Consider the following 288358-nt stretch of genomic DNA (forward strand, 5'->3'; position numbering starts at 1 on the left):
TAAAATATGTTGATAATATAAATTTGTCTCCAAATATAGAGTATAATAAATGTAGTTTTAGAAGACTTAAGTGATGAGTCCCACAAATTTCTCTGCTATAAAATGAGAATAATAATAGTATATATCTCATTAAGTTGCAGTGAACTTCATTGATTTCAGACAGAATCTCTGGGACTATTAAATACTCACCTTGTTGTTCCCATCTTCCTGCCCTGGAATGAGGGATATAGGCTTTCTGCACTCTGCTTCTCATTATCTGAATGAGCAATGACTTCTGATTGGTCTGATCCTTGCCTGAGTCACATATGAGATGGGAAACATCACATTAATAAATGCCCTCATTAGGCCAATTCCCCCACCCCTCATCTTTTTTTTTTCTTTCCCAGTGAAAACTGTGTGTATGTGTATGTGTGTGTTCTCCTTGATCTCCACCCATCACAGAATTCCTGAGCATCTCCACACAACATTTAGAATGTCTTTGTCCTTGTCTCTCGCAAAGTCACAAATAACAAAATTTCAAAGCAAGACTATACAGGGGTTTCTTAATATCCCCAATCTCTATCCAGTACATGTTTATACTAAAACAACTTGTAATTACAATCAATCCCAGCCACCATTTTATTGTATCTTAACTAGTAGGAAAGGTTAAATTTTTATTTCAGGGGGAGAAAAAAGGTCAACAAAATTACTTCTGGAAAATATTGTGGACATTTAAGTTGACATTCCATCCTTATTCGTTGTGGTTGTTGAAGAGACTCATGTTTATAGGCCTTAGTTTCTTCATTTTTGTAACATTACTTTTGTATTAGATTTTGAATAAAAAGAAAACCACACAGTCTAGATAAAATCATCAAGTACTAATTTTATTCATAAGAATATATTCATGGAAGGAAAGTTGCTTCAATAGCCTCAGTTTAAGGACCATTTTGGAATTTCATTTCCTTCCCTGCTGCCCTGTTTGGATCTCTGGCCAGTTTCTCACTCTCTCCCCAGGTGGACCCTCCAGTGGACAGACATTTCCTGCCAGGACATTAGATGGACTTTGGTGTTCCTACCCCATGGTGACACTGACTCATCCTGACCTTCTAGATTCCTGGCTGAGGTTCACTTGACCTCAAGAACCTACTTGCTCACTCCTGCCTTGAGCAATAACTTGGCTCCTAGATTCTCAACTTGCCCTGACTCACTTCTAGCTGCAAAATCCCTAGAGCTCTGCCAGGTTTCCAGGCACTGACCTTTGGCAGATCTGGGGTGTTTAACCATCAGCCTTTCCGACTTTGCTTAAAACTCCATCGGATGCCTGACTCCATCGGATTTCTCCAAAGATGTTTTAATCTAGTATACAAATGTCAAAGAATGGGACAAATACATTGATGCAAATGACCAATACTAGTTGTTGGCTGCCTGGTCAGGAAACAGACTTCACAAGTTGACTTTGCTGGATGACTTCTCTGAGGTCCAGGGCAACTCAAGAGATGTGTCATTTACCATGAGAAGTCATGCCTTTATTCTAATTCTATATGCACCTCTCTCTATTCTCTCATTGTTAGTTTTAGCTTTCTTTAGATTTTCCTTATTTAGGCTAATTATCGATTTTATTAGCCTTTTAAATAACTATTATAATATTTACTCATCTGCTTTTTCTGTTTTTATTAATTTTATTAATTTTACCTTTCTCTCTTTGTAACTTAGTGGCTTCCTATTTCTCTTAGTTATTAGGACAGTTATTTTATAACCAGACTACCTAGCTTGATTCCACTGGCTACTAGGTACATAACCTATAATGAGTTATAAAATCCTTTATACCTCCCTCAATTTCTTCATCCAGAAAAAGGAAAAATGATAAACTTATCTCAAGTTGATGTTAACATTCATCAACACTTTGAAATTGGTCCACAACCAGAATTTACATCCTCATTCATCACTTTATCATAATTTTTAATAAATATGTTGATAATCACAATTCAATCTAATTGATTTTTATAATTCTTGGTAATTTATATTTGTATCTATAGAATTTATTTTGAGATGGGCTTTATAGGCTGCAGCATTCATGAAGCTCATGAAGACCTGCTATACAGAGTTGTAGAAGAGCAGATAGGTTGGAACCTGGGATTAGCCCACAAAATACCTTTAATCACTTTCATTTTTCTGGACTGTTTTGTGAGAGAAGAAAAAAAATTACTCTTTTGGATTCCTGCATTTGGATAGCATCAAAAACATCTATTTAACCAGTAATCTTACTCTAAAACTTCCTATGCATGAACTACTCTGCAGTTTGAGTGAGGAACCCCATCCTGCAAAACCAGCACTTTTGTAAATGATGATCTACACCTTCTAACAGCTAATGTTTCCAATGTAAAGTATAATGCCAGTCTGATATTTTTTCCTTTGTAATTTCTTTATTTTGTCTAGAATCTTGTAATAATTTTCTCTTAGTTTTTAGACTCTAAAAATTTTACACTTGAATATATTTTTCCATCTAACCCTCCTGAAATACAAAGAGCCTTTCTATAAACATGTCACATGCATTTTATCTGCTTTGGATAATTTTCTCTTATTGTTTTTTTTTAACTATTGACTCTTTTTTTATCTTTGTCTCAGAAATTCAATAATTATTACATTATATTTCCTGAAACTTTTATTTACCTAAGTTATTTTCTTCACTGATGATTTCAATTTTTGAGACATTTCTTTTACTTATTTGAATCTTAAAATTGACCTTCTTCTACTTTAGTTTATCTGGCTGGCTTTTTAGCTTGAATATAATTATTTCTTTTTCCCTTTTTACTGTATGAAATATGGTAAGGTATATGATTTAAAAATTGTAAAATATATGGTAAAAAATGTGTTATAGATGAGAGATTTCAGCAGAAAGAAACCATTTTATAAAAAGAAAGAGAAATAGACATGCTACAAAGGAGAATACAATATCAAAGATAAAAATTCTATCTGTGTAGATCAGCAGACTGGACACAGCAAAAAAAGAGAATAAATAGACTGAAAGTTAGGTTAATAGAAATTATTTACACTGAAATACAATGAAGACAAAGAAAATGTATCTAGTAGGGAAATAATTGTCAAATTATAACTTTAAACCTACACTATGATAAACAAAGTTTGTATCCATAAAGGACATACATCAGATAAAATTTTGATTCTAAAGAAAGGAACATAAAAACTCAGAAAGAAAAGATAAACCAATAAACTTATAATACCTTTTTAAAAACATTTCTGCATACATATGTATATATTTATACATGTAGTTACATATCTACATATTAACATTAAATGTTAATTAAATATTAATGCATGTATGTAATTAAATCTGCTTTAAAAACTACTGGTTACTTAAAGTAAAAAAAATTAAAGTGTGAGTGTGAGTTTTAAAGTGAGTGGAACTAAAATATCAAATCACAAATGATTGTAGTTATTTTAGGCTAAACATCTATTGGAAGATGCTACATGAATTCTAACATTGTTTTATTTGTTCTAAATGAAAAAAAAGGCAGATAAAGGGGGAGAAAAGAACAAATGACAAATAAAAAGTTGAATGTCAAAATAATAAACCTAAATAAAGATATAGCAATAATCTTAGCAAATGTAAAGGAACTAACACATTTAAAAGAAAGAAATTATCTGAATGAGAAAGCAAGGCCAAACTATATCTGTTTGTGAGAAAATCACTTAACATAAAAACATAAACAGGCTAAAAGTGGAATGATGAAAAATTATTCAGTATTTAGAACTTGACCCACTTAAGTATCAGGGAAAATAAACTGTAAGATTGAGTGTAACCAAAGATGAAAAGAATTTCATAATGATAAAAGGGCAGTTAATTAAAGCACAATATTATAAAATAAATGTGTCCTAAAATAAAGATCCCAAATATTTAAGGAAATTATATATGGGGATAAAAACTTAGGGAATGCAGATGAATTCTTAATCATAATTGAAAAGTTATCTGGCAACCTCTGTAATAGAAGAAGCAAATAAACAAGATTTAGTAAAGATACAAAATATTTAAACTACACTATCACCCAACATTACCTGATTGATATTTGTGAAATAATATACTCAACAAAAGCAGAATACAAATTTTCTAAAGTAAAAATGAAATACTGGCCCAGATAGATCCCATGCTGTGCTATAAAACAAGTTTCAAGACATTTCAAAAGACTAAAATTATACAGAGTACGTGTAAACTATAATATGTTAAATAAGAAACCAGTAACTATTAGATAAATAATGCCTAGTAAATAATCCGTGGGTCATAGAAAAAAATTTTAAGTTCGCTAGCAGAAAATGATCAAGAAAAATAAGGATATCAAAAATAAATTATAAAGCATTACCACATATCCTGAAGATGTTAAAATGATAATAATGGCATACTATGAACAATTTAAGGTGAATAAGTGCTATTGTTTAGGAAAAATAGACACATTCCTTGAAATACAAATCACAAAAACTGATTAAGATGGAACAGAAAATCTAAACTACACTGTATTATTGAAATAGAATGTGTATGAAATAATTTCCCACAAAGAAAATTCTAAGTTTATATGGTTTCCTTGGTTATTTTTATTGTTTGAGAAGAAATTATACCAGTTGGAAACAAATTTCATTAGAAAATAGTGGAGGCAAGAACAATTCTAATACATTTTTGAAATCACAACAATCAAAAACCCTACTTGAAAAATCAGACAATAATTTGATTAAAAAAGAAAATTATAGACCAATATCTCCCATGAACAAAGATGAAAATAATTAACAAAATTTTAGCAAATTTAATCCATCATCATAAAATGTATGTATATAGATAGATAAATTGAAGTTTTTACATGTATACATGTAGTTACATATCTACATATAAACATTAAATGTTAATTAAACATTAATGTATGTATGTTATTAAATCTGCTTTAAAAACTACTGGTTTAACATTTGAAAATCAATGTATTTAATTATGTAAAAAACTTAAAAAATAATATTCCATATGATTATTTGATAAAAATATAAGAAAAAAATTAACAAAGTTAAATATCTGTTCATAGATTTCTCAGCAAATTCCACTGTATTTAGAATAGGTTATTCAGTAACAAAATGGCAAAACCCTCAATTAAAAATCAGTAGACTTATTCACTTTGGAAAAGAATGTGTGCAAATAGATAATAAGCACACGAATAGATGATATACATCTTTACTCATCACAATGAATATTAAAGGTACTGTGTAATACCTACTCACACTCCTATCATAATAGCAAGTCATCAGATCAAAAATAGTGACATACTAAATTTTGCTGAGGATATATCTTATGGTTCGATCTAGAATATTCCCTAAAGCTCATGTGTTGAATTTCAGTGCAGCAATGTCCAGAGATATGACTTTTGAGAAGTGATTGGATCATGAGGGCCCTAACCTCAGCCGTGGATTAATCCACTGGGAGAAGGTAGAAAGTATAGGCAAGAGGACACCTTTGGAGGAAGCAGGTTACTAAGGACATTCCCTTGGTGGCTATATTTTGCCCATGGTCCCTTTTATCTCTGATTCCAGTCTCCATCATCAGAACAGCTTTCCTCTGCTACACCATTCTACCAGGGTATTTCTGCCTCAGATCCAGCTGACCATGGACTGAAACCTCTGAAACTGTGAGCAAAGTAAAACTTAATTTCTCAAAGTTATTTTTCGCAGGTATTTGTCACAGAAACAAAAGCCAACTAATACAATATATAACAACAAGAACCTTAATCCAGTGATAGTGGAAATGTAAAATAGCATTACCACTTTGGAAAATTGTCGTTTTCTTAAAAAGGTAAGCATATTTATCTTTATTTAGCAAATTTACTCCTAAGAATAAATTCAAGGGAAATGAAATATTTTTTTCACAATAAATTTTGTGCACAGAAGTTTACACCAGTTTTATTCTTTAGAGCCCACAAAGTAGAAACAATCTTCATTTCCATTGATAAACTGATAAATGAATTATTAAAAATTGTGATACTCAATGATATGAATTATCTAATATGTGCATCAATATTGATAAAACTAAAATCATTCAGTGATAGAAATTAAACCAGAATATGCATCCCATATTATTGCATTTATATGAAATTCTAAAATAAGCAAAGCTGTTCAATAATGATATAAATCATAATGTTTGTTTTCTCATAGGAAATTGATGCAAAGGAATAAGATTTTCTGTGATGATGGAAATATTGTCTATGTTATCTTAGGTTGTTTTATGTTGTTATAATAGAATACCACACCTGGTCATTTATAACGAACAGAAATTTATTTTTCACCATTTTGAAGGCTGAAAAGTCCAAGATTAAGGAGGCCAGAATATTGCTAGGGAATTCTTGCTATGTCATCCCTGGTGTTAAGGAAGAGACAGACAGAAAAGGAGAAGAGAATAGCCAAGATTAGTCTTTTATGAACACAGTGCAGTAGTAATGGCTTTAATCCTTTCACAAGGGTGGAGACGCCATGGCCTAATCACCTCTTAAAGGTCCCACCTCTTAATGCTAGTGCTTTGGGGGTTAAGTTTTCAATGCATGCTATTGCGGGGGCATGTTCAGACCAGAGCAATATGTATATTAATGAAAAAAGATTTAAAAAATGAATATTCACTATATGTAATCCACACATCAACTTAAAAAATGGCAACACCAATTATCTGCAATATCATAGGCACTGTTCTGAGTGCTGCTGGAGAAATACTGTTATGAACAACAAAAGAGATCCTTTGTTTTAATAAATAAATAAACCAATGAAAACATACCTGCTGGATTTAAGAAATGAAATAAGTGGGGGTAGTATTTCTTTTGTTAAAATGGACACTTGGGGAATATTATATGGAAGAGTAACATTTGAAATGAATCCTGAATGACAAGAAGTAATCCAGAGGATGTGCTAGATGAAGTACATTCTGTGTAGCAGTGTTGAAATGCTTGGGGTATTTCAGAGACAAGAAAGAGATCAACAACACATTGAAACGAAGCAAGAGTGGCATGAAATTGTAGAGATTTAGGCAAGTACAGATCAGCTGGACCTTTCAGGCCATGATAAAAAGTGTAGATTTTAATCAACACAGCACTGCTGCTTCTGTGATGGCGAACACCAGATTATTTTGTCACTTTAAACACTTGCATAACCAAGCAACACATATGAAACGATTTTTTTCAGCATTGGGTAATAGGCCTTACAGGACTACGCCTTCTGAAAAGTGGAAAAAAAGAAGTGAACCCTATGATTTTCCCAGCCTATTATCTAAAACGTTTTCCAATGCAAGAAACTGAAACTAAAACAGATCTTGTCAGTCTTATCACAAAAGAGATAGAAATTGGAATCCAGGAAGACCAAAGTGGGTAGAATATGTCTGGCACAAAATATCTAAAAGGAGAGGGTTATATTAAGAGAAACCACCATAGATTAGAAGAGAAGAGAGACTGCTTCTGATCTTTGTGTACTCATCTCTGCATGGTGATGAGTCTTAGGTCAAGAAAAAAACCACTAGAGTGGTAGTCCAAACAACTTCTGGAACTCAAAAAGGGACGGGAAGAATTTGTGCCAGCTTGGAAATAACTCAATGTAGACTGGAGGCAAAGTCTTCTGAAGTATAACAATCTAGTCAAAGTACCTAAATTAGTTTAACAGTAAGACTGCTCTGGAATCACTTTAACAACGTCAGAAAGCAAATCTCAAAATCATCAAACTTATTCCAAGTAAATTAAATGAATTCTATGAAAAGTTCCAATCTATGTAAAAAAATCTGATAATGCATTAAATAACATGCATCATCTAGCACATAAATTAATAAAAAATTATTAAACATGCAGAGACCAGAAATTGTAAACCATTATTAGGCAGAACATCAATAAATAGAAACTCAGAAAGGACAGAAACAAAGAGATTTATGAGAAATAACATTGAAACACTTATCAATGTACTTAATGCACTCAAGATAGTAGAGAAAAATAAATGAACTTGATGAGGGAAATGTAAAATATGTTACAAAAAAAAACAAATGGAATTTCTTAAATTAAAATAATGTATTGAGAGAATTAATAGTGGATTGGGTTTTGCAGAAATTATCTATGAACGTGAAAATATAAGAATGAAAACTTGACAAAAAGAACAGAGAGATAAAATACTCAGTAAATGAAAAGGTCACCAGTGACCTATAGAATAATGACAGAAGGGTGGGGCAGAGAAAAACTTCTCAGTTCAGGACAGTTGGTGGGCAGAAAGCTTGAGTGTAAGAAGCAAGGGATAAAAATATCCAAGGACACTTGCTCAGTGACCTGCTTCCTCCAACCATGCCCTCCCTGCCTACAGCTGCACTAATCCATTCAAATTATCAATCCAACAAATGGATCAAGCCATTGATTAGGTTATATTTCATCATCTAATCATTTCACCTCTGAAAATTCCTGCATTGTATTACATACGAGCTTTTGGGAGACACTTTATATTCAAACCATTAATGGGGGGAACACCTCATATCCAAACCATAACACTCAGATAAAAAAAAATCAATTAAAAAAAGCACAATAAGATGGCTGAAAATCAGAGACTGAGTAAATCAACAAGATGAAACCTTTAAGCAACCAAATGAAACAAAGTGACATACTACACACAAATAAACAAAGTTAAGAATGACAGATCTCTTGTCAGATTTTATGAAAGTTAGAAGGAAGCAACATTTTTAAAGATTTGAAAAAAAATTTAATCTACTGCTCTCCATCTACTGAAATATCTATCATAAATTAAAAGAACATAGTGGCTTCTAGTACAAAGAAACTGAGATAGTTTATTGCCAGCAGATTATAATTAGAAATATATTAAAGTAAGTTCTTTATGCAAAATAAAAAATAATAACAGATAAAAATTTTATTTCATAAAGAAATTAAAGACACCTTAATAGAAAATATGTAGGAAAAATATGAAGCAAGAACCCCCTCTTTGATAATTTATTGTTTAAAACAAAATTAATAGCAGCATGTGTGGGAATGATAAGAGTTTCAATCCGCACCCTGACACACACAGACACACAACCAAAAGGGAGAAAATAAAAGTATACATGAAATTATATATATATGAAAGTAGATTTATAATAAAAATATTAATTCTAAACCTTCCAGCAATAATTAAAGAATAAATAAAATAAATAATTTATGTAGTAAATCAAAGCTAGACATAAAAATGGGATCAGTAAAAATATTCTTTTCAATTGAAGTCAGAAAAAGAGGAAAAGGGGAATGAAGAACAGATGGTACAAGTAGAAAACAACAAGATTATATATTTATACCCAGGAATATAATGAAACAAATCATATTTAGTAATTATACTACTTAAAACTATAGATAGTCAGTTTGGATTTTTAAAAAAGGACCCAAATATATGAAAACATTGATAGGCAAGAAGTAATAATATGAAAAAAATATATACTATGCTAACAATAATCAAAACAAATTTCAAAGTGGCTATATTACTAACAATGTATATTGAAAGACAAAGGTTATTTCCAGGAATAAACAGGAATATTCTATTAGGTTTAAGAAGTCATTCTTTAAGAGCAAAAAAAAGAGATCCTAAATATGTATCTACCAAAATACAGATTTCAACATATAGAAAATTAAAACTAACAGAATTAGAAGAAAACTAACTCTAATTTAGAATTTGAAAATTATTCTTTCAACATGTGATAGAACAATTATACAGAATATCAATAATAAAAAGATGATCTGAGTAATACTTTAAGCTCCTCTAAAATAACTTATTTTTATTGAACAATCCATCCAAAAACAATTAAAAATAAAGTAAGAAGAATTAAGGAAATAATATAGATAAGAACAAACATCAAGGAAATATAAAATAGAAAAACTAAGAAAATCAAATGAATCATTTAAAACAAAAAATCCATGGATGCAACTCTAGCCCTACTGATTTGGACATCATGGAGGGATCACATAGTGGAAGAGGCCTGTTCATCTCATGATGTCTGTGAAGGAGAGAGAGAGAGATAGAGATATAGATAGAGATAGATAGAGAGAGAGAGAGAGAGAGAGAGAGAGAGAGAGAGAGAGAGAGAGAGAGAGAGAGAGAGAGAGAGATCTCAGCATTCCCTTCAAGGGCATTATCCCATGACCTAACTTTCCCCACTTGGCCCCACCTCTTATTAAGGGTTCCACCATCCCCCGATAGTGCCACCAGCTGGCAGCTAAGCCTTCAACACATGGGCCTTTGAGAATGTTCAAGATTCAAACAACAGCAAAAGCGTGGAGACATACATTACCAGTAACAGAAATGTAAGAGGGGACAGGACTGTAGAGCCTACAGATACTACAAGATGATAAACATTATGAATAATGTCTTGCCATTAAGTTAGAAAACTTAAGGCAGACACCTGGAAACACATAACAACCAAAGCTCACTTAAGAAGAATCAGATCGCCTAAACAGTCCTGCATCTCTTGAATTTGTAATTAGAAAGCTCACAAAATATTACAGGTTCAGAGGTGTTTACTGTTAAATTCTACCAAATGTTTAAGGAAGAGGCAAGATCAATTGTATGCAAAGTTTTTCAAAAAATACAGGAGTAGAAATCATGGCACATATATTTTATGATGCCAGGATTACCCTAATACAATAACCAGGATGAAAAAATAATAGGAAAATAGCTTTATAGAATAGACACAAAATCTGTAACACTTTGTCCAACTAAATGTAGCAATATATATTAATGGATTATACAACATGATTAAGTTGAGTTTGACTCAAGAATGGAAGATTGATTTAGCATTTGGAAATCACTCAATATACCTCACCTATTATCAAACTAAAGCAAAACAAAAACATGTAAATAAATAAAAATTAAGAAAGAAAAGAAACCCCACAAAAGTTGCAGAAAATACATTAGATAAATCACGGTATCCAGTCCCATTAGATATTCTCTGTATAACAAAAATAAAAGAAAATTGTTTTGACCTGAGAAAGGGCATCTAAGGAAACATAAGTGATCATTGTTTTAGTCTGCTTTTTCATTTTCACTACTGGGACTAAAAGACCTGACCAGAACCATTGTAGAGAAGGAAAAGTTTATTTCAAGGCTCACAGTTTCAAAGGTCTCAGTCCACAGACAGTTGGCTTCATTCCCCCGGGGCTCAAGGTGAGGCTGAACATCATGGCAGAAGAGTGTGGCAAAAGAAGCAGATCACTTGCCAGATACAAATATAGATGCTAAAGACACAATCCCAATGCCCCACCTTCTCCAGCCATACCCCACATGCCTTCAGTTACCACTCAATTAATTCACTGATTGGATTAAGGCTCTCAGAACCCAATCATTTCTTCTCTGAACCTTCTTCAATTGTCTCTCACACATGAGCTTTTGGAGGACACTTCACATCTAAACCATAACAATCTTGCTTTCTTAGGAAAGATTTAATATTATTCCCTTAAAATAGAAAACAATGACAAGAAAAAAATTACCACCTAGAAGAGGCTAGAAATGAGAAAATAGCTTTATTTTTAAATCCAGCAAGTTTGTGACTTATTTATATTGTATTGAACAGTGGTGGTATTTTTTGTTTTGTTTTTGTTTAACTTGTTTCTTTCCTTTAATTTTATCAGCTACAAAAACTGGAAGGCATCTTCAAACTTCTACCTAGAAATCTCTTTAATGAAATCCTCCAGCTCAGTGGATACACTTTTGTTTTTCCCATTACTGCAATAAGAATGTTGCTAAACTTCTGCTGCCACATATCAAGTATCTTTCCACTAGCTTCCAATAAATAGGCTTTGCTTACTTTCCTTTAAACACTCACTACCAGCCACCATAAGACCCTTCTAGCATCTGAGTGCATTTCAGTCCAAAGCCAATGCTGCAGACTTCGGTTATCATAACAATAGCACCCCAGTTTTAGATACCAAATTATTTAAATTATGTACTGCTGTGTAGCAAACTACCCAAGCTTAGTGGTATAAAACAGTTACTTATCATCATTATCATCATCATCATTTTATGTCTTGAGGTTAACTGAAGTAAGCTGTGTAAGTCTCAATAATATCTTGCATGTGATGGAAATCAGATGGTGAAGGAATCAAGGACTCCTTCAGGCATGTCTGACCATTGATGTCAGCTGGGACCTCAGTGGGGTCTGTTAAAATAACTACATGTGACCTCATGATGTAACTTGTCCTTCATAGCAAAGGACAGTTTACAAGAACAAGGGTTCCTTGAGAGAGAACAAGTCTGCATGGTCTTTTCTGGAGTAACATGGACAATGCTGCAGTATCACTTTTTCTTGCATTCCATTCTTCAGAAGCAACTCTCCAGGCCACCCATATTCAACAGGGGAGGAGTGAGACTCCACCTTTTTATAGAAGAAATATGAAGGAGTTAGAAGACGCGTTTTAAAACAACCACTCTCCAGCATGAATTTGAAAAGAACCAAATTGAAACAGTACTTAGAATCTAAACATCCAGCACCCTTTCTAGCTAGTTCCTGAGCACTCCACTGAATGTACTGCTTCAAACCTGGGATCTCAAAGGGCGGAGGATACCTGCAATGAATGAAATCTGTAAAGACTCCCTCAAGGCGCTAGTTCCTGTCTCTGCTCCAGTGGAGAGCTCTGGGTACTATTTGGCTCCCTACGTCCTGCATTTTCCACCTGTGTCTAAGGCCACTTACTACTTTTTTTTTTTTTTTCCAATCCTCACTGCCGTAAGTCCTCACAACCAGAAGATCCCCTTGGACCTTGGATATGAGATATCCAAGCATCCCCAGTGCTGAGCTGTACATCAAGTTAGCTTTCTTTCTGGATTGGCTCTGATCCTGAATATTTATTTCTCCTTGTTTGCAGGTGTCTAGGTCCAGCATTGGGCCTGGGCTACAGAAATCAGGTCCTTGTCTTCCTTGCCTGCTTTCCTGCCTGCCAGCCTCAAGTGTTTTAAAGACAAAAGTTTCCACCTGAGCCCTGTTCTTCATGGCTGGGGGACTCCTTTCAGTACTGCCAACATTCTCTCATCCCACCTTCTACCAACCTGCCAGGGTATTGCTCACCTCTGGCCCTTTTATATGCCAGCCACCTGCCTACCTGGACCTCCAGTTTCAACCTGTTGCCAAAGCCACTGGACAGCAGATTCTGCCACCTTTTTGGACTTCCCAGCTGCTGGGACCTTCTCCAAAAGACTGTTTATTCTCCAGGTCTGGCCCTCTCCCACTGTATCTAGTTCCTATTTCTGACACGTACCAAAAAGCATTTGACTTTCTCTCTGGCTGCCACTTCCTCCTTTTCACTCCTATGATCCATGCCCAGTGAGACCCATGGAATCAATTAAAAAAAAAAAAAGTTCACTATGCTAGGAAGTGTTAACTTTGCTGCTTAAGTTAAAAACTGACATGGTAATTGACTGGATTTTGCCATTACACAATGTAGACATATTTAGAAACATCATGTTATGCATGATAAATATGCACAATTTTTATTTGTCAACTACAAATTTCATTGATTAATTTAAAAATTTGTTTGGCTTCTAACTCCTTTAACTTCTGTATTGCTTAAACTCTAAGAAACCCATTTGCTCCAGCCTTCCTGGTGTTCCTCTCCTTTGGCTTTTCTCTTGGCTACCAAGACCTGCTAACTCCATGCATATGGCCCAGAGCCCTGGATTTCAAATCCTGGCTTCTCTCACAATTTTGCAGTTATCTGCCCCTCAACACTCAGACTTCATCTTGCACACTCAGCTTTCTGGCCCTGCCTAACCAGCTTCACAAGCTGCCACCTACATCTGGTTGGGTTTTCTTTTTACATCTGGAGAAGAGGGGAACAAGATAAATTAATCTGCTTCTGTAGTATAAACTCCCTTTATGCTCTTTATACATAATGCAAAATTTTAAATGCATAGCAGACAATAAACCATTTGCTAGATTTTTCTTGACCTCCACTCTGCTTAATGGAAGCTCAAGAATTTGATTCTAAAATTTTGAGATTTTTTTCCCTAAGCCTACTTAAAACTGGCATAAATTTTTGATGGGGAGAATAATATGGTTAGCATGTTTATAAATTAACAGTCAAGGAGATGTACAAACCCAGAATTATTCCCACAGGAAGCAAGTTGCTGGCTCTGACAACCCTTCTCTTTCTTAGCGTGCCAGAAACAGATGTTGACAGTTCCCTCATTTGGGGAATATATCCAGAAGGATGAATATTACCCTTGAGAAACACAATATACTGTACATGACTTCTTATAAGCAAAGAAGTAGTTTATTTAAGCTTAGAGAAAGTACATACTGACAACCTGTACAAAGAAAGGAAAGAATGCCATAAAGCAATATAAAAGCTTAGCCAGGCCTCAGCTTCATGGAAGTTTTCTAGGCTAGTTGAAAGGGGCAATTGATATAGTGCTTAGAGGGCTGTAGATGGACTCAGACCTGAGACCAAAGTCCTTTCCACACAAAGCCAGCAGTCTCTGAAAAGTGAAAAATATCAGTCAGTCACCCAGCTGGCTATTTTGCCCACATTTTACAAAGAAGTCCAACTTCTTTTAACACATAAAAATGATAATTAATCCATTTTCACTAAAATCTAAAGGTATCTACAAGGAGCCTCTCATCTACTCGACACTGTATGTGCTATGTTTGCATATGTGCATAAAAATGGTATCTGACAGTTTCTATTTTCAAAGACTTCAAAATAAAAATTGTTAGATTCTGAAAATAAGAAGTCTGGTGAAAAGAAATGAAACTAGTTTGGCTAATTTGTCTACTGGTACATAGAAAACAGCTTACATTTTAATTATAAGACATTCTTGGAATAGATACCTTTTTTTTTCTTTCGTTAGTACAACATCCTGATTTTGTTGGGGGGTCACATAACTGACATGTAGCTCATAGAAATGTATGTATGTATTGTTGAATGAATGGAGCCAGATATTGGGAAAGAAATGGGAATAGTTTGGAGATTCCAATAGATGGGAACAGAGTTGAAGCTGTCAGAGCCCAGTGGTATGCAGCAATCAGAGCTGGGATGACACCCTTTGAACAAAAATGTCATGCTGACCTGTTGGAGAAGATGGCAGGATATAAACCCCGCAAGTGGTATCTGGCAGCCACTATCAAAAGGACAGAGTCAACATATAATCAGGATGACCTGAAACCGCCAATCACACACCACTGTCTTCAGGGACACAAGATTCCAGCATTTTTAAATATGCAAGATTTCCCTTCTTTCTCATCAAGCAGAAGATTTTTGGGCATCCTGGTGCCAGCTGGCCACTCATATACCCAGTTCAGGGACACTGAGCTGCTGGACTGTGTGGCTTTGATGCCTGTGGACAAAGCCCTACCTGGTATTTGGTCTTGACATTTGAGAGTCATTATGACATGAGTCATATTTGTTTCAAATCTATCATATGTTGAAAGATCAAGACCCTTTTGTGACTAGAAGTTTTGATAACTTTATTGCTTTACAGAGAATTGACTGAATACGTTCTGCCTAATATTCTCAGCTGCCAATGTTCAGGGTCACCACAGAGTCAATTTTGTTGATTGTGCTGTTAAAATATGAGCATAAAGGAAAGCCATATCTTATAAAATTCTGCATAAAATTTATACCAGTAATCATTTTCATGAATCTCTTGTGAGAAAATAATAGTGCAGCAAACTTTTATGTAATTTTTGAGAAGACATGACAACAGAAAAAAAAATTACATAAAATATAAGTGACTATATAAATGAGAGAAAAAAATTTTAAAAAGGATTTTAATTTCAGAAAGAATCTCATAATATAATGTTAAGTGATAAAATCAGATCATAAAGTTGTGTTCATTCAATGAATATTTACTGAGTGCCAACCACGTGACATCATTCTAAGTCTAGAAGTATTATGGGTTGTGGGGGAAATTTCTTCCCACATGGAACTAACATTCTGATGGTTTAAAAATGTTCTTTTGACTATGTAAACAAGTAAACAAGAAACAGATAAACCAAGTAAGCACAGGAAAAAAAACAGAAGGGGACTGTAGACACTCCATGAACATCCCTCTCAGATTCTTTTCCATTTTTGGGCACACTATCCCCATTTGTTTTCCTTTCAAAAGCAGCACTTGTATCTCTGTTGAAATGCTGCTTTCTGTCTGAATAAGAGCCTATCTTTCCAGAAGTGTCTGGAAGGTACTTACCCCAGGGGTAGTTTTCACCTACAAATGAAGTAGGCATGGTGTGACTACTCATCTCCCTTGCCCATATTGGTATGTCTCTCTGTCCCCTGTGAATCAAACTAGAGTTACCTCTGTTCACTATCCTACCTTTGGTTTGGGGGAGCCAAAGTGACACTAATATAGAAACAAGGATGGTGCACTATTAGCATAGCTTCCATTTATGGAGTTCCTTTTATGTTTCAGCTTTTATTTATTTACTTCTGCTGTGCTGGGAATCAAACTCAGGGCCTTGTGCAAGCTAAGCAAACACTCTACTGCTGAGCTATACCCCCATCTCCTATGTTTCTTTAACATGAATCATCCCTTAATTTTCATAGCAATATTTGAGATAAGCACTATTATCCTTATAGTATAGATGAATATGAGGCTTGGGTGTTTCTTTTTTTCCTTATTCTTCTAAGTCTTCTCCAAATTTCTACCAAGATATGTATTACATTTATAAACATAGGGCCCAGAAGCACATGTTTTTCCCATGCTGACTTTAGTAGTCAATGCAAAGATGCATTCCGGTAGATTTAGAACATTCATTACTGCTTTTATATTTGAATGTCATTGTTTCTCAATCAACAAAGGACAAAATGATCACACTGTCACCAAGGATACCTCTTAATATCTATCAATAAATTTGATATGAAAGGGAGCAAAAACCATTCAACTAGATTTTGGCTATTGCCTCTCACACTTGTATCTTTATCTGGACTTTCTGTTCAACATAATTTAATCCTCCTAAGCCACCTCAATTTTAAAATACTATCCTTTTACTTATATTTCTTATTTCTCTTCCAATGTCTAAATTCAGATATAATAATTAATGTCTCTGTACTCCATGCCACATTTCTATTAGGTTTAAAGTTTTCTAAGATTATGGCATTTTTATAAGAAGTTTATGGACCCAACCTTCCCTTGTCAAAATTCACTACAAAGCCAGAAGGAGAAAAGGCCTACAACTGAAGTGGAACAACTTCCATGTTCATGTACACAGCTTTTCTGCACTAACTTAAAAAGATAGTCAACTCAGAAAGTGGCTCTCTATAATATTTCAGACAGGAGTGGTGAACTTATACTGGAAGCAGCTCTCTACTCCCTTCTTGTTAGTGCCATAACCAGAAGTTCCTAAATATCTGTACTACATGAAAACAGAAAACTAACTTTAAACAGCTTAGGCAAAAGGAACACTTAAAGCCTGGTGAAATGTAAGGCAATTTTAAATTACCAAGCCAGAGGAATGGAAGGGATGCATTGGCCTCACAAAGGCACCTTGAGCAAAGGGAAATCTATAGTATTTTGCAGCATTTCTAAGAGGACAAGTTGTTGGTATGTGCTATTTTCTTTGAACATATCTCTTTCTTTATTTTTTAAAGTGTACATATTATAGGCCATGTATAGCTTGGCCTTGCTTTATTATCCATCAAAATGTTTTCTTTTAATTTTAGAATTTACACCATATATATTAAACCCACTAGCAATTTATTTTTTGTTTTTAATCTTCCATCCTGATATTTATTTTCTCTTTTCCCATCTGTTTTTTTTTTGCATATAGCCCTTCATTTGAAAATTGTTGTTAGTGTTCCACTAATGTATGTTATATTATTTGATATATCATTTTGTTTTATTTTCCATGATTTCTTAAGCATTTATAATCTGTATCTTCAACTTATCACCACTTACCTTTGAAGAATATTATGCTGTCATGGATAATATGATAACCTCAAATATTTTCGTCTTCTTCCTCTTCGGGGCTACTGCAGTGCTATAGTTTATATCTATGAGGGTTACAATCCCTCAAATGCATTACTATTACTTTATATCATTTTGTCATCTTATTTTAAAGTAATTTAAATTGAGAAAAATCTCTTTATATTTACCAATATATTTATCAATTCCAGTCTTTTTCATATCTTTCTGTTAATTTAAAATTCCATCTGGTTTCATTTTCCTCCAGCATAAAGAATTTCCTTTAACATTTCTTTTAGCGCAGAACTGCTGGCAATGGATTCTTGCAACTTTTTTTTGAGAGAAGAATCCATATATTTTATTTTCACTTTTGAAAGTTTTTTTTTACTGAATATATAATTTCAGGTTGATGTTTATTTCTTTCTGCATGCTATAATTATCATCCATGGTTCTCTGACTTGCTTTGTTTTCTAGATTACATCAATAATTCTTGGTTGCTCTGTATGTATGTACCTTTTTTTCCTCTGACTTCTGACGCGAATTTCTCATTATCACTAGTTTACACAAATTTGATTCTGACATAACTTGGGATGTTTTTCTTCATGTTTATCCTGCTTGATATTTGTTGGATGTCTCGAATCTGTGTAGAGTTCTCATCAAAATTGGAAGCTTTTCAGTTATTATTTCTTCAAATATTTTACAGGCTCTACTATTCCTTTTGAAAATACAGTTATATGTATCGTAGGCTACTTACTATTATCCCACAGTGCTCTCTGAGTGTGATGCACCTCTCCCCCACCACTTCAGTTGGATAGTTTCTAATGCTATTGTTCAAGTTCTTTGTTCTTTTCCTCTGCAGTGTTCAATTAGCTAATTCCATTCAGCAGGTCTTTAACTCCCAATGTTGTATATTTCAACTCCAGAATTTGCTCTTGGCAATTGTTTTCGCTTTACTTTAACCTCTTACTTCTATTTTTAATCCAAATTCTTAAACACATTTATATTGGCTATTTTAAAATTCATGTCTCATGATCCCATTATTTTTGCCTCATCTCTGACATTTCTGTATCTATTTCTGTTGATTGATTTTTGTTTGTTAAGAGCCACATTTCCCTACTTCCTCATATGTCTAGAAATTTTACAATTTTGTATAGTGGGTGAATTTTTTTTCTTTAAAAGATATGGGAGTTTATCTTGGCAAAATATATTTAGATCAGCTTAATCATCTGAAGCTTGTGTGTAAACTTTGCTAGGATGAGGCCAGAGTAGGCTTTACTGTGAGGATAGTTCAGCCATATGATTAAGGAGTGACATTCTTGTGTCTGCCAAAGTCCTTAAAAGGTCTCTTCACTTTGGCTTGTCAGGAGGTCAAGCTGTCATTCTTTGCTTAGTTCTACCTCCTTTTATCATGTACTTTGTTTAGAAGTTTCTTCCAAACAACATTGATCACTTTATTTGTCTGCCTGCTCTCAAGAATCTTGTTTTGTCTTTTCCCTAGTTTCTGCAAAATGGTATTTTTTGAATACTCCTCAATTTTCTAGTTATATTGGATGAGAAGATGTCTGATATCAGTTTCTCCAATGTAGTTTGAAGCAAAAGTCTCACTATAAGGTTTTTCAGCAAGGAAAGAATATGACTAAAGTACAATAGCATTATTTAGAAAGATCAGTATAGAAGAGATTTAGGTTGAAAGGGGTTAGAATGAGGAAGGAACAATAATTAACAAATACTATTAAAGGAAAAAGATACTAAAGCAACAAAAACCAACAAGTTGAAAATAAGGAGTTCAAAGTCAGAAATGCTCTAGGTAATTCTTCAACTAATTCCTCTATTCATAGACATTTACTAATTGCCTTCTATATAAAATGCATTTGCTTATTTATGTATTCAATAGTCACCGTCTCTTAGGCCAGCACTTTTCAATAGAACCTTCTTGAGTGATGAGAGAGGAGTCACTATTCACAAATGGATAGTGCAACTGAGGACTTTTGTTTTGAATTTTATTTAAGTTTAATAAAGTAAGACTTAAATTCAATCACACTGTCATTGCAACCACATTGGACATTGCAGTTCTTCAGTTACACACACACACACACACAGTTAAATCTATTAGTACTAAATGCAGATCTTCTTATATTACTATGAGAACCCAACAAACTGCACCTAACCCTTTAGAGGTTATGAAGGGAAGGGAGAAACATGTGGAAGTTATTTACATTTTAGCTGAGTTCTGAAGGAAGGCAATAAATATGTAAGAATAGGGAAAGACATTGGTCTTTTCAGAATTAGTCTTTTTCAGACCAGAGCATGAGTAATTTATAGAGAAGTAATAAAATAGAAAATTGTAAGTACATAGGAAGAATATTACCAATATTGGTTATGCTAGAATGTTTGTATTTTTTAAAGGATGCTATTAATCAAAGTAAGTCAACTTTTAAAAATACTTTATATTTAGCTTTGTAGATAGGGATATTCAAGAGACTATCAAAAGAATCTCTGGAGCTCAGAAGAGACTTGAGTAGAGAATATCTTAAAGAGAATGAGTATAAAAGGGAAAAATGAGGCCAGAACAATCTCTCTGAGTTGATTTTACTATCAAGTGACCTAAGAAATTATTTTCTTGGACAAGAATCTTTGAAAGACCTAGACCTCATGCGCTGCAGCTCAGAAAATCTAAGAAGTATAACCCAAAGTAACCTAATAGGTGCCAGACTTCTTCAGGTAGGGGTCTTGGCTCCTGGGGAAGAGGGTGGGGGGCCCCCTTTCTGACATTTGAGTCCTTCTGTCAGTGCTCACTACTCTCTGGGTGAAGGTCAGCAGGACTGGCATGTGGACTTGTGAACACTTCACGTCTTTCTTCAAATAACAAATGGTTAGTGCAACTGAGGACTTTTGTTTTTAAGGAGATCCTAAAAATCCATCTTATTTGAATTTTGGTGACACGTAACAGAAAACTAATTTGATGTAGACTGACAGGTAACATCTTCCTCATAAACTATGGCAGGGGCGATGTGCTTCAAGTGGGAACTCAGATTCAAAGTCCTCAGTCCAAAGGTGGATTCTCCCCATCTTTGACACTTTTATACTAGCTCACTTTCATTGGGTTTATAAAGTAACTTTATATAGGTCATCCAGGAGAAGTGAGTTTTCAGAGTGTTGTCTTAGAGGCTAAAAATAAAATTAGATTAGCAGTAATTAGTGAAGTGGGTGTAATTTCATACCTTTGGCTGTAATCATTTCCCAAAGAGGGTTTCTCTTGCTTTGACTTTCCAATGGGTTATATTCCCTTGTTGAAAGAAAATATGCATTCTGTACCCCCTGCAAGAGCAATTTTAAGGAAAATACAGTAAACATAAACTAATGTAATGATGGGCTGCATAGAATGATGTTTTCATGAAATAAACCACTAAAAATACTCCTCACAGTAACAATGCGAAAGTAGTAATATTGTAGTTCTAAACAATTCCAAGCTATTATTTTATTTTGCAAGATGCTGTTGGCAGAATCTAGTCTCAATAATTACTTTTTTAAGAAGAAAGAAAAACAATTTAATGCTCTCCAATGCATACTCTAAAAATATCAGAGAACCAAGTATACAGGGATCAGGCTATTAATAGCTTGAAATACTGTCAGTTGGTGGGATGGGACACATTTTTTTAAGAATGTGAGCCAAAATCTAGATTTTACTGCTGAGATATGTACTTTGAATCTGTAGCACGTTTTAAAGGTGAGAAAAGGCTTTAAGTGATTAAAACCCCTTGTTTCTCAATACTCCACAGGAGACGTTAATTCTTCTAAGAGATGCTCCAAATACTCAGAAATCCTCAGATGCGAGTTGATTCTATAATAATTAACTTAAGATGAGACATGCCATGCAGCACTTTTACACTATGGTAAGAATTGTATGCAAATTAAATTATGATTTTACAATTACAAAAACTTATGTGTCCTTAGCACCTGTTTGTCTCAATGTGACAGGAAATGGGATAAAAGCTCTGCAATTATGCCACACTCCTGAGATAGCCTACCTTCAGCTGCTGCAGACACTGATTCAGCAGCACGTCTATAGGTTGTTTAGATCCACTATGCATTCTGAGTAACTATGTAACATTGTTTTTTATTGTACAATCAAAAAACTCCAAACCCTACAAATTTGACATTATTTGTAAAACTTTAGAAGGCCTTTATTTATGTCTCTAAGGAGAAGACAGTTGTTTTAGTCAGCTTTCTTCGCTGCTGTGACTAAAGGACATGACCAAAACAATTGTAGAGGAGGAAAAGTTTATTTCGAGACTTATGGTTTCAGAGGTCCCAATCCATTGACAGCAGGCTCCATTCCTAGAGGCTCAAGGTGAGGTAGATCAGCGTGTTGGAAGAGTGTGGCAGAGGGAAACAGCTCAGAGGTGCTCAGGAAACAGAGAGAGAGAGACTCTACCCTCCAGATACAAAATATACACCCTATAGCCATGCACCTCCATAAACCACTTCCTGGGGCCACACCCCACCTGCCTCCAGTTACCACTCAGTTAATCACATCAGGAATTAATTCACTGATTAGATTAAAGCTATAACCCAATTATTTCTCCTCCAAACCTTCTTGTATTGTCTCACATGTGAAATTTTGGGGGGCACCTCACATCCAAATAATAACAACAGGTGACAATGGAAGTGTAGGAGAGAGTCATGTGGAAGCTCTAGAAAGGGAGGCCACTTAGCAAATCTGTGCATGGGTGATGTGAGGAAAAGGTATTGAAGTATGTAATAACTCAGCAAGTAGCTATAAAACAATCCCGTAGCAACTGCAAATCCATGTGTTCATTTCCTTTAACTTCTGAGAGCATGTATTTTTTTGTTCTTTTTTATTGAGATGTGGCTTATGTATTGAGATACAATAAGGTGTAAGCATCTTAACTGAACAGTTTAATGAAGTTTTTACAGATGTATGTATTTATATACTACCACTCAAGTCAAGATATCGAACATGCCCGGAATCTTACATAACTTCCACAGGCCACTTCTCAGTCAACTCCATTATTCTGATATGTAGGACTCTGAATTTGTTTAATCTGCTTTTGAATATAAATACATGACATAATGCATGATATTTTGTTTAGTAGTATGGGTTTTTTCACATAATATAAAGTCTATGTTATTTACCTTGTGGTGTATATTCATTATTTTTCACTGTTGAATAGTTTGACATTGTATAAATGTTATTTTAGTGGATATTAGCATCATTGCTAGATTTTTTTATTGTTACTAATGTTGCTATAAACTTTTCTCAATACATTTATCTAAACATAAGCACTGATTTGGGGGGTATATACCTACTATGAAATGACTGGGATATAGAGTACCATGTATCTAATTTTAGTAGTTACTGGCAATCACTTTTTTACATGTCTATACCAATTTTGTATACTATATTCTTCCAAAGTGGCTTATATTCCCTCTGGTAATGGGTAAGGATCCCATTTGTTTCACATTGTCTCACCAATATTGTTGCTGTTAGTTTTAATTCTTAAATCTTAAACCTGTCTGAAGTGAAGTATATCTTACTATAATTTTAATTTTCATTCCTCTGCTTTTAATAATGCTGAATATTTTTACATGTGCTTATTGTCTATTTACATATCTTCTTTTACAAAAGTCCCTGTAAAAATGGACAACACTAAGAAAACAATATGATAACATATCTCTCATAAAATGGTGACAGTCACTTTATTAAAGACAATGTTGAGAGAGTGAAAGTCGAATAAGAGAAGGACTGCATATATTTACATTTGCTTAGGGCTAAATACTTTTTTTTCATTTTTCATGAATGCTGAAGACAAGTTCTGAGTGTTACTTTGCCAGGGCTACCCAAGTAAGGTGCTTGCTGTAGGGTGTGTGCTGAGCAAGTGAATGAATGCATGAGTGTTAGAGTGAATGGAAAAGGCTGGGCCCTATTTAAGGGTATGAAAATTAACACTCTGATGCACTGTTTTTTCCAAGTGCTACAATTTGAGGGTTTCCTCCAAAAACTTCCTGTGCTGGAAGCCCCTGTACCCAGTGTGTCCTTTAACAGGTGAGGCCTAGTGGAAAGCGTTTACATCCTGAGAGCACTGTTCTTATGAAAGTATTATTGCAGGTCTCCTGGGACTGAATTTGTTCCTATGAGAAAGTGTTCCTATAAAGTAAGTTTGGCTGTCTTGGCTCAGTCTCTTGCTTCTTGTCACACCATGTGACCTCTCCTTCTTGCCCTTGCTCCCACCATAATGTCATCGGCTATACTGTGATGTAGCATAAGCCCCCCCCAACTACAGCTAAAAAGATAAAGACACCTGATCTTGGATTTTTAGCTTGAAAACTGTGAGCCAAAAAAAATCTGTTATATATACAAAGGATCCAACATTAAGTATTCTGTTACAGCAATGCAAACTGGGCTAATGAAACTAAGCCCTGTCCTGGAGTTGCAGAATGGCAGACCAGGCGTGGATGGTGAGCAAAGACCACAGCCACATGGAGCTCTTTATGCCTGTGTGAGTCTGAGGCCCTGCAAGCCAGCGCCAAGACAAAACAAGGTGTGTTGACCTGTCCCACCATGGCAGCTTGGGCCAGGCCTGATGTGGACAGTTACTCCACACAGTGCTGCACCCCCAAATCCTGAGCACACATGAGCTGCTAACCTCAACCTCTTGCTTCCCAACAGAAGTAAGGCAAACCTGAATGGGCTGGTAGGGCTAACCAGTAATGTTGCTACTTTTCGAAACCCTGATTAGAATAAATGTGTGTCAATAGCTTGGACCCAATTGCTGTATAAACCCCTAGACTAAGATACTCAGGCATTAATCCCTATTAGGTCCCCTCTTACCCTGTATAAGCTGTCATTTTTTTTTCCTTCATGCTTGAATAAATCCTACTGTTTTTCATTTGGCTCTTCCTCATCTGTGAGTTTTGTTCTTTGGATTCATGAGACAAGAACACAGAACCTAGAAAGAAGAAATTGGTGGTGAGATTCTGGGGTCTGTTGCAACACTGGAGAGCGTAGCCTACCTTCCATTAAGAGCTGCCTCACACCACTTGATGGTAATGGAAAAGAATGAGACTTTGACAGCTGTAACCATCAGGGGTGACTCCAGCAGGTGTCCCCTGCCTTGATTAACTGCTAACACTACTACAGGCTTTCTTGGTTGCAGAGGTCTGCAGCTGACACAGACCCCGACCTGCTTGTAGAAGTGGAGAAACCTCAGTTTCATTAACACAGTAAGATTAAGAGAAAGTTCAATCTTAGACTGAATATGACTCGATACCAATTGGATAGCCAGCCCAAATGAAAACCAGTCACTAAAGCTGATGTACAAATTCTTGTTGAGATGTTTATCTCACCAGTCATCTTTTATTGCTGCCATGGGTCAGAATAGATACCCAATCAAAGATATACCTCAGCCTCAGCACTATGGCAGAGGGTGGAGACCTTCCGGGTCTACTGCAAAAGAACACTAATGAAGAATGGATAATAATGCTTGGCCAGTGCCACAAATGGACCACAAATAAATAACTTCCCATTTGGGGTTTCAGTTTCACCCAGTTGTAAAAGAAAAAGATCACCTATAGGCTCTCTGGCCCTACTTGCTCGGACACTCTGTCACTGGAGAACCAGGGAAAACAGCTCTCTTGGGGAGGCACAGTTCTTCTCATCCCAGAGGTCAACGTGACCGGAGCAATGTACCCTGCTCAGGTCCCAGAAGGCTCACATTCCCTCTATACTTGATCCAAACAGGCTTTTAAGTCGTCCCAGCACCTAATACTGTCTTCTGTAGACTGAAATGAAAAAGCTTCCAGGCTTCTTTGGAAAGAGAGCCCAGACCCGAAACAACAATGCTCCTTGGATACAAGTAACATTTTATTCTAGAAATAGAAAATGTCCTCTAGCTTAGTTATAATTTCTACAATCTGTTCTGCCAATTTTTTTTTTTTTTTTGGTTTATAGAACTGCTATTTAGAGTTCTCTTGGCCAAAATGAAAATCTAGCTTATTTCTAATATCCTGATAATTTTCATAGGGTGTCCATTTAGGAATTGATGCAAGGGTCACCCTAGAAGTCTTGTGGTAAAGACTTTAATGATTTATTTGTGAAAAAAAACTGTCTATGGACTGTCTTAAATTTAAAAGAAAATATTCAAAGAAACATCATATTCATTAACTCATTATTTTCCTTTTTTAAAAATTGAAAACAAGTCTTTATTTTCATCTTCAAAAGCAGTTATCCTAAAACATATGATGTTTAATAGAACATGTTGATTATCTTGCTTCTTAAAAAATAACTTTTCTAATATCAATCACCAAATTTAATAACAAAAGAAATCCACTGGCCTGCATGATACACCAATTTAGTTTCCTGGCAAGAAAACACAAAATTCATATGAATGACATGTCAGTAACCAATCAAAAACAAGATATTAAATGCTGCACTATGGAAAAAGCATGTGTGTAACTGATTTAAGATCTAGCTGAGAGAATGAAAGTAGCTTCATTATGAAAGGGAAGTGGAGAAGTTGATTCCCCGTTCTTAAAATGAAAAAAGCAGTAACAAGTTCTGTTATGCTTTGCAAATAGTCTCATATAAAAAAAAAAAAACTTTGTACCTGTTTGTGTAAGCCACATGGGAGAGATGCAACCATCAAATACACCAGTATTACAATAAGATCTTTAATCCCAGATAATGATAATAATGATAGGTATGAACCAGGAACTGAATCAAGCAATTTTAATGCTTTACTGTTAAATATAAACAATCTTATAATAAGCTGAGGACTATATTTCAGGTTATGTGTTCTAAATCGAAAGCTCCCAAAAGCTTCAATGTCAAAAACTTCTGAAGTACCATTAGTGAACTCCACAAGTGGGAAAATCCCCAAACTGACCTCATGTGACACATCAGTGTCAAAATACAGGCACACTAAAAATACTGCATAAAGGTTTCATTTTCAGTTTTTATAGGATAAAGTGTATATGAAATATAAATGAATACCATTTTTAGCCTGGGGTCCCATCCCCAATATATCTCATAACGCATATGCAAATATTCCAAAATACAAAAAAAAAATTAGAAATACTTATTTTTTATTTTTTAAGCTGAAGATGGACACAATACCTTTATTCTATTTATTTTCTGTGTGGTGGTGAGAATTAAACCCAGTGCTTCACACATGCTTGATAAACACTCTCCCACTGAGCCACAACCCCAACCCCAAATCAGAAATACTTCTGATCCCATTTCAGATAAGGAATACTTGACTTGTCTCATCGTTTTATAGATGAAGAAGATGCCAAGGTACAGAAAGTTTCAGAAATTCACTCAACATCAACAGAGAATGAAACACTGTAAATGAACACTGGAGGTGACTTTTTAAACTACTTTACCTATTCTACTTCTATAGAGATGCAGATAGCTCCAAAGTGCACTAAAAGTGGCTAAAACTCTTTGCTACATTTCCATTTGTGAGATGGAGTTTAATCTCCCTCCTCTAGAATATAGATACTCTAGGTGACTTTCCTGACAAATAGAATGTGTGGGAAAGACATCATGGTACTTCTGAGGCCTAGTGATAGGAAGCCATGCAGTTTCTACCTGGATCTCTTGAAGCTACCACTCTATGGCTTCTCCCACTCAGAATTCAGTTTTCAAACTCTGAAAGTCCAAACAACATAGCTGATGAAGGTTCTCTATCAACAGCCCAGTGCAGCTGCCCAGTGATGGCCATTTCCAAGTCTCAAACCCAAGTGAACCCTCTAGATACATAGCTCAGCTGACTGTAGTCCAGGCTGCCACTATGAGACAATCACAAACAAGGCTCACAGGACCACAAAAGATAATTTAAAAATCTTGTTGTACAAAGCATTAGGCTGGTTTACTAAACAGCAAAATATAAATAAAGAGTACCCCATATGCAAATTCATTGTATTTTAAAGGAATACTTATCAATTGACTAGTTGAAACTCAGAACACATCTCCCTATAGTAACAATGTTATAAATAAACATAAAGTTCCTAGAACACTTCACAAAAATGTACCAGGCCGTTTAAATTTGCAATTAAATAAAACAAACAATACTATTGCAAAACTAGTACTTAAACTAAAGAGATTCAAATTATGAGACAAAAAAGAATACGTGGTACTAAAGAATATATACATTAAATGTGTATTTAAGAGAAAGAAGATTTTACTACAAGAGAAATGACACTCTTTGGAGCTTCTGATGGGTAAGTTTCAAGAACTTTGTAAGTTAATGACGTCTCACTTCGTAAACCCAATCCATGTACATTATTCATAACTTTTTCGAACCTATATCAAGCCTAGTTAGGGTCGTAAAAGTGACTGTGCAGTACAAGTAGGAAGAGACAAAAGGGGATTGTTGTCATTGCTCAATTCAATGGTAGACAAAGGATAAGAGTGAGCAGCAAGGAAATAGAGTAGGCAGTGGTGTTTGTCACACGGCATCCAATTGCCTTTTCCCAGAAAAGACAACCCTGGTTTTCCTCTGGGAATCCTCTTTGGCTCTACTCTAAGCCCACATCACTCTAAGCCCACATCACTCACATTTGCCTTCTGGGGACCTGCCTGGATGAGTAAGTCAACTAACACAGGAGCAGCAAAAGTGGCCGAGTCAAAGTGGGACAGTTTAGACCAGTGAACCCCGGCCCAGCACAAAAATGTGTCAGCAGTGACATTGTGATTCTGGAGCTGCTGCCTACATCATGTAACAGAGGAGGAGAGCCTCAGAAAACCAGAATCACCAAGAGGAGAGTAGGACTAAGCAAGCTGAGATACAGTGAGGATCATGACGTGATGACAGCAGGATTCTGCATCCAGCTGCGCCTAAAAGATCGTCCTAACCACAGACTTTCTGCTGTAGTTTGGATCTTGAATGTCCCCCAAGGCCTCTGTGTTAAAGGCTTGGTCCCCAGCCTCTGGTGCTATTGGGAGGTGATAGAACCTTTCAGAGATGGAGCCTGGTAGAAGGAAGTTAGGTCACTGGGGGTGTGCCTTCAAAGGGTTCACTGAGACCCTGGTTTCTTCCTGTCTCTCTCTTTGCTTCTTCTGTTAAGATTAAAACACGTTTCTTCCACCAGTACTCCCACTATGATTCACTATGCTACATCAGGACCAAAGCAACAGGGCCAAGTGAACACAGACTGAAACCTCTGAAACTGTGAGCCAGTTTTGCCTCCTTTTAACCTAATCATCGGGTATTTTCCCACAGCAATGGAAAGCTGAATAACACACTTTCCATTAGGTCAGTTCGTAAATTAATTTGATCTTAATCCATTTCAGGTTAGGCTGTGACACGAGCACCTGAACAATGCCAGCTGATTCAAGAGACAACCCTCTCAAAATTCACTGGCTTTACTGCAAACATTTCCTTGTCATTTTTATCTCAGTCTGGTGCCAGTTGGGGGAAGACTCCACTCCACTGTGTCCTCTAGAAATGTGGTTTCTTATGTCTTCTGGAGATCCTTTCCCAGCTCCCTTTAATTTTCTCCACTTCGGTACTAGACAAATAAAGAGAGGAATGTTTGACTGTGGGGGTCTTTATGGACCAGACCTGGGAATGTTGCCTATCATTCTCTCTCATTTCCAGTGTCCAGAACACAGTATCACCAAATTGTAGAAAAGCCTAGAAGCCATAATCTTCAGTTGTGTGCTGGGATTTGGAGAAAAAGTAAAAAAAAAAAAAAAAAAAAATCTGATATTTATGGGAATAACAATCTCTGTCACAGTCTGCCCTTCTGGTCACTAAATACTTTTTTGCTTCTTTCCACTCATGCGCTAAATACAGCCCTGCCCCTGAGATAGGAGAAAGCCCCTCTTTCAGTCTAGGACTTGTTGGTGACAGTGAGTTTCCTCTGTCAAGCCTGAATATGTCTTGCTACTTTGAAAACTAAAAAGGCAAGTGATCGAGATTTTCCTCCTCCATATAAACCCAGTGTACACTGAAAAGGCAGATTGGAAAACAACAACGAAGAGAGTGAAACAGAGCACAAGAATGAGAAACACTTGCAATCTTCCTGGGCACATAGTTGAAGGTTCCAGCCTTAAAGAAAGAGAAATGTCTTGGCTAAGACTTGTCTTATTCTCTAAGATGAACTTCCTTGTCAGTTTTTGTTTTCCCCCACGGCCGCTGGATCTACCTTCCATGAAGTTGTTACCTGTCTGTCATCCTCCATGATCACATCTAGAGACGATTTTGAGTAGTGTACCAGGGGGACCATCGACCAGTCAGAATCTCACCAGAAAATAGAGAACCTGCTCAAATCAGGATAACTTATGAGGAATTTACTTCTAAAAGAACTGAGGTGTGGGGAGGGAAAGGACAAGGTGACCCCAGGAAATGTAGCGATCAGGGCATTTTGTACCCCCTAGGTCCTATGGTATGGAAGAAGGTGATTACCAGAATCCAGAAAAAGAGTTTTATAGAAAAGGCTCATTCTGAATGACATGGTAGCCTTTGAAACAGACACACATCCAGCCTTGGACAACCTCACAGGTAGAAAACTAGGGAACAAGCATTCTTCCCTCAGGCCACCTTCGGGTGGGAGGTATTAAATCTGTGCTTTAAAAAGCAAAAAAGAGGCAGAGTATGAAGATGAAGTTTTTAGTGATCTTAGTTTAATTCTGAAAATTTTTATAGATTAATTTTAGAATAAAGAGATTAGGTCAATATAAAATGTAAAGAAACACGAGTTAAAAGGGAAAAACACATGAAATATCCAGAATTGACTAAGTGATGAAAATACACTCTGATGTTAGGTGTTCAAAGAGAGAAGCCGGGAGTTTATAGGTAAGGTGTCTTTTTGAGAAACATTGAATGGACCACCAACTAATTGTTTTAATCATGCTTCTCTTTTGTTAACTACACATAGTTCAGGTCACGTCTAACCTCTCACAAAAAAAGACACAGATTATGATTCATCTACTTCCAATTAGCATATTTATTTCTGCTAGCTGAAACACTTCTGACACGCTGTGAAAAGAAAATTCTTGAAAACTCTTTGCACATAGCAAGTCTGTCCACATGGAAACACATTTGTGTACTTATATTTTTATGTGTTTTTCAATTTAAAGTGCTTTACACATATAATTTCAATTAATTTTCCTAGCTCCGTAATGTTGTTAGTGTTATTTCCATTTGTACCAAAATGAAAGTGAGGCTTAGTGGATAAATTACCAACCCAAGGAATCAGAGAGGAGCGAGTTGCAGACCCAGGCCCCCTATGCATTTTATTTCATGATATCAAGTTTCACTTGTAAGCAGAATAGACCTCAGTCCCATTATCCAGAATGCATGATACCTTGTAAGGTCCAAATGTGTCCCTAGGATTAGGACATCAGGCTGCCTCAGACTATGCTATTAGTATTAGACTTGCTCAAATTCACTTTCTTAGTTCTTATCTTTGTGGATGGTTCTAGACATGCTTCTAGGTCTTCCTATCAACGGGAATAGAAACAAATCACATTGTAACTCCTTTAGTGCCATGCACATGGTATTCTTTCAGTATAAGGTATTAAATTGAACTTAACATTCCAACCAAAAGTTAGCATAGGGCAAAACATTTCTGCAAAGAGCATCTCTCCTCCCCACCCATATGCTTACCCTAAACATTGAACACCTCAGAAATTTTTAGACTATTTTTTGGTATTAAAGATAGTCCCAAATTTGGGGCTATATATTCAACATTCTGCAAAATTCCATTCAAACCTTTCTTTTCAATTTTAATTTTGACCATCTCTAGGAACATCTTCTACTCTAGCAAATTGACTTCCAATCATGCCATATATATCCTTGACTCTCAGATTTTGCTCTTTGCATGTATTCTGGAGGAATAGACTCCACCTCTAAATTCTACCAGGATGATTTCATCTTTTTGGACTAGTCAGAGTTCAGACCTGGAAACAGAAATCACCCCAGGTTCTTTGAGCAAAAATTGATTCAATGTAGGAAAATAGTTGGAAGAACAAGAAGATTAGGAGATTGTCATTCATCTCATTGATTTTTAAGGGCACATCATCACATTGCAATCCAGCAGTGAGGAAATTGCTACTAGAATAGTTCCCTTACAGTCACCAAACTGGTGACTACACACCCAAATGCAAATTTCAGCCACCCAAAATTCATATCTCTCTAAGGTTGCTTGGTAGCAGCAGGAGTATAATCTCCTTCCTATTTTTGGTTTACTAATCTCATGAGTGCACCCAAATTGGCAGAGTATAATTTGAATCCACAATTCTAGTTGAAAAGATACTTTAAAAATTCTTCCTATCTTGTCAAATAGAAAGAGTTTGGTAAAAGTGGAGGTTGAGTGTACTGATCTCAACCATCTGTCATAGTTTTTCTGTTGTTTAGTTGGTGGTTAAGTGCCTTTAAACTGTTATAGGTCTTACCTTTTATTTATAAGAATGTAACTATATATATATATTTTTTTTTCTAATGAGTACTCCTAGTGCTTACTATGTGTTCCACATACTTTGCAAATATTTACTGACTTAATTTTAATAATAGTAAAAAGTGGTAGGTATTTTGATTATCTCTTTAATAAAGATGATAAACCTGAGGTTTGGAGGGGTTAACCAACTCCCCAAAGTCACATAGCTGAAAACTTTAGGGGTAACAATGTGGTCATGAGCAATCTGTCTCAAAATTCCTTCCTCTCATCCAAGTTTTTGTTTCCTACAGTGCCTAGCCCAAGAGTGAACTGAATAATTGTGTTAGTCTTGAACATGCAGAAATGATATAAAGCTGTTTTAATTAATTCAATAAATAAATGGCATAACCTTGCAGATCAGTTATGTGCCCATGGATTTCAGATAACAGCTCATTTTCACTTAATTCTTTTATGTTTAAAATATTTTAATAACAAGAGTTAAGCATTACAAGTTGAGAAAATATCCAAGCAATATAAAAATTCATAACTCAAGGTCCCGCTTCTCTGAAGCCTACATTACAGAGGTAACTACTGTGCACAATTTGCAGCCAACTTTTAAACCTTCTTATGTGAATCTCACACACACACACACACACACACACACACACACAGAGACACACACATACACCCCTACACATGAACAGTACTCTTCCCCTAAAATGGGATCATATTATAAATATAATATTGACAACTGGTGTTTTCACTTATTATATATGACTTCTGTCTGTTTCCGTATAGATTCTAAAAGCAGTATAGTATTCCATTTTATGTGGTACTTTTTATTCCATTTCTCACTTTTGTGTCATAATTTACAGTTTGCAAACCATCTTCATATTCATCATCTGATGGCCAAGAAACCTTGGATAAACAGATCTATTTAATACAAATGAGATCAACAGTCATTTTTCACATTAGTACTCTATGTGAATATGACCTAAAATTACTGAGGGGCCTTACTAGTGTGGTCTGAATTGGTTGGCATTTAAAAATGTTTTAGTAGTGACTCAATCAGTGAGACAGCAAATGGAAACCAGGATTCAATTTGGTTCTACTTCCGCTGGGATCCCAGTGAGTTCCTGAGCATCAGCGCTGAAGGGTAGGCTGAATTAAGCAGCCCACGTTTGACCAGAGGACTGAATTTCCCCTGCTGACTTCATCTGGGCTCTGACACTTTCCCTGATTTCATAGGGATCTCCTTGGGGACTGGGAGTGAGTTGAAAAGCCAGCTCAGTGTTCACTGAAAGTAAATCTACTTTATGAGGCAGCCCTATGGGGGAGGGGAATGTTATTTTAACACCTCGCCTCCAGTTCCAGCAGAGTGGACTGCCCAAGGTCCCAGCTTCTTTTTGTGCTATTTAAGCAGCAAATGTATTCTACACTGGGAAGACACGTCTCCTCTAGGAAATAATAATCATGTTGCTGTATCCTTTACCGTAGGTAGTTAAGGCCCCTCTATTGTGCAGATACCAGTATAGAGTTGTCTGCTCAGTATCCTAATGTCTAACTTCAGTTTTCACAATTAACATAGGCAAAGCCCCAAAACACACATATAAGGTTCCTAAAGGAGCTCTTTTTATCCCCTCTATCTTTCTCCCGTAGATTCAACCACAAGCATGAGTGACACACAACTCACCAGCAAGCATGAGTGATCCCACCCTCCCCAGCCTCTGGGTCTCAAGGAAGTCATGAGATCGGTAATCCAAAAGTTCTGTGTCTGCTCCCTGGCATGTACTACTTCTAGCCACCATGCCCTTTGTAGTAAATGCCCACACCCAGATGTTTGGAGAACCCATACAGCCACATATCAAATAGGCACACAAGCTGTGGTGATGCCATCTGCCACCACCACTGTTTTCTCATGCCTCTTTCTCTGGCTTTTACCGACTCAAAAGATGTCTGCTTGAAACTACTCGGTGGTCACCCTGCTGAAGGTAGGAAGAGTGAGAACTGTCCCTGCCACATGCATGTGATATCCTGACAACCAACCCTGTCCAGAAATGTGTGGATAGAATTGTTCTCAACAACTTTGTACCTGGGACAGAGGGGATTGCAGGAAAAATAACCTTTCTCTTTTCTGACCTCATCTTTTTTCCTTCTTTCTAGGTCTTCAATGCAAAGGACTAGAAATGCAAACAGTAAAATATCATGCTCTCCATTCTCTTGCTCTATCACCTCCCTCTGGGCTGTCACCTAAAATTAACATTAAATGGAAAAAACCTCCTATTTCCCCCTTTTAGCAAGTAACAAAAAACCCCATGCTTTCTTCATACCTTCATTCATCCATTTAAGTAACAAGGCAACAAGTGTACCTAAGTTATGATAGTGCAAGATGTGGTCCTCCTAACTTAGATTTGAAACAATTTGAAATTGTTCTGTTCCCTAGCCTTGTATGCTTCTAAGTTCAGACTGCAGCTTAGCCAAGACACCCTTTATACCAGTTTTTCAGAACACTTAATTTTCATTAAAGAAAACAGAGTCTGAACTAATAAGATGTGCTTTAGCACAGATATTTGTTAAAAGAATTGAAGGGGAAGCAGAAAACCCACCGTGGCCAAAGGTCATCAGAGACAGTTTCAAAACATCCCCTTCACAATGGAAGGGCGGGCCAGGCAACTGAAATGGTTGGAGATCCCAAGAAGAGGGGTGGGGAAGAAAAGAAGATAAACTCCCCAAATTGTGTGTGTTCTTGCACATTATCTAAGTTGGAGATGGCAGAATGGTGTAGGAAGCACTCTTCTTTCTAGTAACATTGCTATGTCTCAGGGTGACAGGGCATGCATCGCCTCACTTTGACTAAGCGAGTAGAAAGGAAAGCTGCCTGGTGAATATTGTATTACACGCAGCAGTGAGAATGGCCTATGCAGAAAGGTAGCGAGTGTGATAGATGGCTAAAGCACCAGTGGCATTTTGCCAGCTAGCAGTAAGTATCTGGCACATCTGCAGCATCACCAAGTGGTCTCTGATTTAGCAAAAGCATCATAAAGATATTCGGTGTCATAAAAGTAACACTTTATTTAACCTTCCTGTACAAACTTTAGGAGCATTAATCTGTCACAGTAGGCTCTATCTTGTACATGTAAATGGATGAGACTCTGTAATCAAATCCTAAATGTGTATTTGTAGCAATATGGCTTTTCAGAAGAATGTATGATGGGAAGCAACAGACGGAGCAGGGGACAATTAAAGAGAGAGCACCATGCTCGGTGAGACCTGTTACTCCCTGAATGGAATTTCCCAGGACTGCACTGATTTCTGAATTTTCATGTTTATTTACCAGCCAGCACAACTTTATTGGGACCCCACAAGGCCTCTCCTACTCTATCACCTACAATGGAGACTCATTTAGGCTAGAGAGAAACCTTGCAAAGATGTGATTCAAGGAGCATTCTAATTTCCTTTCAACACCAGCTCCAATTATGGGTTACAGGTCTGTGTTCAAAATAGTTTGAGCCTGAGAACAGTCCTAAAGAGAAAACGATTTGTGATTCTTCAACTTGAAAAGGGCAGGCAGCAGCTTCAGGTCTTGGGATTTTTGCTTAGTGCTGTTCCCACCCAGAAAGTCCCTGAGAGGCATTTGCAGATGCTGCCAGGACCACTGGATATTTGCCAACCTGTTTGGAGTTTAGGATTTATGGAGACTTAAATTTCAGTGACCAGAAACAAATTCCTCTTGACCAAACCCCCAAACCTTCAATTGCTTCTGTATAAAATCTTGATTGTTGAGGGTTGGGGTGGAGGAAGAAGGAAGAGATTTAGATTTGATGTCAGATCAGAAGAACAAGGATGCATTAAATGGTATTGATGTGAATAATATCAACACATTTTCTCCTTAAAAATCTTTGCAAGATTTGCATACGTGTTTATTGTGCAAAGCATATGCATCTTGCCTGGAATGTATTTCATTGTGTAGCATATGGTTCCTTTCAGCAGAGGATCTTAAATGACTTTAACAGAAAGAGCCCCTCCTTCCATTCACTCCCAGAGAGTAAGGTGCTATTTAAAAGGCAATAACTTCTTCCTAAGGGCTCCACTTAGACCCTTAGTAAATGCTGGTATGGTACACGCCCATTGCTTTTTTCCCATCACTTTCTCTTGGAAGAGTGGTCTGGGCTTAACTGCCCTAGGCAATCCAGGCCCTGCAAATTCATAATGGAAAGTAGGAGTATCTCTTGCTCACAGTCTAGATGTGGGGTTCCAAAGGGAAATCCAAAGGAATTGTAACCTCTGGCAGCACTGTCTAGTAGACCTATAATGTGAGGCACAGATGCACACCTCATGCACAATTTCTAATAGCTACATTAAAAGAAGTAGAAACAGGAAAAGTTATGTTTTATGTAATCTGCTCCATTAAAGATATTACATATTGATTACTTCAATATGTAATCATTATAAAAATTATTAATGAGCTTTTTTGTGTTTTTTTTTTAATTTTGACATCAAGTCTTCAAAATATCCAGCATTACTTTATTCTTATAGCATATCTCAATTTGGACTAGACACAATTTAAATTCTCTGTAGCCACATGTGACCAGTGGCTACCATATTGTGTAGAACAATTCTAGAGTGGGTGCTAATAATGTGACAGAGAATCATATGCTGGTAAATATTGTTTTATAAGACAAAAAAAAGTTTCAGGAGCTGAGATGAGAATGAGGATAATCATAATGTACGTTTAATTTTATTTTTCACTATCTACCACTTTTAGCACTTATTTTTCTATTGCACTTGTTTTTGTGGGCTGTTTAAGTATTTTACATATATTTGTTCGATTCTTTAAAAACATGCCCTAAAAACTAGATATTATTGTTCTTATTTCTAGCTGGAGAAACTGAGGCATGGTCGTATATTCTGAGAAAGGGTGGAAGAACCTCATGGATAACATCATGAGGCAGCAGTGGAAACAGGGGAACGTCTAAATTCAGAGAGTAGGACAATACTGTTTTCATGAGCTCCTAGTTGGTTGAAGGGTCAGGGCCATTACATCAGCCCATCTATATGAAATGGTTCCTGAGCCACCATAAACTTAATGCATTTCCCTAGGCATCTAGCTTTAAGAGACAAGTTTGGAGAGAAATTAAAGATAAAACTATATGGAGAGTAAGTTCACATAAAAGGGGAGAAAAATATATTTGGAGAGAACATCTCCATGCTTAGTCTTGAACATAAATATTCTTTGTCAACCTGTGCCATGGCCACCAGGGAGCAATTTTTCTACCTGGATGTACATTATGACCTCTGGAATTGTGCCCTGGGCACTTGTTCAGGCTGTCCTGGTCTAGGAAAATAGAAATTAGCAAAGCAAATAAGACATAGACCCCAAGTGATCACATTTAGGGAGAAGATGGAATCTGTGTTACATGATTCTAATACAGTGGGATAGAAGTGCACTTGTCCTTTGGTATCCATGGGGGATTCATTCTAGGACCTCCAGCAGATAACAAAATCCGTGGATACTCAAGTCCCTTAAATAAAATGGCTTCATATTTGCATATATTTGGGGGGGCTATCAGGGATTGAATTTAGAGGCACTCAAACACTGAACCACACCCCCAGGCCTCTTTTATATTTTATTTAGAGACAGGGTCTCACTGAGTTGCTTAGTGCCTCACTTTTGCTGAGGCTGCCTTGGAACTTGTGATTGTCCTGCCTCAGACTCCTGAGCCACTAGGATTACAGGCGTGCACCACCACAACCAGCCATATTTGCATATGATTTACACTCATCATCTCATATACTTTGAATCATCTCTCCATTACTTAGAGTCCAATGTGAATAATAGTGTTTATACTGTATTGTTTGGGGAGTAATAGCTGAAAAAGTCTGTACATGTTCAATCTAGATACAATTTTCTTTTCAAAGTATTTCCAATCTATAGTTGGTTGTATCCTTGGTTGTGGAACCTGAGGATTTGGAAGTTGACTGTGTATGTAAGACCAATAAGCAGAAGAGAAAACTAGATCAGAGGGAAAGCTGGAGGAAGGGTGAGGCAAAGTGTAGGTAACAAAGAACAGGAATTTAAGGAGGGTTAAGGATTCTCCCAGAGGCAAAGTGGGAGAGGCATCCAGAGATCCAGTCCTCTGTATTCATCTTATAAATTGGTCTGACAGCACATCAGCACTTCTTAACTGAGCGACACGAACATGCAGTCAGTCAAAAACTGAGTCATCTGGCATTAACAACACATTCACACCAAAGTGTGGCCTGACTCATATCCCTCTTGCACACCCAAATCTGATGTATACTCACTCTAAGAAGCAATGAGGAGCTGCAAAGTTTTATTTATTTTACTTTATTTTTTCCACCTTCTTCTTCTCTTGGCAGAGCTCTTTCTCCACGCCCAGTGCTTTGTACAATCTGCACGTGGGAAGAACTGAAAAGGTCCTATGACATAAGCCTGGCCCACAGGCTGGAAGGGGGATCTGTTGGCAAATTGAGGGCTGTGGACCCTGCAAAATTAATAGAGATGGTGTCTTTGTTTTTACAATGCCATTTAGGGTTAGGACATGAGTATCCCAGAGTACGCCTTTAAGATTGTTCATTTGAAATTCCATGAAGAAGGAAGAGAAACAGAATAAAGGAAAGGGAAAACAGCATGCCATTTTTAAACATATGACTCTTAGTACCTCTTTTCCTTTCCAGAAAGTACTGAGTGCTGATGACAATTTGGAAGACTCTGAGGCCTTACGGTATTTTGGAGACTATTTCACAAAGCAAGCTTTAGTCATGTAAAATGGGTAAACATGATGTGAAATGTATTAACACATTTGGTGAATTCTGCAAATATATTTTTACACAATTAGCTTAATTATTTAGATACATATTAAACCTTGCTCGCCTCAAGCAATTTAACATGGAATGTAATTTCACATATTATCACAAGAAAAACACATTTATAGAAAATCTGTGTCTCTCCTTTCATAATAACACTTCAACCCATCATTACTTGAGATATAAATAGATAGTTTATATTTCAAGAATGATGAATATAGTATTATTTCCAGAGAAAGTGTCTCCTGACCTAGCAAGTAAGTGGTCCCTTAAATCCTGATCTGTTCATTTGTTGTCTTAGAGGAGAATGTGGTGATGCTCCATCAGTGATGTTCTAATGCCACACAAAAAGGGTATCTCCATCTCACTCAGAGGTGAAAAGAATTATTTTAATTTGCTTTGAAAGTAGAAAGCACCCAAAATGAATCCAAAAAGAGTTGTGAAGGAGATAGGGATGATTGTGGTTGTGCACATTCCCAAGTTTGTAGGTTATAGTTATTCCTTATACTTTGAAAATCCTGCTCAACAACCCATCAATATTTTTCATCCCATCAATATTTGCGATGGATGGTGTGTAGCATTGCCTCCCAGGAGTGTAAAATATTTTAAAGAAGTCCCTTGTTTTAGTCATTTTTCCAACAGAGAAAAGAACAAAGCAAGCAACCAAACAAAAACAAAAGGAGCACTAATGATTAGAAACAGTGTATGTTTTGCGGTGATTAAAAGATTCTTAAAGAGATTCCACATACATTATCTTATTATGAAACAACTCAGTGATGTAGGCAGTGTTTAGGATTGGCAATTTGCATTTGGAAAAACTCCATTTTATGAAGAGAGAAAATAAATCATAGAGAGATGTAACTTGCCATAGTCACTTAAACTGTGACCACATAGACTGAAGTATTTTTATCAAATATGTTTTGGCATTTTACTATATGACAAGCAATAGCATTTTGAAGTGAAGGGGAATATATATATATATATATACACACACACACACACACACACACACACACACACACACACACCTCTTCCAAAAATGATCTTTTTAATCCCCACTTATGTAGATTTTTATCTCAAAAGCAATCATTTTTCTATATTATGTAACTTAAGAGCTTCTGGGGATAGTAATCTGAGGAAATTCTCTGCCTGAGGGGAAGATGGTCAGAGGGCACAGCAGAATGGCAGGGTTTCCAGCTGAGACCACTGTGAACCTAAAGAGCACCCTGCTACTCTGGAAAGGTTTTCTTTTGGTGTAGAAACCAAACACACAAGAAGAAAGACGCCTTGACTCCATTCGGGTTACTTTTCATTTAGAACAAAGCTGAGGGGGGGTGAGAACAATGCCTCTCCGGCTGTTCTGGGTCTGCAGCCAGTAATGGCCCAAGGAGGCAAGCAGGACACTATTAGAGAGACTCTGAAGGAAGCCAGCTGCCAGGATGAAGGAATTCACCTCACTGAACATGCGGCTCAGGTTGGTGCTCCTGTCCGTTGAAATCCTTTTCTATGCAATAGCAGAGCCTTGAGAGGGGGCTCCAGCTGCCCGTCTGACTGAGGGCTGATGCCTCAATTAGAAAAGCTTCTATTCTCTAAAAGTTCTGCGGGGTGGGGGGACGGTGAAGGAGCAAGCTGCAGATCTTCATCTACCCAGAAAAAGGGAGCCCAGAATTTTCTGGGGGACGAGGAGTTGTAGTACTTCTCTGATTACCCCTCTCCCCTTTATTAGATTATATATATATAAAAAAAAATTCTATTCTTTTAATTGTACATGCTTATGGGATATGGTGTGATAATTTGATACATATATGCAATGTGTAAACATCAAATCGGGGTAGTTAGCATTTCCTTCTCCTTAAATAACATTTTAAAAGATTTTCTTATTGAAACCTAACAATTGTGCGTATTTATGAAGTAGGGTGATATCTCAATACGTGTACACAGTGCACACCATTCTAAAAATCTGGGGGTCTATGGCTTGAGCTCTTTGGAACACTGCTAAAGCCCTATTTTTAAGTCCCATTTATCTGAACCAAAAAGATCCGTAATCAGTGAATGAGCCTACCGCACAGCCCAGGAACATCTCTCATTGTGGATTAATCACTCTTTTTTCCTCATCCAGGTGCAATATCCCAAGAGAAGAATTTTTTTATATGCCATTTTCTGACAAATGAACAATGTGTATGCAGTGGAGATTGTAATTCCCCCTAGACAATCTGTCTGCTGTCTTGTAGTTAGATGGGGCCATGCAAGTGATCTGATGAAGTGTGTATGGAAATGATATGTCACATCTGGGATGCATGTGGACTGCTGCAGGGGATTCCCAGTTCCCCCTCTTCCCCTGCAGTGTTAACTGAGGAGAGCCTGTGTTCCAGAGCTGTAGTTAAAACATGGTTGAGCCTCACAGGCTGGTTCCCTCCATGACCGTGTGGAGTCGAGCCTCTCACAAGCTCACACTAAGTGTGTCCCATTAAGTATGTGTAAACGTATGCAGAGACAAGTCTCTACCATTTACCACTGTTTGTTACTCAGATAGCCTGGCTCTCCTAAATCATGTAATAGGAGAGCTAAAACTTTGGTAATATTCTAAAGTAATTAAATTACTCTACGAAGACACACATTGGGAGCCTATAAAAATATATCTATGGTTACATATTTGAAGGTTGGCCTTTTCAGTTATAGCTCCTATTATAGGACTTATTCATAGAGACACAAGACTAAATTAAATTCTCATTAGAAGTGTCTTTGAGAAAACTCACACCATCTAATTGGTGGCCATGTTTGGTAAAATCACCTACAAAACCTACCACAGATCTGTCATCTATTTTCTCCAATTCCACTGACATTAGGCTGAAGCCATCTTGTCTCTTTTAGGCCAGAGCGTCTATTCCAGCCGCCCTCTAATCCATTGGCCTCATTTCAGCCCAAGTTATTTTCACTTGCCTGTTATAACTCTAATATGTTTCTATGGCTCTCTCTATAAAGTACAAAAATACTGGAGATGGCCCCAAAGGCCCTATGTGTTCAGATGATGGGAAAGAGAGGCATGGAAGGTCATCCCACCTAACTTACCCCAAAGTTCCAAATGGGCTCCCAGGGGGAAAAAAAAAAATTGTCTATGACTCAATCAGTTACTAAGGGTCTTAACTCTGAGTTCCAAATACAATGTTCTGCAAAAAGCTATTAGTTTCTACCAACGTCCATTCCAAATGTCCAGTCCAAAACTGAGATTGGAGGAAGTGGGAGGAGATAAAGATATGGTCATAATGAAATATGTTAGCATTCATATAAATCTCAGGCCTTCGTGAAGATTAGCCATCTTTTGTCAAATTTATTTTCTAAAATTTCACTCAGATCTTCTAACCTCTTAATATGCTCTACTAATTCTTACATATTATTCAAGGCTCTGTGTGATCTGACTGAGACATTTCTCATTGCCTCCAAAGGCTCCATGCACTTTTATAACTTCATGCTTATGTAAATATGTATTTGGAGGTGGAGGAAGCTAGAGACCATTCCCCCTTTTTATTTTCTACTACCTTCAGCACTCTCAAGGTATAATTCTAATGTTGTTTTCTTTAGAGAATGTCCCTAACTCTCTCAAATAGAGTTAATGGAGTTCTCGAAGCAATTGGTTGATGGTTCGGCACCAGGATTAAACCATACCATAATAAAATTCACATCATTATTATCATATGTTATATCTTTCATTATATGTATATCATGTCATTTTATGTTTCTTTCTTTCTAGATTGTAAGTTGCATGAGGTTAGGAACACCATATTATCTAACTTAGTACTTATCTCTTTGCTTAAACTTGTAGAATAGCTCTGACATTGAATACACATGAGAAACTTTAAAAAAAGTTCTTTTACCTAAATGCATTTTGAATATCATCATATTAACTATTGGGATATATTATATACATATATATGTATATATTATGTGTATATATATGTATGTACATATACTTAAAAATACATATATTCTTTCAAAAAATTATTCTGAGTCACTACATCAAATAACATTTTAGTAGATACCACTTATAAATGTTTTTTTTTTTCCTAAAAAAAATAGATGTGAGTACTTCATTAAAAATGCTGTTTCTGAGATCATTGAATGCCAGGAAGAATCAATCCAAAGACAAAGTGCTGCTGGGTACCAATCTGTGCAATAAAAATGATGCATCTGCCATCTAGTGGTCAGCATGTGTAAATGCACCTGGACTCCAGAAGTCCCCAGGGCCATCCTACAGTGAACAGAGTAAAACTCATGCCTCATACGTATTCACCTTTTAGTATGTTCCAGGTGCTACATTAAGTACTTTACATGGATTATATTATTTAGTATTCAAGACAATCAGGAAGTAGGCCCTGTCTTTAAACCCATTCTAGAGATGAAAAGTTTAAGGCACCTTCAGAGATCACATCCTTAAAAACTACACTGCAATAAATGCTGATCAAATGAGCTACACTTTGTGCAGAAAAATAAATTATGTGTTAATAAATGTGACAATTATTAGAATATGCTAGTCATTTAGAGTTGGAAAAACACACTCACAAAAGATTTTTTAATCTTTCAACAACCCAATTATGATTATTTTTGTATTACAGATGAAGAAACCATATCTCAAGAGAAATGAAATAATCACTGAAAGTCTCAAAGCCAGTAGTAGTTGATAGAATTAGATTTATACTTGAGATTTTGTTTAAATTTCATATTTTATCTTCTGCATTGTATTTCAAGTACAGCAAAATGACAAGATATCACAAGAGATTTTTCTAAGCATGATTTTTTAAAGAAAGTAAGTTTTCATTCTTCAAATATTGGATGTCCCACTTTCCTTGAAGACTGAGTAAATTGGGGGCTTGAAGAAGAGCCTATGACTACCAGACCACGAACTGCCTCAACTTGCCAACTCTTGTCTCTCTCAGAGGATCTTCTGTGCCAAATGCTCCACCAGCCAGGACATTCCATCTACCCCCCAAAAATCAAATAGCCAGCCTCAGATTCTAGACCCAGAGTGGGGAAAAAGCCTCACTTTTTAAGCATAGCTGATTTAATGAGTTTTAAATACAATACTTTAGCTGTTCTGTTTACCATCAAGTCATTGGCTGCCTTTTTCTAACATCCCAGATCTCTTAGAAATCCAACTGGAATCTGCTAGAATCAATCAGTGGAGAAGATTCAAATTGTTCCTTTATCTATTGATGCTCAGATCAGGACTCTATGTAATTTTATAATGCAAATCTCAGCTTCTAGTTATAGGATATGTTCTTTCCCTTCATTGAAATGCTCTGTTTGTTTTGGACACAGTTCCAGCTTTCCTAACTTATCTATTCAATACACCATTTTATTCTTTCTTTTCAAATATGTATTAATATCTGAGTCTGTAGGCCCTAACCTATATAAATTAAATTGGTATTCAAGAATGTTATAGATTGTGCTAAGTCACAGGAAGAAAATGATGGCTAATGTGATGAAAGGCAACAATGCTAGGGAGAACTTGTATTTCTGGACATTGGAGAAGAGTAGAGGGGAAGAGAAAAAGGGAAGTTGCAATTGGTGGGATAAGCTGCCTGAGCCCCTCTCACTCTCATTTCCATGGACCACTGTCACTATACCCATGCCTGTTAATCCCCTTCCACCTTCCCATCCTCCCATCCAACCCCCTGAGCTCAGCACTGGAGTTCTATCAGCACACACCTTTGCAAAGAATAGCCCTTTCCTACCCCTCGTGTTTTGTGACAAATAAGTTCCTTACTCTCTACTTTCTAAGTTGGTCACATTTATATCTTTGACTGCCTCAGCGTGGCAGGGTGGGTCGGAGAAAAGCATCAGGCAGGTTGTTGTGGTGAGAGAAAAGAAACAAAGAAACCAATGATTCTGGATAGACACTGGATGTGAATCTAGAAGGCTCAGGGTAGGTGTGAGCTGTATGATCACACACTTGCAAGCAAAGTGCTATGAAGAGTAAGGATCTCAATTGATAGGAAACCATGTTCTCTTAGCACATGGATGAGTTTGAATTATTTGCATTTTGTGACATCAGATGAAAATTAAGCCATTAAATATTTTGCTGCCTACAGAAACCATCCTTTATCACGGCAGAGATAAGTGTGTGGGTTGTTTTTTAGTGAGGTGCTTAAAGCCTCAATTACCATTCCTTGATAGAGAATGGATTGTGTGAAGAAGGATTCAAGTGTCTCTATAAAAGTAGAATTTTTTCTTAATCCATGATTTTGTGCTCTGTGTGTTTTCAAGTCTTTTTCTAATCCCCCCAAAATATGCAAACAAACAATTTAAAAGACACAAAAATACACGATTTTCTTTATTGTTCTTAAGCTAGCAGAATCAGAAAAATCCTTCACAGAAGAGACAAGCTAGATTATATTCAGCCTCACGCACCATCAACACAGTTGTCAGCCATGTAGCGTGTTCATTACAGTGACCGTGTAAGAAGCAAAGTGAACACAGCTGGATTTTCAGATCCCAGGTTGAGTCTGCAGGGCTGACTGTTAGAAACATCATCTTTTCACTTATACACTGAGAAAATTTGATCTGGAAGTCATTGAAGGAGGATATGGAAGCCCCATGATGTCACTTTTTATTGAGTGACTTTTCTATTTCTGAATAGTTCAATACAAACCACTCAGATAGAAACACAAGCAAAATGATTATTAAAATAATATTTACACAACTGTATAATGTTGGGAATTTAAAAAGATATATTGCTTTCAGATAATTCATCGTCCTTAATTATTTTTCAAAATAATTAATTCCACACTTTAAAATTTTTATATATTCTTTCCTCTTCATTAGCACTAAAACAAAAAAAGGCCAATGTTTTCCTTTTATGAAAAACCACTGTAGCTAAACAAGGCTCACCATGAAAGAAATGCAATTAATAGTTACAATAACAGCAGTAAAAGAATTACTCTAATTGTTTGTCTTTCATGGATCTTTGGTTAAGGATTACATTTTATTGTGTTTGTTTTTAAATGCCATATTTAGAATTATTTTGTTTGTGATCTTAAACCAGTGGACCTTTGTTTCTGTTCCAGAAGTTGTTGTAAATGCAAGCTAAGCTACTCCATATGCTTCTTTTCTACCTGTTTAATCAAACTATTCTACAGAAAAGAGTTCTGTCCATTCCTCTCTGCCCATTTAATCAATTGATTCTACTTGTAAAGGATATGAAAGTGAGGATTGGGGGCTAGTTTCCTGGAAAAAGAATGAATATAATATCTAAATATATGTGTCTTTCTGTCACTCCCACATCCTTCTCTCTCTCTCCTGTAATATAATGTTATAAACAGCTGGAATTGACCTGGCAACATTACAAAACACATTTGTGATACTCTGGACTCTCAGATCAAAGTAGAGTGTCTCTGGATTGTTTCTTGGATTCTCTAAATGTTTCAAGACTCCATGGGATGCTGTACCTTGTTCATCTCGTCTAACTTCTAGTTCTCCACAATGGAAACATCCTTGGGGAACATATCCTAAAGGAGCCAGGCTTATTTCTCATACAACAGGCCAACTAACTAAAGCTTTTGCCTTGAGCTGCTACATCCAAAGCAGCCATTTTCGTTTTATTAAAAGGGTAAATTTCTTTAACATATTTCCAATCTTCTGGCCCAGTCTATTATTTTTTTTTCTCCCTGAAGCTCCTGTATTTGTGAAAATCATTATGAACCTTAATTAGGACATTAAAATTCTCCACAATGATTCTCTTTTGTCCCTGGAACCAAAGAGCTCTCTCTTGTCACTTCCCCCACACTGTCCTTTAAAATACTTAAAGGGAAAAAAAAAATCTCATGCTCAGCTTATGCAATGTTCTTTAATCTTTGCTGAATCATTATATAAGGGGCCAATCTTCATATACTGTAAGCTGTAAAATAGCTACAATATCTGGTAGGTACACCTGCATCAGTTGCCTACTTTAGAAATTTGAAGTGAAGATGTTTTAAACTTCAGCCATACATTGCCAAACAACAACCACAAACCCACAGACTCAGAAAAGAAATCCATTGCATTCAACAAAATAGGATGTTCAAGTACCTCTTGATTTTAATCAAGCCTTGCCAGTCTGTTCTGTCGGCATTATTTTATTGCTTGGGGCCAGTAAGTCACTTATCCTTGTTTCTCAGTTCTCTCAGTCTCCGTCCTTCTCTCACTCAAATTCAGCTAATAAAACTCCAGATCACAGGTTCTGCCACCCTACCAATTATCAATTTTCTGGAATCTATGTCCCAGGTGGTCACAAAATGGTCCAGATGATGCTCCAGTCAAGAATTTCAGGAAAATTCACATATGCATTCTGGTCTACAGGTAGGTAGACATTCTCTGCCCTTTGTCTATTGCATGAACAGGTCAGTTGTGCCACACCATGTGTCCCAAGTGAGAAGTCTCATGTGTGAGCTGGGCAGATGCACCTGCTCAGTGACCTTCTGGGTCTCTGGAACCATCATTAGAAGAGGCAGAGAAGTGTTTTACCACATGGCACTGCTTGCTGCCCTTTCTGCCTGTTCTCTTCCTTGTGCCCATGTCTTGGATTTGAACCTTTGGGTAAATCATCAGCACTCACTCCTTGCCTCAGGTCCTAAGGAGCCAAGGCAAAAGAAAATCCAATAACAGCAATAAGGTGAATTTTTCTGTGTCCATTTGAGAGTCTGTGAAAATTACTGATAAATTTTAGCTTTAATGTCAGAATCTCTGATGGCACATTACTCTAAAATTATGATTTTTCAAAGTCTGACTTAGTACTATCCCTGATACTAGAGGGTCCTAAAGTAAGGTATTTGGTACCCAACTTAATATTTAGTGTTTATATTTGGAATACTAAAGTATCTATGTTTTTGTTTATAACCTTGAACAAATAATTTATTTAAAATATTCATTTTTAAGATGATAGCACCCAGAAAATTGTAACTTTCTAGTGGAGAACACTGGCAGACACCAGCAGAATCAACCGAGGAAAATTACTGTTATCAACATTGAAAGAATCTAACATCATGTCCCTCCCAATGTGGAGAAGAACAATACGTCATTATTGTGATATTCTTGACAAAAAGACCTTATCAGAATGTAATTGTCTCAAAGACAAGCCCAAATGGAGGGACATATTCTATTTTTTTTCTTTCTTTTCTTTTCTTTTTTTTTTTTTTTTTTGGTACTAGGGATTGAACCCAGTGAGCTTAACCACTGTACCACATCTCCAGCCCTTTATATTTTGAGACATGGTCTCATTAAGTTGCTGAGGCTGGCTTGAACTTGTGATCCTCCTGCCTCAGTCTCCCAAGCCACTGGGATTATTGGAATGTGCCACTGGTCCAGGCTCAGGAAACAGACAAGCCTAATCCTAAAAGGTAACTGATCTATACTTTTCAAAAATATCAAGCCATTGAACTGGAGTTGTAGCTCAGTGGTAAGAGTGCTAGTCTCGCATGTGCAAGGCACTGGGTCCAATCCTCAGCACCACATAAAAATAAGATATTGTGTCCATCTACAACTAAAAAAATATTTAAAAAAAAACATATCAAGCCAAGAAAATTTTTAAAAGGCTGAGGAGCCATCCTTTATTTAAGGAAGCTAAAATGATATGACAACTGGATGTAACAGGTGCTCTTTAACTAGATCTGGAGCAGGGTAAAGTACCAGGAAGGATAACACTAGAACAGCTGATGAAATTTTAACGTGAACTGTAAATTCCATGGTATAACTGTAGTGACATTAAATGATATCCAAAGAGGAAATGGTTGGGGAAAGCAGAAATTAAGAGTGGAAAAAATTGAAGAGAAGAGTGTGTGTTTTTATCTAGATTGACACCAAATGTATAACAAACCAAAATTTTCAGAGACTTAAAAAAACAGTAATTTGTTTACTGCTCATGTAATGTTTCATCATATGGCTGGTTCTGATTGATTGATAGCTCTCCTCTATGTGGTGATCCAGTCACCTGACTCTTCTGTGGTTCCACTATCCCCAGCATCTCACAGTTTCCTATTTGAGCAAAGGGTTTGTGGAAATTGATGTCACAACTGCTTGTTACTGCATCAATTGCCTAATAACTCCTATGTAATTTCTAATCTCATTGTATTTACAATAATTAGTACATGGTTATTACACCTAGGTAAAAGTAGATCATGGGAAATACTCTTACTGGCTGAGAAGCTGTCTCCTCCCAGTCACAAAATTATACAGAAGTTTGAACACAGATTTTTTTTTTTTTTTGGTGGAGAGGGTAGCAGAATGAAATAGTTTCCTGTGTTGTATCATTTGCATTAGATTAGCTATCATTTATTGAAAACTTGCGATGTATCACACGGAATGCTAAAAAGTTTACATGTCATTCACACAAATTTCTATAAAATGAGAATCATTATCTCCATTCTACAAATAAAAGCCAAGACCTTTGAAATTAAAAGCAGCTTGCTCACAGGCATAGGACTAGTGGATGGTATCTAGAGCTGGCCTTTCTCACAAGTGCCTGTAGTGGTTACACACATGAATTCAGGGTAGACAATCTATTGTTAAAATCTTGGCTCTGAATTTTTAGTTCTATGACCTTTGGAAAATTACTTCATCTTTCTAAACTTCAATTTTCCAATCTATAAATGGGAATAATGCTGACCTCACAGTGTTTTTTTCCCCAAAGAATAATGCTTATAAAGATGCTTATGAAGTTATTTTTTTGGTATTTCACTAAGTACAGGAGATACAAATATTAGACAATTCCTGAGTCCCAATCCCACAATTTATTAGCCCTGACATTCTGAATCTCTCTTACCCTCAAGTTCTTCATCTGCCAAAATCAGAATTATTAAGTGATAGCTCAGTACATGTCACATAGTAAGTATTTAATAAGTGTTTCCATTAGTCCCTATTTCTGCTGTAAAAATCACCACTGATTTAGTAGCTTGAAAACAATACAAATTTATTCTCTTATTGTTCTGGAGGCTAAAATTTCAAGATCAGCATCTCCACAAAAGTCACTATCAGCAGTGATTCTTCTGGAGGTTTAGCAGGACTCTGGCTCCTTTCCCTCTCCAGGCTCCAGAGGCTGCCTGCATTCCTTGGTTTGTGGTCCCTTTCTCCATCTTCAGTGTACTTTTCTCCTTTCTGAGCTCTGCTTGTGCTCCTACTTCTCTCTCTGACTCTCCTGCCTTCCTCTTCCAAGGACCACTGTGAGACATTAGCCCCCCAAGACCATCCAGAAATCTCCCTATCCCAGGTTTTTTAACTTTAATCTCATCTGCAAAGGTCTCCTGTGCCAGGTCAGGTGACATCTTCACAGGTTCTGTGGATCTGGATGCAGACAACTTTGAGGGGCATTCATAGCAGCATCTGTACAATCAGAAGTTATTCCAAATTGCATGAGATAACACATATGTGTAACTCGTAAGTACAATACCTGGTGTTTAGTAAGAACTTGATGTGGCTTAGATCCTTCATCTCTCAGAAAGTCTTTAATAACCTGTTACTTAAAGTAGCCATGTTGTTTCTCCCAGAGAGCATAAGAAGAACGGAGGAATCATCCCTCCAATTCAATTCAAGAGAATTAAAAGCTAACAAAGAAAACAAACAAACAAACATAGCTGATGTCTGTGTTTGTATAAAGACTCTGGAGTAAATCACGATTTTTTTTTTTAAAATGTGTTTGCTTGTTTTTTAAGAACTCTGCGTATCCGGGTAGGCTTTAATTTCATTAGCAGAGAAAGCCTGGCTCAAAACTATTTTCTTATAGTTTAGCTAGAACTATTGTCTCCATGGCTTTTTCTGTTGAACAAGGTATTAGGAGACCAGGGGCCCCCACAGGCTTTGGAAAGACCTCACCCTGGGGCTTCCAATGGGAGAACCCCCTTCACCGTCACACACAGCAGGCCCTGTCATTTTTAGAAATGTTCATGTACATGGGAGTAAACTAGCCTAAAGAATAATAATTTAAAAAAAAAAGTCAAATTTCTTAACTGAACCTGCAAATGGTCTGACTTTTAGTTACTTTAAGGTGTATTTTATGACATTAGAAATATGAGAATACGTGTTATCTGGCCTAGGGGAAAAAGCAGCACCCCTAAATTCTAATCATTTCTTTTACCAATCCAAAGGAAATCTCTTAAGGCTTTAAAAGGTTGGGTTAACAACATTGAAAATATTTTTATTTTTCACACTCCTCTGCTTTTCTTGGTTCCATCTGGGACCAGAAGCCAGCATGCTGAAATACCAGGAGAAAGGCAGTCCTCAAACATGCCCAGCCTGACGAGAGGCAGGAAATAGCAAGAAGCTCAGAAGGGCAGATTTCCTTCTCTCCCACAAGTTCCAGGCTAATTTAATATGTTAACAAGTTTATGTAGGTATTACTCAAGGTGATGTAGGAGGACCTAAGTTTTGAAGCTTGTTATGGTTTTCATGTCTCAAGTATGAATATTCATTCTTATTGTCATGGTGTCATTAATTGTTACTGCAAATAATATCATTTGAATTTATGGAACTTCTTTCCTGTGGGAATTCTGACATCTTTAAACAACATGACTGTGGCAATTATTTGCTCTCAAAAGGTCGCATGACGAGATCAGTGTGGAGACGGAAAGTTCTGATTTTTTTAAAAGATGAGCACAATGTTGGTTTCAGTTCACTGACAAATTCAGCTAAGTCTTTATTTAGTTATATGAATAAATGCAAGAAAAAAGTAGGAGGAGTACCAATTGTTTTAAGAAAACCAAACTGGTTTAGCAAAGCATGTTAAAAAAAAAAGTTCAATATTTTCTGAACATAAGTAAACTCACCAACTCCAAGTTCTCCAAATATGGCTTCAGAACTTTAGAGCAGCAAGAGCCAACTCTCATGAGTCAACAAAATAAAAATACCTTGAGGGAATGATTTAATAGATACTTCCCATTCCTCGTTGTCATAGAATAGGCCTAATTTATTAAAAAAAAATCTTATAAGACATCGTGAAATTGGGCTTTGTTTGACTTTCAGACCTTTTCATGGACTCCTTTTGAAAAGCATGTGACGCTCTAGAGAGAAGAATAATTTGCAGCAGCAGCTCTGAGTCATAAGGAACTTAAAATTCATGGTGCTCAATGAGACTAAACTTTCACGCTTTTTCAAAACAGTCCAGAAACACAATGAATTTGATTCATACTTAGCACACATTCATGTAAAATTTGCTTTAGAGACTTTTTTAGATGATTAGCATGCTGACAAGAGGGTTTGCGTCCATCATGTGTCATATACAGCATCTCAGCTGGTTCCTGTCACCATTCAATGTCTATGGAGCCATCAGTCCTAGATACCAAAAACTAGACTCTGCTAGATCAGGACAATGGCATCCTACCACTTTTGATGAAATGATTGATTTGTTGGTTTCATCATCAAACATGTATTGACTTTCTACCATAAGCCATGGACTATACTCTCCTTAAGATACCCAGTGATCTCTGTCTTTATGGAGCTTATAGTGTCGTGAACACATACAGATATCAAATGGGTTAGTAAACAAATGTGAAATTACAAATTTAGAAAAGTGGTGAAAAAGAAAGTCAGACGGGAAGGGTCAGGAAACTGAGTAATAGTTAATGTGTAAATTGAATCCATTTAAGAATGGAAGAAAAGCATTCAAAGAAGAACATGCCATCTTCATATTATTGGTTAGATCAGCAGTTGGCTCTATGAGCAGAGGAATAGAGTGTGTTATCTATTTAATGACCTGAACCTATTTGGCTTCTCAGAGAACATGACCTGGGATCCTTAACTCAGCCTTTGGATGATATGCTCTCTTTTTTCTTTCTCTCCACCATTTCTGTTCTGGGGAAAAGTCAAGCTAAGTGTTCTAACCAGCATTAGGAGTCATTCCTCACTGTTCTAAACATAAGGCCTCTCAAGCCCAGGTTTTTAGGGATCCATTTTGACCCATTTTTTTTCTATGTATCCCCATAATTTCAAAAAGTATAGGTATCCCTTTCCTACTAAGGCTATGACAAAAAAATCAAGAAGTCTGGGAAACTTAGGGGTCATGAAGTTCTCATGCCCAGCACCCCTTTTGTTCACCCTAAGCTCCATGTTCCAGATCATTTATGGTTCATCTCTCTTCTCACTGAGATTTTTTTTTTTTAGCTAAACCCAGGCAGGATAGTAGTAGTAAAGGAATCAACAATGGGTCTCCAGGAAGAGTGGGACTATGTCTCAAAGCAACAAGCATATGGGGTCCACATGTAGGGCAAAAAGAAAGTAGATGGAATTCTGTTGAGAAGGAGATTTTGTTCATAGCCAGATAATACAATGGAATTGAACTTCTAGTTCTCTTTCTAATTTATTACTCTTTGTAAACCTGCTTCAGCTACCTGGACCAGGATTTTAAGAAAGAAAATACTTTATGCAACTTTGGAATTTAATTTTAAATATTATTAAACTAATAATTAAAAATAACATTGGCGATCAACTGAAAAATTTCACCTGCCATACTAATTTAAGGTAGGGCCAAATTTTACTTGCAAGGAAATAAGTTGAATTAGGATTACTATATAATATTAAGGAACCACCTGTCTTGTTCCGACATGGGAAAAAAGCAATTCTAACCTAATTACAATGTGTCTCTAAAAAGTTAGCACCACAGTAGAAGGGAAGAAAAATCTTTAAGAAATCGTGCTTGTCCAATTTTCTGATCTCAGTCAAGTTCCTTTCACATTGGCCACACCCAAAAAGTACTAAATTGTTTCTCAAAAGAGGGTAGCCAAGCTAGTTAGTGATCTCACTCATCCACCAGAGCTGGCGAAATTCTTTCCTTTGTATATAGTTCCTTTGTGAAAAACATTTATAGTTGTGCCTTTTAAGGTTTAGAAATAGCCAGCTGTTACTGCATTTTTAGCAGAGCTCTTATAAATATTTATGTTTTGATATATCAGCTTTAGGTCCTCAATTTTTGGTACATGGGCTTTATCAGTGCAAAAGGTATGTCGTTTTAGGTGATGGATCATTCTGTAACCATAGGAAAAGGATACAGACTCTTATCCTTCATAGGCATCAAGCCCAAATTTCCCTGTAAGAAATAGTTTAATCTTATGATCTTCTAGTTCCATTACATATTTTGTGATTAAGGGTTGTTATATTTATCTATGTTTTGTAGGCAGAGAATAGTTTAATCTTATGATCTTCTAGTTCCATTACATATTTTGTGATTAAGGGTTGTTATATTTATCTATGTTTTGTAGGCAGAGAGTTAAGGTTTTGTCAATAAAGGTAAAACATTTACTGTATTTAACAAACGTCTCTGCTCAGAACTAGACATACTGAGATAAATAATGCACAGGCCCTGCCCTTAAGACACTCATGACTAGTGAGAAGAGAGGCAAGGAAACTCAGATGCTGCGAATGCAATGGAGGGTGACAGAGAAAGTTTCCCAGACCACATGGTCTTGGCTAGAGTTCCAATATATGAATGGGGATTTAGCAGGCAAAACAAAAAGGAAAGACATTCCAAGGAGAAAAAATAGCATCATAAAGTAATGAAAGAACATGACATATTAAGGGAAATGAAAGATTCCTGTGGAAATGAAAGATGGTGCTCACATGGGGAAATAACTAGAGAAATAGGCAGGCCATAGAATTTGCATGACCAAGCTAAGGAGCTTAGGAATTTTCTTGAAGCCCCTGGAAAGTCACACATAGCAGGACCTCTTGGGAGAAATATGGAAAGATTTCTACTTTAGAAATATGTCTGGTCACAACATGGAGGAAAGGTTGGGGAAGGCTAATCAGACACAATGCTTTCAGAAATACATTGCACTAGTGCTGGAAGGAAGTGATTCAGGATGGAACCAAGGCTGAGGAAGGAGAAATGTGCTATGGGTCTGTGAGATCTAATGAGTGCCTGGATGTGAGTTGGAGGGAACCCAGGAAGGAATTGGAAGAATCCAGGGCACTTCCTGGAAGGCTGGGAGAGGCTGGGATGTAGAAGAGAGTGGGATAATTTGTCAGTGAGTGCAATCTATATTCTGACCAAAGTGGGTAATTAGAGTAGTGTCCAAACTCCTCTTTGCAAGTTTATAGTAAGAGCTAACAGGCATTGTAGGCCAGCTGTGTGGCAGCATGGTTTCAGGGTGTTTTGTGGTGTGGGTAAGCACAGAGCACTGACCCAGGACCCACTCTGTCTGTATTTAAATCCTACTGACTCTATGTCCTTGGACAAATTGCTTAACTCATCTATACCACAGTTTCCTCATCCATAAAGTGGGGATGAGAATAATATAACCAGTCTCATAATGTGATTGTGAGTAGTATATAATATAAACAATCTTCTTAGATAGGTAACAGGAATGTTGAAAATTTTCATTGAATGTGATCATTATTATTCATACATGTATTAACTCATTTAAATCTTATAAATTCTATAGAGATAAATTTTGTCCTATCTACTTTTCAGAAAGGAAATTCAGGCACAGAGAAATTTTAGTGCTAGGATCAGCCAGGCTCAGAAGCTTTTACTCTTAACCTCTGTAGTTTTCCATGTGGTATTTTGGAGGCCAAATTCAAAGGTATTGACTAGCAGGGACTGTTTCAGGTGGAGGTAGGTAGAGGTATGAGTTGTGCAGGTAAAGAAATGCCATTCTAATGAAAGAAATACCTGAATGTGGCAGCTCTGAAAGTGCTGACAGCCATAATGGGCGTGTCACTCTCCTGGCCCCATGGCAAGCACTCAATTCTTCCTAGTAGGGGGACAAGCATCTCCCACACTGATCTTCAACTCTTCAACTCATTCCTGTCCCCCACACCTTGTTTCATACTTCCTAGACAGAAGAAATGCCCATCACACACCAGAAATTCATCCCACTGTCTGTGCTATTTTCTCTTTTAAATAAGTAATCACCTTTGGTAAATTTGGAGTTTTCAAACTATTTTTATGGCAAGAGGCAGTTTAGTGTAGTGGTTAAGAGTGTTAGCAAAATGAGAAAAGCCTGTTTGGCTTTGCCAACAGCTAGCCAAATTTAGAAAATAGAAGAATTAGATGCTTAGTTAAATTTGAATTTTAGATCAACAATGGATCGATTTTTGTAGTTATTTATTAGTGTGTTTACTATATTTCTTAGAACATATTTATACCAAAAATATTCATTGTTTATTTGAAATTCAAATTTAAATTTATAATGGATGTGAAAACCCTGTTTGAAATTTAACTTCATGGTACCTCTACTTTCTCATCTATAAAATAGGATAATAAAAGATAGTAATAGAGACCACAATTGGTAGTTTTTATTTGCCACAAAAATCACATTTATATATAACATATAAATTTTTGTTATGTATATCTTTGTTATAAAGATTAAATGGGATAATCTTTTTTAAGTACAAAGGGAATGTTCAATATGTATTTATTATTATTGTTGTTACATTGGGATTGTAGGACATTGGCAAAGTCTGAGGGAATTTTTTAACATGGACTGTTTCCAATAACGTTTTTAAAAGCTTTAGAATTGGGAGTGAAGTGTGGTCTCCCCAAGATACCTTTGTGCATCTGAAAAATGGAAATATAAATCCAACTTGATTTTTCTGTTCTTCAGGAGAAACTGGATAAATAGCTCTTATTTCCCAGCATAATTTTCATATTTTCTCTGAACTCTTTTGCCCATAAGCTACCTGCCAAGCTAACTTTATAAAGAAGTAGAGATTCCAGACACTGAGGCCTTCATCATTAAAAAATAAAGTGGAAGCAAGATGAGGCAGTGCTCATTAATCTCCCCTTATTTCCTTGGGAAGAATTTGGCAAAAACAGAATCTACAAACTCAGCCAGCCATCTTTGAAGGCTATTTGCCCTGGGCCAATTATATATTACATGATAAGTATACCCAATAATTAACTAATGAATTGGTTTCTTTGGGAAGTGATCAGACGTGTCAGGGATTGAAGAATATTTAGATTGCCTCTATGAGTCTTGCTGAAGGAACATCTGGCTCTTTTTTCTTCAATCAACGTGCACCCTGAAGGGTCCCAAATTCAAAAATGATTATATTTCATGTCATTTATGTGCCTTACAGTTTGACAAATTTAACTTGTAAGAATAAGTGATTCCGTGTTCAATTTACGTTGATCCCATTTTCATCCAAACATCCAAAGAGAGAGAACCATTATAGATTGATAAAAGCTGCTGATTGATCTATTGATTTCCAGACCTTAAATCTCCTAGGGAAGTCTTTGTAAAGTTCGTGTTCATAAAATTCTTGTTCTGCCACAAAAGCTCCCAGTGGATTGTGTTTCTCAACTACAAGGAAAATCATCAGGGACAAACCCAGAAAATGTTTCTTTAGTATACACTAGGCAGGAGGGCCTTCCAAATTCAGTCTCAATCTGGTTTCTTCAAAGGTTTATTTTTATTTCATTTTTGAAAACTTTTAATTTGAAGAGGGGGGAAAAAGCCCTTTAAAGCATAACAACCCGCAGTGATGTAAGTGCCTTTCTGTCTCATATATAATCATGTCTGTTTGGACGTGCTGGGTGTCATGTCCAGGGCTATGGTGCCACATTGAGAACAATATTGAACTAAATAGTTTTGACAGAACAGCCAGACCTTTTCTTGGGGCTCCTGCTATATTGCATATCTGCTTCTTTGTACACAACGGGGTGAGCGAGTGATGGAAAGCAGAGAGTTCAATTGTGGCTAGAGTCCGCAAAAGAGCCACCAATGGAACCTCTTTATTGATTTGCACTATCGCCAGGGAACAGAGTACAGATGACTGTATTTTCCAGGTTATCAGGTGTAGGAAAAAGCAAAATCCCTTTTCTAAAATGTGTACTCGGATGCAATAAATGCTGTGAGTTCTAGCCACGCAGATTAATGTCTGCCTATGTGGGTTACGCTGAAAGAACTTCGTTAATCTCAGCCCCTCTTTTCCATTGCTCTATGGAGAGTACTTTATGAGTATGGGGTTGTGTGAGTGAACTCTGGATTCATTTGTCTCTAGACAGAGTGTTTTGCGTATTTATTGACAGGAAGCTCATCTTTCTGATTGCGTAATTTACTGAGATAATTTAGTGAGGTTTTAACTCAAATATATAAAGTGTTAGTGCCACGGTGCTTCCAGACCCCCACTCCAATCCTAGAGGGGACCTCAACTTGTATTTCTTTGTGCCCCAAGGTAGGCATAGAAGCTTCATTTTCAAAAATAGCTGAATTATGTGAAGAAAAAGAGGGGCTCAGAGAAGGGAGCGGCAAAATCTACCCAGACTGATAGATATGTTCCAGGAGACAGAGAAAGAGGGTTCTGGGGTCTTCTTGAGTGATGGAAGAACTGATATCAGGTTTCAAAGTAGCACTGAGATAGATAATAACAAACACCTAGTAGGGCAGCAGGTGGATGCAGATGCTAGGAACAACGTTCTCTTGAGTCTGTCTGGGCAATTGCAGTGCCCATACTTGATACAGCAGCATGGATCTGCCTATGTTGTATTGGCCACACCGGCTTGCTCAGGGACCACACAGACTCGCTCAGGGACCACACAGGCTCACTCAGTGACCACACAGCTCATTCGGTGACCACACAGGCTTGCTGAATGGCCACATGGATTTATCCTATTATGACAATGCATTGCAGACTGAATCCCATTACACTGATAGTAGTAATTACTTTCCTTCAAAGTTTTATTTTGATTCTGTCACCATTTTCAGAATTCTTATCAGTAGGAGAATCAAAATTTCTTCATCCTGGATTTGAAGGTTTCCAAGCACATTATAGTAGCTAAAACTTTTAAATTAGAGGTTGGTTGCATATTGGTGGCTCCTGGCGAAGTTCAGCCAGTCCATAGGATCTGTTTAATTAGCGTGGTGCTATTTGAATTAGAATAGCATTTTATTTAAGTCAGAAGATTTCTTATAAAAATCTGGATTTCTGGCTTCTTTTGAAAACACATCAGATAATCTTGCATTATTATGCCTACTTCCCACTTTATCCATGTTCCAGAGCTGGGTAGCAAAGTTGACTTGCTTATTAAGATTCCTTCTACTCTCTTGTCCTCCTACCCAGATCTGCTTGCTTGTTAGCATTTAGCACATGGTCCTTGTAGGCATATTTGCTTACCATTTCCCTAACATAAACAGTTGTGTTAGTTGGAGATAAAGGTAAAGTTCAAGGATGGAAATGTGAAAAATTGGACTTTGAAGCAAAGGCCAGCACAAGATAAGCTTGTCCTTTCTGATTGGGTCTAGAATCATTGAGAATTGAAGTGGAAGGAGATATAGAACCCTGTTAATACACATGAGTCTACTGCTACTCGACAAATTACCCCAACACTTGGTGGTTAAAATCAACAATTAGTTTTTATCTCCCACGGTTTCTATGCTTCTGGAATATTAGTCAGCTTTGGCTTGGAGTTTCTCACAAGGTTGTAGCCAAACAATAGCTGGGGATGGAGACATCTCAAAGTCTCCCTCACTCATACGTCTGGAACACAGGGCTATTCTCTAGACTGAGATGGCTAGGGCTCCTGGGGAATGGATCTATCTCTATGTGATCTTTTCAAATGGTCTCCCCACCACAGTGGTCAGGACTCCAAAGCCAAGTGCCCAGAGGGAGAGAGGCATGTGGAAGTTGCATCCTTTTAATAACAGCCTCAGAAATCCCAAAACTTTGTTTCTGTTCTACTCTGTGGCTTGCAGTAGTCACAAACCCTGTCCCAGATATGAGGGAAGGGAACAGAGACCCGGCCTCTTGCTGGGAAGGGCGGGCAACACCCAGGTGGTAAATAGAGCATATGGGATGGGAGCTGTATATGAGTGAGTTCCATCTTTGAAATCTGTCATTTGTTGCACACAAACAAAAATTGAGAAATAAGACCAGGAACCCAGAAAATCTGAATGATAGAAAAGCAAATAAGAACTCTGTTTTTCCAAGAAGAATAGGAAATAGTAGAGTATGGCCTGAGAAAGAAATACCTGCTGTATTACTTGTTTTGTTTTTTTCTGCACCTGATCATCGTCTAAGATTTACCCGGAGCATCCCCAGGCCACTCGGCACTACAGGGTTCTGAAACCCTTTCACCACCTCCCAACCTGGACAGAATCGTTTACTATTAATCAGCTCTCCACTTCAACTGAACATGTGACCTTACTATCGTCTCCGGTGAATAACCGGTCCCTCAGGCTAGACCTGGCTCCTCTGATCTGGGTAGCTCTGTCCTTTTATTCAATCTGTGCTCCTTTCTGCCTTTAGAGGCCAGATAGGTAGTGGAATCAGGACCACATTCCCCTTCAGGCAGCCTTTTCAGCTGCTCTCAGCACACACCCTTCAGGAATCATTGACTATTGGTTTTCTCAAGCATTCTACTTGGCTTTTGCTATTTATATGCTTTTATTTTTTAACTGAAAAGGTCTTCAAAATCATTATTCCTTTTTTTTCTCCATTTAAATAGAATACTTGACTTAGAAAAAACTTCCACTTTATTTCTCCTGGGGAAACAGAAGCCAAGACAGGAACCTAAGAGCTCACAGAGCTAGAGGCAGGCACAGTGGACCAGCTGGCCCCTCCTGGCTTGAGGGTTGGACCTCTTTTTGCTACTGAGGGGCAATCCACAAGCATGGACAAGCCTAACCCACAGAATGCCTTGTGTGGCCAGCATGCAGTGTTCTGTTTTTAAGCCTGAAAGTAGGGCACATACTCTCGTTCTTTGCAGATGCCACTAATCTCTACGGAATCGCTTCACATATTTTACCACCTGCCTGATCTCCAAAGTATTTGGAGTTATGTACTGTCTCTCTCCATCCCTGCTACAATTTCCTACAGGGAAGAATTTTACTCAGCAGTCATAGCTGTCCTCACTGATCTATATGCCAATTTACATGCATTAGCGCATTGAATTTCCACAGCATCTCTATGGTATGCCCCATTTACAGATTAGAAAACTGAGACATGGAGAGATTGACCACATCCTAACATGTAATAAAAAGTCTAAGAGATGGATTTTGATCCTAATGACCTTGAAAACAGAGCTCAAAATCTCAACCATTCTGCAGAGGAGAAGTTTAGAGTGATAAAATGCAGCAATAATAAACTTAGGTAGGTCTGACTTTTAAAAGCAGTCATATTTTCAGATTTGTAAAATCTATCTATAGGTTTAAATTTGGAACAGTAGCATTAATATGGTTCCTGGTCAAAATGAAACACCATCTATGCAACAAGAAAGGGGGATTTCACTACCTCAAATGTGCCTACAATTTCCACACACACACACACAAAAAGTTAAGCATTTTATCCAAATCACTATCTTAATCTTTATTTTAGTTTCCAAATGCTTCTGTGGCTAGTGTAAAGATGAATGGAATTCAAAAGTGGCCATTAAGATTACTACTTCATGATGGAAACTAGAGTCTACTGTATAAATCTAAATCCTCCCATAAATTTTAAAAAGAATTTACTGCTCAAAAATAAAAATATAAATCATTCTCGTTTTCTAAATCATTGCTTGCTGATGATCATATCCAGCATGGTGAGAGATCACTATATTATTCTGGATATAGTACTATGTTTAAATTTTCCAAGTAGTCTCAACTGCCCACGGGATTTACTACTTCATGTACTTGCCAAGATGGAAGGTATTTCTGCATAATTCCTGTAGCTGAATATTACTGATGCTCTAAATGCATGGAACATTTAATATGTGTAGTGAGTCTAGCAATATCAGTTATTGAAATGAATTATGATTTTTTTTACAACAAACTACTGAAAGCCCAATTAGAAAACTGAGGACTTTCTCAAGGACTGTCTCCTTAATCCTTTTTACTTAGGATGCTGTGGCAGCTGCTGCGATGCACAGTAGGGTCAGATTGTGGCAGGTCTTAAAAACCAGGCTAACACATTTGAACTTTTACAGAAAATGGAGGGTCATTCAAGGTATTTTGAAAAAAAAATAAGTGGCATAATCAAAGAAATATTTGGGGCAGGTTAATCTGGCCGTGGTGTGTAGAATATTCTCCAACACGTGGTGACAAGAAAATGGATATGTGGACAGAAAACAGTGAATTAACTGGTGTCAGCATCCAAAGAACAAACCAAGTTCAACAGCTGTCAATCCAGACCAACACTTGGGCCCGATATGCTGCATGCTCAGATTGCTTCAAGTCATAAACTTTAATGCTCTGGATCATTACTAACTGATGGACTTTGCAGACTGCTTTTGGAGGTCTGGGGGGAAATAGGGGAGGAAGGGAATCTGGGGAAGCTATGATGCAGAGAGAGAAAACACCCTATATGTCACAGGAATTGACTCAGAAGAAAACCACTGAGCCTCAGTAAGTCCACCTTCATTGATGGCATTACTGTGGGTCCTTGTATGTTTTCTGCATCCTGTTTCCTTGAACTGCTCCATTTCTTTCTGATTCCAACCTTTTCTTGTGCCTTCTGCAGGAGATGCCCAGCCATCTAGGCAGTTTTGATTGTGTTATACACTGGTATAGCCTCTGAATGTTTTTAATCTACCTACAGTTGAGTGGTAGACTTTTCTCAAAATAACCCATCACCTATATTGCAAGATATGAGTAGCCATTGTTCACCATGCCAATTCACAACTGTTAACAAATGACTTCTATCTAAGACATTTTTTTTCTGTTTAATAATGCTTTATCAATTATTAAAGCTTTTATAATATTTATTAGTATTTATTTCAATAATAATGTTACTGTTTCAGAAAATTCAACAGAACTGGAAATTGTACCACCCTAAAAATTTCTAATTTTTTTATGACATGGAGACCGAACTGCCTTATATCAGGAATGAAAAGGACAGCTCCTTCCTTCCTTCCTTCCTTCCTTCCTTCCTTCCTTCCTTCCTTCCTTCCTTCCTTCCTTCCTCCCTCCCTCCCTCCCTCCCTTCCTTCCCTTCTCCCTTCCTTATTTCCTTCTTCCCTCCCTTCTTTCCATCCTTCCTTTCTTTCCTTCTTTCTTTCTTTCCTAAAGATTGAACCCAGGGCCTTATACATGCTAGGCAAGTGCTGCACCACTGAGCTACATCCCCAGTCATTTTTAGTTTTTATTTGTTTAATTTTGGAACAGAATCTTATTAAGTTGTCCATCAAACTTGTGATCTTCCTGCCCTAGCCTTCTGCCCAGTTTCACTTTGCTTTCTCTGAACTTCCCCTTTCTTGTTTATTAATTTGACCAGAACTTCATTGGAAAGACAGCTATTGTGCAATGTGTTTAGGATGTAGAGATAAAACAAAACAAAACAAAAACAACAAAGTACCTCCCCCAGGGGTTTATGGTACAGAGGGGAAGTAGATCACCAACAGATAAACAATGAATACAGAATTAGAAATTACCAGATAAATACCATGCAGGTAAAAAAAGGATTTTAATGTGTGTGTGAGAGAGAGAGAGAGAGAGAGAGAGAGAGAGAGAGAGAGAGAGAGAGAGAGAGAGACTAGTCAATGAAACTAGTCAGAGAAAATCTCTCTGAAATAATATGAATCTGTGAGGTGAATAGAGAACCTGCATCTTGGGAACAAATCTTTACCCCTCTCACATCAGATAGAGCACTAATCTCTACTGTATATACAGAACTCAAAAAGTTAAACACCAAAAAAACAAATAACCCAATCAATAAATAGGCCAAGGACCTAAACAGATACTTCTCAGTGGATGATATACAATCAGTCAACAAATATATGAAAAAATGTTCATCATTGCTAAATGTTCATCATTGCTAGCAATTAGAGAAATGCAAATCAAAACTACTCTAAGATATCGCCTACTCCAGTCAGAATGGCAACTGTTATAAAGACAAACAAGAATAAGTGTTGGTGAGGATGTAGGGAGAAAGGCACAGCCTTAATACAGTCAATATGGAAAGCAGTATGGAGATTTCTTGGAAAATTGAGAACGGAACCACCATTTGACCCAGCTATCCCTCTCCTTGGTCTCTACCTATAGGACTTAAAAACAGCAGGAACACAGCCACATCAATGTTTATAGCAGCACAATTCACAATAGCTAAACTGTGGAAACAACCTAGATGCTCTTCAATAGATGAATGGATAAAAAAATGTGGCATATATACACAATGGAATATTACTTAGCAATAAAGGAGAATAAAATCACGGCATTTGCAGGTAAATGGATAGAGTTAGAGAAGATAATGCTAAGTGAAGTTAGCCAATCACCCCCCCAAAAAAAAATGCCAAATATTTTCTTTGAAATAAGGAGGCTGATTCATAGTGGGATAGGGAGAGGAAGAATGGGAGGAATAGATGAACTCTTGAGAGGGGAGAGGAGTTGGAGGGAAAGGGAGGGGGGCAGGGGGTTAGAAATGATGGTGGAATGTGATGATCATTATTATCCAAAGTACAAGTATGAAGACACAAATTGGTGTGAATATACTTTGTTTAGAACTAGAGATATAAAGGATTGTGTTCTATATGTGTAATGAGAATTGTAATAATTCCACTGTCATATATAAATAAAAAAAAAGAAATATGTTAACACTAAAATGCAAAGAACTAATAGTAACTCATTGCTAAAGGGTTTGAGATAAAGGGAAGGCATTACTGAAAGAAGAAATAGAAGGTACAAAAGCCCTGAGAAGGGAAAAAGGAGGCTGTTAAGTGCCAGGCACTGACTTAGTCTCTCTCTTTACCCTTCATTATTTGGTTTTCATTGTTACCTCATGTTTATCACACTTTTTAAATCATATTTTTCTTTATAAATATTTAACTATGATAGAACACTTTCAGAGAATTGGGACCAGAATTCTCACCTGTGTTTGCTATTAAAATATCAGGCAACACTTGTTGGAGGTCTCTGTGTGACCTAAGCCCTTAGGTGTCACTGAGAAACAAGGTACTCCTGTGATTTTGAGTATTCTAACCTCATGGAAAAAGACAGAAGTCCACCCATTAATTACCACAGAGGTCTACTGATATGCCTGATGAACAGAGGTCTCCATAGAAGGGTGTTGCAAGGAACAACAATGAGGCTGTGAGATAAAAGCCACCAAAGTGAGAAGAGGGGTACATTGGACATCTAAAGATAGGATATGAAAGCTAGAGAAAATTTAGGTTTATGTGAAGTATGAGTCTCTATGAAAATTATTTCTAAAACCAATGTTAGTCATGCCTCTCTGTCCTGGGAATCCATATGGTGTTGGCCTCAGAGACTGCTAGTTGTCTCCCTAATACCCATTATCTTCTGCCTTTATATAACACTGGGAGCAGTGTTATGTCCAGCTAAAGGACTACATTTCCCAGTCTCCTTTGCAGCTAGCATGACCATGTAACCATGAAAGTGTTGAATGACTCATTAAAGGGAACTGATTCACCAAGGCAGTCTGCCTTTTCACCTGTTCCTCAACTTCCTTTCTGCTGCCTGGCATACGGCTACAATTGATGGACCTTTAGCAGCTATATTAGGTCATAAAATTGACCTTAGAATGAAAATCCTATGTTAAGAGTGGAACAGAAAGCTCTAGCTTTGGAACTCGATGACAATAAAACCTCTGTACCAGCTTGAGTTGAGCTGTTTATCTTGACAAGTCTATGATAAGAATAAAACATACATTTCTAGCTATGGAAAGGTAGTCTGTTGCTTCTTTTTTTGTTTCATACTGAAGGGTAGTTTCTGAAATATACATTTTGTTTCTTATTGCAGATAACAATAATTTATTATTTATCATAATTCTGCAGTTTAGGAGTTTGAACAGGACACAGGTGGGCAGTTCTTTGGTGTCACCTGATTGTCAGCTGATGTCACTAGTGTAGCTACAATCATCTAAGAGCTTGATTAGGGGTTACACATCCAAGAAAAACTTTCTTTTGTCAATGTGTGTTTCCATGTGGCCTCTAATCATGTAGTATTTTTACTTGGACTTCTTTCCAGTATGTCAGGTGGATCCCAAGAAAAAAAGCAGAGAGTTGCTAGGTCTCTTAAACCTTATTATGGTTGGGACATGCAGTGTCCCCCAAAATTTCATGTATGAGACAATGTAGAAACATTCCGAGGTACCATAATTCAATTATTAGATCTATAACTCAATCAATGGATTAATACACTTAAATGGATTAATTGAGTGATAAGTGCAGACAGGTAAGCTGTACCTGGAGTAGGTCAGTAGGCATATGCCTTTGGAATTTATAATTTGTCCCTGATAGGTGAAGCTATCTCTTTCTCTCTGCTTCCTGGCTGTCTTGAACTGAGCAACTTTTCTTCACTATACCCTTTTGCCATGACATTCTGCTTCATCTGGGGCCCAGAGCTATGAAATCAGCTGACCAAGGACTGAAATTCTGAAACCAGAAGCCAAAATGAACTTTTCCTCCTCTAAGTTGTTCTTGTCATGTATATTTGTTATAGTGATGCAAAGCTGCTTAAAACAAACCTGTTTGAGAAGTCCCAGAACATCAATCCTTTTGTCTTCTATTAGTCAAAACAAGTCATGAGTCAGGCCCAGATTTAAGAGGAAGGGAAATAGAATTCATCTCTATGTTAGAAGCAGCACACATACAAGAATGAATGGATGGCCATATTTGAGGATTATCTACCAAATTTGTTAAAGTGAAAGAACACTATATCACCAGCCATTTGAACTTCTCTGCTATAAAACCTCCCATGGAGAGCTGGGTAGAAAAACTGAGAACATATCAAGAGGACACTACAGGGTTGGTGATAACAAAACTGTGAGATATGACAGAGAGGCTCTTAAGAAAAGATGGTCACCAGTGGGGTGATCAAGGATGTTTCAGGTGGCATCGGTATGGAACATGAGATAGAAGTGGATGATGAGAATAACAGACAGAGCAAAATAATTCCAAAGTCACAGAGATTGACTCAAATAGTATAAGAGAGAATCTTTCTCTGTTCTTCCCCTTACCCCATCTCTGGCCTCAGCAAAGACTCCTGTAGAGACTTAAGGATTTTCTCCTTTATTTGGAAAATGGGACATCTGAACAAGTGCACTTAGTGGTATAAGCTGTGAAGTGACCTTCCTAGAATGCAGAATCTGAAGACATCCAAGGTTATTTAAGTTGCATAAGGATATAGTATTTGAATTTTCTTCCTTCTTAATTTACAGGTAAATTTATTTATATTTTTCCTATGTGTAGGAAAATGTCTCTGTGCTAAGGGTGATTAGTATCAGAAAGAGAATGTACAAAATTTTACTAGTAATTATTTCTGTTATTGTCTCTAAATTATGAAATGGCTGGGTGAATTTATCTACTCTTTGCTTGTTTACAGATTGTTTTTGTTCTAAAATGAATATGTATTATTTGCATTATGTTTATTTTTTTTTTTACTAAAGATACGTAATGAACTATTTCAAATTTCCCTGAAGGGAAATATAAAGTCACTTCTAAGTGGCCTTTAATTGATCAGATTTATAGCAAATTAGTTATCATCCTTGTCCGGAAAGTCCCCATTCTTGCCTCAGATCTGCTCACTGCAATGGAAACACTCTTGCACAAAGATCCACAATCCCATGATATACATCCTAGGTGTTTCAGTGCCAGAGATTAAAGAAATTTCAAAGAAATGAGGAGAAGGTTGAATTATTGAAATGCTAATGAAGACATGCCCTGAGAGAAAATTGCAGGGAGTCTTCACAGTTTTTAAGGCTTCATCTAAAAGACCTTCACAGAATAAACATGGTGTTCAATTTATGTTTCTCCAAAGGGCTGCTGGAACCTGAACTGGTGATCCCAGGGAGTATTTTAAAAACACAAGTTGGAACACTAACCATTAAAATTTCCATTCAGTATCCACCTGATCCATCTGTTCAAAATGAGAAGTTGTATTTAATATCAAAGCAAAAAATTGACTTAATCAACCTACCAATACATATGGTGCCAAGTAGAGTGGGTTGGGCTGGCCAAAAGGAAGGTACTGCTGAGATGTGCTACAACACGTTGACACTCAAAGATGGCATTCTACTTTTCTGATGATAGTGGTTTTAAAAGATTTCTCCTCCCAAGGAGGTTAAGCTTTGTATGTTTACTATCCATCTCTTAAATGTCTCTGTGGTGAAGGCGATTATATATATTTCCTCTCTTAAAAATGCCTTCAGAGAACAAACAGACATAAATAGCCTAAATGAATGACTGTAAAGTTACCTCTAGATATATTTTAACATTTTATGTGTGCATGCATGTACATACAGATGGAAGGAAGGATGAATGAATGAACAGGTAGATAAATATAAATATAGATATTTTATATGCAATGTACATAATGTATACTGGCTTTTAAGAAACACATTTATCAGACAAAAAAACAACCACCATAAGCTTAATTAAAATGTCTCCTTATAGATTAAAATTATGCATATTTTTCATGTTCTTTTATTAGTTTGACCTCTAAAATTGTTCGAATGCCATAATGTAACAATCAGAGAAAACTTCCAACCTTTTGTGTGACTTTGTGTCACTCCTGGAACACCAGAGAAGAGAGATCAAATGCTTTGACCCTCATTACTGATAGTTTTCATCTATAATTAAATGATTTTTTTAGAAAAAAGTCATCCTGATTAGAAATGTGAACATGGTAGCTAAGCTCACATGCAGTGTGCTTGAGGACTCATGTCACACACCCATATCTGCTCTACAGACTATGGAAAATTTTATGATGGTGAATATTTGAGTACTTTTAAAGGAAAAAAAGTGAGAAATTATAATGAAATAAGAATCTCATTAGCCACTTAAGGGGAAATAAAATGGCAGGGCACCAATCTTCCTTACAGTTTTCTCTTGCGTTCTTATATGTCTGGCCATACAAGATGGAATTGTGAACCAGTCTATCACTTATGTAGTGCTGAGCTAACATCTTCTCAAATTTTTAGACCCAAGAGCATCCCAAAGGTATAACTTAAACAACATTGGTTTCTTTATAACATTCCTTACCCAACACAAACTCAAAAACCTTATTTTCATTCTTAATGAATGAGAAATTTCTATGATTTATTTTTAGTTCTATCATGGTTAGATAATTGTGATAAACACATAGCTATTAGAGAGAAACCAATAACAGAGAATGAACAAAAACTATTGATAAGATTCTTTGATCTAAATTTAGAGAGCCAATATAAATTTTCAGGACAACCAAAGTTTAATGATAGGTGACCATAAATTTATCAATAAGGTTCCAAAGACTTGCTATTTTGTGTTTTAAGGCATTAGATTTCAGAGGAGAGAAGACAAATGTCATTTCAGCATAATGAAAATATGAAGCAATAGGATTCCAAGCCCTATCCAAGAATCACACTAATATAATGCAGAGGCAATTCCTCTAGCTCTCCATTCATTCGCTCATTCACTCATCCATCAAGTAAAATATGTATTAAGATTTGAGCTGAGTAGGGATTATGGAGAACCCAGTTAAGGATATTATGTTAAGAAAATGCAGCCACAAGTCTACAGTTGTTCATTATTAGTGCAGGCAACTATGTAATAAGTACTGTCAGGTATATATTTGTTTATGCTATGACAGTCAGAAAAGAGAAGAGTCTAACTTTGGAAGAACTGAGAACAGACTTAAGATAGTGATATTTAAAATGGGACTTACGGGATGAGTAGAAGTTTACCAAAGAAGGGTACAAGAAGGGCACATTCCAGGGAGAGAAACGGCAGGAGCATAGTTTGAAAGAGAATAGAATGCAGAGACCTACTTAACAAAAACATGTCTAGAAAGAAAGGTAAATGGCATGGGATTAGAAAGAAGCTCTTAATGTTTTTGGAATCAGCAGCATTGAATATTCTAAAAGATGATCCAATATGTAGGTTGGTGCTTTATTGTAAAGATTATTAAACATGAAGAGTTTTTTCACTCCTTTTGAGTTAAAGAGATATGCTGAGAAGATCAATATCTTCTCAGAACTTCTGAAGTCAAGTCATCAGAGCCTGGGTCCTTAGAGACTCCAGGTCCACCACCTCTGACCCAAAACAGTCTCCTCCATTTTCCTTCATTTTTTGAAATGCGCTTTCAAAATACTACCACCTCTATACATGTCACGAGATGGAAAAGGCTGAGAGTCACTGGCATATTAAGCTAAAGAATATGCATTCCAGGGCACTTGGGAACCCCTGGGAAATATTTAAACTGGAAAGTGATGGTAGGGGAAGTCTTCAGAGATCAGAAGCAGATCTCAGAAGCTACTGTAATGGTCAAGAAAAGAGGGAGATGATCTCAGCCATCTCTCAGAGTTACCCTTGAGCGCTCTTTGTATCATTCCATGGAATAGCACTCAAGTGTGGCAAAGCTTAGTTTAGAAACACAAAGACCCTGTGATAGCAGAGGCGGACCACAGAGCACACTTGTGTAAAGAGGCCCTGAGTTGGGATAAAAGAGAAGATTGCTATGGTTTCAATGTCTTCTCCAAAACTCACATTGAAATTTAATTGTCATTGTAAGACTGTTGAGAGGTGACCATCAAAGGGAAGTAGGAACATAAAGGGACCACCTCATGAATGATTTGAGGCTGTTCTCCCGGGAGTGGGTTTTCCTGGTATTGTGGAACTGGCTCCTGACAAAGAATGAGTTCAATCCAGCTTTTCTCTCTACCTTACACATGTACTTCCTCACCTCATGATGTCCTATACCATGTTGTGACACCATTCCATAAGACTTCCCAGTCTCCAGAAATATAAGAAATAAATTTCCGTTCTTTATAAATTATCCAGTGTCAGGTGGTCCGTTATAGCAGCAGAAAACAGACTAAGACAAATATTTCAGTCTAAGAATCACGCTCCAATTTCCAAAAATACTGAGCTAATAGAAGGAAGCCAACTCTCTCCAACTTTTTGGTGTTAGATCACATTTCCAAAAGTCAGCTTCCTAAGAACTAAGAGCCCCACAAGCATATGTCTCAGCCTGTTTTGCAGCTCATTTTCCACTAGAAGAACTGTTTTGAGAGAGACTAGAATGTAAACCCCATGACAGTAGGAAGTTTGTCTGGTTCACTGGTTGCCATTACTTAGACCAGTGCCTGGAACTTTTAGGCATTAAATAAATAGAGATACATTGAATGAGAGAAAGACACTGTGTTCTTAGATATGGATATGTGTATAGCCCTTGATGAAGTTCCTGGAAAATGTGCTTATTTTTTTTTACAGAAAAAATTATAAACTCAACAGATAGGCAACACACACACACACACATACATACATACACACATACATACATGTGTATATAGAGACAGATATTTTTATTTAATTATTTAATTTACTTAGGCTAAGACAGACAAAGAATGAAATGAACAATAGAACTTAATCCCACTTCAAAGTCTGCTCAGCATGGCTGCATCTGAAGAAATACCTGGGAATGAAAAGAACAGCTAAGGAGTGACAAAACAACAGGCAAAGATTATGAAGTTCAGGAGGCATTAACACCAGCCATGTCTTTGGCAGAAACAAAGACACACAACAGATTTTCAAGGTGGATTGTAAGTCATGGGCGTCCTCAAGTTAGGAGACCACTTGAGAATGGGGAGGGAGAAGGTAGGAATCCAGGAAAAACAATGCAATAATGGGTAAGAACTCAGAAAATTGTTATTATCCTTCATGCTCATGAGGGTTCTCTAAGACTTCTGGCATGTTTCAGGGAAACCAGGGTTACACGTGCATTCTCAGTGATCTGAATCTGCTATGTACTCCAGCTGTACCAACACAAGAGCCAGTGAAATGGGCCATACTATGGAAAATATAGTGTGTGATTTACTTCTGTCAACTTATAAATCTGAGACAGATTTCTGCAGCTGCATTGGACAAGCAGAGATCCACTGAGCTCATTAAGATACCGGTGACCTATCATGTGGACTGTTTTATAAGGTCTGCAACTCTATCCACAATTCGAATTTCAGAATCTTCTGGAAATCCAACAATTTTTAACTTTTAAAAAAACAACTTAATGACTGAACAAATAGGGGTCTAACTTCAGTTTTTATCTCATTTACTGCGAATAGTCATATATTTTACTGCTTAAATTGAATGATTGGGTGCCACCCCCAATATTGCTGAAGGTGTTATAAAATGTATAGTACATACTCTAAGGTTTTTTCCTAAAATCCCAGCTGAACAGGTTCAATGCAATTACTCACGTAGCATCAGAGGCTTTAGATAAGGGATATATATACCTGTATTCTACTTTTTCTTTCATAGTCTTGTTTTGGCATTAAAATATTTTGCAGTGTTATTCTTTTTTTTTTTGAAACTTTTTAAAACAGACATTTTTATCTTTTAAGCTTGCTCATAATTACACATATCCATGCCATCCAAAATCAGTAAATGACAATAGTAATAACCAACACCTAGTGCTTACTATGTATTAGACCCTGTGCTAAAAGCTTTGCTTTTGTTTTCTCTTAGTAGTATTGTAACTAGGCCTAAGCCCTGGCTGCTTAACAGAAACATCAGTGACACATGCTTACACTGTTCTTTGTTCCTGGATGAGAACTGTCACTGGATCTTCTCTAAACCTTTGCCTCAGATTGCTGAATATCATCAACAGTGCCTTAGGAGGGTTGAAGCTGACTCTGGGATTTCTGCAACTCTTACAGCACCTTTGTCCTTTCCCTTCATAACACTCACCACATTTCTGATTGTACTTTTGTTTCTCTATTTAATATAATTCTTTCCACCATATTAAATCCCCATGAGGTGAGGGCTAGGTCTATTTTAATCACTATGGTATTTAGTGCAGTTTCAGCTAATCTTTGCTAATAACACAACACCTCAAAGTTGAGTTGCTAAAAATACGTTATTTTCACCATTCTGTGGGTTTCTGGAAAGCTCCTCTGTTGGCTTCTCTTTAGCTTACTTATTCAGGCAGATGGTCATCTTGACTGGACTGTCCAAGGTGGCCCCATGTACATATCTGGAATTCATTGCCTCTGAGATACTTTTTACCTGTAGGATGTTGATGGCCCAAAGGCTTCTTGAACTGTCTTTGTCCATTTTAATTGAAGTAAGTGCAGTCCCTTTAAATTCTTTATGGGATATCTATGGATCAGATTAAAGTTTACTCTTAGACAACAGATGTGTTCACTAATCTTTGTCAAGACAGACCTCTTTTTAAAGCAGATAGTTGTCAAATTTGGGTGATGTATCTGGATTTATGGAATATCTTTTGCTTAGGTAAGAGGTCTGCATACCACTACCTTAAATCATTTTGAAGTCATATCACAAGTTATTAAGCCACATCCTTTACTTGATCTTGTCGTGGAGGCTATATTTTATTGAATACATCCTGGATTCAATTTTCTTTGGTAATCTTTTCCAACTCAGCACTTCCTGGGCCTTCAATATTTTCTCTAAACTCTACTTGCAAACTGAAAAGCCCTTTCTTTAGTTGATCTCTTCTTGCACCTTATTATGCACAGCTATAAAAAGCCAATTCACACATGTAACATTCTTCCTGGAAATCTCCTAGAGAGATTCATAAGTTCATTATGAGGAAATTTTACTTTACCAGTTTTAACAGCTAACATTTTGCTAATTGTTAGGCTACTATGTAACAAGGGTGGTCCCTTGTCCACCCTCCAAAGGCAGTTTCCTTAATAATCCCCCAGCATCACCTCTCCTCCCTGCCTGTCTGTCCTCTAATCATTTTCCATCCCCAAAGCCAATACTGCATACCTCCATGTATCCATTTCTGCTTTACTTAACTACCTATGTAACAAATCATACCCAAGAGGGCAAGGACAGAACCTCTAAGACATCTTGAAGCCCAGGCTCTGGAAGTTGTGGTGTTACTTCTGTTGTATTCTGTCAAAGAGAGTCCATATTTAAGGGAGTGAAGAAACAGGTTTAATTCTAGATGAAAAAACAAAACAAAACAAAACAAAAGTCACAATGCAAAGGCATATGTCTGCTAGAAATGGAGGAATTTGTGGCCATTAAACAACCTATCAAAGTAAGTCATTACTGAATGAAAGAATGTTTATTTTATTTGGGGTATGAACTTGACTTTAATCACTACTTATAGAATCTGTCTATCACTTCATGGTCAAGTATTAGTGTTCAGCTCTGATATCAGATTCAGAACTTGAGATTTTCCAAAATTATTTTATTGTTGTATCTCCCCTCTTGTTTAATCCCTGTTGACAATGGAGTCTTGGATAGATCACTCCTGTTTGCCTCTATGTCATCTAGCTCAATCTAAAGAATCAATAGACCTATTTTTGAATCTTGGATTTATCATTTAGTTACTGTGTGACATGTTATTTAAATTATTTGAAATATATGCTTTATCATATGTTATATTTAAGTATTTGATGATGTGACTATAACATGAATTTTCTTTGTATATATCAGTAGGTAAATGAGTATGTTTTCTTTCTTCTTCTGTGTCAGCAGATAGTAAACTATAGCTAATATGAATCAGACTTGGACTTCATTAGAATTACGAATGTATGGACAATGGTTGGTCATTGAAAGTTTGCAAACTAGAGAGTTATAAAAATACCCAAGAGATTGAAGAATTATCAGCTATGTATGATCTCTAATGTGTGTGTGTGTGTGTGTGTGTGTGTGTGTGTGTGTGTGTGTGTGTATATATTTTACTGAACTTGTAAAGAAGTAAATATACCATCTTTATACAAGGTTTGCTTACCCAATTAACCCCTAAAGGTATGTTTAAGACATAAGAAAACTGGGGCATTGAACAATAATTAGAACGACAACCAGAAAATTGTGAATTTTTATATTTGATATTTTTAAAGCACTATTGAAATAGTCACCAAGGGAAATCTTTGTCAGAGTTTCCCACATATTTTTATTTTAAATTTTGTGCTATTTTTATTTTTAAATATGTAATACGGAAGGTGTTATACTCTTTCTGGTGCTTTGTGCCTTGGATCAAGCCTATCCCTTGTGTACCAGATAAAATCTGAGCCTCAGAGGAGTGTTACTAGAAATAAGCTAGAAGCTAAACTTGAAACACATTTCATAATAAGAATAAATGATAGGCCTTGGTTGCTGGTGGATTGTACAGACTGATGGCCAAGGAAAAGTCAAAGACCTCACTATAATCATCATTCAACATGCATGTCACATCACCAAAATCATGTGTAGGTCAAGTGAATTAAATAGTTTGAATTATCTTTAAATAGTCTATCTTAAAATATGTTATATATTGAGTTTTCTCTCCTCTAAATCCTTCAAATTTTCAGTATAATTTTAAACACTCTTTCTATTTCATCATCTGACTTAAAAATAAAATGTAATAATAATAATAATAATAATAATAAAGTACTATCATGAATGCTGCAATTTCCCCAATCTACCACATTTCTTCATCTTTCCTCTGTCCCCAACTTCCAGGAGGCCAAGCAACACTGAGTAGCTGGGGACAGTGATTGGGTTCCGCCAGACTAGGATTAGGAAAGCCATGCAGAATGGAGAGTGCAATAACAGAATTAAGGAACAATGAGGGCAAAGCTTGGGGAAACAACAAAGTCTGGAGTGAGCACATAGGGACACTGGGTCCTGAGGGTTACCTTAGGAATGACACTGAGATCACAGTGTTTGTAGACAGGTAGAAACATGATCGAAGCAAAAGCATGTCGAGAAACAAGTTCAGCCTGGGCTATTTTAGGTTAATATAAGCTACTCCCTTTTATAGCAAAGGAGCAACGCATGGTGGATTAGACCTTCGAAAACCTCACAGTGACCCAGAATAGAAATTCAGCAATACCTTTTTCTCCTGCCATGTTTGATGTTGTGTGGCTATAGGCTTTGGGCACTTGCTAAAATTTCTGTATCATACTTTAAGATGCTCAGGTTAATATTGCTCAGATATCCCTGAGTTCAGGTCATAATTAAAATCCTTTTCATACTTATTTGACTAGCTTAGACATAGGTTCATCAAGACAGTAAGAAGAAGCTGGTCCTCTAGAGAGTCATGAATTTAACTATATTGCAGAAGTAAGATTAAAGTTTTAAAATTTGCAACGAAACTCTTAAGAAAATTCTATAAAACAAAAAGTGATCCACTATGATGTGGATGCATCTATAATTCTATAGATAAGATATTCAGTTTGACTTTCTAAAAAGTACTTTGTTCGAGTGTAATATGACAATTTGGTTCCCAGTTTCAGCTGAATATGTTCAATCAATAGTAGCGTACTCTCCTTAGAGTAATATCATCAAAGTCCTGTTTTTTCTTTTACACATTTTTGAGCCTAGGAAACCTTTTGACAATGTTTTTAGTGCCCCAGAACTCCAATACCTGTGAGACCTGAAGGTAATGGAGCAAATACAAATGAAACATGTCCTCTGTGACCACACTTTTCTTTCAAAACCCCCCAGAGAGTTAAAACACAGTTTGAAAACCAGTAGACTAAGACAATGAATTAAGACATCTTTTCTTTTCTCTTGAGATGTGGGTTTAACTGTAGTATAGGAATCCCACGGAGACAGCATCAACTGGTCTTTAGATGTTTCCTGCAAGTTTTCTATTTTTCCAAAGGGCAGATGAGTTTATTGAAAAGGCAGGAAGTCACAGAATCCAAACTCTGTCAAGATGCTTATTCTTCTGTGCCTTTCTCTAGTAAATTTACCAGTATAAAATAAAAGTACTATGTGAACTAAAGCCTTATAATAGACATGTACACGTTTGTCCCCCAAATGGCAAACTTTTATGTTATCTGTCTTTAAAATAAAAAAAACATCATTATTCCACTCTCCTTCTTATAGTTCATTTAAAATATAACTTTGGGGTTGTAGGTAGTATTCCAAGACATATCAGAAATAATTTAAGTAACAGACAAATTTCTTCTCTGGCATGAAACTCAGCCTTAGATTCCAACAATAATTCAGCAGCAAGAATCCAGTATAAGAGTTATTATGTGGGCCACAGAAACCTCCTCTCAGTAATTGCTATCCCTTCTTCCTCTGGGCCTTGAATAGAAGAGTATAAGAAGGTCCTATATTTTGCAATTTAAGACAATCAATGTGAATATTACCTATTTAACTATAAATTTAAAACACTAGTAGACATTGTTTTCCTAGGGCTTCATATCTAGATAGATTAGCTCTTTTTAATTGATCTTATGAAATGCAACAAAAGCTATTATACTTGCTTTAAAAAAAAAAGGAAAAGAAAATCCTCTCGTGAACATGTAATAGTGAGTTCTAGAAAGCCAGATAATTTCTTTGCTTAATAATAGTTTTCTTTCCTCTTGGCTGCAGATTCTCATAACTAGCACCATGCCAAACATTCGAAGATTGGATTATGGCCTGTCGTACTTGATTATTTTTGTCAGCATGCTGACCCGGGGTGCCCTTTTCTTGTGTTGTTCCTTCTGTTTCCATTTTTCATGTCATCCAGCTTTTCATCTTGTCAATCAGCTTTTGACTTCCTGATTAAAGTGTCTGTCACAGGAGCAGCCTGGGCTCCAGTCAGTTGTTTAATTTGTTCCTCATGGCATCCAATTGAGTTATTCATCTGGCCCAGCTGTTCCCAAGTGCTTCCAGCATCACTTTTTCATGTGTTTGGGTTTAACCTCTATATCTATGTACAACAGTGTGAATTGTTCCATTCATACTGTTGACTGTGGATTGCTTTGCCTTCCTAATGCCTTGACGCTACTAGGCTGGCTGCTACACTGTGGCCAAACCAACTGAGAAAAGCAATATTTCAATCTGATGTTATGGTAACGAACACAACTAAACAGACTAGTTTTCAAGAATTATAGCAGGCCCCCTTTTTAACAATTAGAACGATGTAATGGAAACTCTGGACTGTTCGAATTCAGATCCACCCAAAAATAATGCTGATGGTGCTTGGCAGAGGAAAGGAAACATCCGTCTGCCAACATTGTGGATATTGCCGTGAGTACTCCAGGATCTATTTGTTGCATTAGGTGACATGAGATACTCTCTTGGCCTGAATTGATGCAGATATCCAACTGGAAAAAATGAAATGAAGTAAATCTGCTGAGTTTGCAATGCTAAAACTTGTCTTCTAGTGGTAAGATGATTTATTTTATGCAACATTCAAGAAGCCACATAATGCAACAGGAAACTGGAGGAAAAGAAAACTAGGGTACATTTCCCTGATCTTCCCTTTTAGCCACTCAAACCTAATCAATTCAAAATTTTAGTAGATTGTTTATGAGTAAGCCGTTCCTTCCTGCTATTCCTATCATGTTTCTCCTGTACCTCCTATAAACTTGAAATGGTAATTCTACTACAATGGCCATGAAAATAACCAGAGACCATGTGCCTAGGACTCAAAAGAATGTAGAATGAGTCTAATGAAAATCAGGCAGCAAGCTTAACATGACTTCACAACCTACCTCCCATTTTGATTTGAGTCCATGAAAATATTTGCACAGTATTCAATTGCCTCTATAATAATACACACTCATTCCTTAGACTAATAATGCCGGGCATCTTAAAAATGATTTTGAAATCATAAAGAGAATAAAAAATTGGCAGCATGATTTCTGGGAAAGGTTACTGATAACTAATGAAAGGAAAAAAAATGGTTTTGCTGATATGACTTTCTAGAATATATTTAAAATTTTCTCTGTAAAATACCTTAAATGTGCTAATTCATATACTATTGACTTTTCTTTACAAAAGTTTAGTAGAGTTTATTTTTTTTAACTAGGAGAACAATTATGAGTAAATTTTTTACTTTGGTAAAAATTTCCAAAAATGTTTAGAGGTCATCATTCATGGAGAATAATATAATTTGAAATGTAAATTCCTAGTTTTATTTTGGTCAAATAATCCTATAGCCACCCCCACCTTCTGTGAAGGTTCTCCATTAAGTGTCTCTCAGGAAAATAGTTTTTTTAGTCTCTTTTCAGGTAGATTTCCCTTATTGTCTTGGGAAGATTCCTTTTTCTAATTTTCCACAAATTAATGTCTCTGGAGGAATATGTCCCACGAGTCTTTTCATTATTACTTTCAGTGAGTCCATACAGTGAATTAGCACTCTATAGTCACGCCACACTTCTTTTATTGTGTCTTTATGAGCTGCAGAAGCCAAAAAGTTACAAATTACATTTGCCAGACTCCTTTGCAGCTAGGGCCCTAGATATACTTTAGGTTTATATATCAGATACATTAGTGAAATATTTAAAAATCAAAGTTGGGCAAAGATTGTTATTTTACAATTTTTATTGACTATTGGCAAGTACAACCCTGGAAGTACTGGGTTTTGTTGTAGTAGTGTTAGCAGATGCCCTTAGTGTCAAGAGGGTCTGTGAAGATAATCATTATTTGCTGAGGAGAGAAAGATTGTGAAGCCATTAACTGTGAATGCAACTTTCTGAGCTGAATCACACCTAAACATGTGTTCCAGGACCTGTGGTTTAGGTAGTGGCTTCCTGGTTCCATAGTTTTCCAACTGTGGAACTCTGTGAGTTATTGGTCCAGGAGTTGTTTCTAAGTTTCTGTCTCAGAACCAAGCACTTCTAGTCCTTTCAATGGAGGACAAACTCCTAATTCCCTTTAATAAATACCCTGCTGATTTACAAAGAATAATTTTTAGCTAAAAATTTACCCTGATTGATGGTTTCTTTCCACTTTTTTAGCTGTCCCTTGCTTCATTATCAGTGGCACAGTTACAAAGAGTGGAAGATTTGAAATCATTATATGATACATTTGTGAACTTCTCAGATAAATTTATAAACTTGAAAGAGCTCAACTTCCTATTCTAACAAAATGAGCAAAAATATCTAAATGCATAGTCGACATAAGGATAAAATGAGATAGGATATGTCTAGTGTCTGTAACACTGATGCAAATGCTCCCAAATTGTCAGCACTGTTCTTCATTTGAGCAGTCATTTCCTGACATAGTATTTCCTATGAAGGTAATCAAGTATCACATTTAGTGTGGGAAACAAAGGCTTTGATACAACATGCTATACTCCTCTAAAAGTCCATTTTTATGTCTATCTGGATCTAACAAACTAACTATTCATGAATACCAGTACCAAGTTTCTGAGTTTTACAAAGGCAATCCAAACCACCAAGTTTCTCACGTTGCTGTACTCAACTTTTCAGAAAACTAAATATATATATCATATATATGCTATATATGATATATATATATATGTAAGATAATCAGGAACTACATATATGCATGCTTAACATCATGAAAAATATGAGGTGACCTTCAATCTAAGAAAGGCCAGATTAAAGATTGTAACAGCACTGTAGTCCTACCTCCTTTCCTAGCCCTGGTCCATTTTTCAATCAGTAACACAATGAAACAGCATTCCCATTCTTTTAGAAAAAGTAACTTTGAATTTTCATCTTTTGTTTTCTTTCAGAAGGACTCTATACTAGCTGCAAGATGCACTAAGTTATTCTAGGATACTTCTCAATCTTTTCACATAGGAATAGTGAGAAAAAAATACATAGATGCATTCATAAGAAAGAATCAGAAATTCTTAGATGCTAGAACCAAAATTGGAGCTGAAATCTAGCAGGTTCATGTGTGAGAAGACACTGTTGTTACCTAGAAATTGGCTTTAATAAGTAAAGGATAAAGTTTAAAACTCAATAAATATTACAGAAAGAGGTGAAGCTTTGGGCATATTTGAGTAGGAATGTAGAAATGACAATACAATAAGCCAGGACCATTGAGAGTTTAACCCTCAGTGAAAGAAATGCTGGAAATTCACAGCTATTTACCCATGAACATAGTGAGGAAGCTTGCCTCTGTCTGGAGATCTGGGCTAAGTAAAACGTTATTATGGAAAATTGACACCATGAATGATGAGCAAATTGGGAATGATTCTGCATGTTTTGAAGGTGAAGAAGAACAATCAAACCAGGAAATATGTACCCAAAACAGATCCCAGTAATCTTGCATATTTATATGTATCAGAAATCATAATAAATGTTTTTTTTAAATCACAGGGATATTAACAAATTACAAGAATAGTGTTCAATTTTAATATGCCTCTCATTAATAAATCAGGAAGTTAAGAAATTAATAAGGATACAAAATGTGGGCTGGGGATGTGGCTCAAGCGGTAGCGAGCTCGCCTGGCAAGCACATGGCGCTGGGTTCGATCCTCATCACCACATAAAAAAGATGTTGTGTCCGCGGAAAACTAAAAAATAAATATCAAAAAAAATTCTCTCTCTCTCTCTCTCTCTCAAAAAAAAATCACAAAATGCAAACAACTCACAAATTCTAATCTAAAGAACAGGTATAGAGACCTAACACAAAATTAGAGAATGCAATTTAAAATATACTTAAAACTATATTATATGCTTTGTTTCCAGTTATTCATGGAGTTATATGAAAACTCGACATGAAGATACAGAAAACACATTATTTCATGAAATAACAAATCAATAAACTATTGACCCCATTCTTTTAGTGAAATTAAAATGGTTGAGAATCAACATTAAAAAATAAATAAGAGGCGATATTACTGCTAACCTTTCAGGAAAAAAGAAAGATTAAAAAGGAATATCATAAGCAACCATATAAAAAAACCCTAGATAATCCAAATGAGATAAAAAAAAGTCCTAAGGAAAAAAAATAGAGACCAGTTTGTGAAAGAATTAAAAATCTAAATAGAATTATAATAGGTTAAGAGACTAGGGACAGTAAAAGTAAACAAAAAGTTCCCCCAGAAAAAAGTCCAAGACCAGATTGTTTCATTGATAGATTCTAACAAATATTTAAAGTATTACCACTGAATCATGACAAATTCTTACAAAAAAAAAAAAAACAACAGAAGAGTAAGTAACACTCCCAAAACATTCTGAGATCAGTATCAAAATTATTTTTTTTAAAAAAGACAAATGCAATATAAGAAAACCTCAGACCAATATATTTTAAAATTTTAGATGAGAAAGTCCTAAGGAAAATACTAGGAAACTGAATCTAGCCACATATAAAAGGTATTTATTTCAGTAATGCAAGGTTAGTTCAACATATAAAAATCTATGCAATTCATCATCATTATCATCATCATCCTCATATAATAAAGGGGGAGATGCCTCTACATGATTATCTCAAGAGATGCAGAAAAGATCTGACAAGATCTAACAGTGATGAAAGTGATAAAAACATTTTTAAAAATTTAGCAGTAGAATGAAATGTTCTCTGTGTGATAAAGGGACACTTATAAATCTACATAAACCTAAAATTAATAATGAAAACTTTCCCCTTAAGATCAGGAACAAGAATATCTACCCTTATCACTTGTATTCATCATTATGCTGGAGAATCAAGCCTATGGAATTAGGTAAGAAAAAGAAATAAGAGGATTCTAAATGAGAAAAGAATTAAAAATATTTCTATCTGTGGACAATGTATTCTTGTATAGAGAAAATTCTAAGGAATCCAATTTAAAAAGTTAGAACTAATAAACAAGTTCAGCAAGGTTTCAGGACATAGGATCAGTACATATAAACTAATTTTATATTTATACACTAGCAATGAGAAAATTAAAAATGAAACTTTAAAAATTCTATTATATGGCACACACCTTTAAATCCAGAGACTTGGGAGGGGTCTAAAGCAGGAAGATTTCAGGTTCAGTAACTTGCAAGACCCTCAGCAACTTACAAATCTATCTCAAAAAAAAAATAAAAATAAAAATAAAAAAGGACTGATAATATAATTATATAATTTCATGGTAAAGTATCCCTGGATTTAATCCTCAGTACCAAAAATAATTTTGTAAAATAAATAAGTAAAAACTCCACTATAATTGTATCAAAAATAATAAGATGCTTAGATATAAATTTAGAAAAAAAGTATAAGTCTTTACTTTAAAAACTGAGAAAACAAATGTTGGAAGTAAAGATCTACATGAATAGAAATATATTCCATTTTAATGGATCAGCATACTTATTACTAAGATGACGATACTCTCCCAAGCAGCCCCCTGATCTAAGGCATTCCTTATTAGAATCTCAGTTGCTTTTGTTGTTGTTTACAGAACTTGATGTGGTGATCTTCTTTGAAATTCATATGGTCATGCAAGAGAGCCAAGATGACCAAAATAATTTTGAAAATGATTCACTCTTCCTGATTCCAAAATTTACTACAAAGCTACAATAATCAATGTGGTATTGGCAATGTTGCATTGGCATAGACATTTAAATTAGTGGGCAAAAAAGTGAATAGTATAGAAATAAATTCTTAACATATGCAGTCAACTGATTTGGGGGCATCAAAATGACTCAAGTGGGGAAAGGATATCTTTTAACAAATGGTACAGAACAGGTATCCACTGGCAAAAGAACAAAGTCAAACTCCCACCTCATACCATGAACCAAAAGGGATCAGATCTCTAAATGTTAAGATCTAAAATATAAAATCTAAAAATAAAACATAGTCATAAATTTTCTTGACATTGAATTAAGCAAATTATTTCTTACATATGACCCCTGTAGCAAAAAAAAAAAAAAAAACCCAAAGGGGAAAAAATACATTAATTGGAAGTTATCAAAATTACCAAACTGTGTGCTTCAAAAAATAACATTAAATAAATAAATAAAATAAAAAAGACAAATGCAGTGGAAGAACCAAATGAAAGATTAAGGGTTTCAAAATACTTTCTAATTATCTTCTGTATTTCTGTAGTGTCTGTTGTAATATTGCCTTTTTCATCCCGTATGTTACTAATTTGAGTTTTCTCTCTTCTTCTCTTCATTAGCATGGCTAAGGGTCTGTCGATCTTATTTATTTTTTCAAAGAACCAACTTTTAGTTTTATAAATTTTTTCAATGGTTTTTTTGTCTCAATTTCGTTAATTTTCGCTCTGATTTTAATTATTTCTTGTCTTCTGCTATATTTGCTGTTGTTTTGCTTTTTCTTTTCTAGGGTTTTGAGATGTAGTATGAGTTCGTTTATTTGTTGGTTTTTTCTTTTTTTGAGGAATGAACTCCAGGAAATGAATTTCCCTCTTAAAACTGCTTTCATTGTGTCCCACAGATTCCGGTATGTATTATCTGAATTTTCGTTTATCTCTAAGAATTTTTTGATTTCCCCCTTTATGTCTTCTGTAACCCATTGATCATTCAGTAACATATTGTTTATTTTCCATGTGATGCAGGATTTTTCCTTCTTCTTTTATCATTGATTTCCAGTTTCATTCCATTATGATTAGATATGGTGCATGGTATTATCTCCACACCTTTATATTTACTAAGAGTTGCCCTATGGCATAATATATGGTCTATCTTTGAGTAGGATGCATGTGCTGCTGAGAAGAACATGTATCCACTTGATGATGGTTGATATATTCTATATATGTCCGTTAAGTATAGGTTATTGATTGTGTCATTGAGTTCTACAGTTTCTTTATTCAGCTTTTGTCTGGAGGATCTGTCTAATGGTGAGAGTGGCGGACATCAATAAATTTCTTCAGTCATATGAGCTACCCAGATTGAATCATGAAGACACACACAATTTAAACAGACCAATAACAAAGGAAGAAATAGAAGAAGCCATCAAAGACTACCAACCAAGAAAAAGCCCTGGACCAGATGGGCATACAGCAGAGTTTTACAAAACCTTCAAAGAAGAATTAATACCAATACTTTTCAAGCTATTTCAAGAAATAGAAAAAGAAGGAGCTCTTCCAAATTCATTCTATGAGGCCAACATCACCCTGATCCCAAAACCAGACAAAGACACTTCAAAGAAAGAAAACTAGAGACCAATATCTCTAATGAACATAGATGCAAAAATCCTCAATAAAATCCTGGCGAATTGAATACAAAAGCATATCAAAAAAATTGTGCACCATGATCAAGTAGGATTCATCCCTGGGATGCAAGGTTGGTTCAATATATGGAAATCAATACATATTATTCACCACATCAATAGACTTAAAGATAAGAACCATATGATCGTCTCGATAGATGTAGAAAAAGCATTTGACAAAGTAAAGCATCCTTTTATGTTCAAAACATTAGAAAAACTAGGGATAACAGGAACTTACCTCAACATTGTAAAAGCTATATATGATAAGCCTCAGGCTAGCATCATTCTAAATGGAGAAAAACTGAAGGCATTCCCGCTAAAATCTGGAACAAGACAGGGATGCCCTCTCTCACCACTTCTATTTAATTTAGTCCTTGAAATACTAGCCAGAGCAATTAGACAGACAAAAGAAATTAAAGGCATAAAAATAGGAAAAGAAGAACTTAAAATATCACTATTTGCGGACGATATGATCCTATACCTAGAAGACCCAAAAGGGTCTACAAAGAAACTAATAGAACTAATAAATGAATTCAGCAAAGTGGCAGGATATAAAATCAACACGCATAAATCAAACGCATTCCTGTATATCAGCAACAAAACTTCTGAAATGGAAATAAGGAAAACCACCCCATTCACAATATCCTCAAAAAAAAAAAAAAAGAAAATACTTGGGAATCAACCTAACAAAAGAGGTGAAAGATTTATACAATGAAAACTACAGAACCCTAAAGAGAGGGATAGAAGAAGATCTTAGAAGATGGAAAAAAATGTACCCTGTTCATGGATAGGCATAACCAACATCATCAAAATGCCAATATTACCCAAAGTTCTCTACAGGTTCAACAAAATGCCAATCAAAATCCCAACGGCATTTCTTATAGAAATAGATAAAGCTATCATGAAATTCATATGGAAAAGCAAAAGACCCAGAATAGCAAAAGCAATTCTAAGCAGGAAGTGTGAATCGGGAGGTATAGCGATACCAGATTTCAAACTGTACTACAGAGCAATAGTAACAAAAACAGCATGGTACTGGTACCAAAACAGGCAGGTGGACCAGTGGTACAGAATAGAGGACACAGAGACCAATCCACAAAATTACAACTTTTTATTTTTGATAAAGACGCTAAAAGCATGCAATGGAGAAAGGATAGCATCTTTAACAAATGGTGCTGGGAAAGCTGGAAATCCATATGCAACAAAATGAAGCTGAACCCCTTTCTCTCGCCATGCACAAAAGTTAATTCAAAATGGATCAAGGAGCTAGATATCAAATCAGAGACTCTGCACCTGATAGAAGAAAAAGTTGGCTCCAATCTACATATTGTGGGGTCGGGCTCCAAATTCCTTAATAGGACGCCCATAGCCCAAGAGTTAAATACAAGAATAAACAAATGGGACTTACTTAAACTAAAAAGTTTTTTCTCAGCAAGAGAAACAATAAGAGAGGTAAATAGGGAACCTACATCCTGGAAACAAATTTTTACTCCTCACACTTCAGCTAGAGCCCTAATATCCAGAGTATACAAAGAACTCAAAAAATTAGACAATAAGATAACAAATAATCCAATAAACAAATGGACCAAGGACCTGAACAGACACTTCTCAGAGGAGGATATACAATCAATCAACAAGTACATGAAAAAAAATGCTCACCATCTCTAGCAGTCAGAGAAATGCAAATCAAAACCACCCTAAGATACCATCTCACTCCAGTAAGATTGGCAGCCATTATGAAGTCAAGTAACAATAAAGTGCTGGCGAGGATGTGGGGAAAAGGGTACTTTGTACATTGCTGGTGGGACTGCCAATTGGTGTGGCCAATATGGAAAGCAGTATGGAGATTCCTAGGAAAGCTGGGAATGGAACCACCATTTGTCCCAGCTATCACCCTTCTAGGTCTATTCCCTGAGGACCTTAAAAGAGCATACTATAGGGATACTGCCACATCAATGATCATAGCAGCACAATTCACAATAGCTAGACTTTGGAATCAACTTAGATGCCCTTCAGTAGATGAATGGATTAAAAAACTGTGGCATTTATACACAATGGAGTATTACGAAGCACTAAAAAATGACAAAATCATGGATCTTGCAGGGAAATGGATGGCATTAGAGCAGATAATGCTAAGTGAAGCTAGCCAATCCTTAAAAAACAAATGCCAAATGTCTTCTTTGATATAAAGAGAGCAACTAAGATCAGAACAGGGAAGAAGAGCATGAGGAAAAGACTAACATTAAACAGAGACGAGTGGGATGGGAGAAAGAGAGAGAGAAGGGAAACTATGGAAATGGAGGGAGACCCTCATTGTTACACAAAATTACATATAAGAGTTTGTGAGGGGAAAGGGGGAAAAAAGACAAGGGAGAGAATTAAACAACAGCAGATGGGGTAGAGAAGGAAGATGAGAGGGGAGGGGAGGGGGGATAGTAGGGGATAGGAAAGGTAGCAGAATACAACAGTAATTAATATGGTATTATGTAAAAATGTGGATGTGTAACCAATGTAATTCTGCAACTTGTATTTGGGGTAAAAAATCGGAGTTTATAACCCACTTGAATCAAATGTATGGAAGATGATATGTCATGAGCTTTGTAATGTTTTGAACAACCAATAAAAAAAATGAAAGATTAAACAATGACATAGAATATTTGAAAATCATAACCCCAATAACAGATATAATTTGAACTGAACAAAATATTTGAATAACTACTCCTCCAAAGAAGATATATAAATGACATATAAACACATGAAAATATACTAAACATCAATACTCATTGGAGGAATACAAATTAAAACCAGAATAAAATACCACATTACACCTGACTGTAATAAAAATATGAAGAATAAAAAATATTCGCAGGGATGTGGAGAAATTGAAAACCTCACATATTGCTGATGGGAATGAATTACTGGTAAAGCCGTTTTGAAAAAACAATTTGGCAGTTTCTTAAAATGATAAGCATGGAATTACCATATGCCAGAGATACCACTCTTCAATACCCCAAAATTGGAAACATTTTTTCAATCAAATGTATGTACTTTAATGTTTATAGTAGCTTTATGTAAGATAGCCTCAAAGTGAAAACTATACAAATATTTATCAATAAACATATAATTAAATGTTTTATATCCATACAATAAAATATTATTCAGTTATAAAAAGGAATGAAGTACAGTTAAATGCTACAGTATAGATGGACCTTGAAAGTACTAAGTGGAAGAAGATAGACACAAAAGGCCATATAATGAATGACCCCATTCATATGAAATGTGCAAAACAGTCAAGTACTCAAGAGACAGAAAGTAGGTTCATGACTTCCCAGGGCTAGGAGAAGGAGGAAATAGAGAGTGACTAATCTAATGAGTACAGGGCTTATTTTGAAGGGGATGACAATATCCTGGGTTTGGATATTGATGATTTCTACCACCTTGTGCATATAGTTCAAGTGAACCCAAATATACATTTTAAGAGTGAATAGTGTAGATGTGAATCATAGAGTAATTTCAAAAATCAGAAAAATATCTGAAGAAACTATGCAATGTTAGAAAGTTTAAAACACTTTAAAATAATTTACTGATCAAAGTAAAATAATTATAGAAATTGGAACATACTTAGAATTAAGCACCAATATTTTCACTGGAAGAACACAGCTCAAGTGTATTTTCAGGAAACTGCTTAACCTTCAAGGTAAACATTAGAAAATCCTGAAATTTAGTGCACTATGCATTTAAATAAAGAAACAAACAAATTAAAACATTACAAACCCAAAGACCGTAAATGGGGAAAAAAATGGTAAGGATGAAAAAAATAAAATAGAAAACAAAAGTAAAATAAATAAAATACAAAACTACAAATACTAAATAAAATATCTCAAAGCTGCTTAGGAATAATTTTAAAAAATTAAGAAATCTTTTGCAAGATTTAATTTTTAAAATATTAAGTGTCAGTCCTAATAAAAGTAAAAAAAAAAGTATCAGTTCTAATAGAAAAGATAATTTTAAAATGTTTGAAATTTCTTATTTTTTTTAAACACCAAGAGCATACCACGAATGTCCTTATGGAGTAAATCTGATACGAAATTTAGATTGGCAAAACTTGGGTAACCCTACAATTAGGAAATAAATCACTGGAGGGTTTTTTTTTTTAATCTACTTATAGAAACAGACAAAAACGAGATTTTACCTTATAGCCACAATGGAATAACTCCAACTAGCTGTTCCAGCCTAGAAAAAAACTTCTTTCCTACGTTGTGCAATAGGCAGTGCAGGATTGTGATCCGTAAGAGAAAGGCAACAAAGCCAGTCCCGTAGGTTGCCTGGAGGTAGTCTCTGAACTACATACAATGCAAGAAGGAGAGATCCAAGCTGAGAGAAGCAGGCATGGGGAGCTGGGCCGACAGCAGTCTGAGATTGAGGAGGCTGAATGGCTGGAGTTGGGAGGCAAACATCTTCAGAACACTGCATAGGGGTCTCCTTGAGACTTCACTGAGTGCTGAGCTGTGAAGGCATACGTGAACTCCACCATCAGAAAAGCCATTACTACTTAAAAGTAAGCATGAAAAAAAAAAAATCTGGTTGGTGTCGGCCATAATCTTAGCAGTAGTCTAAAGGAAATCTAAAGTGGAGGATATTCTACATCTATCCTAACAAAACTTCATAAAACAGGCTTTGAAAGAATCAAATCGATACCTAAGAAATGTAACTGCCTTAGTTCTCTCTCTCTCTCTCTCTCTCTCTCTCTCTCTCTCTCTCTGTCTCTCTCTCTCACACACACACACACACACACACACACACACACAATCAACTACTTGGGCAGCTGAGGCAGGAGGAGAATCCCAAGTTCAAGGCTGGTTTGGGCAATTTATACTCGTCTCAAAATAAATTTTTTTAAAAAGTAGGGTGGGCTGGGATATAAGTTAATGGTAGAACAATTGCCTAGCATGAATGAGACCCTGGATTTAATCTCCAGTATTTGAAAACAAACAAACAAAAAAATGTGTGTGTGTGTATGTGTGTGTGTATGTGTATTTTGTTCGTACACGTACATAACTATGTACAAAAAATATTCATATATATGCATATATATGTGTGTATTTGTGTATAATGACTCTTAAAAGTGCATTCAATAAATTCAAAGAAAACAACATAATAAGATTAGAAATTACAATGAAAGAACAACAACTTATTTAGGAATTGAGAAGAAAATATCCAGAATGAGAATTCACTACAAGTGCTTAAGAAGCGAAAAACAATCAATGAACTTGAAGATATAACAAAAGAAACCATCAGAAAGAACCTGGGGGAGGGAGCATAGGAAAGGTGAAGACAAAAATGAAAAAAGAACAGAGCCTCAGAACTGTGAGACAATGTCAAATGATTTAAAATATGGGTAATTGGGGTCAAGAAAAGGGGCAGGGGCCCATTAGAATTAATGTCCAAAATAATGTTCCAATTTGATGAAAATTATAATCATCATATGCAAGAAGCTCAGAAAACACCAACGGGGATAAATCCAAAGAAAATAATTGAATGCATAACCTAAGGGTACTAAAAGCAGTCAGACAAAAAAGATATGATAACTATAGGGTATCAAAGAAAAGAATCACCACTGACTTCTTGTCAGAAACAATGGAAACAAAAGTACGTTTTTAAAAGATGATGACAAAAAAAAAATCTCTCAAGGCAGAATTCTACCCCCAGAAAATTATATTTTTCAAAATGAAGGCAAAATATCTGCTCCCACTCCCCAGAAAAACAATAGATGATAAAATCCAGTGCCAACAGACTCGCAGTGAAGTTAGAGAATGACAACGAATAGAAAAGCAGAATTACACATAGCAAGAAAGATCGCCGAAAATAGTCACTATAAAGTACATATACGATGCTTGTCTCTCATTTTCTACATTTCTTAATAAATAATTGTTTAAAGCAGAAAAATAGCAATTCGGCATGGGGTTTATAACATGTGGAGAATTAAAACCTATAACAATAGCACAAAGGAAGTAAGAGGAGAGACAGACTTTCACTATTTTAAGGTCCTATAATCATGTAGTGTAATGTTGAAGATAGATCGTGATAAGTTAAAGAACAACCACAGGGGAAAATAAAGAGGTATAACTAATATGGAATAGTAAAGATGAAATGGAATATTAAATTGGTATTCAATAAATCCGAAGAAAGCAAAAGAAAAGAAAAAGGAACATGGACCAAATGAGACAAATAGAAAGCTCATACCTAGATTGAAGATTTACAATATCCAAAATCAAATTAAATTGAAATGGTGGAACCAGGAGTTGGCAAACTTTTTCTTCAAAGGACTCAAGAGTAAATAGACTTTACAAGCCAGACAATCTCTGTCAAGTGCTGGAATCAGCAATTGAAATGTGAAAACAGCCCCGGACACAATCTAAATGAAGGGACATAGTTGCTTTCCAATAATATTTTATTTACAGAAATGGGGAATCAGCCCATGGGCAATGGTTTGATGATGTCTAATCTGAATACTATTCAATAGAAATATTATGTGCAACATACATAAAATTTAAAATATCATAATACCTATATTACAAAATTTAAAAAAGTTAAAGTAATTTCAATATTTTATTTACCCTAATATATACAAAATACCATTATTTCAAAATGCAATCAATGTATAAGTAATTCATAAGGTATTGTGTATTCTTTTTACTAAATCTTTTACATCTGGTATTCATTTTACACTTAAGAAGGGTCTTGCAATAATGGGTTCAGAGTGAGGTCTATAGTTTGAATATGAAGAGTTCCCCAAAGGCCCGGATGCCAAAAGCTTGATCCTCAGCTTGGTGGTATGGGAGGTGGTGGAGCCTTTGAGAAACAGTTGCTAGTGGGAGGGCTTTAGGTCATTGGGGATGCACCTATAAAGGAGATTGTGAGGCCTCTGTTCCTCTCACTTCCCTTTGCTCCCTGGCCGTGAGGAGAGTGGTTTTCCTCTGTCATGTGCCTGAGGTAGGTGCCTTGTGTGTGCTTCAATACAGGTCTAAAAGCAACAGGCCAATTATGGGCTTTTCCTCTAAAACTGGGAACCAATAACCCTTTTTATTTATAACTTTATTATCTAAAATATTTGCTACAGTGACAGAAAGCGGACTAACTGACGAGAGCCTCCTTGCTGCATCCCAGTGCTGCTCCTGAGTCATTGACTGTGCATTCCTAGGGTGGGCAGGATGATTCACAGGTATTTCTGGCCTGCCATTTGCATAGATAAAGCAATCTTTCCATAGAAATCATATAGTGAAGAAATACGCAGATGCAGACAGTCAGAATTCAAGGGGCACGTGGAGCAATACTAAGACCCAAGGTGAATGGATGGGATACCACTGTGTCTGCTATATCTGGTGAACACAATGTAGCCAAGTTCCCTGGAGGTCCTACGGAGATGTATGTTCCAGAGGCTGGGGGTGAGGAAGAGTGGAGAGGCTCTACAAAGATTCATGGTTTGTTATAGCAATGATATTTTCGGAGCCATGGTCTAGGGCATGCAAGGCAAACCTTCTAAAGTTATAAAAGTCACTGTACCATTTATGTCTGATCACTAAGAGGGAGCACAACACTTTGTAGGTTTGTTTGATTAGATACATAAAATTCCACACTTGAGACTATTAATCTGATTTACTTCTTGGTTGATTCATAATGCTCCTAACTTTCAGTAGAGCCTAAAACAAAAGTAACTGCAGGAGGTAACATCGATGGTCAAGATCCCTTGCCACGCAAGCCATAGTATTTGGGATATCATAAGATGTCAGACATATCTGTGGTAGATAAGGATTTGGCTTTAATAGGAAAGCCAGTTCAGAGAACCAGTCACTGTTTTACAGCTTTTCCTAGTATGTTTCCAGGCAATAACAGACACCCAACACCAAGTGTATGTAACCATACTGTTCATCATGAGTTGAGCATCATCAGATCCATAAGGCCATATTAGGCAGGGACCATAGCAATTTGTGGTGAAATGGATTTAGAATTTGGACCAAGGCAGGTGATTATTTGGCATTGGTTTATAAACCACTAGGCACACTCACTCCCTGAGTGAGATAACCCCAAGTTTCCATGACATACTGGCCTCCAAAGAGACCAAACTCCAATTACCCAGAGAAGGGCTCTGTTTATTGTTTGCTTCTCCTTACTGTGTCTCATTTCCTCCTTTCTCCACCCATCATTCTGGCATTACTTTCCAAATAAACAAATAGATCTTAAAATCCTATCTTAGACTCTTCTTCTGGGGAGCCCCAAACTAAGACAGCACAAGTAATTAGTATCATTTTATCAATACAGTGGTCCAGCATAATAGTCTATATAATGGCAAGATGGAAAAGACTGTTAAAATTTTATTGTAAAAGTACAATATGATTAATATAGTGCTTGGTAGAGACTAAACGTATTTTCATCTCTCCCAAACTCTTTTATTATTTATATTTGCATACTATTTGGCTCCTCTTTCTTGATTAGTGTTAAAAAAAATCACCCATTCATCAGATCAATTGGTGCACTCAAGGTTACAGAGGCTGGATAAAGCCTATTTTAGTAAAGATACTACCTCTGGCACAGCAACCAAGATTGTAGCTGCACTTAACTGTAAGTTTATGGCTGTATATTTTCATCTATAATAATTCACCTGGATTTTGCCAGACCCATACTGGTAAATTAAAGGAGGAAATGATGGATATCCCCCACACCTCCTTCAAGTCCTTTTTAGAGTGTCAATAATTTTTATCACTCCACCCAGGATGTGATAATGCTTCCAATTTATCACCTTGGCTAAAGGGAACAGAAATGTTTGTGAGTTTCCTCTTGGCCTTACCTACCATAGTGACTGCTTCTCCACAGGCCAGGGAATGATGTTAAGGTTCTGTAGACAGCCTTCGTGTTTCTCCCTGTCATGCGCTTGGAGAGGGGGGAAATGATCATAAAAGGTGTCCATGGACACACTGGACCAATATGTGGTGAACTTGGACCAGGATCTCATAAATTACTTATCTTCTGCATCTGCCCTATCTTATCAGTAACACCTGGATAATATTTGGGGTCCTATGCTATTGGCATGAGCTTATACATGTGTGAAAGACTATAATTTTCTATTGCAGTGATATCCACCAGCTATCGGCCCATCAGTATTTTATTTTATGTTAAAGTTTATATAAATTAAGCCAGTCTCTCATTATGTTGCCATCTATCTGTTCCTTGGGACCAACAGGGTGTGATAGCCATTACCTCAAATTCCAGAGTATCTAAATTATAACAACATCTTTGTTGTCTTTTTAACTTTCTAAGTGTTACAATAATTATGTCCTCTTGCCTCTAAAAGTTAAGTGCTACCACTTGCTCATGGCCTCTACAGCTACACATTGATCTTATTCCCTTGAAAATCAGAAGTGGAATTCTAGAGCAGCATTTATTTTTAACTCTGGCCTCAGAGGACAGTCACACCTGATCCTGTTGGCAATGTTTGTGTCATTCTCACTAGCAGAGGGAGGATTTTCCTGGCCCTTCCTAGGGAACATCTTGCTGGGAGTATTCTCAATTATTAGGACACATCTCAGAAGTGTTCTTATCAAACAGCAATATTTTTTTTTATCAATTCACATTTCTCCATTAGTTACAATAGAATCGAAAACAGGGTCTCCAAGAGATATTTGTACATCGCCATTCATAGAAGCATTGTTTACATTAGCTATAATGTGGAAGCAACCCAGTGTCCATTGTTGGATGAGTAAAATATGGTGTATCCATGCAGTGAAATATTATTCTGCTTTATAAAGGAAAGAAATTCACAATATGTTACAACACATACATATCCTTGATGACAGTATGCTAAGTGAAATAAACCAGTCATAAAAAAAGATAAATACCATATGATTCCACTTATATGAGTTACTTAGAGTAGACAAAACCAAGAGATAAGAAATAGAATAATGGTTTGTTGCCAGGGTTAGAGGAAAGGAAAATGGTAAATTACCGTTTAATGGATATAGAATTTCACTTTTAGAAAATGAAAAGAGCCGTGTAGATGGACAGTGGCTACAGCTGCACAGCAGCAAGAGTATACTTGATACTACTGAGCCACACACTCAGAAATGGTTAAGATGGAGAATTTTATCTTGTGTTTATTTCCCACAACAACAACAAAAAAATGGAAATATATGTTTGCTTAGATTTAACCTAGGAACATTAGCTTTAGTAGACCTGGACAGGGTCCTAGAACTTTTTAAAAAGTTCCTTGAGTGATGTTGGAACATAGTCAGCTTTGGGAACCACAGACTGGGAAATATTGTTATTTCATGGCTTTTTGTTCTATAATTAGAAGTTAAGAAAGTTACTCATAAACTTTTTCCCTAAGTTATAGCACAATGGTATGTCCTTTATTTCCATTGAAACAACAAAGAACTCTGTGATTTGCTGTAAAATCATTGCTGAATACATTGTTGGTTGTGTTATTCATTATAATTTATAAACCATATCTTGTATGAAATTACATTCATACATTAGTGCCAAGAAAAAAAATCTGTCTTTCTGAATAACTGATATTCTTTCTTTTATCAGTTAATAATTATTATATAAGTAATTATGTATAATTTTTGCTTGGGCTGCCAAAAAAACTCAGAATTAAATTAAACACTTCTGTTTTTTTAAAAATTCATTATTTCTATTCTAAATAGCTTTGCTGTAGTTGAATCTCTTAATAAAATCCATCTCAAATATTTTGTAAGCCTAGCTTTGTTATGAACAAATGATAAAGATAGTTGATGATGATGATGATGATAGATGCCATTTGAGGAGCTTTTACTGCATGGCTGCAAAAACTTCATGGTTTTTTCTTAATTAATCCTCAGGTCAACCTCATAGCGTAAGAATTATTGTCACTTTACAAAAAGCATATTACCAATATAGCTTTTCTTCACTGATGAAGAAAATCATAATTATAAAAACAGGTGAACTTGCAAAAGTAGATAATATATTACTTCCCCAAGAATCCACCCAGAAACTACCACTCATTTACAATGCATAATTTTTATGGCTCCAATCTCAGTTGTATACTCTTTCAACAAAGGGAAAGGTTAACAACTTCCCAGATTCCCTCCAGTTAAATGTGACCTAAGTCATGAAATCGATTAGATTGGCTCTGCCTAATATAGTGGCAACATGGCTGAGATGGAAGGAAACTGTTTTCCCATTGCTCTATTCCTCCTAGTGGAAACCAAAAACATAGGCAGAGTATAGTTGGAGGGACTTTGAAGTCTCAGAGGTAATAAATATGAGGATAATCCCTAATTTTTAAAGGATATAAACATTTTCAGTCAGCATACCTCTTTCATCCCTTCCCCACCCCATCTTATTCTTCTTTAAATAACAGAAATGAACTGCGAATAACATATAAAATTATTATATTTATAGATGAAAAGTATTGTATAATATAAACCTAATTAACTCAAGGTAGGGACCCACTCAAGAGGTCAGAATGTGGCCTAAAATATGATTCTTTATGGTCCAAATATTTGTTAATTGAAATAATTACAATAATACTCCTTGGAATTCTTAAATCACTATGTCACAGAGGTTTCTCACCCCTTTTAGTTTGTGTTGTTTGTACTAAAGGTCAGAAAAATAGCAAATTGCATTAAAGGACACTGCAGAGGAATCTTCAAGTTTTACTTGTTGGTGCATCCATGCCGTAACACCACCCTGCCTTGAAGAGTAAATGTGCTCTGAGGAGTGCCAGAGTGGGACCGAGGGAAGCCTGAAGGCCTGGGTCTGCACATGTTGGGCAGAGGTGACCTTCCACTTCTCCCAGACTTACTGGAAGTAGCCGAGAAGTCCTGTACTGTGTTTAATTACTTCTGCTTGGTAATGAGATAAGTATGTAACCAGAGTCTTCAGAATACTGGAGAGGGCCAAGAAATTATAAAATGTCCTGGGAGATCAGCAGATGGAGCCTTCTCTAATCAGGTGGTGTTGCTGCAGAGCACATCTGGGGGATCCAAGGGCCACAGAAGTGTTTCTGTCTGGCCTGGGTTGTTCTTGGGTCCCTTGCACTATGCAGCAGTGTGTGAGAGACTTTGTTGCCTACTTCAAACAAGTTTACCCTTCGCTTTGTCTGTTGGTGCCTTCTTATCAACCATAGAATCATTGCACTTTGACAAACATTTGTAGATATACGTCCCCTAACTACTGAAATTACCCAGCTAAGAGCACTTTTGAGAAGTCCTCGCAGCAAATGAATTATTGTAAATAACTTTTAGATGATCTTATATCAAGTGACATGGAATGCATTGAAATGCCTCCTTGTTTTTTCCTTTCAGAATGAGTCAAAGAGTGCAATTAAACCAAAAAGAAGCAGCTCTTGGCTTTTTTTTTTTTTTTAGTTATAGAAAGACATAAAACCTTCATTTGATTTATTTATTTTTATGTGGTGCTGAGGATTGAACCCAGTGCCTCACACATGCTAGGCAAGCGCTCTACCACTAAGCCACAGCCCCAGCCCCACCTCTTAGCTTTTTAGCATCTCCTTGGAGTAAGGGTTCATTTCTCTTACTCCATTCATTTATTCACTCAATTACTAATATTTACTATTGGTCTACCCTGTGTCTGATTGCCATTTATCTTCCTGCATTCTTTTAGAGGCCAAGATCATGTGGGCTGAACACGCTACTCCCTTTTACTTAAAGTGTCTTTCTTATGCTCTTCTTTTTCCAGTGAATTCCTCCTCACCCTTTAAGGGCCATCTAAAACCTCCTTCTGAGAAGGCTTCCTGAAAAACTCCCCTGAGCAGTCAGGCTCCCTGGCTGCTGTGCTCTGAGAGCAACTCTTGGTACAAACGCCATCATATCTGCTATTCTCATTTTACTGTGGAGGCCCAAGAGGACAAGCATAGTGACATCTTTGTGTCATTCATTGTACTCGGTACAGCTGTAGTAAACATATAACTCAATATGATTTCTTTTTCAAGGGATATATAAAGCAATGTATAAATTAATTTTAAGTAATATATAAACCAGGATCAGTTGATAATGTCTACCATTGGATTTGATGTGGAATTTTTGACAGTCCTCTAAATTACCTTGTTTTCATCAAGTCCCTCTTTGTACAATTAATTGGTAATATTTAATGCTTCTCCATTCAGTGAGACATCATAACACTTTAAAACTTGTACTATGGATCCCTAGAATTATCCTACTGTAGCTATTAGACCCAGTGTCACCTTTCAGTGGTCTCTGTGGCCTTAGGGAAATGAATGCTGGATGGAGAGATTTGGAACAAGGGATAGTAATAATAGAATCTGCATGTAGTGCTTCGAATTTATTATGGGTTCAACTTCCTTACTGACTGCTTATTAAGCAAGAGCTGTTTTGGTGGAATTATAGGGTGACAAGATAATCTAAAAGAATTTGAAGAGTGAGTGAGAAATGAGGAAATCATGGCGTTATGTACAGACAACTCTTTGACAAATTGATTCTGAGATTAGGAGGAGAAACAAGTGGAAATAGGAATAAGAGTCAGACTCAGTTTAAGAAGCCAGTAGGGGAAACAAGTGGAAAAATGCTCAATGTAGTATCATTTGTAGTAGCAAAAAGAAGGTAGGGGAGATACATTAGCATATTCATATAATTAAATCACATTTAAGAGATAGCTAGAATTACTAGAACTTCATGTATCAACATGAATAGGCCTCACAACAAGATATTGGATATAAGACCAGAATGACACATAGAGCATATTATTCAAGAAAATGCTTTAAAATCACAGAATAGTACTAGTTGAAAAGGGGACAGAATTGAGGCTGAAAAGGGGAACAAAGTTTACTTTGTTTATGTTTATATATTTTGTTGATAAAGTAGAAATCTGAGACAAAAATTGGAAGATACTAATATTCACTAATTCTTGGAGGTGGGTAAATGAACATTTCTAATATTTTCTCTTGGATGCACTTCAATTTTGGGCAAAGAAAGTTAAAAGTCAATGGAAAATTTCCCATTGAAAGAGATATTTAATCAACTGAAGTGAGCAATATTAAATTCAGAGTTGCTCAAAAGCAAGAAAAGAATATCATCCAGAAAAATAAAGTGTGATTAACCTTAAAGGAAGACTTTGAACAATGGGGAATATTTGGACAGGGTATTTGGTTTAAAATTTGAGGCACTTCCCACCTGCTAGGGAATAGCAAGAAGTAGGAAAGCAACATTGATAACCAAAGAGAATGTTTAAAAAAATAATTTCAGAAAGTAAGTGCAAGTTGACTAAAAAAATCTTGTCAGACTGCTATATAATAGTTCCCTTTTGGTGATGCTGAATTTTTAGTGAATTCGCTCTGTCCTATTGCATCCATTCTCCAGCAATGTCCAGCTGTCAGCATGTAGGTCCTAAGACAGCAGCCTCATCCTTCTAAAAGGTTGACTAGGTATGTACAAGAAAAAGAAGGGCAAGTAGACTCATAGTATGACTATTTCATACTGTATAAAAGAATCTAACCTACATAAGAGAAATGACATGATAGAGAGAACTTATGATGTAGGGGAAAGCAGAAGATTTGTGAAATTGAGATCTCATTGAAGTCACTGAGTAATGTTGTGGCAATATCTGAACTAATTGTCTAAACTAGTGATTTAAGAAATAAACGGGAGGCTGGAGATATAGTCCAGGGGTGAAATGCATGCTTTGCACTCCATAGAGCCCAGGCCCTGGGTTCATTCCTCAGCACCAAAGGGGGAGGTCATGAAGATTAGAAATTCAAGGGTTTAAGAGGCTATTGGGTCAAAGGGGCCATTCAGGCAGGCATCTAAATCACCCTGGTCAAATTCAGGGTTGAGTTACTCTTCTATTGTGGAGATTATACATCCTTTCTGTCTCTATATCTAATTCACCTCTTGATACATCTGTTTTCTGTTCTTCTTACTATTCTTAGAAATTTTTGATTTAATCAATTAGCATGCGGTATGATGTTCCCTGTTGTGAATCCCACAACAAACAATGACCTAAGTCACTGGCCAATCTTTAGAGGTTGTCTTTGAGTGGGCCCTGACCTCATATTTCCAGAGTAGATTATACAAAGTATGAGAACCTATGCAAAGTCTTTAGAGAGAAGCTTTGCATGCAACAAATGCAGTAAGCATTGTGTGTGTGTGTGTGTTTATGAGTGTGTGAGAGACAAATATATTTCATTAATTCTCCTTATATATTCCTGCTTATATATTTCATGCATCCAAGTGAAATTCAATGAAAGTGTTTTTTAACTTTCCCCCAAACTACTCACCAATATCTTTATACAAGAAAAGCCAGAAAGAGAAGTAGCAGTGGGCACTTGGAGACTGCAAGGAATTACCAGACAGCAATCACACAAAGCAAGCACACCTTCCTTTCAGAGGTGTCCAGGATCCAGGGACTGTGAAACCATTGAGTAGTAGAGGGGTAGGGCCTGGTAGAACAAGGCAGCTATGTGTACTTGGCCAGAGTTGTGGTTAAATGCCCAGTGGCACTTATTCCAGGCATGGAGGCACCTACCTATATGCATGACTGATTTAACTAATATAAAAAGTTCTTTCTTATTTTTGCACCTTGAGGACCATGAAAAAAAGAGGTAAAAGAAATCCAAAATAAATGAATAAAATCATTATTATTATTATTATATTTTTGCTGGAAAATACAAGTGAACTATACAGTAAACCCTCACAATATTTCCATCTGCTGGGTGGATGAATCAAGAATAGTTTTATATTTATAATTACAGAGGGAATGTGTGAAAGACCCTTATTCCTTTTTTCCCTTCTCTTAAAAAGTGGTGAATAGGGCCTTTAATACTCAATCTTAAACGAATGTTGTATGTTTTGGCATAATGTCAAAGTGTTAACAGAACTTGTACTATGGTCTTCTAAAGGGAAAAAACAAATAGTTTAACACTGAGGTATTTTGAAGCAGGTGCTCTGGACAATTAAAGAACTTTGTGGCTTTTGAAGGCACCCTTCCAAGAACTAGAAATCTGAAAAATGAATACCACACTGTCACTTTGATAAAATATCTGGGTTTTGCTTCTATTAGGGAAAGAAACCAGAACTCAAAGAGCACAGAGAAAAGTTATGCTTAATAAGGTGTCATGTAGAAGACGTTTTTAAAATATGCCAATGAGACAAGAAAAAGGTAATAAATACTGCAAAGTTATTTAGATCCAACAATAAAACACCAATTGTCAATTTTTAACTTATGGTACTATGCATCGAGATGTATAAAAGTTACAAATTTTATTGTCGATGAGGCTATGATTGAAGCTGGAATTTTATAATATAAAGCAGGGGTGAAACAGTTACAACAGAACAAATAACAAGTAACATAGGATTCAAGGAAAATAGAAAAAGGGAATGAAAGAAGATTGGGTGGGCGAAGGGGAACCAAGGAAACTATAGGACCAAATATAAGTGAAAGAAATTGGAAAGATGAATCATTTGGATCACCTAGCAAAATCCAGATTCCAGACTTATATGAAGTAGTCTTCATAGAAGTAGTCCTATATTAGCGATAAATAATGCTTTCAAGTATCCCTGAGATGTTAGGGAACTCACTCAATACTTTAGAACATCAATCAGCCTTATTATCCATAAGATGAAACTATAACCATTACTCTGTATTGCATGTGATTTTAGTGAGGCTCGAATGAGAAAATGGTTGATAAAGCACCACATCGATATCAAGATAATATTTTTTTGAAGGTGCATCATAGATTCATGTGAAGAGAAAGAAACATACAGCATCAAATCCTCCTGATCTATGACCCAAGGACAAGGAAATCATAAAAGTCAAGCAAACAATACACAGTTCCCTCTTAGGCAGAGCTCTGAGCTATGACTCATTCTTGGAATGAGGGAAATGATGATCTCAGGCTGGACATACTTCCATATGCATTTAGAAGATGACACCTTCGGTACTGGTGATTCATACCAAGTAAGTAGGTCTTGTTCCTCTGGGTACACTGATTATACTTAACTGGATGGATAATTGTACAAATATCTATTTCCATTGCAGAATAGAAAAAGTCTTTCAAAGAGGTCATCAAATTTATCCTGAGTAACTACCATAACCAAAAAAGATATTTTAAAAATTAAAACTAGAAACGTCAGTATCTGTGTTCTTGATTAAAAATCGGGATGATACTAAATTCATTGCTAAAATTCATCTGGAAGTTAGAGTTTAAATGTATTTTTCCAGACATGTGCACCTTATTATTTTTTAATTATTTTTCAGTTTTCAAAAAAACTTCCTCCAGGTTTATTTCATTTTGTATCTTATTCTCTGTGCCTCCATTTGGCATTTGCATATTTGTCTCCCTCATCATATAATTACATTATGCAACATTTATAAGTTTAACTTTTCTCTAGGAAATTCAAAGTAGCTAATGGGTTTGCATAATTTATCTTCCACACCATTGAACTGAGAAATAAGAAAGCACCAGAGTCCCTATTTTACTGATCACTGGTCAGCTTACGTTTTTTTTTCCATTCATGGTCAAGGCTCCAGGTTACCCAGGATCTTATTTCCCAGGACAGTGATTCTTAAGCCTGGCCTCATTTAATTATCTGAATTGATTTTGAAAAGTTATTGATAAGCCATGCCTATCCCCTACCTCAGATCAGTGGATTCAGAACCTCTGATGGTGAGATCTGAGTATCAACATGCCTTATACATTCCTTATACCTTCCTAAAGCACAGCCAAAGTTCAGAACCATTGCAGTAAAGCAGTTCCTTTAAAATATGAATGTAGATAGAAACCATAAGAGGAAATACCTATTCTGATCTAGAAGGTCTGGGTGGCCCCCACTAAGATTCTGCATTTCTTAAAACCTACCATGTGAGGCTAATGCCTCAGAACCATAGAAAGCAGATTTAGCTGAGTGATAATTTTCTCAATTCTTCTGACAATTTGGATCATTTTAATGCCTAGGACAGGGAAGTCAGGTCCTCCTGCACAATGGACTCCTTAAGACGTTAGAGATACATTCTTAAAAAATGAGTTGAAAAAGGCTGCTTTGTCTGTGGATGGAAAGAGAAGTACAAGATGGCCTTTCATACACTGGCAGCACATCCTGATGGTTTTACCCTTATAACATTCACAAATAATTTTGCTAACCTGGAATTTTCTATATTCTCAGGGCATCAATATTTTCTTCATCTCCTATGACACTTGGAACCCCCTATTTACTCAAATTCTCTTCTCAAATCCCCACAATGTAGACTCTGTCCATCTCCAAGATCAAGACAACCTGTTTGGCTAAATCCACAAACACATTCCCTCCACCTTAATGGGTTTCTTTTTATATTGTGGACTATTTCACACATAAAAGTTCTCCTTCCTGACTTTCCATGCTACTGAAATCCACTCTTACCTCTGAGCTTCCTCTTTTTTCCTGTCTGCCCTGTATTTCTCTTTCTCTTCTTCTATCTCTTAAGTGTTGAGAATCCTCATGGTCTTGCTTAATCTTTACCTTTCTTGAGGCATCTTGCCTAATCCCATGGCTTCCTTCAATGTGTTGGTGACTGCCAAATCCACATCTCCAACCTAGAGTAAGTCGTAGACTCATATATTTCAAATGATTATTACATTTCTTGGCCTGAATATGAAACCCTTCAGAACTCAACCTCAAACTATCAACATCTCTAGCACTTTTTTTTAATGGATCCTCTATGGGTAACACTGGAATCATCAAAAATAAAAAAAATAAGTGAAAAACAAGAGAGAGGTAGTGAACTCTGGGTAAGGAGAGCTAACCACTTAGCTCCATTATAAATTTCCCAAAGTCCAAATTCTGTCCTTCATATGCCTCATTTAATCAAGAACTGTCCACAACAACATATCAACAAACTACCATATCAAATATGTCAGCCAAGTAATTTTAGTAAGTAGCAACTATAATAAATAGCAACTCTATTGGGCTCATTAATAAGACAAATACATGCTCTCCCTTTAGAAATACCTACACAGAAAATCAAATTACAACCAAATGTTTGCTTAGTAAGCATGGAATCATTGTAGAGGGGTTGGTAGATTCCTATAATCAGGCTCACATTCAGGACTTCATTTACTCTGCAAGTATTAATTGAGCACAATGACTAAATCCTTTCTATGGACTATAATTCTCAAAGTTTGTCATCTGATAACCCTTTGCCCAAAAAGAAGTTCAGACTGATCTTCATGACACTTCTTTTTCTTCCTTTCCATCATTGATCAATTCCTGTCCACCAAACTGCTTAGTAATTGACGGAGTCACCAGTATGTTGTAACCTGCTTTGCATCTATCCTATCCTCAATCTTGTGGAAGACATCCCTATTCTTTAAAATAACTCTAGTTACTTACTCTCTTTATTATTCATTATATATTGTAGCTTACAGAGTAGAACTTCATCTGTAAATCCTGGTATTCCTCATTGCCCTCCACCCATGTATTACCTACAAGGACCATCAATTACCTATTTCAAATCCTGGGTTACAGTGAATTCTTTTCCTCTCTCATTTTTCCAGATATTTAAAAAACAGCTAGAGTTACAACCTTATTCCTCCTCCTCTTTCACTAGGATCGCTGCTACAAGCACCTATATGGCCCCCTACCTTAACTATGGGAGTCCTTCAACCCCTCCTCCCTAACACTTCAAAAGCTTAGAAGTAGGAACTGCTATGGTTGGAACCATCACCACACATCACAAGAGCTAAGCCTGGAGCTGCTGGATTTAAGAAATGGTTCTCACCCAGTGATACTTCCCCCAGAACATCTGGACATGTCTGGAGACATTTGTGGGAGTTGCATATCCTATAGTGCAGAAGACTATCTTCATGTCAAAGAATTATCTGGCCTATGAGTCAATAATGCTGAAGTTGAGCAACTCTGATTAAATTTATCCTAAGCAGAATGACACATGGCCACCACACCAATGCTGCTCACCACTGTCTTCATAATATATGTCCCCAAGTCATTGTACATCTCTAACACCAGTTGGTATGAGCTGCCCCCCTTTTTATTCTCCTTATGTATTTCATTCTGAGAGAGGTGGGTCTGAGTAACTCAATACATTCCTACATATTTTTAAGCATGAAGAGTACTTTTATATTTTTTTTATTCTTTATAAAAAGTAGGTCTTTAATACATTTTGATTCCTGAGAGGATTACAATTTTGAGGACCATACTCTCCCTGTATGGTAGAGTAACCAGTGAATATACAACCTAGACAAAAAAAAAAAAGTGCTCCCTGATCAATGATCCAGTATCACAAAAAGATTCACTTTTCAATTTAACTTTCTTTCTCCCTCAGCTAGACATATACTTATTGAAGACAGGATTCTATCTTGATCTTTGGTGGCCTTACCTTCTAAATACAACACAATGTATAGAGTGGACATACAATGGTTATCGGGTGACTGAACAGTGACACAGCTCACACGTGCAATGTTTGGGTGGGGTACCATCTATAATTTTATAGTGATTAACAAGTACTCTCACATACTTGCCAGTTTATGTTCTAAATATGAAACCAATGGAAATTCTTGTGAAATAAGAACTCCCACTTAATGATGAAAACACTGCCAATCAGAAACTCCAAAGAAAATTCTTTTCTCCATTTCTTAATAAAGAAATATATAGAGCTACCTATTATACAGCAATCATCAAATACAAACAATTTATTGGAAATGAGATTACTATATAGGTATATATTTCCAAATAAAAAATAAATACTATCTATTCCGAAGCTTTAAGAAGATGTCTTTCCCCCTTTTCTACTTACAGTTTCAAGTCACAAACTGTGATTGGATCATGTAAATTAATGATATTAAAGCAGGTACTGACCTGTATTTCTTTAGTTTCTAAGTGACATTTTGGAAAGAATTTCAAAATATAAGACTTTTGAAAATGTCAGATAAAATACTTTTATCTGAGCTCTAGTTTTTTTTTTTTTTAACAAAATTATCTTAAGTGGATTGTATTGACTTGTTATGTGGCTGTTAAACAACTGTCACATATCTTCATTTCAGGCATAACTATTTTAAATGATGAGTGATGTACGTTACACACTAAGACAGAGTGTTGATAAGTTGATTCTTTGAAATGAAAGGCATACACAGTCATTTAAGTTCTGCAATTAGAAATTCCCCATTGAATTTTTATGTCTGATCATTTTAATACTTAAGATCATGACCGTATCAAAGTTCTCCCCTTAATATGTTGAAATCTCTAATTTATTCTAGCTCTCAGTATCAGCACTAGATTTAAAATTTTTAAGCAGAGGACTAAAAAAGCCTGAAAAGACCTCAATAATACTTCCAAAATTAAGAACTTCTGGCCCACCATATAGCTCAAATTATTGAGCTATCTTATTCATTACAACAAATTCTTTGCCTCATTGCTCATTTTCTGTTAAATTTATGGAGGAAAAAAGTGGAAACAGCAATTAATGATTTTATTTAACAAATATTTACTTAATTTCTATATGTCAGAACAGTTCTAGACTCTGGGAAATAAAGAAAATAGAAAACAATCACTGCTAACAATTACTGCTCATATGGAGCTTATATTTTAGTGGAAATATTTGGAAAAAGAACTAAGTCAATAACAAAACAGCATCAGGTAATAAAAGTGCCAAGAGGAAAAACAGGATAAGAGGGTAGAAAGTGATAGTGATGGCATCTCTTAACAAGTGAATTCGATCAGATTCCTGAATGGTCTAATGACAAGGTCTGCAAGTCTTTCAGGAAGAGGGTTTCAACAGAGGGAGTCACGCTGCAAAGGCTTAAGGCAGGGCCATGCTCTATATGTGCCAGGTAAAGCAAGAAATCCAATGTGACTAGAGCAGTGTGAGGGGAGGGAGAATGGGTGGCATCAGATTGGAGACAAGAAGGGACAGATAAGGCCTTAGGCAGGCCATGGGATGAGTACTTTGAATTTTACTCTGAGAAGAAGCTGTTGGAAAGTAGAGTAGTTTCCTGACATGATATTTTGTTGTAAAAGGATCACTATGGCTGTGGTATGAAGTCTGAAGTGTTATGAGGGGAGGGGAAGAGACAGAAGTTGAAAGCCAGTGTAGTAGTCCATTGGGGTGAGCATATTAGTCTTCAAAGAAACAGAACAACAGGAAAGATGGATGGTGAGTAGGTAGATGGATGGATAGATGGATGGATGGATGGATGGATGGATGGATAGATAGATATATAAAAGGAAATTTATTATTGGAATTGGCTTACACGATTATTGAAGGGGAGAATTTCTCATGATGTCTGAGCCTGAAGGCCCAAGAACCAGGGGAGCTGATGGTATAAGTGCCCAAGTCTGAAGGCCTGAGAATCTGGAGCCCTAATGTCCAAGATCAGAAGAAGGTGAAGGTGGATGTACAGCCATAAGAAGAGAGCAAATTTGCCCTTCCTCCACCTTTTTGTTCTTTCTGGGCCCTCAAGGATTAGATGATGCACACCTATATTGGTAAGGGTAGTTCTTTACTCAGTGTACTGATTTGAATGCTCAGTGTTCTCAGAAACATCCTCAGATACACACCCAGAAATAATGTTTTGCTAGCTATCTGGGTGGCCTTTAGCACAGTCGAGTTGACACCTACAATTAACCATCATAGCAACAGAGGTATAAATGGTTAGAAACAATTGAAAATAGGACTGATAAGATATTTGATAAACTGAATATAAACTGCAAAAGAGGGGAGTCAGGGATGTTTTCAGCTGGACAAATGATGAGGCTATTAACTGAGAAGGAAATCACTGGTGCAAAAGCAAGATTTGAAGTCAGAATGTAACAGAGTACAATGTGAATACTCGAGGTGTAATTCAAAACTGATGAGTGACATTGTGTCACATATTCAAGAAGAACAATGAACCTTATGCAAGACATATACAAAGAAAATCACTTTCAGGTCCCACAGAGCGAGGAGAAAAAAATTTTAAAATAGGCAAAGTTATAAAAATGATTATCTTTAAAAGAACAATATTTAAACTGACTGCTGCCTTCTCAACAAAAACAATTAAAACCAGAAAGGAATGTAGTAGTCTACTTTAAAAGCCAAAATAAATAAGGAATACTGTCAAATGCTCCATTCTAAAATTTTATCCTGAGCAAAAATATTCTTTGAGAATAAAGGTAAAATAAATATACTTTAAAATAAATAAACCTAGAAGAATTTGACACTAGAAGAAACTTACAAAACAATTTCTTTATTTAGACAAAAAGAAAACTATCCCAGAAGGAAGTCTAAAGATTAAGCAAAGACCAAAATACAACAAAAAGAGCAAAGATAAATGAAATGGATGCTAACTATAAAATAAACAATAATAATTTCCTAAGCAGCTAGAAAATATTTAAATAGAAGTTTTGAAAATGAATAGAATTCTTGAAAATGACAGCAATGGCGTGTAAGTCAGAAAAAGAGTATATTGAACTAAGGTATTTAATTTTTTTTGTTTTGTCTGAAAAGAAATTAAAAGTATCAAATAATTGACTGTTTTGATAAGAAAAATATGCAGGGTAACCATAAAACAGTAAAAGAGTATATAACTTTCAACCTAGGATGGAAAGGGAGGAATACATTAATAAAAATGCATAATCATTCTACATGCAGAAAAGCAAGGAGAGTAAAAAAGGAAAACTATGGAATAAATGAGATGAATAGAAAGCAAAAATATGAATATTCAAATTAAATGTAAATGAACTAAATATTCAAATTATAAGGCAAAGTCTTCTGACTGTTATTTTAAAAATAAAGCTTGAAAGAAATACATCAGAAAAGTAAGTATACAGAAAGAAACAGAAAAAAAGAGCATCCCTATAACTATTAATGAAAATGAATTCAGAGTATAAAACTGACCACAAGGAAAATTCTAGACCCAATAAAATCACATGTGATTCTGACCAATGTTTTAAGAAAGAAATATGATCAAATGTACCTAAATTCTTTCAGTACCTAGTAGAAATGGAAACAGTCCCAATTTGCTATCTGAGTCCAATATAAACTTGATATGAAAATCTAATGAAGCTATTATAAGAAAGGAAAGTTGCTGTTCAAAAATCACTCAGGAATAGAAATGAAATAATACTAAACAAATACAGCAATATGTAAAAGGAAAAATTAAAATTGACAAAGTTTTATTACAGAAAGGAGATTTTCATTTAACATATGAAATTTAGTATTTTGCCATATAAGTAAAATGAAAGAGATACATACCTATTCATAGGAAAACACTTGAAAAATGAGAATAAAGAAAATCTTTCTTAACCTGATGAAAACATCGACAAAATGTTTAGAGCAAATGTTATACTTGATATTTACTAAAAATTCTGCCTCTGAATTTGAGCAAGTCAGCATGATTGACATTTTGAAACTTTCCCTCTGAAATTTGTAAAAAGATAAAAATGTCTAATTATCACCCTTTCTATTCAGCATTTTGATGGTCTTAAACCTTCAGTAAGATACGAAAAAAAATATAGGCTATAATGGATGAAAAATCAATTTCAGATGGAATGAGAATGTAAACAAAATTCAAATGATTCTACAAATAGTTTTTTAGAAATAAAGTTATCTTAATAAGATGGCTGGAATGAAGGAAGTTAGAAAAAGATTTTTTAAAAAAATAACATTTACAATAAAGTCCACAAAATAAAATATCTAGGAATAAATGTAAGGAAGGATGTGTAAAACTTTTATGCAGAATTTTACAAAATACTATTGAGATAAATAAAGCATGAGTAAATGTTTATGGACTTGAATATTCATTTGATCTGTAAGTTTAATGCAATCATACTAAAAATCTCAAGAAGTTTTCGTGTGTGTTTATGTGTATGTGTGTGTGTGTGTGTGTGTGTGTGTGGTGTGTGTGTATAGTTTGAGAAGTTGATTTTCACATAAATGTAAAGATTCAAGATTAATTAGGTACTATTGAAAAAGAAAAACATAGTAAGAGAACTTGCCCCCTTAGATGTCAATTTAAAGCTACAGTAATTAAAAAGTGAGGTATTGGTACAAGAATACACAGATCAGTGAAATGTATTAGAACTGTTAATTTATGAGAAAAGTAACAAAAGGGTAAAGGAATCAGAAAAAGATTAAAAAATGTAACTAAGCCAGGGGTGGTGGCTTTTGCCTGTAATCCCAGCAGCGCAAGAGGCTACGGCAGGAGGTTTGCAAGTTCAAAGCTAGCCTCAGCAACTTAGTGAGGTCCTAAGCAATTTAATGACACCCTGTTTCAAAATAAAAAAGGGCTTAGGATGTGGCTCAGTGATTAAGTGCCCCTGGGTTCAATCCCTGAAACAAACAAACAAAGTCACTGAGACAAGGAAGATAAACATCAAAAAGTACCCAAGCTATATGCAAAAATCCAATCCAGGTAGACTATTTATCTAAATATGAAAGGAAATCAGTAAAGTTTCTTGACGATGATATAGAAAAGTATTTTCATTCTCTCACTATGGTAAAATAACTCTTTAAACAGGATGCACCAAAAGGTACCAACCATTAAGGAAAATATTGTCAAATTAGACTCTCTTAAGAGCAGAACTTTTGAAAAGTGAAAAAAACAAAACCACAGAAGAGGAGAAGATATTTATAACACATATAATATACAACAGGCTTAGGTCTGGAGTATATGAAATAATTCCACAAATCGCTAAAACAAGAAACCTCAGAGAAAAATGGGTAAGAGGCTTGAATTGTGCTTTACGAAGGAAAATAAAAGACACTATCATAGCCGTAAAAGTATGAAAAGGTGCTCATGAGTTGTCAGGAAACTAAAAATGAAAACTAAAAGAAAATACAGTGAAAATCTAAAATGCCTAAGATTAAACAGACTGATAGTGACAATGTTGGCAAGAATTTAGAGCAAACAGAATTGTAATATTGTGATATAATAAGAAATAAATATTCAGCCTCAGTGCTGAGTTCCTCACGTAGAACTCCTGATGCCCTTGTAGATGGTATAATCTTTGTTCTGATACCTGGTCTGTGACCCTGGTTTCTGACACAGTTCCTAAAATAAGGCCTTTGTGATTTCCTGAGTGACAGGAGGATTGGCACAGAGCTCTTAAACCTCTGAATTTTCTATATATTTGGAGTAGTTTTTGTTCCAATGAGGGGCCTCTTGGTGGGCTCTTGGATAGCCACAGGATGGTGGCTTGCAGAGGACCAGTCATGTGATTTGAGGGTTGGGACTTTCAGCCTTAGCTCCTAACCTAAAGTTTGAATTGATCACTAATGACCATTGATGCAATAATCCAAGTGTGAATGATGAAGTCTCCACAAAAATCCCAAAGACGGAGTTTGGATGAGCTTCCAGAGAGCCGAACAAACCTTCAGAGCCTATAGGGCTTGGAAGCTCCTACCCTCCCAACCCGACACCTTGCCCCAGGCACATCTTCATCTGGCTGTTCATCAGTTTCCTTTATAATGAACTGTTCAACGTGTTTGCCAGAGTTCTGTGAGCCATACCAGCAAAACAGTTGAACTCTAGTTGGGATTCATAGGAACTGCTGGTCAGAGGTTTGGCGACAGCTTATTGCTTTGAATGGCGTCTGAAGGCAGAGGCCATCTTGCGGGGCTTAGCCCTCCTCCTGTGGGATCTGAGTCTAACTCAGAGAGTTTCAGAAATGAATTTGATTATGGACATGCAGTTGGTATTCTTGGAGAATTCATTTCTGGGGAAAAATCCACACACCCATCTAATCCATCTATTTTGGAGGCCCAGGTGAAATATACTCTGTGGTAAGTGGTGTAAGAAAAGAAGGAAAAAAAAATTTTTTTAAAGTTTTGTTTTTCCTATCTGTTACATTGCTAGTAGGAGTGTAAACTATTATAAACACTTCGGAAATTGAATTTTATCTGTTATGTTACGCCACAGTAAAACTAGGTATTAAACAACAACAATAAATCCCAATGGCACATAACAAATTGCATTGATTTAGCTTGTGCATTTACCTAGATGCTGGCTCAAAACATCTAGGCTGGCCTCTGCTGAGTTGTTGTGACCTGGATTGGACTTGATCCCTTATCTGAAGGTCTGTTAGGAATCTGTTAATCCAAGTTGGATTTAGACAGTTCATCTCTTCACTCTGCTTACATTTTCTTTCTTTCTTCAGGAATTTTATCATACCTATTGGAAGCTATCCTTGTCCAATGAGATCTGTAGTGAGAGAAGATATAAATTTGACTGAACTATAAGCAACTAACATTTTAAGCTGATTGAGTATAGTATTATTATTGAAGAATAATCTCTGTTCTCGAGAACTATTACACAATATTTGGAAGATTCGCCAAAATACAAAAAAAAAAAAAAGCAGGAAAAGAAATAAAGATGAAACATTTTTTATCAATAAATTAATGCTAAATACCTGGCCCTCTCCTTTTTCTGTTAGCAAAGGAATAAATAAATATTATATGTCCCTTTTCTCTCCAAGTCCTTTCCTTCTTCCTACCCTTAACCCACTTATAGTACTGCTTTCTGAGTTTTTGAAAGTGTTTAAGAACTTTCTTCAAAAAAAAAAAAAGGAGTAAATTCCACTCCTGGCGTTAAAGTCATCACTCTTATTTCACTTTAATTACCAAAACATGATAACTGCAGCTAAAGTTTCTTGGAGTGAATTTTCTTCAGCATCCTTTTCTCAATCTTCCTAGGGAAGCTGAAGAAAGTGGGAGGATGGTGAGAATCTGTGGATAAGCCTGATTCTTATTCTGTCCTAGTGATGTCTGAGGTGTTCATCTTGTCTTTTCTTTTAATCTAGGTAATGATAATGGGTTGTTTTCCAATATTGTTTCAGCTTCATTAATATGTATGTTGTCTGCTGTAATTTCTTTTTCATTCGAGCAGTACTTTGAAGCTAACTTTAGAAGTCTCTCCTGCTTCAGGCCTGACTTTGACTTGCTTTTTAAACCTCTCACGTGGGTTTCTTTCCATTTGCCCCCTGTGCTTTGTTTTGTAGCTCATTGCAATTCCTGGTTCTCCTCTTGACTGCTCTAGCATTGTTCTTTCTAATCACCCCATATGCTGTACTTTATGATGGCTTTCAATATCTCTTGTTGATTAAAACTGGGCAGTGATGTTCAACAGTAGTAATTCTCAATTATGTGTTTATTCAATTAATATTTATTAGTGCTCATCCTGTGAAGACACTGCTAAAACCATCTTGCTCACCACGTGGATGACCTAGGGTCCCTGCTTCACATGAATGAGGGATTCAGAGATATTGGCTCTACTGGGTAGGGGCATCCCTCTCATGCAAGGTTGCTCCCATTGTCACAAAAACATAGAGTAGCAAAGCAAGCGTTTGGTTCACTCTCTTAGAGCACATTCCGTGGTACCACTAGCTGGGGCCTCGTCCCTGCATCTTCTTGGTGTAAAATTGAGCACACAGAGCTTTCATACACAATTCAGCCAATTAGTTTTCCTGATGAACTTCCTTCACGCTTGCCTCACACATGACAGATGTTCATTTCACCTACCACTCCACAGGAGGGAACATAACAAGAGATGTCCCTGTCTTCATGGAACCTCAGTGACCTGCAGATACTAGGCAAGTAGAGCTCAAATTTATTTCCATTCCTCAAAGATCATTTTTGACTTTTAGTTTTTTTCTGCTAAAACCCATATGTTTGGATACATTTGGATTAATCTCACCCTTAACCCCTTAACTATTTGTCTCTGTTCCATGGCCATAGATGGCATCTCCTGCCAAGTGTCCCAACTTGAGTTCCTATAGGCACTGATATAAGAACTTTAAAGTTAATAGGCTAGCCCAAATTTACCAAAACAAGGAAGAACAAAATACCCTCAGCAGTGGAGTGAGTACCATCATCTCCTTTACATGGGAAGCAGAAGCTAGTGTTTACCTCACTGATATGCCTTCGTATCTTTCCTACTTATAGGAATTATAAATGAGAAAGAATAACACTTTGATATATAGAAAATAATAAATTAAATGTGTGAGTTCAGACACAATATCTCTTATCCAAAATGCTTGAGATCAGAAGTGTTTCAGATTTCAAATTTGAATTTTAGCAATTTGCCTCTACATAATAAGATACGTTGGGGATGGGTCCCAAGGCTAACCATGAAATTCGTTAGTGTTTCATATATACCTTATGCACACACACTGAAGGTAATTTTATGTAATATTTTAAATAATTTTGTGCATGAAACAAAGTATCACAGTACAGAATTTTCTTTGTGTGGTATCATGTTGACACTCCAAAAGTTTGAAATTGTGAATTTGAATTTGGTGGCTTTGGGTTAAGATACTCAACCTATATTTATTATTGGGCATTTACCAACTAAAACAGTAAGCATAGAATGGTTGAGATTAACTATAGTCAAGTTTTCTCAGGAGGAACTAAATACTTAATCATTTATTTATTCATCACTTCATTCATTAAACCAAAATTTCAAGGAGGATCAACTGTATAAGCAAAAGTTGCAAGCATGGGATGGGAAAATGGACTGAAAAAGTGGTGGTTGTGGAAAAACTCAAAGCTCCACAAGACACGGCTCCCATCCAGAGTTCACAGCTTAGGCTGAGCAATGGGGAAGGACATTCATATTGTAATGTAATGAATACTATAATAGAACATGCAGTAATGGGACATACTTTATGGTTTGTGGCTACACTCAGGTTACAGGATAAAAATTATAACAACAGGGGCTGGGGATGTGGCTCAAGCGGTAGCACACTCACCTGGCCTGCGCGGCGCTGGATTCCATCCTCAGCACCACATACAAATAAAGATGCTGTGTCCGCTGAAAACTAAAAAATAAATATTAAAAAAAAAATTCTCTCTGTCTCTCTGTCTCTGTCTCTGTCTCTCTCTCTCTCTCTCTCTCTCTCTCTCTCTCTCTCTTTAAAAAAAAAAATCATAACAACAAACCTCAATGTAGTTTCTAAGTTTAAAGGTGAAACTGCATGATATTCATCCATTACATAAGCATTGATCTGAATGGTAGGTTTTAGAGACATTTGTGATAAAGCCCATTTGTGGACTATAAAATCGACTCACAATAATAAATCTGTGATCCATTAAATAGTACTGATACTTTTCTAGGTATCCTGTTTTTGTTGTTGATATTGCTGTTTTTGTTGTTTGTTTGTTTGGTGGCACTGGGGGATTGAATCCAGGGCCTCTCATATGCTAGGGCAAACACTTTGCCACTGAGCTACACACCCCTAGCCTTTCGGATCTCCTGCCTCAGTCTCCAGAGTTCTGTAGGTATTTAATTTATACAACATGAAACCATCAACACTGGAAAATTCTCCACCTCGTAGTGACTGATCCTGCCATCCAGGCCTCAGAAATACTGTTACATTCATTCCTGCCCACTAATACATATTCTACTCTACCAAACACTATAGATTTCCAAAATTATAATTACCAAACATTTTGAAATTAAAATTACCAAACATTATAGCATCTCAAAGTTTGTATTTGTAACTCTGCATGACCAGCAAGAGGAATGCGAAGAATTCCAGAATTCTGCTTATCTAACTATGATCATGAAAACTAGTCAGTTAAATATTTTCAGATAATACAGAATTCCAGATATTTAGGGTTCGGCTTTACTTTCAGGTAAATGAATACAGATTTTAGAAAATTATTACTTATAAAAGAAGGCACTGTGCAAAGAAACATGAGAAATAGATAAAAAATATACATACATAGTGCACACCTGTAATCTCAGCAGCTCAGGAGGCCAAGGCAGGAAGATCACAAATCAAAGCTAGCCTCAGCAATGTAATGAGACCCTACACAACTTAATGAGACTGTGTCTCAAAGTAAATAAAAAACTAAAAAGGTCTGGGGATGTGGCTCAGGGGTCAAGTACTCCTGGGCTCAGTCCCCTGTTTAAAAAAAAAAGTGGACATACATGTATACACACACACACATACACACACGCACACATGCACACACACATACACACACACAAATATAAGAAGTAGAGACTCAGAATTGCCATAAAGCTAATGAAGCAAAAAGTACATGACCTCTTTCTGGAACCTTAAGGGGAGCCTAACAAGCTCACTCTGTCATATAAAAACTTGCAAAGTCATGTTGTTGTTGTTATTGTTGTTGTTGTTTTAGTAGCAATTGTTTAAGAATACTCTCTTTTCCTCTAACAATGTATTTTTCATATGTTTATCCTATCCTTTGAGTGGCTTTGAAGTGGTTCTAGTAATTTGAGGAATCTGATTAATGAGAGGTTAAATTGGAGATAGTAAACTCTGACGGGTTCACATGCACTTCCATTTATATCTAAATCACCACCAGTCATTCTGGTACAGGAATGGCCCAGGAATCATCCTGAAAGACATCATGAGTGTGATTCATCCAATATTATGGATGAAGATATCACAGAAAGTGCACACCTGGTGTGTTCCCTTAATCTCGTTGGAGAAAACAGCACCTCAATAATACTTAAAGAAGTCAACCGTTTTGATATCTGTGGCAGCTATGTTTTCTTCCTACAGTGTGCCCCTGATAAAGCTGTTCAAACTTTGCAACAATAGGTAAAATGATATTTTAGTCACTCTAAAATATAGTTTGAAGGTTTTTTAGAAGTTTTTTAAATACAAAATAATTTACACAACTTATTTTTAGGGCTTGTAAAGCTTGAATACAATGGTTTCGCTACAATGTAAAAAGGCATTTGCAACATTTCAGTTTCTCACTTATTGTGAAAAATTATAGACTGATGAGGATGTATTCGAATGTATCTTATTTCTCTTGAGCTACCACTTTTAGTGGTAAATTCAGATGAAAGGGCGTTTGAACTAAAAGCGGTAGAGCTAGGCATTGAAATGTAAAGAATTATTATAATATAAAAAAATGTTAACACAAAGTTTAAATCATTCAGAGAGCAATAACTCCTCAAGAGAAAGATAAATTTTGAACAGGTAATAAGTAGACTGCTGAATGTTTGCTAGCCTAGTTAATAAAATGGCATGAATCGAAGAAAAATATGAAAAAAATCATTAGAAAAATATGGAAATTTCTTACTACTTTTGATAGTAAAGTGCTAGCCTGGATAGAATTATCCTAAAAATTATTTTTGCTCATTAAACAAAGATATGAAGGCAAACTGTTAATTGAATGCCTCCAATTCAGAGCATTTGAAATTTGTTACTTCTCAAGAAACTGAAAGGCCCTGAAATGTTGAGCTAACATGGGAAATAAATGAGGTTTTGACAAACATGACCTCAATCTTTAAAATGTATTCTATATTACCAACTACTACTTATGAAACTAAAAGGAACTCTTTGAAAGTCTCAAGAACATAAATTCAAAGTCAAGATCTATCAATATTAACAGAGAAAAGAGCTTTTGGTGTAATTTAAGTAACATTGAAATATTATGATATAAAAAGCAATCAAAGATTATATAGCAAAAATTATGAAATAAAATAGAAGTATATTAGGCAGTTAATAAAATATAATTTCCCATATTGGTGATATTTGAGGTACATTTATCCTTTAGTATGCAGGGAATATTGTTTCTGCTTTCCCCTGCAGATACCAAAATCCAAGGATGCTCCCTCAAGTCCCTAAGATAAAATAGTACCATATTTGCAAATCACCTGTGCACATCTTCCTATGTACTTTGTCATCTCTAGGTTACTTCCAATGACTAATCAAATGTAAATTCTACCTAAATAGTTGGTAAACTTTACTGTTTAGGGAATAATGAAAAGAAAAAATGTCTGTATATGTTCAGTGCCATCATAATTTTAACATTTTTGATGCCAGGCTGGTTGAATCCATGAATGTACAACTGTAAATATGAAAGGTTGAATATACTTCTCAATTTTTAAAACTTGCAGGAGTTTGGTGTTTTTTTAATTCAAAATAAATATTCCTTTTTATGCCCAATTTTATATGTGTAATGAATATTCTGCTTGTTAAAGAAGGACCTAAACTATAGAGGTTTTACAAGATCTTTTTCTGCCCTACTGTGTTGTGCATTTAAGATGAGCTGCAGTTTGGCTCCATTTTTAAGCCTCCCAAACACTATTTGCTATCAAGGGAAAGTGTGTACCTTTATAAAGGAGGGGCCCTCAAGTTGAACCTGGAAGGATACAACAATTTTCTACTTTTGGTGGTTTTAAAATTCAGCATGTGTCAAAATCTCATGGAGGGCTTTGCAAAATACAGATTGCTGGATCCCACCTCCAGAGTTTCTGATTCTGTGGTCTGGGTTGAGTCCCATGAGTTGTATTTCTATTGAGTGCCTGAGTAAGGCAGACCCTTCTGCTGTGGAGAACACACCTTGAAAACCACAGCCATAGCAAACTGTCTTAGCATAGGTCTGAGGCCAGCCTCTCCCTAAGAAGTCTCTCTGCTCCCACACCACCAGTTTCCATATCTTGACTGGTGATTTCCTAGAGTTTACAGAAAAAAATAAAATAAACAGCAACAACAAAAATCCTGCCAATACTCCCTTGCCAGCTACATACTTGACGTCTCTCTGATTCTGTTAGGGGAAAATGCTGAAGAACTGTACTCCATATTACCTATTTCTGATTTTTTTCCCTCTTACTCCTTTAAGCCCATTCCACAACACTGCTAGAACTGCTCTCATCCGGGTCCCTCATGATCTTCAAAACATGAAATATAATAAGCACTTGTCAGTTCTCAAATCACACAGTCTACCAGCAAAGCATTTGCTATTCTTGACTCCTCCCTCTTTCCAGGAATTTTTTATTTCTGTGATACCAAATGCTCCTCCTCCTAACTCAGTGGTCACTTAACTTTTTTTTTTTTTTTTTGCTAGATTCCTTCTCCTCAAACCACTAAAATCCAAGTGTCCCCAGACTATCCTTAAATCTCTTCTCTACATGGCCTTTCTTTATTGGTGATACAACCTAAGAATTTATATACCATACTCTTCAAACTCCCAAATTAATATCCCCATTCCAGAATGTGTCCCTGATATTTAAGCATGCATATTCAAATGCTTGCCCAATGTCTCTGGTACCAAAGTTAAAATGTCACAAACTGGCATTTCAAAGTTTCTTCTGGTTGAAGTTTAAGAGAATGGATTTCAGAGAAATGAGATAGGCAGGGGGTGCTATTTTGGACAAGGGTTGCAAAGCCAAAAGCCTAAGGAGTTGAGAAGATAGTGTGGTTGAATGAAGGAAACCATAAAGGAGAGAAAACAAAGGCTTCATGTAAAGGAAGGAGCCACCAAGTCAATAAGACAGTCATAGATTGTAATGTGGCCAGCATTTGCTCCTGGACTTCTGGGTATAAAGTGTGTTCGTCTTTACCTGGAGGCCGATATCCACTTGAATGTTGTCCTGTGGGAACAAAGGTCCACTGTTTTCAGGTGCTCCAAATTTTCAGTGTGTCAAGAAAACTTAACACCTGCCATTTTATTGAAATTTCCTTATTTTTAAACTAAGTCAGAAAATTCAATTTCTGCTAGGCTTTCAACATTAGTTCCCAAATAAAATAATTGCACAAGCTGAATTTGACCTGTTGGGTACCAGTTTGGTATCCCTGAGCTGGGAACTGAATGCAGCTACCCATGTGAGAGGTGACGGTGGCCAGATGTGAGTTGTGATGGTGGAAATAGAGCTCAGGGCCACTGTGAGTTACTAAAGAGGCCATTGTGACCCTTAAGACTTTGCTGGTAACTTCAGTGGTACAGCAAGACTCTTATTTGTATTCTAACTAATGTTAAATGAATTATAGTAATGAACACTGTGGCCAGAAGCAGCGTTACCATGGCCAAAACTTTCAGAGGCTAATGAACAATTTTATTAAGCATAGGTGCTCAGAATATGCCACTTGTATTTTTGGTACTTTCCAAGGGAGCGAGTACATTAGCCCACAAAGAACTGCTCATCTGTTCTACAAATTTTCCATATGGTTGTGGTAACCAGGAACATTCTAGACACTCAGTTCCAATTTCTATATTCACCAGCCAAGGCTGTTGTCACCCAGGGAGATTGTCACATGAAGAAGTCATACTGACCAATTCACAAGAGGACTTCAAGATTGCAGTTCTCATTAAATAAGTTATCATTCTGATTCATTTATCATTCTACTTGAAACTTGGTTAGCATGAAAAGTGAAATCAATTGAATTCTTCCTGTGCATGTCTAGTGCTTAATAATGTAGGGACTCTACAATGGAACTGCCACGATTGGAACCTCAGCTTTGCCACACTCCTGTTGCTTGGCCTCAGTTGTATATAATAACCTATCTTAGTAACACAATTCACAATGGAACCAACCTAGATGCCCTTCAGTAGATGAATACATAAAACAAAAGTGGCATACACACACACACACACACACACACACAATGGAATATTACTCAACAATAAAAAAAAATCATGGCATTTGCAGGTAAATGGATAAAGTTAGAGAAGATAATGCTAAGTGAAGTTAGCCAATCCCAAATAACCAAATACCAAATGTTTTCTTTGATATAAGGAGGCTGATTCATAGTGGGATAGTGAGAGGGAGCATGGGAGGAATAGAGAGGGCCCTCTAGATAGCGCAGAGTTGTTGGAGGGAAAGGGAGGGGACACGGGGTTAGAAATGATGGTGGAATGTGACGATCGTTATCCAAATTATGTATATGAAGACACTAATTGATGTGAATATATTTTGTATACAAGAAGAGACATGAAAAAAAATTGTGCTCTATATGTGTAATAAGAATTATAATGCATTCTACTGTCATATATAAATTTTAAAAAGAAGTAAAGAATAATAACCTGTCTTTACTTAATTTTCTTATGTATATAAGAGAAAATTATAGTCACTTGGAAATATTGAGAGAAAGTGGTGTTAATATATATAAGAGTGTTAGCCATCCTGATGACTAACCTGATTCCCACATTACCTATTGATTAAGGATCTCATTCTAGAGTTAGACGTAAATCCAAGGATTTATGTTATAGCTTGCTTTATAATTGATCCTGGACAAGAAATATATCTCATTTGCCTCAAATATAATATAGATTTACCCATTCTAGTTATCCCATAGTGGTGTTTTGATAATCAGTGAAATAATATATCTAGGATTTCTGAGAATGGTGGCTAGACATAGTAAGAACTAGACCACTCTGAGAAGAATCAATTCACTGCTCAGCCCTTAGCTGTGACAATACCCCAAAGTGGTTCTCTGTAGACTTGGCTAATATTTTGCCTATAAATTGTATTGAGGTAAAATTAAAATTTCTCCCAATAACAGATTACATATGTATGTATCACACCCATATGTAAACACATATAAAGTGTTATTCATCAAGTTCAATAGGATGGAACATAATTTATTAGGATGTTTATAAAACCCTCTGTTGACCTTTGTTCTTTTTTATTTTGTTCAGTGAGATCATATGAATCCAAAACCTGTATCCAATACAACTCTGTGTAAATTCCTCTATTTTTATGAAGCTTGAATTTTAAATTTGGTACACCTGAAAATATTTCCAGAACATACTTTTTTTTGTACATTTTAACTATTGTCCTAATTTTCCCCTTTTGATTTTAAGAGAGCATTTCATATTTTAACAATAATTTCAAAAGTATTGTTTTGAACATTTTAGATAATCTATAAGGTTAAGCAAGAGTAGATTTTTCTATCTATATAATATGATTTCCACAATATGGAAAAATCATAATAATTTTTATGTACTGATATAGATGTTTCTTTAGGAATGATAGTAATAATCTGTTAAATTAATATGTTCTGCATCATTAAATTGTTAGACAGTTTAATCTGTATTCCACAATTATTTTTTGCTTAGCAAAATTTGGGTTTTAATTCTATTCCATTAATCTATAAGATGGCAATATATTTCATGTAATTTTTCCATGGTAAAATTTTTAGACTGCAATTTAAAGAAGTGTAGCAATCTGCAAAGTATGAGAAATACATATTATAAATGTAATATTAACAAATTTAATGTTTTTAATGATTTGCAAGAACTTTAATAAAGCTATAGCTTCTTGAATGTTGAATACCCTCCTACACCGTATTAAGCACTGTTCATTAATTCTTGGAACAATCTTATGAAGTAAATATTATTCCAGTTTTACATGTAAGTCACTTACACTCTGCAAAGTTAATCTAAATAATTGTCAATAACACTGTTTGCAGAAGAGGAAACTAGGGATTCAGAAAGATTAGTTATTTTTCCCAAGATAATGTGATCATCCCAGAGCACAATTTAAAGGGCTCCTCATCATCCATGTTCTGAGAAGGGGTACTAAGATTTTATTCTTCATTAGGCATCCACCTACAATGGACTGACAGCATCTAGAACCCCTACACCTTTTCTTTCATTTCCAAAAGAATTTCATTCATTGCATTATGGGGAATTTCATTTATATTTTAAAACACCGATATTTTGATGAGAAAGAATATATATATATTTCCATTCTAAATTCTTAAATCTGCAACACATATGAAAACTCAGCTCCATCTAGGGCTTTGTAGCCCAAGCAAAATTTAAATAATCTTTCTAATCTTTTGAGATTAACCTTGATCTATGCTCCCATATCATTCCATTACCAGAAAAATCTCTGTTACAGATGTGGTAACAGGAAAGATGAGGTTATGATGTTAATTGGAATACAGATGTTCCATGGATAGAAAGTCTGCTGATGTGGCTTGGATGCAGAAAAAGAAAAGTCTAGCTGTGCCTCACTCTACTAATTAGCTCCTCAAAGACCACTGGAAGTAGTGTGAAGAAGTCCACCCTGCTATTGCCTACGTGGGATAATAAGAAGCTTACTTAACAGGTTAATAAAAAAGGTTAATAAAGAGGCTAATAAAGGTCTTTCATCAGCAGTTCAGAATAAAATCATAATATTAATTTTTGCTATGTTTTTTCTTAGGCTTTCTATCACAGGTATGCTTACATAAAACACAGGTGAAGAAAAACCCTATCCAATAGCAAAAATAATTTTTTAGAAGCTCACATTAATTACTCACATTACATGTGGCTATTCTAATTGTAGTTTCATTAAATATTTAAATGCCATTGAAATAATAAATTGTCTTCTCTTTAAAATGTGGCTTTTAATTGAAAGAAAATGTACAAAGGCATTGGAATATTTTATTAATGGCTATCCAATTTCATTGGAAGTTTAGAGCTTTAGTTCTTATTTCTAACTTTCCTCAGCTCAGGAAGATGTAGATTTTCTTGGCAACAGTTGCTGTGTAAAATATTCTGAGATAGAATTTTTTATCATAATTAATAATAGATGAAAATTTCTGAGTTTTTGATGTTCTAAACTCTATGCTGTTTGATTTACAGTGTCTTTATAGTTGTTTTTCTAGTAATTCTCAGTCTCTTCCTGTTGGTATAAGGGTTAGTCATCTTTTTCTTCTAGAAGGATCTGATATATATTTTCTTTTTTCTCCATATACTTATGTCTTACTTGTGTGTATATTTTAATAAAGCAACCAATTCTATCATAATGAGACTGAACTACAAGCCTAAATTTCAAGTGGAATTTCGAGCACATCAGCAGACAGCTACCATACATTCTATCTGATGCATCCCTGTGAGGCAAGCATTACATGAAGGCATCATGGCTTTTAAAACTTACTTCCAAAACAAGCATTGCCAAACTTGTGGCAATTATCAAAGCTAACATAGAAACGTCATTCATTGTAAAGGGTTCAGCACAGATGTTTGGGCCTTATTACCATTAAATTATCTTTATATATTTATTTTTGGCACCATTTAAAAAAGAAAGTTGTTATATAGTTTCAATCCATGCAATGCAGACAGGAATATAAAAAATTTTAAAAGTTTCCCATGGAGAGCAGTCATAGAGAATGTGATCCCTAAAATGTCTTTAGTTTTTTTCCATAGTCTTTCTCCTTCTAGAGATATTGGGTTGCTAGCAGGCGACAATGATAGAGATTTTTATCATGTGATCCTTTCCCTTTGTCTTTTCTCTTGCTGTTGTCTGCAATCTGACTGCCAATTTGCACCTCTGCAAAGGGATAACTTCATTGTTTTGATGTCCAATTACCAATTTGCACCTAAGAAACATGCAATATGTGTCACATTTATTGTTGGGCCTCTGTGCATTTCTGGGGAAATGGATAACTTTCTCTGCCTACAGCATATGCAGTTGTGGTTAAGGCAGAGCTGAGCTTTTTTTTCAGCCATCTACCTCTCAATTTATAACACTACAAGTTTTTGTTAAATATTTTAGTAGAAAGGATCATGAGTCATATTGAAGGGTCGTTATTCTACGGAAACCTAGCATGACTGGCCACTTTTATATTTCATCATTATAACTTAATAAATAGCCCCTTCTTTTTCTTCTGATAACCTCAGGCAACAGCATTCTTTTGTAAATTTGGCCTTGTAAAAACTATGCTTGGGTGGTCTGTGATTACTGCTATAAAGTCAGGCAAATCTCAGTTAGTAATTCTTTTTCAAGAATTAGAAAAATGTTTAGTGAGAAAATAGGTTCTTTGAAAACTGCTGCATTACTGAATGTTTGCTGGGAAATAAAAAATTATGTGCACTGTAAATTGAGGCATTTCCATCCTCAAAATGTGATAATCGTTTTCCTGGAAGCCTGAATTGGCAAAGTATTCACTACAATTCCTGATACGAAACTGTGCTTCTTTGTAATTGTTGCCTGTTCCATAAACAGTTATTTCACATCAGTATTTTTGGTTTAAGCACCTTTCAGGGAACACTCTGCCAGTCTTGAAAATCAAAGTTGCAAAGTTAAGGACTGTAAAGAGATAAAATACAAGGCTTCCATTCTGCTTATCTAAAGACCAAGACTTAAAGTAAAGCCCAGGGCAGAAAAATCTGAATAAAGAGCTAAAATTAGCTGGGCACCCTGGCTCAGGCCTGTAATCCCAGCAGCTCAGGAGGCTGAGGCAGGAGGATGGCAAATTCAAAGCCAGTTTTAACAATGGCTAGGCACTAAGCAACTCAGTGAGATCCTATCTCTAAATAAAATACAAAATAGGGCTGAGGATTGTGGCTCAGTGCTCAAGTGCCCCTGAGTTCATTCCCAGTGCCCCCTCTCCAAATAAGAACTAAAATTAATTTTAAGGAAAGCATGGACCTGTGTGTGCCTGTTTAAATCCACAGAAATACAAAAGGAAACACGCATACACTTCACCCATCCACACACACACACAGATTAAGTGTAAAATACACTTGACAGCATGAATAAATAATTCAATTTACCTAAGATTTACTACTAATATAGATAGGTAAATGTTAATGTTAAGATAAATAGCTCCCCAATATGGTTGATTCTCAAATTATTGCATTTGACTTTTAATTTTAATTTGCTTTATTAAATATATTGTTTCACTTATATGCTCATCCTAAGCTTGAACACTGTCACAGATACCAGGAGCTTTTTGTTGGTGGAGGTATTGGGGATTCAACTCAGGGGCACCTGAACACTAAGTCAAATCCCAGCTCTCTTTTGTATTTTATTTAGAGATAGCGTCTGAGTTGCTTAGTGCCTCACTGTTGCTGAGGCTGGTTTTGAACTCACAATCCTCCTGCCTCAGCCTCCTAAACCACTAGGATTACAGGCATGTGTTGCCATGCCCAGCAGCTATCAGGAGCTTTTTAAAAAGAATATATAAAGAGTAATATGATCTGGGGATATAGCTCAGTTGGTAGAGTGCTTGCCTCAAATGCACAAGGCCCTGGGTTCAATTCCCAGCATGGCATACACACATAAAAAAGAGTAATATGAAAACTCTCCAACATAAATATTTGACAGATGCTTTCTGGAAGACTCTAGATAATAATAAGACTCTAGATAATAACTCTAGGTAATAATTTAATAAAATATATTTGACTGAAGTATTTAGGAGCATAATGGTAAAGAGCAGGGACTTTATCAGCTTGTAAAAAGGGGCACAGGTTTGTGTAAGAATACTTGTCTCACCGGTTCCAACAAGCAGCATAAACTTGAAAATGTTCTTTCTGACTTGACAACTAAACTTGAACATCAAGCTCCCTCCTTATTTCCATATTATATCACCTTGTTGGATCATAGTATACATAAAAGAAAAACTATTAAGTTAATGAACAAAAGCACACTTAATTTTAAAACACCATTTTTATCAGGTTAATATCTTTTTTTTTTTCAGCAGAACCCGCCTTCACTTTCACAAGTCTCATCTTAGGTGTCTCTTTGCCTTAAGAGAGACCAGAGAAGACCCATTCATCCATTTTGCCTTTGTGATTTTACCCACAGCCCTGGCCACTGATGGACTGAAGATCCATTCTCCTAAAGGAAATCAACTATAGCTTCACCAAACCCAGGAAGCACAAGCACCACAATATTGAATGAAACTTTTCTGTGTCTCAGAGTTTTAGCAGAGGTTTCAAAGGTCAATATGGCTGAGGACTTACGTGGTGTTTCTTTATTAGGGACATGGAGTGAGGAATGACGGCAATGAAGCAGGGAAGGAGCGAGAGCCAATACAGGGATTATTAGGCTGGCTGCTGCTAACCGGAACTGATTGCTTAATCTGAAGCATGTCTTATCAGAAGTTCTAAAAACTGCATCTTGGAATAGTCTGTCCTTGAGGAAAAGGATGAAAGACAGGAAAAGAATTTATCCACCAGGTCCCATCACTTGCAGTGTAACAAGTCCCCTACCCTTCTGGGTTACACACGTGAGAGTATTGATGAGGTGGCGTGGCTTCTCACACATCTGTGCCACTAAGGAAGGACCAGCAGTAGGCAAGAATTTGGGTTCAGGCAAAGGCAGCCTGCTGCTGCATAAAGGTGTTTGGAACCCATGCAACTCTGGTTGCTTCAGTGTATTGGTATAAGAAATAGAGTGAGACACTGTCAGGAATTTGAAGAGCACACCAGTAAAGCCAGTGACTCGGGAGACTAAGGCAGAATGATGGCAAGTTTGAGGCCAGGCAGCTTAGTGAGACTCTGTCTCAAGAAAAATATAAAAGAACTGGGGATATAGCTCAGTAGTAAAGCACCCCCAGGACCTAAAAATAAATAAATAAATAAATAAATAAATAAATAAGGATAAGTGTATATGAACCTGTATTTAAGACAGGTGTGGTAAATTGAGAATAAAACAATAGGGGCCAAATAACCCTGCATTCTAACCTAAAATGCTAGACTACCCACACAAGGCATACAAAAGATTTTAAAGTTAATTCTAAATGAGTACACCACCCATTTTCAAACTAGAAGAATGTGAAAAATTCCTTGAGAAAGATATGATAATGGAGAGTGGAAAATTATTTGTAGAATTGTTCAATGTGCTATTAGTCATTCCATTCTACCACATGTTAAACCTTGTTAATAGTCTCCAAGAGCTGCATAGGATCAAAGAAAGAATCATATTGATTAATTTCTACTTCAACATGGTGGCTAAAATTGCTAAAATGCATATTAAAAAGCACATATACAACAAAGCTAACAATTATTGAGAATTGCTCATGTTCTAGGAATCACATGTTTTATGTGCATTATCTGATTTAATCCTGAGAACAAATCTTTGTAGTAGATAGTGTTTTTCCTTCATTCAATGATAAAACTGAAAGAGGTTTAGAGACTTGGCAAAGGTCAAATATCCAGAAAAATGACAGAGTTGTAAGTTTATGTCCAGAGTCTGAGATCTTGACTACCAGCTTTTATTGTTTCTCAGCGACAATGAGCTTTAAGAGTAGAATTTGCTGAAAAGAGAAATGAGACTGATGTTTTCCACCATGATTTACCAAAAGGTCTGCTCCAAAAATCAGTAAGACCAGAAGTTTCTTAATGGGCCAGGTTTTAGCAATTCATATTGGAAATTTAGCCTAAAGTTGAGAAAGTTCTCTTAGGCACAAAGGGGAGGGCACTTGAGGTCAGCTAGAACCAGAAACAGCCCTACAGGCCCCATCCATTTCTGCTCTCCTGGGATTTCTTTTCATGCTTTGTAAACCAATCTGTCAAGTACCAATTTGGAAAGAATCAGTACCCTTATTTAATCAAGGAAGAAAGAGGGATAAAAATACTAACAGGCCCAGTGAGGGTTACCACATCAGGCTCTGAGCTCCGGAGCACCTAACATCTGGCCCTTTTAGAGCATTGGGCAAAAAATGGCCATCTCTTTATGTGACCTGATTGTAAAAAAGAGAACCTGCATAATTTAAATGCTTCCCTAATTTACCTAAGCATAATAGATATCCTATGACTAGAGAGAATACTGTAGAAGGCTTCTAAATACAATCTCCACTCAGTTATTCAGGACATGTTTATGGGGCAGCCACAAAGAGTGAGATACTGGGACTCATGCAAATGCAGGACAGAAGAGAACTGATCCCACCAAGATTTTGGAGAAAGTTCTAATTTATTTCCCTTTGACTCAGTCTACTACTTACACAGCATCACTGAACTTAAGAGTATATAAAGAGTTTATTTACATACGCAACTAGTTTAGAGACTGTGTGAAGCAATGCAGAAGAAAACCCCTGTCCTTGAGGAGCTCTCGGTGTGGGATGATTTCATACGTCATATGCCTCCCACTTCTCCAGTTTAAAATAAATGTTTAAAGCACTTAAGTGGCATCAGTTCATTTGCATATTTTGTGCTCAGTTAAATTTTGACAATGAATATTTTCAAAATGTCTTTAATAGAATCTGTCATTACTGAGTATAATGTATAAAATGCTATCAAAAATTTACATCCTAATTTATGTTCTAACCCATATCCATGGGTTGCTTGATGCATTGTGTCCTGTACAATAATGTAGAACTTATTTTTTAAATAAGTATAATTTTAAGGAAAGATTTGTATATGGGCTGGGGTTGTGGCTCAGTGGTAGAGCACTTGTCTAGCATGTGTGAGGCCCTGGGTTCGATCCTGAGTACCACATAAAACAATAAACAAATAAAGGTCTTGTTTCCATCTACAACTAAAAATATTTTTTTAAAAAAAAATATTTGTATGCACTACCTAAAATACTAATGAAACAAAACTAAAGTAACTTGACTATTATACGACTATATTTCTGTATTTTCTTTACCATCTGAACCTGTAAACTTCCTTGCTCTGTTAGTTCTGTTTTATAAGTGATTGGAAAAAGTTGAAAATTCAGTATATGGGAAACACTTAAATCTGCATATCTGATAACTGCTTATATTTTAAATTCAACACATGCAGTAGTTAAGAATACACAAAAAATGGACAATTAAAAAAAGGGAATGCTCTTTGAAGTTCCTTTGTAAAATGAAAAAATATGATCATGATTTTTGAATTATTTAATCTGAAGTAATCTTCATTAAAGGCCAAAGATTTACTTCCTAACACCTAGTAATTGTTGTTTCCTCTGATATATATATATACACAGATATTTTTGTGTGTGTGTGTATGTGTGTGTGTGTGTGTGTGTGTGTGTGTGTGTGTGTGTGTGTGTCCTGGAGAAAGGTAAGATGTCAGGAGCACGGGAAGGGACAGAAAACTTGGCAGAGATGGAGCACATAGCTCACTGGAACAGCTTTGAGGAACATGTGGGATGCAGAGAGGGAGGTAACTTACAGAGTTTGTTTCATACATAAAGACAGCATGAGAGAAAGGTGACAGAGTAGAGGTGAGACTAGTAAGTTTCAAAGAATGAGCAAACTATTTTTCTATCTAAAATAAGAATCCCCCAAGTCAGAAAGTTTTTCTTTTTAAAGAATTATAATCCAGCTACCTCTTACAAATAGAGAACTCATCAGAATCTGAGAAGCAATTCAGCAAATGTCACCACTTAAAAATCAGGCAAATAAGAATCAACATGAAATGGAAAAGCCTTGCCATCTGCAGAGGAACTCATCTTAAATATATTGTTAAGGAGAGCAGGGGATTTCCCATTTCCAACTGTTAAGATTCCAGTGTCTCCCATTACCCATCAAGGTGACCGTGTCAAAGACACAACAGACTTGTGTCAGGGTGGGTGCCAAGTCACAATGATTCAGTTTCGGCACTGGCACCATGCCCCCAACTTTCACCTGCAAGACCTATTTGTTTTAACAATATAAAGATGCAATTTTTTGTTGACTACTTTCGTACCTAGCCAAGTTTATCCAGGATAGTCATAGAGAACTACTGGACCAACATCTGGAGCCCAAAGAGGATGCTTATGACGTGAGAAAAGAGCCATCCAGGGACAAGAAGAAGAAACACTTCACCTCATTACCTCATTCTGTAGGGCCTGAAGACACTGAATAATCACAGAAGTGTTCTTAGGCAAATGGTCCGTATTTTGCAGATAATATTACTTTCATTGGATGATCTTAGAGCTCTTTTAGAGGAAAAGTAATCATTTAGGTCCTAAAAAATCAAGAAAATATAGATTATAAACTTATTTTAAATGTTATTGTTTCCAGTAAACACTATTCTGCCTACTAAGTCCTTCACTGTAATAAAATCAAGTTTAAAAACTGAAGGGAACATTCCACCATCATGGCTCATCATGGTCACTACGCACTGGGGAAAAAAACTTGCTCGACACTCCTCCCAAATGTGCCTCAGAACCATTATTGTGTGTATTTTAAAATTACTTGTTTAATTATTAATTGAAGTTTTAGAAACACATATGAAAAGCATAAATCTAATATACATACATAATACATTTACATATAATATACATATAAAATATAATGCATATAGATCATGTGTATGAACACACATTTTATATATATATATATATATATATACACATATATGTCTATATACATACGTACATATATGTCTATACACACACACATATACAAGATATTGCTAATGTTTTAGAAAGCCACAATGCATATAGCAATGATAGAGTACCATTGGCATGACTGAACACTTCTTTGGATAACAACTGAAATTAATAATTTGGATTAAGAATTAAGAATTTTCCTTCTTTTTGAGGGGAAAAGGCACTCTTGACATTTGCTTCATCAGTCCTGATTCTTTAAGCAGAAATATTTTAGAAGTAAGAAGAAAAAGTGCAAGTAGCTTTGTGTGCCCACAGCCCCAGGGACAGTTCTTTTGTTCCACCAGTGATCTCCATCTTGCCAATTCAATTATAGGTCCTAACCTTATGTGGATGTCAGCAGCATTCAACTCCCTTCCCATGAGCCACTCTCTCATCTCAGATATTGTGACACCCACTCTCCAGGTTTTTCCACCTCACTGGCTGTTTCATTTCATTTTCTTCTGCTGACTTCTTTCACATCAGCCTCTGAATATCAGGCTTCTGGAGGCTTCGTACTTGGTCTTCTTTTTCTCCATCAGCGTAGACTTTCTTTGTGATCTCATACACACAGCTTTAAACACATCTATATTCAGATGACTTAATATTAAATTTTTAATCCTGAATTAAAGATTTACATATCCATCTGTCTATTGACATTTCTACTTAGATAGGTAACATGTATCTCAATGTTAACATGACTGGTGACAAACTTCTGATGCCCCAATCCACTGTGTCACAACAAACATGACCCTCAATTGTCTAGGTGATCAAGTCGTTCTCTCCCTTCCTCACACAGATAAGGTGTTAGTCTAATGACCAAGCATATCCTTAATCTGTCCCCTTCTATCAACCCTAACAGGACCATACTCCAGGAAACCTGGACTACTGAATTGGCCTCCATGATTGATTCTGACTTCTGCTTCCTCTCCCCAATTCTTTCTAAAATCTTCCCAGTGTGAACCACATAACATCTCTCCCTGCACTCATTCTTCACTACCTTCCCATTGCTGTCGGATTGAAAATACAGGACTTTCTTGGGGATACAAAACCCTGGTACCAGTGAAACTCCAAGACATGGGGCTGGGGATGTGGCTCAAGCGGTAGCGCGCTCGCCTGGCATGCGTCTGGCCCGGGTTCGATCCTCAGCACCACATACAAACAAAGATGTTGTGTCCGTGGAAAACTAAAAAATAAATATTAAAAAAGAAAGAAGCTCCAAGACTTTATCTTGCTTTACTTTTCCCCTCCTCATTAAATGTGGCCTTTCCTATGTGAATATGCCTAGTTCATGCCTGATTATTAGAATTTGTACTTGATGTGCCCAGATGTTCATATGTCCAACTTTTTCATATCATTTAGATCTCATCTCTAATGCACTTCCTTCAAGAGACCTTTCCTGACCCCACCCAGTCTGATGGGAGCTTCCTCCATCTGAATCTTCCTCCATCTAATAAGAGTATCACATTACTATGTTTTACTGTCAGCACAATATTTATCACAATCTGAAATTATCTTTCTTTATTTATTTAATTGCTTATTTTCCATCTCGCTATGTCATAAACTCCAGAAAAGTAAATCCCTTTTCTGTCTTGTATCTCTGTTACCTCCTATAGAATCTGGCTGGCATAGTGGAAAAAAGCTTAGTAAATATTATTTAATTACTTAACTAATTATCTGAAATGGTATATACACATATGCATAAAATATATATTATATATAAGTATATAATAAGCCTCTATGTGTATATATAATACGTTTAACATAATATGCAATATGTAAATATTATTTTTAAAATTACATAAAATCTGTCCTCATACAGGAAGGATCAGTTAAGAACCTTAATGTTTGTTTGTGACTGCATGTTGAGATTTAAACTCATGTTTTTAAAAAAGATTACAATGTCCTCTTTGAAAGTTAAACAAAATCTAGTCATTTTTTATTTTGGTTTAATATTAACTTAGTGAAATTTAATTTATGTGGCTTAAAGGGTTTCCCTCGGAGTCTTGTAATCTCTGGGTGGCCAAATATTTGTGCATTGCTGAACCTGCAAAATTAAACCAAGGCTAAATTCCTTATGAACCCCCCACCCCACCTTTGAAACTGACATTCCTGAAGGCCTGATCTCAATACCCAGAGTATCAAGGAACTTTCCCTAAATTTCACTGGCATTATCTCTGATTGCCTCTCTGTAGCCAAGAATCCAAGATAAATCTAGGCTTGAAAATGAAGATCAGCCTGAATATGTCAGGGATCCTCTACATCCATAAGAAAGACGCATCAATACAAGTTTAACCTATTAAGCGAAGACATAAGAAGTGTGTCATACTGGTGGTCCTTTAAATAGTGGTAAAGCCTGAGAGATATATACATCTTCACTCAGTGTGGCTTTATTATCAGTGTAGATGGGCAAGAAGGAAAGAATGAAGGAGCTCTGAATTATTACAATATCACCTGTGGATAACTTGAGAGTTGTAGGGTTTGAAAAATTGCTGGGGAGGAAAGGTGATATTTGTAGTTGAAAGGTCCTGAAGTCATCATTCTTTCATCTAAATATAACTTCTACGGAATCTGCTAGAGTGCCATGTTTACATGCAATGCCTAATTTGTACTTTAGGCTGATAAGGAAGTAATGGGTTGGTTGTCTCAATTGATATGTAACCTCATTTTTTTCTTGAAATAATAAACCAGACAAAATGATCACTGGATAGGATAAAAGAGTAAAGAAAAGCAGCATGGAGAACCTCACAGGTGGAATGTGAGACTCAGGCAAATGTGGAATGTGAGACTCAGGCAAAGAACAATGAAAGTCATCAGTGGATTTTAAAAGAGAATATTGTAATGACAGAAACTTGAGTATTTTAAAAAAATAAATTAGTAAACTTCAATATGGGGTTCTCATAGCCAAAGTACACACATACATTACTTTCAAATGGTAACAATGGCCTTGGTGTGCGAATTAAGTTTTCAGTATTCCATTATAGATTTGTAAGTACACTATTATTAAGCTGATAAAGCATTTCTTCATTAAAATAATAATGAAATTATGTACAGATGGGAAAAAAACTTAATTTTGCTTAGAAAGAACTGAATCTTAATAATTTAATGATGAATCCCAAATGCAATATATTATGTACTATTAAAAACATATTCATATGATCTGAATAAATTGTGTTATAAATCTGTAAAACAATGAATCACAAGTGCTTTAAAATAAAACTTTGATATATCCACAATGGTATTCACACAGTATAATCCACTTTTATATTGAATATTTTACCAAGGAAAATTCAATGAGCTGAACCTTGACATAGAAATATAGAGACATCTATTACTATTTTTACTCTGCTGTTAATTTATTTTAGTAAGTAAATTATGCCATAAAAAAGATATTAGGCATTGAATTAGCTCTTTCAGGCCCTGAAAAGACAAGCTAGGAACTGAGGTAGAGTCTGTAGATAACTTAGGTAGTTTGGAGGGATTATTAAATACTATTAATTTTTTTCACCAAAATATGACTCCAATTCACTAGAAAAACCAGACTTCATGGGTAGTGGGCACTTCAGAAAAGCACAATCCATTCTTGTCTCAGGGTCCCAGGAATGTGATGTAGCAACCCAATCTTTCTTTAGTGTTGATGTATGAATTTTGAGGTCAGGATTAATCTAGATAAAATTTTTTTTTCAGTGCTGGGCCTCAAACCCAGGCCTTCTGAGGCTAGGCAAGTGCTCTACCACTGTCTACATTCCCAACCTAAATTTAGAGAGAATATTAACGCTTAAATATATGGTAGTACTATACAAATTTGTAGAACAGATCACTTTGACAAGACTCCCTCGATGAACAAATTACTTCCTCCTTGGTTTTAAATATCTGTATGAAGAAGAAAAGATTCAGGTACTCACTGAGCTGGGGGGCATAAAGTAACAAGTAAAATAACATGCAATAACAGTAAGTCAGTTTCATTCCTCTTTAAATTCCAGTAGCTAAGAGGACAGACATGGAAGGAGAATACCTCATCAATCAGATGGTGGTTCTTAAGCAGTTCACTTCTTGTAGGATGATCACAAGGCACTTAACTCTCAGGCAACTCACTTTTCCTGACTACAACAGAAGGGAGGCAGAATAAAACAAATTAGTCTAAGACTAAAAAATACTAAGGGCCCTATTAAGTATAAAAAGCTAATAGGGTATGTGCTTCTACCCAAAAGTGTGTACATGTGTCTCAGAGAGTGCAAGTGTAAAAAGAAATTAGCAGCTCATGCTGCTTTAGCAAGACCGTACAGAGTTTTCTTGATTCATAAAACCTGACTTACGAGCAAATCTCATACAAAACTAAGCAGCTTTAAGAGGGGAGCTCAGATGGAAAGACAACAGGGTTACTTAGATACAAACATTACTTTTTTCACATTGCCAAAGCAATTCGCGTTATGTTTTGATGCTATATTAATGGGATACTGAAAACCTAGAAGAAAAACAAGTCTCCCATATAAAGCATTTGATGCATATGGGGAAAAAAATCAGAAAAAGTTTATTTTAGTAGCAATATCAAGTGAAAACTTAGTAACTCTATGCAATTTTATATCCTCCATTATTTTCTGTTTATTACTACTTCATTAGTCTCTCTTTTTCTTTAAAAGAATACATTATAATAAAGACTTCCCATGATTCCATGGATACATAATTGAAAGCACTATCAGTGGCAGTTGCTGAAACTATATCTAAAAGGTAGGTTTCACCATACCTTGTGATGTATTGAAACCATATTAGCATAACGGAAACATAACCCTCTAGAGACCCAGACATGAAAGAAAAGGGGCTAAGTTTTTTTTTGCATATGTGTCCCTTTTGCATATGTGTCCCTTGAATAAAATAAGACAAAAACATATGATATTTTTTCTTACATATAATTTTTCAAAATTCCATATTTTGATGGGGCCAGGGTTGTGGCTCAGCAGTAGAGCACTCGCCTAGCATGTGTGCGCCCTGGGTTCAATCCTCAGCACTGCATAAAAATAAATAAAGGTATTGTGTCCAACTACAACTAAAAAAGAAATACTTAAAATACTTAAAATCCATATTTTGAAAATAAAGTGAGAAATCACAAAGTGAGGCATTTGAGGATCTTTGCTAGCCAATAAGGAAATCAGAGGTTGTAACCTGAAAGGCTCAGAATTATATGCCAAGGTGGCAAAGAAATGGTCAGTAAGAATTTGTCATTGCTTTCTATGCCTCCTCTGTTATGGAACCATCCCTAGCATCATTGCACATCCAGGCCTCTGGCCAAAACTGGCCCAGCAAGGAAACATCCATGTGAGAATGACGCAGAGCTGAGGGGCTCCCCCAGGACTCCCAAGCAATTTTCCTTCCTGCAAATTTCTCCCCCACATCGTTGCACACTACGCACTTTTACGGTGGATCATCTCTGACAAAAAATGTTCCATTCCACTACTTAAGGAAGTAACTCATGTCTTAATAATTGTCTCAGCAGCTTATGTAAACTGCCACCCACTGCAGATTCACCCCAGCACTGTGTTGAAATCCACACTTCCTCCAAGTTCTTCTCAATAGTTGTAACAATGGCTAACGGTTTATTGGGCACTTAAATTAGGTAGACGCCATTGCATTCTCCATTTTTCAGATGCCACGTCAGAAACTAAAAGATCAAATTACTCTCTGAGGCCCTAACTTTTATCATGGGTGAACCAATAATTGAGCCCGCATATATTTCTTCATTATACAATTCCCAATTTGATATACTCTTCCAAGTTGGAGTAGATTATTTATTAAATGAAGCATAACTTATTTACATTATAACTAAGATAAAGAAAAACATAAGAAGAAAATACTAAACTGTAAGGAATTCTCATTCCTGTGCCTAAGAGGATAGCTGCTTTTATTTCTGATTTAACTCATTCTGGGTCTTAAATTCATGTCAGAAAGCTCCAAGAAGTGTGTTCTCAACTCTCCAAAACAGATGCATCTTTAGCAATAATGTAGTCCCTGAAATCTTCTGAACTGATCAAGGAGAAAAGTATTTTTACATGTCAGATTTTCTTCCCAGGGTAATAATGCCTGTGCCTCTTCTCCTGTCTCCCTGCTGGCGGCACACAGCTGTTCACAAGAAAGGCATTGACTCTTCATTTGAGTCTTTCTCCACCTCAGCTACGATCTTCTTCTATTAAATCTGCCTCGTTGGGGAGGATTTTTCTCCTACCCTCTAGGAATGAAGTAAAGTGACCTACTTCTCTCTGCAATTACTAATATCCATGACTTACTCATTATTTTGTTTTAGAGGTGACTTAGGTTACCGTTTGAAGGCATTTTTTAAAGAAAGAAGATTAAAACTTTGAACTGTAATTCAACATGTTTTTAACTGGTAGCATATCTATGAACTTAAACTTTTCTCCCGAAGATCATTCAAAAAGACTTTTCAAAAGCACAAAACTACACTCTTTTAATAGCTTGGATATTTGGTGCTGATGAAAGTTAGTTATTCCTCTCAAGAGAACCATCATGAAGGTGAGTTCCAAAGATGTGAAATTTGCTTCTGGAATCTGAGATTTGGAGACATAATAACAAGGTACATGAAGGTGACCACTGCCCTTTTGGAACATAATTTTTGGTAGACATTTCCCCAAAGTAAAAATAGTAAATGCAGAAGATCCTTGCATATGGAGATTTACCATCCATGATCTGAGTACTCACGAGTACTCCCAGAGGCCCCATAATGTGTAATCTCTTGTGCTTTCTATTGAGGCGTGCATTTCAGTTAGGGCCCACTGGTTTGCCTCACTCATAACTGAGTCCTGCCAACCTCCCAGCATTAGCATCTCGTCATACTTGTCACAGTCTTTACTTATTCCTAGGAACCATTACTGCAATTAAAGTAAAACCCAAAGCTCTTAAATGGCCTGTAAGTCCCTATATGATCTGCCCCTTTCCATCCCACCCAACTTTCTGGCCTCATTTCAAACTACCCACATGTCATTCTGTACCAGCCACACTGACCTTCTCAGTCACACAGAAAGGGCCTTCAGAAGCAGGTCCTTTGCCCTTCATGGTTTCTCTGCCTGCAGTCAGTACTCCCTTCCCCCAGTTCCATGGGGGAATATCTGGCTGTATACCTGATTAGGGTGTCCATCGTCGGTTCTAGTTGGTGTCTTTTCCTAACAGTTTATCAAGGAAGTCTTTTTGAACTGTAACACCCAAGATGGGCCCCTACACTCCAACCCTGATACTTGTTTAATGCAACGAAGCAACGTTTTGTTCTTTCTGGTACTTATAACTCTCTCTAAAATACTACCTGTATTTGTGTTTTGACTTACTGTCTCTTTGAGCCCTGCCTTTCCATACAGCACAGACCTTCCGGCTTCCTGCTCCTTGGTCCTCAGGAGCATTCTTCCTTCTCACTGATGCGAAGCCTCCTGCAAAACTGGCTTCTGAGAAGAGGATTGTTTACATATCAAAGGTCCTTTTGCCATAAGTGAATCTTTTCTAAGTTGGGCTTTATAGTTCTTAGGAGAAAACTATAATTCCTTTGGAGAGTGAATGGAAATAATTTTCTAGTTACAATTCAAAACTAATAATAATGATAGTGGTTACCACACTAAATGGCCAATGACTCAATTACCTGACCATAAAGTCCTGCCAAAAGGCTATTCTGGACCACGCAGACTAGTTTGGGGGTGCCTTGCCAATCTCGTCTACAGTACAGCAACCCCTCCTCGGCAAAAACATGTTTACTGTAGGGATGTGAAGTGCCGAAGCCCGACATGCGATGGTGCTGCACCCCCAACTCCAACCTGGACTGTTAGGGCTACTTTTGATGAGCCTCTCCAGCTGCCTCCAGGCAGGAACATCAAAAGGGCACATCAAAGCTCCTAGTCACAGTGGAGAGGAGCCCTGCAAACCTGGTGACGCTTTTTTCTTCAGGCTCCACAACAAATACAAGCCTTCAGGCCTTCCCCCAAGGAGGAGAGAGTAATTTTTAAAAATCCGAGGCTGCTTGCCCTGAGGGAGGAGAGAGACACCATCCATGCAGGTAGAGGATCAGGTCCTTCTATCTCCCCATCCTACATTTCTGAGAATTGAGGGTTTGTATTGATGGAAAAAAACAAACAGGGGAAAAAAAATAAGAAAAGAAAGTTTGGTCCGTGCTTCACTGGTGTGTGCATTTTAAAATGCAAATAACAAAGGCTGAAAATGATGAAGTGAGTATGTGCTGTCTCACTGACATGCAAGACAGGCAATTAATGAAACTCTGGGCCACAATATCAGCTGCCTGCTGACTTCTGCAATTGAATTAAAACTATCATAAGAATAATACAAGGACTTGCCCTTGTCCTTCTTGTCTATGTGTTTATTTAATTTTCTGTCCAACTGACTCTCAAATAAATTGGAAACAGCTGCCATTTTTTGATTCAGTAGCTCCATTACCCCCTTGTGACATCATTCTGGGCACGAACACTAACAATAGGTCATTATGTAGCAATTACTTTATTGATTTATGGAAGTTTTTAAGCTCCATCAGGAATATGCACATTCAAGGGGAAAAAAGACCACTTCTGTGTTCTTGTTAAGGAGAAAAACTGAATTGCAGAGGCTGGCATAATGCTGCTCAGATGGGACCTTCCTTACAAAGGAAAGTGTGGGAATAATTCCTGTTTTGATTTTCTTTAAGTAAAATAGAAATGAGGAAAGTCTATAAAGTTTAAAAGTTATAGCACCCATAATTTAATGAAGTAACTAAGTAAACAGATGACTCAAGTGCTGCTGTTATGTAATAGAAGGACTTCAGTGGTATAATAGAAATTGCTTGAAACAAATTAACAGTGTTCAAACTCCCATGATGAATGAACTTTCTAAGCTTACACATAACATTTCAAAAATATCACTGCATGAAAACATGCTTTCTTTCTCAGTTCAAATGGATCCTGTAAGACTTCACATTTAGGTTAAATGCCTGTTCCACATCAGTCAGCAGACCATACTTTTAACCACCTGTCAGTTCTTAATCAGGCCATTTACCTGGGCCCCTTATATAAATAAGCAAGGGTTTCCTCTCTTGTAAACAGCTGGCTTCATTTCACATTCTTTTGGTTTGGGGAACTTGGATCTAGAGATAAAAAAAAAAATTGTTCAGAAAAAAAAAAAAGGCATAATGAATCCTCAGGAGGATTCTCACCTGACGAGGTAAGGAACAGGATTTCTTCATTTTGAGAAATGTCCTCCATTTCTTCTCTCCGTCTCTCAACTTTTATTTTTGGGAAGAGCATCTTACATTTCTTCCTTGAAATCTGTATCTGAGATGGCTTGGCTCTTACTGGTGGTCAATATTCTGTCATTTCCATCAATCTCCTGGTAGGGGAACTATTCTAGGCCCAACATCTACTGAAAGGACAGTTCTGGAGGAGACAACCTCATGGGAGCATGTAGAAGTAATGGCCAGCCCTAGACCAGTATCCTGAGCATGAGTAAGAATGCTGCGACCTGCAACGATGAACTTGAACTTCACCTATTGATTGTTCTACCTCTGACTAGATCCAAAAGGGAGATTTTAGGAAATTAAAGTAGTAGATGATCCTGCTCAAGAAATCTGTCTTCTTAATGCATGAGTCTGATAATTCATAACACTTGAAGTCTACATTCTAAAGATAAATGACAAAAATGTGTTAGGAGAGAAAGTCTCCCTTCTGTTCTGATTGTGCAAATGTAATTGAGTCTTTGAGGTAAAATGTACAACCTGGAGAAAGGATGATAGTAAGTGCTGAAATTGGGTCCTGTCCAAAGAAGGATACTTTTGCAGAAAAGTAAAGGGATCAAAGATATGATCCTGACATGTGGGAATTTATAATGTAGCTGGGCCCCTAGACGGCAGTTTTAAAACAACACAGATGATCTTATGAAAACACACACACACTCACACACACAGAGGATCTGACATTCAGATACCTAGGTTATAATCACAATTATGCTGTTAATTAGGTGTGAGAACTTAGATGAATCACAAGGTCTTAGAGTCCTTCTTCAGGATTCTATTTCCCTTAGTTGTAAACTGAAGAAAATGGGCCAGATTTTCTTTTTCTAGGTCCCTTTTAGTGCTCACAAATCCCATGATCATGATAAAACGTATATCACACAATTTCTCACTTAAATTCACATGCCATAATTTATATTTTAACTAATCCATTAAAATGGCAAATGAGTCTCTATAATTCAAAAGAACAAGAATACTTTAGCTTGTTGCACAAGCACATCTTTCACACATCTGAATGTCAAAATTCTTGCCTTCTTCATGAAATAGCCCAAATCAATGAACTCGTCAATAGAAAAATATTTGTAATAATAGCAAAAAAATACATGTTAACATAAACCCTTTTCTGTTGAAATATCATTTATAAACCACTACTCTGTGCTTTCTTAATAATTGGTCTTTAGATTAATAGTTCTGAACTACAAAGATTAGGAGAGTGTAAAGGGAACATTCATTTGAGATGACCCAATCAATACGTTGACATGTTTTTGAAAGAGTTAAGTCTGGAGCCAGGTCTTGACAAAAGTTTCAGACATGACATGATGGAAGAGAAAAGGAGGAGGATGGCTCATGGGACATATAAGAGCAATGACAAAGAAGCAGGTATAGTGAGTCTGAATTTTGTGAGGTAAAATGGATGGTGATGATGGAGATCAATTGGGGCATATGCCCTTGATACTTAATAAATGAGAGGTGGAATACCATGAATAGATAAAGGGAGTAATTTTGCTTTGCTTCTTGGAGGAAATGCATGATTAAAGCAATGTCTAATGAAGACTGCTTTGTTAGCAGTGTGGTGAATAGTCAGGGGAATAGAAGAACTAGAAACAGATAATACAAACAAGATAGTTCACATAGTCAAAGAACGAAGAGATAAAACACTGGAATAGGATAAGGATTTTGGAAATGGAAAAAAAAAAGAGGCTCAAGTCCAAAAATACTCAGAAAGAAAGAATTAATAGTTTGTGAGAACCTATTTGATATGGGAAGCCAAATAATAAAAAAAGGAAGTAGTAAAAATTAACTACCAGATGAATGTCTCAGAGTATTAATTGGACAGTTGAGTCATTGGGAAAGGAACACAGGAGGAGAGAGGAAGTTTATTTCATTGAATTCAGGGCATAAGTGTCCCACTGGAAGTACAGCCAAATGAAAGCAATTCATTAATAACTAGGCATAGAATCCTCCTGAAAGTTTGGGGTTAGAGCACTAAGCTTTCATTCAGCAAGCATTTATCAACTATTCATCAAAAACCTCTGATGAGCCAGGCATTGTGCTTAATGCTCAGAACAAACAAAACAAACATAACCCCTGCATTCCAGAAGTTTTGTCTAGTGTGAAATACAGAAAATTCCCTAGTTCCTTACAATGTCTTGTAATCAGAACTATAAAATATATAATCAATATATTCAATATATTCCAAGAGGAAAAGCCCACAGTCCTGATAGCTATGTGAGTTTGGGAAAATAAGGTGAATAAGAAATGAAAATATAAATGATTATAAAGAAAAATATCATTATTCACAAGTAATATGATTTTGAAGGTAGATTCTACATAAAAAATATTAAAATTGTGAAGTGGTTTAATCTGTCTTTCATGATCTTCGATAAAATGCCTGAAGCAAGCTAACTTTATTTTTAAAAAGAGGTTTATTTTTGAGACTCAATGGCAAATCACTAATATTGACATTGGTCTGATGAAGACCTCATATCTGATGGTCTCACAGTGGTGGGACATATGTGGGAGGACTAGATCACATTGCCAGACAGGAATCCAGAGAGTCAGGGGTCCCTTCTGAGGGCATGCTCCCAACCAACCAAAGGATTTCTCAACTAGGTAGTAACACTTAAAGGTCCTATACTATTGTCAGCATTCTGAGGACCAAGCTTCCAATACATCAACTTTGGGGGAACACACATATATCTCAACCATGGAACTAGTTCAATTTAGAAAAGATACTATATAAAAGGTCAATGCCCTGAGTTAATATATATCCACATACTTTCTAATCAAAATGAAAAAATATAAAATTGTAAAAATATATTTTAAATCACAACCAAATGTTTCAAATATGTAGGAATACATGCAATAAGAGGTTAAGTCATTGATATTAAAAGTATAAAACAATGTTAAGATAAATTAAAGACTTAAAATGGAGGGAAACACCATGTTCATGGACTGAAGTAATCCATGTTTTTACTACAATTCTTTTCAAATGAGCTATAGATTTTATATAATCACACACACACAAAAAATCCCAATGAGATTTTGCAGAAACTGCTAAGCTGCTCACACATTTACATGTTAAATACAAAGGAACTAGAAAATCACAGTGATTTCAAAGAAGAACAAATCTTTCTCTAACAGATATCAAGACTTTTATAACCTAAAATAAAGACAGCATACTAACTAGTGGCACAAAACAGGACCTGAACATTTACAATCAACTAATATATAGTAAGGGTGGGACTGAAATTCAGCCAGGGAAAGGATGGGCTTTTCAGTAAGTAGTTTTGCATCAACTACATTTGAAGAATAAACTTCAAACTGTATTTCATATCATAGACAAAAATTAATTCAAAAGACATCATATGTATAAATTTCAAAGGAAACCTAAAGTTCTAGAAGAAAATTAAGAATACAATAGTTGTGGACTTATTTTTAAGATTTCTTAAATGCATCACGAGAACACTGACCATATATGTAAAGATTGAAAAGTTTCATGTTATTAAAATTAAAAACTTCTATGCATTCAACGCAGAACTCATGTCTGAAATATATTAAGAACTTCTACAAATAAAAAGATCATTTTTTAAATCAAGAAAGACTTGAATAGATATTTCAAAAAAGAAGATATTCAAATGCTTATAAATATATTCAATATGCCCCAGCATTGTTATCCCTTGGGAAAATTATATTAAACCAAATTTAAATGTCACTAAATGCCTCTAGAGTGGCAATATCAAATATTGGTGAGTAAGTGGGACTCTCATACTTTGTCGATGAGAAACTAAATTGATGTGCCCACTTTAAAAATTTTTGGCAGTATATACTAAAGCTAAACATTTTCATACCCTATGACTCAGAAATTCCACTCCTAAGTATATTCCAAACTGAAATTATTGGTTATATCAATCAGAAGGAAAAAATGTTCAGAATAGCATTATTCATATGAGCAAGAAACTGGAAACAACCTACAAATTCAGCAACAATAGAACTGATAAATAGATTTTGATAAGTTCATACAATGAAATAACATACAGTAAGGAAATCAAACTACTGTCAATAAAGTCAATGAATGAAATGATTTTGAAAAAAAGATAAAATAAAGGACATAATGCATTTATAGTAATCAAAAATAAGCAAAACTAGTCTTTTCAACAAATGGTTCTAGAACAATTGGGTATCTAGATGCAAAAACATAACCTGGATCCAAACTTTGAATCATATTAAAAATTATGCCAAAATAAATCAGATTTAAATATAACACTAAAAACTATAAAACTTCTAGAAGTAAACAAAGAAGAAATGTTTAACCTTAGATTAAGCCAAGATTACTTAGATACAAAATACATGAGAGAAAATATTGGTAAATTAAATTTCATCAAAATTTCAAATTTCTGTTCTTCCAAAGCTACTGTTAAGAGAATAAAAGGAAAGCTACATAGTGGAAGAAAATATTTACACATTATGAATCTGATGAAATGACGACTATATCCAGAATACGCAAGGGATTCTCAAAATTCAATAATAATAATACTGATAATAAACTTTTAAAAAATAAGTGAAGAATCTGAACAATCACTGAAGAAGATATATGGATAGCAAATAAGCACTGGCAAAAATGTAAAAAGGCTAACAATATTTCAGAAAAAGCAATGAAAATAAAACTAGAATGATGCCACTTTCCACTTATTCCAAATGGTTGAAATTAAAAAGACTGTACTAAAAGTTGGCAAGCATGTGAAGAGATAGAAATTTTCATACAGTGCTGGTAGGAACACTACGGCCACTTTGAAAAACAGTTTGGCAATTTCTTTAAAAAGTTAACATGAACATCTCATATGATCAAGCCATTTATTCCTAGATATTTGCAAAAGAGAAGTATAAGCATATATCACATTAACTCTAACTTTATTTGTAATAGCCCAAAATGGGAAACAACCCAAATACCCATCAATTGGTAAATGGATTTAAAAAATATTGTGGTATATCCAAACCATGGATGTCTACTCATCAGTAAAAGAAAGGAAGTGTTGACACATGCTACATCACAGAATAATTGTAGATGAAAGAAACAAGGTCAACAAAACAAAAAAAGACACACTATATAATTCTATGTAGCATTCAGGCCAGGCCAATGCAGTCAATGGTTTCTGGGAAATCAGAGGATAAGGAAACTTGGAAAGGAGAGATTACAAAGAGGCAGGAGGAAACTTGGGGAGAGATGGATGTGCTTCTGATCTTGATTTGTTGGTGTCTTCGCAGATGTTTTCCTGTCCAAGTTCAGCAAATTGTACCCTTTGAAATATGCCATTTATTGTCTATCAGCAATGCCTTTTAAAATTTGTTAATAGAACAAACAGGCAAAATTAATCTTTGAGGCAATGGTTCGTCAAAGGGGAGTTGAGAAAGAAAGCCTTCTGGCATAATAGAAATATTCTCTCTGTAGTCTCACATGGGAACACAGGCACACAGACACAGAGCTATTTATATTTCAGTTTTATGCATTTCATTGAATTTAAGTTGCAACGTCACTAAAATCATTTTTAAACAAGCAGTTTAGGACCCAGGGTAGTGAATAAAGGGTCTGTCACCATGAATAACTCTCCATAGATAGCCATCAAGAAGATAAGATATGACAAAGAATGAGATTTGAAAAAAGGAAAGAAATTAGAGGCACACACCTGGACAACAGCAAGTGGGCTCGATTCTAGCCATCTAAATAGACCCAGCATGACCACAGGAAGGAGCAGACGGACCCTGGGGTCTGCTCTCCAGTGACCCATTTTGCTAGCCTTCTCTCTTACTCACTGTTGTCCTGTTTTCTTATCTGTTTGAATCCCTGGCTGAAGAGCTGGGAGTGAGGAAGAAGAGCTTTTGACCTCGGGTCATTCCCAAGGGTCAAACTTCACTAAGTTTGCCCAGGGGATTGGAATAACATAGAAGTAAACAGCAGCACAAAAGGATAGATGACAAAATATTGCAGTGAAAGAGGATGGGAAGTCAAAATATTCCAGATAATCATGAAGGAAACTCAAGAATTTTGGAAATATTTGTAGACTGCAGGGTTTTTTAAATTTTATTTTTAATTTTAATGGGTGAATGTCATGAATAGGCAGAAAAGAATGTTAGGGAAGGAGTTCATATAACCTTTCCTTTTCATCTCCTTTCTCACTCCAGGTAAGGAATGACTAAAAGAAAGGCATTTATGCCTCATTACAACCCATCCAATGTAACTTCCAAGATAAAATGAAGAAAAACAATCTTTCTATCTTTCAGCCTGGCTTTCACTGTGCAGGTCTCTGGCATGCATGTGTGTGTTGAGGTGTGGCCATGCAGGCATTGCTGGCATGCAATTGAAAGGAGAGAAATGAGCTGGTATGGGCTACCCATAGCCACTTTGAGAGGAAAAGATCTTAAAGCTTCTAAAGAGCAAACTAAGGTACTAAAAAATCAAAAGTACAAAATAAAAGATAGAAATTTTGTGGTTCAAAGCAATCCAGTTCTCAATTGAGGTAAAATGAACTAAGACCTCAAGGCACATAGTACTGAAATTTGAGATAATCACTGAGAAAATAATCTCCAAAATTAGCAATATTGTGGCACCCAGATAATCTAGGCTCTGACTTATTTTAAACTGCATTGAGTGGGTCCTGTGGAGCCCACAGGTGCACAGGAGGCAATGGCTGCCAAAGCGGGAGTGAAGACTCATGGAAAGTCCTTATGTTATTTCATATATTTCATTCTTGGACACCACCCAATCTAAACTATTAGCATGCCAATGATGAATAAAATGATATAATATGATTTAAAGCTTTAAAACTATTAAGGTTAAAGAGTCATCACACATTTTAATTGAAGCAGATGTGAAGTGGCCTTTTCCAAAGGTAGAAGATTCACATATAACCATGTCTCTGCTGCCCTACCAAGGCTTCAACCCAGGATTCCAATCCAAGAACCATGACTAAATTCATACACACACACACACACACACACACACACACACACACACACACACACACACTTTAAGATTTCTACATATAACATAAACATTTATATATATATAATAAAAAGTCATAGAAAGTCTTGGAGCTTTAGCCTGGGTCTCCTAAATTATCTAAAAGGTAAGAGTTCCTCCTACAATTCAGACACCAAATTACACGTATTACCTGCATGTAAGTGCTCTAGTCAAGTGCTCCAGCTAATCTCTCAGACAATAAACAGCATCAACTGCCAGCCACTTGAAATCCAGGTCAGAAATTCCAGTCCAGTCTTTCTTCCAAATAACATCAATAACCAACATCATGTGGAGCAGAAGAACTGCCCAGCTGAGCCCAGTCAACTCACATCATTGTGAGAGATAAAAAAATAATTGCTGTTTAATCTACTGAATTTTTTAAATAAATTAATTTGCAAGAATATACATACAAAAAGATTTATTAATCTCTTAAAATGATAGTGTCAGAATATTAACCTTTTAAAGTAATAGACATTGATACCTGATGAATCCCCCACCAAAAAAACTTGGTGATTTAAAATAATGCTCTATCAAACTTTTACTTAAAGAGTCAGTTAATATTAGTCTTTATGGACCATATAGCCTCTGTCTCACTCAGTTTTTCCATTTCAGCAAGAAAGTAGCCACGGAAAATATAAAGGCAAGTGGGTATGGCTATAGTCCAGTAAAACTTTATTTACAAAAACTGGCAGCTGATTCATGGGCCATAGTTTCTCAACCTCTCTTTTAAAAAACAATAAGCATGTATTATTGCTCACAATTCCATAGGTCAGATGGATGGTTCTGCTGATCTGAGCCAGGCTTAGTTGATCTCAGCTTGGCTCATTCATGCACCTGCCATCAGCTGGCAGGTTAACAAGAGGCTGGCTGGCCTATGTGGCCTCACTTACATCTGGTGTTTTTCTGGATGCCAGCTGGAGTGATAGGGGTGATTGGGCCACATGTCTCTTATCATCCATCAGACAAACCCAGGGTTTTTCACATAGTGGTGGCAGAGTTCCAAGAGGATAAGCAAAAGCACGCAGACCTTTCTAGGCCTCCATCAGAACTGGCACACTTTCACATCTGTGTCCCATTCTATTGACCAAAGTCAGTCACAAGATCAATTCAAATTCTAGGGATGAGGAAAGAAATTCAACTCTTTGGTGAAGGAACTGAAAATTTTCAACACAAAAGGGCATGGCCACAGGAAAGGGTGAAGAATTATGGTCATTTGTGCAAATCATGAGACTAAAAGTATAAGAGACTAATAGCTAGGATTCCAAATGGTGGTGGTTCTACTCTCTTGATTTTATAAATGAAGAAAATAAAACCAGGGAAAGGGGTTGACTTGTTCAGTCATTCTTTTTTTTAGGTGGGACAGCCCTGGAGAATGAGGAACAATTCACTAACTGCATGTAATCATGGGTTGTGGTGTTTCTGGCCCATTATAAAGTCCATACAGGACTGTGGAGGATTCCTCACACAACTCTGAAGAGTTTTTCTTCTACATACAACTCCTGTCAAGCACCCTGCATCTCAGGTCTCAATTCCAATAAGGCACAACTAGGATGAGAAATATTTATCCTCTACTTAGTTCCCTAAGAAGTTCCCTTCTGTCCAGAAATCCCCTCCTTATTATTCTCTGAGAATCTTAATTCCTCATTTAGCATATCTTAAACCTAAAATGTCTCCAGACATCTGCATCACTTGGTAAAATGCCATAAATATGGAGTGTCCTGGTGATAATAGGCCCAGTGAGAATGACTCTTACCCAAACATTTGAGCCAAAGACTTGCTGTAAACACTTAGAATGAGGTGGCTACAGGCTACAAATTACTCACCAGCTGCCACAGTTATAGGCAACATCCCACTAGTCAGCTCATAATCCATAGGGACTTATGAGAATGTTCAAGCTAAAACCTTCTTATTCTCAATTGCTATGCTGTTGGAAAAACAGTAGAATTATCTTTCCCACCCTTATTTAATGGCTTCTCATAATGATACAGCCTTATATTAAGTTCAATCTCCTATTCACAGTTTAATAGCTTATAAAAATAAATTTTCCGGCCTGTTTTTTTTTCCTATGGACAGGATCGACTTAAGCCAGAGCATATGTTAGAAGGAGCTCATCCCTGAATCTAGGAACTTATATTACAGTTTGTTCTAGAATCTCGTCTATGCCCAACTTAGCTGCATTTCATTAGGCTAATAAGTTGTTTTAATGTTTTGTTTGTGTTTTCTTGACTCCAAAAATCTAAAATGCCTTGGTGGCTTACTTTGTAAAGCAGCATTCTAGTATTTTTATCCTTAAATCAAATATCTTTTTTTTTGCAATTCAAAACTTTCTAGGATCAACTCTAAATCTAATACTAGTCACCAATCTCCTAAATATAACCTAAAATTAATTCTCATGCCATGTCAACAAACTGAGTGATGAGGCTCTAACATAAGCAATTCTCTGAAGTGTGGTTTACTGATTCATCATTTGTGTCCACTCTTCTTCACAGCTTCAGTGGTCATACTATAGGATCACCATTCACCTTCCATGCCCACCACACACTCACAAACCATCAGAGACTACAGATTCCACCTTCTTCACATCTGAGCAATTGGTTTCTTCCCATTCCCGTTGTCCCTATTTACATGAACCTTTCCTCTAGGCAATCCTGGGGCCCTGCTCATGCTATCCTAATAGGAAAAATTAAAAAAACCTTTCACCTCCATGCCTACCCAAATCCCATTTGCACAACAATAACACTTGCTTTACCCTGATCAAATTTAATCTCTCCATTTATAAAACCTGTAACTTTTTATGCCTCTACCAGGAATAAAATCATTGTCTGCTATGTTTGACCTTTATTTATATATTTGCTGCTACATAAAGTCCACTTTCTCTCTAGGAAGGCAATTTTCCTCTAAAGTTATACCTTTAGCATTTTTGGCATCACAATTTTCTAAGGCAAGACCTGCAAAGGATCCCACTGAATTTCCTAAAGTTTTTCTGTTGATATAGCAGCAGTTGTACCAAACATGGGAATAAGAGTCTCATGGGAAGTAGAACCCACATTTCCACAATCATGTAGGAAGTGTAAAAGCAAAATTGTTAGTAACCTCCCCAGGGTTTTAGCCTACATTATGATGCTTCTGTGACTTCATCTGATTTAAAACTAGTGAAATATTTCAATGCAGGTTTCAAAGTACGAAAGAAAACTTAGGGATATTTTAGTCATCTCTTCAAAAACTTGATTTTGTTATTGAGGTCTACATGTTTTCTTCATATGTAACTTGATTATAAGACAGCATCAAAATTCATTTCTAAGAGAGATAGTATTACCTTGTATCATGTTAACAATGTTTTAAAAGCAACTCCTTGCACAAAAATTATCAAGTTCAATATAAATTGTTTTACACCTCTTTCTTCAGTGTAAGATAGGCCCCTTTCTGTTTTGATATTTTCTTTTCTCAATCAAATTACTATGCATTTCCCTGAATTTCTGCATTCTTACTCAGTTGACCCATGGTATTCTAAGAATTTACACATTATAATTAACAATTAACTCCTAGATCTAGAGAAGTAATATCTAAACAAAATCTGGACACAAATCGGGCATGTACCTTTGAGTACATATTTGTGTGCTTTACTGATATCTGATTTAATTTTTTAAATAACAGTGGCTAAAATCAAGTGCACAGATCTGATGCCCATATGAGTTAACTAATGTGTTGTACTATAGAAGCTTTCATCTTATGATAACATTTTAGTTTGTATCTAAAATGTCTCCCAAAAGCCCATATGTTAAAGGCTTGGTCTCCAGGTTGGTGCTACTAGGAAAGGGTAGAAATTTAAAGAGGTGGGCCCTAGTGGGAGGTCTTTACCTCAATTGGCAGTGGAACCTCAAAGCGAATTGGGGGACCCTAGTCCCTTCCTCTTCCTTTCTTTTGCTTCTCTGGATATAACATGAGTGGTTTTTCTCTGCCACATGCTTATCATAGATTAGTTTTGTTTGTTCTAAACTTTACATCATATACATTCTTGTATCTGGCTTCTTTTTCTCAGCTTAATGTCTTTAAGAGATACCATATTGTTATGGTTGTCAATAATTTATCATTTTTTATAAATGAGTAGTAATCTATTGTGTATAATGTAGAAAGAATATACCAAAACTTTTTATTCATTCTGTTCTCTATTGTTATTTCTGGTTTGAAGATATTAAGAAAAAAACTGCTACGAATCATTTTGAACAAGCATATCTATGCACATATTTCTTATTTCTTTTGATTTAATGCCCAGAAGTAAAATCCTGGGTATTATGGTAAGTATGTTTATCTTCTACCATTTTTCATGCCCATTAACAATGCATAAGAATTCTGATTGCTCCATATTCTAGATGACATTTAGTGTTGTCAATATTTTCCATTTTAAGCATTGTAGGGGTGAATATTGGTATCTCCATTTCCTTGATGATTAAAGATGCTAAGAACTTTTTATATGCTTATAGGCTATTTATATATTTTCCTTTATGAAGTATCTGTCCAAGTCTCTGCCCTTTTGAAACTAGGATAGTTTTATCTTTTTATTAGTGAGTTATAGGAGTTCTTTTATGTGTTATAGATACATGCCTTTGCCAGACACAAGTAATGAGTGTTTAGTGGCTCACCTAATCTTATTTTTTAGAGGAGACTTTGGAGAGTAGATTTCATTTTGATTAAGTGTAATTTTTAGGTTTTTCTTTATGATAATTGTTTTATATATCTTGCCTGAGAAATCTTTGCTCATTATCAGGTTGCAAAAATATCCTTCTATGTTTTCTTCCAGGAGCTTTTTAGTTGTATCTTTTTAATTGTATCTTTAACATCTTTAATTTAAGATGCCTCTGCATCTTGAATTTACTTCAGTGTACATGAGATAAAGATCAAAGTTATCTTTTTTTTCTACATATTGTTAAGTTTTTCATTGGTTGAATGATTTTTCTCTTCAATTTCTTTCATGGACATTTATGCCAAAAAATTAATTGGTTTTCTTTCTGGATTCTTTAATCTATTTTAAGGATTTATTTTAATATCCTTGTACCAGTATCACACTATCTTAATTGAAGGTATCTTTATGATAATTCTTAAATCAGGCAATATAATTATTCCAAATTTATTAGGTTTTTTCCTTCAAATCTGTTTTGATTTTTCAGGGTCATTAATAATTCCATATATTTTACAACATTCTGGAAATGCTTACTGTTATCACATTGACTCTATAGGTCAATTAAGGAAGAGTGATTTGCCACTATTAAGTGATCCATTTAATGATGATGATGTAGCATTCCACTTATTTACTTTAATTTACAACAGAAATTTTAGTAGATTTTATTGCAGAGGTCTTGCACATTTTCTAATTTATTTCTAACTATTAAGGTTTACAACATATGGTAAATGGAAAAAGTTAAATTTATGTTCTTATTGCTTGCTGTTAACATTTAAGAAATATAATTGATATTTTAGAACACATAGCAAGTGTTAGCAAATATTTAAACAATGATATTATTTAGTTTATTTTATCAGATCATAATTGAAATCAATACCCAGAAAAATTTTTATTAAATTATTTATTTATTTTAATTTGTTATACTTAATGTCAGAATTACACATATAGAGCACAATTTTTCAAGTCACTGATTGTACATCATTCGTGTCTTTATATATGTACTTAGGGTAATGATGTCTAACTCATTCCACCATCATTCCTACCCACCTTCCCCACTCCTTTTCCCTCCCTCCCCTTTACCCTATCTAAAATTCCTCCATTTCTCCCATGCTCTGCCCGCACCACCCACCCACCCCTGCCCATCATAATTATGAGTCAGCATCCTCACATTAAAGAAAACATTCAGCCTTTAGTTTTGGGGGATTGGCTTCTCCAACTTCATCCATTTACCTGCAAATGCCATGATTTTATTCTCTTTTAATGCTGAGTAATATTTCATTGTGTATATATACCAAAGTTTCCCTATCCATTCATCTATTGAAGGGCTTCTAGGTTGAATACCTAGAAAATTTATAGTAACCACATAAATATATGGATATTGAACAATATTCTTTAAAATGAGAACAGAAATTTTAAAATTCCTACAATCAAATAAAAACAGTGACATAACCTCAAAATCTCTGGAGCACTATAAAGCAGTATTAAGAGAAAAGTTTATAGCATTAAGTGCCTCCCCCCAAAAAAAGAAAAAGAAAATATCCTGAGTGAATAACCTAAGGCTACACTTCAAGGCTCTTGAAGAGCAAGAAAAAACTAATTCCAAAACCAGTAGAAAATAGAAGATAATTAAGATCAGAGCCAAAATTAATGTAATTGTGAATAAAACAATAGCAATAAGAAAAAAAAGAAACCAAACAATTTATAAATGCAAAAAAAGTTGGTTCTTTGAAAAGATAAACAAGATTGATAAACCTCTAGCTAAATTAACCAAAATAAGAGAGAGAAGACTCAAATCAACAAAACTAGAGATAAAAAAGGAGACAATACCACAGACATTTCTGCCACAGACATTTCTGAAATCTAGAGGATACCTAGTAATTATTTTTAAAATCTTAAATTCCAATAAATTGGAAAATGTGGAAGATATTGAAATATTTCTAGACACATATTACCGAACCAAATTGAACCAAGAGGATAAAGAAAACCTAAATAGACTAATACTAAGCAGTGATATTGAAGCAGTAATAAAACTCTTCTCAACAAGAAAAGCCCAGGACAAGATGGGGTCTTAGCTGACTTCTACCAGACCTTTGAAGAACTAATATCCCTCAAAACATTCCATAAAATAGAAAGGGAGAGAACACACCCAAACTAATTCTAGGTTTGCTGATGACATAATCTTATACCTAGAGGACTAAAAAAAAAAAAAACAACTCCACAGGACTTCTAGAGTTGATAAACAAATACAGCATGTACATATAAAATCAACAAATCAAAATAAATAACTTCCTTATATATAAAAATGAATTTGCTGAGAAAGAGATCAAGAAAACATAATGACCCTAAATACATGCATGAAGACATGAATGGTGTGAAAATATTTTTGTACAATCAGTGACTTGAAAAATTGTGCTCTATATGTGTAATATGAAATGAATTGCATTCTGACATCATGTATAACAAATTAGAGTAAATAAATAATTTTTTAAAAGAAAACTATTCCATTCATGATAGCTTGTTTTAATCAGCTTTTTCACTATTGTGATCAAAAGACCCAACAAGAACAATTTTAGAGGAGGAAAAGTTTATTTGGGGGCTCACAATTTCAGAGATCTATCTATAGATAACCAACTCTGTTGCTCTGGGTCCCAGGTGAGGCAGAACATCACAGTGGAAGAGTATAGTGGAGGAAAGTGGCTCAGGACATGGAACCAGGAAGCAGAAAGAGAGTTTCGCCTCACCACTGACTAAATATATACTACAAAGGCATGTCCCAATAACCCACCCCCTCCAGTCACATTCTACCTACCTAAGGTTACCACCCAGTTAATTCCTACCAAGTAAATAATACATTAATTAGGTTAAGGTGCTCATAGCCCAATCAATTCACCTCTAAACTTTTTTTCATTGTCTCACACATGAGATTTGGGGGGACACCTAATATCTAAGCATAACAGCCTTAAAAAAATACTTAGAAATAAAACTCACATAGTAGGTGATAGACCTCTATAATGAAAACTATAAAACACTGAAGACCTAAATTGAGGAAGACATTAGAAGATAGAAAGACCTACACTGTTCATGAATAGTCAGAATTAATATAATCCTAATGGTCATACTACTGAAAGAAATCTACCGATTCAGTGCAATTCCCATCAAAATACCAATGATATTCTTCACAGAACTATAAGAGTCCTAAAATTCATTTGAAAGAATCAAAAACCCAGAACAGCCAAAGATATTCAGAGCAACAGGAGCAGGCTGGATTCATCACAATACCTCAAATTATACACAGAGCTATAATACCAAATACAGGATAGTATTGGAATAAAAATAGATATAAAGATCAACGCAATATATTAGAACACATAGATACAGTCATATAGTTCTTCACAAAGGTGCCAAAAACCTACATTGGAGAAAAGACGACCTTTTAAACAAATGGTGCTGACAAAACTGGATATTTGTATGCAGAAGAATAAAACTAGATACATATCTCTCACACTACACAAAAGTTAAATCAAAGTAGATCAAAGAGCTAGGAATTAATCTAGAAAGTATTCAACTCTTAGAAGAAATTCTAGGGCCACATATTGTTGTTGGTGCCAAGTTCATTAATAAGACTTCCAAAGCCAAAGTTATAAAACCAAGAATCAAAGACCACTCCACTGACCAGCAAAAGAGCATAGGCTCAGGATCACCCCATAAATTGGCAGACTCAAAGCTAGTGAAAAAAATAAAGAAGGACATTTCTTACTGCTTAAGGGATTCATACATCAACAAGACATAACAATCATAAATATCTATGCACCAAGCAATGGGGGCATCTATGTATATCAAAGAAACCCTTCTCAACTACAAGAACAAAATAGACCACAACACAATAATACTGGATGACTTTAATATACCTCTCTCATCATTGGATAGATCTTCCAAAGAAAAACTATAAAAGGAAACTATAGAATTCAATAAAACAATAAGTAATTTAAACTTAACAGACATATATAGAATATTCTGTCCATGAATGAGCAAATACACTTTCTTCTCAGCAACAAATGGATCCTTCTTTAAAATAGACCAAATTTAATGCCACAAAACAAGTCTTAACAAATGCAAAAATATAGAGACAATATCCTGCTTTTTATCTGTCTATAATGGAATGAAATCAGAAATCATTGATAAAATAAAAACTAGAAGCTACTCCAACTCCTGGAGACTAAACAATATACTACTGAATGAAGCATGGATAACAGAAGACATCAGGGAGGTGATAAAAACAATTCTTAAAGGTAAATGAGAACTCCAGCACAAAATATCAAAATCTATGGGACATTGTGAAGGTAGTGCTAAGAGGAAAGTTTACTGCATGGAGTTCATTCATAAAAAGAAAAAAAAAGTCAACAAATAAACAACCCAACATTACAGCTCAAAGTCCTAGAAAAAAAGGAACAAGCCAACACCAAAAGTAGTAGAAGAATAGTACTAGAATAGTAGTAGAAGACAGGAAATAATTAAAATCAGTGCATAAATCAATGAAATTAAAACAAAAGGAGCAATAAAAACTTGACAAAACAAAAAGCTTGTTCTTTGAAGAAATAAATAAAATTGACAAACCCTTAGCCAACCTAATGAAAAGAAGGAGAAAACTCAAATTACTAAAATTCATGATGAAAAAGGAAACGTCACAACAGACACTACTGAAATACAGAAAATAATTAGAAACTATTTTGAAAATTTATTCTGCAGTAATTTAGAAAACCCCAAAGACACCACCAACAAATTTCTAGAGGCATACGATCAACCCAAACTGAGTCAAGAGCACATACAAAATTTAAACAGATCAATTTCAAGCAAGGAAATAGAAGACACCATCAAAAGCCTACCAATCAAGAAAATCAGGGACCAGATAGATTCATAGTTGAGTTCTACAAGACCTACAAAGAAGGATTAATACCAATACTCCTCAAAGTATTCCATGAAATAGAAAAGCAGGGGATCCTTCCAAATTCATTCTATGAAGCTAGTATCATTCTAATACCAAAATCAGGCAGAGGCACATCAAGGAAAGAAAATTTTAGAGCAAAATCCCTGATAAACATTGATGCAAAAATTCTCAATAAAATTCTGGCCAATTGCATACAAAAACATATTTAAAAAATAGTGCACCATGATTAAGTGGGTTTTATTCCAGGGATACAAGGTTAGTTCAACATACAGAAATCAATAAATATAATTTATCACATCAATAGACTTAAAGATAAGAATCCTATGATGATGGATTGATGCAGAGAAAGTATTTGACAAAATACACCACCCCTTCATCTTCAAAATACTAGAAAAATTAGGAATATTAGGAACATACCTCAACATTGTAAAAGCTATCCAAGTTAAACCCAAAGCCAACATCATTCTAAATAGAGAAAAATTGGAAGCATTTCCTCTAAAACTGGAGCAAAACAGGAGTGCTCCCTTTCACCACTTCTTTTCAACAGAGTCCTTGAAACTCTAGCCAGAGCAATTAGACTAAAGAAGTTAAAGGGATACAAGTAGCAAAAGAAGAACTCAAACTATCATTATTTGCTGATGACATGATTCTATACTTAGAGGATCCAAAAAAACTCCACCAGAAAACTTCTAGAATTAATAAATAAATTCAACAAAGTAGCAGGATATAAAATCAATATCCACAAATCAAATGCATTTCTATACATCACTGATGAATCCTCTGAAAGAGAAATTAGGAAAACTACCCCAATCACAATAGCCTCAAAAAAATTTAAAAAAAAAAACTTGGGAATCAACAAAAAGAAGTGAAAGACCTCTACAATGGAAACTACAGAACACTAAAGAAAAAATTGATGAAGACCTTAGAAGATGGAAAGATCTCCCATGCTCTTGGATAGGCAAAATTAATATTTTCAAAATGTCCATACTACCCAAAGTGCTATACTGATTCAATTCAATTCCAATTAAAACCTCAATGTCATTCCTATAGAAATAGAAAAAAAAAACAATCATGAAATTCATTTGGAAAAATAAGAGACACATAATTGTCAAGCAATACTTAGCAAGAAGCATGAATCAGGGGCTGGGGTTGTGGCTCAGAGATATAGAGTGCTCACCTAGTATGTATGAGGCACTGGGTCCACTCCTCAATACCATATAAATATAAAATTAAAAAATTGTGTCCACCTATAACTAAACAACAAATATTTTAAAAAAAGAAGAGTGAAGCAGGAGGCATCACAATACCAGACCTTAAACTGTACTACAAAGCTATAGTAAAAAAAATGGCATGGTATTGGCACTAAAGTAGACATGTAGATCAATGGTATAGAATAGAAGACACAGAGACAAAACCACATAAATACAGTTATCTCATACTAGACAAAGGCACCAAAAACATACATTGGAGAAAAGATAGCCTCTTCAACAAATGGTGGTGGGAGAACTGGAAATCCATATGTAGCAAAATGAAACTAAACCCTTCTCACCATGCACAAAACTCAACTCAAAGTGGATCAAGAACCTAGGAATTAGACCAGAGACCCTGCATCTAATAGAGGAAAAAGTAGGCCCAAATCTTCATCATGTTGGATGAGACCCCAACTTCCTTAATAAGACTCTGAAAGTGCAAGAAATAAAATCAAGAATTAATAAATGGGGTGGATTCAAACTAAAATGCTTCTTCTCAGCCAAAGAAACAATCAATGAGGTAAACAGAGAGCCTATATTTTGAGAGGAAATTATTGCCACATAACACATCAGAGAGAGCAATAATCTCCAGAATACATAAAGAACTCAAAAAACTTTATACCAAAAAAACAAATAATCCATCAATAAATGGGCTAAGGAACTGAACAGACACTTCTCAGAAGATGATATACAATTGATCAACAGATATATGAAAAAAGAAAAAGTGTTCGACATGTCTAGCAGTTAGAGAAATGCAAATCAAAACTACTCTAAGATTTCATCTCACATCAGTTGGAATGGCAGTTATCAAAAATATAAACAATAAGTATTGGTGAGGATATGAGAGAAAAGTAACACTCATAAATTGCTGGTAGGACTGCAAATTGGTGAAACCAATCTGAAAAGCAGCATGGAGATTTCTTGGTAAACTTGGAATGGAACCACCATCTGACCCAGCTGTCCCACTCCTCGGACTTAAAAACAGCATACTACAGGGACACAGCCATATCAATGTTTATAGCAACACAATTCACAATAGCTAAATTGTGTAACCAACCTAGATGTTCTTCAATAGATGAGTGGATAAAGAAACTGTGGTATATATACGCAATGGAATATTACTCAGCATTAAAAGAAAATAAAATTATAGCATTTGCAGGTAAATAGGAGTTGAGAATATCATGCTAAGTGAAGTAAACCAATCCCAAAAATCAGAGGATGAATTTTCTCTCTGATAAGTGGATACTGATCCATATGGGGGCACGGGGAGCATGGGGAAAATGGAGGAGCTCTGGGCAAAGGAGGGGAGAGGGAGTATGGGGACAGGAAAGATAGTGGAATGAGATGGACATTATTACCCTAGGTACATGTATAACTGCAAAATGATGCGACACTACATCGTGTATAATCAGAGAAATGAAAAGTTGTTCTGCAATTGTGTACAATGAATCAAAATGCATTCTAATGCTGTTTAAGAAAAAAAAGAATTAATAGGTGGGATGGTATTAAATTAAAAAGCTTCTGCAGAACAAAGGAAATAAGAGAATAAAGAGAAGACATGCCAAACTGGAGAAAATCTTCACCAGCTACTTTTCCAACAAGGTATTAATATCCAAAATATATAAAGAACAAAAAAAGTACTTAATACCAAAAAAAATCCCTAATAATCCACTTGATAAGTGGGCAAAAGATCTAAATAGATATTTATCAAAAGAAGAAATACAGATAGGTAACACATATATGAAAAAATGTTCAACATTTTTAGCAATCAGGTAGATGCAAATCAATACTACACTGACATATCATTTTAGCCCAGTTATAATGGCAATCATCAAGAATACAAATAACAACAATTAATGGCAAGGATGTAGGAAAAAAGGTACATGTACAAATTGTTATTGAGACTGCAAATTAATACAACTACTTTGAAAAGCAGCAGGGAGACTTCTCAAAAGACTAAGAATGGAACCATCATATAATCCAGCTATCTTACTCCTTGGTATTTATCCAAAAAAAAATTTTTTAAAACCTACCATAATATAGTGATTCAGGCATACCAATGTTTATAGCAGCACAGTTTATAATAGTTAAGATATGAACTGGAGTAAATGTCCATTAGCAGAGGAGGGGATAAAGAGAGTGTGATATAAACACACAATGGAATTCTACTCAGCCATGAAGAAGAAAGAAATTATTCTATTTGCTGGAGAATGAATGGAATTGGAGAACATTGTACTAAGGGAAATAAAACAGACTCAGAAAGTCAAGGGTCAAATGTTTTTCTCTCATATGCAGAAACTAGAGAGAAACATGAACCTTAAAAAGAGATCTCTTGGGAAATAGAAGGGAGATCAGTACAGTAAGGGTCAGGGACTAAGTAGGAGGAGGAGGAGAGGGAAAGGAAAGAATTAGGGAGTGAAGTTATCAAACTACTTTATGCATGTATCAACATATCACAATGCATTCTACTTTTATGTACAACTAGAATGTGCCAATTTAAAAATCAATTAATAGAGAGAAGACCAATAGAGTAGAGGTATAGTATCAAGGCGAAGGTGAAAGAGAGGGAAAAGGAAAGTACTAGGGATTAAAATGGAGCAAATCATGTTACATGCATTTATGAATATATCAAAATAAATCCACTATTATGTATAACTATAATACACTAATAAAAAACATTTTAAAATCTAACTTTATAACAACTATTTAAAAAGAAAATATAACTGAATTTTAAATACTGGCCTTGTGCTTTGTAGCCTTGGGAAGTTTATTTAATATTTCTGGCAATTGCTTTGAAATTTTTGAGGATCATCCATGTAGACAATATGTCTTTGGCAAAGAGGGACATTTTTATTTCTTTCTTTCCAATATTTATGATATTATTTCCTTCCCTTGCCTTGTAGAACTAGCTGTGACTTTGAACATGCTGCTGAGTAGAAATGACAAAAACAGAAAACTGTGCGTTTTACTCATCTTAGGTAAAAAGATTCCAGTCTTTCAACAACTAAATATATCATGGACTTTACATAGATAATCTTTAAGAGAGTTCTATTTAAGTTTGCTGGATGTTTTACTCTGAATAGTTATTTAATTTCATCAAATACCATTGTCAACAAAAATTGAAGTGATTATATAATTTTGTCATTTATTAGCATGGTGGACCATAGTCATTGCTTTCTCAAATTTAAACCTTCCATTGATGGAATAAGCCCCCTTTGGTCTTACTATATTGTCCTCTCGATACATTGTTTGATTCCATTTGCTATATTTTGAGAAGGATTTTTGCATTTATATTCATGAATAATAATGTTTATGGCTTTGCTTTCTGATATATTCTGCAGGTTTTGTTGTGAAAATTAGACCGACTTCATTGAATAAAAAACTTAAGTAACACTGTGTTAGCTTTCCAAGTGAGTGACAAAACAATTGAGATAAATCAACTTAAAGGAGGAGAGATTTATTTTGGCTCACAGTTTCAGAGGTTTTAGTCTCTAGTCATATGGGTCCTTCTGAGCCTGGGTGAAGGAGAATATCATGGCAGAAAGCATGTGGTAGAACAATTCTGCTCACCTCATAAAAACCAGATAGGAGAGACAGAGAGACAGATAGACAGACAGAGAGGGATAGGGACAAACTATGCCCTTTGAAGACTTACCCACAGTGAGTGACCTACTTTCTCTAACTAGGCCTCACCTCCTGAAGTTCATACCACATTCCAATAGCCAGTTAAGCTATGAATCCATCAATGGATTGAACCACAGTTGAGGTCAAAGCCCTCATGATTCATCATTTCCCTAAGGTCACACCTCTGAATATTACTATATTGGGGACGTAGCCTTCAACACATGAGATTTTTGGGACACATTTCAGATCCAAACCATAACATGCTAGTATTAATTCTTCTTTTAACTTTTGTTAAAAATTTGTTAATGAAATCATCTGAACCTGAACTTCTCTTCTATGTAGGAACTTTTAGACAATATATTGAGATTCTCCAATGGATATGTTAAGATTTTTCTGCTTCATCTTGTGTTGTTTTGGGATTTTAAGGAATTTTTCTTTCATATACATTGTCAAAATGAATTGCATAAAGTTGTTCATAAGGTTCCTATAATTTTAGAATCCTGGAGTAAAAACTCCTCCTTCATTGCCGATGTTGATCATTGGTGTGCATCCCCCCCGCCTTCTTCTAATGTCTTGCTGATGTTTATCATTTATATCAATCTTTTTTTAAAATGTAATTCTTCGATTGATTTCTGCTTATCTTATTATTGCCTTATTTTATCACTTTCATTTTTATTTACTATGGTAGAAACCTTTGTCATTCCTTTTAAAATTCTTTCAATTTCTTATAAAAGTACACCAACCTATAATTGTCCCTATATGTACCTTTAGCTCTGAAACCACAAATATCTTCATTTTTAAAAATTTGTTCTAATTAGTTATACATGACAGCAGAATGCATTTTGACATATCATACATAAATGGAGTATAACTTCTCATTCGTCTAGTTGTATATGATGTAAAGTTACACAGCTCATGTAATCATATATGCACATAGGGTAATAATGTCTGATTCATTCTACTATCATTCCTACCCTCATTCCCCCTCCCCTCCCTTCACTCCCCTCTGTTTAGCTGAAAATACCATTATCCACCCCCAACCTCGGGGCCCACATTGTGAATTAGAATCCCAATATCAGAGAAAACTTCCTGCCTTTGGAAACCACAAATCTTTATGTGTTATGTTTTTATAATTATTCAGTTCAATATTTTTTTATCTCCCCCAAAATTCTTTTTTGACCTGTGGCTTATTTAGAAGTGTGTTGTTTAATTTCCAAATACCTAGGACATTTTTGATACCTAAGTATTATTGATTTATAATTTAATTTTATCATTGCTCAAAAATTTCAGTGTATTGAAAAGTACTAAAATTATTTTATGACCAAGTATGTAGTCTATCTTCTTGAATGTTCTTTGTGTATTATTAATCTATTTATTTGGGTTTGATATTATTTAAATATCCATAAATTTAAGGTGATTTATAGTGTTATTCAGAGCTTTCGTACTATTTTTATGTGTGTGTACTTGTACAATTGGGAACAGGATGTTAAAATTTTCAACTGATTGTGAATTTGTTCATTTCTCCCTTTAGTTCTCTAAAGTCATGTTTCATATAGTTTAATGCTCTATTACAAATAGACAAATTTGTGATTGCTCTATCTTCCTGGTGAATCAAAATTGACCTTTGCTATAAATTGTCTTCCATGTTACCAAGGCTTTATTCATTTTTTATGACTTTTTTTCCTCCATTCTTTTTTCCCTTTTTTTTTCTTTCTTTTTTTGTGGTGCTGGGAATTGAACCCAGGGCCTTTTGCATGCCAGGCAAGTACTCTACCAACTGAGCTATGTCTCCAGCCCGTCCCTCCATTCTTCATATTGGCTAATTTACAACAATCTATCTTCAAATTCAATGTCCTTTTCTTGTACTTGTGATTTTTTTATCCATTTGTATTTTAAACTATTTTTTGTATGCATTTAATATATATAAATGTGATGTTTTATATACATACTAAAATGGTTGTCATAGTCAATCAAATCATCATAACCATCATTTCACAGTTGCCCATTTTTGTGTGTGGCAAGAGAACTTAAATTCTACTTACTTAGAAATAATTGCATATGTAATAAATTTTATTAATACAATTCTCACACTCTATATCAACTATATATTAAATAAATGAACTCTCATGTTTATTCTAAATATTGGAAACTTTGTGTTCTTGGCTTCTATCTTCTCATTTCTCTTTCCTCACCCTCCCTCAGCCCCTGGTCACCACCATTTTATTCTCTATTGCCATGTATGTTATGGTTTGGGTAAAAGGTATCCCCCCAAAACTTTCTGTGTTAATTCAGGAATGTTTGGGAGGTAAAATGATTATATTATGAGATTTTTAGCCTAATCATGACATCCTAGTTTAAATGGACTGAGTGGTAACTATAGGCAGAGAGGTTGTGGTGGGATACTGGAGGTGTTCACTAGAAGGGTGAATCTTCTCTGTGGCTCCTTCTCCCTTCATTCTCTCTCTGCTGCTTGTTGCCATGAGGGGAGCAGCTTCCCTCCACTCTATTCTTCTCCCACGATGTTTTGCCTCACCTTGGGCCGAGAGCAAGGTCATCTATGAACTGAGAATTCTGGTACTATGAATCAAAATAATTTTTTCCTCCTCTAAGTTGTTCTTGTCAGGTATTTTGGTCACATTCTTAGATTTTACATAAGAATGAAATTATGTTGTATTTTTCTTCTGAATCTGGCTTATTTCACTTAGCATAATATCCTCTGGATTCATCCATATTATCCATACTGTGGCAAGTAGCAGCATTTCATTCTTTTTTAAGGTTAAATTATATATATATCTCACAATATCTTTATCTGTTGATCCATTGGTGGACTCTCCAGTTGTTGGCATATCTTGGCTATTGTGAAAAGTATTGCAAATTGACATGGGAGTACAGATATGTTTATAAGGTAGTGATTTGATTTACTTTAGGTATATACCCAGAAGAGGTATTGATGATTCCAGTAATTTTTTAATCTAAAATATTATAATTTCAACTCTAGAACTTTCTCATGCTTACTTTTCATAGATTCCACATTTCTTCTGAGATTCATCTTCCATTCATTCCTTGTGACCATGTTTTGGTTTTATTCCTCAAGCATACTTAAAATAGCTGTTTTAAAGCCCTTGTCTACCAATCAAACATTTGAATCATCTTGGGGTTTATTTATAAAGACTAATGTTTCCTGTGACTCTGGGCCACTATTTCATGTTTCTTTGCATGTCTAGTGATTGTTTTACCATAGTGGATAATATATGTAGTAGGGAGCCTTGATCATATAATCTTCTTTGAGGGATGTTGTATTTCTTCTAGAAGACAACTAAATTACCTGCAGATCTTTTGGGGCCTGTATATCTTGATTTTAATTTTTGTTAAGGTGGTTCTATTTCAATTTTAAGCTTAGTCCTGGCTCAAGTTCCTTATTTTAGTCTATGGAATCTAAACTGAGTACTTAAGTCTCTAAGCAAGATTTCTTTTCTCTGCCTGGGTTGAAACAACAAAGTCTCAAATAAGCACATCAAGAAATTTCTGTTGGGCCACTTAGTATCTTGTCTTCTGCATGAATATCTCAACTATTTTCCAACAACATATGGTAAACCTCTATAAAGACTTTTTTCTTAGTTCATTTTAGTTCTATATAATATAAGGGTTCATTTTAACATAGTTGTGCAAACATGAAATATAATATGTTCCAGTGCAATCTTCAGTCTTCCTCCTTTCCCTCTCTTCCTCGTTCCCCCCATTCCTTTCCCTCTGCTCCACTGATCTTTCTTTTATTTATTTATAGTTTTGTTTTGTTTTGTTTTGTTTTGTTTTGTTGTTGTTGGGGGCACCAGGGATTGAACTCAAGGCACTCAGACATGAGCCACATCACCAGCCCTATTTTGTATTTTATTTCAAGACAGGCTATGACTGAGTTGCTGAACACTTCAATTTTGCTGAGGCTGGCTTTGAACTCAAGATCCTCCTGTCTCAGCCTCCTGAGCTGCTGGTATTACCGGTATGTGCCACCGCACCCAGCTATATATTTTTTAATAAGTGCCTTGTGAGTGTGCATGAAGTTGAGACTCACTGTGGTATAGTCATATGTGCATGCAGGAAAGTTAGATCAGATTCATTCTATTGTTCCTCCCCTTTCTTGTCTCTCCTCCCTCCATCAAACTCCTTACTGTATTCCACTGAACACTCCTTTATGTTTATGTAGACTTTTAATAATAACTCTTAGTTATTTTATTAACAACTTTTAGTTATTCAAGTACTAAACATATTTGCCATATTTGTTTTGTCTAGTGATATAAATTTTTTGGTAGGAAGTCACTGGAAATGAAAGATGCCAAAGTATAACACTTTAATATATGTATGATTAATTCATTGTTATATGTTTTTCTTTTATGTACATATTTTCTATTAACTAGTCTTTTAGCAAGTATATAGTAAATTTATGATTGAAATTACAGATGATTATAAAAATAAATTCTGTTGTTAACTCAATAAAAGTGTGCTTAAATTCATTCTAAAGCAAAATTCAAAAGTTCTTGAAAAAAGATATGTATTTCCTAGACCTAGAAGTCCATGGTAGGAAGGAAGGATTAGGGGAGGTGACCCAGGGCAGCAATTCAATTATCATAGGCAGTAAAACCAAGACAAACCCTATGACATATCTTATATTCCTGTACAAATATAAGACCCTGGTTTTGACATTTGAGTCCTTAACGTTAATTGTGAGAATAATAAACAACACTCTAAACAGGAGTGTATGCTTCCTTTTATGTAGTTTAATTAAGTACTTTTAAGGAGTGTAAGATAACTTTCCATGTTTCCTCCAACTAAAAGTTTCAGGCCACTTTCTTCATGAAGAGAGAAAGAACAAAGTACCATAAAACAAAATATTTTCCCAGAAAAAAAAGAAAGCTTAATACTTCTGATATTTGACTATTAGTATACACTAGGCGTCCAAATAAGATTTTTTTAAGAGAAATAAAAGAATTGTAGTAGTTATATGGTCAGAAAAACATCCTAAGGAAAAAGTAAAAATGCTGAGTTTTAAGTAGTAATGTGGAAAAACTATTTGAATATCATAAGGGAATAAAAAGGAAATCTTATGTTTTGGATATGAGAGATATCCCCCCCCCCAAAAAAAAGCTCCTGTGTTAATGCAGGAAATGTTCAGAGATGAAAGGAGTAGATTACAAGAGCTGTCACCTTGTTTGAGTGGACTGATTGGGTGGCAACTTTAGGCAAGTGGGGCATGACTGTAGAAGGTGGCTCACTAGGAGCATGCCCTAGTAAGGGGTGCTTCTTCCCTGGGACCCCTTCCCCCTCTCTATGCTTTCTGGTCATCATGCATAGAGCAGTTTTACTCCTCAGGACCCTTCCACCAGGATATTCTGGATATTCTGCCTCACTTGGGCTCAGTGCAATAGTTATTTGACCATGAACTGAAACTGTGAGCCCAAATAAACTTTCCCTCCTCTAATTTGTTCTTGTTGGATATTTTGGTCACAGCTACACAAAGCTGACACAGAAGAGGAGGTGAAGAAAGAAGAAAAAGAGGAGGAGGAAGAAAAGGAGGGAGAAGAAGCTAGAGGAGGTGTTTTTTATTATCCCCAGTGTCTATATGACATCTACTCTTCCGAGCTTTCTACATGAAATAATTTATTTTATCCTAACTACAGAGTCCCACACATTAGGTTGTGGCAAAGAGGTCAGCTGTCCAGCAGAGAATACTATTCCCTTATTCTTTGGAGGGCTATTGCTGCTCTGTTATATCCTGGAGTGAGGTGGATCACATTCTCAGCAATGAGGTGCAGGTAAGCTTGAGGTGACCTACACATTGACTGAAGCCATTAGCCTCTGCTCTTCCTTCCTCACAGCCTCTTTCTCCTTCTTCAGCAAACTTGGAGAATACATGCAAAGAAGGTAAATTCACAATACGGAAGCAATCTGAATCCTTGCATCACAATTTAGAGGAGATACACCAACTAAGAACATTCACATTGGACAAGAAGTGAATTTTATTTTACTAAGCCATTGAGTACTTTGTGTTTTTCAGTTACAGCCACTCCCCATTACCATATCAAGAAGGCTAATAATAATAAGATCACAAATCAAATATGTTATCTCCATTTGACAGACCAAGATACTGAGGCACGGGAAAAATTACTACCATTTGTAGAATAAGAATACTTTCTGGGCTGGGGATGTGGCTCAAGCTGTAATGTGCTCGCAGGGCGCTGGGTTCAATCCTCAGCACCACATAAAAATAAAATAAAGATGTTGTGTCCACCGAAAACTAAAAAATAAATATTTAAGAATTCTCTCTCTCTCTCTCTCTCTCTCTCTCTCTCTCTCTCTCTCTCTCATTCTCTCTCTCTTCTCTTTCCTCTCTCTCTCTCTCTCTCTCTAAAAAAAAAGAATACTTTCTATTTCATGGATTACTACATCAATTGTAATATTCCAAAGTGTATGCTTGTATTCAAGAGAAATATTGAACCCAAACAAGTGACTCATTTTTGAATGAAAACAGATGTTAATAAAGTATCTTATGATATATATAATTATTGAAAAATATGTTGGTTCCTCAGAACAAGAACAATAAAATTGATTAATACTGTAATCGAACAGCCATCGTGAATGTGATTTTAGAACTAACATTGAAGTTTTCTTTCATTATTTGCAAGATACTGTGTGTGGGTTAGAACGACTCAGGTTGAGATAGCAAAACTGAGTTGGAAGCAGAAGAAGGACTGACGTTAAAGTTTGAACCAAATGAATCCACAGTTTGGACACTGCCTTTGAGACCACTGATATCATTTTGTCTAAGAGCCAAAAACTGTGATTAGAATCTGTTTATAAATATGTCTCTCTTCTAGAATTTTGATACCGTTTCTTCTTATATGTTAACACGAAATTTAGAAAGAGAATGCTTTAGTGAAGAATAGAGACGCCAAGGACAATGAGTTCTAGTTTTACAGTGAAATGCAGATTTCCCAATAAAACACAAATATTTCACTTCCAAAGGTTAAATAGGTTAGTACTTAAAAAGAACAAATCCCACTGAAAAGGAAGCCAATCCAAACTATTCTCTGGCACTGTGTCCCTTGTGCTTTCATTTGATTATCTGTAGGATACATTTCCCTGCACTTTAATTCTTTGCCGCCCTATACAGTATAAGTGTCTTAAAGCAGGTATTTATTTATAAACACTCCACTAGCTCAATGGCTCTGGTTCCACAGTATCTGTTTTACTTGTATTTATTCTTATTTTTAAATAGATAATGTTTGTAGATGTGTTTGTACTGAAAAGTTGTGCCATTAGAATTTACTGGGAGCTTGGCCATTTATGACCCTGGCCTTAGCACGCTTTTCTTTGAAGAGTATCTGCTATCTTTTAAGCTGATGGCTGAAAAGAAATCTCTATGAAAATTCAAATGTTTCTCTGGCTTCTATTATCCTTTTATTGTCTTTTTTGACTGCTTTGGCACTAATATGATTAGAAGTTCCCATTATCCACTAAGGTTGCTCTCCCATAAATTCATTTTTTTAGATATACCAATAATTACATAATTTTGGAGAAAAGTCTAAGCTATGAAAGGACGTACAATAGAAAAGCAACATAGGTAGATAATATTCAAGTAACTCCAACTGTCATTTTCTGAAGTTCCCTGAGGAAAAAAATCACCAAGATTTTAAAACTTGAAGAAATTCTATAACCTGGATTGGCAGAGAGGAAAATACAATAACACCCCCTTTTGTTTTCAGGTTGTTGTGGGTTTTTTTTTTTCAGTTTTTCTTTCTATGGTTTCAATCACCCACAAGTAACCACAGTCCAAAAATACTAAATAAAAAATTACAGAAATAGAGAATTCATTAGTTTACATTGCCTGCCTTGCTAATTAGCACAAAGAAATTTTGTTGGTCTTGCTCCATCCTAAATGTGAATCATTCCTTCGTTCGGTATGTCCATGCTCTATGTACTATTCACCTGATAGTCATTTAGCAGTCATTAGGGTTATCAATCAAGTGTTCTTGTATCTGTATCTGGTATAAGGGCTTTGCGTTGAGGGAATGCTTATTTCACTCAATTATGGCTCTAAAGGGCAAGAGTAGTAATGCTGGTGGCAATTTGGATATGCAAAAAAAAAAAGCTGTTAAGTACTACTTTTAAGTAAAAAGGAGAAGATTCTCAACTTAATAAGGAAAGAAAAAAAATGATATGTTGAGGCTGCTAAGATCTACTGTAAAAATGAATCTTCCATTCATGAAATTGTGAAAATGGAATTAAAGAAATGTTATGCTAGTTTTGCTGTTGCACCTAAAACTGCAGAAGTTACAACCTTGGTACATAAGTGCTACCTTAAGGTGGAAAAAGCATTGGATTTGTGCATGCATGTACAGGAAAAAAACTATATATTTTTTTCAATACTACCCACAGTTTCAAGCATCCATTGGGGATCTTCATCTTTTATCGCCTGTGTATAATAGGGGACTAGTGTATTTCAGAAAAGAAGGAAAGTTTACTTTATAAATTCATTCAATAAATAAATTTTGCCCTTAGGTGTTGTCAAGAAAAATTTACTAGGAAATAATTTAAGATAATCTCTTTGATTATTTTCCCCCCTTTACTGTCCTACCTCCCACTGTTGGTTTTCATTGTTGTTTTCCATTTCCTCTTCCTGTAGTGTTTTGCCAAGGATTTTTTGAAGAGATGGTTTTCTAGCTGCAAATTCTTTTAACTTTTGTTTATCATGGAATGTTTTAGTTTCATCTTCCATCCTGAAGCTTAATTTCACCGGATACACGATTCTTGGTTGGAACCCATTTTCTTTTAGCGTTTGAAATATGTTATTCCAGGATCTTCTAGCTTTTAGAGTCTGTGTTGAGAGATCAGCTGTTATCCTGATTGGTTTACCCCTAAATGTAATCTGCTTCCTTTCTCTTGTAGCTTTTAAAATTCTCTCCTTATTCTGTATGTTGGACATCTTCATTATAATGTGTCTAGGTGTGGATCTCTTATGATTTTGCACATTCGGCGTCCTGTAGGCTTCTAGGATTTGGGGTTCTGTCTCATTCTTCAAGTCTGGGAAGTTTTCTCGTATTATTTCACTGAATAGATTGTTTATTCCTTTGGTTTGGAGCTCTGTGCCTTCCTGTATCCCAATGACTCTTAAGTTTGGTCTTTTGATATTATCCCATATTTCTTGGATGTTCTGCTCATAGTTTCTTAGCAGACTTGCTGAGCTGTCTATGTTCTTTTCAAGTTGAAATACTCTGTCTTCATTGTCTGATGTTCTATCTTCTAAGTGATCCACTCTGCTGGTAGTATTCTCAATTGAGTTTTTAAGTTGGACAAAAAAAAATAATAATAATTTAAGATAAAAAGGAAGGCCTTATTAAAAGGAAAAGGAGAAAGAGGTAGAGGAAGAGAAGGAAGTGGAGGAGAAAAAGGAAAAGAAGACTGATGAAGAACAGGAAAAGGAGAAAGAAAAGAAAAGAGGGGAAGGGAGGGGGGAGGAGAAGAGAAAGACAGAAATGGTTTGCAAAGCCAGGAGGGTTCAGTCTTTCCTATAAAGGGAAAAGGCACTCTGAGGAATGAAAGAGAAAAGCTGTCTTATGTAAAACCCCTGCCCAAGTTCCCACTCTGGTTTGCAATGTAAATGAGGAGCATAAATGTTGGTGGGGGGGGGTTGGGGGGTACTCTGTCCTGATTGGTTGATTGCAGGACACAGCTCATTGGTCAGGTCTGGGTGGCAAACTGGGACTTTCTCCACGTGTTAAATCTTGGGAGTTGAAACAGGAACATGCCTGGGCAAAAGCCACTAAGTTTAGTTTATGTTTCTTTGAGGAACACAGAATAGATGTGTGACCCCAGTCAGCTACCTGACTCCATTTGAATTTAGGTCCAGTTAGCCACTTCTGACCCTTCTCGGAGAGTCACTGTAATTTCACACTGTTAAGACTTGTCCTAAGATGGAGAGAATTAGATTTTTGTCCTGATGTCCAAGCAAAGGAACATGAGAGGACATAGTCCTTTTATCAAGGTTTCTTGGTGCTAAAGGAGCCATAATTAAAGTAGACAGGACCCTGTCCTCAAGCATTTGGGGGTACAGTGGACAGATGCTAAATAATAAGCAAAACAATATAAAAGTACAAATTGTGGCAAGTACTATTAAGGAAAACAGAGTGCTAGGAGAGAACAACAGGTTCCAAATAAAGATTTCTCAAGGTCCCTTGTCATCTCTCTGAGGAAGGGATATGTAGGCTAGGACCCAGTGGATGAAAAGGAGTATGGTAATATGGTGAAGTAGGCAGTCCAAGCACAGGAAACGGCCTTGCAGTCCCTCAAGTTGGAAGGAACTCAATGGAAAAAGGAGGAGGAGAAGGAAAAGAAGAACAACGAGAGTGACCAGAGTTTATATTAGGGGGTTAGTCCAAAAATGGCGATAATATTGCACCATTCTTGGCTGAGCTGTTCAGCATGTCACTCTTCTATTTTTATATCAACTCTTCCAACTTCTCATTTCCTCTTAATTCCTTGGTAACAAGTCACTCTTTTCTTTGGAGCATTTGGAAGCAAGGCCTTTGGGGAACAATGACACTGACTCAACAAATTCTGTCCCTCCAGAAACAATGCAAACTCAAGCACAGCTGGAGCCCAATCCTGAATACCAGGCTCACAACCTCTGAATAGACCTTTAGGCCCAATGGGGACCTGTTGTAAAGGTCAAGCACTTGAGAGTGACCTTCCCTGCTAATGACAGAGAGTTGAAGAGTACAAGTTTAATCTATAGAGGTCATTAGAGAAGGGCAATATTGAAGAATACCTTGGCAAGTCATGGCTAACATTGTTCCTAATTTTTTCTGCTTTGTTGCTGCTGTTGTTATTGTTGTTGTTGTTTGTTTGCTACTTTTTTTTTTAATTAGAGACTATGACTGTGGAGAGGCCTGTGTAGAAAGGTGATAATATAAAATAAGGAACTAGAGCACAAAATTCTTTTTAAGATATGAATAAGAATCATGGAAAGGTTAACACCCCACCCGCACAACTCTTCCTTTAATGTTACCATTGAACTAACACACACAATAGGGCATTGTATCACCATGGCCACTTGGATTAGAGTCCACTACAGACAAAGGATAAGGTCAGGATACTTACTTATAAGCAACTACAACCTGGGCACTGTTCTTAGGCTCTGGCTGTACAAAAGATACAGTTCAGGTCCTCATACAGTAGAACAGAGCCATTGATCAACAGTAATACCAATATATAAATACAAACTGCAACAATGACTCTGAAAGAACTGTGTAAATTGTCCTCTTCACTAAGCAGCTTCAGGCATGTTACTTAATCTCTTAAAATCTGCATTCTGTTGTCGTGATTTATAAATAAACGTAATGTGTGAAAATCCCTAGCATGCACTTGGCTTATAATAGATTCGATCAGTGATGTGTATTATAAACATTTGGGAAGAACATGAGAGATCTGCAGTGTGGATGATTTAGAGGAATGTTCTTTTGTACATTGTTACTGTGATCCTGTTGTGACCATTCTTTGCTTCTCTGTAAGAAGTGTAGATTACACCAATATTAAGGGATTCAATCCTGCCTCAAATTTCCCTTTATTTTCCTCATTGTTCCCATACCACGGAGCAGGAAGAAATGGGTGCAAACTCAGATCTGTGGAAACTTTAGGTATTCCATAGCTTTTCAAGGTAACTAAGATTTAATAATGACTTAGGTTGTGTTTCTAGTCTATCGCCAATTGATCTGTTAGCAAATCACATACTCACTTCCAGAAAGTGTTCAGAGTTGCAAAACTAAGCTTACTGGAACAAGGTATTTTTAAAAACATTTCAACTGAATGTTGAAGAGCTTTTACTCGGATCTCACATAAGACTTTTTTATCACATGCATTATTTGGTAAATGGGGGATTGTCAACACTTTCTGGTTTTCCTATGGGAATTTCTCTAGCCTCATACCATGCCCATCATTTCCCATTAAACAGATGAAATGAACTCTATACCTTCATAAATGTGCATTATACCTTAAGCAGATATGGCTTCCCTGAGCTAGCTTAAGCTGTCTTCAAAACACAAATCAAAATGGGTAAGGTGAATACAATACATCAATCACCACACATTGAATGTGAGGGCACCTCCAGTTTCTAGAAGCCAATTCAAAGACGGAAAGCACAAATACCTACACCAATGAATTTTGATGTAAGAATCAAGCTAGTTGGAGAGCTAGTTTAGAAGAAAAGGACAGCCTTGGCCACGAGTGCTATCCCAAAGTGCCTTCTACAGCGCCTGTCATGTGGTGGACACCCTTTTCATGGGGCTCAATTATTCCTGATTCTCTGATCATAGATCCAAATGTCTACACAGGTCTTACTTACATAGATACCTTTGTTAAACTATCCCTTCTTTTATTTCTGGATTCTCTAAATAATTGAAAACATTCTCTTGGAAACAAATATGATTCTTTGGAGGGCAATATTTTTAAATGTAAAAATCATATCGTGTTTTGCTGAAGTTCAGTAACTTGAACATTATTTGGAGCTTTCTTCATGGTTGGGTTGTTTTTATAAGCACATATTCTCAACTGTGCAGCACTTCGTCACTTCTTGGGAACCATCGATTTTCTCACCTGTTACTGTATGCAAAAACTCTAGAAATGCCTTCCTTTGTGCAATATGTTATTTCCTAGTGAATCAATGTATTTTATTCATAAACACCAGTGTGTTTTTTTGTATTTTTTCTCATAAGGCTATATTTATGTCTATTCATAACGTTCCTTCTCAAAAGTCCCTTTGCATGAAAACCTCCATACAAAGTATGACTAGAAAGGAAAAAATTGGGCCCATGAAGAAGTATTTGGCTGAGATAAGGAACCACATCACCAAATGCTTTCTGCAACATTAAGGGTGAAAATGCTTGTCCTGCGGTTGGGTACAAATCCAAGGAACAATGTCTTCCCTCTTCCCACTTCTATTTGGTGATCATTAATCTCATTTGTTTACTAATTTCCAAAGTTAGATCATTTAGGGATGCTCATTAGATAGGTAATTTATCCAGTTCACATGAAGTCCTTGAAGGCCAGGCTCCAGAGTTGAGCCAATAAATAAATAAAATGGTGCAGCCAGCAAGCACAAACTTTATCAACCGAAGAATCATTTTGTTACTTTCTCGCTACATAAGCAAGTCTTCTTTTTAGCAACAGAGAGGAAGGAAAGACAGAAAAAGAAAACAACCCCAAACAAAGCATATTAAAAAATCTGCCCTACAACAAATTGGTCTCAGGCACATGCCTTAAGTATTTTGCAAGACTGCTAATAATTCTGTTTTTTTCTTTTGTATTTTTTGATATTTATATCTTTCATAATAAATGTCACTGTGAAAAATCATATGGGCTTCTTTCTCTCTCTCTCTCTCACTCTCAAAGCTCTTTGGTTACCTGGGGAACCTGCATAAAACACAAGAGGGTAGTCAGTTTTCACTTGTGTTGAGTGGCAACAGAACTTTTTGTAAATGCCATGTTTTGTAGCGCAGTTGCAGAAAATAATTACCAAGTCAAGCAGCTCCTTTGTCCTTAATATCCATCCGCCTAAAGTCCCACCGAAGATCTAAAAATCTTTAGCTTTTCTTCAGAAAATCCCTTTGGATGCAAATCTCCTTAAAACTCATTATGAAGGGTCAACTCTAAAAGGCCTTCCTTCCAGTTATGAAATGAATGAGGCAAATTATGATTCCTAAGCTTGTATTTCTCTGTTCGATATTATTTCATATTCTTACATAAAGTCTGATGTATACAAATTGGCTCACGTTCTGAGGATTTGCTTTTATTTTTAATACAGCTTTTCAGTCGAACTTCACTTTTGGTGGAAACACATTTTTGATAGCCAAGGCTAAACATAAAATTCCATTATTGAAGTGGCAAAGAGTTGGTAAGTCAAGTCCGCGAGGCCTGTGGCAGTAACTTACTCTGTTTGTGGTTTCTACTTTGTTAGACTCTGTGGAGCCATGAATCTATCTTGTCCTTAAAAAACTGAAAGAGGGGGCTTTTAAAATGAATGTAATGCTAAATTTATGTGCCCCAGGAGCAGCATATCAAGGCCTCTGGACTGATTAGACCCAGATGTCGGTAACAATGTTAGTGTTATGGACCAACTGCAGGTGTGGGAATAGATCCCCTTCCCTGGGACCCTCAGCAATCAGCCCCGTGGTTTCTTCTGGCTCTCAGTTTGGAGTTTTCAATTAACACAACAATGGTATTGTTGTTCTCCAGTATTAGATCATATGTCATGTAAATGAAGTTGAATATACAGTTAAACTTGACAAGGTGATTTAGGCCAAGGATACATGTGTTCAGTATTATAACTTGATTGAGGTTAAATAATAATAATAAAAAAGCCCTGACATGCTATAAAGTTTTTATTATTTGGCTTATCAGTAGATTTTCACATTATACTTTCATAAAACAGAATGTCATTTATAGCAGGGCGAGACGCTTATGAAAAGGGAGACACAAACCTACTTATAAATGACTGGAATGATTAATTCCAGATTGGATGCTTTTATGTAGTCAGTATGGCAACGGGAAGTTCTCTGTGTCCTTTTTTTTATTTGTTTATTTCTATTTTCCAAAATTCTGTCTTCATTCTTTATCTTCTCCCTTAATGTGAGTAATCAGTACCCACATAATCACCCCCGCCGGTAGAGTAGCAGCCGTGTTCGGGATCTCTCTGAAATATCACTTGGCTTAAAGCAATGAATCCTGCTCATCAGTGGCCAGGACCATATTCCACAGTCCTGTGGGTGTCATGAGGCTTGGGCCAGTAGCCCAGCTCACTGAAACATGATGTGATAGCTGTCATCTCTTTGAATTAGACTGTAAGCTTCTCGGGGCAGGAACCTTATCTGTTATGTGTTTGTAAGTGCCACAGATACCAATTGTCCCATGAATAAATGAATAAAATACAACAGCAACTTCAGAGGCCCATTTTATACTTCACTTTATGACTCTCATTAATGTTGATGGACTGTGCACAGAGCAGAACTCTCCCATTTCACTTGTGCCTTCGTTTGTGGAAGCAGTGTCTCAGAGAGCAGACCACATTGTAAGTCAGCTCAGTAAGATGTACTTTGGTGTGCCAGCACCTAGGGGAAGCTTTTATGCCCTAGGATTGTGTGCATTACAAATGCAAAGAAAGACAGGCTCGTTTTTTTCCTGTAGCATTAATAAGCTACATTTCACAGACTAAATTCTTCATAATCCAATGCTGTGACAACTCAGGGCTAACTTATTTCAATGAATGAGAAATAACTGGGAAAATGAAGTTAATCCTGAGAGGTACACCTAAACCTCTCAGTCAAAATTAGAAATGACTGATGATATTCTTCTATCTTTTCATTACAGCCCATATACACGTGTGCTTAATATTTCCTCTTCAAATCTCTGAATTTCTCACTATAGCTAGAAACATTGATCTTGGGCATAATTACTAGTCTCAATGTACCTATCTGCAAAATAACCATAACATGAGATGGAATAGATGAGCTGATAACCACTGAGGAAAAAAATCCCAGAAGTCTTTGTGGATGAAATGTTGGAGGCATTTATAACACTCATTCATTCAGGCATTTGTGCAGCACAGGTTGAGTGCTTGTAGTGTGCAAAGCACTGTGCAAGACACTTGGATATGACAATAAATAACACAGGCTTTTCCCCAAGAAAAGACAGACATCTAAACACAAGTGCCACAAAGCAATCCCCCAAGTGCAACAAGAGAGGTACATACACAGGGCCTCGTGTTAAAATACACTGACTGCAAAATCAGGAAGTGAATTAAACACATGTGAGTGCATAATTTCTGAGGCTACCCTGTTTGTTCTTTACACAAAAGAGACTGCAAACTAAAGCATTTACTTGTAGGAAAAAAAAATTGATTCAAGTATTTCTGGGAAGGCCACTGTCAGCACTAATTAAAATGAGTGGAAATGTATGACATGAACAGTGGAGCTGTTGGCCACTGACATAACATAAACTCACTCCTGACTCTTCCAGGATATCCTAGGTATGTTTGTCATTAACAATTTTCAAACTTAATTTTTATCTAGATATTTCTCTCTGTCGAGCTGTTCCTAGAGCCCTATCCAGTGTCTGTAATCTATGGAACACTACATAACTGTCCCCAAGTGCAATGATAAAATGCAGTCCATTGATTTTTCTGCCAAGTAAGTAGAAGAGTTATGAATACAGTTATTCCATATTATATGACCGCCACATTACAGTAATGTACTCCTTTCCCCCTCCAATGGTGTCCAAAAGCATGAAGAAAATGAGAAGTAATGATGTTAGTGACTGAAATTACCATTCCAAAAATAATTCATCGTGTCACTTCACTTTCCAGGGCTGTTTCTAGAAGCTAACATGTTTTGCTGTGGTGAAAAGTAGAAGCATAGCAAGTAAACACTTCTGTCATGAAGAAATCAGAGGGTAAATTGGCCTAAGACAGTCACTGTTTTCAAATCACAGTGATCCCTTCGAATTTGAAGGGTGTGGAGGGGGTGGGTTCCAGGACCCCCACTCATACCAACATCCACAGATACCCAAGTCCCTCAGGTAAAATGGCATGGAATTTACATACAATCTGCACACATCCTCCCATTTACTTTAAATGATATCTGGATTACTTATAATACCTAATGTAATGTAAATGCTATGTAAATAGTTTCTATACTGTATTGTGTAGGGAATAATGACAAGGGAAAAAGTCTGTACATGTTCTGTACAGACACAATTTTGTTTCTGAATATTTTTGATCCACAGTTGGTTGAATCTGCATATGTAGAATCCTTGGATACAAAGGGCTGACCACTTTCAAAACAAAAGTAGACAAGGATTTTGTCTCTGAGAAGCAATAAAACAAAACCAAGGAATTACTTTCATAGTACACATATCATTGGAATCTTAGGTATATTTAGCAACATGTCACACAAACTATTCTAGTATTATTTATGACTCTATAAGGAGAGGTACTATTCCTCCTACATCACTGATGAGAAAACTGAGGACAAATTGGAAATGCAACTGGTCTGTTGCCATGTGGACTTTAAACTAAGAAAGCAATCATACTCTTAAAAACATCACACTCAACATTTAATTCACCGTTGCAATCACCAAACAGGCCCATCAAAGTGAGTCACTGTGCTACACGTAAAGTAGGACAGAAAAATCAGTACAACCTTGTCTGCTTTAGGGGACTCAAAGAATAAATTACTCTGGACATCTGAATGATGACAAGATTTGGGGGGACTCTGATAAGATGTACAACAAGGGAATAGCCTTCCCTTGGGTACTCTGTTCTTCATAAAAGTAATCTCTATCAAATGCCTTGCCCAAGGAGTATGCATGATCCATAGTACTTCAGGCATTTAAATGAGAATCTTGTCAATCTCCTAAGGGGTTCTCCTGAGGAACTCCTGCTGCCTACACTGTGGTTAGAAGAGGATGCTTGTCCAAAACCACAGACCACCAAAGCACCTGTTTTAGAAAATCAAGTCAACATTTGGCTCTCTATTCTGAATAGAAATTCAGGGCCCAGGGTAGAATCCGAATACGAATACTTTCGCCTCATTTGGGATATGCAGAGAAACTATTTCATAATCTACACACAACAAAATGTACACACACACACACACACACACACAATTTTATTCAAAAGTATTTATAGATGTTATTTATTCTTCTCCAGAGTAGATAATGAAAGAGCAGTGACAAGAGTACACCTTGTATTTAAAAGAAAGAGGGTGGCAGAGAGAAGAAAAGAAAGTGATCAGACTCTGTAAAGTTGCATCTGTTTCCATAAGAAGAAAAAAAAATTGCTACATGGTGGTGTTGAGAGTCTCAAGAACCATAAAAAGTTGTCTTAAAGATCCCCCAAGAGCAAAGACAGCAATTCATTCTTAAAACTAGACCATTGATCCATTTTTCTGCTTTCTAGTGAGAATTCATATTTCATATTGATGGTGAAAAAAAAATTCTCTATACCTTCCCCTTCCTAGAAAGTTCAGGCAAGGAGAGGAAGAGGAGCAGACAAAGATGGGGCTCTTCTCTCTCCTGCTAGGGACAGGCTGAAGAATGGGGGGGACTACCAGTGACAAGTAGGGCAGACCCAAAGAGCTATGAATATGCAAAGGGACATGCAGTTAGATAGCAATGCAGGGCTGATAGTAACGAGGAAATAAGTAGATTTCAGTGAGGAAACACTGGGCTTCCACCAGAGATGATCTACAGAGAGGTCATTCTGACATCTATCAATTAACGAAGGAACTTTCTAGCTCTTTCATATTTGGAATCAGAGAGATGCAACATGGCTTGTGCACATAACTCAACACTAGGTTGTTGAAGTATTGAGCACATCACTGAGAATGTCTTGTTACGTATCTAAAAATTTTAAAGACAGAAACTTCTGGAAGAATATACATGAGATATAAACAATGGGCCTCTGGGAAATAATACTATGTAAATGTGTTAGGGAGAGTAAGACATTTACTTCAAACAATCCTTTCCATGCTGTTTGAATTTTTTAATATGCATGTTATACTTGTACATTTTTGAAAACTTAAGACTACAAGAGTTGATTGGTACTAATCTTGTGCCTAAAACACACATGCACACACCCCAAATAACACAAGTAAGTGCAGTATACTTCTGGGTCTTGAAACTAGCTTTAATTTGAGTTTTAGATGAAATGATTTGCCTGAACACTAAGAAGAGCATGTTTCTTTAAAGCAGAAGAATAATAAATGCAGGCTTTTCCTTCCTGGCTTTCATTTAGCATGCAAGAAAATATATCCGACTAAGTATTTGGATACAGTATTGTAAGTGGTTTTGATTAAATCAAAGAAGCAATTTGCAAAGAAGTTTTAATGAGAAGCTGTCTTTAAAATCTTTTGTTTTGACTCCTCCTCTTTGGGCTGGTTCTCATCCTCTGTCCCCTCCCCTTTGGTGTTTGTTTGCCTCCTTGTTGTTCTCATTTTCTCAGAACATACCTCCTTCCGTGGCAATCTGGCTCATTTAATGTCTAACACTAACCTCACATATGCCAAAGACGCCCACATCTAACCCTCACTCCCAACTTCTCTCCTGAACCCAGGATGCAACTTCTATTAATTAATTTTCTCAACTTTGATTTCCTACTTCATGTCTAGCACATCTAAAACTGAACCAATCTTCTACCTAAACATGTTCCTATTCCTACTTCCTCCTACTCCATTAATAATCCATATACCCTAGCCCAAGGTCTTGAGGCATTATCTAATTTTTCATCTCTCTTGTATCCTTTGGATCCATTTTGTCTATACACTCTCTAAAATGTTTTATAAGAAAAACAAAACTAAAGGAAACCTTATCTTTGCAACTGTTGTGGTCCAGTCTTACCTAGACTATTGGAACAGATTTTTAAACCCTTCTCCCCATTTTTAATGCTCCTAACTTTGTCTTCCTTTGTACCATTAGACACTGCAGCTCTGCTGGAGAGGATTTAACACACATCCACCATCTCTCTGTATCCTGGTCAAACTTAACCACTAGCTTTTCCCTTAACTGATATTATTCACTTTCCAGGTCTCTGCCTCTTTATCTCTAGCTGCCTCCACCAGAAACATGTTGAGTGCTGTGGGGTCGCCCAGGGCAGTGCTTTTGACTAGGCTTCACCTGCCTTCTCCCACCTGGTGGCAGTGCTGTGTTGGAGGTGAGAGGAAGAGCCCAACAAGTGAAGAGAGACTTCTTGCCAACACATTGCCAGGAACTGCTTTGTCAAACAATGCCTGGAAAATCATAGACACGGTGACAACTATTGATCAGAGAAGTTGAATAAAAATCACAGGTGTTTCTGAGGATCATCCAGCTAGAGGAAATGACAAAGTTGGAAAATAAACTGTCATCTCTTTGGATCAGCACAGATGTGAAATAATTACTATGGTCTCTGCTGACACCGATGCCATCATTCGTATACATCTCAGAGAAAAAGAATCCTGGGTATTTGTCTGATGAGGAGGCAGGGATTGTTCTTTGCAGTGAATGCATTCTTACAAGTAAATAAAAAAAAAACAACCAAATACTAAAGTAATTATTTAGATGTATAGATTTCAATGCAACACAAACAAACTGCACTTGAATGAATTGAAAAGTGCCCTGAAGAACATTGCTATATCATGTCTGTCCAAAAGAGTTTCTCCCAAGCTCATGCAGCCCAAGTGTGCATCACTCAACCATACTTCAAGAATCTGGACAAACATTCTTCACTTTTCAGCAAAATCTTTCTGTACTAATAGTCTCCTGAAATGAATCATGTCTCTTTTACAAATATCAGAAAAAGATAAAATGTTGTTTGGTTCACTATGTTTTCAAGTCAGTGAATATGAGTAATACAAAGGATGAAAAGCCTGAATAATAGAACATTTTATTTCTGAAGACAAATCAAATAGGTGTGCTTGGTAAACAAGAAGTAATTGTACCTTTATGTGTAAATCTATGAAATAGCTTTTATCAGAAACACCACACACACCACCACCACCACCACCACACCACCACATCCCATGCACTGGAAGCTTGGAAATGGGAATCCACCCTCAGAGGTCTAAGATGAGAAACTACTTTTAGTGCCTAAAAGTTCTTTTCCTAGGCCTTGGACTCCACTCACCTACACTTCGACTCCTCCTGGATTATGCTACTCACCCATATTCCCTCCTGCAGCACTCTGACACCTCTGAAGGCCGCTCCAAAGAGTGATGTTGGCCTCCCTTGTCTCTGCCACACTTCAGATCCATCTCCTCACTCCCACCCAGGTTCAAACTCAACACTGCAGAGAAATACTATCTTTAGTGGTTAGAAACCAATGCATGGTACAAAAACGAATGCAAAAAGCCTTTCCAATTTTCCAGATTCCTTCTAATTGTGCCTTTGCAGCCAGTAAGGGTGTTTCTACAGATTGCTCCGGAACAGCACACTCTTTCAGCAAATGATTATCTCTGTTATCTAAAGTCAAAATATGCAATGAAACAAGCAAGCATACCATGCAACGCAGCAGTAGAAAATAATGAGGATTTTCATAGCTCATGAATCCGTATAGAGAGGGCAACTGAGGTTCCTGTCTGGCAAGTCATCTGCTGTTGGAGTTATTAATTATCATAGGTTTTCTGACCTGCCTGGGGCCTCAGCTTAGACAACTGGACTGAGTCAGCCCTTCTCCTCTCTTCTAGCAGGCCAGCTTGGGTACATTTTCATGCCAGTCACTGGGTTCTAAGAACACAAAGCCAGTAGAGGCCTAGGCTCCAAACTGGAAAATGTCTGTTTTACTAAATTTCTTTTCTTTTTTTTTTTTAATCAAAAAGACAATAGAGAGTCAAATGTGGGGAAAACATACTGTGCTCTGTTTTGCAAAGGGTTATAATGCTACACATTGAGGCAATGGATAAGAGATACCCTTTTTTGTTGAGAGTATGATGGCCTACAGCTTTCTGTAGAAGTTCACACTCAATGGTGCACACCTCCTAAAGTGTCTTTGAATGCAACAACAGAACCCAGTAGCAGTAGCTTTATATGGATCCAAGATACAAATGGGTCCTGGGGCAGAAAACAATATGAGGGGCGGGATTCTAGATATCAGGATCTAAGGTCAAGCTTTGGAGGCCCAAGTCACAAACAGAAGACCAGGCAGAGGGAACTAATTAACAAATCCAGTTTCAAATTTTACAACAGCTGGAATCAATTGAGTAGTCAGCATTAAAACCTTGGATATGAGTCAGAAAAAAAGGATCAGCCTAGGAAAGGCAGTTAGCCTAGGAAAGGTTCTTGGAGGAAAACAGATAAATTAAGGCAGCTAATTGAATTTTTGCCTTTTCATATGTGGATGTCTGAATCCTGGCTGATTGAGAATTAGAATTACATGTTGACCAACTGACATATTACTTTATTATCACTAAACTGTTTGCTCCATAAGAACCACAAGTGTGTGAGTTGGTTGGTTGGTGTGCCTAGTGACTAACTGAATGAATGAGTTTCTAGAGTTAACTTCTGACTTAAAGCCAGGCCACTCAAAACCAGGCTTAAAGAGACACTGGTAAATAAATAAAATCAAGAATCAATAAATGGGATGGATTCAAACTGAAAAGCTTATCTCAGTAAAAGAAACAATCATTGAGGTGAAGAGAGAACCTACAGAATGGGAGCAAATTTTTACCACATACACATCAGATAGAGCACTAATCTCTAGGATCTATAAGAACTCAAAAAACATAACATCAAAGAATACAAATAACCCTATCAATAAATGGCTAAGGAACAGACCCTTCTCATGATATACAATCGATCAACAAATATATGGAAAAAAAATGTTCAACATCTCTGGCAAGTAGAGAAATGCAAATTAAAACTATTCTAAGATTTCATCTCACTCCAGTCAGAAATGCAACTATTAAGAATACAAACAATAATTTATTTCACAACAATAAGTGTGGGTGAAAATGTAGGGAAAAAGGTGCACTCATACATTGCTGGTAGGACTGCAAATTGGTGCAACCAATATGCAAAGCAATATGGAGAATCCTTGGAAACTTGGAATGAAACCACCATTTGACTCAGCTATCCCACTCCTCAGTTTATACCTAAAGACTTAAAAACAGCATACTATAGTAACGTAGCCACATCCATGTTTATAAAGCACAGTTCACAATAGCCAAATTGTGGAACCAAACCAGATGCCCTTCAATAGATAAATGGATAAAGAAACTGTGGTATATATACACAATGGAATATTACTCAGCATTAAAAGAGAAGAAAATCATGACAGTTGTAGGTAAATGAAATCGGAGAATATCATGCTAAGTGAAATAAGCCAATCCCCCAAAACCAAAGGCCAAATTTTTTCTCTGATTTGTGGATGCTGATCCATAATGGGGGAGGGGGGAGGGGGAGAGCATGAGAAGAATGGAGGAACTTTGGATAGGGCAAAGGAGAGGGAAGGGAACAGAGGGGACATGGGAGTAAGAAAAATGGTGGAACGAGATGGACATCATTACCCTAAGTACATGTATGAAGACACAAATGGTGTGACTTTACACTGTGTACTACCAGAGAAATGAACAATTGAGCTCTATATGTGAACTATGAATTGAAATGCATTCTTCTGTCATGTATAACAAACTGGAATAAATAAATAAATTCATAAAATTAATTAATTAATTTTATTAAATAAAAATAAGAGACACTGGTAAAAAGCCTGATCTACCAGGACAATTAACAATATGTAGCTTTTAGATCATGAACTCTCATAATTAGGGTTTTTATGCTAATTTATTTCATAAACTTAGCTTTTATTCTATGGGCTTTTCATATAAGGGACATTTAATTATGCTTATTGAACCATACTTTCAAAAGGCCAAAATACTATGTTATCAACAAAATTAAAACATAGTTCTGAACCTGAGCATTGATTGGGATTTCAGGGATTATCATTGAAGGAAAGCCTTGCCAGAGGTTCCTTTACACAAAGGGCAGTGAGGGTTTCTCTCATTCTGTCCTGGAGTGATAGTAGTAATCCAACTTTGATGAGCAATAATTTAAGCAGGAAGGCCAATCAGAGTTGACGTCATCAGAGGAAGAACTTACCCTGTGTCCTGATGGGCTCCTTTAATTAACTTCTTTTATATAGCAGTCAACAATTAGGGGAAGCCTTTCCACCAAAGCTTTTCATTAGCATCGCATCTTTTTCAGTGACATAAAAAGGAGTGAAGGTTTTAAAACAATAAACTTTAAATAAAATGATCAGCATTTCTGAACAAATAACCATACCATTGATAAAACATCAATCATTTCTGCCCTCTCACTACAGAATGGAATGAATCCACCCAGGCCAAACATCTGCAGGGTTCTATAGTGATCTAAACTTACACACACACACACACGGGTCACTTAACAAAGGGGATACACTCTAAGAGCTGTGTCACCAGGCAATTTAGTCATTGTGCAAACGTCATCATGCACACTTATACAAACATAGATGGCACCTATATTTTTCAAATGTATTTAAACATACCGTGTGTGTGTGTGTGTGTGTGTGTGTGTGTGTGTGTGTGTTAAAAACATATTGGTGCTAGGACCACGAAAACAAAACAATACAAGAGTAAATCAAGCACAAGAGAAAATGATGCAATCAAGAGACAAGAGAAACAACAGACATTTGGGCTATTGCTTTCATAACATGGCAGGTTTCATAGTCAACTATTTTTATAAGTAGGAGGAGTACACTAAAATAATGATAAAAAGTATCATATACATAAAATAGTTTGTAGTTATTTATTATCATTATCAGAAATACAGTATGTTATGTATGTAAACCAGTTACATTTGTACTTATTACCAAGTTATCACATGCTGTACACATAATTGCTTGTGCTGTACTTTCATAAAACTGGCAGTGTGGTAGAATTGTTTATCCTGGCATCACCACAAACCCTTGCAAAATGTATTGCTCTATGACATTGTATGGCTACAATGTCACTTGGCAGTGACAAATTTTTTAGCTATATGATAATTTTCAGGACCACTGTTGTATATGCAATCTGTCATTGATTGAACTGTCATGTAGCACATGACTATGATCATATGTAACATCCTAAACATGAACCTCTAGAACACTGGGTATATAGAAACAAGGTATAGACAATACCAAAATAACCACTATTGATGGTGACTTTCACTACTTCTTTTCTTTTAGGTTAGTTTTCTTCTTTTTTTTGTATTTAATTTACCAATTTTATTTTGGTATTTCTGTTCTGACTATACAAAACTGAGCTTTTAAAAATTAATTTATTTATTTTAATGTATATATGACAGCAGAATGCATTCTGATTCATTGTACACAATTGCAGCACAACTTTTCATCTCTCTGGTTGTACACCATATATGCAGTCATACATGTACCTAGAAAACATTTTTGTGTATATTCACTCATATAATACTTTTTGTGTGTATGTGTGTGTGTTTACATATATTACAGCCTCACACATACTTCATTTTGTAGCACTTCAGAAGGATCTCAAATTACTTTCCTATAGATATTAAGAAAAATCTTTTCACTTTTCTCTGTGTACTTTGCTATCATTCAGCAAAGATCAAATGCTCCACTCCAGTAAGTTATTACTAACCTATTTATTGAATGAGATTATATGAGCATGTCTTGACTTTTTAAAATTCTTCTGAAAATTCCATTTGCAAACTCATTCTGACCTTATTTGGTTAATTTTCTTTCCCAACTCAAATCCCAAAGTGTAAAATCACTTAAAATGGAAAAAAAGTTGTCTGATATATAGATATATATCTGTGTGTTTTTCAAATTTTTGATTCATGTTAGGAAATCTGAAAATGGCTTCATCAGATTTTCATAAAAAGAAAATAATTCTGCCAAAATTGTAGTCTTATGATATAAATATGGGTATTGACAACTTGAGAGGGACTCTTTGAACATCAATCTAATTAATTACTTCTCTTCTTGTCATAGTGAACATTTAGTGTGAGGTGCCCTAAGACAGAATTTCTGGGAGGGTTGGACAGTAGAGAAAGCTAATAGTCAGAAGATCAAATGTAGCGTGAATTTATGGAGGCGAACTGTAGCACTTAACAGTGCCTAGCCCCAAAATGTGAAATATTTTGAGCTTCTGGTGACACTTCACTAATGGCAGACCTATGAAGGAAGTCTGGTCTAATTGTAGAGCCAGCTTCGAGCCTGTAAGAGTGATAAAGAGACAGTGATATAAGATATGGTGAGAGTGGAAGGGGAAACATATAGATGAATTAATCTGAAGGTAAGAACACACATGTACATCATAGTAAAGCATTCCAAATTTATAGCAAGAAATGGCACTACCCCATTTTAAAATTTTACCAGTGTATTAGTAAGACTTCTCCAGAGAAACAGAATCAATAGGAGATACAGATATAGACATATGAGGGGACTATAAGAATTAGTTCATGTGACTATGGAGGCCAAGAAGCTCCATGAAAGACTGTCTGGAACCTGGAGAACCAAGAAAGCTAATGGTGGCATTCAGTCTGAAAACCAGGAGGCAGGTACTGTAACTTTCAGCAGGAGATGAAAGCCTGAGAGCCTGGGTATAACTCCTGGAGGCTGAAGGCCCAAGAACCTGAAGTCCTAATGTATGACGGCAAGAAAAGATGATGTTCCCTCAATTAGAGGGAAAAAAAAAATTCCCTTCCCCTTGTTCTGTTTTATTTGGGCCTTCAATGGATTGAACACCTGCCATTGGTTAGGGTCGATCTTTACTAAGTCTACAGACTCCAACATCATTCTCTTTTAAAAATGCCCTCTTCACAGATACACCTACAAATCATGTTTCAGCAGCTACCTCAGTATCCTTTAACCCACTTCAATGACCCCTATAATTAGCCATTTCAACTAGTTAGTTACTCCTGTCTTCTTTTAGGGGGATGGCCAGTATTCTAAGTAGGATAATTGCACAGTGGGTAAGACAAAAAGGCAAAGCAAAGAGCTTCAATTGTGTTCACGTGAGTTGAGAACACGGTGTTCAATAGGATGTGGTGGCACATGCCTGTAATCCCAGCAGCTTGGGAGGCTGAGGTAGGAGGATCACGAGTTCAGGGGCAGCCTCGGCAACTTATCGAGGCCCTATGCAACTCAGTGAGACCCTGTCTCTAAATAAAATATAAAATAGGGCTGGGGCTGGGGACATGACTCAGTGATCAAGTGCCCTTGAGTTCAATCCCTGGTACTCACCCACCCAAAAACAAAACAACAACAACAAAAAAAAAACCACTGTGTTCAACTCAGTTCAGTAAATACTTAATAGGTGTCTACATTGTGTCTGGTGCTATGCTTGGTCTTCCAGATATAAAGAAGAATGCAATAAGATACTGGATCTTGGAATTTATAGCCTAGCTAGGGAGAGAAATATTTAAACAAATAAATAAATTCAATGCGATACAAGTAATATAAGAATCATGGAAGTAAAACAGATGAAGGAATGAGTCATTCTGCCTAGGAGGAAAAGCAAAAAGGAAATGCCTCTTGAGCCAGGTTTCAATGGATAACAAAATGTGAAGGAACTTCCTGGCAGATGGACCAGCATATGTAAAAACACCAAGACAGCAAGCAGCTGGTTGCATGAAGCAAGTTAGGTGTACATTTTGAAACAGCTACACAGAGATGGATAAGGACTGAGACGTGACCAGAGTGGGAATTATATGCCCAAGAACTTTGACTTTTATCTTGTAGGCAATATGCAAGATGGAAGGAGATAAAACTAGGAACAAATAGAGTCAGATTTCCATTTTAGAATCTGAGCCCATGACATGGCACAAGAGTTTTAAGAGACATATAGAGCCAAATATGAGCCTCTGATTCAAGGAGACTTCTTTAAGTTCCCTCCTTATTAATTGTGTTCATCAAAGAAGAGAATTCCCTACTTTCTATAAAACAAAGAAAAGTGTACTTAGCAACTTATCTCAACACAACATTTTAGATATCAAAGCATTCTAAATATTTGGATTTGTCAGTAAAGAAGATACATGGTTATCTTATAGGCATAGAGTGATAACACTTAGAAGCATCATTCATGTTCAGTAATACCTGGCACATGGTGGACACTAAATATTCATTAAATGAATGAATAAATTAATAACTATAATTACCCAAGTCTTTTTTTATTTTATTTACAAATAACTCTTAGTAATTTAAAAACCTTTAATAGAAAATAGCATTAGCTTAAAATACTTAAAAGTAATCAAACTGAGTTTATTTAAATTTTTTCTATAAATCAGACTTTTATTTAGTCAGACTGCCCTTTACCCCAATTAATCCAAATCAGTGGGCTTTTACTATAATTGAAAGTTGTGCATACTTGCCATTTCCACTGACCCTCTAAGAGCCTATAATGACAATTGGAAATTTTCCAAGGTGCTGGTACCTTTAGTTTCTCCTTTACTTTTTTTTTTTTTTAACATACAATAGAAGTTCACATTGTCAAGTTCAAATCTTCTCTGAAAATATCCCCTCATATCTTTGACATCTCCTTTAGGAGTTTTGCTGCTTCTTAACACCAGCTTTACTTAACAAATCCTTAAATAGAAATTAAATAAACTCTTCCTACTCACCATTTTTATTAATTTCAACCACCAGCCACAGAGCTAAATCCTGACTCAGCCTTAGCCTCCTTCTCTTGTCACTAGTTCTGAAGTTTGTTCAAAATACTACTGAAAAAACTCTCAAATCTGCTGTTTCAACTCTAATTCCTGCCACTCCCTCACCTCAAGATCACTGTCACTTGCCTTGATTGATGTACTGGATCCTTCCCAAAGGCTTCCCACCTCCAACATGTCTTTCTTATCTATCCAGAACCATCGTCCACAAGCAGTATTTTTTTCTCAAATGCAAAGCTGATTACATAACTTAGTCACTTTAAAAATCCTTCTGTGGCGCTCCACTATTCACCAACCCAAATCCAAACTCTTTGGCGTGGCCCCAATGATCCTTTACCATATGGTCCCTAAACCCTTTTCACTATTTTCACACCTCTGTACTTCTGCACATATTTGCGGCTCTGCCTGAGTCTCTTCCGAGCCTGGACTCCTGCAACCAGCAAACTCTTGATTATCCTTCAAAGAAGAGCTCAAGGGGAAAAGATATGTCATATAGTGGTTAAGAACATCTACTTCAATGTGCTTGAACCTGTAGGAATCCAGCACAGCTTTCTGCTACCTCCTGGCTCTGGGACCTGGGGTCTCAGTGCCCTTCGTAAAAGGAGGGACATTTTACAAAGCATTTTTGTGAGAATTAAATGAGATAAAATATTTAAGGTGCTCAGGACAGTGCCTGTTACTTAATAGCTACAGTTAATAGTGACTATTGTTTTTAAATACCACCTATTCTGAGGTTCTCTTCCATCTGGTTACTTAAGCCATAATTGATTAATTTTTTTTTCCTGTGCTCACCAAATGTTCTGTCTATACCTCTATAGAACTTGTCTTTTTATATGATGTTTATTTCTTTAAATATAATCATAGCTAACCATATATTCAGTACTCTCTGTGTGTCATCTTTGTAAGTTCTTTACACATATTATGTAATTTAACTTAGGAAACTCGATGAAGGAGGTGTGACTATGTTAGTGACGAGGACACTGAAGTCAAAGAGGAGAAGCAACTCACCCAATGTTCCTCTTTCAGGTAGTAACAGAACCCAGATTTGAAAGCAGGTAGCCTTGCTCAGAACACAGATCCTTAACTGCTATACTGTACACTGGAATAAGTTTCCTGTGGATGGAGACTGTCTACCTCCCATCCCCAGGTCATTGGTATATGCACAATTCCTACAGGCCAGGAGGTTTATTATGCACCTTGAAAGAGGTTCCTGGAAGCCAAAGTCCGGGCAGCCACTGCACCCAAAACACACTGACAACCCAGGAACAGACGTGACACTCCGTTTGTTCTCCTGATATAAAATTACCCAGGATTGCTGTGTTGTTTAAAATTTGGTGAGCCTGAGTAAAATTTGTATCTGTGTTGTGAGCATCACTCAATAAATCTCTATTTGAAGACACAATGCCTTGCTCCTCGCCTGAGCTCTTGCTGGGTCCGAGGTCGCATCATCAGCATGTACATGTTCAGAGCACTTCATGAACTATATGATGTCGGCAGGTCATCAATAAAAACTGAAAGAGCAAAAAGCCCCATAATTAGCTCCTAAGGTAACTTTGAATGTAACATTTTCACCTCAGATTCAACACCATTAAACAAAATGACTGGGGTTTATTCACTAATGCAGCCTGAGAACCATTCCACTGTAGTTAAACTTTGCCAAATTGAGGGACACTCAAATAGCAATATGTTGTGATTCATTGAATCAAAGGCCAGAGACAAATCAATAGAGATAGTTGCTGCATAAAAAAAATGATAATGAACAAATGTAACAATATCACCAAGGTTACCTTGAGAAGAGCAAAGAAGTGGTTTTAAACCATCACTAAAAATAGGGTCAATATATCAACCTGAAGTTGAAAGCTCATTAAGTTTTTAGCAGACTTAGGAAAACTAAAATAAGGCAAATAAGTAATCACTGGGAGAAAATTATTTTTCAAGGTATAATGTAAGGGTCTGGTCTTTTAATATTACAAGCAACCTGAGCTGTGATAAATCCACTAGCAACTGATCCAGGAGGGCTTAATATGATTATCATGAAAGCAGATTATAAGGAAGAACAGAATTTTAGCACGCCAAATCAGTGAGTTGATATATATTTACTTGAAAATTTTTGAAGTGACATATTAGTCAAATGACAGATAAAGGAATAAAGGATGTAAATTAGTCTAATTCTTCTCTTATTTTAACTGTATTTGATTATTTACCTTTGAACAAACCCAATCCGTGCAAGAGCTTATAATGCTTATTTGAATTACCCGAGTGGCTCTTTGGATAATTTGTTAGCATAAAGAATGCAATAGAAAGTTATCAATAGACAACTCTTGCTGCTTATTCAGATAAAAAGGATTATACTGATGTACTCTTAAATTGATGCTTTTTTCCTTTACCTTTTTATTGGTGCCTTATAATTATACATAATAGTAAACTGGTGATTTAGATAGTAGGCAATATAATCATCATATTTTTTCCAAAGATAAAAATCTAAAATCATAAAGCTAGAAGCTTCCTTAAGATTATTGAGTCCAGCTCACCATCAGTCACTGCTTTCATAATAACCTTTCCTCAATGTAGTAATGGATTTAAATACCTGCTTACTGGCTTTTGTATTGGTGTTTCACAAATGAGTTTCTGTAAGTGTTTTTTAAACATTATTTCAACAGTAACAACACTGAAAATTTTGATTCAATAGTTGAACATTTTTCTAAATGACAAAACCTCTGTATGAAAAGAAATTAAATCATAAACCAAATAAACTTCTGTTTTTAAAAAAAGTAAAAATTGAATTTAAGGTTGTTCAGAAATCTGATTGTTAAACTTTTAGGAAAAGGCCACAGACAGATTAATTTACATCATTTCAAATGTGAAATCATTCTTTTATATAGGATAACTAGCCTCAATAATTTGCTTCATGTTTTAGCAGCATAGGATAAAAAAATCCTATCTAATGAATATTTATTTAATGCACCACTAAAGTGATATATGCTATAGTTTTTAAAAATTGCTATTTTATTTAATATACATGAAAACATGAACTTTTCAAGTTTCTCCTTGGAAACTCAGTTTGATGTCCACCATGGTATAGTTTTTAGGAAATTCACATCCCTAACTATCCATAAACAAAAAAAAAGAGAGAGAGAAAGAGAGTTTTAAAACAAGAATAGATAGACATGTTTGTCTAAAGAGTCAAAAGAAAAGGTTTATAATTGTTTTGAACTGGATGATCCAAATGATGGCTAGAGCACAATGGAACAAATCTGGTTTAGGCAGTTTCTATTTACCATCAGAGAACATAGGTCTTTTCTGTTTCTATACTATCTGAGGCCACCTGATCCTTTTTGAATTATTATTTTTAGTAGAGAGCATAATTTAGAAGGAGAACCCTTTCATTGGGATCATTTTAAACTCCCAAATTCAGAGTGCAAGGAGAGAAAGAGAAATTGACAATTTTCTTGCACTGTAGAAAACAAAGACAATGCTCATCTAGCACCCTATCCTGAGAAAGAATACCTGAACACAGTTTAATTAATTTACTGATCTGTTCCTCTGAAATTAATACTTTTTAAATAAAGAAGTCCCTAATCCATATTGAGCTGGATGGTTAAAATTATTTGAGGGCAGTGATTCTTAATCGTTTGAATGACACAGACCTCTTGGAACATCTAATAAAAGCCTCAAATCCATTCTTCTAAATATAACCATAAAAAATACAAAGCTTTGCACATTATTTCAGGGGTTGAGAACCAACCCAGGTAAAATCTATGTGCTGATCCTTGCTCTATGGTAAGTCAACAAACTTTGAAAACTTTCTTTCCAAAATTAGCATACCATTTTAACTGCCTTGGTACTTGAATGAACTTTTAAATATGTTGCTTCTCTTCAATACAATTTTCATTCTACTTTATTTGCCAAACATGTAAGGAAATGATGACATCAGGTGCTTTGGTCAAGGATTCTTCTATGAGGATACATAAATATTGTTCTACCAATGTGACCTTTCTTTATATATCTTCCCAGGCACTGTAAATATATAAGCTCACTGAAATATCGAGAATTAAGGGCATAAATCAAATTTGGTTATATTTCACCTAATATGCTTATAGGCTTGAAGAAACTGACATAAACTGGCCACCTAACTAGATTAATTTGGCCAGGTGCAACATGGTTTTGTTACCAAGTGGTACAAGCTCTACCTGGGAAAGAAGGGGCTGAGCCATAACACTCGCTGCTCCAGATATATTCAGAGTCAAATTTATAGGAAAATAGTTCTTATTCAAAGGCAGGCTTTGAAGGAAAATGGAAGAAACTTCAGTGTTTGAAAAATTTTTTCTATGAAATCCCTGAAACTAAGCATAACTTTTAAAGGAGAGGAAGAAGGGGAATGGAACAAAAGCCAAGTGATGTATATATGTAGATTTACCTGGTCTGTGTCAGGCCTGAGGTCGTCGGCTTTCCTCCCAGCTTCTTTGGCACCTATCACCTATCAGGGTCTGGGCTTGCAGTCCTTTAGCATCCTTCTGAGTCATCATGGTCCAAAGGATGTCAATGATTTTGACTTCTTCCAAGTCTCCTTATTATGTCAAAAGAAGCTAGGCAAATTAGCCACAATAGTGAGGTTATATCCAGATCAGAAAGGTTTGAGTATGTGCTATGTTTTCTAAAGTGGATTCAAATACCCAGAGAAGGAAAAGGACAACCAAAAGGCCTTTCGTATCACTCCCACCTGTCTGAATGTTAGAGAACCACAAGGAGAATCCACCAGAATCTCTAAACTGGGAATTATTGAGGCCATGATGCTGACATTCACTTCACTCCTACATGGATGTGTTAATTCAAACAACCTATTAAGTGTTTTGTTACCAGGAATCATACTTAGGAATGAGTCAATACCAACAATAAAATTGGAACAGTGCCTACTCATTGTGAGCACTTGGTAGAATGTTAATTATGATTATCAATATTAATGGTTTTATGGTTATACAAAATTGTTGTACCATTTAAATAGGTCCTAAAACTCCTGCACTCGAAGAGGTTTGGTCTTGTGAGGTATTTAAAAGAGAATGTGGTAAGATTTTGTTGGAAGTATGCATAAGTGCCATAGAAACCAACAGGTTGGCTATGGATGTCCTAGTGAGTCAGGGAAAGTTTCAGAGGAAAGAAAGAATAGTGGTTAGATAAGCAAGTTAGAAAAGAGGTATGGCCTTCCAGGTAGGCAATTGTATAAGCAAAGCATGATAGGTCATGTATTTGGGTGTCTGAAGATTCCTGCATGGTTGGACCAAAGATGACACATGGAAGTTTTTAATGAAGATTAAATTAGAAAAAAAAAATGAAGAGGCAGATTATGTTGGGTTGTTAGATGCTAAGGAGTTTAAATGTTTTTTATGAGTGCCATAGAGAGTTATTTTAAAAATTTTTGCGCAGCGGAGTTGTCCACTATTAACGCTATAATTTTGATTCATTCACTATATTTTGGTTTTATTTTTTCCTCATGTGAAAAACATGAAAGAGTCAATGATTGTTCAGCTTTTTTCCAGCTCGACTATTTTTTATTTTTTGTAATTATTCTACAGTTCTTGTTTCAAGAAAGACCAAAATAAATGGCACACTAAATTTGCAGTAGCCAAATATTATTGCAGAGAGACATTTCTATGACTTTTGAACTTTATATTTAGCCTATGTCTGATGAAACAAATAATTCACTTTCTGGTTTGTGCTTATACTCTTTGTTTTATAAGTATATAAAAAACAAAGATAAGTTTCCAAAAGAACCAGTCCTAGAAGTCTCTGTCAAAATAATGATCAAAATGTATTCGCAGGCCCACCTATAATTTGCATAAGATATTTTCCTGTTTGTAATTTGAAAAATCAAGAAAAAAAAATCCACAAATTATTGCTCAGTCATTAACACAGTCAGGTAGCACTTTGGTAGTTTATATTCAATCAGCCGATTAAAATCATCTAGTCAGTTACCTTATGATTTTCCAATTTTGCAGTCAGATAAGTTGCAGATGTAAGTAATTAATACATTTCTAAATTATCAGCAGTTTTAGTTTTGTAGAGAGTCTCACAAAAATTCTAAATTTGACTGACAAGAATAAAACTCAACTTTTCTTTCCAAGACTTGAATATTTCAATTGTTTTATTGAATTTAAAAGGTTTCCTTATAAGCTGCACCCATGCCTTAAGCAGACACATGAAATTTGATGACATGGTTATGAATATATTCAGGCTTCCTTCCTCAACATTTTTCCCACGACCATTTTTCCTACTTGAGAAGTAGAACCAATCAACCAAAACCAGAAAAATTGTTAACAAGTTTTGTAGCAGTAGAAGACAGGCAGAAGATGTGAGTGGGAAACATGACAAGTGCAAAAAAAAAAAAAAAAGAAAGAAAGTTTAAAAGCAAATCGAAAAGAAATAAATGGCAATTGAACAATCCTTCCTTCCCATGTAGCTGTGAGTAAAACTCCTGGCTCTTCCTCAAGGCCTTGCTCTCTGCTTCCAAGCTTATCTGAAACTCCCCACTCTCTACACGGAGAGGACCCACTCCGAGGGTCAAGGCTGCATGGATGCTGTACTCTTAGAACATCTTCTCCCCTTACTCCATCTTTCAACCAAAGTCAAAAGCCTTGAGACCAACCCAAGTCTGTTTAGTTCTGTCATCTCCATTTTTCCATTGTTTTCACATTCTTGCAAATCCTTCCACACCATCTTCTCTACCACAATGTTCCTTGTTTTCTTCCCTTGGCTTTCTACCTACCTTTCCAACCAGGGATGTCCTTGTGGCATCCATGTGTAATCCTGAATATGGTGCCATGGGAACCCCAGAAGAAGCTGGCAAACGACTATTATTATGTTTCTGAAAGACTGTCATCACAACTTGAATCTAATAGAAGAGCTACATTTTAAGTCCCTTTAGCTAGTAAATGCCACCAATATTTTCACTCTTTCTCTCTCTTTTTTAATTCCCCAGTATTTTGTCTTTATTTATATTGAGGTATCAATGGCTGAGTCCACCTTGGATATTCAGAGTCGCTGAGTGTCTGAGCTCACATGGCTTTCTGGAACACTTCTCTGTGTTCCAATCTTCTCAAGCAGGTGGGCAAAAAGATTTAGGGCCAACCTCATCCCCATTACCGGCCCACATTGTATCAGGAACCTCCTGCACTTATATCCAGATGTTCAAGATTGCACCCAAGCCTCCTCAGACAGAGATGCCAGTAGCTACGTCCTCAGCTAGGAGATAAGCAGTGTGGAAATGGGGCGCTCCTCTGCACTAGTCCTTTCCCAAATTAGGTTACTGTTTGGAAATAGGTTTAATCTAATGTTTCTTTATCTACTTTGTGTGATTTGTTCTCAAGAAGATAGGAGCGTGCTTAAGTAATGGACTCACCTAAAAACGGATCTCCAGGGAAGCAATGTGGGAGTCTTTGGCCAGCTTCTTCAGGAGTTCCCATGGCACCATATTCAGAATTACACATGGATGCCACAAGGACAGAATCTATCATTTAGTAGTTTATGTGAGTCTTTTAATCTAGGAAGCAAGGACATATCCCATAAACCACTAGCTCCCAGCTTAGATCTCTCCTCTCCATACCATTCTTACCTTCTCCAGCTTTACCTGGTCATAGGCTTGTTCACATGTTTTGTCTTTTCTCGGAGGCAAAAACTTTGTCTTAGGTGGCTTTCTGTCCTCCATCGTCTTTTCCAATAGTCATAGATATATATCTGTACACACACATACACACACACACACACACACACGTATATATGTCACTAAATGTGTTTAAAATGAATAAATAGAAAATTGAGGACTAGCTGGGCATGATGGCACCCACCTATACTCCCAGCTACTTGGGAGTCTGAGGTAGGAAGATCACAAGTTTGAGGACAGCTTTAGCAACTTAGCAATACCTTGTCTCCAAATGTATTTCAGTGGTAGAGTACACCTTGATTTAATCCCTGGTAGAAAAAAAAAAAGAAAGAGAAAATTTAGGACTGATATAAAAGTCATGGATTTTTCTGTTTGAAATATAGATCATCCATGGAAATATGAGCATCAAGGAAAGAGAAATTCATTATGGTTGAGGTGTGTGAGTCTCACATGAATGAGGGACCTGGGTCAAGGGAGCAAGTGTGTTAAATTACAATAAACAGAAAATGATGCTTTATCATTGGGCTAAGACTTCAGGTAAGGAGCAGAGTTAATCCTGACTACAAAAAATGTCTAACCTTCCACCCAGATCTAGAATTTTACTGAATTTCCCTTCCTTACCTGCTGTTTCCCTGTTTTTAGTCTATCAATCTGAACTGATACTAAAACATCTAGAAGGAAAGCAGATTCAGAATCTGGAAGTGTATGGACTTCTCAGACCATGGACAAGCTAGAAGAACTATCCCTTCTCAACCAGTGCTGCTCAAAGGAAACCATAACAGCAACCTAGTGTCAAAATAACAGGATAATAATATATCAGCCAATGAGTCTACATAACAGCGAGATAATGCATCAAGAGCCACAGTTACACAAAACCAAGATAAATTAGAGGCCTTACATATGAAAAACACATCAAAACAAGATCTAATGACCATTAATACTTTTGAAAGAGAAAAATAACTTTTATACCATCCTGCCTTGATAATAAAATCTGTTGTACGAAACATCTTTTGGGACCACCTTTATTATCCCTTAAAATAAAAACAGGCTATGAAAGTAATTGCAGATATAGAGTTGAGGGAATCTTCATTATCTATCTTTTCTTTAACTTAACTTCTTTGTGATCTGGAATCCCCATTCCTGTTAATGGTGGTGTGAAATGGAAATAGCAAGATCCTAAATTTGGAAACTAAAGTTATTTTAGTTTCTTGCCATGGTCTCATCTTCTACCCTCTGTCCTACCATCAAAAGTGCTCACATTCCCTAATTTCAGGTCATAGTTATCTCCTAATATAAAATGGAGCTTTTAAAAAAATTACTCTTCTACTTCTTTCTGATCTCTATGTATAACCTACACTTGCCTCAACATATCTAAGACATTTTATCTTAAGAGTGAGAGAAAGAAAGAAAGGGAAAAAGAGAGAAAGAAAGAAAGAAAGAAAGAAAATCATAATACTCAATAGTTTAAAAGAAGGAAGAAGATAAGAACATGTTGGAGTCCTGCATTATATCAAAGATTTCTTCATCTCTTTAATATAGATGAAAGAGCTTTTCAAAACTTGATAGTCTTTTTCAAATTGTCGGTCCTCTGCTAGTAAGTTTCCTACTCTGACCACCAGGAAGTCACCTGTCTTCTCATCTGAGATGAATCCCAGGTGAATCTGAATTTGTCAGATAAATTAAAGGACATTCTGTTACATTTTAATTTCAGATAAACAATTAATGTTAATTTAGTATAAGTATATAATTATGCAATATTTGGAACATACTTATATTTTTAAGATCTATTATTTATCTAAACTTCAGATTTAACTGAGCATCTTGTGTTTTTATTTGCTAAATCCAGCAACCCTCCTCTAGACAGTCTGGGGATTTTAAAAAGCCTAGCCAAACCATAGCTCAACACTTAGACACGGTAACAAAATTCATGCCAGCTCTAATATCTTTCAGATACATAAGTCCATGCTCTATTTGGCCACTAATCAAAATTTGGGCTTTCTTATGATAAATATTGCTCACCATTGCTCATTCCAGGAAAAGCTAATGTCTAAATTGGTCTTTGAAGTCTGCTACACATTCACTGGGTGCTACTTTTAATTATCCTTGGCATTAGGGAAATTCTGAGACAGGTTCCACTGCAGAGCTATAGGAGATAATGGTTCCTACTCAAAGGAACTGAGATCACAGCATACATAAAAATAAAAAAGAAAGAAAAAAAGCAAACTCAATGCCTTTCTAGGCAAGTCTTGTGCTTTCAAATACCTAATTTTTTATACCAGAATCAGTGAATACTGCACCCCACCCCAGAGGTGGAAACTTATGCCAAACAAGAACCAAGGAAAGTGAGAAAGGAAAGGAAAGGAAGGGAAAGGGAGGCAGGGTTGGGGAAGCTCGGAGAAGAGGGGAGTCCTTGATATGATTCTTCTCCTTCAGCAGGGAGGTGTGATAGTAGAGGTCACCTGACTGACCAGTATGTTTTTCTAGAGCCAAATAAACAGACACCTACCTGTCTCCCTTCTAGGGTTAAGGTTCCAAATGGAATGATGAGTTAGAGAATTCCTAAAAAGGAGGAGGACTAGAATTATATAGCCGGGCAAGGGTAACAGAGAATTAAGGGGCAAGAAAGCAGCAATGTGTGTTCAAACAGTGATCAGTCGTCCTTGGATGATTGCACCCAGCAGGAAACCATCCCCAGTATATCTCTGGTCTCTTCTCAGCATGGCAGTGAAGCTTGAGAACTGCTAAGGATGGAAGGATGGAGCAACCAGGGACCTGAGTGCTATGATGCTCAAAGACTGATCCCAACTTTAAAGATACACAAAAGGTTCTTGCCTCTATCTTCAAAAATTGCCTTGTCAGGAATTGATAATGGAGCATCCTTATGTGTCCAAGATTGAGCTTAAAATGGCTCCTAGATTACTAATTCTCCAAACATCCACCCAATTAAGTCCTGTTTCCTAAAACTAGAACATTCCATAATTATTTTCCTGGGAAGTTTAATCCCAGCATGTACAGAAGCCATATCGGATGCTGGGAAGATGTGGATGTGAAGTGAGCCCTGGATTGGCCATCACAAGCCTGGATCCTGGTACCCACCTCTACCCTGACACTAATTTGCTGTTTTACCAGCAATCCATCATTTAGCTTCAGTTTCTCATCTATAAAACAGGAATGCCATCACTGCTAAGAACAATGATAATGAAAATGACATTAATACAGAGTAGGTACTTGGAAGAACTCTGTAAATTGCCCCCCGTGGGGTTATGTTGGACCTTGACCTTTGCACTATCACTATACATTCAATAGGCTTTTTGCGGAAACATTTGTGAAATTTTTTAAAAAGCAACATTTCACTCACCGATATTTTATTAAAATTTTGTGCTTAAATGTTTTCAAAAATAGAATTTTAAAAATTTTTTAAGTATTTCTTAATTACATCCTCTGTTCTTCTAATTTCTCCTAACTTATAGGCTAATCATAATTTTAATTAAAAACAAAATTGATATTTTTATTCTTACTTTAACAACTGTCTTTATCATTGTTCATTTAATTGATCATGGGATACTTTTAGTTTCTTGTGTATTCCATTTTTTTTATTTCAACTTAAACCCTTTCAATTCTTAAGTTTTTTTATCTCTTATATTGTGATATCTCTTTTACTTTTCATTTCCAGGAGTTTTCCCCAAAATGGATTTATTTTGCATTTTTTTAATCACCTGGTCTTTAAAAAAAAAAAACATAACGAGAAGGACATGCAGCTGAGATAAAGGAGACAATTGTGAAGATACCTCAAGATCTAGGTAAAGAGGTTGAATTTCTTCTTTTTTCCAGTTAAACCAAAAGTGGCATCTTAAGCTCTTCATTACCATTCCTTCCAGAGTTCAGTTTCTGATTTCTAAAACCCTCAAGGTAGTAAACCTGGTAGACCCGCAGGCTAGAGTCTCCTGGATAACAAATCTTTCCCTAGAGAGAACACGGCCACCTGCTAGAATGGTCTTGTCTTTCCATGTTACATTCTTAAGGGACTGCTTGGGCACATTTCTACTCAAGACTAAATCTGCATACTCCTGACACGCAGTGATTTTTCCTTCCTAAGAAAACACAGATTGTAGCCGTTTTTTCAACTGAAGTCACTGTGTCCATCCCCTTAAAATATCTGCGCTAAGGGAGCATAAATAATTTGTGAAAAATCACCCGCTTAAATATAAATTTTTCTAATCTACTGGAAAAGGACTTGGTCCTTCTGTTTAAAGTCAAATGAGACTTTGTCTAAGAGGAGGACTTGAAAGAGACATTTTATTTTTAAAAGACCAAGTGAAGCGGAGTGGGGATGACTGAGATCAAGTCACCTTCTTGGCTGAGTGCTGTCCCCAAATTTCCCTTGAGGTGCTTGACGGTGGACTAGCACCTCAACGTCCTCATCTATTGTTAATGATGGCCACGCCATGCCAGGCCGCTGGGAAAATTCCCCTCTTCAGACAACAGAGCTTGAGCATGTCGCTTCTCATCTAAGTATTGCAGTCAGTGCAAGCAGCCAAGGCTAAGAGTACAAAATCCCTTCCACTGCCTTTTCACTCTGGGTCTGAACATATTTTTCAATATATGATTAAATAATTCTAAGTCATTATCTAGTCCAGAGAAGCAAAGCTCCTTAACGTTTTTTAAAACCCCAAATCAATTTTAATTCCTTTATAAGATGACCTCATCACTATAAGTTCTACATATGAACCCCAAGCTCACTGACTGAGCAAAGGATGCAGTGGATGGGAGCCACCATCAGACAGAAACACGCAATGCTGTAACTGGGGTTTAGTCTTAAATCAACCAAAAGATCATGAACCTTCCAATAATACACATTAAAAGGAGCTACATTAGAGAGTCTGCACTTGAACCCTAATCTAATAGATCACTTTATAACATCCTACTTACAGCATAGTTTTAAAAAATGATTAATTTCTTGTAAGGTATAGATTTCCTCCAACCCCCTTTCCTTATCATGAGATGAAAATTTTTTTCCAAAACCAAGAGATTATGGATAAGACTTTTAGAAAAGAAAAAAAATGCATGTAATCAGAACTAATTTGATAACCCAGGCACAAAATCTCAAATAATCTAAAAACTAAAAGAATGGGGTACCTCGATTATACATGATCAGAATCTCAACTTTTAAAAAAAAGAGTCCTGTAAATAAATCATCAGTAAACAGGCTCTTCCCTGTAACCATTCATTCACCTATGGTTTGGGGTTAATTGTGTTCCCAAAAAGAGATAAGTCCTAACTCCCAGTATTTCTGAGTGTGATCCTTTTGGGAAACAGAGGTTGTGAAGGTGTAATGAACTTAAAACGACATCACTAAGCTGAACCCAAATCTAATATAACATGTATCCTTATAAAAAGAGGCAGGAAAGCTGCAGCAGGAGGCCAAGGAAGGCAGAACTGAAGCTCCACCAGAGGTCAAGGAGAAGCTCCCACCCAGCCTCAGAGAGTGCACAGCCCTGCTGAAACCTTGACTTTGCACCTCTAGACTCCAGAACTCTGGAACAGTACATTTCCATTGCTTTAAGTCATACAATTTATAACATTTTGTTAACAGCTGTCTTAGGAAACAAATACACCAGACCAAGAGAAAATAAAATAACTTCAAGGGCAGGTTTTAATTTAAATGGTTTAATTCTTAAATTAAATGGGTTTTGTATGGATGGAATGTTTACAAATATAATCACCCACTAAAACTCTCATTGATTCTTCCATGAGTCCACCATGGACAGAACCTGCTCACCTTTTAGCTCCAATGTCTAAATGCTTGCAGTCCATAAATCACAATACTAAGCAGTCTCCAAATATTGTTTAATTTCATCCTTACAGAAGCACTCCAAGAGATACCCAATTTTTCCTGTTTTTCAGGTGAAGAAAATAAATAAATGCCAGTTGGAAAGGTTAAACAAATAGCTTGGCCCAGGTCATAAAGCCAGTAAGTACAGACTGTGATTTAAACCGGGTCTGTTTGATATTCATTTCCAGGCTCTTAACCATAATGCTTATTGATTTTACTTTGCACTTGGTCCAACAATGTTTAACCTCTTTGGATGTTCTTTCATGTTCAAGGTATACATCATTATTTTAAATTGGGGATGAGGAAGAAACAAGAATCATCTCGTGAGACACCTTCTCCATTCTTGTAACTCCCTGAAAAAAAAGTACTAGTGCAGAATTTACAAAGTCTCTCCCTTTCTCTCTCTCTCTTTCTCTCCCCCACTCTGCCCCCACACCACATAAACCTATAACTCCTTCCCTTTCTCAGGCCTGTTCCATCTACCTATCTTTCAAGTGTCCTTTATCCCACCCGCCTGCCCTTCTAGTGTCATTTTAAATGTTACTTATTCTGTGACTTCCCTTGACTCTGTGGTCTAGTTGAACCTATAAGAGGACAGCCTCATGGCACCTTTGTGTTTCTCCCTTGTGGTACATGTCACAATTAAAAAGAAACATTCATCTAGGTAGCAGGATAGAACTGCTAAGGGTCTAAGAACCTGTGAACCCAACTCACACAGAAGGCTGAGTAGCAAACTCTTGCATTAGTTCTTATTACTCTGTGATGGGGCACATGCATCAAAAAGGCTGCATTAGCCTGGGGAGGCCATGAGTGATCAATGAGAAGTGTATTCATGCTGGAATGTGCTTTCAGTGTTGCCTCTGCCATTCTATCATACACATGAAAATAAGGCCCTCAGCTGAAGGGCCCGGGTCAGGTCCAGATTGGACAGTGTGTATAGCTCTTGTCTTGGTCTAGAAGGCTTTGCTTGGAGAAAAGCAACTTGTTCTAGAAGATCTGCTGTGGCCCTCTCTCACCCAGTCTTCTCTTCTTCAGCTGAAGCACCTGCAAGCTTGTATCTCTGATTGGAGATTATTAACAGTCTTTCCTATCTGCCTATGCTGTTTCTTCCCAAGTTCTGCAGGGAAATGTTGTTTAATTCCCCCAGATGGTTCTTCCTGGTAAAATAAATTACTGCATTTACTAAAACCTAATTAGTGGGAGATATTTCTTTGGATAATTAATATTGCTCTTTTAGTGTGAAGAAAGATAAAGGGTTAAATATAAAAACCAGGTTTCAAAGTTTTCTCAGGGATGAAGTTTTAAATATAAAAGCAATCCTTGAAGTTTTCTCAGGAACTCCTGAAAATTTTTGACGAAAACAAACATGTATGATGGAAAACAAATCCCCTAAGGATTAGATCTCTACATGTAAAATAATGCTGACAGAGTACAATGGGCTGATACTATTACTCCCGATAAATAATAAGGACAATTTCTCATTTCACTCCATCTTCAGTTTATTGTTTTCTCCTGTGAAGGGGCACAGATTCTTTAGGTGTTTAGTCCTTATGATCACAGTCTTTTGGCTCTAAATATATACATCCAACATGTCACATTACTTCTTTTCCAGAGATATGTATGCAAGGATTGGTGAAGATACTGCCCAAGATTCATTTTACAAATCCCAAGCTGGTGACCTACAAACTGCATGTTTACTTATATTGACCCATAATAATTTTTTAAAAAGTATTTCCAGATGTCAGATTTTGCTGCTATATGATTGCATAGTAACCCCAAATCTCAATGACTTAAAAACAAAAACATTTATTTCTTACTCCTAGGTCTGCAGGTTGACTAGGACTCTAATGGGCTCAGGAGGAATTCGCTGGCATCTGCAGGGAAGGACTGAGCTTGGATCCAAACTGCAGATAAAGTTGCAGTCTGTCCTCTGGGCTTCTTAGTTTGGGACTTCTGAATGGACCTTTATCAAGGCAAATGCAGAAACACAAAAGGATGGAAAATAAAAGATGTTTCTTAAAGCCATAGCTCATTTTGCCCACATTTCTTTGGACAACCCCAATCACGTAGCCAAATTCAGAAACAATGATGCATACCCTATCTGCCCTATTATTAGATAGCACTTGAAAGTTACATGGAAAGTTCTGAATGTATAATTCCATTATAGGGAGGAATGCAGAATTGAGAACCATAAGCCAAAATGGATAACACAGTTGCTAACATTTATTTTGATGATTTTCATAAAAATGAGAATTTCCACCATTTCTTTTGAATTCAGAATACTTAGTTAAAGGAGCTCACAGCTCAAAATACAATCTGTGTTGTATTTTAAGAAGCAGAAACAATTGGATCCATCTCTATATCTCTAGTTTCCTATCAAGAAAAAGGGAAAGAGAGATTTATAGGAATTGATTCATGCGATTATGAAAGCCAAAAGGTCCTATGATCTACACCATGTGTAAGCTGGAGAACCAGAAAAGTCAATGGTATAATTCAGTCTGAGGCCAAAGGACAAAGAACTGGGCAGGGGGCTAATGGGGGGAGTGTCCATCTCAAGAACCCAGAGTATCCATGACAGAGGTTGGGAGAAGAGAGGCAAAATCCAGACTTTCGCCACCTTTTCTATTTAGGTCCCAATGGATTGAGTGATGTGTATCTATATCGGAGAGGGTGATCTTTACTCAGTGTACCAATTCAAATACGGATCTCTTCCAGAAACACCCTCTCAGACATTTCCAGAAATGGTTTTACCAGCTACCTGGCCATCCCTTTGTCCAATCAGGATGACAAATCAAATTAAAACAAATCAAACATTTGTCAATTTGGCATGCATACACTTCTCCTTAAACCACATTTAATCTCCAATTTGTAATGGAACTATTCTACATACAACTGAAATGCACTAACCCTTTCCCCAGAAGAAGAGGTAAATTCCTGGAATGCTGTTTTCTCTTCTGATTTTTCATATCTTAAGTACCATGATATAAAATTGACAACACTTATATGCTGATATAGAGTTAATACATCTTATATTCCAGGAGAAGATAAGAGGTTTTAAAAAAAGGATATTTACTTGACATATGTATGGATGTATATATTTTTTCATTCAAAATGCAAAAATACTTATGATAATGACAGTTCTTGTTTCTGTAATGGAGTGTGTGGTCATAAGCTGGCATTTGTAACTACCTTCTACTTCCTATTCTGTAGCCCCTCTGCGTTAGCACATCCCTCAGCTTATCACACTATTCTGTTTTCAAAAAAGAACCTACAGAAATAGGATCTCCAAAAGAAGACCTGTGATCAATAGTCATTTGCACCAGCAGTCACTGATATAGTAACTGAAAGTCCACTGTGTCTCTATGTCTGGGTTCAAATCCTGGCTCACCACTTACTATCTATACAACCTTGGGCAAGTCACCTACTCTCTCTGAACTTCCATTGCTTCCTCTCCTAGGATTTAAGTGAAGACTAATTGAGATAATATACATAAAAGTTGTTCTGTGAATTGAAACATGCTCCAGAGATGTTAGTTGTCATTATTAGAAGGACTCACCTAGTGAAACCCAAATTACTATTTAAGGAAATGATCAATTTGCATGGCCACCTGGATTTTTACTGTCATTGACTTTGACTGGGATTCAAATGCTTTAACAGCAGGATTATTTCATTCACTGAAGATCCAGCTGGTGGAGCAGTTTGGGATATGCACTAAAAGATGCTTGGAAATACCTGCTGGTCTTTCAGCTATTGTGCTATAAAACCAGGTAGGGGAATCCTTTTATCATTTCGACAGCTGAATATGCTTTAAACCCCCTAATGGAGCCAAAATTGTCAGACCAAATTCCACTTGTGATAAAAATCCAACCAGGTTAACATGTTCTTTCCTTGTTAACCACCTAGGATTTTCTGGATGAAATCCTGCAGCCCTAAAACAGGCAAAACTTGACTTAACTTCAAGGAAAGTTTTGGATTTCAATGGACCTTTGAAGTCCCTTCAAAAGAGATAAGGCCTTCAATGAGAGGTTTGCCTATATAGAGGACCACAGAGGCAGGCCATTTGTAGAAATTCAGTTCATCTAGGAGAACTTGCCTGGTGAAAATTGGTTGGGTAAGGAGGGGCTAAGTGAGGCAATGAAGTTCAAACTCCGTAGAATGAAAATGAGTCAGTTTCAAACGATCAAAAGTTTGTTGCTTTCTATTTTTCCTCCTGAGTTGATAAAAGCATGCCTTTTATTTTTATCACCATGAAGACCAATAAATTTAATAATTGCAGTAAATTACAGCCAACATATACCATAAAAATCTTAGGAAATGATTTGCACATAAGAAACTATATATGTGTGTATTCAATTATTTAATTAACAAACAAATATCTTAAAATAAAAATTTCCACACAGGCTATGAATTCAGGCTTACTCGTGAATGAAAGAACTTCAATTTATGTTAAGTGCATTCTTTGACACCAGATAAGCAAAAGTGGCAATTCTTCAAATAGTTTTTATCACACAATATTTTCCAAATCAAGCTAATAATAATTGCATATTGGGAATCTTTATCTCAAAACATTTCTAGCAGGGCACATTAGGCTGTAGCTAAATCATTTTTACTGTGAAAGTTATTGTTTTCTAAGCTGCAAGAAGTGTCAAATGGTGCCACAGGAAGTTAATTATAGCAAATGTATTTAACCAGAGCTCACTGCAGAAGAGATCCCATCAAGCAGCTGTAATAGATTTACATATATAGAGAGGAAAGTGGGGGAAGGAAGGGAGAGAGAATTCATACTCCATAATAAGAATTTTCCTTCTACCTATGTGATTCCTAAATACATATTGGAATTCCTGGAGTCCTTCCAACTGGGAAGGCATCAGCTCCATGGTGTGTAGACTAAAGAATGGTTCGCTTAGCCCAGGAAGTTGTTGGTATACCTAAATCACCTCTCCTAGAGATTATTAGAATTGAGTTGGAAATTGGAAGAAAATTTATCAATGGTCAAACCAGGAATTCTAAAGCATAACACTGTTTTCCAGAAACAAAAACAGAACATTGTATTCTATGCTGAATTCTAATACTTCTTTAGGAATCTAAGGATTTTATTTAGTCTACAGATTAAGATCTTAGAGTAAATGCAATAAAAATACTTTAAAGGTTATGTATCAACAAGGTGTCAGTGTGCATAAGGATGAAGTATTCTAGTCATAATTAAATTTCAAATCTAATTATAATTTGAGGCGTCCTTTTAATTACATTGCAATATTTTCTTTTCCTAGGAAGACGAGTGGTATAGCATCTTTTATCTGTAATTTTCATTTAATTAAAAATGTAAATAAATCAAACCTCCTTCTTAAAAATATTTACTTTGCACATTAAAGAGAGGATTTATAAAGCTGGGCTTTATCTAGTTAATCATATCTACATTGAGCCATAAACATGATGTATGAATATATAGGAGTAAAGGTCTAAATTTTCCTAAATATTATAAAGCACCAAAAAAAAAAAAGGTTACCAGTAATTATCTTTCTTGCCAGTGAGAATTCTTCTGTCACTTCTGGCAAAACCCTACTAATCCTTCAAAGCCAAGTTCAAATGTCACCTCCTTTACGTGAAGTCTTCCCTAGCTCCCAAAGCCAAATTCCCGAGGTAGACAACGGAACCACAGCCAACCATTAAATCCATGAGGAGGAATAAAATATCCCTGGAATTTTGTGCAATCCCTGAAGAAGAATTGCCTTAGAAAGAGGACTGTATGTAGAGAAAAACTCAAGCTGCCACTCAAGGTAGAAAGTAGACTATCCTGCTCCCGCCCTCACCTGGCAGACATGAATTTCAGGTGATCTGTGGCATATTAATCAGGTGATCCCTGACATTCACATCTTCCAGTTACAACTGACCTAGTCGTCTTTGGGAGCTTGGGATTCCCCCCTGTGGAATGTACAGACTCAAGTAATGAGATTCTTGAACAATAGATGAGAGGTGGGGTATGAGTTTGAAAGTTTATTCTCTGTTCTTTCCCCCCACAGCAATAGACTTTAGCTCTAAACTCATGTTAAATAAATAATTGTAAAAACCTCTTGTTCCATTTCTTTATAATAGGCCACTGAAGGCGTTTCAACCAGCTTTTTTCACTGCTGTGACTAAAAGACCTGACAAGAGCAATTCTAGAGGAGGAAATGTTTACCCAGGGCTCACAGCTTCAGAGGTCTCAGACCAGGGACAACCTGTTTTTCTATTCCTTGGGGTTTGAGGTGAAGCTGAACATCAGGACAAAAGATTGTGGCAGAGGGAAGTGGCTCACATGATGATCAGGAAGCAGAGAAAGACTCCACTAGCCAGATACAAAATATGTACCCCAAAGGCAAGCCTCCAGGTACCCAAATCCTCCAGCCACACCCTATCCACCTTCAGGTACCACTCAGTTAATCCCTATCAGGGGATTCATTCACTGATTGGGTGAAGGCTCCCATAACCCAATCATTTCACCTCTGAATGTTGTTGGATTGTCTCACACATGACCTTTTGGAGGCTACCTGTATCTAAACCATAACAGAAAATAAACTAGGAAAAACGGGATGGGAGGACTTGAAACGGTAAGAAACTGTGAAAAGTTGGCAACATCAACGAATGACAGATCTGTAGGGTGGAAGGAATGTTGGAATGAACAGTCAGAAACAGCAGAGGGTGATCAGAGAGTGGGAGCTTGAAATTGAGATTCTAGAGAAGTCAGTTATTGGTAACGATGAGGTTTCGACTGTGATAAAGAAACAAATGGAGGTCAATGAGAACAAGAGACTGGGAGGAATGTCCACAAGAAAAGGAACTCCAAGAATTATGACAGACAATGTTGGAAACGTTGTGACAGGATATAAAATGTTCAAGGAATTATGGAGAGTGGCTCCAGGTGCCTTAGACAGATGCTGCAAGAAGAAGTAGTAGGAAGTTTATGGGTGTGATGATTTGAGACTCAAAGCTGGAGTTCATAATCATGAAAAAGAAAGAAGGAAGTTCTGAAAGTTGCAATGAGGAGCAATAAGGTCATATAACCTACATCCATGTGACAAGGAGTGAGAAAAAACACGTGTCAGTTGATGGAGAACTGGTGTCTTTGGAGAAGAATTGGGTTTTCAGCTAGTGAAGGACAGAGTGTGATCAGAAGTAAAGGGATGTATGGAGAAGATGACGGACTTTTGATAATGCTGATGATACAAGTTCCGGGAGGTAGATTGGAAGGGTTGTAGGTAGATGATATGGACATGAGGTCATGAAAGGGAATTTTGAAGTTATACAGGCAATAAGTGTGGGGTTGTGGGATTATCTTGCCTTGCTGGGGCTTCCTGAATTACCAAAATAGGACTAGATTAGCCATGATGGTCTCAAGACTGATGGTGGTGACAATGCTGCAGCCATGTAAGAAAAGGAGAAATGGATCTACCAGAATCTGAAGTGTTCTAGGGCCCTTTCTTTAGTACTCCCAGTTTGGAAGCTATAGAAAGGCAGTCTCAGCCACAGCACTGTGATCTCTAGACTTCTGGATCACTAGGGGCTTCTGCTTTCCTCTTAATGCTTGTAAAAGGGCATCCAGAGAATGGAGAAGGTGGGTCTTACCCTGAGCACTTGGGGCTTTTAATTTCTGCTTTAATTTTTTTAGTTTAAAAAGAGAGATTCATTGAATATTTCAGAGGGCAAAAATGGCACTCATACATTGCTGGTGGGACTGCAAATTGATGCAACCAATATGGAAAGCTGTATGGAGATTCCTTGGAAAACTGGGATTGGAACCATCTTTTGACCCTGCTATCCCACTCCTCGGTCTATACCCAAAGGACTTAAAAACAACATACTACAGGCACACAGCCACATCAATGTTTATAGCAGCACAATTCACAATAGCTAAACTGTGGAATCAATCTAGATGACCTTCAGTTGATGATGGATAAAGAAAATGTGGTATATATATATATACACAACAGAAAATTACTCAGCAATGAAATAGAATAAAATCATGGCATTTGAAAGTAAATGGGATGAAGTTGGAGAATATAATTATGAAGTGAAATAAGCCAATCCCCCAAAAAACAAATGCTGAATGTTTTCTCTGATATAAGGAGGCTGATTCATAGTGGGGTTGGGAGGGGGTACACGTGAAGATTAGGCAAACTATAGATAGAGCAAAGGGGAAGGAGGGGGAGGGAAGGGGCACGGGGTAAAAAAAGAAATGTGGAATGAGATGGACATCATTACCCTAAGTACATGTATGAAAAAGACATGAATGGTATGAATATACTTTGTATATAAAGCAGAGAGATAAAAAAAATTGTGCCCTACATATGTAATATAAATTGTAGTACATTTGCTGTCATATTGACAAATTAGTGGGGCTGGAGATGTGGCTCAAGTGGTAGCGTGCTCGCCTGGCATGCGAGCCACCCGGGTTCGATCCTCAGCACCACATACAAACAAAGATGTTGTGTCCGCTGAAAACTAAAAATAAATATTAAAATATTCTCTCTCTCTCTCTCTCTCTTAAAAAATATTAACACTTAGAATAAAAAATTCGAGTTGGACTTTATAAAAATCCATGAGCCTTTATACAGTGGGTTCCAAGAGCAATGGAGATAATCAGGTGCCAGCCCTGACTTTTCAAAGGGACATCAGTGTTCAGAAGATGTCCCTCCATCATGGAGCCTAAGATTCTTGAGATTTTATTTTATTTTATTGTAGACATAAGTCTTTATTACTTTATTACTCAAAACATAACCCTGTTAGAAACCACTGGACCATAGGTCTATGATAACACTCCTGACCCAGAAACATTTCCACATGGCCTTCAGTCCCTGATGCTAGGTTACTTTCACAGCAGGCCTGGAGCACATATTAGAAAGTGCTACTCTGGGAGATCCAACATGGCGGCGGGCGGAGATGCAGCGCTTTCAATACCCCCTCAGTGATGGGGTCATAAAGACACATAGATAAGGCTTAGATTCCACCAATGGAGAATCTCCTAGCAAAATTCAACTGAAGAGAGACCAGCCGGGAGCTACTAGGATTTTTTGAAGTGACAGTTTGCCCCAGCAGAGGTCCAGATCCACCAGCCGCAATCAGCACGCCCGCAGCCAACGTGACTGGGTCCCGCTAGCCTCGGAGACGCAGCTTGGCAGGAAGAGGTCTTTAGCCAAGCCTTCGTGAAATAGCGAGCCGGAAGCTGAGGCCAACCGGGACGGACCAGTCCCACCTCTCCCTTTGGACACTCTGGCAAAGAGCCTGGGGCCTGCCATAGCAGAGAGGTGATGTCATCGGAGTTCGGCCAACAGAATTCCTTCCCAGCAGAATCCACTTTAGCAGGTAGAGGGCAGAAGCTCCACTCAAAGGGCACAGCTTCGCCTACTGGAAGAGAAGAAAATGGATCTCTAAGACTTCATTTTTTTTTCTTCTTCTCTCCCTGTTCCTTTCTCCCCTTTTCCTTCTTTCTCTCTTTCCCATTTCAAGTTTTATTGTTCTTTTCATTCTCCTCTAATCTATCTATCTCTCTCTTCTTCTTTCTTTTTAAGACCACTTCATTTCCCTACCCCCCAACTTTCATCCCAAGCATTATGTCTTCCATTACGTGTAATTGTCTAAATGCAAATAGGTGAATGTCTCAAGGCTGTCTATAGGGCTCCTAAATACCTAGCTACTACCAACACTCTGATCCAATTGCCTGTTAGTATCCCCCCTCAGTAGAGCAATCTTCTAAAGTAGCCAAGACATACTAACCCTCATACCATCATAGCACCTAACCTAAACATAAAGTCCTAAGAACAAACAACAAATCACTATATGCATACACAACCCGGAAGCCTTTTATGAATTGAATGAATCAGCTTTAAAGTACAATAAAGCCCAACATTTCTAGGCATAATCTCCCACCACAAAGGAGAGACAACAGAGATATACAAAGCCAAAACAAATGTATAGGAGAAAGCAGTTACAAAGCAGTCAAACAGAGCTGGAAAGTAACGTGAACAACATGAAAAAAAACAAGGAAAAAAAGGATTACAAACAATGCAGTTCAACTTAAATCTACAGGAGGACCTAGAAGCATCAGAAACATGGACAGGGAAAGAAATCAAGGCATACCTAACTCAGATAGAACTGAATATTAGAGAAGACATGAGACAGCAAGTCCAAGGAATGAAAGTATATTTTGAAAACAAATTAAACAAACGAATTCAAACTGCAAAGAACAAGCTTTACCAGGAGATAGAGATTTAAAAAAAAAAACAATCAAACAGTAATCCTAGAAATGCAGGAAACCATAAACCAGATTAAAAACTCTAACGAGAATATTACAAATACACTAGATCAAGTAGAAGTCAGAACATCAGATAATGAAGACAAAGTTTATCAATTTGAAAAGAATATAGTCAACACAGAAAAGATGCTTAAATCTCACGAACAATCTATCCAAGAGATATGGGATCTCATAAAAAAACCAAATTTGAGAATCATTGGGATAGATGAAGGCACAGAGGTTCAAACCAAAGGAATGGACAACCTATTAAATGAAATAATCCTAGAAAACTTCCCAGAGATGAAAGATGGAATGGATTGCCAAATCCTGGAGGTCTACAGGACCCCAAACATCCAAAACCGTAATAGACCAACTCCAAGACATATAATTATGAAGATAGCTAACATACAGAACAAGGAGAGAATATTAAAAGGTATGAGAGAAAGGAGGCAGGTTACATTCAGGGGTAAACCAATTAGGTTAACGACTCATTTTTCATCACAGACTTTGAAAGTGAGAAGATCCTGGAACAATGTATTTCAAACGCTGAAAAATAATAGATTGCAACCAAGAATACTGTATCCAGCAAAATTAAGCTTCAGATTTGACAATGAAATTAAAATATTCCACGATAAACAAAAGCTAAAAGAATTCACAGCCAGAAAACCAGCACTGCAAAGCATTTTGAGCAAAATACAAGAAGAGGAATTGAAAAACAGTGCCCAAAACTAACAGTGGGAGGTATATCAGTAAAGGGGGAGAAAAATAACCAAAGAGGAAAAACTAGCCAAACTAAAATAAATAAATAAATAAATAAACATGACTGGAAGTACAAACCATATTTCAAATGTAACCTTAAATGTTATTGGCTTAAATTCACCAATCAAGAGACATAGGCTAGTAACCTGGATTAAAAAAACAAATCCAACAATATGCTGCCTTCAGGAGACTCATATGATAGGAAAAGACATACACAGGCTGAAGGTGAAAGGTTGGAAAAAATCATACCACTCACATGGCCCTCGGAAACAAGCAGGAGAGGCCATACTCATATCGAATAAAATCAACTTCAAACCTAAGTTAATCAAAAGGGATAAAGAAGGACACTATATACTATTAAAAGGAACCATCCACCATCAAGACATAACAATTATCAATTTGTATGCACCAAACAATGGTGCGGCAACGTTCATAAAACAAACTCTCCTCAAGTTCAAGAGTCAAATAGACCACAACACAATAATTATGGGTGACTTCAACACACCACTCTCGCCATTGGACAGATCCTCTAGACAAAAGTTGAACAAAGAAACTATAAAACACAATAATGCAATCAATAACCTGGACTTAACTGACATATATAGAATATACCAACCATCATCAAGTGGATACACGTTCTTCTCAGCAGCACATGGATCCTACTCAAAGATAGACCATATATTATGCCATAGGGTGACTCTCAGTAAATATAAAGGTCTGCAGATAATACCATGCATTTTATCTAACCATAATGGAATGAAACTGGAAATCAGTGATAAAAGAAGGAAGAAAAATCCTTCATCACCTGGAAAATGAACAATATGTTACTGAATGATCAATGGGTTACAGAAGACATAAAGGAGGAAATGAAAAAATTCTTAGAGATAAACAACAATACAGACATAACATACTGGAATCTATGGGACACAATGAAAACAGTTTTAAGAGGGAAATTCATTTCCTGGAGTTCATTCCTCAAAAAAAGAAAAAACCAACACATAAATGAACTCACATTACATCTTAAAACCCTAGAAGAGGAAGAGAAAAACAACAGCAAATGTAGTAGAAGACAAGAAATAATTAAAATCAGAGCAAAAATTGAAACAAAAAAAATGAAACAAATAAAACATTGAAAAAATTGATAAAACTAAAAGTTGGTTCTTTGAAAAAATAAATATGATCGACAGACCCTTAGCCATGCTAATGAAGAGAAAAAGAGAGAGAACTCAAATTACTAACATATGGGATGAAAAAGGCAATATCACAACAGACACTACAGAAATACAGAAGATAATTAGAAAGTATTTAGAAACACTTTATTCCAATAAAATAGAAGATAGTGAAGATAATGATAAATTTCTTAAGTCATATGATCTGCCCAGATTGAGTCAGGAAGACACACACAATTTAAACAGACCAATAACAAAGGAAGAAATAGAAGAGGCCATCAAAAGACTACCAACCAAGAAAAGCCCTGGACCGGATGGGTATACAGCAGAGTTTTACAAAACCTTCAAAGAAGAATTAATACCAACACTTTTCAAGCTATTTCAAGAAACAGAAAAAGAAGGAGCTCTTCCAAATTCATTCTATGAGGCCAACATCACCCTGATCCCCAAACCAGACAAAGACACTTCAAAGAAAGAAAACTACAGACCAATATCTCTAATGAACTTGGATGCAAAAATTCTCAATAAAATTCTGGCGAATCAAATACAAAAGCATATCAAAAAAATTGTGCACCATGATCAAGTAGGATTCATCCCTGGGATGCAAGGCTGGTTCAATATATGGAAATCAATAAATGTTATTCACCACATCAATAGACTTAAAGATAAGAACCATATGATCATCTTGATAGATACAGAAAAAGCATTTGACAAAGTACAACATCCCTTCATGTTCAAAACACTAGAAAAACTAGGGATAACAGGAACATACCTCAATATTGTCAAAGCTATATATGATAAGCCTCAGGCTAGCATCATCCTAAATGGAGAAAAACTGAAGGCATTCCCTCTAAAATCTGGAACTAGACAGGGATGCCCTGTCTCACTTCTTCTATTCAATTTAGTTCTTGAAATACTAGCCAGAGCAATTAGACAGACAAAGAAATTAAAGGCATAAAAATAGGAAAAGAAGAACTTAAATTATCACTATTTGTGAATGATATGATAATATATCTAACAGACCCAAAAGGGTCTACAAAGAAACTGCTAGAGTTAATAAATGAATTCAGCAAAGTGGCAGGATATAAAATCAACACGCATAAATCAAAGGCATTCCTGTATATCAGCAACAAAACTTCTGAAATGGAAATGAGGACAACCACTCCATTCACAATATCCTCAAAAAAAAATAAATAAAATACTTGGGAATCAACCTAACAAAAGAGGTGAAAGATTTATACAATGAAAACTACAGAACCCTAAAGAGAGGGATAGAAGAAGATCTTAGAAGATGGAAAAATGTACCCTGTTCATGGATAGGCAGAACTAACATCATCAAAATGGTGATATTACCCAAAGTTCTCTACAGGTTTAATGCGATGGCAATCAAAATCCCAACGGCATTTCTTGTAGAAATAGATAAAGCAATCATGAAATTCATATGGAAAAACAAAAGACCCAGAATAGCAAAAGCAATTCTAAGCAGGAAGTGTGAATCAGGAGGTATAGTGCTACTAGATTTCAAACTGTACTACAGAGCAATAGTAACAAAAACAGCATGGTACTGGTACCAAAACAGGCAGGTGGACCAATGGTACATAATAGAGGACACAGAGACCAATCCACAAAATTACAACTTTCTTATATTTAATAAAGGGGCTAAAAGCATGCAATGGAGGAAGGATAGCATCTTCAACAAATGGTGCTGGGAAAGCTGGAAATCCATATGCAACAAAATGAAGCTGAACCCCTTTCTCTCGCCATGCACAAAAGTTAACTCAAAATGGATCAAAGAGCTTGATATCAAATCAGAGACTCTGTGCCTGATAGAAGAAAAAGTTGGCTCACATCTACATATTGTGGGGTCGGGCTCCAAATTTCTTAATAGGATGCCCATAGCCCAAGAGTTAAATACAAGAATAAACAAATGGGACTTACTTAAACTAAAAAGTTTTTCTCAGTAAGAGAAACAATAAGAGAAGTAAATAGGGAGCCTACATCCTGGGAACAAATCTTTACTCCTCACACTTCAGATAGAGCCCTAATTTCCAGAATATATAAAGAACTCAAAAAATTAAACAATAAGATAACAAATAACCCAATCAACAAATGGGCCAAGGACCTGAACAGACACTTCTCAGAGGAGGACATACAATCAATCAATAAGTACATGAAAAAATGCTCAACATCTCTAGCAGTCAGAGAAATGCAAATCAAAACCACCCTAAGATACCATCTCACTCCAGTAAGATTGGCAGCCATTATGAAGTCAAACAACAGTAAGTGCTGGCGAGGATGTGGGGAAAAGGGTACACTTGTACATTGCTGGTGGGACTGCAAATTGGTGCCGCCAATATGGAAAGCAGTATGGAGATTCCTTGGAAAGCTGGGAATGGAACCACCATTTGACCCAGCTATCACCCTTCTCGGACTATTCCCTGAGGACCTTAAAAGAACGCACTACAGGGATACTGCCACATCGATGTTCATAGCAGCACAATTCACAATAGCTAGACTGTGGAACCAACCTAGATGCCCTTCAATAGATGAATGGATAAACAAAATGTGGCATTTATACACAATAGAGTATTATGCAGCACTAAAAAATGACAAAATCATGGAATTTGCAGGGAAATGGATGGCATTAGAGCAGATTATGCTAAGTAAAGCTTAAAAAACAAATGTCAAATGTCTTCTTTGATTTAAGGAGAGCAACTAAGAACTGAGCAGGGAGGAAGAGCACGAGGAAAAGATTAATATTAAATAGAGATGAGGAAGGGAAAGAGAGAGAGAAGGGAAATTGCATGGAAACAGAAGGAAACCCTCAATGTTATAGGAAATCACATATAAGAGGTTGTGAGGTGAAAGGGGGGGGAAGAGAACTGAACAACAACAAATGAGGTAGAGAGGGAAGATGGGAGGGGTTGGAAGGGGGGATAGTAGGGGATAGGAAAGGCAGCAGAATACAGCAGTCACTAATATGGCATTATGGAAAATTGTGAATGTGTAACTGATGTGATTCTGCAATTTGTATTTGGGGTAAAAATGGGAGTTCATAACTCACTTGAATCAAATGTATGAAAGATGATATGTCATGAGCTTTGTAATGTTTTGAACAACCAATATAAAAAGAAAAAAAAAAGAAAGTGCTACTCTGGTTTATCTTTCTCTGTGGTATAACTTTGTTGTTGCTGTTTTTTAGATATACATGACAATAAGGTGTATTTGACATATTATACATATGGGGTGCGACCCATTACAATTTTGATCTCATTCTTGTGATTGAATATGATGTGTAGTTACACTGGTCATGTATTCATATATGAGCTTAGGAAAGTTATTTCCAATTCATTCTTCATATTTCCTTTTCCCTTCCCTTCATTCCCCTTTGTCTAATTCAATGGACTTCCATACTTCACCTCCCTACCCTCCCTTGTTATGAGTTAGCATCCAGGAATCAAAAAGAATATTAGACCTTTGGTTTTGTGATACTGGCTTATTTCACTTAGCATGACATTCTCCAGTTCTATCTATTATGCAAATGCCATAATTTGATTCTTATTTATAGCTCAGTAATATTCCACTGTGATTCTATACCACATTTTCTTTATCCATTCATCTGTTGAAGGGCACCTAGGTTGGTTCCATAGCTTGGCTATTGTGAATTAAGCTGCTGAAAACATTGATGTGGCTGCATCACTGTAGTATGCTGATTTTAAGTCCTTTGGGTATAAACCAAGAAGTGAGATAACTGGATCAAATGAAAGTCTCATTCCAAGTTTTTAAGAAATTTCCATACTGTTTTTCAGAGTGGTTGCACCAATTTGCAGTCTCACCAATAATGTATGAGTAAAATTTTTTCCCAATATCCTCACGAATATTGTCACTTGTATTCTTGATAATTGTCATCCTGACTGGGGTGAAATGGAATCTCAGTGTAGTTTTAATTTGCATTTCTCTAATTGCTAGAGATGTTGAACATTTTTTATATATTTGTTGACCATTTATATTTCATCTTCTATGAAGTACCTGTTCAGTTCCTTTGCCCATTTATTGATTAGGTTATTTGATTTTGTTGGTATTAAGTTTTTTGAGTTCTTTATATATCCTGGAGATTAATGGTCTATTTGAGGTGCAGATGGTAAAGGTTTTCTCCCATTCTGTAGGCTCTCTGTTCATGTTCTTAATTGCTTCCTTTGCTGTGAAGAAGCTTTTTAAGTTTGACACCATCCAATTTATTGAGTCTTGATTTTACGTCATGTGCTTTAGGAGTCTTGTTGAGGAATTCTCTTCCTGAGCCAATATGATGGACAGTTGAGCCTACATTTTTTTTTGGTGGGGGGTGAGTCTCTGGTCTAAAGCCTAGTTCCTTGATCCACTTTGAGTTCATATTTGTGCAGGGTGAGAGATAGGGATTTAATTTCAATCTACTGCATATGGATTGCCAGTTTTCCCAGCCCCATTGTTGAAGAGGCCATCTTTTCTCTGATGTATGTATATGGAGGCTCTGTCTAGAATGAGATAACTATTTAAGTGAGTATGTCTCTGTGTTTTCTATTTGTTTCATTGGTCTGCCATTCTCTATTTGTGCCAATATCATGCCATTTTTGTGACTCCCACAGTATAACGTAACTGCTCTTTCACATCTGTGGCAGCCATCCCACCATCACCATCCTCAAACTGGAAGGTAAACTCTATGAAGACGGGAATGTTTGCCAAACAGAATTGCTACTCATATTGTTTAACAGTCTAATTTTTCATTTATTCCATAGAAAATTATTTCTGGGACTTTCTATGGCAGATAACACAAGAATATAGGAAGTATCCAACATATATTTGTTAAATCTCTCTGGCTTCATCTCTTCCATCCATACTTGCATTCCCCCCACATCAAAGGCTTCGAGCACAGTGGACTAGGTAGGGTCTCCTATTTTCTGTATTTTCTACATCTTCATACTTTTCCTCTAGTAGCTTCCTCCACTTATAGTGCACTTTCCTCACAGTCTCCATTTATGGAGTTTCTTCTCATCTCTCAAAACATAATTTAAATATATCTCCTTCGTGAGTATTATATTTGATACTAGAATTCTCTGATGTCAGTATTGAGATCAGTAGTCTGATGTCATCAGCTAAATTTTTTTCTTCCTCTTTGCTTCCAGAAAACTTGATTTATATATCTTTTTATTGTATTTTATTCTGTTGATTATTTTAGTCATTCATGTATCTATATTTCCAACCAGAATTTTTAAGCCCCTTGAAATCAGTGACTCTATCCAAATAACGGTTATATTTCAAAATGCATGGCATGTAATGACACCATGCGTACTGGATTGTGTTACTTTTTCATCTTTCTTTGCCTATATGAGGCGACTTTATAAACACCTCAGCCATTTTCTTTAGTCTTATTTCATGATCCAGTTTCTGGCACTAATCAACTTGTGTCTGATTTTAAATATAAAATGAGAACAATAGCATATGATCAGTTCCATGTGCTTCTTGACCTTTGAGCTCCCCACTATTTGACGCTTCTAGAAATAAAAATAGCCAGGATTTGCTATTGGATCCAAAAAAGAAAGTTCACATTTCTACATGGTTCCCCCTGAAAATTGGAAAATATGAGAACAAGGCCATGTACGATGGGTACAAAAAAAGGGGGGGTAGAAAGTAGAAAGGGAAGTGTAGTTTCACTAAAGAGAAAAACAGTTAAAAGTCTGACCACATTTTAGTTGGTCTCACTGGTTTTCTTCCTTTTATGAAAACAGAGGAAATAAAAGAGTTAGAGGTAGGTTGTGTGTTTTGAGTTGAGATTGTTGAAATTAGAGCAAGTAGAATTCTTGATGTCCTCGGCCCCAAAATAGGTATACCTCCTGAAGTTTCCTCTTAGAAGCCAATCTAGAGTAAAAAACTCAAAGCTTCAGGTTCTGAAAATAACTCCTTCCTTTCTTTTCTTCAATCAATGAACTTTTATCAAATACACTATGCTCTAAGTTTGCACAAGGAGGCTCCATGGACATAAAAGCAAATAAAACAAGTTCCTTTCTTTTAAAAGATGATAATATATGATTCGTGCCATGATTTGACCAAGCACAGAGAATAGAAAAAGAAAATATCTAGCATACATTTACTGAATATCTGCTGTATACCAGGGCCCCTCTGAATAAAACAAGGAGTTTTGAATTCAGTAGAAAAATGCTTTAGTGAATTTCTTTACATTGTAGTCCTACTAGAGGAACACAGGGTGCAGCAGGAGAAAAATGGAATCAGTTTTACCCCATTTGGGGGAGGGTGTAGGTTGTTTGTTTGTTTTTGTTGGTTTGGTTTTTTTTAAAATGGGGATTAAACCCAGGGACACTTAACCACTACCTCACATCCCCAACCCCTTTTTATTTATATTTTTGAAAGAAGATCTCACTAAATTGCTTAGGACCTCACTAAGTTGTTAAGGCTGGCCTTGAACTTGCAATCTTCCTGCCTCAGTCTCCCTAGCTGCTGGGATTACAGGCATGCACTACCACACCTACTAAGAAGCATATGCTTTTAAAAATTTGAAAGTGAAGTGGTGTTTAAGCTCAAAGATAAGGAATTCACCTGTGTACTCTAGGAAACAAAATCAGTCAAGCAAGAAAAAGTCATCCTGTGGAGGACCCTAAAGCCTACTAACAAAAAATATTCATAGAAACATTCTTGGGGAAGATGGCAGAAAATATCTTTTAAGTAAAAGTGCCTGAAGGTAGACAGTCTCTTTAGGAGGTAATAGAAATTATTTCTGAGAGTCCCAGAAGTTTGTATTAGGACCAGTGAAAAATTTTTTTTACTCAAGGAGTTTGACAAAGAATTGACAAGTTTTATTATTCTAAATAAGAGTGTTTTACAATAGTACTACCATATGGCATAATGGTGATCTCACAAAAATAAAGACTATTTTAAAAACCTTTGATTTATGTATAATGAACAGCAAAAGCCTCATATTAGGAGTGACATATGCAATGCACACATAAGTGAGAGCTCAAAGAATTTTTACAAGTGAAACAATTTTATATTTATTCAAATGGACAAATCATTTGTATATCTAGCATCAGAACATGAACTAGAATATTACCAACAGCTAAGAAATCCCTTTGCCCTCTTTTGCAGTCAGCGCCCCAGGATTAGTTTTCCCTAGTTATATATAATAAAAATTATTTTAGCACCCAAAATTCAGAAAATCATAATTGTAGAATTTAAAGGCCCATTTCTTTTAATTGAATAAATTTAGAATCATGTGGATATTCATGTAAAATTCACCTTTTAAACATCTTCATTTTTAAAATTGGTTTGTTTCATTTTACTGTAAACTAGTGAAAAGTTTGTCATGGACCTATATTGCTCCTTTGACCCACCATGAGAAATCAGTGGCCTAGGTAAAAAATAATGGAATCTTGAACTTCCTTAGTGATGACAAAGAGAAAAGAGAAAAGAGAGTTGTAGATGACTGAAACAGAGGACTCTTGATAGTTATAGTAGGGAAGCAGAGAAGAGTTTAGAGTAAATATAAGGTTTCAGGTTTGATTATCTGAGTGGATAGCAGTTTAATTGATTTTTAAAAAAAAAAAAACAAAATAAAGGAGATGAAGTTTGGTAGAGGCCAATGCAAGATTTAAATTCAAAGCATAGGGTATTAGAGGTTTCTAAAGAACATTTGGGTATTGATCTATAAAAGGTTTTGTTTTTAAGAAAAAGAGTTGATATATCTATTGTTGGGAAACAATTACCCTTGGTTCTCTCATATTTTGGCATGTTTTATAAACAAAGCAATGATTTCCTTTCTTCCAGAATATTTTTAAGGATATTTGTGTAATAAATAGCCTTGGAAACGAGAGAAAGCCCCACCCACAGTAAAATGCAGAATTCTGTAAGAAGCTCAGTTTTGTGACACAACTCAGGTGTCTCCCAGCCCTCTGTCAATCTGTCATTCTTTCCCTCTTTCAATCTCCCTGTGTGATTAGGGTTTGGAGAACCAGTGCAAAAGTACTGATAATCTGGCTTCTACCATTGTTGTGAGTAATAAACTATTCTTTCTCTCTGTCCCAAGAGTCTTGTGTCTCCTACCAGCCCCCTCCCATGAAATTGTCAGTTAACATGCTAACTTGCAAGTACAGTCAAATCTTCAACCCTTCACTGTTCTCAATATTTATCTTTAAAATATTACGTTTTAATTTATAGAAATCATCTTACATTTTTAAGTTTCAGATCTATTAAACTCTTAAATTTCTCATTTCTTACCTCTCACATAAAAGTCTTAACGATTAACTGACAGTCTTTAATGTTTTTTCAGACTCTTTCAGTATCCGTGCATTAATTCTGACAGTTAAGAAGATAATCGTCAGTATTATTATGTCTGGAAAAAAAATCAAGATACCTCTCATATATGCACAATTGTTTTACTAATATAAAATTACTTTGTATCTGTCTTACATATGGAGTTAGTAAAATGTGAGTTGAATCTAATCGGCTAAACCTGATCAAATATTAATCTTCTTCAGAAGTCCAGGATTTATATTATAACATGAATTAATGGTACCACAGAAATCCAAAGAGGGTTAAGTGTCAAAAAGAGCCTGTGGAAAACAGAACAATGACACCCTTGACCTAAAGACAATGCTGTGGTCTGAATGTATGCATCTCCCCAAATTCACATGTTTTTTATCCCTAACGTATGGTATCAAGAAGTGGGGACCTTAGAAAATAACTAGATCATAAAGATGAAGCCTTTGTGAATAGGATTAATACCTTTATAAAAGAGGGTTTTTTTGTCCCTTTTGCCCTTCTGCAATGTGAGGACATGGAAAGAAGCCATCATATACAAAACAGAGAGATTAAATAACAAATCTGCTGATTCCTTGGTCTTGGACTTCCCAGACTCCAGAACTATGAGAAATAAATTTTTGTTGCTTATAAATTACACGGTACAAAATATTTTGTTATAGGAGAGTGAACTAAGACACATGTATCCTAATCACAACAATTTGTGAATATGTTACTTTGCATGGGAAAAGAGCCTTTATAGTTTTAAGTTAAGGATCTTGAGATGAGGAGATTATCTTGGGTTATCTGAGTGGGTCCAATGTAATCACAAGAGTCCTTATAAGGAAAAGAGGGAGAAAGAAGAGTCAGAATCACAGACAAGATGTGATGATGGAAGCAAATTTTGGGAGGGCAGGGAGAGACTGATCTGAGGATGCTGTACTGCTATCTCTGAGGTGAAGAGAGAAGCCAAAAAGTCAAAGAACAGTGGCAGGCTCCTGAAGGTAGGAAATGCAAGGGGGCAGGTTCTTCCCAACAGCCTTGTCTAAAAGAAACACAGCCCTGCTAACACATTGATTCAGGACTTACAACTCTCATAAATGAAAGAAAATAGATAAGCGTTTTTAAGTCACTGTGTTTGTAATAATTTGTCACAGTACCAATAAGAAATGGAAAAAGACCCCAAAGTGTCCCATTCTGTTTATACCAAGACACTTATGTACTAACCTAAGGTCGTTGGTTATTTTTTACACTCATATTGCTTTCTATTCCTAATGATGCCCCTAGGCACCAATGGGTTCAGATGCATTCCCCTTCATATGCTTGCTCTTTCTCAGTAAGAGGTAGAATCGCTTCCACAAAAGTAGGAGGAAGGGAAGTTGCCCTAAGCAGTAGAAAAAGAAAAGTCATCCCTGAAACTTTCATAGTTAAAACTAATTAATAAACAGATCAAAATAATACCCTGTTCCAAAGGCCAACAATAGGACTACAAGAGGAAAACAAATGGGACTGTAGTTATACTATGGGTGAAGGATCCAGTCTCCTAAATTCACCTAAATGTTTGCTTTTTCTAATTTAATGGTCTGGACTGAGATTCCAACTAACTTGTCTGATCCTTCTCTTCCTGAAAAGGGGGGTCTTGGTACAGAGTAGAGACTGAGGGCCAGCCAGGAAACACCTACTGTGGCATGCACACGGATGTGTCATTTGTTTTGCTCGTGGGCAGGAGATGACAAAGCTCTTGGCAGAAACTCAATCCACATGTTATGATCAGTCCAATTCTCAGCCCAAAGGAGCTAGGTTTATCAGGAGAGAGCAGAATGACTCATTAGGACAGTACTTAGGACAATGGTGGGGTAGGGATTTGAGGAGCATGTTGGAGGGAAAAAAAAACTGAAATAATTTTTATGCTAATTGGCACAGTTTTGTAAGATTTCTGTGGGATCAGATGAGGGCTTAAGATCAGAACTCAGAGCCGAGCTGCACCCGAGTACTGGACTAAGCCCAGTGCTGGAGCTTTAGTGTGAATACAGTACTGTGCATGTCAGCTCACACTGCTGGCATTCCTGAACCATCCATTCAGCCACCCCCAAGTGGAGCTCCTACTTAACACTGCACTGGAAGTGCACTCTCTGGAAGCCACTGTCGCTGTTTGCGGGCATGCCCTACCAGTTAAAGTCATCCCATCAGACTCTTTGTCTCTCCTTGGAAATGGGCAACACTCCTTCCCATCTCTTCTTGGTTTCCGTCAGAGTGTGGAGCACATTTCTATGTCTGACACTCCCAGTAGAGCCCAGAATGTTAACCCAGTTCAGTTTAACAACAACCAGTTACCATGTGCCAGGCACCATGCTAGACAGAGGAAATTCAAAGACAAATGCATGCTCGCCGCTCTTAAGGAATTGACAACTTCCTTATACGTCAGTCTTTCTGCCTGGTGCAACCCCTCGGAAGGCAGGCAACTACATCTCTACTTCTTCACTCCCACATGCCACCAGGATGGTCCACCTCAATGAACTTAAGCTCACTGTGTTCATTCCAGACTCACCCACAAGGCCAGCCTCTGTGGGGTCTACCAGGCCTCATGGTGTGAACATGCTTTCATTTTAAAGTGTCTCTATTGGGGGTAGGCAGGAAGAGTGATATATAGTTTCCACCTTGTCTTAATCAGATTTCTGTGCCTGTGAAGCAGTCCTCCTACATTCTCAGTTTTCCCAAGGATAGCAGTACCAGAGGTCATGACAAAGTCCCTGGCACGTTTTAAAAAAAAAAAATCTTTGAGTTAAAATCTGTCTACCACCATTCTTAGTCCTTAACATCTACATTGCTAATATTTGTCAGTAGCAGAGCTCACAGAATTTGCTAGTATATTAAAAGCAAAGTCATGAGTCTTAACCAAAAGGAGGAAGAAAAAGTAATTTCCCACCAAACAGGCCCATAGATAGAAAAAAGCACTTGCACTCTTGCCAGAATTGTCATAGGTTAGATTCAAAACCTTGCCACAACCGATGGAGGGGTTGTTTCCTATCCTGCGTTGGGTTTGACACTGTCACAGGAGTAGAGCTACACCTGTGCCTGAAGGGGCTTCTAGGCTTCATTTTTTAAAAGCTCCTGTCTTCTTCCTTCACTTGGCACCTGATGTTTCCACATGAAGGGTTTTGGATCCGAAACACGGTGATGGAAGTGCTCAGTGGTAGTGTTCTTTTTCTAACTTGGCTTGCGTAGCTGCCATTCCTCTTGATTCTCATGAAAACACACATGATTCGGAGATACTTCCCCCCTCTCCGGGTACAGTACCATCCTCCAGGCCTCTCAGAGAGGAGCCCAGGACTTTCCTACACTAATTGTCTCCCAGCCAGTTGCTGCCTTTCCTTCAGTAGCCTGAGCCAGACTTTGTTGCAGCCTGTGAATATTTTCCACTCCAGTGTGCGATGCCAAAATCATTCCACCAGGCCTGCTCCAAGTTTTCCTGTCAAGATAAGCTTTCAGCCTGATGTATAGTGGATTCCCATAGAGCATTAAGACCAGACGCACCATCTTAGAAAACTGGCAGTACAGCTTCCAAAACCGAACAATGGAAGGGATGTATATTTACTTCAAAACTGAAAGGTAAAATATATTTTCAGAGAAGGGTTCTGATTTTCACAAGAACGTTACTATTTGAGGATTTAAAGAACTTAGTTAAAATTAATATTTGAAAGTGATTCTTATTTTATATACACAAAGATGTAGTAATCTTTCATTGTATAAATTTATCAAATAGCAGTAACAAATTTACCCTTCGTTTATCAAATCTCATTTATTTTTATTGCTTTTCACACTTAGGAAATCATGTGTTCTTGCCCAGGTCCTTCTGTTAATATGCATCGTTTGGGTAATAACCAAGGAGAAGACTCATGCTGGGTTCGAGCAACTTGGAAATGTATTCTGATTTTGACAATAATACCACATAATCTCTGAGGCAGAATCTAAATGTCTTCCATAAAGGCAAACTAGAGATCTGCAAATGTTTTTTGGTCCATCTGAAAAAACAAATCTTTCAGTTCTGATTCCTCCGTGTCTAATACTATGCCAGTCTAGTGCGTTTATTGAATAAAAGGAAGACTGAATAAATGAATGAACACACCCCATTTCCCTAAAGCTGGTAATTTATCCCACTCATCCTTCAGCATATTGATTCTTGAAGACATTCCAGTACCTTGGATCGCGAGTCCTCTCTGTTGACTATTATGTTATGAAACCACTTTAAATCTATGTTTAAAAACCTGTTGAGTTTCCTTTCTGCTTAAATTACATTGTTCTGTGGTATTTTTTTTTTCAAGTGGATAACACACAAGAGCTTCCAGAAAACAATTCTAGCAGAATTCAAGATATTAGAGTCCCTGAGCTCCATCAAGGGAATCTTTTGAGTTGCTAAAAGGGTGAATCGATCTCTCCACTTTTGTACCACCTCCTTCCTTCCAGAAGCCTCTTTGAACGTCTACTTGTCTTTTCCTCCCCCAGTCTTAGTGTCGCTTCTTCAAGCCCCCTAATTTCTCAGGCTCAATTCCACCTCTCAGAGACTGTGGATTCAAGGGCAGACAATGGCTGGGAATTTTCCTTGGTAACTTCGGTTCTAATCAGGGATCCTGAGACTTGGTGAGTGCTGGGTTAGCATTTGAATGAGTGAATGCAGAGGTGAACTGTGGCACTAAATGGGTCTGAGTTGTTGGTTCATTTAGGAAGCACTGAATGATTTTTGAGTGGGAAGGGAACTTCCTTCTGTCTAGAGAAAAGATCAAAGTATCTCAGCCTGCCAAAAGGCCTCCATGTGGCTTTTATTGCTTTTTTTTTTTCCCTACTGATGAGAGAGAGTCCAAAATAATCTGGAAGACTTTTAGAACTGTGTAAAGACTGAAAAGCCCTAGTTTTTAGAATTTTCTGGCGATCCTTGTCAACCCAGGCAAAGCGGGCCCAGGATCAGGAACCATCAGCTCCACAGCTCACCTCTTGAAGGACATTTCGGGGGCTACTCAGAGGCTGCTTTTTATTTTAACCCTGCTCTGTCTTCCTGTCAGTTCTACTTGCCCATCACACAGCAGGGCCCCTTGACGTCCTCTTGCTAACTTTCCAGCGCAGGTTGTCTTTACTACTGTGCTGTCTTGTTTTGCATTCCACCTGAGTTTCTGCCAATCTCCTGTCCTGGCTCCTCTCTTATTTTGTATGTCTAAATCTTGTCCTTTTATTCCTTGAAAAGACTTTGACACATATCCTGATCTTGAACTAGATCCATCCCTTTCTGATCCACAGATTTCTCCTACCTGAGAAATCTGACATATGTAATTACTCAAAACAGACTGTTAGTCATCAGACAAAGCTCGATGCATCAAGCAGACATTGAAAAACCAAAAGGACAAGAAGACAAGAATCTACGAAGATAACCAGAGCAACAGGAAATCCAAAAAACAGTCAGGGAGGCTAGGCTATGGGGAATTAAAAGCTCCAACAAAGAATTAGTGTCACAGAGGGCCAGGGAGTCAAACAAAGAACATGGGAAACAGCTACAGGGTTTCAGAAACAAGACCTTGTTTCTGCATTAACTCTTTGCCTCTGCCAAATAAATTTGTATGTATGTCCTATTAATGAAAGAGCAAGAGTCCAGAAGTAGAACTGTATATATGATTTTGAATTGGCTCTCTCCACATTTTGTCTTCGTGCTGGACTAATTATCTAACCTCTCTGCTTCAGTTTCCTCTTTTATAAATTGGAGCTAATAATAGTACCTATACCTGGAAGTTTTTCTGAACATTTTATGAGATAATCCAGGTAAAGCATCAGCATATCATTGTTCAACCGAAAGCGCTCAATGAATATGAGTTGTCATTATGATTCTAGTGAAGAAAGTTTTTAATGTGACCAGCATGGGTCTTATGGACAGAGCATAAAGTTTTAGGATCCCCTGGATAAAAATTAAAAGAACAAGAAGAATAACATTCATGGATGGGTAGTTTTTAAATGAAAAACTGAATGTGTAGTTATTTGGGGTAAGACTTTTTATAGCTTCATTGAGGCATAATTGACATATAATAAACTGTGCACAAAGTGAATAATTTGATGAATTTTGACATATGCATACACCCATAGAGTCATCACCACAATCAGGATAATGGACATATCCATCACCCCCAAGAGCTTCCTCATGCCCCTTTGCAGTCACCCCTGCCCTTGCTTCACCTCCTACCCTCCCATCATCCCCAGGCAACCCCTGATCTATGTGCTGTCATCATAGGTTAGTTTATATTTTCCTAGAATTTATATTTTTAAAAATCACATGGTATTACATTTTGGAGGGGGTGGGGAGATCTGGCATAGTTTACTCGGTGCAATTATTTTGAAATTAATCTGTATTGTTGTCTGTCATCAATAGCTCATTCTTTTTAATTGCCGAGTAGTATTATATTATATAACATGATTTGTTTATCTATTCATCTGCTTATAGAGATTGGGGTTGTTTCCAATTTGGAGCTATTACAAATAAAGCCGCAGTACAAATTCATGAACAATTCTGTATGGTCCTAAACTTTCATTTTTCTTTGGTCAATATTTAGGATTAAAAGGGCTAGGTCATATGAAAGGTGGATGTTTAACTTTTTCAGAAACTGCCAGGCTATTTTCCAAAATAATTATACCATTTACATATTTAATGGTCAAAGACATCGTTTCCATTTTTAAGGTATTGACTTAGCTTTAGTCCTTGACTCTGTCTCTGAGATTGTCGGCTAGGTCCGATACCCTAAGTGTCCACCTTCCTCAAAAACTTATTTTTGTTGTTGTTGTTGTTATTGTTGTTTCTCTGGGAAACTAAATTTGTTAAAATATGGACCCACAAAATTAAATAATAAACGCAAATATAACAACTAGGTGATAAAGAAAATTTGTTTGTTTAACCTCAACTTCTTTCAAGACCCCATTGGCTATGCCTGGATCCAACAGTCCAGTGTGTGGTGAATAATCCACCTACAGACCCTCCCATAGCTTTTGAGTCCATCCACCCAGACCACCCTTAGACTGAGGAGTACAACAGAGTGCTAAGTCCACCAAGCATACAAAGTTTAAGAACCCCATTCCACATTCTTATTCCCAGCATCTTCCATCTCTACGGGTTCCACATACAACTGCCCAAAATGATACTCAAATAATGGGAGTGGAAGGATTGTCACATGCTTTAAAAAAAAATCAGATTATAAACACACAGTATTACCTAAAGTAATTTGTTGTATCAATTCAAAAGGATTACAATCTGGTTTGAAGTGAGAGGAAAATATACATAGTTCCAACTGGATGTCCTAATAATACCTAATAATAGAATCTTTAATGCTACTGCATTTTTGGTTGTCAACTGCTAGTATAAATCACACTCTTCCCCCTTCACATCTACCTTCCACACTAAAATCTCAATTCTCATTCTCTCTCTCTCTCTCTCTCTCTCTCTCTCTCTCTCTCTCTCTCTCTCCCTTTTCCTATCTGAAGGAAGAAAGGGGCAATTTGAGTACAGAGAAGGAACAGGAAAGTTAAAAAGGCAACAGAAGGGACAAGCCTATGGAATGAATTTAAGCACCTTCAGTTCAGTTCAGTTATAGGAACAAAGGCCACAGGTGATTCGTTGAATTCTCAGTATGAGCCAGATTACTCAAGGTCCAGGACACAAAGGTGCGGCACAAAGTGGGCTTATTGTCAAGCATGAAAATGAACAAGCTGGTATTCCAAGCTTGGGACACTTAAGGAAGCTTTCCGAGGCTGCTCCCTCAACAAGTACATTGGCCTCTGCAACAAGGAGGGGACTTTGTCAGGAACTTTTCGGGCAGTGGATGTAGTTCATGGCAATAATAGTATTGAGAGCAGATAAAAGAGCAGCCGACATCTGTTGGCTCAACATCTGTTAAGCTCTACTATGCACCAGACATCCTGCTAGGCATTTTACAAATATTTCATTTTATCTTTAAAATAAGCATATTATCCTAGGTTTCATAAATGAAGAAATGAACACTCAAGATTAAGTACCTTGCATAGGCCACCCAAGTAGGTGCATCTTGGAGCCAGGATTAGGTGCAGTTGACCTGCCTCAGGAGCCCATGCCCCCAGGGAAAGGGGACAGAGTGGGAAGGAGCCACATGCACCACTGAAGCTGTCAGGATGTTCTCTGAAAACCTAAGAGGGCCATTTTAGAAACTCCCAGGAAAAAGGACTGGAGTTTTCTGAAGAAAGAGATGGAGTCCCAATCTTAGGCAGATGTGAGCTTCCCAGCACAGATATCTGGGCACCCAAAAACCTAGCAAGCATCAATTTCAGCAGAAGGTCCAGACCATACGCTATGGTTTGAATGTTTCTCCACCCCCAAAATTTATGTGTTGAAACTCAGTTACCGATGTTGGAAGGTGAGGTATTTGGAAGTCAATTAGATCATGAAGATGAGCCCTCATGAATAGGATTAATGAGCTTATAAGAGAGAGCTTCTGGTCCCTCCCATTGTCTATGGACACAGCAAGAAGATACTATCTGTGAACCAGAACCTGGGCTTTCATCAGATGCTGAATCTGCCACAGCCTTGATCTTGGATTTCCCAGCCCCTAAAACTGTAAGAAATCTCTGTGTGTGTGTGTGTGTGTGTGTGTGTGTGTGTGTGTGTGTGGTTTATATATCATCCAATCCAAGATATTTTGTTATAACAGCCCAAAACAAATAAGATACCATAGGACTGTGTCCTTGGGCAATGAAACTCGATGAAATCATGTTCTGATTTTCAAAGGTATTATTTGGGGTGGAAGGTTCAGTTTGGTCAGTTATCAATGTTCCAGAAAACAGACATGTAAGAGTAATTAATCTCAGGTAGGCTGGCAGCAAGGAGGAGCACCTGCTGAGCACAGTAGTGGTGACAAGGATCAAGCGCGGCTGACAGAGACCAGCAGCTACCTGAGCCATCTGAACTGAAGGCAGATGGGAGTCATCAAAAGCTCAGTTCCTGAAAGGGATCTCTTTAACCGCAGGAGTCACTGCCTCCCAGAGAGATTTGAAGGTTTGGGTGGCTACGGCTTACTTTGAGGCCCGCAAAGAAGTCTGCCTCTGGCCTGGGAGTTTTTCCAGCTTCTAGTCCTGACTTCAGGCTCAAGGAGGAAGCAAGCAATTAGGCTCTGCCAAGACCCAGAACTGAGCCCAGCTCCACGCCCCAATGCTTGCCCTCACTGCTCCTGCTCTCGGCTGGGAAAGCCCCCAGCCCCTTGTCTACCCAGCGGGTATCAACTCATTTTTGAAGACACAATTAAGAACCTCTTCGCAATAGACTTGCCGGCCCTCTCCTTTGTGCCCCACTACTCTCCAGCCCCTGGTTTTCTCCCAGCGCCTCTAACAAGGGAGCATATCAATTTGTTCTCAAACCTTTCTCCCCACACGAGGCAGAAAGTTTCTTACAGGCCGGCAAGAACCCTGCCCTGGATTATTCATCACAAGACACATTTCTTTTTTCTTTCTTTCAGAATAAAGGATGAAAATGGGGAGTTGGTCAAAACTTGAGCTAAGGAAATCAGACTTGTTGGAAATCTTAAGACTCTTTTTCTGAGTTTCTATAACTTCCCCTAGGTCAGAATTGCTCCTCCCTAACTACAGGGCTTAGGGAAAATTTGGTAATAACATATGACAGATGGACGTTGTCCTCAGAATATCTTCTGCAAGCCCCAGGCCTCAAAGGCACCCAATTGACAGTTCCCATGATGGATGAGATTGCTTGAAAAGGAGGGGTTGGCCCGAGCTGGCAGTTCGAGGGTTGATGCAAAGGGACCAGGACAAATGGGAAATTTAGGGTTGTCAGAACGGGGATTGTCAGTGTATCTCCATCCCTGTCTAATATGTCACACAACAGGCAGAGCCATGTTCAGATATGACTAAACATTTGAGATATAAAGATAAGACTCCCCTGAAAATGAAAATTGGTACCACACATTGTTGCTGTCCCCACCAAAACCATGGCCACTCTTTTGATATGGAGACACATGTCCCAGGAGCAACTTTCTCCTCCTCTTCCTTAGGAAGAGAGTGAGGGGAAGGGGCATCCGGATTCGTTTCACAATACTTATCCTAACATCTTTCAATTTTTTATTATCTCTGCCTTAACAGAGCCTCAGCCATGATAATAAGAGTTATACCACCCTAACCACTCGATTCTCGGTCCATCAAAGCATGGGCCACTCATGCGCAATTTCTAGCTCTTGAAACATTTAATACAATATTATACACAGTAAAAACCGGGCTAATGTAATTATGTGGAATACTTTTTTAAAAGAAAGTATAGGTCTTCCTGAGGCTTAATTATACCTAAAAAAGATTTTGTTGTTGGGGTTTAGGGGAAATGTTAATTTACTCTATTGATTCCTCTGAGACATCCTTGGAGCTATAAATTGACATTAATTATTCATGGCCCAGAGAGGTCCTATATTAGGAGAAAATTTTTCCATTAAGATTGAATTCACTAGCTCAACACTTTTAAAGAGTTGATGCCTGGGTTATCCAAGGTGCAAATGTGTCCTAATCATGGCAGTGTGGGGGTGAGTCTGTCATGGGCCCTGCAGGATGAAGGAAACAGAGTGCAATTGGTGAGGAAGAAAGAAACAAACCAATGAAAACCTCTCTTCTGCCTACATTATTTACAAAGAGAATCATTATCATTATCAACCATCCAGATAAAAAGACTCTTGGCTGAATCCCCAAGATCATCTTCTCAATAAGAAAGGACTTTGTTCCCTCTCCTCAGACAACTCTGATGCCCACCCCCTTCCTGTTTTTATTATTTCCCTACTAGGACAAATAAGCTCACAAAAATATCCCCCAATCTGGCTCCTGGATAGGGAATTGACCACAGGTCATGGACCAGGGAATGACATACTACATTACCATCCAATCAAACAAAAAATAATAAACAGGAGGAACTAGCTACGAGGTCTTGAAAGCACAGACCTCATAGCCAGCCCTGCCTTTGAAGTTTCACTTCTTTTTTCAATACTGATGTGGTGTTGTTCTTAGCCTATGACCCCAGTGCCGTCCCCTGCAGATGGTGGAGATCTGAGGGCCATTGTTGTGGAGTGTGTTCATTAGATAGGAAAAAAAAAAAGAGGCTGTGAATGAATGAAACAAAATGTCAAATCCCTTCAGATTCTTTAAGGGAATAAAAGAAAACAAACCAGATACTGAATACTGCAAGGTTTTATGTGTATTAGGAACTGAATTAATTGTATCTATTAAATGCATTCTGTCAAAGGGGGAGAAAACAGGTACTAATCTCCAAATTGAGTTTATTTACAGTGTTTGCCAGATCTAGGTGATATTGTTGCATCCTTTTTTTAATAAAATACCATTTGTACCGTGTGTGGAGAATATACCAAGGCCTCCTCATGTGACTTTGAAAGGAGATGAAATTCCTCAACAGATGGAGGAAGAATGGATGCCATAGACAGAGATAATCCATATGCTAGAGAATGTTGCTAAATAGCTCACTTCATGGAATGGAAAGGTCAGTTGTTTGGATGAAAATTCAAATTCAGCAGTCCCGTCTCTGAGTTTGTGTCTTCCTTCATTTATTTCAAATGTTTATAGAGTACCTGCTCTCTGCCAGCCCCATGCATGGCCCTGTAGATACAGCAATGAGGAAGACAAATCCCTGCCCTCAAGAAGATGACAGTCCTGACATTTTAAGTGCTGATCACAACTTTGCCACTCTAATGATCCAGTCGGAAGGAATCAGACCTACCAAGGGTAAACAATAAAACCTGACCCTCACCACCTGTATGTAGCCTTCAGAGTTTCAGTGTGCCAAAATTAGGTAGTCTAAGGTAATTTTATTAATTTACATACAAGGTGGGATTGTAAAATGGTGCAGCCACTTTGGAAAGCAGTTTGGCAGTTCCTCAAAATGTTAAACATAGAGTTACCATATGATCCAGAAATTCTACTTTGAGGTATATGTGCAAGGAATTAAAAAAAAAAACATAGTTTTATACAAAAATATGTACATGGATGTTAAAGCAAAAGTAGAAACAACCACAAATGTCCATCAACTGGGAAGAAATAAAAAGATTAGTGGAGAAGGAAGGCAGAGGAGGAATTGAGGATTGGTATTGGGTTTCTTTTTGAAGCAATGAAATGTTCTAAAATTAGATATTGGTGATCGCTGTACAACTCTATGAAAATACTAAAACCCACTGAATTTTGCACTTGTGAATGGTAAAAACTATGTGTGTGCATGTGTGTGTGTGTGTGCATGCAAGACAGAAAGAGAGAATTATATCTCAACACTCATACAAATATAAATAAAGAAGGCCTGATCTTTATTTTTAAATAAATCTATTTCTCATTAATTTCTTCATTCATCTCCACCTGACTGCCCACTTCCACAGCCACCTCTTCAGGAAACTCACCCTCTGGGTACTCAGCTTCTTCCCCTTTTTCATCCATAAGAAGTGTTTTAGATTTGTTTGTTTGTTTGTTTTGTTTCGTTTTCTTTTGTTTTTGTGCATGTGTGAAAAAGGTTGGGAAAATGTGTAGAGTGGAAGGACAGGGGCAGAGTGGTGGAGGAGAAAGGATCAAAAGATAAATGCCTCCCACCAGAGCTGAAGGACAGCTGGGGGCAGATCCCAGAGCCAGTGGGTGTGATGTCTGGTGCCCTGGCAGCATGGTACAGGTGCAGTTAGGAAAAGGAGAAATTTTTAGAAACTGCTCTGGGTCATGATTTAGATCCAATTTCAATATTTAGGAAATGTAAGTAATTATTGGAATCACCTTCTGATTTTATTTCATTTCACTTTTGTGGTAAACCCAAGTCATTGCACAGACTAGGCAAGCACTCTACCACCAAGCCTCACCCCTAGGCCCTCTAGTGTCACTTTCTAATTTCTTTTGGGTTTTTTTTTTGGGGGGGGGCGGGGGGGAGGAGAGGGGGTGGTTCTGCTGCTGTTTTACCATACCATGTAAACACCAAAGGTTTTTACATTAATAGTTCTAATTCTCGTTTTTCAATTGTAATAACTGAGGCACAGAAAAATGAAGAGATGTCAAATGTTACACAGTTATTTAGATAAAGGTTCAGACTAGATTCTGGATCTCCAAACTCAAGACCCTGGTCCTTTTCCACTAAGCACAGACTCTGAAGTCAAACTGCTTATATTTAAATCACAGTCCTGACATTTATTAACTATATCTCAGTTTCCCCAATATAGTCCCCTCTTCAGAGGATGTTTGTGAGATTCAAGTGGATATATGAGAACATTTTAGTCACAGTAAGCTCTCAATAAATGTTAGGTTGTAGCAACAGCAGCAGTAGAAATAATAATAATAGTTACAGTACTAGTAGTAGAAATCATGGTAGTAGCAATATTATCAAAATCATTTTGCTCAAAAAAAAATAACAAACAATTCTGGCTCCTTATACATAAGAATAGTAAATACCACTTAAGCTTACTAGGGATACATTACACTTTTTAAAACCAATTCCTTTCTCTTCCTAAACTAAAGGTACAGGTAGAGCCCTTAGCCATCAGAATACAGTCTCAAGTGAAAAATTCCTCTTGAGAGGAGACCTAAGGGACTCTGTGTCTTGCTTCTCCTATGACAAATAACATTCTACTTTCCCAAATGGGATGAAGATCAAAACTGTTGATCTTGACACATGTGAAAGGTAACTTTTTTTTCCCTTAATCAAGGTTTCCCTAAAATTTATAGTGGGTAATGGCCTCCTTATTGGAAACCAGGACTCACAGCCAGAGTAAGGCTCACAAGGATCAGACTCCTATAATGGTAAGTAATGCAGAGAAAAAGTTGTTACTCATACACCTCTTCCAGAATGAGTCCTGCCACTTGCAAAGGCTTGCATCGTCTCCTTTTGGCCATGACGGCCACTCACAGGCCCACGGGGAGTGGGACTCGGGCACTACTCTGTACCAGCCTATTTCATACACCTGTGTCTTTTATTTCTTACAATGCGTTAATACAGCCATTGCTTATTCTCCTTGTGAAGCTGAGGAAACAGGCTCAGAAAAGCTTAGGGGACTTCTCCAGGGTTAAAAGCCATACGTGGGTTCAGAGAAGGTCATAAAGCTCAAACATGGCATTCAAACCCTGACTCTCAATTCAGGCCTTTGCGGTATATACCAGTTCCCGGGGCCGGGAGTTTGCTCTGGGGACAGACTTCTACAAAAGTACAAAGAGTCCTTTAACTTGTAAGCCTTCAGAGCTCCCCCCAGTGCTGGTCTTATTGCCAGCCTTCATCAAGGCAATTTCTTACTCTATACTCTTTGAATCTAAAACATCTCCCAGGTTAACAACATATTTCCTGCACCCAACCTATTTTCTTACTAGCTTTTTGATTAACTAATTTAAGTTTTACACCCTCCCTACCCTCCCATCTGGGTAGCATATGTTCATTCTGTTTCTGAACACTTATTGAACAATATCATCTGAAAGCACCCTTGCTAGGTATCAGTAATATAGAGAAAAAGACGGCTAAAGCAAGGTCCCTGACTGAAAGGCATTCACAACCTGGTAAGAAAGAAAAGAGGAATGGAGATGATAGAAGCAGAAAGCACAAAGTGCTGAGTACCTAAAGAATATGACAATATAAAAGCATGTGAATGCTGCCCTTTCTGGGGGGCGGGGGGGGGGGGAATGCTTCCCTAACATTTTTAGGCCCAGATTTAGGGACATCACAGATCAAGTAGAAAGCAGTCAAAAAGTCAATAAAAAAAATCTGCAATTATGCATAAAAGGTAGAACTAGGAAAGAAAATTTACTGAATGTGTGCAAGACCCACTGCTATGAGAACCGAATTTTTTTTTTCCAGAAAGAGAGCTTTTACAGGGTGAGGGAGGAGACAAAACAAACAAACAAACAAACAAAGAGCTTGATATTGATCTAGCAACATGGCCTTCTAGGAAGAGCCGGTCATTTTGTTCCAAAGATCTATAATGCAATCAATTCCTGATTAAGAATTTTTTATTATGCTTTACAGAGATAATTTACCATCTCTACAGCATACTAACCAACTAATTTCCACTTATTCAATTTTTAAAAGAGATGTCAATGATAGCTGTCTAAAGGACAAAGAATGCACAGAGATGAAGCCGAGGTAGGTTTTGAAAGGGTGTTGTGCTTTTGTTAGGAAAGCATACTGCTCTGACAACTCAATCCCATGTTTCTTTTCTTAAACTTGAAAAAGACTACAGAAATGTGACTCTATTTCCATGACCAAGTTTTGTTTGGTTTTGGGTTTGTTTGTTTTTTTTTTTTTCAGCCCATTAGGGGAAACTGATGGAGGACCTTAGATAGAGGGATGCTCTTGGAATGGCTGATTTATGGATCTCCTCCTCTACCTGCTAATTCATTCCTGCTGATAGTCAGGGTTCTCTGGGTCTTAACTTTTTTTCCGATCCCAATTACTCAATGTAAACAAATGAAGAGGAAGTATGGGTATTCAATGTGATTCATTTGAACAGAAGGTAGGAAGCATTAGCATCGATGTATTCCAGGACTTGCAAGCAAAGCACAACTAAATTTAGCAGCCAGTGATATTGATTTGATTAAAAATGGTTTAAGACTTGTAAATGTCACTGGAACTTAGCAAAATGAATATTATTAAATCCTTCTGGTGATGGGGAAAACTAACAAAGGGATTTGCAGTGGTTTCTGTAATTAATTGCTCTGTCATGATTTATATTAACTTACAGTACAACTCCATTAGCTCAGACCTGTCATCTCTGCTCAAGGAACCACCAAGTAATCACTAGCACATTAAAGAATAAATTAGTTTTTGGCTTGGAGCCTAGTTGTAGAATGTTTCATTTGTGTCTGCTGTAGACATATGTACCTAATAAAGTTGGGACGAATGAGTTAAAGTACATATATATCAACGTCAGCAGGTTATATTTTAGAGACAATACGCTCAGCATTGTTCATTAGGTCTAATGAATCATGGTCTTTCAGCTGCATCACCTTGTGTTTAGCAAATGCCTTCAGGTAAGCTGAGATGGAAAAGATTCCTTGAAAATAGGTATGTCTCCAGAGAGTTTACCCTCTTAGCAGTCTGTGGCCTGTGGTTGTCATAATAGCTTCATGTGGTTTTTGTTAACACTTCATTACCCTAAAGTTGGATAAATTATCCTCTTGCTTCTGCCCTACGTGCAAACACAGAGCCAAACCCTTAGCTACTACTACTTACCATAGATTATGGGGATTTGTAAGGTTCTATCAAATCATCTTTGACTTTGATAGTTGGATGATGCCCTAAGCAGTGCTTGATAGAGGACTGTTTTACATTTCAAAGAAAGCTCCAATTGCCTTGAGGGTTTGTAAGCTAAAACTTGAACCACTTCCTTTTCATTTCAGTCCAAGGAAAGCTAAATTGGCACTCCGCTGGCCAGGATGATAACTGACAGAGAGCAGAACCTGTGGGGCAATGTCCTATGGAGGCTGTGTACGAGAAAGCTAGTGGCCCCAAGAGTTCACCAGATCTGCAAGGCTCCAAGGGCAAAGTCATTTCAGCTCAAATCTTTGGGCACTACCCAGACGTTCATAATTTGTCCTGGATCATTTCTGCAATTTGAATCATCAGATGTCAGCGACTCCTTCACAGATGCTATGCCTGCAGTGCAAGGAGCTTGCTACGCAGGGGCTTCTCCTGCCTGGCTGAATAGAGTGACAAATGTCCAAATCACAGAAAGATTGCAGCCTTAGCCAGCTGGAAAATGCATACATTATTGAGAATAAAATATGAAGAGCGTGAGTCAATTTATGAAATAGGCGGAAGCTTATTTTTGTTCTTCTAATATGCTAAGTGATTAGATTTTATATTTGCAATGATTGGTGCCGATGGCTTTGAGGAAAATTCAGAAATACCTCCAAAGTTTATTTCATGTGTCTTGCCTATTATTATATATCCCTGATTTCATTGGAAAATAACAAAGTCATCAAGAACCACTTTCTCCTGAAATAAAACAAGTGCTTTTTAAAAAAATTGGTGGCAGGAGAGGAAGGAAAAGTCAAGATGTTAGAAAAGGAAGGATGATGACCAGGAATCTGGTGACACTAAAAAAATAGTTTAAGGAGCATATATAAGGATTTTTTTATGTAGAAATTATTTCTAAATATTTCTAAATATTGATTTCTGCTAACCAATAAGTGAAAGTGGAAATGCTCACTGTGATGGCCTTTCTTGCGAATTTTCCTCTTATTCGTGTGATGCCCTTGCTAATATCATCCCAAGGATAGAGACTGAATTTAAAATAATGTCTGTCTGTGGAATAATTTCTCAGCTAAGTTTATGTCTATGGAATTTTACTATGATTTGCCTTTGACCTTAACATATCAGCAACTATATGTAAAAAAAAAATGTGCTGGATTAACGCTTTAATAGTAATAATAGCCAGCATTTAACATTCATTCAATAGTGAGTAAAACATTTCATCAAAATAAGAATAAAGTGGAAACAGTGGAGGCAAAAAAGGAAAAATATCAGTCAATTAGTCAGCCAAAATGATTAGTTTGATGGATTACTTTTTATGAAATTGCTCTGTCTTATTTTTCCATCTCTTTTATTTTCAGTTGCACTTGGAACAAAACCAATGTGCTCAGAGAGAATTCACAGACTCGTGGGTAGATAGAATTAAGAGGCACTACACAGAACACAAAGAGAATCCTTTCCTTAGGCGTTGCTTTGTGATTCCTGCCCTTTGTTTATGTTTTTCCCAAAGGATTTGGAAATATCAAATATAGATTCTAAATCTATTAGAACAGCAGATTTCCTTTAGACAAGAAAAGAATCACGTGTAGATCAAACATCCAGATTTTCTAATCTTTCCTTGATGAGTATCATAGAAGTAACTAGATTATCTGAACAGTTAGAAAAATTTGAATGATTCAGAAAGTGTGGACCATTCCTTCTTTGATAGTCTTTTGTTTGAGTTAACTAATAATCTAGAAAGGGAAATTAAAATATCATTTTTTTCCTCATTTCTCACATCTGTTGGCCAAGGTTTTTTTTTTTTTTTTTTTTGTGTGTGTGTGTGTGCTTGACAACTTCAAACAAATTATATAGCTTTCTCCCTTTTTTTTTCCCTCTACTTTGAGCTCTGGCGGAAGTTTCACATGCAGGGTTGAGCCCCAAGTCCTTCAGTAAAGCAAATGTTTCATTTTTCGCAGAGCCCACATATTCCATTCAGACTCGTTTCTTTCACTTCTAGATGTAAAGAGCAGCTGTGTCTCCCTAGTTGCTAAAGAAGATCCTATGTACAGAGTTAACAAAACAGCCCGGACAATGGATTTGATCTCTACAGCAGGGAAGCCGTACTTTTCAAATTCATCTCTTTCTGGCTCCAACAAATTACAGGTCCCTGAAAAGATCTGGTGACCCTTTTTAAGTGTGCTTGTTGAACAAGCTCAGAGGTGACCATATGATTTAGTGCAGTGCGTTAACATTTTGCCAAGCACTAGGGTCCGGGATAGGTCCTCTATGGAGTCCAAGGCCCCCTCAGTTGGTGGCATTTAGGGGATCCATTAACTCTGCATAAACAGTTTATTCAACCAACTGTTTACCTCTCTGAAGTTAGGGATGGGTGCTGATTTATGGGTACCTCCCCCCAACCCAAGATACTCTTTCATCTCCACAAAATGGTATTCTTTCAATATTTATTTTTCATTTGTTTGATGGGTCTAAAAAAATATGCTGTATTAGAAAACTTAAATTGTCCTGTATTTATACGCTCAGAAGATATATTCGAGCACTTTGATTACAAATAATAAATAGGTCATTCCTCTGGGAAAGCACTGTGCCATCCACTAAGTCTATTTCAGGTTTTCTCCCAGATGATGGGCAGCTTGTGGTCTGTAAGTGGTGAAGTCTATGCAACTTGTATGTGTATTTTGCAAAAGATAGCCAATAAAATTAAGTCAAGACTAGAAAAAGGTGCCACAGGAGTGTGTAGCAGAAATAGTACTAATGCACATTGTTTTTCTAATTAAGGAATGTTGTTTGTGGAAACACAAATTGAAGGGTGCTACCTGTCTGATTGAGAGCATTGATTTTTTTTTCACTGCCTCTTAAAACACTGGTGCTTTGGCCAGCTGATTGGATAAACCCAGTCCTTAATCTAGCTCTGCCTTTTTGTCTTCAAATATAATCCAAGCTGCTCTTTTTCTCCTGGTTTGGAACTCTCCTGACTAGCAGAAAAGGCACATTCCACCCTCTTGAAGAAGTAACACTTGCTTTTTTTATATATATACATCTTACCACTAATAGATATATGATACATAATTTTTCTTTTTTTGAACTCAAAAAAAAATTGAGTTCTCTCTTCTCTCTCAGTATCCAGAGAAGACTCTGAAACTTTATGTAAAAACTCTGTGGGCATGACATAAAGATTTATTAAAATGATAATTTCATGAAAACTCAATTTGAATAGCATAGCAAGCAAATAAATGCCTTACCTCTATTTTCAACATGTCTGTCTACATTCACATTGCACACATTCTTCAAATCCATGTTTGCTTGCATGGGAACTATGTGCTGGCAAGATAAATGTCCTAAAGATAGCACCCAGATGGCATCCAGCCTGAAACAGGCAGTGTAACACCAGGGAGGATGTTCAGTGTCTTTTAGGGTTAAAACCCAAAACCTATTCATGAGGCTTACTTACGCTCTGCACAAGAGAAAAGTAGTGCACTTTGTCTAGAGTTGGTGACATGAGACTCAGAAAATGTCAAAACATAGAGGAGCTGTTTCAAGATACAAATTCATGAAGATGGGTAATAAATTTACTTATATAAATAAAATAAATAAATTCAGAAAAGACTAAATGTGTATCTTTAACTAATTAATCCTACAGAGAGCTTGACATAAATCAAAAAGAAAAAGTAAAGGAACAGAATGTTTTTATTTCATAGGCACATCAGTAAATTTCTTTCTCTCTCCCCTTTATGAAGAACTTGTATAGTGTAAATATAAAATATCTGGTATTTATATTCATTTACACCTGGTGCTGAAAAAAAAACAACACAAAATCATGAGTGTAAAATTTATGCAGGTCAAGCTGCTTCATCCCCTTTGATGATGCAGAAGGTGCCCTTGGCCCAGTGAATATAATGTGGATTGATGGTGAATGAGAATCTCAGTAGAAGAATAAGGGGAATCAGCACAACAAAATTTCTTCCCATGTTTTACCTTAAATGAATATGTAAATTCTTGGTATGAGATAATGACTGAAAAAGCAAAACACCTTCATAGCACAGTACTCTAATGATGTTAAGTTCTATGTTTAATACAAAGGATACAAACTTGCAGGGATGAATTCTTTTTAACTTGGCATAGACATTGGAGACCTAAAACCATAACTAAATGGCTGGTCAACTTACAATCTCCCAAAACTGAAATAGAGAATATAACACCTCCTAATGTTACTTGAGAAGCATTCCCATAAGTAATAATTATACATATTGACTTAAATTCTATTGTTAAAAAGCATATCATAGGTGCTCTAAATACAAAGTTTCATGTCTACCCACCTCATTCCTCTAGTTATGTAGTTCTCCACATAAATAGATACCAAGGTGATTAGTACCTCTTATGTAATTTTTCCCATTAGTGTTTGGGAGAATAATTTCATTATATAAAACTTTAAAAACTTAAGACATTAATTACAGGATATCACAGCACTTACACATCGCACTAATAACCCATAACCTTGAGTCAGTCATTTGTTGCTTCAGATAACTGCCTACCCAGAGTCATTTTTGGACACTTAATCAAGAAAGGTATCTTTCCCATAATATTATTAGAATGACAAAAGCCACCAGAATCATAAATATTTGTTTACTTCACAAAAGTTTCCTTAAGCAGCCTATGTGTTCTAAGGACTAGAGACTCAATAATAAATGACATGGTCTGTCCCTGTCTTCAACGACTACACAATCTAGTGAGGGAGATAGACATAAATTGCCTGCATTATATAAGGCATGATTTACGATAGAAATATAACCAAATGCTGTGTAGTTGCTGAGGGTAGAGGGATGAATAACAAAATAAAGTTTTACAAAAGAAGTGAAATGTGAGCTGGACTTCAATAATGAATAGAACTTTAAAAAGCAGGAAAAAAAGGACTTCTACTATCAGCAAAGTCCTGGAACATCCATGGCAGCTAGTATCTTGGTGTGATAAGAACATAACCCGAGCTGGATACAGTGATGCATGCCTGTAATCCCAGTGGCACGGGAGACTGAGGCAGGAGGATGGCAAGTTCAAAGCCAGCCTCAACAATGGTGAGGCACTAAGCAACTCAGTGAGATCCTGTCTCTAAATAAAATACAAAATAGGGCTGGGGTTGTGACTCAGTGGTTGAGTGCCCCTGAGTTCAAACCCTGGTACTGCCCCCTCCAAAAATCATAACCCAAATAGATAGAGTCCAGAATCAATGAGGATAGCCATTAGTGTAACGAAAAAAGGTGCTCATGCTAAGGAATCTGGAATTGTCTAAAGGGTGGAAATAATCAAAGGTTTTGGAGAGGAGTCACAGAACAAATCTGTTGTGAAAAGAAAACTCTAGAGCAGGAATGTAGACTCAAGAGCCTATAAGGATAGAGAATATTAGGAGTGACTAGCTAGAAAAGGGACTGACCAGTGAAACAGACCTGTGGTATGTACTGGTAAAAATAAAAACGTTTAGCAAGTGGTTGGCTATGGGCAGGAATAATGCAGTTTCCTGACTGAATATGGCCATTATCCAGGGAAACCAAAGAGCAGGTTTGGGAAAAGGGGAAACACAGAAGTTGGTTTCAGACACTGAGAGGGGAAAAAAAAGGAAGAAAAAGAAGAAGTAAAGTCAATAGGAAGGAGGGGAAGACCAGAAAGGAATGAAAATAGTACTACTAGTAGTAATAATAGCAACAAAAATAAAAGCTAGACAGACAAGAAGAGATTCATTTCCTAAAGCAGTTTTAGTCAAAGTGGAAGTTTTGAAAAGCTTAATTCTTTGATGTCATATAGGAAGAAAAGGTAATTGAATTTTTGTCAATTTTATCATGATTTATCACTGTCTTTCTTGTAAACTTATCCATTGCCAACCTACTTAAAATCAGGATTACTCATTCAAAACCACAGTGAAAATGGGTCAACTAGAAATGTATTCATTCATTTATTCAACAAATATTTATTAAAAATCCACATATAATAGCAAATAAAACAAAAATCTCTGCCATCACTGACTCTATCAAATGGAATTTTGAGCCCTTTGAAAAGCATGTTGAAGGGAAATAAAGTTGTCAAATTAAGACCTTATGTCTCATTTTCACATGAAAGGAAATTAGATATATTCATTAATATTTACAATGTGAGTTTGGGGACATGAGATTTTATGGCTGCAGGAACCCTCAGTTCTTTTAAGGAATGCTATCTTTTGTCAATCCTGGCTCTATGCCTCACCTTCATGATTTCTGTATTCATCCATGAAAATGAGATAGTTTAGATTAAAATCAGTAATTCGCAACTGGCTATTCATTAGGATCATCCCGGGCAGCTGTAAACACAAACAGGTTTTTGAGCCTCACCCCAAGCCAATTAAGGCAAAATCTCTGGAAGTGTGGGTTTTATTTTTAAAGTTCTGCCAAGTAATATCAAGAGGCATGGCCAGGGTTGAGAATAATCAATTGTACTATAAATCCTCAATTTCACAGAGGAGAAAACAGAGAACCACCCCAACCTGCCACACTACATAATCCCCTACTTCAGGAAACTAGATTTCAGATTGTTAGGGTTGGATACGTTCTTTCTTTGACAATATACTTTATTTTATGTTAGTGAACTGACCATTCCTAGAAGCCAACCCAACCACATACACTGAAGTAGAGATCTGGAACCTTTAAATAAATCTGAGATAACTATATAGCCAACCAGGATAAGTCAGAATAAAAGTACATCCCGTACCCACCAACAGTGTTTTCTTTTTCTCACCATTAAAAAATTAAAAAAATAGAGAATTTTAGTGCTTAAACCTGTAAAGAAATTACTTACAGAAATATTTCCTTAACAGGAAGACAACCTCAAAGAATTATTATTGTTGACAGTACTAGTATAATATTTTTTAAGTATCTATGTATGTGATAGGCTCTTGCATATCCTTAATAATTTATTTCCTGTCACTTCAGTTAATACTGGATAGACCTTTCCAGAAAGAACTGCCCTCTGCAAGATTTTTAGTGAAAGTACCACTCAGAAACCTAAGGTCATATCAACTGACCTCCTAAAAACTATTGTTAAGGAAGGTCTATCAGACAATGTAGTCATGGCCACAGTAGATGTGGAATTCTGTAAGATTCAAAGTAAAACTAAGTTTTCCTGACCATAACTCCAAGTCGGTTTTGTTACTTTGCATTTCATCTAAAGCGTCTTCTTTTATTCTTTCAAATTGCCCTCACCATCATAGGGCCCTAAGAACTCAGTGCGTCAAATGGTTTGATTAAAATTGGTTGTTAAAAGTTGAGATCAGAGATTCCTCTTCATGCATTCACTCCCCGCTTCAGTGGCTTCTTGGCTTTACAGGAGGCTCATTAATAGACCAGCTTGCCCAGTTTGTCATCTGTTTCATTATGCAAAATATATACTTTTCAATTACTTTTCCTGTGTGAAAATCTCTTAACTCTAACCAGATATAATGATTTCTTTGGGTTTCTTCTCAACCTCTGAATGGCACAGCTTTCCTAAAATCTCAACTGGGGGTAGAATACTTGGAAACCCTGATGGGAATTAATTTTAATGTAATGATCTTTATGTGCCCATTAAAATAGGAGTGAAATAGCTTGCAAAGCTGACCACTGGGCAAACCTAGCGTTGACCTCAAAGGAAGAGAAAAAAAAAACTGTTCAAAGCTTTCTGATCATTTTTATTTAATCTATTTCGCATGGAATGTAAAGAAGCCATCCTTAAAATAAAGCTTTCGTTTGCAACACACTAATTTTATTTCAGTTTTGTGAATAAAGTGGAAAAAGTTAGAATGGTGATCCTCTTATCTTCTGATGGGTTTCATCTAAAGTTAAGTCTTCTGCAACAGTGGTAACTCTGGAGATGCGCGTGCACACGTATGTACACACACACACACACACACACGCAGCCATAACTACTGTTACTATGATAATAGGGATTTGGTGAAAACTTTGCTCTCACATTCAAAACGTGTTTTTGTTTTGTTCTGTTTCCATTTACCTCATATCCTCAGTCCTGGACATGGCCTCATGATGCGATCGAGAGACAAAGTAAGGGTTAGGATATAGCTCAGTGGTAGAGTGCTTGCTTAGCAAACCCAAGTCCCTGGGTTGGATCACGAGAACCAAGAGGGGGGAAAAAGAAAAGCAAAGGAAGAAGGGGGAAAGCCCACATCCAGGGATTGAGATACTGACCTATAACTACGTACTACGATGTTCACACAACACAAAATCGCCTAACGGTGCATTCCTCCACACATGTCTCCTTTGTTAAGAGATGCATGACTTCATCTCTCTGCAGCAGCAGCAGGAAATTTTACTTTTGAATTCCTTGATTGGGTGCTAATAACACAAAAGGACTTAGGTACATTTAAGTTGGCTCCTCTCAAGTGAGTTACAACCTTGAAAAATCCACCTTCATTTCCCACATTTTCTAAATTTCCACTTGGTTGAGAGCAGAATTGATGAAACCAAAGAGGGCTTAAAGGGCAAGAAATAGATATACAAGAGAAGGGAGCTTAAGCTTGAAGGCTCTTGCAGTAAGCACCTGAAAAGCTAAAGGTTTGCAGGCATAGCCAAGGGATTGCAGTGGAAAGTCCAGACAGGTTACAGGTGTCAACCAGCAGGTGCTGAAAATATCATCTCTGAAACTGTGGAATTAGACCTATCATAGGGGGCATGTGGCAGAGAGTTTTGACATTAAACATATATAATGCAAATCCTATATCTATCTCTTAGTCACTGGGTGACTTAATTTCTCTGATCTCAGTTTCTCCTTTAAAAAATAGGAATAAAATACTTTCAGGGTTATTCTAGGCAACTAGTAACTTCCTTATTCCTTTTTGTTTGGCTATAATAATTAAGTATGTCAGGTAATTAAACAGACCTAAAATATGTTTGGATACTTGATAGTCATAATTAAGATAGAAGGTAACATCATTTAAAATAAATGAGTATCAATAACTCAAGTTAAAATAAGATGCCTTTTCTTACTTCACACAAAAATTCACTTGACATGAGCTATTTTTGAGCATATGAAATAGGGTATTTGATAAAATATAAGTATATTCACAATAGAAATTTCCCCCAGTGATTTATTAATTATATTTAAAATTGAATCACATCCATTTAGTGCTTTTCTTGTCACAGCAGACCAGTGCATGCTGACAAATTTACTGACATAAAGTTCCTGTGATCTTACATAAAGAAACAAAGATGTCAAAAATATCCTACAATCGCAAATGATAAAATGGGGAATGTCTGGAAATGAGAACGCTATTACCAAAAGTGCCTCGTCAGTTGCCAGAGGAGGCTGGCAGTGTGTGGGACGCGATGACTTCACTGTGATTAACTATGACACATAAATGCTACCAGAACCAGCACCCACCTAAGAATTCACTCTCATTTTTCCAGCAAATTACTGATGGCAAATTTGACCAGAACAAATATTGCCTTACTTCAGTTGGGCTAGATAATCTGGAAGAGCTGAGCTCAGACAAGGCTGGGGGAAGAGAGAGAAAAATGTTTTATCCAACCCATTCTACAGTTTCTCTGAGTAATTGGCACACAGAGAATGCAGACCTATTTGCCAGGTCTGTCTAAATGAGCAGATTTTATCCAATGAGAGACAGACACTTTATTACTCTGAACTAAATTATACTGTTGCTAAATTTACAGATGTTCAGAAAGATATAGTATAATTAATAATTAATCAACATATGTATCAAAACCCCAGTATGTTAGAGGTGTTTTATTAAAATTTGTGTGAGATTTAAAGAAAACTATTCAGTGCTTTGCCCTCTGAAACTTAAGTTTTTATATATAGGACAAACCAGCACTTAGATAATATCCAAGGAAAGATAACCAATAGTCAGTTTATGCAGAGCCCTGCTGCCTACACTCTTCATTGAAACTTTAAAGATCCTTTTAAAGAAAGTGTTTCAACAACAAGAGAGAGAGCAGGGTATATAAGTTAGCTATTGCCATATAAAACCTTGAGTCTCAGTGGCTTAAAACAATAGTTACTCATTATTTCTCCTAAGTCTATGGGTTGACCAGGTGCATCTGACAAGCATCTGGGGAAGTCTTAAATGAGCTTTTCTGGATTTACTTATGAGTCTGATTGAGCAGTCAGGTAAGTACTGAGTGGCCTAGCCTAGCTCAACAGGTCAGTCAGTCTGGCTTCATCCTGTCTCCTGTGGTCTGTCACCACTCAGCCAGCTATTTAACACTTGTTCCCACGGAGAAGAGTTCCTCCAACAGAGAGAAGATATATGAAAGTCCTGAAACTTACATTTGATACTGGCAATAGAGACATACCTATTCCTTTCTATTGTGAGTGCCAGTAACAAGACCAGTCTAGATTTACAGGGAGAGGAAAGAGGCTCCATCTTTCGAAGGTAACACAGCAAAGTACATTGCAAAATGGGTAGAAACAGGGAATGGGGAACAACTGGAGCTGTTTTCACCATCATAATCTGCCCACAATGTTCATATTCTTCTTGTATGTTAGATACACTTTCTTACTCATATCAATGAAACACCTGCTCACTGAATTGTTTATTAACTTACACTAAGATCACTGTTTAAGCTGACTTTTCAAGAAGCATAACAACATCTGGCACAACTAATAAGTTGTTTTAGGAAGAACCCTGCATGCATATGGCGCTGACTACCCAGAGCCCCTGAGATTGAGCTGTCAGTGAATAATATTTGCCAAGAAAAAATTAGGGAGAGAGGAATCAACACAAACCATGGCTGACAGAGTCATAGCTCTATTTTTAAAAATGTAAGTTTTGGAAAATGATGAATAATTCATATTATGTATATGTTTACAGTCTGCCTGGTCCACGGTAGAATCACCAGCCCCGACAGGGAGTGGTTAGGAAACTACACTATGAACAATCTTTGAAGACCTGTCCTTTCATGTAACTTAGAAATTGGCAAACAAGAAAATTATTTAACAATAGGCAGCTTAACACCAATTGAAAGACAGGGTTTCAGTCTGAGATATGTAAATGTGGCTAGTTTAAGCAAGTTCAATTTTCTGCCCAAGCATTTGGCCACCCAAGGGCATGTAATGAAAAGCAATTGAACTTGTTTCTGTAGGACTGTTTACTTCCTTTGGTTTGGGGGTTTATGGACCCATTGTTCAATAGGTCTCCTTTAGATTTCAAACCATATTTGATTGGTTGCTAAGCAAAAATATAAGCAATGCCAAAAAATATAGTGGGTATTTGGACAGATTAGGTGATAAAGTATAATAATTATGCAATCAATAATTAAAAGGTCAAACTAAAAATTTAAAAGGCCAGAAATCTAAGTTTTTGTTTGTGATTATCATCCCAGTACATGCTTGGAAAAAAATGTACACCAACAAATGAACAGCCAATTTAAACCTTCAAAGAGCACTACTGTGTTTCCCAGTTTAGAATGTACTATAATATAGTGAGCCTAACTCAATAAAATATATACCATAGAAAAGAGCTGCCACTTATTCCAGGTTTGTATGCAAATTTATGACTGATAAAATTGAACTTTCAGAAGCACTGCTGGGAAGATAGTTTGAGAGAGCTACTATATAAGGAATAATTTGTTGGACTAAATTTTTGGTTAGTATTAATTCCCAAGTCCTAGCAATTCTCTGTATGGGAAGTAGAAGCAACAATCAACACAACTGATATCATACAAGATAGCAGCAAAATTAGTATGATAATGAGCCTTACTGAGTCATGCCTCCTTTATCAAGACTTCTTCCCACATTGATTCTGAGCTCAGCGTGGAACTTGCTTTGACCAATGGGACATCAGCCAAATGATGTAACCAAAGACTTGAATCCTTGTACAATGGGATGTTTTCTCTTGGAATGCAGGTGCCATGTGAAAAAACCTGAGTTAGCCTGCTAACAACACCAAGGTTAGTCAACAGGCAGCAACAACTCCTAGGCATACAAGTGAGGCCACTTAGACCATTCAGCTCCAGGAACTGACAGGGGACTGCAGTCACATGATGAAGCTCAGAAAGAGTTACAAAAGAACTGTCCAGCTGAACTCAAAGTTATCAATCCACAGAATTGTCAGCACATAAAATGGTTATGGTTTAAAGCTATTGTATTATGGTGTGGTTTGTAACATAGGAACTGTTTTAATCAGCTATTTCATTGCTATGACCTAAAGACCTGATAATAACAATGGAGGGAAAGTTTATTTGAAGCTCACAATCTCAGAGTTCTCAGTCCCCCGCAGACTTCATTCCTGTGGGCCTGAGATAAGGCAGAACATCATGGCAGAAGGACATAGCCAGGGAAAGCAGCTCAGGATATGACAGCTTAGAAGCAGAAATAGAGCTTCACTTACCAGGGACAAATATAAACCCTAAAGCCACACACCCCATGACCCACCTCCTCTGGCCACACCCTACTTTCCTATAGTCACCACCCATGAATCCATATGGGGGGATTAATGCACTGATAACTTAAATCTCTCATAACCTAATCATTTCACCTCTGAACTTTGTTGCACAGTTTGCACATGAACTTTTGGCAGACACCTCATACCTAAGCCATAAATGGAACAGATAACTGATACACCAGCAAAGTGTCACATCCTCCCTTTCTGCTTTTGTAGACTGACTATACCTTTGTTCATATCCTATCAGTTTCTTGAGCTTCCCAAGCTGGTTTGTCCATTCTCTGTGGTTTCTGTCCTTTGTCTCTTAGCTGCAATCAAACCAACAAGTATTTATTAAGAAACTAATTCTTTATTCAGTCTTCTATTAAGTTACAGAAGATGATATCAACTGCACATTCACTAAAGGGACTTCTATTCTGGGCTAGCCTCTTTGTGTAAAACTGTGCTGTATAATAGCATTAGGTTATGTGAAAAAACATAATAGATTTTTTTAAGAGAGAGTTATAGTCTACAAAGGGAGCTCAGTGAGGGAGAGAGTATTGAAGAATAAAAAGTGTGCTGAGTTCATGAAAGCATACAGTTATCAACCAATTTCTTGCCTTTGCTTTGTGTCTCCAACCATCCAGTACCCAGATTCCTTTTCTTTATACGTCTTGCTTCTTTTTCCAAGCATATTATAAATATTATCTGGCTTCAGTATAGATAGAAAACTTGGTAAAATACATTAATTTTTCATGAAATCCTCACAGAGAAAAGCACATGAGTCCACTGGCATCTCCCCTACCATAGTGTTTATATCATTAGCCACAAAATCTGGTTGAAAGTGCAACAAAAACAAAGTGGTGGGTGAGGATGAGCCACATGGCTGGACATGCTTTCAAAGCAGACATCTGGCCAGCCATGTCAACAAATGTGGTCCACATGGCACGGAATTGTGAAGTAGAAATGGGCCATGCAATAAGAAGAGGGGAAGGAGCCAGCCCTCTCCTAATATAGATGCTGCCCCCAAACACACCCTACTCTGTTCAGTAAGCTTCACTACATTACCCAATTCCAGGTGGATTCATTAGCAATTAGGCAGCATAGCAACTCCATCCTGCTTAAGAAATAAAAATTCAAACATTTTTCTGATATTATATGCCTGATTCTTGATTTAACTGGCCATGGCTACCTTGTAACCATGGAGAAGGATGCCGCTTCCAGGTAGAACCAGACATACATTGGATTCTGGACCACAGTAACTTAGAATGAGGTTTTACCAAAGGAGCCACAAAACCATTTCACACCACCAAATTTTGTAGTACTTTTATATTTCAAGGAAGGATAGCCTTAATGGACAAAAAAATCAATGAAGGATGTGGCCAGATTGTCTTGGCACAGTACATGAGGGTCATTTGGTTCAGAAATTCTCCGATGGGAAAAGAAATCATCTTAGTAATCACACCTCTATTTACCATGGTAGTCAAACTCTAGACCTTTTGTGGAAAAATATGGAAATATTCCCAGGCAATTACTTTACTATACAAGAAAAGCGAGAAGTCATTTTTACTCAAGGACATTTATTGCATTAAACTATAAATTAATAATTGTAATGAATTACATCACTATGTTGCCTTTGTCTGCGTATCTTAGGTTGAATCCCTAAGACCTGGGATTCAACCATCAATCCATGCTGTTTCTAAAAAAATAAAACTAGATGTACATGTGCTCATAAACCAAATGACTATAAAATGACTTTAATATAAAAATGCTTTCTCTTTTCCAGTCTCATGTTTTGTTTATCATTTGTTACCTTACTACCTCCATTATCATAATTAAGTATATGCTTTTCTAATAATATATGTATATGTTTTGTCTTTTATAGTTACCCAAACAATTTTTGAAGTATTTTTTTTTTCATTTGATACACACAGAACTGTTGATTGGCCATTATTCAGAGGAGAAAACTGAGGTCTGTTCCATTTCAATGATTTGGCCATGCCCATGCGGGAAGCAGGGGACATGGGGCCCAAGTCTAGGCTAGATCCCTGCTCCTTCTTCTACCTTGAGTTCTTACCCTGATCTCTGAGGCTTTCTGTGAATATGTGATAAAGTTGTTTCGTGTAACAAAACCGGACAATGTTTGTTGGTGTTCTATGTGCCAAGGCTTTCTTTTCATTTGCTTATGTTCTGTTTTTGTTCATTGGTTTATCTGTTTTTTTTTTTTACTATTTATTTGTATTTACTAAAACTTTGTTCTCAACTCATCTATAAATAAATTGTATTTGAAATGCTCAGCTATAGCAACATTTTTAAGAGAAAGACATTTATGATATATCACATTTAAAATACAAAACAATGTAAAATAATCTTATCTTTTCACTTCAATATTTTATAATTTTTAATTTTTCTGGAATCTGAGTAGGCCCCAAATTCTGATTAATAAAAGAAATATATGAAAAAAATGTCTCCATTATCATTTTAACTGTACATAAAATTGCCAGAAAAACTTGAAAAATACCTAAAAGTGTAGTGTGTGACTACATAAGTTCTTTTTAAAAGTGTTCTGGTTTTGTAAAAAAAAAATTAATATTTGAAAAAGAAAAAAATATATGAAGTTTCCCTTACATTTAGTTTTAAAATATTTTCATTCAAACAATAGTTTTTATAGGTGATCCTAATATTAAGACGGGTCATTCTAATTTAAAGTAAAGATAGCCTGGTAACAATGAAAGTCTTATTATTTTGAACATTTGTTTAAAAGGTTAGGAAAACATTTTTATAATTAAAAAAATAAATCTTTCTTCCTAAACCCTTGTGTTAGTGCAGGCATATTCACAGGTGAAATTATTAATGAAGATATAACTTAATCCGTCCATCTGAGTGTGAATGGACTGACTGAATGGTAACTATAAGGAAGTGGAGCATGGCTAGAGGAAGCATTCCCTGGAGAGGTTCATCTTCCCAGCAGCCCCTTCCCTCTGCTTCCTGGCTGCCATGAATGAAACAACCCTTTTCCACCCTGCCCTTCTGCCATAATGTTCTGCCTCAATTTGGGTTCAGAGTAATGAAGTTGGATAATCATGAACTAAACTTCTGGAAACTTTAGGCAAAAAAAACTATTTCTCCTCTAAATTGTTCTTGTTGGGTATTTTAGTCACAGTGATGAAAAGCTGTATAACCCAGAAATTGGTACCAGGGAAGGGGTGGTTGCTATGGTTAACCTGGCCATATGGTACAGAAGCCTTTGGAGCTGATTTGCAGGAGGAGTTTGGAAAATTTGGGAGATGCAGGCTGAAGAAAAGCCTTAAAATTTTGTATGCAAAGCTTATGAGTGATTCTCCTGGGAGTTCAGAAGACCAGAATGCCAATAAAATTGCAGACTACAGACTGCACTCATGAGGTTTCCAATGGAAATGAGGACTCTGCTGGGAATTGAACTAGAGGCTATTTGTGTTAAATTCTGGAAAATAACTTGTCTACCTTTTTCCCATGTCTGAGACTATGTGTGAGGCTGACTTTTAAAGTGATGGATTGTTTTAGTCAGCTTTTTTGCTGCTTTAACCAAAATATATGGCAAGAACAATTTTAGAGGAGGAAAAATTTATTGGAGGCTCACGGTTTTAGAGCTCCCAGTCTGTTGGCAGCCAGCTCCATTGCTTTGGGTCCAGTGAGGTGGGACATCATGACAAAAGAGTGTGGTGGAGGAAAGCAGGTCAGAATATGGCCACCAAGAAGTAGAAGGACACTCCCTTTACCCCTGACAAAAATACAAACCCAAAGCCATGCCCCTAATGACCCACCTCTTCCAGCTATATGCTACCTAACTGCAATTTCTACCCAGTTAATCCCCATCAGTGGATTAAAGCACTGATTAGCTTAAGGCTCCCGTAATCCATTCATTTCACCTTTAAGCTTTCCTGCATTGTCTCACACATGAGCTTTTGGGAGCTGCCTAATATCAAAACCTAATAGCATCGATTAATTAATATGGTGAAGAAATTTCAGGGTAGCACAGCATTCAGGCTGTGGTATAGATATTGCTGTCAGTTTTTAATCAGGTTTGCCATGAGACATGGGAACAGAAAGCAGACCTGAATGATTTAGAGTTTGATCTGAAAAGGTATGTAAAATTGGGTCAAGGAAGTTATAGTTGTTGAAGAGATTACAACCACTAAAGAGATAATAAGTACTTTTCACAGAGGCAATAGAAGGATGGCTTCTGGGTAGCTCAGGAATTTTTAAGATCACACCCAATACAGGCTCAAAAATGTAAAAAAAAATCCTTTGAGGAAAGATTGTAGGGGCACTCTGAAATGATGTTTCATTGTGCTCAGCCATTAAGGCACTCTGAAGCTGCTACAATGTTGATTACAAGGAGCCCAGCCCTTGTGTGAGTTGACAGCAGACTTTGGCATTATCCATGTAGGGCTGGTTCTGCAAGACCTTAAGTATGCTAGAGGCAAGGGGTCATGGAGGTTTGCACTGAGATTTCAAAGGAAGGCCTGGGAAACCAGGCAGAGTGTAACAGGGTTGAAATCCCTATAGGCTTCCCCCAAGAGGGTGATGTTTGAAGCTGTAAAAATGAAGCCAAACCTGGAATGGAGACCCCATGAATTAAGAGATGTCAATAGCAAGGAATATTTACTGAGAAAAGCTGCTAACTGTGGAAAGGCAGACCAAAGGAGACCCCATGTCTGCCCAAACCTTATGGAAAGAACATCTCACCATCATGTGTCCTAGATGCTGTACATGTAATTACTGGACCAGTGTGCCTGGCTGGGTTTCAGTCTGATTTTTATCTCATCCCTTCATTCCATGTCCCTATTCCTCTCTTTTGGAATGGAAAGGTTTACTCTGTACCCCTGGATATTGGATCTATAAAACTTGCTTTTGAACTTTACAGAGGATCACAACCAAGAATTTGCCTTGAGTCTCAGAGGGGTCTTTGGACTTGGACTTTGGGGCCATGCTAGAAATGTTAAGAATGGGAGACTCTTAGGGATGGACTACATGCATTTTGCATCATGACCTGGACAGGAGCTTTGGGGCCCAGGGAAGGAATGTTATGGTTTGGATATGCGGAATTCCCCCAAAATTCATGTATTAATTCAGGAATATTCAGAGGTAAAACAATTAGATTGTGGGAGCTATGATCTAGTCAGTCTGTCCTAGTTAAAGTAGTCTAACTGGGTAGTGGCCATAGGCATATGGAGCATGGCTAGAGGAGGTGGGTCACTGGAGGCATACCCTGGAAGTGTTCATCTTCTCTGCAACCCTTCCCCCTTTCCTCTCTCTGCTTCTTGGCTTCAGGAATGGAACAGCATTCCTTTACCACGCCCTTTGCCATGATGTTCTGCCTCACTTTGAGCCCAGAGCAATGAACTCAGTCAACCATGGATTAAACTTCTGGAAACTTGAGTCAAAATAAGTTTTTCTCCTCTAAATTGTATTTTTTTTTCACAACAAGAAAAATCTGATGTTCTTAGGGAACATTTTTTATCAAACTTTTGATCCTCCTGCCACAGCCTCCCAAGTAAATGGAATTAAATACGTGTGCCATCATACCCAACTGCCTACCTATTCTTAATATGGAATTAAAGTATGCATCATCTAACATACTATTATGTAATTATAACTATTACATGTTATACCTAACATAGATCTCCTTGTTTTATAGCAATTTTAAATCATAAAATCAAGTTGAGGATATTACAGTTTATGTGTCAATGTTTTTCCATGAATACTTACAACCTACATATTTTTCAAAACTTCATGTAACAGGGAGATATTTTCTTATATAAACTTGAGCTGAACTATGTCATTTAATCCCTAATTTAATGCTAATATGTGATATTTCTGTTGTACGTTATAACTTAAAAAATACCAATCTAAAAAGAAGCTTTTTAAATTTTTAAATAAAAGCACAGCAGAATAAAATAGACATTATTATTGCTGTGTGTATATATACGTGACTGCATGACCAATGTGATTCTGCAACCTGTACACTCAGGAAAATGAGAAATTGGGGCTGGGGATGTGGCTCAAGCGGTAGCGCGCTCACCTAGCATGCGTGCGGCCCAGGTTCGATCCTCAGCACCACATACCAACAAAGATGTTATGCCTGCCGAGAACTAAAAAAATAAATGTTGGAAATTCTCTCTCTCTCTCCTCTCACCCTCTCTTTTAGAAAAAAAGAAAAAAGAAAAAGAAAAATGAGAAATCATATCCCATCTGATTCAAATGTATGATATGTCAAGATCATTGTACTGTCATGTGTAACTAATTAAAACAAATAATTAATAAATAAAAGCAGATATTTAAGCCTTAATTATTGTTTATTTTTCTTTTTTAACTGAAAACAGAAATATTTGATGTTTCTTCAGCATAGATAGCAGCTAAAGGGAGATAGCAGGGAAAAGAAAAGAAATAGAATCAGAAACACATCATAAAGGAGTACAAGAATACTTTAAAGATAGAGGAATAAGAAAAGAGGTTAATGTAAATGTGATACTGTCATGATTTGACTCAAACATAAGTACACAGAGGGAAAATAAATGACCACATAAATGCACTGAGTAAACTTTAAGGAGCCATTTATTGCTGTGTATGATAAGTAGCAAGTTAAAATTATTTCCTAAATAACAAATTTCAAATCTTGCTGAATTATTGTGTGACTAAGGGGCAATAACTTTCACCTAATCTCTCCCTTGGCTACCTGTAAAATCAGTGCATGAACTAGATCCAGGTAATCTTGGGTGCCATTTTCAGAGAATTCAATCCTGGGAACTTTTCTATGGAAAATCAAGACAACACATAGTTTAGGTTTGGGGGTACTGACCTAAGTCCTGAAATCTATACAACTACAGAAAATAATATTATGTTAATCAAAAACTTTTGATAATGCTCATATTATTTTCTTTTAGACCCCATCATCATGAGGTAGTTAAGTCAGGTTTAGAATGATATTTTTTTCAAAACCTCTACTGCTAGCAAAGTTTAACTCAGGTGTCATATAAAAGTTTTTTTATAATACTGAACTCATGAATAATACTTATATCTCCCAACAATGTCATAAGTCAATTTTAAAACTTGCTTCTTTCAGTAATTTGAATAATGAGTGGGAGATGACAAATCGGATTGATTTTTATAGTCATCCACTCATATATCTATTTAATAAGTATTTCACCTGATTCAGATATGGAGGTTTGGCCAATGGAGTCATTATTTTTCTTTTAGTGTTTATGCAATTTCAAATTCAATATAATCTGTAATGACTCTCCTGATTTGTGATAATTTTTTCAAGAATCATAATTCTTATATAAAGTTTCTTATAAAAAAATAAACTATTTAGAGATTCGTGTAAGTGAAGATATATCCTTAATTAATGAAATATTAGATATGCAAATTTAATCTCTCTATAGTTTTTACCTATAAGGATTTCAACTTGTTTCATATTTGTATGTTGCACTTTTAAAATAATACTTCTAAAAGTTGAAGAAAATGAGAATAAGATTTAAGTTTATATTGCATGTTTTATGAATAAAAGGTAAAGAAATTAGAGTTGTTTAACCTGGGGAAAAGTTTAGACTTTAGGTAACTGATCCACCTTTTAAAATACTGGATAAATGTTACCATTTTAAACTCTTACGTCTAGTTCTAATTTGAGGAAGTAAATTGTGACCAACCATACTCCCTGAGAAAATATTATAATAGAATATAGAAGTTAAAAAGTGAATGAAACAACAGAAAGAAAAAAAAACTATAGTCAAGAGTATGCTACCTTCAGAGTTGCAAAGGAAATGGACATTGATGTGGCCACTGGACAGATTCTAGTTTTGGAATGGAACAGTTATTGGGATGGGAGGGAATTCGAATTGAAGATAAAAACAGAGATTTAATTAAATGCTTCTCTATGTACTGGGCAGCCAGAAGAAGATATTGCAAGAAATCTAAAGCTATTTAAGTGAGGATAACAGTCCCCCGAGAACTGCACTGCTTCTGGAATTTGGAGAGCCCTTCACTTGCTCATAGGATTTTTTTGCCCACTCATTCTAAAGTGAAAGCTTCTAAAAGATACATCTCACCTCATTCCCTTCACCTATTGTTGCCGGTTATGGGAGATACTTACTGAGAAAATGGTCTTAATATACAATAATGGAAGACATACACACCATTCTATATATGGCATTTTAAAACAAAAGTGGGCAAAAGAAGATATATAACGAGAATCAGTTGCATGCAAGAAAAAGACCAAGATGAACAAGAAACCTCCACTGAGATAATTTATGGAATAAAAGAACACTTTAAAATCTAATAAATATTCAAGGAGGTTTGAACAAATGTCATATTCATAAAACAAGAATGGTTTATAATTTAAAAAAGGTTCAGAGAACAAGATAGAGCTATCAGAAATGAAAACTAATTAGAGAAAATTTAAAAATTCAATAAAAGTCAAGGATATTACAGGCTATAGAGACAAAGAGGGAAAATTAGTAAGAAATTATATACTTACATATGTCATATATATAATTGCAATATAGTTAGTAATTGCAATATGTGAGTCTTAGAATGGAGAAAGGAAAGGAAAGAATTATCAAAGAAAGAAAAAAGAGACTTTCTCAGACTAATTACAGTCTTACATTTGTAGTTTTGAGTTTGTTTACTAAGCATTCATCACATTGAATGATAAAAGGTCTACCCCTAAACACAATTTTGAGAAATTTGAACACCAATGAAGAAAGAGAAAAATCTTTAAAGCTTTCAGAGATAGTGAATACAAAAGAAGAAAAACCATATAAGCATCAGACTTTCTGTCAGTGACACTGGAGACTAGAAGGCAATGATCAATGTCTTTAAAAGTCCAAAGAAAAATTATTTCCATCCTAGAATTTCATATCCAACTAAGCTATCAAAGGAGTAAAAATATAAACATTTATATAAATTCATGGGCTCAAAAAATTCAAACCCTCTGATCTTTCTTAGAAAGTTAACTGAAAATATATTCCAGTAAATTAAGGAATAATTAACTAATAATCAATTCCAGGAAATTAAACAAGTTCTGTGAAATGGCAATATTGCTGGATCTTGGAAGGAACCATGCCAGAATAGGAGGAGAGAGGGTGGGTTTCATAAAATGTACAGCAAAGTTCTAGAACAAGAATTAAGAAACAAACACCTAAAATGTGGCCATTAATAGCATATAAGAAAAGAAAATCCATCTTATCATGATGCCAGCTGCATTCTTCAACAGGCTTGAGATATTGGAGAGACGTAAATGTATACTTAGGAAACCTCCCCAGGATGTAATAATATTTACTTAGTCACATTAACATGTATAATTACTTCATGCATGCATATATGCAATTATTGGGTCTAAAACTTTAGACCAACACAGAAAAGCCTAAAATTTGGGGCTATACTTTGGCTAAAATATAAATGTTACCAACACTGAAAATGTATCAGTAAAATTACAACCGACAGAAAGTAGGCTATGACAGGTAGTTGCAAAATTACTCTCATCTTTCAGTTTGAGAAGTGAGAAAATATTGTCAAGCATTCATGAAACAAGAAATAGAAGCTTACATGTATTTTTAAATCATGAGTACCATCAGTAAAAGAACATAAGTAAATAGTATATAATGAATACATAATTGATAAGTATTGGGAACAGGAATAGGAGAAGTGAAATGCAGTAAGCTAAATGTGGAACTTTAACCCAGGAGGTGTTCAATGAATGATGTCCCCCAAAGTTGATAATTCCAGAATTAAAGAAATATTACACATGAGGATGATTGAAAAAAAATTTAAATGATAATGTTTGACTGCCTGTGTGCAGTGAGTCTGGAGATCGCTGTCACTGTTTCACTGTTGCTTTGAATTGTTCGCCATCCAACAATTTAACTCTTTGTTAAATATGCAGGTCATTTTGATAAAACTCTTTCTTTCAAAATTAAATGAATAATTTTAAGTCATCAAGATTTTGCTTAGACATTGTTATGGTTTGGACGTAAAGTGTCCCCCAAAAACTCAATTCAAGAAAGCTTAGAGGAAAAGTGATTGCGTTAGGAGAATCTTAACCCAATCAGTGAATTAATCCCCTCATAGGGATTAACTGAGGGGTAACCAAAGGTGGGTTGGGTGTGGCTAGAAGAGGTGGGTAACTGGGGGTGTGCCTTTGGGCCATATATTTTATATCTGGCAAGTGGAATCTCTCTCTTAGCCTCCTCTTTGCATTTCTGCCATGATGTCCTGTGTCACCTCAAGCCCCAAGGAATGGAGCCAGCTGTTTGTGAACTGAGACCCCTGAAACATGAGACCCCCAATTAACTTTTCCTACTCTATAATTTCTCTTTTCAAGCTTTTTAATCACAGCAGTAGCAAAGAAATACTGACTAAAACAGACATTTTAAAAGACAGTATAATTCTGGAATGGTTCATCTATGGGAGAAAATGATCATCAGTACTGTGTCCTAAGCACCTACTTTGTGTGAGGTCAGACGCTAAGGTCTTTATATACCTAATTTCTGAAGATCAAAACAAGGTGAGAGTTATAATGCTCAGTTCATACATGTGAAAACTGAGCTTCCCAGAATTTAAGAACTGGTCCAAAGGAACAAAACGGTAGAGCCAAATCTCCACCAAAGCCTAAAAAGTTTTTAAAAACCAAATAAGAAAAGTTGTGTTGGATGGTCCCTCAAGGTCTATTTCAAGTCTGACATTCTCTGATTCCACAAGCAGAATGAAACTAAAGTCTACGCAAATTTCTACATCAATCTAAAAGTCAGACACGCAAAAGAATGTGAGTTAACTAGGCAGGGTTTCATTTGCAGGGGTTAGGGGTAAAGGGCAAAGTTTCACTATCTAGCACAGGTGCTGGGGTTGACACTTGCAGGCCCCCTCTGACATCTGGTGCGTCTGCATCACATTTATATATACTTTACTCGGTTAACGTTTCTCGGTCCTCCAACATTTCTTTATGCAAAAAATATCACACTGTTATAGGAGAACAGTAAATCAAACAAACAAAAAAAAAAGGTCCCTTTATCAAAGCTTAGTTTATGTTTATTTTAAGAGTGTTCAAAAATCCACTCCATGTGGTTACGTTTTACAGCTCATGAAAACAAGCTCCAAATTCACAGATATTTCATAACATTCCTATCAGCATATAAGAGCTTCTTTCACAGCTGGCATAGAGTGTCCTTTCTTCTGTCTCTTCTAAATCGGTGGGAAGCTCCTTAGATCTCCTTTTGCGAACATTTTCTCTCCTGGCAGTGGGGAATCACAAAGGGGACGCTATTGATCTGGTGCTGAAGTGAAAAATTCCACACAACGAAATAGCTAACATAAGTACGAGTTCAGGCAGGAAACCAAAGGTTTTATTAATTATTGCTGGTTGTGTCCTTATTTAAAAAAATAAAAATAAAAACACCTCAGGCTGATAGGAAAAATATGGAATGTGAGTGCGAGAGAGAGAGAGAGAGAGAGAGAGAGAGAGAGAGAGAGAGAGAGAGAGAGAAATGAGAGAGGGAACCAGCACAAGAGATGGGAATGAATGCCATCCTGTGGACACCCCACCAGCACTCACCAGAGGAAATCAAGTTGCCGCCAGTTTGGCTGGGGTTCAGCGCCATCTGCATAGTATTTAAAAGTGAGAGCCAAACTTTGAGCTATTTTATTGGAGTTAGTAAGGAAGCTCTCCAATCTATATCTGAAACGCAACCGTTCCAGCTTCTGAGCATCACTAAAAAGAGCTTATGGAGGTCAAGGAACTTAAAAACAGCATGAGGAGCCGCTTTGCAGTCCATCTAAAACGAGGAAGCAGGAGCCTGCACATTTGGCAAAGACAACTCAGCCTCTAATGAATAGTGGGACAATCCTGAGGTAGTTCTTCCAGCGAAAGGTGTGTTAGAGGATAATAATCGTATTGATAGGTTAAATATGCAGAGGACTTTTGTTTTGCGGTTTTTATAATCATTCATTCATTCAATCCCCTCAGTACCTTCATGTAATCATTATTATTATCCATATTTTGCAGATGAGGAATTTCCCAGGATGAGTTTCTGTATTAGGAATTCCTGTCCCAATGTGCTTTTTAATTTTTATTCCTTTAGAATCCAGTACTTGGATTTGTTCTCAAATGACTCAGAAGCATGTAAATGTGATTCTTCAATAGCCATGAAGCATGTAAGAACATAGATTTTGATAAGTTCATGAGACTTATCCAGAAGCAAAATTAATAGTAGTAATAGCTAACATTTATGGCATGCTTTCTATTGCCAAGCTCTACTTTTCATATAATAAAGCTAATTGATCCCTCCAACATCTGGAAAGTAAGTGTTCTGATAACCCTCATTCACAAATGAACAACCTAAGTCACAAAGTCTTAGTGAGCTACTAGATGGAGACCAGGAGGCTCGCAAAGAGCTAAGGCAAAACTGAATTCAATGCAACTGGCGTGAGTCTGGGCTGTTCTGATATCTATTGCTACACCCAAAATTTAGTGACTGAAACCAACATATCATCTCAGTTCTGTGAGAACTGTTGAGAGAGGGCTAGGTGAGTTGTCTCACTTGGAAATTCTCAGAGAGTTCCAATCAGTTGGCAACTGGGGATAGAATCAAATGAAGATGCTCTAGGCTGAATATTTAAAATGGCTCTTTACTCAAATCCAGCACCTTATCAAAGATGGCTGGGGGCTGGTGTGGGTTTTCTGCCTCTGTCTCCACAGAGCCTGTCAGTGTAGGAAGCATAGGTTTCATCACAGAATCACAGTCTCAAAGTGGTACCTTTCTTACGCAGGACTTGGCTTCTGACAGAATGAGCAATCCAAAGGACTCCCCAAAAAGTTTGAAAGTTTCTGTTCAGCTAAATCAGGAGTTCTTGCAGCATCAATTCTACTACATCATATTGTTAAAAAAAAAAATATCACAGGGCCAGTGCAGATTTAAGACAAAGGGATTCCAAGAGTATAATTCTCAGAAGTCTGGTTCAAAGGGTGATGCTATGACAAGCCAACCCAAGCTCTTAGCCACATAGATTTGTGGCTTATACTATAAATTGCAGAGCTAGAGGTTTAAGTCTAGTCTGAAGAAAGCAAAACGAGGCAGCTGAAAATAAGTTCATAGGAAATCCTTCCAAAATAATCATCTTTTTCTACTACAGATATCTTCAGAGGGCCGGGTGCAGTGGCACACGCCTGTAATTCCAGAGGCTCAGGAGGCTGAGGCAGGAGGATCACAAGTTTAAAGCCAGCCTCAGCAACAGTGAGGTACTCAGCAAATCAGTAAGACCCTGTCTCTAAATAAAATACAAAATAGGGGTGGGGGATGCAGCTCAGTGGTTCAATCCCCAGTACCAAAAAAAAAAACTGCAGAAGTGGCACTAGACTCAAGCTGATGATATCAGTGAGAGGAATTCCAAAAATGTCTAGAAAGACTCTAAGCCTCATTAGGTATGATAAAAAAAAATTAGCATTTTTTAATTCCTGCACTCTTTGGAACATAGTTTAAAATCTCCCTAGAATGCAAGCACTTTCCTGATTGAGTTCTTGTCCTGGTTCTGCTGCCAATTGGCTTTGACCAGTCACTTAAGCTCTCAACAACAGTTTTCTCTTTCTTTAAAAGGCAATTATAAGTATACTCTCTTGGAATTGATGTGACGATCAACTGGGATTGTGCATGAAGGTGCTTTGAAAACTAAGAAGCAAACACTTCTCACTAGTGGATTTTGCTATCAAATTATTAGTTTGATGAATGTCTCCTTTACCAGGCTGTAAGCCCCAAGATATCAGAAACTCTATGTACACTGCAGTGTCCTCGTTGCCTGGAACAGGGCTGAGCCCGTAGTTAAGGAAACCATATGCTTTATAATCTAAGCAGATACACTACTAAGTATGAAAGGGAACATTTTTAATAATCATGCTATAGAACAAAAGGCATAAATCAGATGTGTGGAATCCTATTCTAGTAGATACTCAATAGATAATTATTAAATAGAAATATTATTAGATTAATTTGCTTTGTTATTTACTTTTGTCCCTTTCTTATTATGAATTTCTCATCATTCTCTCAGCTCCCATTCTTCCCTCTCATTTTATTTCCAAAATCAAAGCTCAAATTTGATTCCATATCTAACAATGAGCTTTTTCATTAATAGATTTTCACTACTCTGAATGTCAAGCAACCTCCCAGAAATTAGAGTGACATTTTTTTAATTCCATGTGAGATTATTTAGTGCCTACAATCTAGCAGTCTCCATCTTAGCAATAACCAAGATGAGCAAAACCCAGGCCTTCAGAGAACTTCCATTCTTGTAAAGGAAGGCAGACAATTCACGGACATTATATATAGCAAACTTATGGCAATCTCAGGTTATGAGTCAGAAGATTTGGTAGTTGGCAATGGAGGGTTTGGAAAGGCAGTCTCCAGAAAGGAGACATTTTAAGCTGAAATAGGAATGCATGAAAAATCAGGTGTAGGATCTGGGGAAACTGCTCACAACAGAGAGACCAGTAAATACAAAAGTCTAAGGGAGAAGAAGCCAGGCCAGTGATGGGGGTTTGGAGAGATCCCATGGACAGAGCCTAGGAAACGAAGGGTACAGCTGTGCTTGAGGACACAGGATTTGAAGTCACATGGACCTTCTATGCTGACTCTTCTTATGCCAATGATATTACCTGAACAAGTCATTTCCATCATTTGAGACTAACTTTCAAGACTGATATGAGGATCAAACAAGATAAATATATCTGAAGGATACTATGCTTAGTAGATACCATGCAAATGAGGGATGCTAAAGAGTGGGAGAATTACTTCGGTTCAAATAAATGTTCTTAAAAAGAGCCATATTGGTAACCTACTAGCCCAAGGACTAGACACGAAATATTGGTAAGGATTTTGTTTTGTTTTTCATTTTCCTTGATGGTCATTGACAATTCACAGATGTGGTTAATCTGCATACAGGTTGCCAGGATATAGACAGGGATAAGCCAGTTAATCATTTCTGGAAACTCCTTTGGCACCCCAGGCCTGGTGCCCTTTACATGTGTCCTGATCTGCTGGTCTCAGAGTCATTTACACATCACTATTAATTCTTCATCGAATACAACCAGTACTCAGACACCAGGCTCCCTAGCCTCTTTTCAACCCTCACCACATCCTACTCTGTTGCTTTCATAGAATAAAATACTGCTGTTTCCAAAGAAATCTCGAGCTAGTCGGTCCATGCTGAAAAGGATTAGCTTTCTAGTTAGACCTTGGCCTTTTTGTGCTTGTCCTGAGCTGCACCTGTTGTGCAGGTGCCATTCCAGCCGCTCTCCACTCAAATGGACAGCGTACAAAGTCCTTTGTGTAGCTCTGCAGGTGCATTAATTACAGACTACCTGGATGCATCTAGAACACTCGGCAGTAGCAAGACTGTAGTTAATGTTCTGTTAAACAATGTCTCCAATGGTGTGTATTGTGAGAATTACAAGCGACAGTCAGGTAATGGTTTAGCATAATCCAGAAGTCAATGGATCGCCTCAGTTGCATCCCCTACTCAATTTCGTTGCAAACTAAATCTTTTTCTTTTATAATAATCCTCAAAATTGATAATAGGTATCATCATTGGAAAAAGGTATGAGAGAATTATATTGACTGCCGTGAAAATAATTTCTAGTCTGCGAAATTCATTAGCATTACAGAAATGTTGGCTCTTGTATGAATGTGCCCTACTTCTTCTCAGAAGCCAGGAATCCCAAAGGCATTTTCTTACTTTTGATTTCAAATGTGGAAATACTCAGTACTGTCAAAGATTGCATTTTTTAAAAAGGTGAATCTGAGTAGTGATATTTCACCAAATGCATAAGAAACCAAAGCAATTTGAATGACCTGTGATGAAAATTAAAAAGCACTCATGTGGAAGAATCAGCATGTGGATCTCTCATTTTAAAAAGAATAAAGGTAATTAAATCATCCTTTTCTAGTTAGTCCAAGGAAAACCCACTAAGATGAAACCAGTTTGCCAGCTCATTAGGTAAAGTACATAAAGGCAGCAAAAATCATCTTAGTTCCCTTGAAGCTCAGGGAGCTTCAGGGAATGGACCAACCAATAGAGAAAGATTAGTCAGGTACATGTCCCCCTACCCAGGGAGAAGAGCATCTGTACCCAGGGGATAGTATATTCCCCTGGTCTTAACTTTTGTTTAGCCAAGAAAGTGTTCTTGACAGCCATCTTTGATTCTCAGAGGAAGACGAAGGTGAAAGCAGGGACTAGAAGTTTTCTTATTAGAAGAAAAAGAAGCAAGAAATCACACCGTTGGAATTCACCAGTTCCAGAGAAAAGCAAGCTTTCAGTTATCCAGTTTCATCCATTTTGTAATAACAATGGAGATGAAGAAAGGATCTACAAAAGAAGTTACTCATAGCAATTCTGAAGGTAATTACTGAAGGTAATTCCTTCAGTTCCTTCATTGGGCCATTAGTGACATTGGGTATAAAAAGGGATAAAGCAGAGACAACAAGAATTCTTTGTGAAACAACCAGACATAGCCCAACACTCTAATTTAATATAGAGAACTGAATCCTCTGCTTTTGGAGATATTATTTCTCTTTTTGTAGAAAACTCAATTCCATTTAGATCAGTACATTTGTTCTGAACCCTACTAAGTGCATGAGATATAAAGCTAAATCAAAGAACAATCCTACCTTTCAGAGACTCAGAGTGCGGTGTGAAAGACTCATCAGCAAGGGAGTACAACACAGGTTGGACTGAGACCAGCTCTAGTGTAGACATACAAAGTGAGGTGACAGGAGGAGAGTTTCAACAGGCAGAATGTGAGGGAAAGCATTTGAAGCAACTGCAACAATGTGAGCACAAGCAAAGCGAGTGACACCAGTAAAAGAAATAAATTCAAGGAGATGGAAATGATCCTGTTTGTGGTGCTCGGTGGAATCTGGTCATCGAGGAGCCGGGAGAGTGGATGCATGCCCTCCATTCATCAGAACACAGGGCACTGGTGGGGATCCCATTCATCAGAACATGGGGCACTTGTGGGGACCCTTCCTTTAGCTTGCATTCTTTAAACACAGGTGTTCTAATTCATGTTACCAGGTAAAGGTACTTGAATCATTTCCTCTCTTCATGTTTAATCTGCTTAACTAGATTATAAATCCTTCAGGAAAGATATCCCTTCTTTGATTCTCTTTGTATACTCCAAACAAAAGAAAGCACTGGACACCAAAGGCAGGCTCCACTTCCCAGTCATTCTCCGTTGTACTGGGTCTATTCCTCCACTGCTCGTGGTTTTAAGGCAGTTTTCTTCACAATTTAAGAATCCGGTAGAGAAAACGGAGATGGTTAGGAAGTATTTCTAGTTACCAAGATGGGAGAGAGGAAGAGGGGTCTAAGTTTTGCTAAATAGGAGGAGGCCTGGAAGTTTATAATGTTCATGATTACCAGAAAAATAGGAAAAAATCATAAAATGCTACAAAATTCCTATTGCCTCTTCTAACAACCATCGCAAGCTGGAAACAATAGATTATGAGAGTCCAATTTCAAGATCTACTAAAATCATCAGCCTGAGACATTTTATTCTTTTTTTATCTCCTCCTATAACAATATTTCACAGTTCAAGTTTTGTCATCACTTGTCCTTTTTACAATCTTTTTCACAATTTTAAAGAATGTAACATGCATTTTGTGGAAGGAAAAAAAAAAAGACAGGATAGCACCAGATTTACTGTGACCTTTTTAAGGTTCCAAATTTAGTTAGTTAGCCATTTCTATCCTTCTAGCTTTTCAGAAGCTCATGTGTTAGAACTAAAAATGGCAAACCTCTCCAAATTACCAGCATTTAAAAGGTTAAACAGTTTATTTTTATCCCACTAGCAGAGAATCAAAGCTCCACTGCATTCAGGCTCACTGTGACAAAGATCACAACAAGAATCTAGAAATGATCTGCTCTTAACCCTTCCCGTTTACAGTGCTCAGATCTCACTCTGGAGCGTTTTCTTTGCAAATTTTGCAAGAAGCTAGACAGTGACTGTCAGAGTTCATTAGCTAAAGTCATGTGGCACCAGGATACTACCTTTCTACCTCAGAGTGGATCATCTTGGTCCATAGGAAGATAGAGTGCAGAATTCAAGGTCCCTAGGAATGAAAGTGTCACTGGCAAAAAGTGGGTGGACTGCACTCTCTAGGTTCCTCAGAACATCTGATTTTCTTCGGCAGACCAGTTTTCCCTCAAAGGAACGTTGTGACTCAGGTTAATAGATTGCTTCTCAATGGCCGGAAATAACTATTTTCAATGATGTCGAGTGAGTGAAGTAAGAACCAGACTCATTTACTTTTTGTGTAAAGAGGCACAATGATAAGACAGTCAGGAACTTTGGAGGTAAATGCTTTATTATTTACAAGGGGCCTTGCTTCTTTCTCTTTCTCTCTTTCACTCCTCTCTGAAGATTAATTTTAACAATGACTTTTTTGAATTCCCCATTAAGGGCATACATGCAAAAAGTGACTATCCCAACAGTGGATGGCAGAGGTTTTGTCCTGTCACCTCTGAATTAAACGTGTATGAGCCTTCTCGTTAAAAAGAAACGGGGTCACCGAGAGACAAAGCTCTGCAAAGGAAGGGATCCAAACACTTAACAGCCTTGTTTCTTTCTTCCCCTCCACCGGAGGACTCTCAATTTTCTGCCAAAATAGCCATGGCTTGTCTTTTCTTTACCCAGTTCAAAGCCTGCTTTGAGAGCACATAAATGGCTGGCATAATTTCCAAGTATGAGGAAAGTGAACTACCCACTCTCACAAAACAAAGAAAACCTGCTGGGCTGCTAAGAAAAAAAAAAAAAAGAATTAAACCCACAGATTTTTTGTTTCTGATTGGAGAATGCAAGGTTTGGCCTTCGGAGGCATGGTTTAGGCTTTTTGTGACCTACACTCTAAGAGCCAACCTAAAAGTATAGGTAGGAGGTGTGGTAAAAATACAGGTATTAGATGGAGAAATCCACTACTTATGCAAATCCAATTCTCTCTGGGGTCCTAAAACTATAGTTCCAGTCTCAGAAAGCAAAAAAATGTGAGTGATAATAATGTGTTACATTCCTTGAGTGTATCAGCCATTCAAAACCACTGCTAGCCTAGGTTTTAAAAAATGTTCTTGTTCTCTTCAAGGACCTTTTTTGCATATTATAAAGGTTCTCCTCTTTGCCAACTTCAGAGCACAAGGATGATGAGAATATAGGAGAGTCAAATCTTATGAGAAGTGAAGTCCTCAACTCAGCACATAACATGAAAATTACCCCAGGAAAATCTATCAAATTATCCACAGAGTTTTTGTTTTTTTGCATACACAACATCACACAGCAATTTTTACGCTAAACTGTGAGAACTTCAATGCTGGATTAATGGAAGGAATAAAAGGGAACTTCATCTATCTCTCTGGGCATGCAAAATATTCTAGGAAGAGATGGAGCATTAAAAATCTCCCTTTTGCTTGCTTGGTCTGCTTTAGACTTTGTTAAAATGTAGCCTCCACAACCCTGATACATGTTAATAGATGGTATGTGAGCAATAAAGCAAGTTAGCAGACAAATCATACCTCAAAGCATGTTTGTGCAAGTGGGATGGGACTCGCCTGTGATCAGTGGATTTTAGATTCTAGTAATTGTAGAAGTCATATTCAAATCTCTTAGGTTATCTGAATATTAATAGGTAACAGGGACAGGCGTGAGCACTAGCAAATGCAATTGGAGAGAAGATGACCTGGAGGCTAAGTCTCTGGTTTAAGGTGACTTTGCCCAGTAGGGGCAGAACTAGAAATTCAAAACAGATTTTCTTATTCCCAGTTCAGTGCCTCTTTCTGAAGGCCCTGCTGTTCAGAAGAAAGCAAATGACACAGAAACTCGGTGTACCTTCATTGAGGAACCACAGGGTGTGAAAAATACGGCAAGAAAAGGAAGAAAAGTCTGTGTGGCCACCACTTTAAGATCCACTTGACAGAGGGGAACAAGACTTGGTTAAAAAAAAAACCTGTGGACAGTTTCTGAAGATTCTAGGGGAAAAAAAGGAAATAAAATCCTAGTAATCTGCTGCTATTAGGAACCTCAGTTACCTAGAGAGTCTAGTAGGTAAGAATGATAACACTAAGAATACAAAATAATGTTGGTAATGCCAAGGAAGATAAAGAGAATATTTTGAAAGCAGCCAGAGGAAAAATGACAGATGACATACCATGGAACAATGACAGGTATTTCTGATGACTGCTCAACTGAAAAAGGGAAATTTGGAAAAAAATATAACAACATCTCTCAGTGCTAAAAGAAAGCCAATTGTCATTTCAGAATCCTGGGTCATGAAAATATTCTTCAAAAATGAGGATAGGAAACTTTTTCACATAAAAGAAAGTTGAGAGAATACACAGCTAGGTGATCTGCATTACAGGAAATTCTTGTAGCCTGAGAAGGAGTTCACCAGTCATGAACAAGCCAATTGAATGGAATGGGGAGCACCAACCATGGTCATTAAGGGAATAAGTTAAATTGTTTTTCATTTTCTTCTTATAATTTTCTTATATGACAATGGACTTTTAAAATTAAACTATGATGATAAAAGTGGTTTAAAAACATTGTTATGTAACTGGAGACAGTGATATGGATGTTCTATATCTTGATCTAAGTAGGATTATAAAGCATATGTGTGTGTTCATCAAACTTAAGCAAGTCATACTTCATTTGCTGCATATATCTCTACTTAACAAAGGATTATTAGAGTAAAAAATAATGACACAGAAAGGTTTAAAGTCAAGTGTCAGAAAAAGATGTAACAAATATACTAATTAAAAAAGAAGTATGATTACATTTATATTAGTTTAAGTAGTCTTTAAAGAAAAATCATTATAGATAAAAAGTTATATTCTATAATAATAAAATGTTTAACACATTAAGAAGATTTTTAAATGTCGTCTCAAAATATAAATAAAAATTGACAGAACAACCAGGGAAAAATAGAAAAATCTACTTTTATAATAGGGCATTTCAACATACCTTTCTCAGGAATTGATAGATCAAACAGGAAAAAAAATCAGCATAATTATATAACATTTGAAAAGTAAGACTAATAACTTTGATGTAGTGAGCAGATCTTTAAAAAACATACTTCTAAACAACTCTCAGTACAAAGAAAGAATAAAAATGGAAAACTAAAGAGAATCCAAAGTGGGAGTTTTGCTACCAATCAAAGCAGAGAAATGTCATAGTTGTTGAAAAAGAATGTGGAGTTCATGAAGGTTTTACTGTTTTTGTTTTTTAATTTTATTTTAGTAGTTCTTAGTTATACATGACAGAAGAATTCATTATGATATAATTATTCAAGCATAAAATATACTTATTCTAATTAGGATCCCACTCTTTTTTGAGAGAGAGAGAGAGAGAGAGAATTTTTAATATTTATTTTTCAGTTTTCAGTGGATACAACATCTTTATTTTATGTGGTGCTGAGGATTGAACCCAGCGCCCCACGCATGCCAGACAAGTGTGTTACCGCTTGAGCCACATCCCCAGCCCCAGGACCCCACTCTTATGAGTGGACATGATGGTGCAGTTCACTTAGGTGTTTTTATAGGTGTACCTAGGAAAATTATGTGAGACTCATTCCACAGTCTTTCCTATTTCTACCCCACCCTCCCTTCCTCTCATTCTCCTTTGTCTAATCTACTGAACTTCTCCCCCAGCCTTTATTTTGTTTAGCTTCCAAATATAAGTGAAAACTTTAACCTTTGTTTTTTTTTGGGGGGGTGGTGGTTTATTTCACTTAGCATGATATTCTTTAGATCCATCCATTTACTGGAAAATGTCATAAAGTCATTCTTATTTATAGCTGAATAATATTCCATTGTGTATATATACCACAATTTCTTTATCCATTCATCTGTGGATATGGATCAGGTTGGTCCCATAGTTTAGCTATTGTGAATTAAGGTCCTGTAAACACTGATGTGGCTGTGTCACTGTAATATGCTAAGTTTAAATCCTTTGGATATGTGCTGAAGAGTAGGATAACTGGATCAAATGGGTCATTCCTAGTTTTGGGGGGAATCTATTCATATTGCTTTCTAGAGTGATTACACCAATTTGTAGTCCCACCAATAATGTATGAGTGTTCCCTTCTCCTCACATCCTTGCCAACATTTGTTGTTTTTGCTTTGGCTTTAAGATGGGGGTTATAAAAGTGTGTTTCTCTGAGGATGGGGAAGATCCCAAGGGTGCAGGAGGAAATGATGATGCTGGTAAAAGGAGGCGAGTATAAATAGAAGTGTCCTTAGGAAAGTGAGATGGGATACACTCCAGGGCACCCGGGGTCAGGCCTCCCGTACCATTCGTCCCTGTAAAGGGAAGGAAGTCAGGTCCTACAGAAGCACATAAAGGTGGATGGGGGACCCTGGAGGTGAAGAGATTGGAAGTTATCATTTGATGGCTTCCATTTTCCCCCTAAAATAAGCAGCAGGGCAATCAGCTTCAAGTGGAGAGTAGTGACAGGAGGCTGGAGATTGGAAGAGGAAGGACAAAGTGGGTGTCCTTGTCTGGGAGAGTAGGATAAGAACCTGACCAGGAAGGACAGTGAGGTTGTTGTCAGCAGCTCTCAGGGTCCTCTGGAGGTTTCCACTCATAGATGTGAAGGGAGTCCCATTGGCCAGCCCTCTGTCTCTTTCCCTGGCCATCATAAATTGTTCTGCTGCATTGTGAAGCATGCAGTGATCTGGATATATATACCCAAGGAGTGGGATTTTGTCAAAAGAGGAAGGAGGAGGAATAAACCAGCAAAAAATGGACAAAAGAGATCACCAAGATGGGTAAGAGAAATGCGAGATATGGGGAAGGCGCCCAACAGTGCAAAAGCAACGAGGTCCAATGTGATCTGGAAATAGGAGCCCACCACTCCATTTCGGAAGTCTCAGGGAGATTTTTTTAAGTTTCCTGAGGTCATGAGAATAGGAATTCCAGTTTATTTTCAGTATATCTCAAGGAACAAGGGTCTAACACTTGACCTCTAAAAATGAAGGTGTTAAGCCACATTACGCATGTTATCTAATTTGATTCTTGTGACAATTAATCCAATAGACTTAAAATCCTTAGAGACAGCAACCTGAGTTTATCTTGATCATGGCCATAATCTTGGCTCTTAGCAAAGTGCCTGTCTCACCATGCATGCTTAGTAAGTGTGTTTGATATGCTGTTTAATTCACAATGTAGAGAGTAAGAGATAAAAGTCACACAGTTACAGAACCAACAGAGCCATGGTCCAAGAGGCACAAATGAGCAGAGCCCATCTAGGACTCAGGCTTCTGACTCCTAGACCGGCTGCCTTTCCACTGGCCCCAACTGGGTGAACACAAGAGTGAAGGAGGTTGTGAATTGTAGTGAGGAAGCCAGCCCCCTCCTTGGCCATCCATATGCTCTTATGCCACTGAGCTAAAGGCAAGTGTGGGGCCCATGAATGACTGGGGTAGACTGGAAGGGGAAAACAGCAGATGACCCACTGCAGCCTTCAAAGAGCAGCAGCTCTCTTTCTAATTGTGATCTGCTTATTGGATATAACACATAGGAGAGATATGCTATATCATTTCAAAGAGTCAGCCCTTTGCAATGTATATATCTATATCAAAACCCAGCACAAGCATTGATACACCTACACGCAAACACACACACACACACACACACACACACTAAAAAAAATTTTTATGAAGCAATCCTTACCTGACTTTTAGCTATTGACCTCTCAAACTCTGATATTTTCTATGCCACTATTTCCATTTTAATCTATGTTCTTTTAAAAATGCTGGTATGATATCATGTGTGATATCACAACATTAACAGGTAGCAATCTAGCATTTGAAAAAAATACAACCCAGAATGATTTAAATCCTTCTTACTCTTTCCCCCTTTCTTGCTTCTCAAGTTGAAGGAATGACCTCAACAGTTTTTGTACCCTATGAGATAGCTCATTATCATCATCATCATCATCATGCAGTCATCATACAGTTATCTAATGTCTTCTACTCTCACGAATTCTGACTTCTACTTTCTTTTTCTATGCAATACCCTCATTCTTATAATGTAGGGAAACAAGTGCATTTATCCATATTTTATGGATCATGAAGCTGAGTGTTGAAGACATTAAACAACTTGACTAAGGTTATACAGTCAACTAGCATCAATCTGTAACCAGCAACTAGTTGTTCTGCCTCCAAATCAGTGCTCTTTTAACTGTGTCCACATTAACAAAAAAAAAATTGTGAGATAAGAACTAATAATTTACTACCTTTTTGGGAGACCCTGGGTAAAGGAAAAAGCTACAGAAAAACGGAATCTGAAAACAGAAAAACAGAATCCTGACTAGAAGTCAAGAGAACAGGGAGCGAGTGGTATACGAGAGGAAAAGTAAATTCTAATGTCTCATGGACAAAGGAGTCATACTAATGAACATGTACACATATGGATGCAAACTAGGAGAGCTTATTACCAAGACCATTTAAAACAATAAATGCTTATCCATACTTGTTGCCTAATTCATGTGCGACTAGCATACAGACTTAAAACTGATCTCTTTGCACTAATTGTCGAGTTAACAGTGATTTTCAATAAAACATGAAAAAGAAATAGTCTATTCAAAGAAATCTTAACTTTTTTAAAAAAATCATGACTTCATTCTCCTTAGCATCCTGAGAAATATTCCCTCAGGAAATTAAAAATCATCCACTATGGTCTGCTTATCTTGCAACCGTGTTACAATAACAGAGGCAAGGAAGAGAGGAAGACAAAGGGTTCCCTTTTTTAGAGACAAATTTACTACCTGTAAGAACATAAAGTATCCCTGTATTCATATACACCTTTCGGATCCTTGGTAAAATAGATGGTAATAACAAAATTAGCCTCAATTGAGTTTGTATAACAGCAGAAAGTGAACCACCACTGGTTCCAGAAAAAGAATAAAGAGGAGCACACATGTATTTTCCTTGCACCACTTTCTAATGTTACTGAAAAAGTCGCACACAACAGTGATATATCGTAGGAACTTCTTGCATTGCCAACCTTGGCAAAGCAGCTTCTCTTTAGGATTTATGAAATATAAAGTTGGACTGCTTCTATAAGGAATAAGCAACTGTGGAAATGCATAATACTAATCAAAAGGTTGTTTCCAGGAAAATATAAGAGTGTTCATCAGAAGCCAATGGATAGGTCAGAACTCGGGAGCTACCTTAAAAGAATCCGGAATTAACAATTTGAGGAAACACTTGCAAGGTGATTTAAGGACAACCCTTTGGAATTGATTTTAAACAATGAAAAACGAGTTTAGTGTCTCCATATGGATAACCAAAGATTTAATTGGAAAAGCACTTAACATTGTCTGCTACATTATAGACGTTCTTTTGTTACACAGTGTTTTTATTATTTTTAACTACTCTCTTTGTATAATCTTGCCCTGTGTTTACCCTACAATTCCCTTTTGTTTCCTTGTCAACACACTGACTACAGACAAGAGCATTCTATTATTTTAGCTTATTCAGTGGCTTTTAGATTGTTCATTAAGAAGATCACATCACATCTCCACACAGATGTTGGCAACGTGTCTTGCCTGAAATAAACAAACAGATTTCATTTCTTCACTGTAGAGTTCAGCTAATTTATTTCACCAGTGAATACAAATGTCCTTTAAAAATTCTGAAAGTTTTGAAATATAAGATACATGAGTATGCTAGTTTTTAACGTCTTCTTTTAAGATTAGAAAAGGGAAATGAATATCCACGTTACTATTTATATCTACGAGCCAGATTTTTAAAATTAGGGGACTCTCTGCATCTCACTTTCAATCACCAAGTTTCCACCATGAAAACTGTCACAGCAAGTAGAAAGCTTGAAGTGCTTTGGCTCTGTCCCTTGTGGTTTCAGGAGTGACTGTGGTGTCCCACCTTGTTGTCTGCTTGACTCAAGAATGGCACTTGATTCAGCAAGGACAATCTGAAGCATTACTGCTGCCCATAATTTTTGCTGAGAAGGTTTATAAAGGAGAATTTGTTTTCCCTAAGATGAAAGGTACTAAAGATCAATTACTACTGGAGATAACAGGTACCATCTTTACCAAGAGAGAGAGCCTGCAGGGGAAGGAAGTCAATCTGGGAAAATACAATTCAGAATTGACCTTGCAGGCCCTAACCCTAACCTTCCACCTGGATCCAACTATACTTGAAGCTGGAGGTGGACTTAGAGTTCTCCTTTAGTATAATCTGGATTCCCATCTTTTGCAAACAACAGGGCTCTGGTAAATACTACAGAGAGCAAAAAGATCAGGTTGCCTTTCAGTCTGTTCCCTATTCATACAAAGTGACTGAAAGTATAATGTGAAGTTGCTCATTTTGCTCTCACCTCCTTGCTGGGCCTCTGTTTCTCTACTCTGGTCCACCTCACAGTCCCCACAGCCAACTGCCTTCTTCCTGTTCTCCCTGATCCACTCTCCCCTTTCTCTAATCAAAATCTGCTTACAAGGAAATATCATTTATAGCTTAGTGTAAACAAATGCACTTAACCACTCTCTTAGGAGTGTTTGCATGTTAGAATTGATCTCCAATTTAAAGCAGAAGTCATGCTGGGTGCAGTGGCACATGCCTATAATCCCAGAAGCTCGGGAGGCTGAGGCAGGAGGATGGAGAGTACTACAGCCTTAGCAACCATGAGGTGCTAAGCCACTCAGTAAGACCCTGTCTCCAAATAAAATACAAAATAGGACTGGAGATGTAGCTCAATGGTCCAGTGCCCCTGAGTTCAGTCCTTGGTATTCCACCCCCACCAAAAAAAAAAAGGTTGGTCTTTGCATCTTTTCCTATTTTATTTCTGCTGAGACCACCACCCAATGTCCAGGCCTAGACTTCTGAAGTCACGTTTGAGTCTGTTATCTTCATCTTCAACCAATTTATTGCTGTCAAAATTTTTAAAAGTTCTTTTTGCATTCTCTTTTAAATTTGGCTTTTTATCTCATTCAATTACTTATCATTTCAAACCTAGATAATTTCATCTGACTACTAGCTAATCATCCTGCCTGAACTCTTTCTAATCTACCTTATTGTCAAAATAATATTTCTCAATTACTATTTTCATCATGTCACATTAACCGTGATTTTGTCTTCTCAGTTACACAAGCCTTATAACTAGGATGAAGAATCTTTCCCTCTTCCCTCATTAATCTTTGTATTAAGCTAGACATCAAGTCAGCTTTACCTCCATCATGTCATGTCCAAAGATCTTCTCTGGGGGCTAAAATATGAGGAGACAGTGTTTTAAAAAGAAAAGAAATGCAAATGGTCCTCAGCTGTGTGAAATCACACTTGGCCTCATTAATAATAAATACACACATTCAAATTACACCTCTCAAGACTTACTAGAATGGCTATACTTTAAAAAAAATAAAGAAAGCAAATAACAAAGATTAACATGGATAGGGAGAAACAGGAACTCTTAAACATGGCTGGTGAATATGTAAACTGGTGCAGCTTCTGTGGAAAAGTTTGGCAGCTTCTCACAGATTTAACTTTAGAATTAGAATATGACCCAGAAATTCCCCTCCTTTGGGGTATGATGTGTACCCTAAATAATTAAAAATAGTTCCGAAACAGATGAATGTCAGTATTCATTGCAGCATCAATAACAATGGCCAAAAGGTAGAAACAGCCCAAGTTTTCAACAGATAAATGGACAAACAATAGATATATGGAATATAATGCATCCATAAAAGCAATGAAGGTCTGATAAATGCCATCATGTAGATGAACCTTGAAAAAATTAAGTGAAATGAAATAAAGCACAAAATAAAGCTGATTCACATCAGCACTATTTGTAATAATAATGTTGTATGATTCTACTTACATGAAATGTCTACAAGTGACAATTTTTTTTATGTTTTGTGAGCTCATTTTAGTTATACATATTAGGGTTCATTTTGATGTGGTTATAAAAGCATGGAACATAATGTGTTTTTAATTCAGTCCCCAAATACTTCCTCTTTTCATTTCTTTTTCCTCCATTCCACTGACCTTACTTCTATTTATTAACAGTAGGGGATTTTTCTTAATTAGTGCCCTGTGGGTAATATAGAGGTGAGATTTCCTGTGATATATTCACATGTGTACATAGGAAAGTTTGGTCAGATTTAATTCAACATTCTTCCCTTTTCTCTTCCCTCCCCCTCAATTCTCTTCCTTTACTCCACTGGTCTCTCTTTGTTTTAATGGAATACCCTCTATCACTTTTTTTCTTTTTCTTTTTCCTTAACTCCTAGCTTTTGTATATGAGAAGAAAACATTCAACCCTTGACTTTCTGGGTCTGGCTTATTTCACTTAGCATGATGTTCTCCAGTTCATCCATTTAGCAGCAAATGCCATAATTTCATTCTGCTTTATGGTTGAGTAGTACTCCATTATGTATATATACTATGTTTTCTTTATCCATTCTTCTGTTGAAGGGTAGCTTGATTGGTTTCATAGCTTGATTATTGTTACTTGCACTACTATAAACATTGATGTGGCTGTATCCCTATAGTAGGCTGATTTTAGAATAGGTAAATTTGACAGAGACAGCAAGTAGAATACAGATCACCAGATGTTGGGAAGGGAGGACTTGTGATTAGGATATAGGATATAAATATATATTAAGTTGTTTGGGCCTAACTTCTTTTAAAACACACTTTTAAATATTTATTTTGGTATGCCATGAAAAAGAAATCCCTATAGAGGAGAATATGGGGTATTAATTATCCTTAATGACTGCAGAGTTTCCATTTGCAATAATGGAAGAGATTTAAAAACTGATCATAATGATTACTTCTCAACATGATGAATGTACCAGTGACTCAAAATTGTACATTTTAAAATGGTTAAGAAGGCATATTTTGTTAGACGTATTTTGTAACAAATTTTTAATTTCAATGTGATATTTCTATGAGACTGGAAAAAATCTAACAATTTGACACAGCATTTCTGTTGTTGATGCTTCATAGAAATTTGTTGTTCACGTGATGCCAGTAGACATAAAAATGATATAATCCCTATAGAGGAGGCTTTGGGACTATCTAGCAAAATGATAAAATGTCTTATGCCTTAAAGATACACATCAGCACTATTTATAATAATAAAATTTTTACCATTTATAATAATAAAAACAAGCCCAATGTTCTTTTAGGGGGTAATGCAGTAGACTCAGGTTCCTAGACTATCCTGATTCCACCAACCTGAATGATTCAGTATTTTTTTTCTTTCTCAGGCATACCAAAAAAACTCAAAAATTTACTTTTAAGATCTTTCAAGTTTTAAAAAACTAAAAAATTCTGTTTATCAAGAAGTTAGGCCCAAACAACTTAATACAAATTTATATCCTAATATCTTAGCAGCCATCTGAAAAAAAAAATAAACTAAATTGAATAAAAGAAAATATTTCTATTCCATTATCAGCCTCAGTTATTTGGCAAGTACATGTGAGTACAATCTCTCAAACTTTGAAATCAGATTGAACCCCACCTGGTTTTTATTCCACATTGAATTTCATATAGTATTCTCTCTCTACCACAGTAACCACCACTCAGTTTTACAAAGATGCAACATTCTCAAAAGGAATGTAACATAATCTAATATTGTAAGTAGTGATTTACCTCAAGCTAGCTAAGCAGTTCTAACATATGACAGTTTGTCCCTCAAGAATTTGCAGTATCCACAGTGCCTGAGAGTTTTCCGTATGCCATAGGGATTGATAAATAGTACATCTACCCAAGGAGTCACCTACAACTCTAAACAGGTATAAGGAATATTTCTAGGTTCCCCTATGAGATAATCTTCAAGTAAGTGTATAAAGTAAGTAAGGTGGGAGGAAAAAACATATAAGGCATATGAGCAAAAGAAGGTATAAATACAAATATAAATACACCTCTCATATTTAAGAAAATGAAAGAGAATCTATGAAGTTGTTCTTAATATTTAACAACAAACACAGGAAGGTAATAGAGTAGAAGGGTCTAAAATAAAAGCTAGACTTTCCTAAATATACCTTGTTGTGCAGATTTTACTTGGGAGGCTTATACACATTTTACATAATTATAAAACAATTTTTAAATACAGTCTCTAAAAATAGAAAGCTTAATGAAGCAAATAAACTTAACTGCATATTGATTTTGTGGTATAACCACAGAGAGTGACTATATCTTGTGATTTTAAAATAAAAGAGTTGAAAACTAGTGGGAAATTTTTCAGGTAATAAGAACTGAAAGAATTTATCAAGCTGTTGTCATTAATCATATTCTTGTTGGTAGTGTTGGTATTTTTATTCTAACCGTATACTATGTATACTATGGGTTAAAATAAATAACTATTGATGTTGTTGATAACTGTGTTTCTCAACATGAAATGCAGATTAGATTTAAGTTATATGAAAGTAAATAAGAAGACCCTGTTCAATTTTAAGGATATGAGCTCATGATATATTATGATTAAAATATACAAATACTTTTTAACTCTCAGTAGCATACATACTCTGATTTTACCTAGTGAATTCATTGCAGTATACCCCCTTCTTTTAACCTTTTTACCTCTTTCTCAATCTTAGCCAAAACAGTTCCAGTGTCTCAAGTCATTTACTGTAGGCTGTTTTGGTTCCAAGCTCCAAGGAACCATCCCAGCAGTGCATTAGGACTGACTCCAGGTGCACTAGGCAGAACTTTATGTACAAAGTAATGGAAAGGTGCCCTCCTATCAATATTCTCTTCCTTATCCAGCTTTATATTCTGTCCTTATGCTCTAGCACTTTGAAGTCTATTCCAAGACATTTTACCTTGATTTCTGCCAGTATATCTTAGCCAGGTTCTGCAGGTTGGGGGGGTCACTAAGCCTTTTCCTTCCTAAAGAGATAATAAATTCCAACTAGGTGAAACTACAACCTGACCTTAATTACTGGTGCAGAATATAGAGATGTGAGATAAAGCCCAGGAGAATAAGTGTCGTCTTCTGAGACTGTTGCCTGAAATGAGGACTTTGTATGTTCCCCAAGCAAAGAGAAGCATCTCTCTTCTAGAAATAAGAACTGGGTGGGAGATTGGCTCAAACCTATTGGCCCAAAGGGTAAGGAGAATCTGGAAGTTTAAGGTTTTCAAGCATTTACCCAAAATATCCCTATTTTACTTCTTGGGATCTCACTCCTGCACTTAGGATCCAGGTGTTACTATAGAAGTTTTTCTTTTTAATTTTAATTACTTTTACATGACAGTAGAATGCATTTATATTCTTTGATATATCATACATAGATGGGAAATAATTTCTCATTGTTCTGAGTGTACATGTTACAGAATCATATTGGTCTTGTAGTCACATATATACAAACAGTAATAATGTCTGTTCCATTCTACTACCTTTCCTATCCTCATATCCCTTCCCCTTCCCTCCCATCACTTCTCTCTACCTTATCTAAGGTAACGCTATTCTTCTTTAGCATCCCTGGTCTTACTGTGAATTAGCATCCGCATATTAGAGAAAACATTTGGCCTTTGGTTTTGTGGGATTGGCTTATTTTGCTTAGGGTGATATTCTCAAACTCCAACCATTTACTAGAAAATGCCATAATTTCACTCTTCTTTAAAGATGATAATATTCCATTGAGCATATATACCACATTTTCTATCCTTTCATCTATTGAGGAACACCTAGGTTGATTCCATAGTCTAGCTATATGAATTGAGCTGCTATAAACATTGATATGGCTGTGACACTATAGTATGCTGATTTTAAGTCCTTTGGGTATAAACCAAGGAGTGGGATAGCTAGGTCAACTGGTAGTTCCATTCCCAATTTTCTGAGGAATCTCCCTACTGCTTTCCATAGTGGTTGCGGCAATTTGCAGTCCCACCAGCAACGTATGAGTGTAACTTTTTCACCACATTCTCTCCAACATTTATCGTTGCCTATATTCTTGATGATTGCCATTCTGACTGGAGTTAGGTAAAATCTTAGAGTAGTTTTGATTTGCATTTCTCTAATTGCTGGAGATGTTGAACACTTTTCATATATTTGTTGATCAATTGTGTTTCTTCTTCTGTGAAGTGTCTGTTCAGTTCCTTTGCCCATTTGTTGATTGGGTTATTTGGTTTTTGTTGTTGTTGTTGTTGTTGTTTATGTTCAGTTTTTTGAGTTTTTTATATCTCCTATAGATTAATGCTTTATCAGAGGTGCATGTGGTAAATATTTTCTCCCAATCTGTAGGCTCTCTCCTCACTTTATTGTTTCCTTTTCTGAGAAGAAGGGTATTTTTTTTTAATTTGAATCCATCCCATTTATTAATTCTTGATTTTACTTCTTGCACTTTAGAAGTCTTGTTAAGAAAGTCAAATCCTAGACCAACATGGTGAAGATTTGGGCCTAGTTTTTCTTCTATTAAGCTCAGGATCTTTGTTCTAGTGCCCAAGTCTTTGACCCACGTTGAGTTGATTTTTGTGCAGGGAGAGATAGAGGTTTAATTTCATTTTGCTACTTATGGATTTCCAGTTTTGCCAGAACCATTCATTGAATAGGCTGTCTTTTCTCCAGTAAATGTTTTTGGCATCTTTGTCTAGTATGACATAACCATATTTATGTGGGTTTGTTTCTGTGTCCTGTATTCCTTACCATTGGTCTACAAGCCATTTTGTTTTTATTACTATAGCTCTGATATAGTTTAAGGTCTGGTATTGTGATGCCTCCTGCTTCACTTTTCTTGCTAAGGATTGCTTTAGCTATTCTGGGTCTCTTGTTTTTCCACATAAATTTTATGATTACTTCTTCTATTTCTATGGAGAATGTCATTGGGATTTTAATAGGAATTGCATTAATTAAGTATAACACTTTCGGTAGTATGGCCATTTGACAATATTAGTTCTGCCAATCCAGGAACATGAGAGATCTTTCAATCTTCTGAAGTTTTCTTCAATTTCTTTCTTTCGTGTTCTGTAGTTTTCATTGTAGAGGGCTTTCACCTCTTTTGTTAGATTGATTCCCAGGTATTTTATTTTCTTTGAGGCTATTGTGAATGGAGTAGTTTTCCTAATTTCTCTTTCTTAATTTCTCTCTTTGAGTGGATTCGTCACTGATGTACATGAATGCGTTTGATTTTCGGGTGTTGATTTTATATCCTGCTACTTTGCTGAATTCATTTAGTAGTTCTAGAAGTTTTCTGATGTAATATTTTGGATTTCCTAGATATAAAATCATGTCATCAGCAAATAGTGATAGTTTGAGTTCTTCTTTACCTATTTGTATCCCTTTAATTTCTTTCTTTTGTCTAATTGCTCTGGCTAGAGTTTCAAGGATGATGTCAAATAGAAGTGGTGAAAGAGGACATCCTTGTCTTTTTCCAGTTTTTAGCAGCAATGCTTTCAATTTTTCTCCATTTAGAATGATGTTGGTGTTGGGTTTAGCATATATAGCTTTTACAATTTTGAGGTATGTTCCTACTATCTCTCGTTTTTCTAATTTCTTGAACATGAAGGTGTGCCATATTTTGTCAAATGCTTTTTCTCCATCTATTGAGATGATCATAGAATTCTTGCTTTTAATTCTATTAATATGATGAATTACATTTATTGATTTCCATATGTTGAAGCAACACTGCATCCCTGGGATGAATCCCACTTGATTGTGGTGCACTATCTTTTTAATATGCTTTTGTGTGCAATTTGCCAGAATTTTATTGAGAATTTTTGCATCTATGTTAATCAGGGATATTGGGCTGATGTGTCCTCTTTTTCTAAGGCTTTGAGATGTAGTGTTAGATCATTTATTTGTTGACTTTTCATTGAATACACTCAATGCAATAAACTCTCCTCTTAGTAATGCCTTCAGAGTGTCCCAGAGATTTTGATATGCTGTATCAGTGTTAGCATGTACCTCTAGGAATTTTTTTATTTCACCCTTGATTTATTCTACCATCCATTAATTATTCAATTGTGTATTATGTAGTCTCCATTTGTTACAGTAGCTTCTATTTTTTATTTTATCATTGATTTCTAATTTCATTCCATTGTGTCTGATAGAATGCAGGATATTATCTCTGGTTTTTGTATTTGCTAAGAGTTGCTTTGTAGCATAGTATACGGTCTATTTTAGAGGAGCCATGTGCTGCTGAGAAGAAAGTATATTTGTTTGTTGATGGATGAAATATTCTATATATATCTGTTAGGTCTAAATTGTTGATTGTATTATTTAGTTCTATAGTTTCCTTATTTAGTTTTTGTTTGGAAGATCTGTCCAGTAGTGACAGAGGCATGTTAAAGTCACCCAGTATTATTGTATTGTGGTCTATTTGACTCTTGAAATTGAGAAGAGTTTGTTTGATGTACAAAGTTGCTCCATTGTTTGGGGCATACATATTTATAATTGTTATGTCCCACTTATATATACTTCCCTTAAGAAGTATGAAATTTCCTTCTTTGTCTCTTCTGATTAACTTTGGTTTAAAGTCTACTTTATCTGAGATGAGAATGGAAACCCCTGCTTGAGTCATAAGTTTTTTTCCATCTTTTCACCTTCAGCCTGTGGATGTCTTTCCCATGAGGTGAGTCTCTTGAAGACAGCATATTGTTGGGTCTTTCTTTCTAATCCAATCTGCCAATCTATGTCTTTTGATTGATCATTTTAGGCCATTAATATTCAAGGTTATTACTAAGTTATGATTTGTATTCCCTGTAATTTTGACTTAATTATGGTTTTTGATTTGTCTCAGTTTCTCATTTGGTTGAATGTCCCTTTAGTGTAGATCTCCTTCTGCTACTTTTCACTTCTGTTTTCACTTCATCCTCATGGAATATTTTGTCGAGAATGCTCTGTAGGGTATGCTTTCTAGTTGTGAATTTAATTTTTGTTTATCATGGAAGGTTTTAATTTCATCTTCAAATCTAAAACTTAATTTTACTGGATATGAAATTCTTGGTTGGCATCTGTTTTCTTTCAGAGCTTGAAATATATTATTCCAGGACCTCCTAGCTTTGAGGGCATGGGTTGAGAAATCAGTTGAGATCCGAATTGGTTTCCCCCATACATAATTTGATTTTTCTCTCATAGCCTTTAAGATTTTATCTTTATTCTCTTTGTTAATCATTCTCATTATAACGTCTCTTGGTGTGGGTCTACTGTAATTTTGTACATTTGGGGTCCTGTAAGCCTCTTGTATTTGATTTTCCATTCCATTCTTTAGGTTTGGGAAATTTTCTGCTATTATATCTTGAAAGATTGTGCATTCCTTTGGTTTGTATCTCTGCTCTTTCATCTATCCCAATAATTCTTAAATTCGTTTTTTTCATGTTATCCCATGATTCTTGGATGTTCTGTTCATGGTTTCTTACCATCTTTTCCGCATGTTCAACTCTACTTTCAAGGTTATATGTTTTGTCTTCATTGTCTGAGGTTCTGTCTTCCAAGTGATCTAACCTGTTGATAATCATTTCTATTGAATTTATAATTTGGTTTACTAATTTCTTCATTTTGAGGATTTCTGCTTGTTTTTTTTCTCACAATCTCTCTTTATTGAAATGTCTTTCACTTCCTATATTTTTTCTTTGATTTAGCTCCTTATACTATCCTTTACTTCACATATCAATTTAAGTATGTACAATCTGAACTCCTTCCTGGACATTTCTTGTACTGTGTTATCAGTGGCTTCTGTTGTTGAAGCATCTTGTTTTGTTTGGGGCACTTTATTGTTTTTTTTTTTTGTGTGTGTGTGTGTGTGTTGCTAGTGTGTTTTCCCATCTAAAATTATGGATCTAAGGCAGGATAAATTCTACCCTGTAGACTTATAATGTCCCTGAAGGTTTCCAGCACTTCACCTTTAATGGTGAGACCAATATCAACAGCATTCAATGAACACAATATATATCCTTAAACCTAATAGCTCCCACTAAGGCATCTACTGTTTTCTCACATTGAACCAAAATGATGAGTTCAATAACTATTTGTAGTACAAACAGAAAAAAATTTAATAAAACAGTTTACAATTTCAAATGGTGGATGAGAGAACAGAGGTAGTGTAGTATGCAATATTTGCAAGGGTGAAAGAAAGAAGCTAGAAGTAAAAATTCACAGGAAGAGTGGGAGAGGAGCTTACAGAGTTTGGCTGTTGGTTGGAGAAAAGTTGGAAAGAAAATCCAATAAAATAGACAAGAGAGAGGAAGAATA

At 36.5% G+C, this 288358-nt stretch overlaps 1 long non-coding RNA gene across 2 annotated transcripts; it reads left to right on the forward strand.

The window, feature by feature from the left end:
* The first annotated feature begins 40203 nt into the window (after positions 1–40203).
* LOC144378383 (uncharacterized) lies at positions 40204–167916 on the forward strand. Of its 2 annotated transcripts, XR_013440044.1 has the most exons (5): positions 40204–40609; positions 47392–47466; positions 165202–165300; positions 166806–167110; positions 167193–167916. It is a non-coding gene; the product is annotated as an uncharacterized LOC144378383 (long non-coding RNA). The 2 variants fall into 2 exon arrangements; XR_013440043.1 differs by having other exon boundaries at positions 40208–40609; positions 166806–167916.
* Positions 167917–288358: the final 120442 nt, after the last annotated feature.

This window comes from Ictidomys tridecemlineatus, chromosome 6, assembly GCF_052094955.1.
Source record: "Ictidomys tridecemlineatus isolate mIctTri1 chromosome 6, mIctTri1.hap1, whole genome shotgun sequence".
Lineage (NCBI taxonomy): Eukaryota > Metazoa > Chordata > Mammalia > Rodentia > Sciuridae > Ictidomys > Ictidomys tridecemlineatus.